The 288358-nt window shown below is 41.7% G+C and overlaps 1 protein-coding gene across 3 annotated transcripts; it reads left to right on the forward strand.

Moving 5' to 3' along the window:
* Nucleotides 1-66577: 66577 nt before the first annotated feature.
* PRKD1 (protein kinase D1) lies at nt 66578-169638 on the forward strand. 3 transcript variants are annotated; one of them, XM_081886567.1, is made up of 20 exons: nt 66578-66740; nt 68400-68579; nt 120574-120712; nt 135774-135905; nt 136778-136938; nt 140525-140548; nt 143701-143908; nt 146268-146345; nt 149419-149620; nt 150226-150349; nt 152517-152594; nt 154931-155210; nt 156049-156101; nt 157077-157149; nt 158895-159001; nt 160161-160322; nt 161976-162074; nt 165299-165566; nt 167385-167470; nt 168587-169638. In XM_081886567.1, the coding sequence occupies exons 1-20, from the start codon at nt 66723-66725 to the stop codon at nt 168803-168805; spliced, it is 2691 nt and encodes an 896-aa protein (XP_081742693.1). In that variant the 5' UTR covers nt 66578-66722; the 3' UTR covers nt 168806-169638. The 3 variants fall into 3 exon arrangements, with proteins under 3 accessions (XP_081742693.1, XP_081742694.1, XP_081742695.1); XM_081886568.1 differs by lacking the exon at nt 66578-66740 and having other exon boundaries at nt 68094-68579; XM_081886569.1 differs by lacking the exons at nt 66578-66740; nt 68400-68579; nt 120574-120712 and adding an exon at nt 136442-136612 and having other exon boundaries at nt 135773-135905.
* The last annotated feature ends 118720 nt before the right edge of the window (nt 169639-288358 follow it).

A 288358-nucleotide genomic window follows, 5' to 3' on the forward strand; every position in this document is an offset into this window, starting at 1 on the left:
TCATTTTAGCATGTGCTACCTCCGCTAGCTGGCTGATTGCAGTATAAAATTGTGGAGTAATGCATTGCATCATTATTAGAACCTGCTATTTATCTCCATTCATTATTATCTACTTTCTCATGTATAATGGATGTTTTAAAAATTAGAGTGTTTAAATAGCTAGTCCATACTGTTTTAAGTCTCAAAGAAGGTAACATTATTGGATTAGACTACTTAACACAGCTTACTTCTACAATATCTGGGAACAAAGCATCAAAATTTTACAGATATAGAAAGTTTTGTTAAAAGGAGGCATTTACTATACAGGGGGCCACCTTAAATATGTGCCTAATGATAAAATCCAGGTATTGAGCATTCACAAATTCAACATGTTGAATAAAAGTAAACCTGTCTTTTAAAATATTTTTAAACCATTTGCAAACATGAATAAGGTAGCATTCAGTCAGAGGTGGTCACATGCAAGAAAATCTGTACTGGAATAGGGACAGCTTTAACAACCCTGCCAGAGGATACGTACCAGGAGACAGACAGGAAATGGTGACATTGTCAGTTCTCCTGGACATCCTTTTAGACTGCCTGGATGGGCTAGGTATTTAAAGGACAGCCATATGGTGCTTCCACTCATCCTTATCCAATAGAAGATGGAGCAATGGTAATGATGCTCTGCTCTACTCTATGGAAATGGCTCTACTGAGTGATGCAATGCTCCTTTTTAAAAATGATATTTACTACCTCTATCAAGGATGGAGCCTTCTATGTGTTGTTGGACTACAACTCCCATTGGCAATGCTGCCTGGGCCTGATGGGAATTGGAGTTACAGCTTCTGGGCCTGAAGGGAATTGGAGTTACAACTTCTGGAGTGCCAGCAGTTCCCCATCCCTGATCTACATTGTTGTTTGGGGTGATAATTTTGGGGATTTGAATGTAGTTTTTGTCAGTGTGCTGCAAGGGTCCAGTCCCCAGTTTGATGTTTAATTATGTTTTGAAGTCCTCCAATCCCAATTTTTAAATGTCTGGGTATAAATATAATTCTTGTATTGGTCTAGAAGAGCATAGCATATCAACATGGCATTTCATATAGTCGAACAAATATCCACAGAATATCCACAGAATTAAGAAACAGTTTTATTTCACTGTGAGTAATATTTGCAGTATTTAAAACAGACACATGGAAAGTTGCCCTTGATTGACTTGAATATATATATATAAAACATATATTCAGAATTCTACATACTGAGAGTTTTATATAGGGGAAAAAACCAGGCATCTACAGTACAAAAATTAGAACTGGGGAACAGATTGACAATGTAAAAAAATAAACAGCATAATTCTATCCCTGACTTACATCTACCAGGCCAGAATAAAGCTGGTGTGAAATCCTTTTGTGCTGGTAGAACAGACATTAATAGAAAAATATTATGCCAGCATAACTATGCCAACCTTGGTGGGAGGCTACACCCAGGAGATTTTTTGCACTGGTGACAGTGGTGCGGTGCAGCGATAATGCAAGGGAAGGCAACTGGAGGACTTGTGATGATACTGTCTGCTGGAGCTCCAGGGTAATTGATGGAGTCTCCTTGCTCTAGCAGGCGAATGCAATAATGGTACTTAATGGATGGTACTTCCCTTTTCTTTGATGGCGTTCCTACTTCACGCTAACCATTTAAATTCTCGTACTACTTTGTAAGAGTGTGTGAATTCCTAATGCAAAGCTAAAGGTTTCATTTTAGCTGAAGGTCTTTTTTTCATTTTAGCTGAAGGATTTAACTTTTGTTAAACTAAATATGAGGAGTCTGAAGTAAGCACCGCCCCTGATTTTTTTGCAAAAAGGGAGAGATGGATGACAAGAAGTGCTGCTTGAAATGATGCCCTTCACCCATGTTCAGGAGTGTCATTTTCTGCCATGGAAATAGGATTTGTCTGCCTAGAGAAAACTACAAATCCTATGAAACCAACAGAAAGCAATGCTCCTCAGAAGTAGGTTAATTACCAACCTCCCCCTTCACAAAGGTGAGGTGTTTTGTTTTGTTTTGTTTAAGTGTTGGCTGAACTTTTGCAGCAACTTTTTTAAAAAATAAATTCCAGCAGTACTGGGGAGAGAATCAAATGTGTCTGTGAACAGGGTAGGAAGGTGGAATAACTTTGTGCAAAATTAGATTTACTGGGGTAGGTGTTGTGTGTTATATAAATGAACAAGTGGGCAAGGGAGTCTTTTCCCCCCCAGCCCACATGTGCTTTTAAAAGCCCAGTGTGCATCTGCAGTAGCTCAGGGTTATTTGTACAAATGTTTCAAGCCCAGCATCACTTTCATGGATGATTGTGTGACCATTCATGGTGCTGCTGCGCTTGAAGCTTTTATACAAAGAGCTCGGGACCATTGCAAGTATCATCCCATTCCTGCATCAGTTTGCAATTAAAAAAACGACACAAAAAAAGACACAAAAAATTCTCCACATTTTATGTGCATTTCTCCTAATATAGGCACACTTCTCCTTTACCCCCAAATACTCATTTTTGCAAGAAATTCCACTGCATATAATGCTTTTTAGTACATTATCCTCATTCATATACCCACTGCAGGGGTACACTTTCCCCTAAAACTTTTTGTGCTCATATTTTTGGAGGTTGGAGAACTACACTGCAAAATCCAGAAGTATGAATTCTGAAAGAAAGCTGTGCTTTGTAACATGCAAATCAGGTAAGTTTGCATGGAGAAGAAAAGCCTGTCTGTCTTCCCTGTCTGTAGCTCTGAATCTCGCATAGAGTCGATCTGTGAAGAGCACCCCCCCCCCCCACTTCAGGAGTTCCCACAAGGCATGGGTAGCTGGGGATAATGTCACCAGGGATGAGACTCCTTGGGCTTGACCCTGCTCTCCCCCATCACATTTTTTGTGAATAGGGCTGCAGAAAAATGTGCTTCTGATGTAAGAATATTCTATGCCTGAGCTTATTAGTCCTGTACTGATGCGAAGCATCACATCAATAGGTTTAAAGTTCTGGGGAAATGTTTATAGATTACTAAGGGTATAAATATGCAAAGGAAGGTTGTCAAGGCAGTGCTACCCAGAGAAAACCAAATTCCTTCAGTAGGCCTTACGTATACTGTGCTGTATTTCTAGGAGTGTAAGCTACCGCTAGATGTCAGCAGAGCACATCGATTAACTAGAGCACCATGACAGGCCTCAGGAATTTTGACAGCTTAAAAAAAAAATTCTACCTGCGGTTTTGTGTTTGTTGTTGTAGCTGTACATTTTTATAAATGCAACAATAAATTAAACATAAGGATGCTAATGAATACAGTGTTAACATTGACTTTTTATACCAGGTGAGAAAGTTTGGGCGTGCACCTGTCTGTCATCGAGAAGCAATTTTAATGAGTTGGAATGATGAATTCAGAACAGAACCTAGATTTTTGCAAGTTTCAAATTGCAGGAAGAGAGAGATTCTTGTAGGGGTGTACCGATGATGTTTCTTTTGCATTATTAGTACAAAAATGGGGATGGGGAAATGACAACTAAAACTAGGGCCACTAAATACCAGTGATGGGGAAACTCGCTCCAGTTAGGCTCAGAATTCGACTTTAAAAAAAAGGAACTGTCTTACCCAAATACAGAAAATAATACGGTTCTTTCTAATCCAATTCCAAGCAAGTTGGCCCCCCAGTTATGTCACTGAGAACACAGAGTCCAACTCATCTTCCACTTCCTCCATGGGCATCCATGAGAACCCCCCCCCCCTTCTTCCTCCTGCTGTTATCTTTTTTGCTGCTGTCACAGGGAAGGAGAGGGGTTCTGCTACTGCGGTTTGACAGATGGAAGGAGAGAGGTGGAAAAACTACATTTCCCAGTACTCCTTGCATCTGGCATGCAGCCATAGCAGCACACCAGACATCAGAGAGGAGAGGTGGAGAGAGAGAGAGAGAGAGAGAGAGATTTCTCTTCTGCTCCACTCCTGCCACAGTAGCAGAAAAGGTTGGAGGTTGGAAGGCTCTGCGTATGGTTACGGGGGGTGGGGGGTGGGGGTGGGGTGGAGGGGTGGGAATGGGAAACAGGAGAGATGGTAAGAGGTAAGTTCCCATCTGACAGTGTTCACAGGTGGTTTACAAAGAATCAAAAATGACAATAGAGGCCATTTAAATAAAAAACATTAGAAGTCACATACTATTTCTTGTAAAGCAGTGTAAAAGAAATGGGCAGAGCTAAATCACACGTTCACGTTCCTCGTTTTCATGCTCCAGGGGGTAGTCTCAAGGGCAAAGGTCCCAATCTTAGGAGGTATAAAGCCTCTGATCAAAGTAGTCGCCACCACAGGCTTTTCCCAAGGTCAAATACTGGGACTCGGTCTATGTGCAAATGTGATCCAGGTAGAAATCCAAGATCGCTATCATGGGAAGGTCAGCAAGGCATGTGACACAAGGAGGCATAAACTTGTATTGCTTCTAACAACTGGAAGGTTCAAGAGCAGGGGTAGGCAACCTAAGGCCCAGGGGCCGGCTGCAGCCCAATCGCCTTCTCAAACCAGCCCGCTGACGGTCCGGGAATCAGTGTGTTTTTACATGAGTAGAATGTGTGCTTTTATTTGAAATGCATCTCTGAGTTATTTGTGGGGCATAGGAATTCGTTCATTTTTCTCCCCTTCAAAAGATAGTGTGGCCCACCACGTGGTCTGAAGGATGGTGGACCGGCCCATGGCTGAGAAAGGTTTCTGACTCTTGCTCAAGAGGGAGACCTTGTGAATTCCAGCCTCCCAGACCACAGCAGCTAATGCTAAAGGAATTTCAGGGATTGTTTTGTTCACAAGCAGTACAACAAGGCTGGGTCTGTAGATATGTACTACATGTCACTCTTCAGCCAAGACCCAAACATTTTGGTGGCAGTGTTCTCAAGGACTGGGGCAGCTCCTCTAACAGCTCCAGGCATTTTGCAGCAGGTCCTAATCTGGACAGTCTCACAAAGTCTCTCAGCATTTGTGCCAGCTGATCTTGCCTGCTCCTCAAGGTCTGTGGGGTCTGCCATTGAAGGATTACCTCTCAGGGACCAGTTTCAGTACTAAGCATGCCACTCATTTTCCCTGTCTTGCTGGGCTTTCTTTTAACCAGCACCCCCCTCCCAAACTCCTACATTTTCCTGTGCTTTCCCCTGAATCATTCCTGGCCTGGGCTTCCATTGACCCACCCTTTTGATTCCTGCTCAGCTTAAAATGTGTTCAAAGCACTTGGCTCGGATCACAGCTCCAGCACCCCTTTGAACCCTCTCTGGTTTCAGTTTCAAGCCAGGCCCTCCAAAATTCCGATAGAGTGCCCTCTCTCAGTAAGAGAGCAAAAATGAGCCTAAAATTGACACAACCTGGGAACTTTTTGCCTTTGATTTGCCCTACACAGAAGCGCGAACCCCTTGACAAAAGAAGGGCAACTGCAGAGTCTTGCCAAGGTGATCAGCTCTGATCTTTCTTTTTCTTTTTGAGCCACTTGGCAACACGAGTGCTTGATAGTCTATGATTGAAGGGCAGGTGGCTTGAATACTCAAGACAGGGTGAGCCTCTGTCAGGTTGGTTTTTTGCTACGTGTGACAGTAAATACACCACCAGAATATCTTGAGCTATTACTTTGAGTTTCTTTCTCCGTTGACTGCTGTGATACTTCACTCTTCAGGAGTGTTTCACACTTAAAAGAGACCCCCCCTCCAATTGTCTGAAATCATGTGATACAGTTTTACTTCTGATGCTAAGTGGGACTGACCTGAGAATAAGCTGGAATAGGGAACTGCAGGGCATCAGTTTGCATTTAAAGGCGTAAATACCTAATCCACTCTTTCCAAAACAACAAACAAACTGAAACATAACCATCCTCCAAAATCTGCACTCCTCTTGATTTTGCAGTGCCATTCTCCAGCCAAATAATGTGGGCAGAAATGCATATTTTTGGCTAAAGTGTGGATAAAAATGCATATAGTAGGGGAAATTATACAAAAATATATTAGGAGAAATTCATAGTAAAATGCTGATGGATACTCTTTTTAAAAAAAGAAATCACAAAATGAGGTGGAAATGCAGAGAACTGAACTTCCAAAATTGATAGATTTGTCCATCCCTACTTGAGCATACCACAGAAGTGACTATTTTTCATTTATTCAACTTTTGCTACTTTTTGCTTGTTTCAGCTTTCAAATTTTGAATTTTAGAAAATCATATTCACATTTACAATATGAAATGTTTACATCAAAATTCAAAATGCAAATGCTGTTAATTTGTTTACATCGCTTGATTGGTAAGATTCAAATATGAAATCTCAACTTTCGACAGCCAAAACAAATTACCACTGCATGTTATGTATAAAAATGTGGTCGTATGCTTTAAAAATGCCATTGCTTAACAATATGATGTGACATTAATAATAGCAATAGCAATAATAATATTATCTCCATCAAATTAATTTGTTAGCTGTCTAACACAGGGCAGCTCTACGGGTGTCCAGAGCACTGTCTAGTCCTATTATGATGGCACAGAAACTACTTTGTCATACCCTCCAACATTTTTGTCCCCAAAATTGGGATGTCAGGAGGGGTGCACCTTTCAGTCTGGTGCTCCGGCATTCATCAGCAGGGTGGAGTGACCATGCTGATGAGCACCAGAATTAGCATTTTTTGGTTTGGCACCCAGATTGCTCACTGGGGCAAGACAGTCTGAACATATTACACCAATCCTAGCCAGACTGTACTTGCTGTCAGTTAGTTTCTGGGCCCAATTCAAAGAGCTGGTTTTGACCTATAAAGGCCTTAAACAGCTCCGGATTGCAATACTTCAAGGACCACCTCTCCCCTTTTGAACCAACCCAGACCCAACTATCACAATCTAAGGCCTGTCTTCATGTGCACATGCAATCTGGAGGTGGCAACACGGAAACAGCAATTTTCGGTGGCGGCTCTCCGCTTGTGGAATGCTCTCCCCAGAGATGCTTGTCTGGAATCTTCATTGCATAGCTTTAGGCACCAGGCAGCAACATTCCTCTTCTCCCTGGCATTTGGCTAATTAAACAATCTATGGCCTTTTAAACTGTACATGGAGTGTTGTTGTTTTTGTTTGTTACTATGTTATACATTTTGTGTGTTTTTTATTGCTTGGATGTGATCCTCGGAAGAAGGTAGTATGGACATTTAATTAGCTAGTTAGTTAATTAATATTTCTCAGGGTGTCAGTGCTGGAACATGGGCAGCAATCCAAGAGGAGCTGGGAGCAGGAGCTATAGGACATAGCCAGTAAGAAACAGGCCCTTTTGTGGCCCTTATTGTCCTGGAAGATCCAGCTGTGAGGGATGGGGCAGTCCAGGACTTGATGATACTAAACAGCCTAGGCAGATGCTGCAGCATGAAGTTTAGAGATTCGCCACATGGGGTATCCTTAATAAATGATTGTATCCCATTATGATGGGTTATGTCCCATGTTTTTGATTCTTCCAAAGAAGGTATTTTGGTCCATGGAAAGAGAGTTGCACAGAACACAGGATTGCACCCCAAAACTTTAACAATGTCATCCTATACATGTCTATTCAGAAGTAAGTTTCATTCAGTTCAGTGGGGCTTACTCACCATTAAGTGTATTTGCGATTTAATTACTATCCTTACCCATCTTTAAGTGCCCACAATGTCTCATCCATCTTTTAGGGTTCCAGAGGATCTGAAACCAATTCACAAATTAACAGGAATGGAATGTTTCTAACTTGTCTAACTGTTGAGATACATAAGGGTCTTTGTCTCCATGGAGATGTTCACTGGGGAGGGCTTGGAGAACTCAAGGTACTTTAAAAACAGCAGTGACAGGGAAACCGAAAACACAACCTTGCATTATTGTTTAACATCTATTTATGCTATGAGACCCTGGAGGCTGACACAAAAAGTAGTTGTGTCAGGGGCATTAAACTTTAGATCTCTAGCTCTAAATAGCACCTTGTATACAAAATGTGTATTGCATTGTATACAAAATTAGTTTATGTTGTGCCTATCTTGACAAAGGTATTCATAAGACTAACATTATCTCCAGTTCCCCACCAGGCTTTAGCAGGGTGAAGAGGAAAAATATCTGCTTACTTAACATTCAGTTGACTGCGTCTAAGAACTATGTACATAGGGGAGCAGTTTAACAGCTTCACGACATAAAAATAAACGTGTCTATGCTACACTAAATGTGTGTGCACAACAATCATTAAAATGAATGGAATTTACCTATATATTGATAGCAGGTGAGACTGAGGAAAATATGGTGACAGGTCCATGGGGCGGGTTAAATAGGGCACAATTCATGAGGAAGCTCTCCTGTACAGTCCCCATTGAAATGAATATTCTTGTTGATATCAGGGTACAAGAGTCACCATATGCACGTAGTTCAGGTCTCAGAGGTGGGCTGACTCCAGGCTTGTGGGATCAACCTTGCTTGTTTACTAGAACCCCATGGTCCTCTAACTGGAGCCTGATGAAAAATAGTGATTCAGTTTGGTGAACTTCCACTCAGAATTAAGGAACAAGGGGCTTCTGAGAAAATGATCAGCCCAGGAATTTGTAGTAGCAGAACCAAAGTTATGTGACCTCTCAAACACACACACACACACACACACACACACACACAAACAGAGCTAGTTTCTCACATGGTTATTATTGCTAGGCAACTAGGAGTCAGAAACACTTGCCATCTTCTTGCGAATCAGAGGTCCACCAGAAGATCCTGATCTACCTACGTGCCCCTTCTAACTATCCTCAGAGGTAAGAATTAGGCAGATCTACTAATATCTTATACAACAAACCAAAAGATAATTCTAATCACAGTGCGTCCTAGAACACAGTTGTTATGACCCAGGTATAAAACCCATGAGGGATGCGGGTGGCACTGTGGTTTAAACCACTGAGCCTCTTGGGCTTGCCTATCGGGAGGTTGGCAGTTCTAATCTGCAGGATAAGGTGAGCTCCCGTTGCTCTGTCCCAGCTTCTGCCAACCTAGCAGTTCGAAGACATACCAGTGCAAGTAGATGAGCAGGTACTGTTGCAGCAGGAAGGTAAATGGCGCTTCCATGCACTCTGGCCTCCATCATGGTGTCCCATTGTGCCAGAAGCAGTTTAGTCATGCTGGCCACATGACCCAGAAGAAGAAGAAGAAGAAGAAGAAGAAGAAGAAGAAGAAGAGGAGTTTGGACTTGATATCCCGCCTTTCACTCCCCTTAAGGAGTCTCAAAGCGGCTAACAATCTCCTTTCTCTTCCTCCCCCACAACAAACACTCTGTGAGTGAGGCTGAGAGACTTCAGAGAAGTGTGACTAGCCCAAGGTCACCCAGCAGCTGCATCTGGAGGAACGGGGAAGTGAACCCGGTTCACCAGATTACGAGTCCACCACTCTTAACCACTATACTACGCTAGCTCAGCCTGAAAATTGAAATGAGCGCCACACCCCATATTCACCTTTGTCTGGACTCAATCGTCCAAGGGTCCTTTACCTTTTTTATTTTACCTATCAAACTCATGGCAATCGGGTAAAGGATTTGAGGTTAATGGGGAAAATTAGGGTAGGAATTACCTTCAAAAGCCACCACTATGTCCAAAATAACCTCTGTGTAAGAAGTAACCCTTCCACCAGCCTTGTTACTATTTCCATCGTCTGAGGAGCTCATCTCCAAAATCTCAAGAGTGCTAACAGTCATCAGCCCTAATGTTTCAGGAATAGGGTGTGGCCCCTCTAAGCACCAGTAAACTGTTCCCTCAGAGAGGGTGCAACTAGGAGAACCAAAGCTGAAACCAGGGTTGAAGCAACATCCCAGGATAACGCTCCTTGGAGTCTGTGATCAACCTAAATTCACTTAGTGCTGCTTGCCTTAAAACTATCCATGGTTCTTTTCTGTCTGCAGAATCGGCCTGGAACAGGATAATGTGTCAAAATGCATGACAGAGGCAGGAAGAGCTGGGCTTCTTAAATATATCATCCCATAGATCACAGTGTAAGAGCACAATCTGTGTTTGCGCAGTTCTCATTCATTTCTGCAGGATGTGGGAGGAAGAGCGCCCCCCAATAATTGTTTAGCTACTTACAGGTTGCACTGTACATAGGGTTAAATACCAACCAAAATTATTTCCTGAGGACATTGCATAGGACCTTCCAGTAGTGATGCTGGTACAGTATGTAAAACTTACCCTTGCTTATCATAGAATCTCTAATGGGTGGACCTAGGTGGCATGTGTATTTTCTAAGCTTCTGAGTCTTCTCCATATTGGGCTCCAGCATGACTACTTTGAACCCTTGACAACCCATTTTGACACATTTGCTAAGTGCACTATAGCTAAAGATGCTTGCATCCACATCAGCATAGACCCCATGCTGAAAGCAGTAGGTTTCTCTACACAAGTTTCAGTTGCTTCAGTTTGTAGATATGGACAGGGCAATTTCAGAGCTACTCGGCTTCACCTCTGTCCTTTGTGGCTGATAATATATCAGTGAGTGGGAGCTGCTGGTTAAGTCCAATAAATTGTGAATTCCTCCTTGAGAGAAGGCATGCTCCTTGCATACAATTCGAAGTACTGGTTTTGAATTTTAAAAAAACCCACAGCAAATGGTCTTTCTGTTCCCATGCAAACTTGCTCTTCAACTCGGATGTTAACCTCAGGTCCTTCTCTGGGTGTCCCACCACCAGAAAGAAGGCTTCATCCTATCAGAGTTAGGTGTGCTGAGGGCTATTTAAATAAATGACTTTGCATTCTTGGGGTAGGCTTTGATAAATGATTCCCACCAGTGAACGTCCTGCACAAGTCCTGCACAATGGGGCTTTCTCTAATCTCCCCCATGCCCCCCAAAATTGGCTCAGGAGGGTTGTTAGTAGAACCTGTGGAATAGTACATGGAGGGAGGAGAGGGCGGTTCTTTGGTCTGGCAAGCTGAAATGTTTGTGTTGATGGAAGAATTGGAAGAGCACAATCTTGAACTCCTCCTATATCTTTTGCATTGGGTCAAGTGATTAGATCATTAGTGTCAGCCCCTTTCAAAGACACAAGGAATGTGTACTGGAGAGACCAATTCTTTTTGGTCACCCCACAATGTATTTTGGGATGGTTTTGTTGCTACAAAAAGGCAAAGATGGAGGAATGGCATATTTCAGTAACTTCGGGGTGCTCTCTTATGCATATTTAAGCTTTATCTGGCAACAGCGAGTGTTTTCTAAGGCAAAGAAAGCTTCCTACAGCTATCAAAACTGATGGAGAAAGATGCTTCTATTTTCTCAGCTTGTCATCCTACATTGCAATTCACAACATGGTGGTGGTTACAGAGTCTCTGATTGTTGCTGCTCTTAGGAAACTTAGCAAACACAAAACAATATTATTTTGTTTTTCTATGGAGGATGAGGAGCTCACCATGTTCTGCTCCCATTCTGAATGAAAAATAGCCACAGGTTCTCTATAGAAGAGTTAAGACAAGAATATGGAAACATTTTAGAAGTCTTTGACTAAACTGGATGACATTTTAAACTAATTATACAACTCTCTCTCTCTCTGAATAATAGACATCGGCATGGGTGTACTCTGCAGAAGAAGAAGAAGAAGAAGAAGAAGAAGAAGAAGAAGAAGAAGAAGAAGAAGAAGAGAAGGATTTTGGATTTGATATCCCGCTAATATGCTAATATTCCCAGCTAATATTCTCCTTTCCCTTCCTCCCCCACAACAAACACTCTGTGAGGTGAGTGGGGCTGAGAGACTTCAAAGAAGTGTGTCTAGCTCAAGGTCACCCAGCAGCTGCATGTGGAGGAGCAGGGACGCAAACCTGGTTCACCAGATTACGAGTCCACCGCTCTTAACCACCACACCACACTGGCCAGTAAGCTTGTTCTCCAGTGGCAACTAGTGAGAGCACCAAGCCTATCCTTACTATCCATGATGGAGGAAGGAGGCACCTCAGTTAGCACCCATATGGAGCTGATAGATGAACCAGCCAGTCTTGTTGAGATGCTTAACCACTGCTCTATGCAAGCATCCAAAATGGTCTGGAGGTGCTGTTCAGAGACAATTTGCCTTAATCTTCTTCGCTATTTCCTGCACTTGAAACTCATGTCCCATTTTCCATTACAGAGGGCAATAGAAGGAAACTGAAACATCCTACAATACCCTCCATTCATGATGTAGCGTGCTGTAAGAAAGCTTTATAGTGCTACATACCTTGATTAAGATAAAGTAACATCAAAACCGGTTAAATAACCTGGGCCAACCAGAAGAAATAAACATAGCTGTCTTGTGGCGGGCTAACTGGAAAGGGCCCTTCCGTAGCACATTCAGCATTCTGGAATTCTATCCTGTATGGTTGATGTGTTTTGGAAAAATCTTCTACAGCTGCTCCCCAAATGTCCAAGGGAAAATGAGTCTATGGAATACAGCAGGATTGGACCATCATAGCTATTTACTCCCTAGTAGCAGAGGAAAGAAGGTGGAGCCTAATTCTGTGCTTGTTTTCTTGAAAGCAAGTACCATGGATTTTGATAACAGGAATGCACATAGATCAACTCACAAGACAAGTATGTCTGAATATCTAGCATACCAACACGCACATACACTCTGAGGGGGAAATGGTTGTATGAATCTTTATCTTTAGGTAACCAGCACATGAAATGAAACAAATTTCCCCACAATACTGCAGAAGATCAGCCCTGATACCAGTGATCACTCCTGTATGGGAAGAGGTGTACCTCGATTCAGTCTCCTTCCAAACAGGAGGTGAGAGTTGGGAATGTTGTGATAGGGTGTCCCCAGTGCAAATAGGTCAAATTCAGTTTCTCATTGTTCCAGCCTTAAGATTAGGTGTCCATTTTCCCACATCAGCTTGAAATCTTTGGGGGGGGGGAAAGGTTCACGTGAGAATGCATCAGCATTCTAGTGGCTCCCCCCCACCAAATAGACACATTTTTGCAAAGCAGTATCTCCATAAAGGATGTATTTGCATGTTGTATCACAAAAATATGCATTCATATGAACACTTTGCCCTTGTAGATACATTTTTGTACATGTTACAAAATTGCACTGCAAAATTCGGATGTGTGTGAATTTCAAAGTAAGGATGTGCTTCAGTTTTTATATTGTTTTAGAAAGTGCAAATTACGTAAGTTTCTCCCCCATCCCTACAATTTATGCTATGTCCTCACTCTCCCTTCCCTGAGGAAAAGGTGGTTTTTGCTTTCCTGCAGCTCCTCTTGCTCACGGCAGGACCATGTCCCAAAGGAAAACTATGTGGAATAAATAACCTGTTACTGTGTCCAGGGTGCCACTTTGGAGCAGACTGCCTGGCCTTGCCAACAGTGTCAGAAATTGTGAGGTTATGCAAGTGTTACATTCATATATAGGGTGCCAAAGCATTAAATGTACCATGGATGGTAACATTTCACTTTATTTCTTCCTATGTTATAAAATCTCACAAGTCATTAAAATGTGTTCATGTTATTTCCAAACTGTAGTGTAATCCTGGAGACAATTTTCCTTCATTGCACAGATCTAGCTGTGCAATATTTTCATTTTCACTTAAGCTCAGCAGTTGAAAGCACAACCCTGATATTGGTTTCATGGATCTTAGGATGGCTGTGTAGGGAAGGAGTTGTGTGTGGTGAGGGAAGGGGGAATCTACTTTGAATTTCAATCAGACTACCTACAGTACAGACACAATGCTAACAAAGATGCTTAACCAGCACTCTGTAAAGATGTTAAGAAAATATTTGTAGTGATTCACACACACCTATAGACAAAAACAGTTCTTGTTGCTGTTGAAGCAACAACACAGCACAGCCTTAATTAAAGCATCATCTGACCTGTTTTTTTATGCTACAGTTGCAGAATCCTGTTAGAAGAAAAAAGGATTAATTACAGATGGGCTGTGTGTCATGATAATTAACAATTGCCGCTTCTCCTATTTGTCACATTCTGGGACTTTTTTCCGCTTTACTAGGTAAAGGGAATAAGAATTTTTATCACATTCCATGCCCGCAATCCCTGATGGAATTGTCACCCATAAATTTGCACAGCATACACAAAATATTGCGCCATCAGCATTTTTTACACCACATGCATCAAAGTGTTTCTCATAGGAGAGTGTGCTATACGTGGGCCTATGCGAAGCGGTAAACAGAGATGGGGATAGCGAAATATGATTTATAGGAAATGGGAAAAGGTTGGCGATTATACCACTATATATACCTTTTGTATGCCGTGTCGACTATGCTGTTGAACTGCTGTATAAAGAACAGTCAGTAGAATTAAAGTTGATCCTTGCTTTTTGTTTCATTTTGTTTTTATCATTGCTAAATTAGCAGCTTGGATTCCCCACTGCCACCCGCTGTACCAAACAAAGTAATGCAAGAGCAAACATTGGATCATACAATGTGTGTGTTTACACAACGGCGCTAAAAACATCCACACAGACCAGCCTCAAACACTGGAAGTTAAAGACCTTCATTAATTTTTGGGGGGCAAGAACTGACATCATATTTGTAAATTGCTTCACTGTGGCAAGTTCTCTTCACACTACCCAGCATTGCCAATGGTCAAGGAGGATGGGAATTGTAGTCCAGTAGCATTGGGAAGGTCACAGACTCATCCTGACTACCAGTGCTATAAAGCACAGGAGTGGGGAAACTTGGGCTCTCCAGGTGTTGTTGGACTACAACTCCCATCAGCCCTGACTATTGACTATGCTGGCTGTCAGGGACTGGGCAAAGGAGGAATGGTGGAAACTACCTCCCCATCCTGATCCTTCCAGGGAGGAGGAAGAGGAAGACAGTATAGATTTACAGCAGTGGTTTGAGGGAGTTCGCAGCTCAGAGGCAGATGGGAAATCATGGGAGAGCCAGAACAACACCCAGCTGACACGTTGTCTTTAGAAAGCATTCCAGACCCTCCACCTCCCAGAACCCTGTGAGCCTTAAAAGTAGGACAGCAAAGAGCTGAAAGACAGAGGGCACGTAGCAGGACCCATAGAGGAGACGATGTGAATGAAGAATGAGAAAGTGGGAAAGATGGGGTGGAAATTCATTTGGGATGTCATTATCCAAGAGGCTGGGTTCTATAGCCTCTCTGTGTAAAGATTGAAATAAAAAAGGATGGTACGAAACTTTCCCTTGTCTTTATACTTTCCTGGGCAACCAGCTGGGAGTCACTGACAGCATCCTGTCGCTGGTTGGGGTTGATGGGACCTGTAGTGCAGCAACATCTCAAGGGCTGGAGCAAAGGTTCCTCACACCTAATGGAGTGCTACTACTATCAAGGTGAGAGTATCTGCACCAGTGGTAGCTTGGAAGGGTGCGCAGCAGCATGTGGAAAGAAGCTGCTAGCCCTGAAGTGACATGTCCCCTGTGAACTTACTGACAGGCTTCATGAGGAGGTGGTAATGGTGGTGGTGAGCATCTGAGTCAGCATTGTATAGGTCTCTGGCTGCAGATTGTTCAGGCACAGGGCCACTGAATTGACATCCTATGGCCATATTGGGCATGGCTGCCCAGTCAGCACCTACACACTTGCGGAGCATTGACCTTGACAGCTCTCTACTACAGTCTTGCAGAGCCTTTCAGTAAAGATGCAGGGCTGTCATGTAATTACATCACAATTGCCTTTTAAACCCACTGCTATGTGCCCCTCTCTCTTACAAGCCACCTCTGCTTTACATCCCCGTTCTACATTCATGGCAACAGCTGGAAGGCAAAGAGAGATCCACAACATGGTTGTGCAACATCACCATGCATTTGTGATGATTTGGGCTCAGCGTTTTATTGGGGCAGTTATATGCCATCCTGCTTTCAATGCTGTTTCATCTGCAGAAGTTTTGGGGTGGACCTACTGCTTCATTTCCCATCAGTGTTTGTCCTGCAGCTTTCTACTGAAACCTTGTAGCATTATTGTTGTTGTCTAGTCGTTTAGTCGTGTCCGACTCCTCATGACCCCATGGACCAGAGCATGCCAGGCACTCCTGTCTTCCACTGCCTCCCGCAGTTTGGTCAAACTCATGTTGGTAGCTTCGAGAACACTGTCCAACCAAGTCGTCCTCTGTCGTACCCTTCTCCTTGTGCCCTCCATCTTTCCCAACATCAGGGTCTTTTCCAGGGAGTCTTTTCTTCTCACGAGGTGGCCAAAGTACTGGAGCCTCAGCTTCAGGATCTGTCCTTCCAGTGAGCACTCAGGGTTGATTTCCTTCAGAATGGATAGGTTTAATCTTCTTGCTTTACAACTCTCAATTTCCCCCTTTTTAAAAAACAAAACAAAACAAAAACTATTCTTAAATTTTTATTTTACAACAGTGATTCTATGGTGTTGTCTCATACAATACCAAGGTGGTGTACAACAATAAAACATAAAACACCATTTTAAAAATCCAGATCATCATTAAAGTGAATGACTAATCCATGCAGACAGCTGCACAGGCCTGTCAGGTGTTTCCAGGAGACACCTGAAAATAAAAAAACCTGAATCTCTGCAAGAGGATTGTTCCCATGTGGTGGAACAATCTGGGAAGCATTGCAGAACAACTAATAAAGCAGGATGATGAGCAGACGGTCCATTGTAAATCCACCACTAATGCCATATTATTGCATCAGTGATATGTTACAGAATATACCGTATCTGTAAAGGAGCGTCAGTCTGGAGGGCTCCTAGGTTGAATCTTCAGTATTAAAAACAACAACACCAATGTTTCATTTAATTGGGAATGTTTTTGTGTCACTTCTGGCTTTGCTCTTTCTTTTCTTCTGTTACCCAAAATACAGATTTGGCTATATACAGACATCATTGTAATGGGAAGTTGGTGAACTGTTTGGTTGAAATGTGTTACCCACATCTCTTGTCCCTTTCTCTATCCATTTATGTGCTCCTGACTCATGCAAGAACATGCCTGTACTGTGAAGAAATATATCACACAGGTCATTTTCCACACTGTGCAAGCATTTTCAATATGGTGAAAGGAAAAAGCTGGAAAGAGACAACATTTCACTTTCTAACTGTCCCATACAGTGATTCGACTGGCCATTCACAGTCTCAGGTATCTTTCATCCACAATTTCTGGCCAGTTCTAGTTAATGCAGCTTGTATGATGTAAACATAGATGCATTCTTGGCTGTCTTCCATTCAGCAGCCTCACGGCCTATGGGTAGAAACTGTTCTTTAACCTGTTAGTGCGGCTTATCATGCTTCTATATCTTCTGCCCGAGGGCAGGAGATTTAAAAGGTGCTGGCCAGGGTGTGAGTCACCCCTGAGAATGTTCCTTGCTCTTCTGAGGCAACGGTCTACTGCGATAAGATCTAGCGGACTCAGGGGACAGCCCATGATATCATGGGCTGTCTTCACCACCTTCTGTAGGGACTTTCTGTCAATGGCTGTCAAACCAGTGTACCACACCGTAATACAGTATGAGAGAACAATTTCTATCGTGGACCAATAGAAGGAAATCATCATTTGCTGCCTACCATTGTTCTTTCAGAAGACCCTAAGGAAATGAAGTCTTTGTTGGGCTTTCCTAACCACCTGGGCTGTATTGACCTTCCAAGTAAGGTCTTCACTAAGATGGACTCCCAGGAAATTAAAGGAAGAGACTCTCTCCACACAGCCCCCTTGGTATACAACAGGACTAGCTCCCCTCTCTTCCTCCGAAAGTCCAACACCATCTCCTTTGTCTTGCCAATGTTTAGGTGCAGATTGTTCTCTGAGCACCATGTGGATACCTTTTGAACCTCCCCCCTGTACGCAGATTCGTCTCCGCCTGTAATTAAACGCATTATGGTGGTGTCATCAGCAAACTTAGTAATTGAAGTAGATGGGTCAGATGAAATGCAATCATATGTATACAATGAATACAGGTATGGACTTAGCACACATCCCTGTGGAGTGCCAATGCTGAGCTTCAGGGAGATAGATGTAACAGGCCCAATCCTCACTATTTGTGTCTGATCTCTCAGAAAGTCTTTAATCCAATCACAGATGTTAGAAGAAAGGTCCAGGTCCCTTAACTTTCTGCTGAGAATATAAATGAATGAAGCCCAACTAACTTAATACATAGTAATTAAGTAATAAATACATAGTATATACATAGTAATAAAATCAGCTTGCTTTGGAGGTCCATGAATGAATGAAGCTCAACCATCTTCACCTATAATAGTAAAACTAGCTTGCATTCTCTGAACAATGCTGTACCCTGGTTGCCAAAGGAAATCCTCCCTCTTGTCTGAAGATTGTTGAAATGCATAGCAAAGTTCCACTGATTGACCAGCCATCTACTTGTATGTAGCACCCTGAACACATTCACAGATTATTCAACATCATCATTGTTTGACAGATGCTGTAGGCATAATGGCTTTTGTCCACAAGAGCAATAATGGCCTCAGTTACTTTTCTCAGCAAAGACAAAGTGCATGGCAAAATTAACAGGTTCTGTGGCAATAATCAAAGAGGCCTTTTTACCGAGCTTCTTCGGAGGATTTTCCTCAGCTCCAGGAGGAAAGGGAGGGTCGGAAAAGTCACCACTAATTCATTCTAGACCAAAAAGCAGATAATCAGCAGGGTTTTGGAGATGCCAGGTATTGTTCCTGGAAGTTTTCACAGGGCCTCTCCCACTGGGCGCTTACCATACTATTCACCCCTTTCACCAACTGGCTCATCCTGGTGTGGAATCACCAGAGGATCACCCAGGACATTTGCCACACTTTAACACTCCTTTCAAAAACCCATTTGAGGTGAGCGAGTTTGAAGTGAATGAGGATTCTGTCAACATGATTTGACTGAGTGATTCTGCCAGCCTCCAGTGATATGTTCATTCAGGAACCATAGCATGAATTAGCAAGGGCAAAGCTGGAGAAAAGACGTAAGCCTCTCAGCTTGTAACAATGGGTAATTTATATCAAAGCCTATGCTGGTTTGGGCTGGAGCTCTGTATATTCATTATGCTTGTTGGTTGGGGGGGGGCAGGTGATCAAGGCTGTACATCTTGCCTGTCTGTGGGACAAAGGATTGAGGCTCTTTGTGCGTGGGCTGGTCCTCTGCTTTCTAGACAGTAGTGCTGCCAGAGGGGCAGAGGTGAGAAGAGAAAATGCAGAGCTCGTACACAATGTTTTGAGTATGCTTCAGGCAGCAGCAGCTGTTTTTGTGGCTCCTTTATTTATTTTGAACAGGGTGGCGGCGGCAGGGGAAGAGTTCTCCCTCTCATAGTGCTTTTGGTGCTAGGAGGCAGAGAGAGGGCGGGTTGTGTGAAAGCTACCTTGTCACACTCCTGATGTTTCACAAGGATGGTGAGGACACTCACAGATGTTAGTGCGATTCCATGCCCAGGAGAAGAGCAGGAGAAGATCTTTTTGCGTTTGATCCGAATGACAGCGTCTTGCTATTGCGTGCACAAATCAAGCTGACACCGTAAAGTTGTTTCATTAAACCGTTTCATTATTCTGACAGGCTTAATTCAGTTTGCAGTAATCTGATCGGCCATCGGAGTCTAGAAAACTCAGAGCTGACTCAGTTTCATGTGTTTTGGCACTTTGACTGTATATTAATTAATGATGTGACCTCCAAGTGCGTGCACACACACACACAGGCACACAAGCTTTCGGCATATGCTAACAAGCAGCCTTAAACTGTCTCCTCATCAACACTACTTCAATTTCCTACTTCCGTAACCTTCCCAAGCATTTTTTTGAATGACACCTTCAAGGGTTCCTTTTTCCTTCACCCGCTGAACTTTGCTTTCCTTGGAAATTGAGAGGAAAGAAAGAATGAATAATTAGTCACCTGTTGCCATTGTTCATTACTTCTTAGAGCTTTTATTGAGGACTTATTGGAACTCAGGGTGCAATAGTAAAAGGTCCCGCAAATAGCATTACTGTCCTCAGCTGAATTGGCAGCCGGAGCGTCGTGAAGCATTTGCAAGCACTGAAGGACAACTTGAACAATACAGGGCTCCCCCAGATGACCTGAATATTAAGCTTTCATTGTGATTCACTAGCATTAAAGCTCATGTAGGGGGTTAGAGCAGTGTTTCCCAACCTTGGGCCTCCAGATGTTTTTGGCCTACAACTCCCATCATCCCTAGCTAGCAAGACCAGTGGTCAGGGATGATGGGAATTGTAGTTCAAAAACAGCTGGAGGCACAAGGTTGGGAAACACTGGGTTAGAGGATGTCTGGCCTTTGTTGAGCCCTTGCTCTGATTTGCTTGTTGGGAGGTTATAAAACAATGAGCATTCCTACTACCGACCTGCTTGTGCAGTGGTTGTACATCTTCCTATTAACCATTCATTTCCCCCACATTTTAGTGGTGCACTTTCCTGTAACTTTCCTAACTGCCATATGATCCATTTGCCTTGAACCTGTCAGCAATCAGGCAGCTGTGTCATGCAATAAAGAAAGCCCCCAAAGCATTTTCAAAGAATCAACACATAAAGAGCCTCACAATAATCAAGTATTGAGGTTATCAGAGCATAGACCACTGCAGCCAAGTTGTCCCTGACCAGATAGGACCATAGTTGGGCCACCAGCCTAAGCTGGTGGAAGGCACTTCATGCCACTGAGGCCACCTGTGCCTCAAATGATAGCAGTGGATCCGGTTGGAACCCTAAAAAACCTATGAACTTCAGAGGGAGTGTGACCCTCATCTGTTCATGCTACTCAGCTGAACAGAGGAGCCATTTCACTAACAGCTTCTCAGTCTTGTCTGGGTTATTGACCCTCATCCAGTTCATTATTGCAACCAAGCACATCCACTGCCTCACCTGCAGAAGATTGAAAGGTGAATAGAGCTGCATATTGATGGCAACACACTCCAAAACTCTGTATGACCTCACTCAGAGGTTTCATGCAGATGTTAAACAACACGAGGGACAAAGCCAATCCCCAAGGGATTCCAGGTAGGAAACATTGCTATTCTCTGAGGGTTTTCCAAAGAGCCACGTTCTGGACCTGACCATCCAAGCAGGATCCAAACCACTGCAATGCAGTGCCCCTAATACCGGGCTCAGACCGTTGCCCCAGAAGGATACCATGTCCTATGGCACTGAATGTTGCTGAGAGATCAAGGAGAATGAACAGAATCACACTCACCCTGTTTCTTTCCCAGCATAGGTGATTGTACAAGGTAATCATGACAGCTTCCATACCCAAACCAGGCCTGAATCATGACTGAAATGGATCTAGAAAAATTGTGTACTCAAAGTGTACCTGTATCTGACCGGCAGCCACCCTTTCAAGAACCCTTGCCCACAAAGGGGACATTTGCCACTGGGCCAAAATTGTCAAGATGTTCCATGTCCACGGAAGGCATCTTTAGGGTTGATCTTATTGCTGGGTTGATCTTTAGGGTTGATCTTATCATAATCCCAATCCAGATCAGGGATCACCAACAGCTGTTTGTTAGTATGTATTTGTTTCTAGACTGCTTAACATTAAAGCAAATCTAAGTGGGGTACAAATGTACTATGTATATAAATTGCAGCAACTGCTGGCTGATGCAGACAGGTTCCTATCTATCCATTTTTGGGATGTGGGGGACTATTCCAGTGACAGAAGTCCCATATGTTTGTTGCTAGGAATGAATGTATGTGACTCTAGTGTGCATTCCACAGGGAATTCAGACCAATGTAAATGTTGCTGCTTCCTCTGCATATGTTCAATGTTCTTAGGCACATTGGTTGATGCTTCTCTCCCTGCACTGTGCTGGGTTGTGCAGCATATTTTGGCAGCCTTGCTTCTACTGTTGCCTCCTTTTTCTGCCCCCTATTCATGCCAAAGTATCACCCTGGCAATTCTGCAGCTCAGCACTTTGTAAAAGGTGGCTCTTTTTGTCTTTCGCATTAGGCATTGTAGAGGCTGAATAGCAATTCAAACTTCATGTTAAAAAATGCTCCAAAGCTACAGTCCTATGCACGCTTCCTTGGAAGTAAGCCCCACTGATGTCAGCAATGCTTACCAGCAAGTATACGTGTAAAGGAGGCAGGCTGTAAAAAATTGCATTTGGCTCTTCGCAGAAATGCCCTTGAATTCTGTTTAAACTGGAATCTATGACGGTTCTCCATGTTCTAGTTAAATAATTTTTATCGCTAACTTTTAAATGCCTATTGCAGACATATAAGTTGTTTCCCTCTGCCCTGAATCATGCACCTGAGGTTTACAGAATGGCATTTACATATTGATTACTGCTATAAGATTGGCTCAAGCAATTTCCCCTTTCACCACCTGGAATAATTGCTAGTTCTGAGCAAATGGAAGGTGGAGAATGCTGTGAAATCTGCCTGCCACCATGCAGTTTATAGGTCACCCAAAACTGCAGGAAATATGCCATTTTAGCCTTCGCTTTATTCCAACCTCATAGCCCTTTCTTTTTGATTTGCTTATTGCTGCATATGCCAGCAATGAAAAGACAAGGCGCCCACGCCAGCTTCTTTTTCTGTCATCCATTAAACCTGGGTGTTAATTCTTCTAACAGCGAAAGAACACAGAAGCAGCCAAACCCGAATAACAGACTATTCAAATATATTCAGCTGTTTATTTCACTGAAGTTACTTCCCGTTTCTCTTGGAACAACACTTTATTTCAGAGGCTGACTGCATGTTCCCAGGGCAAAGCAGTTTCAGCGATGGTGGGATGGATCTGGGGCAGAGAAGCAGCAGGGGGGAGGCCCCCTGCCGCATCTCTGCTCCAAATTACCCCCCCAAGATGCTTCACCCTTTTGTGCAAGGTTCCAAACAGATGTCTGGAAATCCACAAAGAAAAAAGTAGCCAGGGGCACAGCTATTTGGAGCAGTGTAAGCACCCCTCCCAATATTTCTCCACTCTAAATCCCCTCTCTAAAAACCTGATTTTAAATCTGAGGGTATGCAGCATGCAGATCAGAGCAGGGCAAATGTCAGCCTTGTCAAGTCTGTTTCATTGTTTTACTAGCACCCCAAGATCTATCAATTAGATTGATGTGCAAAATAGCCCTGTTGGACCAGGCTGAAAGCCCACCAAGTCCAGCGTCCTGTTGTCAATGAGCACATTCTGAGTCTACGAATTTATTTCAGGGTCAGAACTGAACCGAGTTCTTAGTACTTTTCACACAAGTTTGCTCCTTGTTAGCTTTCTTTATTTCAGCAGCTTTCAACAACAACAAAAGCATTGTGTTGTTACTCCAGTTAGGCAACTGGGAGTCAGAAACCCTTTGCTGAGCTACTGCAGTTGCTCCACCAGTAGATCCCACCCAAACTGTAGATCCACTGATGCAAGGTTCACCAGCTCAGCACAGAGCAGAATGATCTTATGCAGCAGACAAATTTAGAAAACAAGAGAGCAATTAATTTTGTAATTTTTTCATGCTGACAAAGTACACCACCATAGGATTGCATGTTGTGTTGCATATTCAGATAGCAGAGGTTTGACCAGCAGCACCTAACGTAGCTTCCTTGGCATGCCACAACTCACCTTGCCCTGTGTGCCAATAGTACATGGACAGGTGTGCACACTCACTCTTTCCAGTACCTAGGTGTTGGCCATGGAAATAGCTGTCACTTCCTCAGCTTAGAAATGCTTTTTGTGAGAATGCTCTTTGTAAGAGTGATCTTTGTATAGAGCACTTTTGTGTCATACAGGGTTTCCTCCTGGCTTCAGTTGAACAGTAGCATCAATTCTTGTTAGTGCCCCCAGAACGCCCAAGACAAGAAAGAAGACACAACTCTCCTGAAGTTCAGCATCCTGCCTACAATGGACAGTCCTTTTCACATTTTGGGAGATTGCAATGCTAGAGGGGGGGAAAACTCCCCCCCATTGTCCTAAACCAAACATACTCTGAATAAAATAATTCAAGAAGACAGTTATGCAGCTAGAAAGCCAGTGGGTGAATGGGTAGGTAGGGGGATTTCCCATGTTTGGCACTATCTGACAAACATACAAGTATCTGTTTGTTGTACAGAAGTTGGGGTATGTCTTTACTACCATGAGTTCCCGACTCTCTGGGAACAAGTTTGTTCCTTTGAGGTCAAGGTGGCTGATCTGGAAAAGCTGAGAGAGGCAGAGAGGTTGGCGCATGTGGCCTTTGGGGATGTTATAGCTGTGTCACACTCCCACAATGATAGCTCCCTGGCTGTTACGAATAATAATGGTTTCGGGGAAGGAGGGTGTCACCCTGAGAATAAGGGAAATGAGCCCTTAGATGGGACCTATTCCTTAGGGGACAAGCTACTATTCTCCAGGGGGTGAAGGGATCCTTGTAGAGAGTGATTTGATAATTAAGAGCATAGATCATTAGCAATGTGTTGCACCTACAGACTGCAGGGTGAATTGTCTGCCTGGTTGCAGGTGTTGCCCATCTGAAGGTTTTGGGTGTCACCCATAATCTAGATAGCTGTGTAGGAAGGAGTCAGTGGTTGTGGTGCACTTACACTCTGCCCATCAGACTGGGTTGTCCCAGTCGCTCTGGGCAGCATTCAACACAATAAAAACACAGCAAAACATCACACATTTAAAACTTCCTGATACAGGGCTGCCTTCAGAGGTCTTTGGAAAGTCGTGTAGTCATTTATCTCCTTGGCATCTGAAGACCTTCTGCCTGGTTCCTTGTAACCTCGCTTCTCATGGTGAGGGAACTGCCAGAAGGCCCTTGGAGCTGGATCTCAGTGTCTGGGCTGAACAGTGGGAGTGGAGACGCTCCTTCAGGTATACAGTGCCAAAGGCTTTAAAGATCAGCACCAACATTTTGAACTGTGCTCGGAAATGTACTGAGAACCAATGTAGATATTTTGGGACCAGTGTTATATGGTCCCAGCAGCCGCTCGCTCCCAATCACGAGTCTGGCAGCCACATTCTGGATTGGTTGTAGTTTCCAAGTCACCTTCAAAGGTAGCCCCATGCAGAAGCACATTGCAGCAGTCTATGAGGTCCTGGAAGTCAAATTTAAGTTGTTAGGTAGGATGTTGATAGCCAGGACCTCTGAGGTATATTTCTCTGAAATGTGACAAGTTCCACTCACTCAACAGGCACAGCTTTGTAGTCTCAGTGCATGGATGAGATGATGATGTTGAGAGCAGGAGTTTGCATTTCTTAGGCACTGAGGAACATTTGAGAGAAAACATGGCCTGAACAAAAGGGATGGTTTCCACTAAAACTGGATAGAACCAGACTGCTGGAGCTTAAAATTAAAAAGCTAGCAGAGCAGCTTTTAAACTGACTGCAGAGGGAAAGTCGAGCTGAGGAGGGTCTGGTTTAGAACAAATCTTAAGAAAGAAATGATTAAAGTTGCTGATCAGAGCCAGTTAAGGGAGAACAGAAACTCCTTGTTACAACAGCTCCACTGGCTACCAGTCTATTTCTGGACACAATTCAAAGTGCTTGTTATGACCTACAAAGTCCTAGATGACCTGTAAAGTCCAGGTTATCCAAATGACTGCATCTGTTGTATGACATATCCAGGGTGTGAGATCTTCAGGGTAGGCCTTTCTTTTGGTCCCAGCACCTTCACATTCACATTTAAAAAGGACACAAGAGAGGCCCTTCTTGGTGGCTGCTCCCAGATTGTGGAACTCCCTTCCATGGAAGGCTAGGCTGGCACCCTCACTCCTTTCCTCTGAACATTTGTGTTCAGATAGACCTTTGGCCACTTTGGATGTTGTGGCAGGATCTTTTAATAGTGGGTGTTGCATATTGTGGAGTTTCTGATGGGTATCTGGTTGGCCACTGTGTGAACAGGATGCTGGACTAGATAGACCACTGGTCTGATCCAGCAAGTTCTTCTTAAGTTTTTAATTCAGTTTGCAAAATCTCTGGCTTTTTGACACATCAATCTATCTTCCCAGAGCTCTTTGTGGAAAGCTGTGATTGTTAAAGTGATGTCATAGTGCTCCAACTGTATGGTGTGGGTGTAGCCTAACTCTACTTAACAATGGCAATTGTAATGGTACCAGACTGGTGCAGTGGTGCTAATCTTTGCATGCACTTGGCCTCTGTGTGAGTGATGGAAGAGGAAACAGCACACCCTGTGCATAAGTGATATGCCAATAATTCAACCATAATGTCTCTCTTGAAACTTTATAATGCAGCCTAAATGTCTTGCTGCTGTAGCAAAGATGGTGGGGAATGCATGTGGGCTTGAAGGCCATTTTCATAATTTGAAAAATATTTGCATAGGCCCATTGCTGTGTGGATTTTGAAGTTATTTTTTTTCTGCAGAACTCACCTTTCTGGCATCCAAGCAAATACTTAATTGTTGATACTATTTTTAATCCCCCTTCTCCTCCAAATGATTGCCCAATTAACTGCTTCAATATGTTTATGAAATGCCTAACCTGAGAACACCAACAGGCGCAACATTTGGTGCAGATATTTTGATATGAGCAGTAGCTGGTAGTGGTAATACAACAATAATTGCTGGCTCATTTACGGACTATTTAGCTCGTGCAGTGAGCCAGATGAGAACAGCTAATGAGCACAGCTTCTTGCTGTAATTAGTAGAACAATCCTGGCTCACAGATGATTTACAGTTTGAAAAAAAAAAATCCGTATAGTGACTGAAACGCTTATATGTTCCAGAGAGGTACACTCATCCCATGTCATGTCATTCTTTCCGCTCTGTTCAAACATTTGCACCACAGGTTTAGTGAAGGACAAAAGTTGGCCAGCAATAAAATAAGACGGATACAATATGTATAAGACTTTCGCTTGCTAGGGGTGGGAGTTATTAGAACTGAAGCACATCTCATGGAAATGGATGATTGCTGAATTTGACTTCCCTTGCCGAATAGGATAGTAGTAGTACTCAAGATAGATCCATTGAAGTTAATGGACATGACTAACATAGATTCATGAATTTCAATGGGTCTACCTGTCGGCATGCAAAGGGCCAGGAGGCCAGCTGGCTAGCCCCAGCTGGGTTGTCTCCTTCCAGTCTTCCCAATTTGAAGACCATTGGCATCTGCTCCGATGTAAATCAGTAACTCGGGCTTCAAAGCCAGGGCACACTATCAGCAGAGCGAACTGCGCACACAGAATAGGTGTGAGGCTTGTGGAAGCATACTACAACTACAGATTTATTAATCATAAATCAGGACAAAGAAACATGTCGCCTCTCTCTCGTCTTCTCAGAGAGAACGGGGAAAACAAAAGCTATACACAACGGAAGTTCCCAGCATACTGTGCTGGAATGTAAACAGACATGTGACACACAACAGTTCCACACTTCTGCTCCTTAAGGTGGAATGGAAATGTCAACATCACCTTGAGTAGGCTTTATTTGGATCAGTACTGATTTCGGTTCCCTCATCTTCCCCACAGGATGTGGACATTTTGACATGCACTCTTATGAGAAGACAGCAGGTCCCATGGCACGAGGCATTATTGTTAAGTGTGGGAATATAGAAAGAGCCTGCTAGATCAGGCCAAAGGCCCATCTAGTCCAGCATCATCTTCTCACAGTGGCCAACCAGATGCCTATGGGCAGCCCAAAACCAGGACCTGAGCACAGCAGAAATCTGCCAGCTTGTGATTTCCAGAAGCTGGTATTCAAGGGCATCCTACCTCTGGCAGTGGAGGTAGCATCATGGCCAATAGCCACTTTGTCCTCCATGAAGTTGTCTAACCTTCTTTTAAAGCTATCCAAGTTGGTGGCCTTCACTATTTCTTGAGGGAACAAATTCCATAGTACTATAGTTCCAACTATGTGCTATGTGAACAAGTACTTTGTTTTGACTGTCCTGAATCTTCCAGGGATGCTCAGAGACCACCACTGCCTGTGCCAACTCACACCTACCAATCCAGCCTCCTTCCTACCTTTCCACTTGCATTTTATCTGCCATACCTATGTTTGCTGTCTCTTCTTCTTCCCTGCTGTCATTTGGGAGGAGGTTGTGTAAACTTGCTCATCCCAAACCATCAGATTTTCATACGACAGGTGGGTGACAGGCCACCTACTGCAATGGTGGGCACCCACATGCTGAAGGGGCCCACTGGCAGACTCAGTGGTTGAAGAGGCAGAAGGACAAGAAGAGGAGAAGAGAGAGAGGCAGTGAGGTCGCCCATCACCAATTGCAATGGGCAGGATAATAAGCAGGATGGATTGGGGTCATACCAGGAACCCATGCTAACCTGGAACCAGCCCTCTTTCCAAGCCTATGATGTCAGGGAAAATGTGCAACACTAGTTACAGAACTTCATTATTGAGAAGTGATGTTCAGATAAAGTTCAGCATTTTTTTCTTGCATATCTGAGGACTTCAGACACAACAGAAGAACAATTTTCTTGGTAACATTAGTTCAAGCATGATTAATAATAACTCCAGACCCCCTAAGTGTCCCTATTTTCCAGGGACGTCCCTAATTTGGAGAAGCTGTCCAGGTTTCTGATTTGATCCTGGAATGTCCCACTTTTCCTTAGGATGTCCCTATTTTCACTGGAGAAACGTTGGAGTGTATGGAGCCAAATGAAGTCAATCCTGTATAGGGAAGCTATTTTATGTTTAATGTTTATTATGTTTTTGTATATGTTGGAAGCTGCCCAGAGTGGCTGGGGCAACCCAGTAAGATGTATCGGGTATAAATAGTAAAATTATCGTTATGGAATGGGACATCCCTATTTTCATTGGATAAATATTGGAGGATATGCAACTCACATGTTTAAGGGTAGCAGATGAACACTGTAAACCTATTTTATGTAAGAATTTGTTACTCTGGCAAAATCTCAAAGGTGTCAGTGCTGTAGGGTATACCAACAGAAGTCACTGTACTTTCGCCTCCTATAAAGTGAGCTCTTTGCTTCTCTCTTTTTGCTCTTCAAATGACACCTATAATTCCTCAGCATTTATGCTTCTCTCCATGCTTAAGGTGGCCTGCTTGCCTTTTGAAAAATCATTTTAAGAATCTTGCAATCATATGGAATTAAACGTTTCATTTCATCACACCATTTTTTAAATGCTCTGGGGATGCAAAGGGGGTGACCTTGTGAGGCCACAAGAGTTAGTCAGAATTGTGAGAGCTGGCTTCTATCACAACTCAGTTTCCCCTAAGTTGGGAAAATTGTAAGCCTGGTGGTAACAAGATGAGTGTGGTTTCAACAGGGCCTTGACCACATATGTCTACACACAGGCTTATTTTCATGGAAATAAGTGTTCTTCATTTCATTCTCCATGATGGGTTTCCTGTGTGTGGCTTAGAAAAAGAACCATAACTGCCCAACCCTTTGGGTTGGATCCATATTGAAGTCTCATTGATTTCAATAGGTCTACCCTAAGCATGTTTATCTGGATCCAACCCTTTGTGTCTCTCCTCTCCCATAAGGCCTGCCAGGTACCAGCAGGTGGCCAATATGTCATTCATAATAGGTATTAGTTCTAAAGCATTTTCACTGTACAATAAATAAGATAAAATACAGGGTCTGCCTACAGGATTACAGTCTATTAGACATAGAAAAAAGAACACAATGGGAGAGAAAATTGAGGAGGATTAACTATCACATGAAAGCCTGGGAGCAAATGTGTCTTCAAGCACTGTTTAATAACCTTCTGGCCTTGAAAGACCTCTGTTCAGTAAATAACATTTTCCTTTCCCAAACTAACATTGCTGCCTCTGCCTTCAGAAGCAAATAATGCACTTCCCACACCTTTTCTTTTCTACTTCATGTCTATTATAACAACTGCCTCACACCCACATGGGGCTTTAGCCTCAGAGGGTAGCTGCTTCTGCTCTGAGGGCACTCCTGCTTTGGGTCCCAGAGAGCATTTTCGTCCAGCCAGATAAATAATGAGAAAGAATTTGTCTCATCTTTGACCATCAATGTTCACCATCACCAATTGTGCCCAGTCCATCTCCCTCTTTCTGTCTCCTACTGGGACATGCTTTCAGGTTGGGAGGCTGCTTTGCAGGGTTTCAATACAAAATCCCAAGACAGTGCTCCATAATATGCCCCTCTTGGCAGGAGGGTGCCTCCAGACCTCCTTTCCACTGGAAGCAGAGTTGGCCCAGCCATTAGACAGGATGAGGCTGCTAACAGAAGCCCCTGAGGTGGCACCCCCATGGGTGCCCTGCTGCGCTGCCACCTCTGCTAGCAGTGGAGAAGCACCACTGCCATCGGCACCAATCTAGGGCAAGATCACATCCATTTTGCCCAAAAGCAACACAACTTTGCCTGAAATTGGCATTGCTTCTGCATCAGTGGAAGATGTGGCAGGCTGTGTAGCAGCAGTGGCAGCAGGTATGGGAGCGGCAGCAGCAGCGGCAGGGCAAGACAGGGCGGCAGCTGCAGGTATGAGGGGGTGGCAGTGGCAGTGGAGATGGTAGCACAGAGCGGCACTTCCTGTTTCACCTCAAGCAGCAAATGGAACACAACACCTCTGACTGGAAGTCCCACTATTTTGGAATGGGTTGTGAGACCTTTACACACTTATCCCATTGCCTCTCGTGATATTGAATGGGTTTCAATTTTCCTTGATTCTCTGCTTGGTTCAAAACCTTAGGGAACCAATGAATGAAAAGGTTTGATCTAGCGTATTATGTAGCCCATGCATGTGACTGGCTTGGTGCCTCTGATCTGAATGCTCAGGTGTTTATGAACAGCCTCCCCACACCCAGTGTGAACCAATGAACTGCTTGGAAATCAGGGGCAGGTCTCTGAACTGGGGTATATAATAGCAGGCTCATGCTGTTGCTGTTGTGAGAAAATGAGTGACATCTGTTAGCAAGATCAGCACCTCTTGTGGGGAGAGAGAGAGAGAGAGAGAGAGAGAGAGAGAGAGAGAGAGAGAGAGAGAGAGAGAGAGAGGGGATGACAACAATGATGGAAGTAGCAAAAGTGTGTATTGGAGGATTTGTTTGCCTCCAACTGAGTTCAGAGACCAAAGGAAATAGAAAGAGAAGGAATTTTACAAATGCAATTAAACAAAACAGACCAATTTGTAACTCTCACCAGGATAATAAAGCTCATCAATAAAACAAAACATACCCAGTTATATTTAGGTAGGTGTGTGTGTGTGTGTGACAGCACAGAGTTCAGAAACTTCTTGCAAAGTTGACATTTGATCCACCCAGTTTGGAGGAGGGAAGATAGCAGGGAACAACTTTGGCAGATGTAGGGGTGATAGTTTTCGATAAGACTTCACAAGTGAAACCCCATCGGAACAACATATGGCTGAGTATATGGCAGCTGGCCCAAAGGTTTATAGCGGCAAGCTATCTAACAGTATGGCTTGACTGAAGGCTTGCTTGAAGGTTAAAGGAACTGCATAGCATTAAAAATCTTGCATTTACCTATCTTTTGGGATGTAACCCATTGCAAGCACACAGCATCAGAGCACAGCAGCGTTGTTAGACACGAAAAATCTGTTTCTCTTAGAAACAAAGAAACTCAGAAGGTGTTGTATGACAAATGTGTAATAGTCAATGGCTTAAAACTCAGCCTTCTAGCTTCTGGGGGGGAAATGGATACCCACTGGCAACCCTGTCATTGTCATGGACTTTGTGGATCCTAGCAACCGAAGGAAAAATTACTTTATGGGGAATTGTCATGCAACATGCTGAACTGATGCTGTCTTTTACGCCTGAAAACATTGTTTGGTGCTGCAGTTCTTGTCAACCGTTGTATAAAGAATTGTTAAGGAAATATCATTTCATTGAATAAATGCATGGCCATTATTGTATTTAGCTAAAGAGGGGTTCCACCTCTACCAAACTCCTCATTGATCCTTGCTTATACATTTTTTTTTCAGTAAGGAAGCCTCACACAATGAAAGATTTATAACTCTTTCTGTCGACATAACTTTATATTTTGTTGATTCGTTTTCTTCTGGTTTGATGGCATTTGAACATAGGCAGGTAAGACAGCAATTTGAATCTGCAAAGCAGATCTTCAGATAGTTGGCATGTCCTATCTTTTCTGGCCATTTCCCCTCCTATTTCTGTTTCCATCAGAATTCTCTGACAGTTGGACAAATTCATGGAGGAGAGAGCTATTGATGGCTACCAGCCATGATGACTACGCTCTGCTTCCACAGCAAGAGGCAGCAATGGAGGAGGGGAGAGAGCTTCTGTGCTTGGGTTCTGCTTGCAAGTTTCCTATGGGCATCTGGTTAGTCTGTCAGTATGCCTTTCAACCGATGTGCAGCAACTGGGCTCAATAACTGGTTCTGCCTCGACTGGGTTAGGCAACTGGAGCACGTTCAGAGACCTTCCAATCCTGGAAAACAGGTCCCAGTGTACTGGACTCACAACTGCATTGTGAGCACCAGACTCATGCAGAGTATAAATAACGTGGAAGCTAGCTGTGAAGCATAACTCCTTTTATTTCTAATAGCTGCTACAAACTAAAGAACTACTGGCTTGCATGAGTGCTACATCTCCCACTCAGCCATCTAGTCACTACAGTGGTACCCCGGGTTACATATGCTTCAGGTTAAATATGCTTCAGGTTACAGACTCCGCTAACCCAGAAATATTACCTCGGGTTAAGAACTTTGTTTCAGGATGAGAACAGAAATTGTGCTCTGGCAGCGCAGCGGCAGCAGGAGGCCCCATTAGCTAAAGTGGTGCTTCAGGTTAAGAACAGTTTCAGGTTAAGAACGGACCTCAGGAACGAATTAAGTACTTAACCCGAGGTACCACTGCACATAGATAAGACTCTCCACACACAGAGTCAGTCAGTCAGTCAGTCAGTCAGGAGTGGAAGAAGAGAAGAGCAATTTCCGCCCCCTCCTTTCTCAAAACATCAGATCAGGAGATTCTTGCAATGGGAGGGGTGAAAATATCAACAATCACTGTGAGAACAGGATGATGGGCTAGATGGGCCATTGGCCTGATCAAACAGGCTCTTCCTATGTTCTTATTCCTAGCTCACCCCTCTTTTCTCCAAGTGACCACTGCTTGGGCTCCTTTTCTATTGGCAGGGGGCACTGAATTCACTGCTGGAAGGAGTAGTGATCAGAGGCAAAGGCCAATGCGCTTTTGAAAATTACTCATAGAATCAAGGAGAAAAAATGGTGGCAAACAAACAAACAAACTTTTTCTAAAGGGTATGGCTAAATGTTTCTTCATGGGTTTTTTTGTTTTTTTAAAGACTGTTTATATCCTTTTCACATAGAAGCATTCAAATGTGAACTAGTTAATAAGGCAGTTTCTCAGTTGTATGCTAAAATAAGCAAAACACAATCATGCAAAATACTTTTAAAATACCGTGTAATTCCATGTGTGGAATGAAATGCAAATAGGTTGCATTTTTGTTTTATTGTTTTCCCTGCCTTCGGCCTCTCTCATCATCTGCTTTGTATTTTTATTGTGGACAGGCTTGGAGTGGCATTCTGAAGCAGAGTGAAAACAATCAAATCAAATCAAAACTTGTCAACAGCAACAGCAGTTGAATTGGGGAGTGGGACGGGGGTGGGTGGGAACCCAACGTGCCAAATAAATTAAAGAAACCAATGACAATGACAACAGAAATATTCCCAAACAAATCATTTCCCCAATTCTAGCGCACACTAGATAATGTTAGCTATTTTGTTTTTCAACACTCCAAATTTATTATACCAATTTGACTGTCATGGCTTCTTTCAAAGAAGCATGGGACTTGTCATTCACTGAAGTTTCTAATAATTTTCTTAAAGTGACCATCACAGTACTGCGGTTCCTGGGGAGAGAGAAATGCTACGACAGTGCAGCCCTACTCAGAAGCAAGTCCTATTGAATTCAGTGGCTTACTCCCAGGTAAGTGGGGTTAGGACTGCAGTTTCAAATCAGTTTAAGGCTGCAATCCTATACACACTCACCTGGGAGCAGGTCCCACTGAACTCAGAGGGGCTTACTTTAGATGAGACATGTACAGGATTGCACTGTGAGCTTGCACATCTGGGAAGCCAGTATCTGCCTTGGTAGCTTAGTCGGTCATGGATTCAAGTCCCATGTTGGGTAAAAGATTCCTGCATTGTAGGGGGTTGGACTAGATGATCCTTGTGGTCCCTTCCAACTTTACAATTCCATGATTCTATTTTTCTATATCACGGCAGAAGAAATGGGAGTCAGAGCAGAGAGTCCTAGTTTCAAATCTATGGCTAGCCATGAAGCTCAGTGGGAAAGCTTGGATTGGTTGCTCCACCTCCACCTAAACTATCTCAGGGTACTACTTGTAGGGCTGAGTCAAAAGGTTCCTCCCACCCCCAGATTTTTTCCATTCCATTCACAGGCTGCATAGTAGGGAGTCACTTCATCAGTTTGTAGTGATGAAAGCAGTGAATGGCAGCAATGATAACCAGCTGCATTGGCTTGCCAGTGGTACATGTGAAAAGGATCTAGGGCAGTGGTTTTCAACCAGTGTGCCGTGGCACCCTGGGGTGCCTTGAATGATAGTCAGGGGTGCCGTGGACAACACTGGCCTCTGTCCCTCTTTTCTTCCCTCCTCCTCTGATGCCCTCTTGTGTCTCTTCCTCCCAATGGCTTGAATGGCTCTTTGTTGCAGCAGCCCTGGCTACAAGCTCCCCAAGAAAATGGTGCCCCTGAGGCTGGCCACGGGGTGTTTCCTGGGTCCCTGTGGGGCAGGGTGAGGAGGCACCTCTCTTTGGGATGGGGGTTGCAGCTCAGAGGCTGGGGTGGCAGCTGTGGTTGCCTGGATGACTTCCAAGAAGTGTGGAGAAGAGAGGAGGCTGAGGAAACACTCAATAAGTGGGGGTGTTTGAAAAAGGGTGAGAGGCTGCCAACTCTATAGGCAAGGGGTGATAAAACTGGGCTCCTGAACCCCACATGGATGACGCAGAAAGAATGTAGTTGGTCAAGGGAGCCATGGACTCAAAAAGGTTGGAAACCTTTGAACTAGGGGTCTTAGTGACCACAAGCTTAACACAAGTGAACAGTGTGATGCAGCAGCAAAATAAAAATAAAAATCTTTCAAGGTTATTATTAAAATTGGGCAGAGCAGGCTTGTGTTGTTGGAGAATTTCATCACAAAATTCAGAGTACACATTCAAAAGGATGGCTGGGTTTCATTCTGTGGAAGAGCAAATTAGGTAGGTTTGCATTGAAACCTACTGGCATGAGCGATGGGCCTTTGCAGGGGTTTAGGGTCCCAGAATCCACCTGCATGTCTTGTGGTGACATCTCCATATACTTATTTTGCAAGTGGATTGGTGACCAGGGAGCTGGTTGGCATTCCTTACAGACTAGAATTGACTCTGGGACCCACGTTATCTCATCTGGACTGTAGACTTGTGTAGAACTACTTGTGCTTTCTCCAAGAGCAGTTGATGGGATGGCAAGGCTTACCTAATATGCGATCACTGCCATCGCTGTCACTTACCAGGAGAGGAGGCAAAGGTGAGGCAACAGTGAGGCTGACATGGTGCAAACACATTAGCGGATCCATCCAGCATTCCTGCTGGCGTGCTTGCACCATGCTTGCCATGCTGCTACCTCACCCCTTCCCTCCCAGTAAGCCACAGTAGTGGTAATGATGGAAAGTAAGTTAATGTTCTCACCCCACCAATCACTATTGGGCTTGGTCTGGAATGGAATGAAACGAAAAAGGTGCTTCCAATTCACTGAAAAATATTTCTGTATTTTTAAGCAGACAAGTGGCATGATTTAGGACAAAAAGTCATGCTCTTCCAGTGTAGGGAATCCAGCCAAGAGAGATTAGAGATCTTTCCCCAAGGCATTTTGGGCAAGAAGAGCAACATAAATAACAACTCTTTTGGTTCTCAGTGTCATGGAAGCGGGAAAATGAATTTTAAATTGACAAATAGCCAGGTTTGATAATAAGTGGACCAAATAGAATCCTGATTTGGCAGGACATTCAGAGTAGAGGGATGTTTTGTTGTTGTTTCTGGGCTTACTGTGAAGCGCACAAAATGTCTCAAGTGTTGTATATTATACTTTTGGGGTTGTACATGAATACAATTGACTTCAAGTCACAAGCATAAGAAAACAAAGAATAAATAATGGGATATAAAACCGCAGCTCTCACTGAGATAGTAATTATTTGTATCTTCTTTTTTGCATCAGTGATTCTTCCCTTTTAGCCAGACATATGAACAGACCAAACAATTAGAGAAATAATTGAAGATCAGTACCTTCAAAGCTTGTGGTGGCCTGGTTTATGCTTTAGGAGTATAATAATGAGAACATTTCCTTGGTGATGTGTGTGTGCACTACTGGTGTTCTCAGATGGAGGTTGGAAGGTACATCTGGATCAGGTGAAAGCGCTTTCTCTCTCTCTCTCTCTCTCTCTCTCTCTCTCTATATATATATATATATATATGCGTGCCCTTTTCAGTTAGTTAGCCCCTAATGAACTGAACTTTTGTCCCTTGCTGTTTTAAGATTCCAATTAAACTTGTTTGTAGAGTAGGAAAAATAATTAAATACATACAGTGCTTTGCCATTCTTACAGTTGTTTTCTGATGGGACTGAGTTCTAGTGGATGATTATCTATTACAATGTTGAAAGAATGGGGAAGCCTGATTGTTATACATTTCTTTCCTTACTTGTAATGCTAATCGGCTATCTTGCTTTATTGAGCACTATGTGCTGAAGTTACCAATCATTACGGGACTGGTGATTTTGTAAAAAAAGGAACACCTTGTAGTAAGACAGACCATTGGTCCATGCATTACCTACACTCAGTGCCAGTGGCACAAAATTGTTTCAGTTAGGTTCCCCCCCTCCCAAGTAGAGATGCTAGAGACCTGAGATCTTCTGCACGCAGATACTATACCACTGATCTATGGTGCCTCTTCAAATTTTAGGGATTTTGGTGTGAATTGTCATCACATCTATAAGAAATAACTTCATTTGGCTGCACCTAGCTACATATCCTCTCCTGGTTAGCATTTCATTTCTAATTTTTCAAGTGGTAGAATGGCTCAGTGTGTCTGGCTGCTAACCAGAAGGTTGGTGGTTTGAGCCCACCCAGGGACAACTGTTGGGCAGAATTCCTGTATTGCAGAGGGTTGGACTAGATGACCCTCAGGATCCCTTCCAACTCGACAATTCTATTATTCTAAACAGTTACTGATATTGAAACAATGCCAGAAATGAGTGGTCATTACAGTGGCTATTTCACCCTATCCAGTATGGGTGAGACTATGATGGCTGGACCTAAGCTTAGACTGAGTGATGCCATTTTTCAAAGACCTTCACTCGATTTTGGAAACTAAACCCACCAAGTGATTCCTGTGGTTCTCATTTCTTTACTTTTCCAAAGTTTCCTGGTCATCTGATTGTGGATGAAGCATCCAGTTAACGTCTTGGAAAGGGGATTTGTACAGTTTATGTGTCCTCCCTCTCCTAGCTACATTCCCAGTGAAAATGTTGTTTCCTAGAAGGATGTGGTGAGCTGTCGAGAGTGCCAGCAGTGTCAAGGGCCAAATGAATATATTATTGGCCTATGCTAACACTGGCTACTTTCTGGACACTGAGCCACAGCAAAGTCAGCCCTGTGCGTATCCTGCCTGTCACCTGTTTTGGTCACCACTAAATGAAGTCCCACACTAAGGATAGAGTGGACCTGATTTAGTCACACAGTGCAGACCCACAGAAATCAATGGAACCACTCTAAGTCTGACTAAGGGTGCCACCCAAATCTCCTCCCTCTGTCAGCAGGGCTTTATAAAACTGCAGGACCGCTGCCACATCCACAGCCCAGGTATGCACAGCAACTCAGGTGGAAGGTGAGGAGGTGTAAGATCACATCAGGCCTGTGAACCCTGAAGAAGCATGATTTTTTAAGCATGGCTGCATTTGGGTTTGCATCTTACTTCAGAAAATGTGAATGAGGTGGGCTCACCTTTAAATGCAGACTGAATCGGTTAAACTTGCCAAAATATACCATTCGTCTGACAACAAATGCTGGAAATGTAAAGAAAATGAAGGAACATTCTTCCACCTCTGGTGGACCTGCCCCAAAGTGAAGGCCTTCTGGGAAATGATATATAATGAGCTGAAAAAGGTATTTAAGTATACCTTTACCAAGAAACCAGAGGCCTTCCTTCTGGGCATTGTCGACCAGAAGGTGTCAAAGAAAGATAGAACATTTTTCATGTATGCAACAACAGCAGCAAGGATACTACTTGCTAAGAACTGGAAAACCCAAGATCTACCCACACTGGAAGAATGGCAGATGCAACTGATGGACTATATGCAACTGGCGGAGATGACTGGCAGAATCCGAGACCTGGGAGAAGAAAGGATTGAAGAAGATTGGAAGAAATTCAAGATTTATTTACAGAAATATTGTGATTTAGTGGAATGTTAAGAAGGATGCTTGGTTATAAATAATTAGCCATCACTAAAATAGATCAGGAATTGGTGATAAGAGAGATTAAGAGAAACAAATTTGCAGGAGAATTATTTTATTGTATTTAAGTAAGTGGTTACAGATTTGGAAATAAGATGATAATTTGCTGGACAAAAATTTAGTAATGATGTAAGTGGGAGCGGGAGACGTGAGGAAGTTCAAGGATATCATGAAACTTTGTCAAAACAAAGCAATAATGTTTATTATTACTATATTCTTTTATTTAAAAACTCTAATAAATATTTATATATAAAAAATAAAAAAAATAAATGCAGACTGAATCAGATTTCTTCCACATCCATAATTTAGACCCTAATAAAATTGTGGGTTTGGGTGTGTGTTGAGAGAATTTTAGGCAGTTGGCTTCTGCAGCTTCATATTTCAGGTTTGTTTTTGTTTGGCTGTGGCATGTTGTTTGAGTTGGTAAATTAAACATGCTGTCAACCAAAATGCTTAATTTCAGTCAGAATCTGCAGAAAACAAACAGATTAAAATAACAGCAAACAAAGCCACAAAAAAGTCTGTGACATTCCTAACTCAAAGAGAGAGAGAGAGAGAGAGAGAAAGAAAGAGAGAGAGAGCGCAGAAAACAGGGTATTTGTTTTGGGAGTAGTTGTTGTTTAACCACAAAGTGAGAAATGGACAAACTGATTAAGGTAACTGAGTTGTGAGGGGGAAATATTGCTCTGAAAAATACAAGAGCCTGGCTGGATGAGTCCAGAATCTATTGGATGAAACCAGAGGGTCATCTAATCTAGCCCAGTATTCTGTTTCCACAAGTGACCAAAGAGGGCACAAAACAACAGCACTCCCCTATGAATTGCCCCCAAGCAACTGCTATTTGCCAGCTCCCCCTCCCTTTGCAAGGACTTATCTGGAATATACAAATTATGTTCTGCTGTGCGACGGTACAGATTAACAGATTACCCTGGTCTCAGTAATACTGTGGCCAAATTTCCAAAAGATCCTTCAATTTTAATGGGTCCAGACTTACAGAGCATTCCAAATCCTCCTTGTGCTGGGCGTTGAGGAGTTTGGATTGGACCAATAGGATGCATGCCATTGGTAGGCAGAGGAAGGCCCCAAAACGGGATGTCCAAAGGCAGGGAGAACACAGAGCTGAGCTGGTCCCTCTGCTGTCATGTGGTAAATTTCCTGGCACGCAAAGTTCATTACTGAGCATAAGGGTTAAAAGTATATACTCATGTTTAACTGGTATCCCATATTGACTCCATACCAAAGGTCTCACCCCTCCCAGTGCTCTACGTTCAAGGCACATGTATGGTGGACATACCTGTGGGTTCAGACATACACCTTGTAACAATATGTTGACTCCCCCACCCCATGGTTGGAATTAAAAAATAAAATAAAACTGACATGTGAAATAAATCTCATTACACTTTTGGCCTATTTTGTCTCTTATATTATGTATGTATATAAGTCCTTACAGTACATACTGCCCACTCATATAAAATATCAAGGTGGTGCGCAACATAAAATACCGTAAGGCAATATGGAATAACCACAGGAATGACTGGCTCCTCTAAATGGAAAAGAAAATTAAACTGTTGAATAGTCCTGTGGCATAAAAAGGTATTCAAGAGAGATATCTGAAGGTTAACAGTGAAGATGCCTCCTGAATTTCTGCTGGAAGAGTGATTCATCCACAGTGTGGAACTAACAGCATCATAGGATCTTGACCCTGACACAACCCAAGTTTTCCAGGTGCTGTTTCAGATGGAAACCCACAATTTATAATGCCTTAGCTGCAAGTGTCTTTCATAGAAGTACCTGGTACCCGTTAAAGCCATTCTGGTGAAGGGTGGGTAATAAATGCAACAAGAACCACAGCCAAGAACAACAGCAATAGCTTTCTTGGTAGTGGCGCCTTGTGGAACGCTCTCCCTTCAGATGTCAAGGAGATAAATAACTATACAACTTTTAGGAAACATCTGAAGGTAGCCCTTTTTTCAGCTGGAAATTGCCAGAACTCAGTTCCTGCATCTCCCAGGTGGGTACCATTGCCATTATAAGAGAACAAGGGAGGTGTTCATGATGAGTTCCTGCACTTCTTTTTCTAGAAAAATAGCAGTGCCTGTATAAGGATGTTTTTAATGCTTTATTATGCTTTTATATTTGTTGGAAGTTGCCCAGAGTGGCTGGGGCGAGCCAGTCAACTAGGCGGGGTACAAATAGTAAAATTATTATTATTATTATTATTATTATTATTATTATTATTATTATTATTAGCAATTAAATATAACCACTGTTTTGTTAGCATTGTAGGCAAAAGAATGTTTTGTTTTTAATTAACTGTTTCTAGAAAGTTTTTAACTGTAACTGCTTTAAATCTTTTAACTGTAACAATTTTTAGACTGCTTTAACTGTTTTTAGATTTATTTCTTTTTAAAATTATGGGTGTGTTTGCCACTCTGGGCTCCGTCGAGAGGAAGAGTGGGATACATATCCAATAAATTAAATGAAATAGGTGTAGATTCTCATATTTTTGACAGCATGCAATCCACAGTATTATAGTTCTGGACATGTGATTTGGCTCTGAATGCACCCCAAGATTCATGGCATCCTTGATTTGAAGCTGTACAATGCCAGGAGCCAGGGATGAAGTTTCAGGATGAAAATAAATCTTAGGAAAACAATCACTCCAGAATGACTTGATCCCCTGCCGCTGGCCCCAGAAAAAATTGTTGGCATCCTAAATTTAATATTAAAACTCCGAAAGGTTATGCAAACATTTGGAAGAGATTTATTTTGATATTGGTTAGCTTGCTAAAACAGCATGTATTCATATAGTACATAGATCTCTGTAAACATTTAGGAACAGGATACTTCTTGTTTGTTTGTTTTTAGCCAGAGCTTTCCAAAGACTTTCCAGGACAAAAAAAGAAGGGGGGGGGGACCTTGAAAGAAAATGAAATTTGGGAAGAGGTCATGACACCATTTGGTGATTCGTCCTTGGAAGTAATTAAATGTGATGGTGCCTCATTAGTAGTGCATCAGTCACTCCCTATATTGCTAGATGGAAATTCAGTGTGTAGACACTGTGGGCTCCAAACTGGAAGAGACAACTTGGTAAGCGGGTCTCAGATGCTAGTAGTCACACCGTATTGTCAAAAATCGCTGGATTCACTTCAGCTTCCCCCAAAAACTCACAACCAAAACTGTAGGGGCGTAAGCAAGGAACATGCATACCTCTCTATCTGTCAGAAATATACAGTGGTACCTCTGGCTACGAACTTTATTTGTTCCGGAGGTCCATTCTTAACCTGAAACTGTTCTTAACCTGAGGTACCATTTTAGCTAATGGGGCCTCCCGCTGCCGCTGCATGATTTCGGTTCTCATCCTGAAGTAAAGTTCTTAACCCGAGGTACTACTTCTGGGTTGGCGGAGTCTGTAACCTGAGGTGTTTGTAACCCAAGGTGTTTGTAACCCGAGGTACCACTGTAAGTGGCACCCACAGGAAGTAGCAGCACCATTGCCATTATATACCTTAGACAAGGTAAGCAAATGGCTGCTCACTTTGACTCGGCCTACAACTTGTCCGCATATTGTGTTGGGAAGTGTGGTGGTAGTCCTTGCCTGACCCAAGCCTCCTGCAGCTCACCTTAGCTGGAAAGCAACCTGGCCTCCTCTTTGCCTACACTTCCTCTGCCAGGCACTGGAAAGAAATGTAATCCAGAGACCTCCTTCCTCTCACGATAGCCACCAGTTACAGGTAGGTAGCCATGTTGGTCTGCCGTAGTCGAAACAAAAGTTTGTTATTGGTATGAGCTTTTGTCTGCATGCTCACTTCTTCAGATAGCCACCAGGAGTGCCAGCTTGGCCCCACAAATGTGGGTGCCAGGGGCTGTGGGTGCCATGCAGCATGCATGTCCCTGGGACTGAAATTTGTGGATGCCTGGCCCCTTCATGGGGAATTTTGTAGGTGCTCGGGCACCCAGGGAGTTGGCACCTATGATAGCCACTCTAGGAAAGCAGGCAGCAGGACAGGAGTCTTTCTCTGGAAAGCTCTTCTTGCTGGTCCTGATAGTGGAAGAGTGTTGCTGAGATCTCGGGGAAGAAAGAGCATGGAGACTGGTGAGGTTTTTTGGAGGAATATTCCGCAACATGCTGTTGATCCAATAATAGTGCATTAATGTTGGATTTATATGGGATCGTCCACATGCCATTCCCTTTTATTAGTTATTATGCGACGCTTCCTCAAGGTTATTGCATTACCACCACTTGGAGGAGCACTTTTGCATTATAGTGCAATGGAACAAAACACGCGCACCAGAACAACAGCAGAATCAGGAGCAGAAATGACCAGTGTTTGCTTTCTCATTCCACAGTCAATCCGGTGAATACAATCTGTGTTTGCTGTTGTTGTTTTCAGTCCACAGATGACATAGAACCACAGAACTACAGATCTGTAGAGTTGGAAGAGACCACAAGAGTCATCTAGTCCGACCCCTGCAATGCAAGGGGTCTTTCACCCAACATGGGACTCGAACCCACGACCTTGAGATTAAAGAGTCTCAGGCTCTACTGACTGAGCTCAGGCATGTAAGTGATTACATTCACGCACCTCATTTCCATTGGGTTTTCTTTCCATGGAAATGAAACCAAACTAAGTGACCTGGTAGGAGACTGCCCATTGCATACAGCCCACTCAGGCAGCCATATTAGAGGAAGTGCAAATTAGGTAGCTTTTTATTGTTGAGCTTTTTATATTATTATTACAAAAATGCGATTTTTTTTTTTTAATTGACTTGTGTAAGATCCAGCACCACATTTCAGAAATTTCCCCCGGATGTCATTATTTTACATTTCCCACAATTAGGGATGTGGACAGGGTGGGGGGAATTGGTTCAGTTCACACTTAGAAGCAAACCTACGTAATCTGCAGTTACCAAAACAATATGCAAACCAAAACGCAGCCATTCTTCAAATTTTTTACTTCTGCACATTTTGCAATGCAGTTTTCCACCCAAAAATGCATATACGAGGTAAAGTGTGCATAAAAATGCATATGTTAGCAAAAAAAAAAAAAACCATACAAAAGCGATTATATCAGAGGAAATTGCTTTCAAAAATATTTTATTGGGCAAAACTGCATACAACAATGTGTGCTTTAGCAGAAATCTGAATGCTGATGAATTTTCATGAGGACTTTTTGTTTAATCGCAAGCTGATGTAGGAATGTGGAGAACTGAAATAGATTGGGAGAGAAATGAGAAGCGTAGAGAAAGCAAAAGTGACAGTCAAGCATCCCTATCTGTGTATGTCACAGGAATGTGAAACAGAGAAAAACTGAAATTGACAGATTCACACATCCTTACCCACAACGCACTGGAGTGATGTGGATGGTGGCAAGTTGTGGTGCTGGTGCTCCTTGCTGCTGGTGCTAAGCCCACATCCTTTTTTTGTGAGGGTTTGGAAACATGGAGCTGGCTGTGAAGCTGGGAAAATCTAGTTTGTCTAAAATGAGAGACTCTGGAGTTGGTTACCTCCAGCATTGTCTCACTTGTTTGCTACCATTGGGTGATGGACCTGGTTCCACATCACTGGGAGAAAATGGATTAAATCCGTTCTGAGCTGAGAAATTAACTGGCAGGGCAAGAAGTGGAAGCAGACAAAAGCAGCTAGAATGGTTATATGGTTTCTAACTGTTTGTAGGAAGTGGGGAGCCTGCAATCATTTAACTTTCTCAATTGCTTGTTGGGGGGGGGAGTATAAAAACAGGTATCCACAAACTATGCCAAAAACGGCACCTCACTTTCGTGGCTCCTTTTGCAGCCTGCAAATGTGGTGGCAGTGGAACATGTGGTGATATTTTTCCCACAGGTGGCAAGAGACCAGTAAGTTACCCGCCCACACACCCAAAAAAATGGGGGAAGGGAGAGAACACAGACAAAACTTCTGCCATTGCCACTCATCAAGGTAAATCAAGAGAAATCGTTAAGCAGTCTAATGCATCCCCCCCCCCCCGGCCTGGAAATAACTTCCTTTTTCTGTATCCTTTTCTCCTTGTTCTCTACCCATTTTCCCCCCTTTTGGAGAAAAATCTGCGCCAAAGATGCTCTTGCTGCTTATTTTAACAACAGATGATCTGTAGCTTATTTTAACAAATATGTAAAAAGAGCAGCTGCTGCTAACCTCTTCAAACAACATCTGTGGCACATTCCTTTACATTTTGCAGAACATACTCACACTTCTGTTTCATTTCCATGCTTAGTTTTTATACTGGTATTAAATCAGAAAGGGGGGGGCGGAGAGAACAAAGTTTTATCTCTGCCAGACATGTCTCTTGTATGATCCCAGTGAGATTAATGGAAGCTGATGAAGAACACACCTTATGCATGTCTGCATATGCATATGTACATATGCATATATTTTGCCTTTTTGTTCCACAACGGAACCCCCGAGGTGGTTCAAAATGCTCATGAAAACAGTAAAAAGAAATTATATGTAAACAGTGTGAAATAAAGCAATCAATAATAAAAGTGATAAAGACATAAAAGCAAGAGCAGCCATATTACTAAGGTGAGCTTAAAAGGGGGGGGGGTATTTTAACTGGCATTTAAAAGAAGGGACCAACCAAATCTCTGGGAGTAAAGTATTTCATAGCCTGGGAGCAACTAGCAGCAAAGCCCTATCTTCCATGACTACCAAGTACTTGGGAGGTGACCATTGGCTATGTTGGTTGGGGTTGATGGGAGTTGTAGTCCAGGAACATTGAGGGTGGGGGCACACTGAGGGAAACTTAGCTGGTTTCTATTCTAATGCCTTCTAGGTGCTAGGCAAAGACCATTTTATTTTCCCAAGCTTTTAATCTTAATTTTTTTTATTTAAAAAACCCTGTTGTGATGGATTTTTAGTGCTGATCTTTACAGTTGCCAACTATTTTATTTATTATTGCTGTTTTATTGTATTTTATGAGTTACTGCAAACTGCTATGGGATTTCTTTTTTTAACAGAAGCATGACTTCGGTTTGTTTGCTTTAATCTAAATAAATATACAGTCTGCGATACAAACATTCATCTGTGTAGTGCAGCTGTTTTCTGAAGGTGAGCTGCCATTCATTTACCCCAGTTCACCTAACAGATTGGATGATTGTCTGATATATAGTGTCAGAGAGGGGGAAACCCCACCAAATCTATGCAGTGATACTGGGTGAATGAGCGATGCACTTCAGAGATGGATGCTAAAACAATTCAAAGTAGCCTGTATACGATGGCTGTACTGCATGCATCTGACCAAAGAGTCCTGGATTGCATCCATATGTTAGGGTTTTTTTCTTCTTCAGCTAAGATTACTGTTTATTTCCAAACAAAATTTTACTATTGAGATGAACAGCAACTCAAGAGTCCTGTCTTTGGCACAACAATTTAAACAGTCAAGTCAAAAGCTTTGTTCTTCATTTATCAAGAGCTGCTGCTCAGCAATGAATTTTCAGGTAAAAATAATGATTCTCAAGCAATCTGTCTTTCCTTTTATGCAAACCCAGTTTTACAATGTCAGCCCTGTCAACACTGCTGAATATTAAAGTGAACAAAGTTAATTGCTGGGTGAATGGAGGTCGGTGCCGTCAGAGTGAAAAGGAAGCCCCTAACTGAAATCCATCATTTTATGACAAGCTGTAATTTATTCCCACTCCATAATAGGCACTGACAGGTTCCAAACCTTACTTCAGTCTTTGCCACAAATTGCAATTATAATAATTTATGGTGACATTTGACCCTAGAGGTTGTGGCCTATTTCACCACACATGAAAGACTTTTATCTCTCGGGAAATTCTTGGCAACCTCAGCCTGAAAAATACTTTTGACTCCCAATTGTGTTTGCTCATCATCTGATATGCCTGGAGGACTTGTTAACATTCAGCGTTTCATAAGCCTATGTGATATTATTCTGCGGAGAGAGGAGAAAGGCAATATTATGGTCAGATGTTTAGATGGCACAATCATATTCCATCCCTCTCCTGCAGTGAACATGCACAGGGTAAATTGGCAGCAGTTTACTTTCAGTTTGGCTCTGTTTCAGAGGCTCACAGTCCTTTTTTCTGGGGGGATGCAGGGGTACCCCTAAACCTTTTGTGAATCTAAGTTTGGCCTCATTGAGGGGCAGTATTTCATTATGAGTAGGAAAATGAGAGTACCCCTAAACTTTTTTAAAAGAAAAAAATGCCCTGGAAGCTCATAATGGGTGGTTGCTGAGTCACAGAATAACGGTTTTGGAAGGAGCCTCAAAAGTTACTTAGCCTAAACCTCTTTTGGGAATTTATTTATTCATTATATATATAAAAATGATTTGCAAACCACATTTCACTGTGAGAAATAACAAACCAGGTGACAAAATAAAATCAGTGCAGTCAAATAACAATAAAACATGAACAGCAGCATCAGCTAGTCTGGAGTTCAGTAAAACAAGTCCTAAGGATCACTGCCTGGGAATGTTTGAATAGGCAAGTTTTTACCAAGTGGTGGAACATATCTTATACCAGCTTATACCATCAGGAAGCTTTTCCTAATGTGTAATCTATTCCATTTGGGAGAGTTTTATGTAGTGCTATTTTTCTAGAAAAAGAGGTGCTGGAACTCACCATGAACCCCTCCCTTGTTCTCTTACAATGGCAATAGCGCCCACCTGAGAGGTGCTGGAACTGAGTTCCAGTTGAAAAAAACAGCCCTGGTTTTATATATTGCATAATTGCAATTATTTTATCTGTTTTTATAATTGTATCTTCTATTCCTGTAACCTGTCCTGGGACCTTATGGTGAATGGCAGGTAAGAAATCTCATAAGAAAAGAAATATATGAATAGAACCAGAAGCCCACCCCCCCATAAGCCAATATTTTATCCAGTTAGTATCTGAACAGAAGTGCTTTGACCCAGTGCTGGAGCATCAGGTCCCAGGTTAAAAACCCAGCATCTCAAGGTAGGGCTGAGAAGATCTCTGAGTGAAACCTCAATCAGTGGGGTTTCTCTTTTGAAAGTATAATTCTTTCTTTTTGTCTTTTTTGTCACGTGCATCCTTGACACAAGGAGTCAGCTCCTGTTGTCTCAGACCACAGACCCTCCAAGTGTACCTATTTTCCAGGGACAGTCCCAGATTCACAGAAGCCATCCCAGTTTCTGATTTGATCCTGGAATGTCCCATTTTTCCTCAGGACGTCCCTATTTTCATTGGAGAAATGTTGGAGGGTATGGAGATATCTGATTTAGACAGCCCTGTACAGTGGTACCTCGGGTTACATACACTTCAGGTTACAGACACTACTAACCCAGAAATAGTGCTTCAGGTTAAGAACTTTGCTTCAGGATGAGAACAGAAATCGTGCTCCGGCGGCGTGGCGGCAGCAGGAGGCCCCATTAGCTAAAGTGGTGCTTCAGGTTAAGAACAGTTTCAGGTTAAGTACGGACCTCCAGAATGAATTAAGTACTTAACCTGAGGTACCACTGTATAGGGAAGTTTTTAAATGTTTTATTATGTATTTATGTTTTATGTTTTTTATATGTTGGAAGCAACCCAGTGAGATGAGTGGGGTATAAATAGTGAAATAAAAATAAGAATAAGAATAAGAATTAATAGAATAGGACGTTTCTATTTTCATCAGAGAAATGTTGAGAGCAGTTCCTGTCCTTATTGTTCAGTTCTGATCTTTTATGAAAGTTTCTTATTGGCTTCACCTATCTCATAGCTGTCATTACGCACTGTCTAGATCATGGGAAGAAGAAAAAAACTATCCTCTTACCTCCTGTGTGTTTGTTGTTTAGGTGCTGGTGTCTGCTTTTGACATCTAAGCAACATTTTCCTTCATGAATTTACATTGCCCTGTTCTGAACTCACAGACTTCGAGGTTAGACTTGGAATGGGGTCCAAATTATTATTTTGCTACTTGGGATAGTGCCTTTCAAAGCTAGAGCGGATGAAAACAAAAGTGTGGCTAGAACTCCTATCCTGATGCCTAAACAACATCTTGACTAGTGCTAAAAGATCGGACGGTCATGCCATCTTATCAAAAACTTTTCAGAATGAAAGTTTCCAGACACTTTTGGAATTAGCCAATGCCATTGACTCTTCTCATGAATCTCTTCCACTTTACAGCTCTGCTGAATGACATAAACCTGAAGAGAGAGTTCATTTTATCTAGGTGCAGTCTCTCAGAACACTTCTAATAAAGAATAGGCCCCTTTTCCGGGACTGTCTTTTCATTAGGGCAGAAAGCAAAGGCCTTGAAAGTGGAAGAAAAACATGGTGTAATCACTAAGGAACCATTATCCTGTCCCTAGTAACCATTAAGTGTAAGTTTCCTAAAGCCAAGAAGAGTAAATTACTCATTTATTGTTACCTGAGCTGTCTAAGAGAGATTGAAATCCAGACTACTAATGATTTTTCATTCTGTTTGGGAGAGACTCGGCAAGAGTTCGTGTACAAGCTTGATGCTGGCTGTCTACATTTCCCCCAGATACACAATAAAATAGAGGTGGAGTGTCATCTCTCTCATATGAAAAACCCTCATCTCTTTCTGAGAATGGCTCTAAAGGGGTGAAAAAGAAAGAGAAAGAAAGAAAGGCGAAGTGTCGCTCTTGTTATTCCAAGGAAACTCAGAAAAATATTAGTCTGCTTGCATTTTTCATTCTTTTCTCAGAGCAAAAGGAGATTGCCACGGGGAAAAAATGAAATGCACATTTAATTTATGGATGTTTGTTATTGGCTTCACATATTTCCTAGCTGTCATTAAGCCTGAGTAGTTTTCTTTTATTTGGGCTTCAACATGGATGTCAGATTATGATTCTCAGCTGATAAAGCACATGCAAGCAAATAGTCTAGAATAGACTCTGTAATTCGATATTTTCCTGTTATGTTCCCATCTTGTCTCAGCTACCATGTTCATCACTCTGTTCCATTTACACACACAGAGAGAAAGAGAATTAGAGCTTAAGTATATGTGGGTGGAGACATTTTAAGATAGCTGAAATGAGCAGGAAGCAAATACAATTTCTGAAGGGGCTGAGGCTGCAACCCCATGACCCCTGGGAAGGTGTCCCAGAGGACATAGGACATATAATTTCTCCCTCAGCAATACTGGAGACCAAGCTCCGACCTTGGGGAGGGAGATGCAGAGTGGATCCCTCCTCATTGCCGCTGCAGAAACCTCCTGTGCTCTGGTACAACTGACACCAGAGCTCTTACACCTGCAGAGACAAAAGGGTGTCTGGGATGGTTCAGGACTGGGAAATGGCCTGGATCCAAAGTAATATGAGCTACCCAACATGCCCCAAACTAGGAAAAGATGTAGACCAGTTTAGGAGCAGATCTAGATCTCTCCAATTGCCATTCTTCCTAATGGCAAGGAAATAGCATTTTTTTTTAAAAAAACTGCAAAACATACATCATGCAAGAACCTGATGAAAAACCAAATATTAATCTGAAATGAGAAGAAGAGCCTTGGACCACATTAGATGTACTTGAGAGACGACGAGAGGTTTGTGGCTAATTTTACATAATATACTACAGATGGATTGGTGAAAGCAATTGGAGAAAGGTTCGTGAGAATCGTAGACAGCTTTATAGGTGTGTCAAAACTTGAAGGGCAAAACTGGAAAGAGGAAATGTGAACTTCCAGATCAGCCCACAAACACATTTAAAAGGCCATTGAATGTTTATCAGCCAAAGGCCTAGTTACAGAGAAGTGTTTTCGCATGGCGCCAAAAGATATGTAAGGAAGGTGCCAGGTGAGCTCCTTGGGGAGAGCATTCAACAAACAAGGAGCCACTGCAAAAAGGCCAGTTCCCATGTTGTCATACTCTGCACCTCTTGTGGAGGTGGCACACAAAGAAGGGCCTCAGCTGATGATTGCTGCATCTGGGTTGGTTCATATGGAGAGAAGTGGTTCTTGAGGTTTTGCAGTCCTGAGCCATTTAAGGCTTTATAGGCCAAAACCAGCACTATGAATTGGACCCAGAAACTAATTAGCAGCCTGTGCAGTTGGGCAAGGATTGGCAGTATATGCTCAAAGTGTCTTCCCTCAGTGAGCAACCTGGCCGCTGAAATCTGCACCAATCGAACCTAGAGCTTACCAGAGCATGGACAACAGAAATTAGGCTATTCCCGTCCAGATAGGACCACAGCTGGAAAGGGCCACCAGTCAAAGCTGAGGGAAGGCACTCCACTTCACCAAGGCCACCTGAGCCCCAAGTGACAGCAATGGATCCAGAAAATTGAACCCTGAGGAATCCCACGTTGAAGGCTCCACAGGGCCAAAGAGCACTCCCCAAGCATCACGCTCTGGAAATGTCTATCCAAGTAGGACTGGAACCACAGCAAAGCAGTGCAACCCACCGTAACTTGGACAGCCACTACCAAAGGATACTACGTTGCTATTTTGAAGTAGGATTCAATAACACACAAGCAAATTCAGATTGTTCAATTATAGCTGACTGGGAGCTGTTGCACAACAAACCTGCTTCCCCAACTCTGATCCTAAACCTCTGCTGCCTTGTGGGATATCTTCGGGAGAAGAAAAGGCTGAGGAATAAACCCTATACAAATCCAGAGTGGAGTAACTAAGATGGTTGGATGGCACCTTGTATGCCACCTTCTGGCAACTCCTGCAGCCAAGCTGGTGCCAAAGGTATTGCTCTGCTTTCCTTTGGAAAGGGAGGCTGAGAGAGGGGTCTTGTCGTCTGGGCAGCCCAAGACCTCCATACATGCTACCCAAGCTTGCACCTCGGGGAGGTCACTTTGATGCTATTAATGCAGTTGTTTGACTTCACCCTTAGAGGCATACTCCATTGTCTCTATGGGTTCCAATAGGTTCAACGTGATAGGCAAAGTGGTGGGAAAATGCACTAGAAACCATGGGAAAACAGACACTACTTCATTTAACCTCCCCACAAACAAATCAAAACAAACGCTTATGAAATAGTGAATGTCACCAAATCTCCCTGCAAATGAATCAGAATTAATGCTCAGTAAACAAGCCACCTGGAAGTGTCCTTTGTTTCAGCAACCTATTTTTTAATGGTGGGGAGGAGGGAGGCTCTGTTGTTGGAAATGTTAAATTACTGGGCATTGACTGATCTATTGAAAGCTACCCCCAAGATCTATCCGTAGATCTAGCTTTATCTTCTGCCTACAACTGCTTTAATGATTGAATTTCTAAATAGCTGCTGAGCAGCCACACTCTATGGTACAATCATACCAAACAGCCACACTCTATGGTACAATCAATGGTGCCAGTACATTTCAACAGAAACATTCACACCCATTTTACAAGAATTTACAAGAACACAGGGTTATTGTGACTTCAAAGAGATGGCGAGATGAAATGAAAAATGTTCTTGCAGATAAACAACACAACACCAAGAAGTCTATGATAACAGAAGAGACCTAAGCCCTGTTCAGAAGAATGTTGTGTGATCGGGTTGTGGGTGTTTTCTGACTAGCCCCATCTTGATACTTTGCCAGTTGCCCCACTCCCATGAAAACCTTTGTACATAAAGAAGCCTTTGTATAGAAGGTGTTGGTACTCATATACAAAGTCCTATGCAGCTTGGGAGCAGGATATCAAAAACATGTGGAACTTAAGCTCTTTAAAGTGTTTAGGAGGTAGCATACCAGTTATGCTTCCATGGCTTCTGTTGATCTTGTTTTGGCCATCCATGTTTGAATGCAACATGCTTATTTCCTAACACTGCAGATTATAGCTATGGAGTGATAGATATTCCCTTGCCAAAATCCTGAAATAATAAGTACAATTCATGCTCCATTGAAACCACTGACAGATCTTCCTTGATTTTAATAGATCTGGGCAGCATCTAGTGTTTTTATTTATTTTCCTCTTTCCTCTTTGTTTTAACAGTGAGCTGCCTTGCATTTTGTGCCTTGAAAGCGCAGCCAAGTGTTAGATTCATGTGGCCCCAGTTGAGTCTGTGTCCCTTATGAAAGTTTCCAAACATTCCAGCAGATTTGAAATGGTTTTATCACAAGAACACATGCATTTGCTTCCCCATGGAACAATTGTAACCACATTGTCTAGATCAAGTTTCCATTTTTATTGTCCTAAGGGAGAAGGTAAAAGTCAACAAATGGAATGAATCTCTCTCTGTCTCTCTCTCTGACTTGCAGAGAATTTATCCCTTCAGATTCAGTACCAAAATCAAGGAAAACATTTCTTCTGGAAATTATGTTTTGACTTCTGGGTTTAATGTTTCCCCCCTCCAGTGTAAAGAAGTTCTGTTTATAGGAAACAAATGTGAAGGGGCTGCTACATCTTGGCCCCCAAGGAGGCAAAGTGGAGTCCTCAGTCCCTCACTGGGAACAGTTTGCAAACCATTTTGCTGATAAAGCTGCTCACACATCTTCTGAATTGGAGTGCACATGAAGAGCAGGATATATGGAGGTACCTTTGGGGTCTGCTTGCCCAGTTTGGATGGATATGTTGCAACTGCTCTGGCTTGAGTGGATATTTGCTTGGAGGGCTAAGGCTAGGGATGAACACATCTGTCAATTTTGGTTTGTCCTACTTTGCCATTTTTCCAGTCGTAAGTTCAGTTCCCCGCATCAGTTTGAAATGTCCTCGTGAAAACCCACCAGCATTTTAGTGTGAATTTGTATGAAATTTCCCCTGTTTCTAAGCAATTTTGCCTAATTTATCTTGTATTCTTTTATGTTGCGAACTGTCTTGAGATCTACAGATGAAAGAATAATTTAGCCATTTTTTAATAAACTGGTTTTCCCCATATTTGGCTTGGTGGACACCATCTTTGCATTACCAGGAACATTTCTCTCTGCTGCTTTATAGAGAGTCAGGGTCATGTGGCGATTAGAGTAGAACGTGGGCAGATGCCCTATACCAGTTCAGACCATTGGCCCATATGGTTCAGTACTGTCTACCCTGAGTGCCTGTGACCCTTCAGAATTTCAGACTTTCCCTGCCCTACCTGGAGATGCCAGGGACTGAACCTGGGAGGCCCTGCATGGAAAGCACGTCTCTGCTACTGAACTATGACCCTTGTAGTGTGGGACTGGGACCTGGAGAGACCAGGGTTTGAATCCCTGTTCAGACATGAATAACACTGGATGATCTTTGGCCAGTCACTCTCTCTTGGGCTGTTGTGAAGATAAAACAAGGAGTGGAGAAATCACATACATCACCTTGAGCTCCTTGTAGGAAAGGTGGGATAGAAACAATAATAAAAAACAGGTATATATCTTTAGCCAAACAGAACTGTGAATGTGAATACAGTGGTACTTCGGGTTACATATGCTTCAGGTTACATATGCTTCAGGTTACAGACTCCACTAACTCAGGAATAGTACCTCGGGTTAAGAACGTTGCTTCAGGATGAGAACAGAAATCGCATGGCGGTGGCGCAGGAGCTAAAGTGGTACCTCAGGTTAAGAACAGTTTCATGTTAAGAACAGAGCTGCAGAAAGAATTAAGTTCTTAATCCGAGGTACCACTGTATGTGAACACTACTACTACTACTACTACTACTACTACTACTACTACTATTACTACTACTAATATTTATACCCCATACTCTGGGCAGCCTCCAACACATATAAAAACATAATGAAATTTGAAACATTAACAACTTCCCAATACAGGGCTGCCTTCAGATGTCTTCTAAAATTTGTATAGCTATTTATCTACTTGACATCTGATGGGAGGGCGTTCCACAGGGTGGGTGCCACTCCCTAGAAGGCCCTCTACCTGGTTCACTGTAGCTTCACGTCTCGCAGTGAGGAAACCGACAGAAGGCCCTCAGAGCTAGACCTCAGTGTCCGGCTGAACGACAGGGGGGTGGGGAGATGCTCCTTCAGGTATGCAGGGCTGTTTAGGGCTTTAAAGGTCAGCACAACACTTGGAATTGTGCTCGGAAATGTACTGGGAGCCAGTGTAGATCCTTTAGGACCAGTGTTATATGGTCACGGTGGCTGTCCCAGTTTTACTCTGGGGCATATTGGAGGGCATGACTAAAACTGGCCCCAAGGTTGTGCTGCAAAAAGATACCTTTGGGCTTTGCTACAAGCAACTGAAGACAGACAAGATGAACATAAGTTATGTGCACTGTAGTTTACGTGAGTCCTGAAATGAAAATGGTTTCAATTCAAAAATGCATTGGGCTGTCTTCCCCTCCCATGAATGTGTATAAATTGATGATTGGAAAGAAGCATATTTTGTAAACAACCTTTTGATCTTCCCACCCAGTAACAGCTCACGTGACTGACCTTTACAAGCAGTGTTCAGTGAAAAGGCACATACATATTTTCATATGATCTTTATTGCCATTTCATATTACGCATGCGGAAAATGTAACCTTTCGGATGTTAATAATATGAATGATTAAGATCACAACAGAAAAAAAGGACTTAAGACAGAGTGTAATTAAAAGCAGTTGAGCTGTTGCCTTAAAGAGATTAAATTAAAACAATGTTTTAAAACATATGTGGAACTAGAGAAGTGAATGGTTGCTTAAATGCATTGTCCTCCTGTATCCAGCAGATGGCAGGTACAGTTCTCCAAACTTCAGAAAATAACACAAATAATTCATTTGCTGGTCTATTTTCACAACCAAGAGCAGTAAATATTGTGCACTATTTCTCTAAACAGATTCATTGCATATAATAGATAACAATGCATAACCAAGTTTTATTAAAAACAACAACAACAGATTGTTGCTAGGGGGGGAAATGTAGAGGGAATAAAACATTGAATAATGGGAAACAAACAGAATGGCCCAGTTTGCATGTAATGTTAAGCCAAACCATGGCTAAGTGTGAGTACACAAGTGTTCAGGTACTGACAGTAACCATTTGCAGTAAGCCAAGAACAAATTTTGGCTACAGCTTGTGGATTGTCTGGAGATAGACTATAAACCTGGGTTCAGACATAACACAAAGCCAAGCTATGGATAGCAGAGCAGCAGGAGGATCAGAGGAGGAGTGAAGCAGCCATATTCCCGCTGTGTTCAATGGGATTTACTCCCAAGTAAGCATGCATAGGAATGCAGCTCAACAGGATGACCCAAATCACAGTGTTATGCTTGCCCTAGCATGAGGAGAGCAGCACAATGGGGAAATGTCATGGTGAATTCAGATGAACAAAGAGATCTTCAGGAAAGACATGTGGAATGGAGGAGCACCTAGGACCCTCCAGGTGTTGCTGGACTAAAGCTCCCACCAGCCTCAGCCAGCATGGCCAGTGGTCAGTGTCATAGACTGGCTGGATGCAGAGCACTGGTGGGAGGTACCAGCTAGGGAACCCCCAAAGGAACCCCCAAGGAAAGAAGGCTCCAAGCCAAGGAATTGGTGGTGCGATGATGATGACAGGTCAGAGGGAGAAGAGGGAACAGACTGGGAGGAGGTGGTGTCAGAAGCTAAAGAGGTAACAGGGTTTGGTGAGCAGGAAGAGGCTGTAGCAGATATCAGTCCAGAGGCAGAAACAGAGGCTTGAGAGGAGTGGAGACCAAGAGGCAGAGATCAAGCAGGTTGCTGAAGAAGCCAGGGAATCTCCCCCTCCTGTGGCCAGCTCCCTTTTCCCCTAGTGTCTAAGAACAAAGGGTGGAGCAAAGAGAGATAAGATGAAGGAGCCTTAGGTTGCTGGGGAAGGACTTGTGGGAGGAGGAGCCTTAGAGAGTCAGTCCTTGCAACTGCCTCATTGGGGGCAAGACCTGTGCTCATTAGGCCTGAGCTGTTTTGTTCCTCTCAATAAAGAGAGTTATTGCTGACTTACTCCTGACTCCTGTCTTGATAGTCAGGAATGAGAGAAGTTGCAGCCCATCAGTATCTGCATGATCACAGGCTCCCCACTCTTGATCTCTAGGTGATAATATTCCTGGACACTTGCTCAACAACCCAAATATCCAGTTCTTCCCAGATAATGTTTATTGCAGCCTCCCTAGCCCTGCATTTCTCCATAGGCAATCATTCAACATGCACCAAGACGAGGGTGTTCCATAAAAAAGGAAGGCCCAAGAAACACCAGTGGCCATGGAGAGGCTCCTCATCTTCTGTGTCACTCCCCTGGCTCTGAGCTGGTGCCCCATATCACTCCTCTGCATCCAACTAGGCCATGAAACCCTATGGGTTGCCATTGTTCTGTTCCAGCATGGTCACTGTGGCTTTCTCAATTATGTATCAGACAGTAATGTAGCAGGTTCCATGCCACCCAATGCATCAATGCGGTGTATGGGACAGCTGAGCATGTCAATCTGCTGTCAGATATCTCTATGACACTGGGTAGGTTTTCTTGTTCAACACCTCATCCAGGTTGAGGGCCTGCATCCTGCCCATACTCTTTCCACTGAAGCACTAGTAAAAGTGATTGGGGGGGTGCAGGGAGCCAGACACTCTGTTTTCCTCTGATATTCTTCTATGGCTGATGGTGAGCTGAACCAAACAGTAATGGAGGGAGCCCAAGAAGGGAAGGTGGGAAATGGAGGATGAGATGAGATGAACATCAGTTACGGCCAATTGATCGAAGGCGAGGAAGCAAAATTAAAGGCACTATGAAACAATAGGGGGTTGCGACACCTACCTGCTATTGGTACATGCCCTACCTCACTACCTACCTCACTAGCAATACTCATTTCGGGTGTGTGTATCTTTTGCCAACTCTACTCTCTAGGAAACCATAGCTAGGGAATAGAAAAAGCACCTCATGTGAGCTAAGGCTGCACCTTTTCACTGACCTACAGCTCCTCATAGGGTGTCTTCAATGCTCACCTTTATGACAGGGCCCCTATGAAGGGCTGGTGGTACTATGAGGGCCCCATCATTTATCCCTTGTGTGCCCATGTGGTTAGAATGTTTCTTTCTAGAGGTGCTTTCCTGGGTTATTCCCCTTTTCTGTATCTCTCCACAGCAGGATTCAAGGCCCCATTTCCTATTTTACATGGCACTGCTAGTTAATCCATTTCTCCACACCGATTCCCTAATCCTGCTCAAGGTGATATTTATCCTGTCAAGGAATCCATGTAGCTAACAACCCTGTGGCTGCTTTTAACTGAAGACAGAACTATTGAGTGATATCATCAAGGTTTCCCCCCATTTCCCCCATTAAGGCATTCGCCTATATCATCAAGTATGGGGTTTTGAGTTCCTTCTAAGATCTAGACAGTTGGTTGGTTGAGGGGGTCTGCTCTTTTCTTTGCACGCCAGCACCTTTGTTAAATCCATACACATTCGCTTCTGTTACCTAAATATCACAATACTCAATCATTAATGTGCTTTAATAGCTAATCAATTAATTAAACTATTTACACTAGGGAAAAGCAAAGCATCCACTGATACATAATCACCATCATTTCAGATCAACCCCCCTGTCAGTGACAGATTTTGAAATGCATATATAATTATTTGGCTTCTGGGAGTGTGCTTGTTGTGCTTGATCCTGGATCTGAATGAAAGCCTTTCACTTATGTTACTGCCTGCAGCGAGCTCGCAAAGGTTGCTACAATGCTGTCCTTCGGTAACCTCTCAGCATCCTGTAGCCAGCTGGACATAAAGGAAGCCTTCATTCAGAGAATGGGTTGCATGCAGCCTCTCCCTATGCTCGACTCCTCCTTTGTTATTTTCCTACCCCCACAATCCTTTGGTTTTGTAACTCCAGAGTGGGATGCAATGTACAAGGGAACAAGCGAGATGAGTTCTGGTGCAGCATTCTTGATGTGGAGCCATAGTTACAAGTGTGACAGCAGGGTCCCCAAAGAATACACACTACTGTTCAGAATCACTTTGCTGGTTTTTAGATGCCAGGATATAACGAGTGCTGAGGGATTACTTTTGGAAAGGATCGTTTCCCAAACTAGATTGTGCCCTATTATAATTTAGATTTACATTTTACATGAAACAAGATTCCAGTAGTGGCATTTATTCTCATTTTAAATTAATTTTTAATCTTTTGGGCAGAAAGGTACTGTGTCCTCTCTGAATATAAGGCATGAAAGAGAAAATCTGGATAAATTTGAGTAGCAAGAGTTCACCTAAGAGGATGAAATATCCATAATGCTCCTTTGGTCACTTGGAAGCTAAGAACCAGGCATCCGATTTTTTACAATTACTTGGAAGCCGCCCAGAATGGCTGGGGCAACCTAGTCAGATGGGCAGCATATAAATAATAAATTCATCATCATCATTTCCTTCCTTCACCTGTCACCTAGTGGCAGACATTTCATCAGGCTGTAGCGAAGAAGGGATTCAGGATTCCAGACCATGCCAACAGCTCACCTGAGAGACTTTTGACTCCTCTCCTTGAACTTTTCAATGAATCTACTCCAGTTTAATTATTTTCTCCTTCCTCCCAACATTTTCCTTTTGTGCTGTGTCTTTTTAGATTGTAAACCCAAAGCAGGAATTGTAGTGATCTGTAACTTGCACAACAACAACAACAACAACAACCTGGTAAGCAGGATAAAAATTGCTTAAATAAATAATGGGGGAAGGCATTTCCTCCGTTTTCTATAACTTGATCAATTAATAAAAAATAGCTGAGTTCTAAAGGAAGATGAAGTACTGTATTGCTCAAGTCACTGTGCCATTTAAGTGTAGGGAAGTTCAAGATTATCCCATATCCAGGATCTGGGAAAACATGAAACCGATTATGATCATTAGCACAAGGTTACCAGACGTCCCCGTTTCCCAGGGACAGTCCCAGTCTCCATACAAAATCCATTGAAGTTGAAAAGTGTCCCTGGATTCATTGAAAAAGATCTGGTAACCTTACATTAGCATTACTGGACACACCAGTCAGGAAGCTATATAAGAACTTTATTGCTTCTCTTAAACAGGAACATAACACCAACAAGAAACACATGAATCCACCCAGCTATAGCTAACTCTAGTGCCATCTAGTGACTACACCTTATAAATACATTATCCACACTGTTGTAATCTAGAACCTGGGACAGCTCGAAATGCCAATACAAAAACAGAGGGGTCTGGATATGGCCTGTGGGTCACAGGTTAGCCACCCAAGTGATAGAACTCTCTGCCTATTGACATAGGAAGGTGTTTTCACTGTATGCTTTTCAACACCTGCTAATTTTATTGTTTTATTGTGTAAACTGCTTTGAGGTTTTATCATAATCAAGCAGTATGTAAATCTTGTGAAATAAATATATGGAGATTTAATTGTCCCACCATTGTCAGTGATCAATGTTTGGCAGTTTTTTAATCACAACAAAACCCTACAATCTGTTTAGCAGTGATGTTTTTGGAATGGGTGTTATGTAACAACAATGCCTGTCATGTCACCTTCAGTTAAATCGAGGAGTGGGGGGGAATGGTCAGCTTCTAACCAAAGCTGTTCAAAATCATTTGACATCTGTGCTCATTTTTTCAAGGGATGATTGATCACAAATCTGTTTCTGTTTCTCTTCACATTTGTTATGTCCTTGTGATTGCAAATATAGCACTGTATTGTTTCTATACTCCCCCGACTGAATGTGGGCAGTTTAAGTACATTTCCACAGAAATGTTAAAACACACTCAGCATCCATGGCTTGGAGCTTGAACTGCTGTAGAAGATAACTTGGCCTTCTATAGAAAGAAAGCATAAAATAAACATGGATACACATAATTTTGTTTAACACCTGAATTAGATACCTGGACAAAGTTATTTGCTCTTGTTATTTAACTTTGTTAGCATATGAGCAGAATTTTGTAGTGTAATTCTGTGCATGTTTACTAGGAGGTAAGTCCCACAACACTGAGCTCAATGGGGCTTACTACCAGGTACGGTAAGTGTTTTAGGACTGCGGCCTTAATGCAAAGTTTCTAATACAGTGGTACCTTGGTTTAAAAACAGCTTAGTTTATGAACAACTTGGATTAAGAACACTGCAAACCCAGAAGTAAGTGTTTTGGTTTGTGAACTTTGCCTTGGAATAAGAAAATGTTTTGCTTCCTGTTGTGTGCGTTCCATTTGTAAATTGAGTCCCCTGCTGCTATGGGAAAGCACGCCATGGTTTAAGAATGCTTTGGTTTAAGAACAGACTTCTGGAACAGATTAATTTCGTAAACCAAGGTACCACTGTAATAATAATAATAATAATAATAATAATAATATTTATACCCTGCCCATCCGGCTGGGTTCCCCCTGCCACTCTGGGCAGTTCCCAACAGAATATTAAAAACATGATAAAGGTACCGCTCTGGCGGGAAGGTAAACGGTGTTCCCGTGCGCTGCTCTGGTTCACCAGAAGCGGCTTAGTCATGCTGGCCACATGACCCGGAAGCTGTACGCCGGCTCCCTCGGCCACTAAAGCGAGATGAGCGCCGCAATCCCAGAGTTGGTCACGACTGGACCTAATGGTCAGTTGTCACTTTACCTTTAAGTGGTGCTCAACATAAAAACTAATAAAATATAACATTGAAGCAAAACTAGTAAAACAGTAGTGCAAAAACAGATTCAAGGAAATAAAAAACAGGCTCCAATCTTATGGGTCTGGGAAAGTCTGGGCAAACAGGTATGTCATTATAAGATGCCTGAAGCAACTGATCATTGATGCTTCGCATATGGCAGAGAGAAGGTTACTCCATAGTAGAGGAGCAATACCAAAAAATGTCTGTCTGTCTGGTCTCCACCCTATGATATTCTGTAGGGTGTGGAACCAGAAGCAAAATTTCACCAGATACCCTTACAGGTCTGTCTGTATAGAGGCAGGAGGTCTTTCTTAAATAGACTTAAGTAGTATCTATTTTTGTTTAAGTTTAATGATACACTCTCAAGCAGAGTAGCCATAATGGCATCACAGAACATCTGGAACAGATACACCCAGCAGATGCCTCTCAGTTCCAAGCATTAACCATCTCTTGGTTGTATTGGCGATGTCAGGCAGACTTCTTATATCAGTGGGAATTGATAAAAATAATCCATCATTAGGTAAGGCTATATTAATTTTTAAAAATGAGATGGGAATTCTAGAATTTTCAAAGTTGGGAGAGGGTTCTAGAATTTTCAAAGTGAAACCATAATTGTAGTGTGATGAGCACCCCTCATCCTGCCCTCTTTTTAAGTAACTGATTCACCCACATATGTGTACATCTCTTCCCAATGGGAGAAAAATAGTTCCTTTTAAAGAACTGAAAATGTATGGAGGAATGCAAGAACGCTCCTCTGCCCTCACTTCTGGCCAGCTGGTGAAAGTCTAGCAGTGCTCTGGATAAAGTAGTTCAGGTGCTCTGGTGCCTTTGAATAAGATGACAAAACATTGTACATGTGTATGGTTCTTGCCCAACATGAGTGGAATGGGGTGGGGGGTGTCTCCAGGTCATTTCATGTGTTTGGGCTTTCCACTACAACACCAACATGAGAAACTGCTGTCTATGGTTGCTCCCAGAACCCTCTGCAGAAAATGTTAGTGCTTTCTTGAGTATCATTTTCTAGTTCAAGCTGCTATTAGGGTTAAATCCTATGGTGTTGAGAGCTAAAACACAGACATTAAGCATTGCTTCCTTTGAATTCGTGGTACTGTAGTAATTATTTCCCTTTGATCATTTATAGTAATTCTTTGAGGTTGCAAAGTGCCTTGGTGGGAAGCCCAAATGGACAGATGATGGATGGTCAAAGGCACCTGTAATAATAGCTATGGAGTTCTTCACACGGGGAAAAAATATTTTGCTTTGATCGCGTTGTTGTTGGCATCTGTCTGTCTTGAGAGACAATGGAGTGTGCCTCTGGGGCAAAGTCAAATCACTGTGCTAGTGACACCAAAGTGACCACCAAAGTCTGTGGAGTGTGTATGGAGGTCCTGGGATGCCCAGATGACAAGACACCCTTCTTGGCCTCACTGATGTGATCCAAACGAAAGCGCAGCAATATGTTTGGAGTTGCCAGAAGGCACCATCCAACTGTCTTAGGAACTCCATTCCAGATTTGTGTAGGGTTTACTCCTCAGCCTTTTCTTCTCCCAAATATATATTGCAAAGCAGTAGAGGTCTAGGATCAGTTTTTCTTCTCCTGGATGGGCTACCTTCCCAGATTGATAAGCCCCATCTGCCCTTCACTTCCTTCTACAGCATGTGCAGAAACTGCCTTCTTGATTGTTGGACTCACCATTGATCTTGTCCTATCAATCCACCAGGGCCTGCCTTCAAATGCAAGGGAAGCCTCTAACTCACAGAGGGTTTGAGACCCATTGGCAACCCTCACCTGGTTTAGCTAGCCAGTCGAAGCCATTTTCTGAGTGTGGCCGCTGTTGCATACTGATAGCTTCTAGGAGCCACAGGTGTGGACTAAAGATGGACAAACTACCCCAGAAGGAGCACGACATGTCCCCATCAGAGGTACTACCCCTCCCCTATTACCCCAACATTTTATTAGGGTTTTCTCCAGACTGTGTCAGTATTTTCATAGAATCATAGAAGAATCATAGAGTTGGAAGAGACCACAAGGGCCATCGAGTCCAACCTCCTGCCAAGCAGGAAACACCATCAGAGCACTCCTGACATATGGTTGTCAAGCCTCTGCTTAAAGACCTCCAAAGAAGGAGACTCCTTGGCAGCAAATTCCACTGTCGAACACTCCTTGGCAGCAAATCCCACTGTCGAACAGCTTACTGTCAGGAAGTTCTTCCTAATGGTGGAATCTTTAGGTGGAATCTTCTTTCTTGTTGTTTGGATCCATTGCTCCATGTCCGCTTCTCTGGAGCAGCAGAAAACAATCTTTCTCCCTCCTCTATGTGACATCCTTTTATATATTTGAACATGGCTATCATATCACCCCTTAACCTCCTCTTCTCCAGGCTTAACATGCCCAGCTCCCTTAGCCGTTCCTCATAAGGCATCGTTTCCAGGCCTTTGACCATTTTGGTTGCCCTCCTCTGGATACGTTCCAGTTGTCAGTGTCCTTCTTGAACTATGGTGCCCAGAACTGGACACAATACTCCAGGTGAGGTCTGTTGAGGAATTCAAATGATCACCTGAAATTTAAGGTCCAGTCGTGGCCGACTCTGTGGTTGCAGCGCTCATCTCGCTTTATTGGCTGAGGGAGCCGACGTACAGCTTCTGGGTCATGTGGCCAGCATGACTAAGCCGCTTCTGGCGAACCAGAGCATTGCACGGATATGGCGTTTACCCGCTGGAGCGGTACCTATTTATCTACTTGCACTTTGATGTGCTTTTGAACTGCTAGGTTGGCAGGAGCAGGGACCGAGCAATGGTAGCCCACCCCGTCAAGGGGATTCAAACCGCCGACCTTCTGATTGGCAAGTCCTAGGCTCTGTGGTTTAAACCACAGCACCACCTGAAATTTAGTTCTGTGCAATTAAAGCTGATTAAAACATGATGTCACCCTAGTGCAACAGAGAAATTAAAAGTGTTGGATTAAAAGGATTTACAGGAAGACATATAACCAACCGAAGCAAATCCAGATGAATGCTCATTGTAATACAACCTCCATGCAAACAAATCTGAATGAATGCTCAGCACCAAGGGGACAGAGTCCAACCTTCCTGTGAGTTTTGTGCATGCAAATCAGGATGAATATTCAGTAAACAGGTCATCTGGAGAGGCACTGTTGTTCCACAGCCGCAGCAAAACTATCAGGACTAACGCCTCAAAAACCAAACTAGATGTGATATATAAATAGTAAATAGCTGCTGAAGGATCCCCAACAAGGACTCTGATCAGGACTGTGGCATGATGCAGGAAAAGAAGGGCTTTGCTCCCACTGCAGAACCATTCTGGACCTCTCAATCCCAAAGCTAGTAACTGCATTGGGACCCAGGTTCCTGCCATCACCAGTGGAGTTTTCTTCCCAGTGCAAATAGCTGCCATGTGTGGAAGGGCATGGATTGTGCATTACAGGCTGTACAAATTATATAAAGAACCAGATAATCATGATACTACTTTAGAGGTTGCCCTAGATGTTGTGCAGTCTTGCTTTGTAACGTTGAAATATGTGGGTACCCCACAGAGATTTGGGAGGAAAAAACAATAAACCAAAGGAGGATGAAGTTTTATTTTAATTATTGTTAAAATAATTATCCTGCTTTTCACATGTCTCAGAGTTAGCCCACCCCTGAATAGGAACACCATTTTTTTAATGCTTTGGAAATGAAATTAGCACAGGTCACTAGGTTACCTGCCTATTACAGCAAACATTTAAAAAACAATTTCTTGTGGCATTTTTACACTCATACAATTTTGTAGCCTGAGTCAAGCATGTTAGCCCAAGATGCTTGGGGCTCTCTGTTGAATTAATTTGTCTCCATACCTATCTGCATATAACTGAGAACAATTTGAAGTATACTGAAAGCTACAATTTATATTTTATTTATTGTTAAAAATTCATTTTAAAAAACCTTATTCCCCAAATGAACAAAAACCTGTGAATCTCAAAACCTCGTTGACTCTTTCTCAGAGTAGATGGTCCAATATATGTTAGTTATTGTGCTTGGGTCTAATTAACAGCTGCCCGAACAAAGATGATGGAGTCAAAACACAGACACAAATTAATCACTGCCTTGTCATCAATTAACTTTATAACCAGCTCACTTGAGCAAGCTCTGGAGTGCTATGCTCCAGAGGCAGCCATTGCAATTTGGTACCATTAATGTCAGAAGCCAACAAATCAGTTCACCAGGAAGTTTTCCTGCATAAGGAATACTTAAATGAACCGGACCTTCCCAGTTCTTGTTCATTTCAATGGGGTTTGTACAGGAAACTCATTTTAACGTGTGTATGTGTGTGACCACAGGCAAGCAGACTTTTCTTGTACATAGTTTAGAATGAATTTGCTGCCGCCCAAGTAGATCACAGTTGCTTTGTTCTAAGAAATTGAAATCCAGCCATCCTTTGAAAATTCTCAGTAATCAGATTTTGCAATGAAGTTGTACAGCCAAATAATACATACAAAAATGCATATATTGGGGTGAAGAAGTGTGCATAAACTGCATATATTTTTTGAAAATGATCATTTGGAGAAATTGCTTTGCAAAAATGTGCATATTGGACAGAATTGCATGTTATTACAGGGTCTGGTGAGGTGTCCAACACAACATCTTGCCTGATCTTGTGGGATCAGTTTCAATTGAACTCTGAGGATATGGACAAGGTTCTTGAACTGGTTCAGCCCACTGGTTCAGCTCTCTTGACCCCTGCCCATCATGGTTAATTCAAGCTACCTGAGGGTGGCTGGCCAGGTGGGTTGAAGGAGTGTTAGCCCATCTTTGCATGACACGATGGTGCCTGGTGCCTTGAAGGAGGCAGTAGTGCGACCACTCCTGAAGAAGTCCCCCTGGCCCCAGAGGTATTTGACAACTACCAGCTGGTCACAAATATCCACTTTTTAAGGTAAGGTACTTGAGTCATGGATCAGCTGCAGGCACTCTTGGAGGAAATAGATTCATTGTGACCCATTTCTTAAAACAATTGCTGTGCTTTGACTTGTACAATGTAGCACTGGACTGGAACATAAGATACAGCATCATTCTAAAACCTTTTTGTGCTTAGAATCTTGTGGGCATCTTAAAGACCAACAAATTTATCATATATTTTCATAGACTGGAGACCACTTCATCTGATGTATGAATTCTTGTTGGCAGATATATAGGGTGCTCATAGGGTGACACGTAACACGTCTAACGGAAGTGGACTTTAGCCCACCAAAGCTTATGCTATAATTTTTTTGTTTTGTTTCTAAAGTGCTACAAGACCATGGAGGGATCCGCACCATACATTTAAAGCACTTGTATATCACTTTAACTGCCATGGCTTCCCACAAAGAATAATGGGAACTATAGTTTCTTAAGGGAACAGGGAGGGATCGCCTAACAACTTTTAGCAGCTTTAACAAACTACAGTTCCCAGGATTTTTTTTCCCCTAGAGGCAATGGCTGTTAAAGTGGCAGTGCTTTACTTTGGGGTAATGAATTGGAAGGTTTCCATACTCCTTCGAGTCTTATTCTTTGAAGATGGGAGTACAGAGATGTGTTTTGCATTTTCTCTAATAACGGGAAGGCAAACTCTTCTTTCCTCCAAGAGATGTAAAAGAGCTTCTGCTTAGTAAATGACATTCAGTAGATAGGATGTTTTTTCATGTTTGGTAAATAGAAAAATGACAGGTGGTGGGTGGGATTTCCCCCCTGATTATTCTTCACTCACAAATAAATCACTGAGCAGCAGCAGCTCAAATGAGAGACACAGCAGTCAGCTAAATAGATCCATAGCTCTGTGTGGTGACAGCTTCCTCCCTCTCTTTATCAGCATGTGACTGGCTCTTGGAGAAGGGGGATGGCACCACTCACTGCTACTCTGCTGGATGGAGACAGCTAGGAAGAGTTGGCTGACAGGTTTAAGCTCCTACTTACATGCAAATCATAACCCAGCCCAGAAGCAGTCACAAAAGCAGGAGGGATTCACAGAGTTTCTTCAGGCTCTCCCAGCTAGCCTTGCTGTTATCTCTCACTAATACAACAGGAACAGCAGCAGCAGCGGTGGAAGGACCAGTTACAGCTGGGATGAAGGCAGCTTTGAAGGTACAGAGTGCTGATTTAAAGGGACAAGGGGAGCCTGGCTGCAAAGTCTTCAGTCTTGAGAGGGCTCCAAAGAATTGTGGAAGGAGGGCAAAGTTGAGGGTTGTTTTTTTAAAATGAAAATACTTATGGCTGGGTGGTGGAAAGGAGATGAGGCAGAAGTATATAAACAATGGACCTGAGTGCCTTGGGAATGAAAGGCACAGGGGTGCTGAAGAAGGGTTTTAGACTTTGGGATGGCACGCTCTGAACATCATGAAGGGTCACAGGGAGAAAGCTATAAGGAACTGAGTCCAGGTGTGTGAGAGAGAGGGAGTAAAGAAATGGGTTCACCCAGGTCAGCGGGATGACTAAGCTTGCAATATTAAATACACTTTCTCTGGATTAAGCCCCATTGGGACTTGCATCTGAATAAATATTGAATGGATTGACTGCCAGTGCAAGTGGAAGCTAGTTCCAATCAACATGCAAAGGACGGGGGGCATAACTGTGGGCACAGTAGCAGTCCTGCTGCATGAAAACATGTCCCACTGAACTCTGAGGAAAAGGACCCAGAATCGAAATGTTATCTCCAAATGTTTTCTAGGAACTATTGCATGGGAACATTGCAAGTGGAATCTCACAGTATGGAGGAAGTAGAAGAAGGCTTGGGTGTTAGGGAGAAACTTTATTTATTTTTTAATTATTAAATGGAATGAGAAAGCTATGTAGGAAGTTGGGTGAAGAGTAAAGGGAAGAAATAGGGTGGTCAGCTTCTTCCACACTAGGGCTCTTGAGCTTCTAACAGCAACCAGATACCCAGAGAGACCAAAGCACCACAGGTGAAGTTTTCTCCTTCCTACCAGGATCAGCTTCATCTGCTCAATTTGACTTTCCACAGAGCCCTTAAAAGCCCCAAGAGCCCCGCTAGGGGACAACCTCCCCCTCCAAACCCCCTCAGAAGTTGGCAACCAGCCGTGACATCCGGCTAGGCCACGGGCAAGGCTGCTAACCAGCGCTGGATCCTGCCTAGGCAAGGGCGACTCTTAAAGTTGCGCGCCCGATCCTGTGCTACGCCAGTTTGCTTGGAAGGGAAGCGCAGGCGAGAGCAGCCGGCGGTGGGGTGCGGGAGGCGAGAGAGTGAGAAACGGCGGAGCGGGCTCCTCAGGGAACGGCGGGCCGACTAAGCCTCGGGCCACCTGGCAGGCCGGGCCGCCCCCCTGGAGCTGGGCCGCTGCCCCGTCTCCTGCCCCGCCACCCGGGCGCCGCCGGAGCTGCTGCTGCTCCTGAAGCCGCCGGGTGGCGGCGGCGGCGGTTCTGGCGCCTGCTTTCCCGCCCATCCTCTTCTCCCCCTCAGAGCGCGCTTGACCGCCCAGTGGCCGCTGCCGCCTCAGGGACTCCGCGCTTGGGAGTCGGAGGGTGGGGGAGAAGCTGCTGCTGCCGCTGAGGCGGCGCCATCCCCACCACGCCTGGCCGCCCCCCTCCTTCTCCTCGGCATCTTTCCTTCGCCTCACGCCGCCACCCCTCCCCACCCCCGCCATTTTCAGCCGGGAAGCGGAGAGGACTTTGCAGAAACCAACTTTTGACGGCCTGCTCTCGCAAACTCCGCCTGACTTTCTCCCGCTTTCTCTCTCCCTCTCCCCCCCCCCCCTTTGCCTCTTCCTCCCTCCGTGCTGCGGGAAGTTGTCGATGAGCGCCCCGCCGGTCATCCGGCCGCCCAGCCCCTCGCAGCCGGGCGGCGGCATCTCCTTCCACCTCCAGATCGGCCTCAGCCGGGAGCCGGTGCTCTTGCTGCAAGACTCCTCGGGGGAGTTCAGTCTGGCCCATGTCCGGGAAATGGCTTGCTCCATCGTCGACCAAAAGGTGAGGCGCCTCCTGTTGGGTGGGTGAGCTTCTTTTCTTTCTCCCTCCGTCCCTCGCCTCCCCCCCCCTAAGCCTTTGGATTGTTGGGATCGAGTGCCTCTGAGCGTGTGCAGAATGCCTGCCGATCCTACCCCGGCAGCTTTCCACACGGGTTTTGGTTTTTTTTGGGGGGGGGCGGAGTAAAGCGACACGAAAGCGTTAGTTTCAGAGAAGTCTACACCCCGGGGACCTACTATTTATTTTGGAAATGGTCTCAAATGCACGTGTGACTATAGTCCCACCGCTTTGTCTGCTATGAATTAATTGATCCGAAGGTCCCAGGGCAGGTTACTGCATTGCAACTCATCCTTCAACTCATCCCCCCCCCCCTTATACTTTTCGTTGCAACTTGTGCTCGTTGCGTCTCTGCAAGGTTGCGACTGCTACACGCGGCGGCTGGTTTCTTTTAACCCCCCCCCCCCCAATTTAACAGAGGTACTGCTCCCCACTCGATCTCCTCCCCAGGGTTTTTGAAAAAAGCGGGGAGTTTGGAAAGAAGACGGGGAGGGGCCGTTTTGAGGCAGGGGCTCCCCTGCAGCTGTCTAAATAATAACAACCCGGCCCCGCAGGACCCGCTGGGGAAGGAAAGTTTCCACTTTGCAAGCCAGAAAACAAAACAAAGTCGGCACGCTTGGTAGGCTGAGCTCAGGCCAGCAATTCGACGCCCGCAAGCCGGCGCTGGGGCACGTGGGATGCCAGCTCTGACCTTGCGGGCGGGAGCTTACCCGGCCTTTTGGTTATGGGGAGAGGCAGGCTGAAAGGTGAGGAGGGTAGGATGGCCGCAAGGAAGGGTGCTAGGCACCCAGTCCTGAACAGGTTTACTCATAACAAGCCCCAACCATCCCCGCCCCCCCCCCCGCCAAAGAATAAATGTACTGTACATAGAATTGCAGCCTTATAACTCATTTTTATGCCCGCCTGCTCAGAAGTAAGCACTGTTCAGTTCAGCCTTAAGTTGCAATCCTGTTTACAGCTTACCTAGCTGAAAGTCCCCTTGAACTCACATGGGCTTTACTTCTCTGTAGGCAAATAGATAATATGGGCGAGGAATTTTTATACTTCACACACTTTTCAGCCGTCTTGCTCATTCCTCAAGTGAACTGCAGACCTTAAAGTGCTGCCACACACTTTCAATGTCCTTTTCTTATTACTACCTCCCAACACTTCTTAAATGTGCTCTGCCCTGTTTTAACCCCATCCCCTCCAGCGTCAAAACTTTGATATCCCCTCCCCATGCATGAGTCAATTTGCTGTCTTTCAGTGAATACTGTAAAGCAGGGCAGGGAACTTGTAGTTCTTCCATGGCTGCTGAACTCCAACTCCCATCAGCCCCAGCAAGCATGGCCAATGGTAAGTGATGATGGGGGTTGTAGTGCAGCAAATATCTGGCGGGCCACAGGTTCCCCAGCCCTGCTGCAAAGTTTGAATGGGAGATGTGTATCTGTAGATGTGTGAGGCATACACTTGACTGAGGAAGAGACTAGTCAGAGCTCACAACCAGCACACTTGTGGAGTGTTCATTGTTATTTATACCATTTCCACCAAGTAGACCTGTGTGTGCCTTACATGTGGTTTCCAGGTGGTCTCTCATCTAGGGCCAACCCTCCCTTACTGCAAATTGCAAAACAGAATGGTTCTGCCATCAGGCTATTTTGTTGGTAGGCTTGACTCTTCCTCTTCGAAAACGATGATGTTTGCTTCAGGACATGCAGTCACGCAGGAAACCTTCAGGGAGAGTCTTACGGCATGAGCCAATTTCAACACCATATATTCAGGTGTGTGAAAGGGACCGAGAAGGCAGCAACTGATGGAGTCTGTTGGCTATGAAAGTTTGGCTTACTAGAAATCAGGGAGTCTAGGGGAGCACCAAAACCAGCACACTCACATATCACTGTTTGCTGAGTTTTTGCCATCTTGGCAAACTGTCATTTGTTTCCTATATAGTTCAGTTTCCTTCCTGCTAAATTTCTGTCTTTGTACCTTCTTTTTTTTAAGGGGGGGGGCAGGGGGAGGTAGGTCATGATGCTGCCAAATAGTAATAAAGTCCTGGATTTCTAATTTCTCGTGTGCAGCTGTTCTTTTTAATATCCCTCTAATGATAGTGTGTCATGATGTCAAAAGGAACAAGAAAATCTGGTCTATAGACAAAATAAACTGTAGAGTTTAGTAAATTCTTATGTCTATGACATGCACCTTTTTAATATTTCTTGAATAAACCAAAAAGTTGGATATGCAATGGACAGTAGGTTCTTATATACTCTGATTTGACCAGTGCATCGTACAATTTTGTATAGCTCACTGTGTGTGTGTGTGGGGGGGGTATGCCAGTCAGATACAATGCTTAGACAACGTCCCACCTTATTTTACTCTTACCTTTGTTAGCCATGACCTAAATTGCCACACTCTCTTCCTGTTTCATAGATTTATTTGTTTGTTTTATTAGGAGTCAGAGCAGGATAAAAAGAGTTCAGTCCCTTTGTAGCAATTCGGTAAAACTGAGCGGTGGTGATTTGCTCAAGGCCATCAAGTGACCTTCATGGCCGAGTGAGTGTTTGAACAGGGACTTCCCACATCAAAGCCCAACGCTCTGTCCAATATTCTACACTGCCTGTAAGTAGATGGAGTGTCTGTGTGGGTAGCTAGCTATATATAGTTTGCAACTTTTGAAGCAGAGCTGAGTTAGTGTTTCAGCATACTCTGCAATGAGAAAAGGGGGAAAGAAAGAAAATCAAGTAAAAGGTTGATGTGAAATTGCAGGATGGTGGGGTGAGGAAAAAAGATGTCTGTGTACTGTTGTTTTTTGACCTTCTGTTTAAATTGCATTTTTCTAGCAACAAGCTGTTATGGGTTTGAACACTGGGAAAATGTGAAATCGAGCAACAGAAACAGTACTGCAAGGAAAGATATGTCAATGCTGCATAACAAATCAGTGCCGACTGCATATCTATTATGTGAAGAAGAAAAAATGACAGCCCGAAAATCTCTAAGGTGCCAAAGCACTTCTAGTCATGGAAAGTTGTGGAATAGCTATTGGAAATCATTACGATGCCCTAAAAACATAATATCCTGTTTGGTTAGATAGATGTATGATGAATATTCTTGTTCCAGGCAATCACAGTTCCAAGGAGCAGTCATGCAAGTTTCACATGCTTTCTGGAGTTTTGATTTTAACATTTTGCTGGGAGGGGACACCTCCTAGCCACACACAGATGATTCTGTTAACCGAAGGGTGGAGACTGAAACTTTTTAGATTGTGGAGGGGAAAATGGCAGCAGCACAAATATGGAACTTATGTGTACTTGCTGCCCATTTTCTTTCCTACTGGAAAGATTTTGCCTGAAAAGGCTCAAGCAGGATCCATGATATAAGGTGTGGGATTTTTTGTATCACTGTGCCAAAACCTGTCATCCCAATTTATTGAAAGCTTCCTCCATGAAAGAGGTTCCTGTTCTCCTGCCTTATTCACAAGGTGCTTTAGATTATTGTGTGTGTGTATAGGGTTCAGCTCACCTTACCATGGTGAGGTAGCCAAAGTGGTTTGTGTGTGTTCCTTTCCATGAAACATTTATCCTGAGCTCTTCAACCTTCCCAGCTGCCTGTATGTACTGATCTAAAAAAAAAAAAAAAGGGAAGAGTTGCCTCATGTTGCCTTCCTTTTAATTGAAGACTGGGAAGCTAAAGAATCTTAATACCAAACTTCTGGGATTGGTGCACTCTCTGATTTCATAGTTAAGAGAAGTCTTTACTTTGACAATCCCTCCTCCCGCCCCCCCGGTACTCACTAATTTCTTTAATTTCACTTTTAAAAATTACAATGAAATGACAGGAGCATGGTAGATGGCCTCCATGGTTTCCTGCTCTTACAGAAAAGTCCAGCAAGGCTGTTATGAAGTTTTCAGGACGTGTGAGCACCTGGGGAGGCTGCAGAGCACAAACTACTGAAGAAAGAGCACTTGTACCATCCCTCAGCCACAGACCAAAATAGGAAGCTGCCTTATACTGTCCACGTAGCTCAGCCAAACTGACTGGCATTAATTCTCCAGGATAACAGTCAGGGAGTCATTCCCTGTCCTATCTGGAGATGCTGGGGATTGAACCTGCATGCAAAGCAGATGGTGAACCACTTAGCTATGACTCTTCCCTAGTTGGTCCTACACTGGTTTTCAGTATTTAGTCTGCTTCTCTAGGTCCTGCTCCCTTCTTTGGTCCTCATCTCTGGAATGCAGAGTTACTGGCATTATGAAAAGAAAGGGCTAAGTTTTCGCCTTCTAGGTGGTAAAGTGATAGGAGTTGTGAAAAGGCAAGGTAAACAGCACATTCTCTTGTTCTGACACCTGCGGTGTGCTTAGCATGCTTTTTGATGCTTATGAAAAGATTGTTCTTGGGGGACAAATTGAGCTTGGTGCAAATGGCTGTGATGATAAGTGTGTCAGGTCCCAGGCTGCCCTGGACAAAAGGGATGTGAAGGTAGGCAGGAGTCTTTCAAGTGGGCTGGTGCTGAATTTCAGCCTGGGGAATTGGCAGGTGACCTCTGTGCATAATGAGGGTAATTGAATAGCACTTAGTCAGCAGCCTGAACTATCTAGTTATAGAACTGCTGAAGACAAAGATGCTGTAATACTGGATAGAAATCGTTACCTACTTTGGAACCAAAGTATGCAGCCACTATATTTTGTATTTAATTTGTGATTTTGGAAAAATCCAAAATCTTGCGACTGGTTCTACAAAGCAGAGGAGGACATGCTTAAGGCTTGTGGGATCTGTTTTGTGTTTTGCTAGAACCATGAGATTAATAAAATGGAGCCTTGTGCAAAAGGTATACATTTAGAATTAAATAATATGTTGTCTCTGAGCGCTGCTGAGCACAGGGACTCTGAGCTGATATAATCCTGATGATTTCCCTGAATCTTTCATGGTTTTGATCCTTAAACTATGGTGTCCTTCTGGAATAGGGTAGGGGTACTGTACTTTGAAATTCAGTACCTTCTGGAATAGGGTAGGGGTACCGTACTTTAAATTCAGTACCTACTTTGGTGAGAGTTTCTAGAAGGTTAATCTGAGATATTGTTGTTCCTCCTCTTAGAGTCCTTGATCTGTACCATGTTGTTTAATATCTACATGAAACCAGTGAATGAGGTCATTTTGAGGTTTGGTGTGGGTTTTCGTCATTATGTGGGTGACATCCATCTCTGTCTCCCTTTTCCATCTGGACAAGGTGATGCATTCTCTGTTTTCTTCATTAAATGAAAATACTCGGTTGCATTTTAATAGAAGCTTCTGGTTTGCATATGGTTTCTATTTTCTAGTCCCCCAAATGTTGGCAGATTAATTTGTGCATTGTGTATTGTTACAGGAGTTTACCCATAATTTTAAAACCATGTCGTGAGTTGGAAATGGGTTAATCATCCCACCCACCCCCTGCTTTCCCGCTCTAAATTGCTCAATTCAAAGTTCTTGCATAGGAAGAAAATATGTTTGTTTTTGTCCTTGGATACTTAGGTATATTTAAAAGAATAAAAATGGAGAGAATTGTATGTTGTGTTAAATCTAAGGATACAATCCTGTGTAATAATAAGAATAAGAATAGGATGCAATCCTATGCACTTGAATACAGTGTCCTTTACTCCTGCAGTACCTCAAAGGCCACCTCTCCCCACATGAACTGCAGATCCTCAAGAACCACTTCTCCCCATATGAACCAACCCAGATTCAACAATCATCAGCTGAGGCCCTTCTTTGTGTGCCACCTCCACAAGTGATCTGGAGGGTGGCAACATGGGAATGGGTCTTTTCTGCAGTGGCTCCCTGTTTGTGGAATGCTTTCCCCAGGGAGGCTTGCCTGGTGCCTTCCTTACATATATTTTGGCGCCATGCGAAAATGCTTCTCTCTAACCAGGCCTTTGGCTGATTAATGTCCAATGGACTTTTAAATGTGCTCGTGAGGAGATTATTGGTTTGTATTTGTATTTGTTTTATTATATATTCTGTGTTCTCATTTTGTATTTTTATGTTGTGAACAGCTCTGTGATCTTTGGATGAAGGGCAGTATACACATGTAATAATAATAAAATACAATACTTCAGTGTAGCTTTTGTGAAATAATAATAAAATACAGTACTTCAGTGTAGCTTTTGTGAAATACAGTGCAGACACTCTTAACAAGACATCTAAGTAAATCGGCATAAGAGTTCAAGAAATAAATTCTAATGGGGAAAGGTGGGAATGATCTAGAAGTGGGATAGTGCATCTTTAATGATGTGCTAACCTTTGTATGAAAAAGTAAGCACGCAATCTATAGTAGATCACATGATAAAACTGCCTCTCTAGAAGGTTTCCGAGTTTCTTAGTTCAGTGTAGGTTAAACTTTGTAGTTGGAATTGTATTTTGATACTGTATGTTATAGGAAGCCAGTGTATATTCTGCATAGTTGATACAATGTGATTCCAGGTATTCTGTATTCTGAAAAATGATGTCACATAAACTTGTATCGCTTGTAAATCTGTAAACATTTTGTGAATAAAACATGGTTGTGTGCTGTTTCCACAGGGAAGTGTCATACTTGCTCACACATATATTTTAAATCTGTACTACAAGTAATTATGAAGTTAATCTGATTAGATTTGCACTGCAAGGATCTTCTGACAATTCTTATTTTAAAAAATTCTGAACAGAAGATGAAAGCATCTAGGAATGAATTGCTAAACTTCAATTAGTTATGCTAAATTTCCCACCTATTTTCAATGTATCATTATTAATCCCAGAGTATGGTTTTACAGCTTAATTACAATATCAGTTACCTATAAGTAAGTTCCACTGATTTCAGTGGCTTTGGATATAAGAAATCCAGCTTTATATCCTATTGTATTCTGAAGCTCACTGGGTAACTTTGTGCAGGTTTCAGCACAACCTACCTAACAGGGTTATACTGAGGATAAAATATACCCCCATGTAAACTGTTGGAGGAAGATCAGTAAGCTTGTGTCTTTTGAAGTTGGTTGGTGTTTAAGCTTGCATCTTTCCCCCTGACTTGTTCAGGAATAAGTGTTTTTAATCATGTACAAAATTCCTTCCAATGAAAAGCAGCTACTATCTCACTGTATGCAATGATGGAACAATAACTTCCATATGAAAGAAATATGGACTTCAGACTGAGTAAGCCTCAACATGTCTCATTTAAAAATTAAGATGTATTAGCATTAAGTTCTTGAACCCATAAGTTTTTGAAAAGGACAGCACACAATCCTATTGCTTTCCTATGCTATGATTTTGTTATTGTTTTGCTATGTTATAAAATTGTTGCAATGCTATTGTTTTGCTACGTTGTTGTGACATTTTTGTAGTGTTTCTTTGAAATGCATCCCTGTTTCTTTCTTGTAAGCCACTTTGAGCCTGATGTTGCATGTGTGTGGAAAAGCAGCGATATTGGTCTTTACAGCCACAGCAGGCTCCGTAACTCAACAATTTGACTTGACCCCCCAAAGATGCACTCTTCCATTTTGTTTCCTGAGACAGATGGATTCCAACCTTCTGACTGTGCAACTGTTGGGCAGTTTGTCTGAGCCCCAAAGACAACAGTTGCACCTTTGCAGAAAGACACAGCTGCTAAGCTTGGGCTGACAGGCCAGTAGCCCATCATCTCTGACATACGTATATGGCCATGTTGGGGGAAGGAGAGAATTATCTGACTGCATCCCAGCTGGAGTCATTACTGTACCTGACTTGTTCTGCATGGTTCCCTCCTGCTTCCTGAGTCTGAAGTACCAAAACAAACAAACATGATGCAATTGTCTTTAATTGTATGCCTCCCTTCTTTATTCAACCTTTGATCAGGGAGCCTCCAACCTTCAGCCCATAATGCTAGAGATGCCACTGAAAAGCAACTACAAATATGAAAAAACAACACTAAGGATGTTTGTGTACCATAAAGCCCTACTTAGATGTTAAAAAGTGACTTTTGAAAGCCACAGGAGACCTATGAGTTCATGATTAGATATCTACTTTTTGGTTATTCACATGGACAAACCATTGCTGGCCTGGGAAGTTTCTGGTGTGTGTGCCCAGTGTTCAAGTGTTGGTGGACAGACTGCTGCTTCTATTTTGGTCTCCTGGCACTTGGGAATTCAAATGCTGACAGCAGGGTACATTTGGCACACTTGTTTGAGCCATATGGAACAATTTGCTCTGTGTACCCGGATTGTGATGCCCATGCTTTTTGCTTGTGGCATAAATGCCTTGGTTGTGTGTGTGTGTGTGTGTGTGTGTGTGAGAGAGAGAGAGAGAGAGAATAGTTTAAGGCAAAAATCTTAACCTCAAGGCCTCCTTTCCTAATTTAAATGTATCCTTGTGACTTGAGAATTGATTGAAGCTTTAGAATGATACAGTAGTTTGCATAAAGTTGACTTTGTTTTGAATATTTTTTAGGAAGCGGTATATCTAAAGTTTTTGGTCTGTTACTGCTCTATGTTACATGTGCGTGGAATGACAAAGAGTGGAATGCAAGTTTTCTGAGACTGCTTGAGCATCCACAGTTAAAGTTTGCAACTGAAGAAGCATGAGAACCACAAACTTTGATGAGTTAGAATTGTAGTACAGTGTGCATTGACCTGATATGCTAAAATAAACAAGAACTTCTGTTTGATCTTTTTAAAAAAACAAAGAACCTTTCACAGTATGAAATGCTTTTTACATATCTGTATATGTTTATAAAGACTCTGGTCAAAGATAATTGCTAATACATATTCTTTGAGTTGTTTATCATGAAAATATATTGTTACAAGGTTGTGCGCCACCCCGCAATCTCTGCCAGGAGGTAGGTAGCAAGATTCCAGGTCGTTCCAGGCGCTTACTCAGGGTCATGTTTCCATTGGGAATTCGGGCACATCAGAGACTGTAGTGTTTTAAGATATATGGTTTATTTTACACCTATATACACCTGGGTCTAGGTGGAAGAAGTGAGTTCACAGCATTATATCTCGAGAGGGTCTTACTTCCCACAGCAGCACAGCATTGGAGTCCGCCATTCCTGTGGCTCTGTCCCAGCCTGCCAAAATGGTTCTGCCCCACATGACCTGTGCCTGGAGTTCTGGCACCTCCTTCCCCCTTCCCAGAAAACCCCTTGCCAAGCAACCCCTGTCCAACGCACAGCCACCGGCTCCATACACCACCAGGACTCACCAGCTCCCTGCTGAGATGCTGTCAGTCGTTTTGCACTCTGCACATGCTCAGAAACACTGGGCCCATAACCTGTCAGTGTTTGTAAAAAGCAAAAAAAAGGAGGAAAAGGTTCTGACCTCCCTTTGCCTCTTCAGCCTGGTCCTCGGACCCTTGTCGGCGCAAAAAGAGTCCACGAGAATATCCTTGCAGAGTTTTATTCTTAAAAGTCTTTGTGCAAAACACGACTGAATAACTCCACACACCAGCACCAACCAACCCAAACACCAGCCTCAGCAACAAACTAACATTTCTCACTTATATATACAACTTGGTGCAGACCGCTGAGTCATGCTGACCCAGCTTTATTCGCATTAAAGAAACAGTGGCCATTTTAGCCGTGACACCCCTTCTGTTTCTTTAAATGCGAAAAACCCCAACAGAGACAATACATACATACATTATATACATAAACCCAGTTTTGTCATCAGTTCATTATGGCATGTTGCTGGCAAAGGCTTGGTGAACAAATCAGCAATATTATCTTGTGATTGACAATACTCCAGTTTGATTACCCCATTCTGTACACAGTCTCTAACATTCGCATGATGGATAGCAATATGTTTTGATGCAGATTTCATTATTTCCGAGCCCGCTAATGCAATGCACGATTGGCTATCTTCATACACTTGGATAGGCAAATCAACTTTACAATTTAGATCTTTTAGTATCTGTATAAACCACATGATTTCATTGCATGCTAGCGACAGGCTCCCATATTCTGCCTCACAGGATGAGGTTGCAACAAATCCTTGTTTCTTTGACCTCCATCCAATTATGGAATTGGCAAACATCATAACCATTCCACTTGTAGATTTTCTGGTAGCTACACAGCTTCCCCAGTCCGCATCAACAAATACTTCTAGTTTTTCGTCTTGTGTACTAGATATCTTCAAACATACATTTAATGTCCCCTTTAGATATCTGATAAGCCTTTTCAAAGCACACCAATCAGCAGTACTGGGTTTAGATACATGTTGACTCAGAACATTTGTAGCACATGCAATGTCTGGCCTTGACCACTGGCTTAAATATAACAGTGATCCTATTTTTGAGTGATACAACTCAGGCTGACCAAATTTATCATCACACACTGTCTTTGGGAAATCTGGTGTCATGGGAGTCTGAACTGGCTTGCAGTTTTCCATGCCAAACTGCTCTATCAAACGAAGAATTTTCTCTTTCTGACTCAATAGGAAGCTTCCATCAGCTTCCTGCCTTACTTCTACTCCCAAGTAATTGCTTACAGGCCCCAAGGCTTTAAGCTTAAACCTCTTTTCCAGTTGACTTGTGAGCTTCTGGATCTCATCTGTGGAACTCCCTGCCACAAGCAAATCATCAACAAAGACTAAGAGCATTAGATATTTGTTGCCTGATCCCTTGGTGTACAGGCATGGATCAGCCACACTCCTTTTAAAACCAAGTTTTACAAGGGCTTCATTTAAACACTGGTTCCAACACCTTCCACTTTGTTTGAGACCATAAACAGCCTTTCTCAAACGCCAGACTGCACCATTCTCCTCTTCAAACCCAGGGGGTTGTCTCATTAATACTTCATGGTCTAAATTTGCATGCAGATATGCAGCATCAACATCAAAATGGTGCACTGCTAGTTGTCTTACAGCAGCAATGGAAAGCATTAAGCGAAAAGTTTCACTCTTTACAGTGGGAGAAAACACTTCATCATAACTCTCCCCTTTAATCTGAGTGAACCCTCTGGCTACTAATCTGGCTCGAAAACGTGGTTCCCCAGATGCAAGGGTTTTCCTTTTGTAAACCCACTTGCATGACACCACTCTGCCACCAGGTGGCGGCATTATGACCTCAAACACTTTGTTACGTTTAAAAGAGTCCATTTCTTCTTTCATAGCTTGTTCCCACAAAGCACGTTCCCCAGGGGGTAAGTCTAAGACTTCATTATAACTTTGTGGTTCCACACAACTCACATTGCATACTCTCACTCCTCCTAGGGTCAAACGCTGAGGAGGTACACCCTTGTTTGAACGCTGGGAGCGCCTAGGCACTATTACTTCTTCTTCCCCCCTTATCTCTGGCTCTTCTTCCTCTTCCTCTAGAGAAGTATTATCTTTTGCCACATCTTTTGGGGAAATCTGTGCCTCCTCCTCCTCCTGCTCCTGCGTTGCCAATGGCTGAGAAGAAGCCTCTTCTCTTACTTGCAGGGGCAGTAGGCAATCTGGGTTGGCATGGATCACAGTCCATCTGTCCTGGTCAGCGAAGTCTGCACTTCGTGACAGAACTACTCGTCCTGGGCGTAAATTGAAACGCCACCCTTTGCCATAGGACTGATATCCCACAAACCGCAGTCTCTGCGCTCTAGCACCCCCTTTCTGGCGCTGAGCTTTGGGGATGTTTACATGTGCCCAAGCACCCCAGTTATGGAGCATTGTCCACTCTGGTTCTTTCCCAAACAAAACACGATAAGGAATATCTTTTATAGAGCTAGACCAGGTTCTATTAATCAAAAAGTTCGCTGTCAGAAAAGCCTCACCCCACAGCCTATGGTTGTGACCCAATCCTGCATCCACTAGCAGGCAGTCCTTTACTGACTGTATTACAGCCCCACGTCTTTCACACAGACCATTTTCAGCAGGGCTATAAGGGTTAGTCAAACGATGAGTGATCCCCTTACGTCGCAACCATGTCCCAAATTGTTTGTTCAGAAATTCTCCACCCCTATCTGTTTGCAACTGCACAACAGGGCGAGCGAAGAGCTTTTCAGCTTGGGCAACCCATTCTCTGAATGTGGGGAAACACTCAGATTTCTGCTTTAACAAAAACAACCAACTAAAACGTGATTTATCATCAATTACCAGAAAAGCATATCTGGCGCCTCCTTCAGTCTTCTGTGGAAAAGGGCCTATCACGTCACAATGGACAAGTTCTAAAACCTCTTTAGATACTCTGTCACTTTTAGAAGCCACAGGCTTCCTCTTAGATTTGGCCATTTTACATACATTGCAATCTAGGAAACAGTTACAGCTGTTTACTTTTAGGTTCTTGTACACCTTTTGCATCTCTGAAAGCACACGGAAATTGGCGTGACCCAGTTTTCTGTGCAGTTCATGTACACACCCCTTATGAACTGGCAAATTATCCTGAACCACCTGGGCTGCTTTAACAGGCTTGTCCTGCATTACATATAACCCATTTTCCAACTTTGCATGGCCACATACCTGAGTTCCACTCTTTATCAGACAGCCATCCCGTGTGAAGTTAACACTATACCCTGCATTAATCAAACAGCTTACAGACAGCAAACAATAGTCCAAACTGCTGACAAACAGAGTCTCTGGTAGAGTAGTGTTCAAGCACTGCAGGAAACATGTTCCCTGGCCATCAATCTTGCTTCTACGACCATCAGCAAGATAAATTGAGTCTTTTCCATCAGCTGGCTTCCCCAGGGTCTTAAAGTCCTCCCGACTGTTGCAGATAATCCTGCTGCTCCCAGAGTCCAGCAACCATGTTCCTCGAGGTATCTTCCTCTCCTCTCGAGAAAATGCAGAAACAAACTGAGCAGAACGCGTGTTCTTCTTCTCTGAAGAGAACCCCTTCTGCTTACGTTTCTGCGTTGATTGCTGTCTCTGCTCCACGTCGTCTCCTGGAAGTCTTGCCCTGCATTGACGTTGGAGATGCCCGGGTTGGTTGCATCTATAGCATCTCCTCACTGCCATGGCCAAGTCCAAACCTTGGCGTTGCTCCATTGGCAGATTCTGCTGCTGGCCCCCTCGACTGTAACTCCTCCACTCTTGGAGTTCAGCTTGTTTATCTGACCTTCTTTCTGCTTCTTCGGTCAATCTTCCAACCACATACTCAAGGGTCAGATCTCGGGGACGCATACTCTCCATGCTGTTAATCACGGGCAACCAGCTTTCAGGCAAACTTGAAAGAATAATGTAGGTTTGGTCAGTCTCATCATAACGCTTACCTCTCTGCTGTAGTTGAAGAAACAGAGATTTCAGCGTTTGAAGATGAGTTGCCAAACTCTCACCTTCTTTCATAACAGTCCTGAACAGCCTTCTGGTCAGAGAAATTATAGTTCCAGCAGTTTCTCTGACGTGCATTGCCCTTAATAAATTCCAGCACTCAAACGCTGTGCTGGCATTTGCTACATGCAATAACTGAGAGTTGCTCAAACACAGCATAATTTGGGCACGAGCCCTTTCATCTAGCCGTTTTTTCTCAGCAGAGTCAGTCCTCAAAACCTCAGTTTCAACACAGTCCCATAGTCCATCTCTCCTTAACAACTGCTGCATTTTAATTGACCAACTCAGCCAGTTGCTTTCTGAGAGAAGTTCAAAAGGGATGCCTCCCCCAATATTTACAACTTGGGAAGACTGGAAATCTGCCATCTCTGCTGGTGCTTGCTGAGCCCCTTCTGTGGGGCCTCCAGCAAACTCTCCAGACTCTCTCTTTAGAGTCCCACTAGATGGTCCTGGCTGGCACTCACCGGCTTCTAGCTGCTGCCTCTGTTGACCCTCAGGTCCCGCCTGGCTCTGCAACTGGTGTAGCCGCTCTGTGAGTCGCCTACTGTGGTCCTCTAGCAGTTCAAACTGTTCCAGTAGCCGACGCTGAGTGCTTTTCTGGTCCTCAGATCCTAGCTGCTCCAGCGTCGCTGCAGACAGTTACAGCTTGCCACCAACTGCTCCAACGCACAGCCACCGGCTCCATACACCACCAGGACTCACCAGCTCCCTGCTGAGATGCTGTCAGTCGTTTTGCACTCTGCACATGCTCAGAAACACTGGGCCCATAACCTGTCAGTGTTTGTAAAAAGCAAAAAAAAGGAGGAAAAGGTTCTGACCTCCCTTTGCCTCTTCAGCCTGGTCCTCGGACCCTTGTCGGCGCAAAAAGAGTCCACGAGAATATCCTTGCAGAGTTTTATTCTTAAAAGTCTTTGTGCAAAACACGACTGAATAACTCCACACACCAGCACCAACCAACCCAAACACCAGCCTCAGCAACAAACTAACATTTCTCACTTATATATACAACTTGGTGCAGACCGCTGAGTCATGCTGACCCAGCTTTATTCGCATTAAAGAAACAGTGGCCATTTTAGCCGTGACAATTCCCACCTTCTGTGACAATTTCCCTCTGTGACACCGCACCCATGTTGCCCTGGAAACCTTTCCCTCTGTTACGTGTAGGTTTTTTCCTTCTTGTGGATGGCTTAATGGCAGAACTATCATCTCTCTCTCTCTGCACCTCTGTCTGGCAGAAAAACCAGTTCAGTATACCAGCTTTGATTAAACCCCAGTACCCAAGAATCTAGAGGGGGAAATATGGCACCCACTAACCCATAACAATACATTTGTTATGCATTGTATTTATGCAATCATGTTCTCAGTTTATGTGGTATTATAGGATTATAGGCCCTATTCTGAAATTCAGGTTGTTAGAGAATTTTTATGCTACAACTATCCTCCCGTCAATCACATAATGTCACTATGATATCACATGATTAACACACAAGTGAGGTTGTGGGTAGGCTTGGACACGTTTCTCAAGGTAAACCGCCCTACAGGACTCTGAGTAAGAGTTGGAAAGTGCTTCATATGCTTAAAAATGCTATAGAAATGATTAAGAACGATTCTTCTTTTTTTTATAGAGGATTCTCTGAAAGAAGTTTTTGAAAGCCTTTGAGTATCTTCATATGGTTCTGCTCATTCATCACCTCAAGTGTAGAAAATCATCCAAGTGGCCTTGTAGTTGAAAAGGATTAAAAAGTCATCCAGTGACTTTATCAGCACTTGAAAAATATCTCTTCCAGAAAGAGAGCGACTTATACAGCAGGATACAAATGTTATACTTAGCAAACAATTGCTTGAAATGTTGCGTTTTAGTCTCCCATTGTAAATAACAAAACCACTTCTTCAAGTTAAAGATTAATGAGAAACATTGCACACAACAAGACTATGCTTGTTTGCCAAATTAGGAAAAATAGATTTTCACATTTTTTCAATCATAGTTCCAACTTCACATGGTTTTGGACAATCATTTCCCTGCCTCTTTTAATTCCATTGTCATAATACAATGAGAGAGAAAAAATATTTGTTTTCAGACAAGCTTATGTGTTAGCTCCATCTGCTACCCTTACACTGGCAATTTACTGGGCAAAACTAGTTCCGGCCACAATGCTGGTAATTAACTAGTTTATTTCATTTTATTTATTGCATTTATATACCACCTTTATCTTCCAAGGAACTTAAGGTGGTGTACATGGTCCTCCTCCTCCTCCCCATTTCATCCTTACAACAACCTTGTGAGGAAGGTTAGGCTAAGAGATGTTGACTGGCCCAAGGTCACCCAGTGAACTTCATGGCTGAGTGGGAGTTAGAGAGCGTAGTCATTGCTGCTTCCCTCTCCATCCCCAACATCATGCTTTCCATGGGAAGTTAGCTGTGTTCTGCTTGTCCCGATAGTGGAGATAACAGCTGTTAAAAGCACAGGAACCCTGTTTTTCCCATGCCAACCCTAAACTGAAGCATAGGCTGCCATACTGTAGCAAGCCCCATTAAACACAGAGAGGCTTGCATCTGAGTAGATAAGAGTGCCATTGTCCTGTAAGTTAACCATACAATGAATTTTAATGGGCTGTTGGCTTTAGGGTTTACATAGCAAGTGGCCAAGCTGCTTTGCAAAAGTTTCACATTTTGCAATTGCCATTTGGGAAGGGGATTCTTAACATCCACCCACACTTACTGTGTAGTAGTATTTGCAAAAAATAATGTCTAGGGCAGTGTTTCTCTGCCTTTTTAAACCAATGCCACCTTTCAGTTAATGTAAAATTTCCACATGCACTTAAATCCTGGCTCCCATAATCATTTTTTAAACATTCAAATAGCTTGAAATATCATGACGTTTAATTTTTAACTTATATTGTGCATACTTTTGGAAACATGCCCCTTGTCCCAAGATCTTCATATGCCCCCCTTGGGGGGGCATGTGTTCCAGTTGAGAAGCACTGATCTAGGGAGTTGCTGATCTCAGATGAACCCACTACAGGAAAGATGCATCCTGGGTGTTAGGATAAAAGGAAGGGCAAACTATGGCGAAAACACACAGCTCTGTAGGAACTCAGGGATGCATATTGCCTGGTGTCCAAACAACTAACTCACTTATCAATCATAGTACTGAATTCACTCATTGGCTAAAACACTTGACAGGAAGGAGTAGCTAGGTTGGCTCATTTTTCAGAAATTGATTAGAAGGGTACCAGCACTGTTTGTTTCAAAACTTTCAGTCTAGGCAGTGTTCAAAGCTCCCATTCTAGGCGCATTTTGTGACAGGGAATTTCATTAGCAAGAGCAGTTTCTGAGCTCCGGGTGCAGTACTGTGCCTAAGATTTCAGATTCAAACTTCAGAATGGAAGGAAAGGAGGACCTTTTTCTGCCTCCTGATTTCCAGCTACTCTCTGAAGACTGGAGAAGAGACCCTCTTAAGAATATTAGTGGGTGGGTAGGGGAAGGACTAGACCATGTGAAAAATGAACGTAATATTTTAGCTGCGGTTCATTCGTTTTCAGCTTTGTATTCTTATAAAAAAGCACGGCCTAGACATTCCATTGTTGCACCCATAACCTAGGTTTAAGGTAGCATTTAGCTCATAGATTTCATATCTATTTCTAATACTGATTCTAGGTAGGCTAGAGACTTGCGTTTTTTTTTTTTAATGAAAGCTTAGCTTCTGGGGTCTCATTCTGGGGGTGACACTGGAGCCTTCACAGGTGGTATGGCACCCACAAGCACTATCTAGTGCAGTGCTGTGACATTAGTTCCTCAACTTTTAAGAAAATTTCCCCAGCCCTTCACTTCGATCACTTTAGCTAGAAGTAGCCAGGATCCAGTCTAGGGCATTCGGAAAGCTAAGTATTTGTACTGCTTTGTATTGAGTTCATTCTCTCTCTCTCCCTGGTCCATCAGAGATGCAGAAGGTCCACATAAGGATGACTATGGAAAACAGCCTCTTCCCCTTTTTTGCAACTAATGCTGCATGATAAAAATGCATGCATGAAACTGCTGTTATTTTGGAGGGCTAGGCAGACACATCTGTCCACACAGAATGAGTGGTATTTTGACTGTTTATGTAGCTACACACACTTTTGGGGGGGGGACTACTCATTTCCACATTACTAATTAGCATTAGAAGGGGAAGAAATGGAGGCAGTGAGAGATTTTACTTTCTTGGGCTCCATGATCACTGCAGATGGTGACAGCAGTCATGTAATTAAAAGATGCCTGCTTCTTGGGAAAAAAGCAATGGCAAACCTAGACAGCATCTTAAAAAGCAGAGACATCACCTTGCTAACAAAGGTCTGTATAGTTAAAGCTATGGTTTTCCCAGTAGTGATGTATGGAAGTGAGAGCTGGACCATAAAGAAGGCTGATCACCAAAGAATTGATGCTTTTGAATTATGGTGTTGGAAGAGACTCTTGAGAGTCCCATGGACTGCAAGAACATCAAACCTATCCATTCTTCAGGAAATCAGCCCTGAGTGCTCACTGGAAGGACAGATCCTGAAGCTGAGGCTCCAATACTTTGGCCACCTCAAGAGAAGAGATGACTCCCTGGAAAAGTCCCTGATGTTGGGAAAGATGGAGGGCACAAGGAAAAGGGGATGACAGAGGACATGATGGTTGGACAGTGTTCTCAAAGCTACCAGCATGAGTTTGACCAAGCTGCGGGAGGCAGTGGAAGACAGGAGTGCCTGGCATGCTCTGGTCCATGGGGTCATGAAGAGTCGGACACGACTAAACAACAACATGCAGTTTCATTACATATGAGTGCAGCGATCATATTGTAACTGGAGTACATTATCTCCTTTGGCACAGTCCTCATCCATAAATGTAGTGTGGTGATCTAATAAATGATTATTGGTTCAATTCCATTTTCTTGCTCTATGTGTCCAGATTTTTTTTGGGTTATGCATTCCAGAAGGGAAGAGCTTTAGCTCAGTGGTAAAGCACATGCTTTTGCATGCCTAAGGTTCCAGATTTCCCCTGCCGTCTCCAGGTAGGACTGGTGAAAACTCAACCTTGCTACCCCGAAGAGTCAGCATCAGTCAGGGTCAGATGGACTGATGGTCTTACTTGATATAAGGCAATTTCTATTGTTCCTGTGTCAGAGGCAGGGAACCATTTTGGCCTGACAGGCCAGATGTTGATGCTTACCCCTGCAGGTCAACTTTGACAGGTAGGTGGGGCAACTCTCCAGTTAGTCTTTAGTTTCTACAGGATTCAATATGTTTGGTTTTTAAGCAGTTTCCTCACCTACAGAAGTTAGTAATCACTGTGTGTGTGTGTGTGTGTGTGTGTGTGTGTGTGTGTGAGAGAGAGAGAGAGAGAGAGAGAGAGAGAGAGAGAGAGAGAGTGCGCAAGCAAGAGCGGGTGGGAGGCGGGCAGGCAGGCATCAGAGTTTTAGCTAACAGATTCTTCTGTGCATTGTTATGAAGGGAGCACGAGGAATCTCTAATTTTAACAGCATTTCATCTGTCAAACCTCATCCAAATGTAACAGCAGCAGTTGAAGCATAATTGCTTCAGCAATAAAGAGGATGACATAAAGTATGCAGTGGCTGGAAGGAAAATTATGCCAAAATCACTGCAACCCCCCCCCCCCTACATCTCTAGGAGAAGTTATTGTATGATTAGAATCACATGTTGTGAATACTATTTTTAATTTCCCGTTTGACAGTGCATCTTCCATTGGAGGTGTTGATCTGGGTTGGAATCCCAGTGGGGAGCGTGTTGGACATAAATGTGAAATGCCTCTTGGTTACTGGGAGAAGACTTGTTTCATAATTTCACAATATGAGTGCCTTCTTATTGCATTTGTGCAATTATCCTTAGATGGACTGCCCTGGAGATTATCCTTCCTATGAAGGTATCATTGATTTTCCTGATGATTTAGATTGCAATCCTTTAGCCACTTACCTGGAAGTAAAAGCCACTGGATTCAATAGAACATATTTCTGAATAGACATGGTTGGGACTCTGCTGTTCTCATTTCTTGTAGTGGAAAATGATAAAAACTGACTAGTATTAAGGTTAGTAATGTAGGTCTTCCGGAAAATTTGGAACCGGAAAAATGTGCTGATGCCATAAAATGAGTGGGTTCTGATTTAGTATGTTCATTTTGACTTTATGGAAAGCACTGTGTTCTCCGTCATTGGCCAGGGAAGCGTAGGTCAATGGAAGGCTGCACCCTATGCCTCTCAGAAAGAATGGCAAAGGGAAAACCATCCTGAGGCTTACTTCCACCATCCCTCCCAGAACAGTCTGCTCTAACTACCAGTCTAACTGTCCTGGGACTTCATAGAAACATAGGAAGCTGCCTTACACAGAATTAGACCATTGGTCCATCTATCTCAATGTTGTCTACACTAACAGGCAATGACTCTCCAGGATTCTCTCACATTTCTGTCTGGAGATGCCTGGGATTTAACTTCCGCAGATGCTCCACCACTGAGCTACAGCCCTTCCGCTTCAGAGCAGAAGCACATGCTGCGTCCTCAACCACCATCCAGAGAACTCTCTCTGTGGTCGACTGCAGGGGAAATAGGTGTGAGGGGCTGAAACAGTGGCAGCTTGCCAGTAAAATTGTGTGTGGTTGGAAAAATGGCACTGTGGGTACATATTACACACCACTGTGGCAGGTAGACTAGAAATGAAACTTCTGTGTTTTTGCCTTTCTACCTATTAACTTTTAATCATTAACAATTGCAATTAACGTGGCAGTGCAAAAGCCCTTCTGTTACCTGCTGTGGTCTGTGAATAGGATTCATTATATTAGATTATAATTACAGCTGACTTTGAAAAGATCGAGGAGGGTTGCGTTAGTTCAAGGATACAGCTTGCCACTGGTTTGCAAGTTTTGTGGGCTGATCCCATACAGTTCTCCTTGAAAATTACTTTTTTTAAGTGTTGTTGAAACAGTCGTAGAGCCTGTGAAAGTTTAAATTTAGACCAAATGATACCTTTGCATCCCTTTCTTGTTTTTTTTTGTAAGCTAAGTGGCCTATGAAGGCGGTGTAAACTTGGCAAACTACTTTCTCTCGAGTTTAAATAAAAAGCCTTTTTGATATTTGAATAAAATAAATTGTCATTTATTTGTTTGTCTATCCCAGAGACTTCAAAACTAGTCAACTCTTAAGCCTGTAGGCCAACCATGGGAAACCTGTAACACTCCAGATATTGTTGGACTCTATAATTTCCATCAGCATAGTCCCCAAGACTTGACTGACCTTGGTAGCCAGGCCAAAAATTATTGGGATCCTGCCCATCCCTGGCTGTGTGCTTCTGTGCAAGATTGGAGAAAAAACCCTGCTCTTGTCTAGTTCCAAACTTGAGGGTGGGTGTAAGGGAATGGCAGCAGCAGGCTTGTCTGTTTGGCTATGCAGCCACCTGTGGCTCTCTTTCCACCTGTGGAGCTGAGGATGGCAGCATGGTTTTTTGAACAATTGGGGATGTTGCATCATCATTCTGCAGCTCCCAGGTTTAGGAAGAAGGCTGGGGTTCATCACACTCTCTAGATAGCAGTGGAACACTTGTGGCGAGTAGGAACACAGTGCCGTGGCCAAGAGACTATTTTGATTCATCTGCAGGGCTAAGAGCTTGATGATATGTAAAGTTTTGTGAAAATGTGACAACAGTTTGATTATGTAACAAAATACCTATAGATTTTTGGGGGCATACAGACACTCTCAAATTAATTATTCAACTTAAGTTGAGTTGTAACATTATTGTTTTATTAAACAGATATACTAGTGAATATGATTACACACACAGAGAGACACACACACACAAACACAGTCTCTCTCTCTCTCTCTCTATAAAATTGCTAGAGTACTAATAGAGTAGTAACCCTAATAAATAATTAGCTTAAGCTGTGTGTGTTTGATGCAATCATATGCAATTAATGTTTGATGTTTTACTATGTTTTTATATTTGCTGTAAGCCACCCAGAGTGTCTGGGGAAACCCAGCCAGATGGGCAGGGCATAAATAATAAAATTACTACTACTACTACTACTACTACTACTATGTCAGGTGTCATATTGTATATGAGAACTAGCAGAGTCCAAATGCTTCTGACATCAAGTGCCAGCACTTGTCTGCTTTAATTTTGGCTTCTTTTTTACATGCCCACACTCCCCACCCCCATCCCACCAAGAGCTTGCATAGTGTTTGTGTGGCAGTGGAAATAACAAGCCGACTTAATTGCCTTCTTTTATCTCCTTACTGAAACCAGAACTTGGGAGGGTAGGGGAATGCATCTTCCACAAAGCCCAGGTCCTGGCTTGCTTGTCTGGATGAAAAGAAACATTTATCAAACTTCCTTTCCAAGGACTTTATTTCTGATACTTTACTCACCCATATTACATGAGCATCTGGCTATGGCTGAGCCTCAATTCCTACTACTGGATCAATTTTCAGTCTTGGAATGCTTCATTTTAGAGAAGATGAGTATGTGAGCACGAACAGAGTGAAACAGCACAACAAGTCTCTACATATTTAGGGCAGTTGACATGATCACCCCAGGTGTCTTCTGCCACTTGATGGAGCCAAAGTGGTTGTCCGGTTTTCTGAGGACCTGCAGGCAATGACATGACAGTGGTGTGACTACAGTGCTGTTGGCAGAAGAGTCTAACTGAGCATGACCTAGAGTACTGAGTTAGGGCCTACTGTATACATGGCAGTGATAGTAGCAACAAAGCATTGTTTCCCTCCATCTTCTGCATCTGTGTAGACTAGAATCATCCCGTGGAGTTGTTCTGAGTGGTCAGAATGCTGTTGTGTCTTGCTCCACAAGGTGGTTAGGAGGACCAGTAGGTGAACAGTTTACAAGACACTTTCATCCATTGTAAGCTAGGTGTTATAGTTGGTGTAGAGGCAGTAGGTGCATTTTGGGACATTCCTAGTACAGAGGTGCTCCTATGTAGAAGTTACAGAAAACTGCTTGGACCCATGCTTTCTAGGCACAGGGCAAGCAGAAGTGGGGTGATCCCTTAGATGAGGGAGGTTGTCTAGGGAATTAGAGTGTGATATGACCACCTCTTTCCTGAGTGACAGAGAACACTGAAGCTGATCCAGACAAAACAGAGCTCCTCCTAGTGAGTAAAACAGATGAGTTGAAACCTTTCCCCCAATTTAGCAGATAAATCGAATCATGTACAGGCACTTATAGACCACATTGAACTATAGCACCCACAGTATATCACAGATACAATAAGGCCAATAGAGCGCTTTGTCAGGTGGAGATGGTTTGGGTTAAACCTACATAGTTTTCTAATTCTCATGTTTCACTAACAGGAGAACTTATTTTGTGATGCTAGTAGCATTCTTCTGTGTTTATTTCAAGCTGACCTGATTAGCTTGTCCTATAAAAGTGTTCAGAAAACAGTCCACATTGAGGCTTGCTGTGCATCTCCCCACCCCTTCCCCCCTTCTTTTTTTTTCTTTTCTTTTTTGACATCTGCAGTTCATGTGACTAAATATTTGATTTGCTGAAATGTACATTTTGGATTTGACTGTCATGGTGTTTGCTCTGATATGACTGACATCTTACAAATGCCTCGCAGCAGTAATTGCCTCCAACTCCCAGCATCACATTTGAAGATATTAGTATGCATGGATGTGTGTGAAAAAGAACTGCAGCTGAAGGGGTGTGCTGTTGCTCATCATACTCTGCAACCTAATCTTGGTTTTTATTTGTTTCATGGATTGAATGAAAATGTGGAGGGAATTTGAACTAGGGTTATTATCAGTTTTGATTGCACCCATTTTTTCTTCTGTTTCTGTTAAAGAAACCAAAACCACCATGTATTTTGAGGAGTAATAGGAAGGCAGTGGGGAGGAGGCTGGTTCAACAATGTCAGTATCATAATTAATGAGTGGTGCTGCAAGAAAAGGTGTCATTAAACTGGAAAGGGAAATATTTCAGTGGGTAGAGTAACACACGTGATGTAGCTAGGATACATTGCAATTAGGTGGATATTTACAATTAAGAACTGGGTGGAAAAATTAAGAAGGTGAGCTACTAGTAGTTGGATTATTCTTAATATGTCCATACTGTTGCCATACAAGTGCAGAATTGAATGGGGGTACTTTATAGTGGTTATTTTGTATTCCTGCATTTGGTCGGTCAGTTTGAATGCTGATAGAAAATGAGAAAAATGATGGCAAGTCTAGCATGGCAGGAAATTGCCTTTTTTGAAAATACTGTGTTTTGGATGGTAAAATTGGCACTAGACACTCCCTTGCAAAAAAAAGAAAAGAAAAGAAAACATCATTGTGGTCTGAGCTAAATGCATGTGTGTAGAGGTCAGTGTGCAGCTGTTGGCTTCTAGACCCAGAGGGTAGGCTGCACCTACTTGGCCTGTTTTGCCCCCAAAACCATTGTGGCAGATCTGATAATCACTTCCCCAAATGTGTCTCTGGTTTGTGGGTTTTTAGGTACTTTTCATGTACATCCTTATGCCCCTGAAGTTGAGGTAAAGAGAAGAAAGAGCTGGAGAGGAACTTCATAAGGAGCATTGCAAAGGTTTTTTGTGGAGTTGATGAAGTTTCAGAAAACGAATGAGTTTATTTTGGGTTTGGTCACTGAAGGGTGAATCAGCCTTTTATTTTGTATCTTACACATTTGTCACTGTTGAAAGTGATTTGCTCTTTAATATTTTAAAGTGACCTTTGAAATTTGAATCATTGTTTGTCTACAGGACTAGTAAAAAGATTTTATGTATTGTGTGTATGAAGAAAGAAAACCAGTTGACACAAAGGAGTAGTAATATCACATTACTCCATTCCCGAGTATTCTTGCTGCATATTATTTCAGTTTAATCAGTTCCTCTGATCTACTGTTTGTTCTTCATTTGTTTTTCACCTATTGATTCCCTCCTCCTCTCCTGTGACAAAGGCTTTTGCCATAGAGGATTATTTGATAGATTTGCGCTATGCAGCTGGTGTGGTGTTTGTATTTTTGTGCAATACTTCAGAGTGCCTGTTGGGTCAGGTTCCAGTTTACAAATTTTGGAGCTTGCTGATACGATCATGGATTCTGAGCAATATTTTTACCAGTTCTCACAGTCAAGCCATTAGACTGTGTTCCTGGAGTTTCTGTTGTCTTCAGTTGTCACCTTGGTTTTTGCCATGTTTATGTATGTGCATAGACATACTAGGCTACGGAATTTTCAGGTCTGATATGGCATTTGGAAGATTAGCTATTGAGAGTATGTGTATTACTAGGGGCTCTGCCCCTTCTTGATTCACTCACCAACCCCAACTACTCCCCCAACCCTTGGCCAACCCCATTCCTCTTAGACCTTCATGAACCCACCTATTCCCCTTACAGTGCTTCCCATCCTCCCTGCAGTACAGAGTTGACCCATGTAAAAAAAAATCCTCCTTTGCAAGCGTGTTCAAAGTCACATGGGAAGTACTCATAAACATGGGTTCCCAGAGACATGTATAAAAAGAAATATTTCTGATTTCTTCAGTCACATGCAGTGGTACCTCGGGTTACATACGCTTCAGTTTACATACACTTCAGGTTTCACACTCCTCTAACCCAGAAATAGTGCTTCAGGTTAAGAACTTTGCTTCAGCATATGAACAGAAATCGGGCTCTGGCGGCGCGGCAGCAGCAGGAGGCCCCATTAGCTAAAATGGTGCTTCAGGTTAAGAACAGTTTCAGGTTAAGAACAGACCTCCGGAACGAATTAAGTACTTAACCCGAGGTACTACTGTAACTGCATTGTTATTTATTTACTTTGGGCTCACAATAATGAGTATTGGGAATTTTAAATCAGGACATAACCCTGATGTGGGGGACCTTTTAGGCTCTGCAGCCCAGATCTTTATCAAAATTAGCCTCGCAGGCCAAATCTGACAGGTGGGAGGGGCTTCTCAGCTCCTCCCGATCCCTCTTCTCTCCCTGCTGCTGGTATAAACAGGCCTTCACTTGAAAAATGCTGATATTCTTCTCTTGCTTTCCTCAGGAGAAGGAGCAGGGTGGAGGTGGGGCAAAGGGGAAAAATAATCTTTCTCCCCACCACCACCCTGCCACTGGACTAAGTGACAGCCCACATTTTAATATGCAGGTTTATTCTGTTGCTTACTCTGGAGGACTAGCAGGGGGTTGGAGGAGAGATATGAAGCACCCATTCCTCTCCTGCCCTGCTGCTGCTGGCATAAGTAACAGAAGTCTGTTCCCTTCACACACACACCTGCCCCACCACCACTGCTGCTGGGATAGAAAAGTGGTCCGACAAACCATTTCTGCCTCCTTGAGCAAAGGACACTCAGCTGGTGGGTGGTTGGGAGCATGCCTTGTTCTAGTGCAAAAGAGCAATCGGGAGCCCAGCTCTGAATTGTTTCTTCAAGCCCTGCCTTTACTCACCCTACGCCTGATGTCATTAACCTTTCTCTCTTTCTCTCTTAACAAACAAAATGGTCTTTGCTGATGCTCTGTTGCAATTGCAGAACAAGGGTAACAACATTAAAACAGTAAACCAGCTGACTTTTCAGAAGTCTCCTACCCTTGTCATGCCAACAGTTTACAGCATTTGTTTTAATACCAGCAATTGTAGTATCCTTTGCCAGTTCATGTACATCAATCCAGTATTTAAGGATTTCTTGCAAAGGCAACAGGTTTCCCTGTACATATTGTTAAGTGCTGCTGTCCTAATTTCCACAAATTTTGTCTTCTTTAAAAACAAACAAAGTAGAAACATTCCTTCCATTTGAAACTGGTTGAATGTTAAAATTAGAGGGTATCCTTGTTTGTGATTGTATGTACCTTTATATCAGGAAATAGTGTCATAAGGGTGCTGTTCCCTCAGTGTAAATAAATAACATCCTTCAAATTATTCTGTTACAAGTCAATAATTTTAGAGATCTTACTAAACTACTAGGTAAGGATATAAAACCCTGACATAAATTAAACTTTGCTATCGGGAAGGTTTGCAGCCGTAAAAATGAAGACATCATCCAGTCTTTGTTTTATTTTTTTCTAACCCTTTTAATATCTATACCTCAGATGCTGAAGAAATAGCAGATCGTTTTGAATTCCTTTATCACAATGGATGTAAACCTGTGGTTATCTCAGGCAATTCTATATAGAAGCATTACGGGGGATTAGATGCATCTAACTGAAGAAATTATTACAGAGCATTTCAGCTAATGCAACTCTTAACCTCTCAAAATGTATGGCTCATAATGGTTGCCTTTTGGATATCAGTCCACATAAATGTTCTTCATGGAAATCAGTGCCTATTATTCTTGCAAGTTTGCAAAAACTTTATGAGGTTGGTAATCCATTTTCCCAAAACTGTATTATTAGTCTGGGGAAAAATTTGGCAAGTCAACAGCCACCATTCTGGTTGTCTCTAATCCCTGTTTTATACTGTAGGCTGTGCTGTTTTGGAAGTTATGAGATATGCAGAATACACAATCTGGTAAATGGATCCATTCTTTTCTCTTTTGCAGGGCTTCGTACAAAAGTTAGGAAAACCAGGCCCAAATATTTTCAGCATTTCTCTTCTTATTTCTTAGCATATTGTGCAGCATTTCTCTTCTTAAGAAAACAGCAATAGGCCACATTCCCATCTCCTTAACTGAAGTCGAGAAAGCAGTTTTTCAGAGCTCTCATGCAACTAAAAGGGTGATCTATGAAATCTGTAACATTACTTCAGTGGCAATTTAGAAGGGCTAAGAAGTGGTATGAAGCAGATATGGGTGAAGTAATTGTGCTACAAAGTTGGCAAGGGTTCTAGGGAGAAAAGTGGAGATGCCCCCACAATGGAATAATAGTATAAACAATTATGGGCATTGTATCTATGGGCGAATTAACAAAACATATTCATGCAAGAAAGAAACCCAAAAGTGCTAGATGATTAAGACTCTTTTATGGGAAATTGGTGTCTGTACATCTTGCTTGTAAATAACAAGCAATTGATTAAATGTTTTCCTGAGAGACATAGGCCATTCTTTTCATTCAGCTTACATTGTAAACCACTTAAGCCCCGTTATAATGATGTATTGGCAGAACAGTCCTTTACTTCATCTTTGCTAGCTGAGTTGGCAGTAGGGTGGGTTTGCGCATCCCAAGATCATCAGAGCAAGCAAGCCCCTCAAGCCAACCAGTAATGTGAGGTGGTTAGTCAGGCAGCCTTCTCTAAAGGCGCATCTGGGTGCTAACATTAAAGTCAAATTCCTTCCCAGTCCTCCCCAAATGTAAAGTTGTCACAAAATTAACCACAAAATCCAGATCAGAACAGTACCGAACAAGCAAAAAAAGTAGCATCCCAAGGAGCATCCAAGTGAAATCCCATGAACCTTTTTAATATAACAACAACAACAACAACAACAACAACAACAACAACAACAAATTTATTTATACCCCATCCATCCGGCTGTGTTTCCCCAGCCACTCTGGGCTGCTCCCAACAGATTAAAACCAATATAAAACAGCAAACATTAAAAATTTCCCCAACATGGTTGCCTTCAGATGTCTTCTGAAAGTCAGATAGTTGTTTATTTCCTTGACATCTGATAGGAGTGTGTTCCACAGGGTGGGCGCCACCACTGAGAAGGCCCTCTGCCTGGGGGGTGGGGCTAACTCCCTCTGCTCACTATAAGCAGTGGAGGGACCTTTTCACAATAATGACGGTGATAAGGCAGCTGATAGGCATTGTGGCTTCTTGATCAGACTAGCCAGTGAACTTAAAACAGCAGAGATCATAACTTAATACATGTTAACATATTACTGATAACAGTTAACATTTATTTTTAAATAAAGAGAAAGGCATTTGGATTTAAAGCAATGGCAATTCACATTTCACAGCTTGAAAAGTTTTGCTAGCTAACACAAACAAGTATCCCAGACTGATTATATGCAGCTCACTACTATGACTTTAAACAAATTTAAGATTACCCTTATTGTCTAATGATATGTTTGGAAGGATGAGGTCTTGGAGATTTTTAGTCTTCCAGATGCTCAGACAATGTGCTTTAACTACAGCATTCATCGGCCAGCCCCATAACACAGAAGAATTGCTATTTTAAGATTTGTATAGTGAATGATGTGTGCAGGATGAGAAACCCACTAGCGCTTGCAATTCTGGATAGCTTGAATTAGCTAATTAAGGCCACAATCCTGTCCTCTCAATAAGCCCTATTGAAAACTGGGACTTCATACATGTGTAGAGGATTGTAGCTTTAAAATGTATTTCAAAATTATATAAGCAGAGGAGCAACTTGTCTGTTTGAAATATTATTTCATTAATATTCTTTTAACAAAAAAGCCCACGATCAATCAATTTGTGGTTGCTATTTGGTTTTTACTATAATGCAAACAGAAGTAGTTTATGCAAGTGGTGACAGAAAATCTAAAACAGTTCAAGAAAACAGAATTGCTCATTTCTAACAACCCTCTTGGATTGTGTGGATTTTCAAGTTAACTAAATAAAAAAAACTGCATTTTGCTTTCTTCTGTGTTTTGTATAAGTTGTATTCAGCCTCTGTTTTATTTGCACATTGAAGTGGTGAGTCAGAATGTGGAATGAATGTGGAAGAGTCAACAGCTCTTCATAGGAGCAAGGCTGTTGATTCACCCTTTTTTATCTAGGGAAGCAACAGCAGGGTTGTTATTTTGTGGGAAGAGTTCCATAAACCAACACAGTGATCTGTGACTTAGTGAAAACAGCAGTGGGATAAGGTGGAAATATGCTGAATTTTCTTGTTTCCTTTTGCATCTGAAGATAATAACCATAGGAGTTCCTTGAATCAATAAGTGTCAGGTTCCCCATGCCTGCTTTAGAGAACTTCAGCTCAAGGAGCACACTCCATCCTCATCAACATTTCAGGGGCTGCGTGCTGGTAGTGGATGGTGCCAGATGTACTTGCTCTCTTTCCATGTTCCATCCAGTTCCATGTTCCATCCAGTCAAGCACTATCATAGCTCCAACCAGGCAAAAGTGCTCACAAAGAATGTGGAGCAGGGCTGGTAAGTGGTGTAGTCTAGGGACTGTCCCAAGGGACAGATGAGAATGGCCTGAAGGGCTGCTCTCACCTTGAAGTTCCCCACTACTGCTCAAATAGATGCTTCAAATTGAATCAAAATTAGGCCTAAAACAAAATTCACATCCAGTCAATGATCCTATAAGAAACGTCTAGTTTCCATTGAATAAAAATAAGGTGCTTTTGAGGCCCCTAGCCATTATAAAATTAGAAAATGACAACAAACAAAGACAAAAGAAGGCATCCAAAATGAGTACTGGTAGTTTCTTTATATATAACCAACTTATCTGGGGAAATATAACCAGCACAATCTGATCTTGTGCCATGAGCACTGATGTGTTTTTAAAATGAATATTTAGTAATATTTTAAAACTCTTTAATATGACAAAATCAGTATTGGTTAACAGAAAAAGTCTTACCAAATCACATCTCTGGATTTCTTCTATTTGCAGCTCTTAAGCTGAGTGTGTGTGTCATGTTTTGCTCCATTCTGCATAAAGACAGGTTGTAAAACCTATAAAATGCCCCCCCAGCAGCAAGTGTCTAAATTGGAGGCCACTTTTGAGCTTGAGGCTGGGCTGAATGGCCCTCCTGTCCTTTCACCCCACCCAACTGGCCTCACTGGAGATGGGATGGGGAATCTTGAGTTTGTCATTCCTCGTCTGTAGGCAGCTGAGATTGTCGAGAACCGTTGAAGGTGCAACTCCTGGCACCACCACTGTGGTTGGATTCAAGGAGTGGTACCTGGGCAGCTCTACAGGAGGGTCAACCCAGATGGCTGAATTCCTTCTACTTCTCATTGACATTTGTAATTCATGTTAGTGTTGACAATGACTGTGGGGAAAACATGACCATATTCAGAACATAAGAAGAGCTCTCCTGGATCAGGTCAAAGGCCCATCTAGTTCTGCATCCTGTCCTCACTGTGGCCACTGAGTTGCCTACCAGAAGCCTGTAAGCTACCCCTCTTAGATTCCTACAACTGATATTCAGAAGCAGAACATAGGCATCATGGCTAGTAGCCATGGATAGCCTTATCTTCCATGAATTTGTCCAATCCTCTCTTTAAATCCCTTCAAGTTGGTGGCCATCAGTACCTCTTATGGGAGCAAATTCCTTCATTTGCACTGTGTGAACAAGTACTTCTATTTGTCCACCCTGAATCTTCCAACATTCAGCTTCATTGCATGGATGAGAGATGCAGGAAAACTATTCTTTAGCCACTTTCCCCACACCATGTATAACTTTATACACCTCTGTAATGTCCCTGCTTACATGCCATTTTTCTAAGCTGAAAGCCTCAAATGTTGTTGTGATCTTTCTTCATAGGGGAATTTTTCCAGATCCATTATCATTTTGGGTACCCTTTTCTGAACACTTTCCATTGCTACAATATCTTTGTAGTTCAGCAACTAGAACAGTATTTGTTTATTTGTTAATTACCTGCCCTTCACTTGCAGGCCCCCAGTATTCAAAATGTGGTCAAACCATAGATTTGCATAATGGTGTGAGAATATTTGCAGATTTATATTCAAACCATTTTCTCATGATTCCTAATGTGGAATTCACCTTTTTCACAGCTGATGCACACGGGGTTGACATTTCCATCATGCTATCTACCGCGATCTATTGTCGTTGCCATTTCAGATCCCACAAATATGTGTACCCCAGTGTGCATCACTTGCTGACCTTGAACCGTCTGAAGGCAATCCTGTATTGAGAGTGTGTGAGAGACTGTTGTTAAAATATCTGCATATGAGAGTGTGTGTGAGAGGGACAGGCTGCAATCAGATGCTACTTTATTCTATCTTTATGGTGTTCCCTTGTTCATTTTTTACATTTTATTTTGATCTTCCACATGACTTAAAATCCACTTCTGGAAAACTAGTGGAATGTTTTTCTGTCTTGTTTCCAGAAAACATCAATTTGCAACTTCATTAACTTGGATAATTGTGGGAGTTTCACACTGATGAAATTTGGGGTGATATACTGGCCTACAGTTCTTTCCCACCATTTAAAATTTAGCATGGCACGGCAGTCAAAAAGCCATAGTTCCATAATGCAGCAAGGTGCTGCAGTGTGAAATGAACTTTAGAAACTGGAACAGAAGGGCCAGCAATTGTCATCAGCAAAACTTAGGCAATAAACCCCCACATCTGAATGCAGAGAGACATAGAAAGAAGTGTGGATTAGACAGAAAGATCAGTCCTATGGAGGTCTATTCAGAAGTCCGTTAAATTCAGTGGGACCTACTCCAACATTTCTCTGATTAAAATAGGGACGTCCCATTCCATAATGATACTTCTACTATTTATACCCCACACAGCTTCCAACATATATAAAAACATAATAAAACATTAAGCAGGATTACCTTCAGACGGCTTGGGGGTCGAATTACTCCATACCCTCCAACATTTCTCCAATGAAAATAGGGACATCCTAAGGAAAAGCAGGAGATTCTGGGATCAAATCAGAAACCTGGATGGCTTCTCTAAATCAGGGACGTCCTTGGAAAATAGGGACACTTGGAGGGTCTGATATGTGCAGTAGCACCCATGACACTTTTTCAAAATTTCAAATGCACCCACAGGCCTCAAAGCCTCTTCTCTATATCCTTGACATTTTTCTTCATTAATTCTTCCAGTTTACCTGGAACAGATGTTAAGCTATATGGCCTGTAATTTCCTGCAGTTCCTATATTTCTTTCTTTCTTTCTTTTTCTTTTTCTTTTTTTAAAACAAACTAACACAGTGTTTCATTGATCACTTGCCAACCCTTATATGCAGAGACCAGTCTTAGGGATCAATTACATATTTTTCTTAGAAGATTGGCAATTTGGCATTTGAGTTTTTTATGAACTATTGTATGGTTACCATCTGGAATCAGTGATTTGTTCATTTTTAATTTGTTGATGCATTGTAGATCTAATCACACATTCGGTTCCGGTATGGGCTCGGTATTTCTCCTAGCAAATCAGAAAGTGGAAGTAAAGTTTTACAGAAATAGACCAACCAAACATAAATATTAATTGCTTTTCTTAGTGAAGAGTATTATTTTCTTTCTAGACATTCCTTTTTTTGATTTAGCAGTTGTCCAGTCCTTAAAAGAAACTAGTATGTACGCTACAGTAGTCATAGCCGGTTCTTAATTCTTCATCTGTAACTCTTCCACCAAAGGCTGCTTCCATATACAGAAACAATTTCCGTATCTTAAATGCTTTGTCCACTTACAAAAAACCCCACATTTGCCTGCAGCCAGAACACTTGGTTACACAGATCCTTTAATATGAAACCAAGGAATGGTTTTGACAGATACAGTAAACAGTTTAAACCTGACCTGAGGCATTTTTTATGGCTGTCATCCTGATAGTTGAAATTAAAGGTGACATAGACCTTGCTTTTTATAAGAATGACATTTACTTGGAAGGATTATGTTGTAGAAATATGCTAGGCAGAAGCCAGCAAGTGGAGCCTTGGAACCAATAAGCTTGGATTTTAACAGGAAATGAAATGTACTGGTTCCAGTGTTCCTCTTTCTTCAACCCATGGAGAACCCACCGAGAAATGAACACTGTGAATAAATTGTAACAATGATTCATCATATATTAATGGTGCTGTAACTCTCCAACAGTTTACTTTCCCCCCGATGGGGCACTCTTCCATTGTCTCTCAAGAAAGAGTGACGCATATTCAATTCTGATAGCTTACCTTAAAATTATTTTATATTTATTAACAGTTATTCTAGAAATGCCTTACAAAATGTTTGCTATTCCAAAAGGTGGGGAAAGGGACAGATACCCCACTTGTTTAAGAAAGATACTTGACAATATGAAATATTGCTACTTGAATACTTTGGTGTGAAACTACATGGTTAAAAATAAATAAAAGGAAGAATGCACACTATTTGGGTGCTTCCTAATTAGTTTAAGGTTAGAAAGAACAAAGCCCTTCTCCTTCTTTCACATATGAGATTTTGGAGGAAAGTGAATCACTCTAACTAGCCTCACAAAAAGTCCTTGGATATATTTTTCTGCAATTTGGCAGGCTTCTTCTTGCAGGGCCTCTTGTACCTGATTTTTAATCCATGGCCCAAAGGGGAAAATTTATAGCCCCTTTTAGATTCTCAATGAGGAACAGAGAGATAGTTTTTATACAGAGCAGCTCAGAACCCAAATTATAGATTGAAGCAAAGATTATGGAAACAGATTAGAATTTTTAAAATGTGCACAGATACAAGGTCAGTCTTGGGGCCCATGTGCTAAGTTTGTAAGGTCAATATTCCCAAGACAAAATGTATTCCTTGTCTGATTTGGTCCATAGATTTCAGTGGATCTACTTTGAGAATGACATAGTTGGATGTCATCCAAACTTTCGTTGAATCTATTCTTAGGATTTGCATTTGCATTCAGAGTTATTCTTTCTCTAATTCGTGTGTGCATGCATGCATATGTAAAAGAGTCTAACTTTCTTAATTCAAAATCCTTACAACTATAGTTTTAACTTAATATTATGCAAATATAAAATGAAATTCTTGGCTTATTGAGTTGTCATCTTTTTAAAGTTTAAAATCTGCTTATTGGCTTATTTCCTGGTTTTTTATGTATAAAAAATTAGCTATTTTAGAAGTGTGACAGCACCATCAATGTGATTCTTGCTCAAATTGTTATTAACATAATTGCTAGTTAAAGATAAAGTCTTCTGTGTTCTCAATTATTTTTATTATTTGCATGAGATTTTTAAACTAAACTAGATCCCCCCCCCAAATTGAGCTACCTCCTCTCTCCAAGTTCTAAAGTTAGAATGTAGACTTGTTTAAATGTATCAGAGTAAAAATGTTACCTTTTGAGAAATAATTTCAAAAGAAAGAAAAAAGCACATCTAAATTTTGGCAAGATTTGATATTATTTCTTTGTTCCTCATTGTGATATTTTGCATGTGAATAAATGTTCAAAGTATGAGAATAATGAGAAATGAACTTTTCAGATTACAGGTAAGTATTGAGTCCTAAGGCTGAAGTTCACGGGTTCTCTCTCTTGTGCCAAGAATGTGAATCAATTTCAGGGGTGGAAATAATTTACACTTTTCCTTCTTTTTTCAATGTACAAACTATACCATTTAGATAGTTTTACACTATCTAAATCTATACACTACCTTGCATTCATGATGCTTTGTATATACATATTTGTAAAAGGTTTTAGAGACCATGTAATTTCAAATAGGTCTCAGTTCCTTCATAATATAGAATTGTAGGTTTGACACGATTAGCAAAAATTGTTGCAGCATAACTATGAAGGCTTTGAGCTCCCAACAACTTTAAAGTTTCAGTATGGACATCCCATCTTTTCAGTCACCCTTGTTATTTACTTCCATAATGAAAATGGTTCCCAGTTGACTCCATTTACTGTCTACCATTCTAAATTTATCATGGAAATTTACTAAATTGTAAGCTGAACATAGTTTTGTATATTGAAACTGACAGTGTGGTTTATTACATTTTACAGCCAGAATCCCCTTTACCCCCCCCCCCCAAAAAAAGGTGTTTAAGTTCAGAATAGAAATAATTATATATTTTGTATTTACAGAATGATATGGCTTGGCTTTCGCATTTGGGCATGACACAACTCTTTTTCACCTTGAACATGCAAAAGCAGTAGTAGCCAGTTTTTCATGTGTGTCTTGACTGTATTGTAGTACACTGAAAATAAGCGGGAAATGCAGCAAGTGGCTAACCAGTGTTGATGACTGTTGATGTGAAAACTTTTGCTTAACACAGAACTTTTATTCAGAGCTGTGCAAAGCCCATTAGCACTAAGACCAGTGGACACTTTGCCAATTAGACCTTCAACTGTTACACTAAATTACTCAACTTACTGTGAGTTGTCTTATTTATCTGTTATACTGAATTGTTCAGTTTACTGTGAGTGTTAAGAAAACACGGCTTTCAGAAACAATTAAGAAACACAAATCACACAAAAAAAATGCAGGACTACCTGTACATGAGGCCACCTCACATATTTTACATTTTACATTTTAGGCGCACATATTTTACATATTACATTTTAGGCGCACAGCTAGAAGTTTATACATATATCTAAACACATAACATAATGAATGACAAATCTAAGGTATGTTTGTCAAGGAGCCAAGCTAGACTGCAGTTATCAGTTGGATGTATGCTTTGTAGAAAACACAAGTCTACTTTTCTGTGATAAGTGAAACAGGTCTTTGCGTATTACTGTACAAACGTTTTGATAGGTAGCTGTACATTACAGACTCTGTATTCCCTTGGATTCAAGTTATTGATCTATTTGCATTTGTGTCTTATGTTATTTAAAGTACCTTTGGGCTCAGGTATATAAAGTAAATCTAACAGCATTTTAATATCAAAGCACTAATCCTGAAAGGTCAGTTTCCTATTACAATGACTTTGTTTTGTCTTTGATGAGTATTACTCATAGCCGAGTAAGATTATCTTCCATGAACACGTTCTTAACAGTGAGTCCGTAAGTGACTGTGGAGGCCAGTTCTGGATCCACACGGCCTTCTACAGTGGGGACATAGGTTTCTGGGTCGGAGTTGATCATGGTGAGGGTTTGCCAAACGTGCCTTCCCCTTAGCTCATTCCTCTTTCTTGCCCTGAGTTTGTGCTTTTTCAAAGTCCATGACACCTTTGGTAAAGGCTGTTCTCCAATTAGAGTGCTCACAGGCCAGTGCTTCTCAGTTATCAGTGCTTATACTATATTTTTAAAGATTTGACTTGAGAGCGTCTTTAAACCTCTTTTGTTGCCCACTGGTATTTCACTTTTCATTCTTAAGTTGGGAATAGAGTACAGTTTTACCTCAGGTTACATACGCTTCAGGTTACAGACTCCGCTAACCCAGAAATAGTACCTCGGGTTAAGAACTTTGCTTCAGGATGAGAACAGAAATCGTGCTCCGGCAGCATGGCAGCAGCAGGCGGCCCCATTAGCTAAAGTGGTGCGTCAGGTTAAAAACAGTTTCAGGTTAAGAACGGACCTCTGGAACAAATTAATTACTTAACCCGAGGTACCACTGTAGTTGCTTTGGAAGACGATAATCAGTCATCTGAACAACATCATCAGTCCAACGAAGTTGATGTTGAAGAATCATTGCTTCGATACTGGTAATCTGTGCTTTCTCCAGTACACTGGCATTAGTTTGCCTGTCTTCCCAAGTGATGTATAATTTTTTTCGGAGGCACCATTGATGGAATCTTTCAAGGAGTTGGAGATGGCGTTTATAAGTGGTCCTGGTCAGTGTGCATTGATCTCCACACATAAAACAAATTCACACATGCATCTTCCAAAAACCATTCCAAACCCAACCTACCCCCCAAAAAGTCCCATGGTGATCGGTCAGTGATAACAGGGGCAGGACCATGAAATCTGAAAGCCCCTAGTCATGAACCGGCACATGGGCATTGGATACAGATTCAGTTGTTCTGACTTAAGGAATGAGTCAGTTGAGTAGCTTGGCAGCTGTATCCGTGACTGAGCATTCCTATTTGGGATCTACTCTGCTCACCCCAAAAAGGGGGAAGGGGCTAGAAAAGGTGCCCTAAACATAATCTGTCTCTTTCCCCCCGACTGGATTACTGTGCCTAGTGGGGTCACCACCTAGTGGTTGTAAAAGACAATTTAACTTTGGAACATGGACTATACAGACTTCATTGGATAACACAGATGAGTGTCCCGAACACAGGACTGCCATCATTGCAAGAGAGCTGTGACGTTTAATATTGATATTGCAGTACTTAAAGAAACTCAAAGAGCAGGAGAGGGGCAACTGAAGGAAGAAAAAGGAGGATATACATTCTTCTGGAAAGGTCTACCTGAACAAGAACGACAAATACAGTGGTACCTCGGGTTACAGATGCTTCAGGTTAGAGACGCTTCATGTTACAGGCTCCGCTAACCCAGAAATAGTACCTCAGGTTAAGAACCTTACTTTAGGATGAGAACAGAAAATGTGCTCCAGCGGCGCGGCGGCAGCGGGAGGCCCCATTAGCTAAAGTGGTATCTCAGGTTAAGAACTGTTTCAGGTTAAGAACGGACCTCCAGAACGAATTAAGTTCTTAACCAGAGGTACCACTGTACATGGAGTAGGTTTTGCTACCCAAAATGATCTGTCATACCAATAGCCTTGTGTTGGTTATTTATTGTACTTAGTATCATCTTTATTGCTCATTGTAAATAAGTAAAATAACCAAAAATCAACTCTTGAAACAGATGAAATAGACAAACCAGAGCCATCCCATAAAAGTATTGCAGCTAAGTTCAAATTACTTTTAGCTCATAACCGAGAAATGCCGTAATCAACATAGAACACCACGACTTGATCTCCTTTGAGCAAGGCTTCTCCAATAAACAAATGCCTATAATACAGGAATTAGGCCAATTTCTAGAACTCACCCAGCCTTGGAAAAGTCAAAAGTTCATCTGCTGGATTTCAACCTGGAAAAAATCCAATATTAACCTCAAGGAACGAGGCAATTGCCAGTGGTGTTGAAATCCCTTTCATGGTTGACATCCAGCCGCCATGCCAAGAGAGGGCGAGAAATATGGCAGACCCGCATCAAAGTGATTTATACCTATCTCTCACCATTGTGAAAAGAGAGCTCAATGGTCATCCCATACTAAAGTTAAAGCATTTACAAAACCCAGGGTGAACAAGGTGGTCAATCAAATGGAATGCTTACAGTTATGAGATTGTCAATTGATTAAATTATGAATTTGCTGTCTTCAACCACGAGAGAATGTAATGGAAGCCAACGTTAAAAGATGACTGATTGCATCATTATTGATACTGACCTGGTTGAGAAAACCTTCCAGCGCTACAGAAGCTTACTTATTCTACTTTTGTATAGACTAGCGATTATCGCCTATTTCCCCCCTCTACAGTTTCATATTGTGCTGTTCAGATTTTAATTAGGAACCCATGTAGGGTGCAGTGTATGTGAGACAAGTGGGTTAGGGAGACAGGTAGGGTTGGCATGAAGCTGCAGGACCTTGGATAGCTCCAAACAGGAAAGGGGAAAAAAGCTCAAGCTCAGTTGAGGTCTTTCATTCCCTTTGCACCAGACTCTCCCGTTGTTTTCTTCAAGAATGTAGCCTTAAAAGGATAGTCTTCTGGCCTAAAGACTAGCACTCCATTGCCTTTGTCAGCTCATTGCTTATGCAGGCAAGCAGGCAGTAAGGATCATGAGGCTCCCAGTGGGCAGATTCTTCGAAATAAATTGGCTCAGCTTCTGGAATTCCTGCCTCAAGGACTCCAGTTCATGCTTAATTCTTGTTCATGCTTAGTGCTGGGGCTAGGGCTGGGATCAGCATTACCATAAGTTGCACCATGGTTATATTGATCTGTCTGCTTCCTACTCAACGCTCTAACCCTGGCTGCTGCTCAGGGTTGAGGTCATGATGGTGGGGCTCCAGAGTCATAAGAATCTTTTCGTCTTGTTGAAATTTGAAGGCTACAAAATTCCAATTTCCATCAAAGAGTATATGGAATAACCTGGGTGATTAATGTGTTTATACTTATTTGTAAAGTACTATTTATTTACTGAACCACAATCATGTTTCGACTGACAGCTGTGTAATGTTGGGTCCGTTTCCTCTTCTGTAGTTGGGACTGGTCTTAATTCCATACAAGATTCCTGACTCCATCTTTCCTTCTCTCCATTGGCTCTTCCTGTTTCCATTTGCCTGCATTGAGTCTGAATGCAATTCCCCCCATAGTAAAAGTCTTCTTCTATCATCCTTCTTTGCCAGGGTAGTTAATATCTGAGCTATGGAGAGGCTCTAAGAGGTCCACTTCATCCCAGTTCTTTGTGGCATTCTTGCAGTTCAGTTTTCTGTGAATAGCCGGGGATAGAATGAAAAGATGGCATTTGCCTTGCCAAGCGTAATAAGTGGCATGGGACACTCTAAATAAAGCAAGATATTTTAGTCTTGCCTCTGAAATTGCTAGTTCAAGCCTCTTATTTTCTAAGTTCCTGCACCATTTGATAAACAATGACTTGGCACCATGCTTTCAACAAAGAAGACGCTTCCTATAGAATGATTGGGGTATGTTCGTGTGCATATATGAAATGCAAGGCAAGAGGCATTTTGAAACAAAGATTTTAACTATTTTCTTAGAACTTTTAGGCATAAAAACACAAAGGAAAGAAATTTGGACATTGACCTATTATGGGAGCCCTGACTTTGAAAATTCAGTGGCTTTTAAAATGTGATTCTTCTTTCTCTTCCTTTCATGTATTCATGTGCATTATTTTTGACGGGGAAACTTTAAAGACAGTTCGATATTTCTTAAAGGCAACTTTTTAAAGCTGTTATATTTATAGTATGGAATTGCATTAGTTTATCAACTGCTATTCTGTTCAGAAGTAACACTTACTAGTTGGCTAAAATTGTAGTGCTCTCACAAGGTGAAAACCCCCCTCTTTTGTTAGGTTTACATATTTCTGCATGTTTGATATTATTCAGAAGGAACTTTTCTCATTCTTGGCAGAACATTTTATTTTTAACACTCTAAGAGTAAAATTTTATTGCCTTTTTGAAGAACACTTAAGTAATTAAATTCTTTAAAAGTGTAGTTACACAGGTTTTATCAATAGTTAGAAAACCCTGTAAATTTCAAGTCCCGTAGATAATTTTACCAACCCTGAACTTCCTGCCATATGACAGGCCACATTGCAAAGTAAAATGTTGCTATATGTGCTGCCATAGCAGGACAGTCATGGCAAAATACAGTCAGAGTTAAGACAAATCAACACTTTTCATCTTACTGAATGCATAGCTCTGCTTGTGGAACCTTGATATAATACCATAGAAAAGTGGGAGGGATTTGGGTACCATATGAGTTGTCATATTTACCGTGCTTTCTATTAATATTTATTCAGGGTGGGGTTCAACTAACAAGTCTACTAAAATCTGTTCTGCAGGGCTGGAGAAAACTCCAGAAAAGGTTTAGGGGAGCACAGGGGGAGGAGATGGGGAAGTTCCATTGTGCATGCAGACTTTGTTCCTTGTGCACATATCCCACTTAGTACTACATCAAATTCTATCTTTCATTCTTAATAAACATGTATAGGTTTGGGCAGGTATCACTGTATTCATTTGAAATCGCTTGACCCTCAAGTCTTGAAAACAACATCACTACTGTATCTCATTTCCTATCACCAATTTTTACAGATTTTTATCTTTGTTGCATTGAGTCACTCACACACTGCTATAAACAATAGTAATTAAGCAGTATATAAATTGTCAAAATAAATGTAAAATAGTTTTCAAAATGTCCTTATTATATACCACTCTCGTCACAATTGTGAAAAAGTTAGTTTGCTGTGCTCTGTGTTATGAAAGTATAAATTATTGACGGATTTTTTTAAAAAAACTTAAAAGTAGAGTATTTTTCCATGTATAAGACTAGGTTTTTTTTAACCAAAAAAATAGATTTAAAATTGGGGCTTGTCTTATACACAGGTAGTGCTGAGGGGTGTTTACTTAATTTGGAGTCCCCAAAAATAGGGAGGGTATGATATACAGAAAAATATGGTATATAGTTGTGTGTATATAGTACATAGATCTCCCTGAAGTCAGTCAGTTTGCAGAGGCTTATTCTAAAGTGTTCGTAAAAAGCTTGGATCCTAACTTTTTCCTTTGTTCACAGAAGTGGAGTTGAACTCACTCTTTACTTTCACTAATACAACTCTCTTCTCTGAGCAGAAGCTCTTTTAGATCATGGAGCAAAAAGTTAGGATCCATGCCAAAGTGTCTAATTTGTAAATACTGAAATTTTTAAAATTTCCTTCCAGCGATATCTTGTTATACTTGTTCATAAGGAGAAATCTGTTTATCAGTTAGGTGCACCCAAGGATTTAGCATGTCCAATGGAATTGTTGACTCTTTCCTCCTATGGACAGCAGATTTTCATCCCGTATTACAATGTGGTTTAATAAATGATGTCCCATGCAGTGTGCTGGGGTTGCTGTTTAAAAAAAGGGAAAAACTTCAAAGCCTTTTTGAGTAAACCTCATTGGGACCAATTCTGGCAAAATGCATAGAATTTTTAAACTGGATTATAAATAATGTCTCTAGCCCATGGAACTAGTTGCAGTTTTTTTGTACCCTGGCCTTGATTCTAACATTTGTGAATTGCTGGGTATCAGAAATTCTCCATGAACTTCTGGGATCATTTATTCTGTTCCTGTGGAGAAAATTTCTTCATTGAGGCCATTCTGTATCATTTATTTCTCTATCCACATCCAAAGTAAAATAATAAATTCAGTTGTTGTTTTTTTAAGAACGTAAGAGCCTGCTGCATCAGGCCCATGGCCCATTTGGTCCAGCATTCTGTTCTCACAGTGGCTGGTCAGATGCCTATGGGAAATCTGCATGCAGGATTCAAGTACAGGAGCATTTTCCTGTCTTGTGGTTTCCAGCAACTCAGATTCAGAAGCACCGCTGCTTCCACCTATAGAGGCAGAGCATAGCCATCATGCCTAGTAGCCATTGATAGCGTCCCTTTGCATGAATTTGTCTAATCTTCTTTTAAATCCATCTAGGTTGGTGGCCCTCATTGCCTCACTGTGGGACCAAGTTCTGTGCATAGCTCCGTACACTGTGTGAATGAATGAATGAATGAATGACTGAATGAATGAATCACAAAGCAGATTGCAGACAAAGGTTTCATGTTATGACATGTTTCTGTTCCAACATAAAAGTGTAAGATAGTTAACATAAAAGTTATTTAGACAGAACCATTGCACAAGCTAAAGAAGTTGTACAGCTTCATAACATTAAGAGAGATTTAAATATGATAGGCAAAACAACTTTGTCTCATATTCCTCCTTGGGTTTTTGCTTCTGACCCACTCTTGGCTTTCTTGTCCACCCATATTAAATTGTTAACAATTTCTGGGTCATGTTTAATTACTGCCTTGTTTAATGAGGCATTTTAATAAAGAGAAAAGGTGGGAGGTTAATTTTAGTTGTGGACCCAGTTTCTGTTTCTTCTACCTAACCAACTCAGTTTCCATAGTTTTTGTAGCAGGTAAAACATTCTTTAAAGAGATGAATTACCTGATACATTCATTCCAAAATATTCTACTGGTGTGTTTGTAGAGAGAACGCCATGGGTCACTGTGGAATGTTGATGTGGATTGTGAATAAATTAACCCTAGACAGAGCACTGAAGTGTTTGTGAAGTTCACTGAACAGGCATAATCATTAACAAACAACACATGCTTCTGAAAATATATTGGTTTAAAAAAGAATTCAAGGTAACATAAGAGGGTTACATATTTCTTTGTTCTTGAGGATAAGAAAGGCATCTATTATGATAGGGCTATACAATGGTATTTTCTGTTCTAAAAGATATATGTTTTGGCAAAAAGACCTTGCTAGCCACACTAGCTACACACAAGAAAGGAAGGTACCGGTAGTTTTTATCCCAGGTGAGAAACTAGTTGTAATACAATAGAACAAGTTCAGTTCACCTGCTTTAGGTGTCTTAAATCCATCAACGAAAGCTAGTTTTAAAATGTAAGAAATTGAATGCAGAAACAAACATACAATATAGATTACGATCTAAACAGTCCAAAACATGTTAAGAAGTAATTATTAATCCCTTTTATGCAGATACTTAAAGCTGCAGCCTTGCAATCTCCATGTACAGAGAGTGAGGTGTAGATGTCCTCTCCTGCTATGGTGCTAAAGCACTTCCACACTTCGTCTGTTCGCATATAGTGGCTTTCTCCTTCCTAGATGCTAGTGCAATGGCTTTGCCTTGTGGGAACAGCAGACTTCCAACATTTTGTGGACAAAAATAGGGATGCATGCACAGGCAAAAGGAATGCCATCAAGAGCTACTACCAAGGCTATACCATGTAGCATACTGTAAGACAAGTTAATTAAAGGCTCGCATGAGCCCAAAGCACCCACTTGCACAGAGGCTGTCTGCTGCATCTCTGCATGATTATGGGGTCCATCCAGCCATATCTCCTTCCAATCAGACTCTATGGGGATGAATGGTTCTTGAATGCTCTAACTTGGGTGTGAATGGATTACTCCTGAACACCAAATTCTAGAGGTTAAACAGAAGTACCTTGCTCTCAGATGAGGTTCCTAGTTCTGTCTCTGTGTCAGTTGCTAGCTGGACTTCCTCCATCCAACGAAAAGGTGCCTCCAGATCTGTGAGTCATGGAGGAACCCAGAGGGTGGGTACTTCCATCAGTGAAGAATTCTTACTCTTCAGCTGCAGTCTTAGAGACATTTGCAGGAGATTAAACATGACTGACCATGGTAGAATTTACTTCTGAGTAAAACAAGCATAGGAGGGCATTGCAAAAGACTTGTGCAGACCTCAAAGAGAGGGGATTTACAGAGAAAGAATCAAAACTTCAAACAGAGATAATTGATAATGATAAGATATTGTCAAAAATGTACAAAATACTTTTGGAATGGCAAACAAAAGATGAGGAGATAAAGTCGGTCATGATTCAATGGGCCAGAGATTTTGGTTATAATATACAATTGGATGATTGGGAAAAGGTATGGAATGATAATATGAAATTCACCGCATGTACGGCATTCAAGGAAAATATTATGAAAATGGTTTACAGATGGTATATTACACCCGTAAAGTTAGCAAAAATGTATAAAACATGTAATAAGTGTTGGAAATGTAAAGAAAAAGAAGGTTCATTTTTTCATATGTGGTGGGAATGTAAGAAGGTAAAGGGTTTCTGGGAAATGATATACAACGAAGTGAAAAAGATGTTTAAATATACGTTTCTTAAAAAACCAGAAGCCTTTTTGTTAGGAATAACAGGAAGGGAGATAAAAAGATGTGATTATAAATTGTTTCAATATGCAGTTACAGCGGCAAGAATACTAATGGCCCAAAAATGGAAACGAGGAACTACCGACCTTGACTGAGTGGAGAATGAAACTTATGGATTATGCAGAATTGGATAAAATGACTGGAAAAATTAGATATCAGAAAGATCACAAATTCATTGAGGACTGGGGAAAGTTTACGGAATATCTGAAAACTGTATGTGATGAACAGACAACGCTAGTGGGTTTTAAAGAGGCTTTGTGATAAACCAAGGTATATTGTAAGAAAGAAACTGAGATGGAAGGTTATTATCAAATTGGCAATACTACATAGAAAATGTGTAAAGATATGAAAAATGGATGATTGAAGGAGGTACTGGTGGAAGTTCAAAAACTGTAAATTGGTAAACATGGTTGTCAAAATTATTTGTTAAAGAAAAACTTAATAAAAATTTATATATAGCAAAAGACTTGTGCAAAAGAATGTGAGGGTGAAGTGAGGCTCCGGGATGGTAGAGAGCATTAAAATAAAGTCAGTTCAGTTCAAGGAAACTTTAATACTGATTATTTCAAAATTTTCAAAGCAGTTTTGGTCACAAAGGACTAATTGGAATTTGACTGTCAAAAAACTTTTGTCAGTGATGACTGACTGACTGACTGGGGGCAGCTATTTTCTCGCCCACCATGGAGCTGAATGTAATATGTCAAGAATTTTATTCCAGTAGTCCCTTGTAGGAAATGAGGAAGAGATATAAGCATTTGGAAGTGCCAGGGAAATATTGGAGGGCAGCGAAGAATGTGGCATGAATGTGCCTTTCTAAAGGCAATATTGAACTGAAGAAAAGTGCCTTATACTGACACTGTACTATTCTTTTAGATCTTTAACTGGGAATGATTGTTTCAACTGAATGCGAATGTGTAGGCTTGTAATCATTCCAAATATTTACCACAGGGCTGCTGACTGAAGGGCTTTGGAATATAGTCTGATTTTGTGTGTGTGTGTTTTTTTTTAAATACCAAGTACTAATGTATGGGCAGTCTGCAGAACTGAAGTACATAGAAAATTTCATTAGGCAAGAAATAAAGTTTTCTCTAGTTGAAGGATGCATTTCAGAAGAGAAGCTCATCCATGTTGGAGCATTCCCAAGACTAGTAAAAGAATCCAAAATAATTGGGGGTGGGGCCCAGTCCCGTTTACTCCACACATTGTAAAAAGTTGGTTGTGTGAATCATTTCCGAGTCCCTCCTGCTCACCTGATCAGGAAGAACTCCCACTCCCAAGTGTAGGTAGGATGCCAATGGGAACTTTTTTTAAAGCCTCCTCTCTCCCTCCCCCTCTCTCTCTCCCCCCCCGGGTTAAGAACTTAATTCGTTCTAGAAGTCTGTTCTTAACCTGAAACTGTTCTTAACCTGAGGTACCACTTTAGCTAATGGGGCCTCCCGTTGCCTCCATGCTGCCACCATGTGATTTCTGTTCTCATCCTGAAGCACAGTTCTTAACCTGAGGTACTACTTCTGGGTTAGTGGTGTCTGTAACCTGAAGCGTCTGTAACTCGAGGTACCACTGTATCTCTTTCCTGTAGAGATATCTTCTAAAACAGTCAGCTTTCCATAGACTCTGAACATGTTTAATGCACACCTTGGTTTTATTTCCCTGTCTTTCCCCTACTAAAGTTTTTTTAATGGAAAAACTCAACAAAACCTTGAGGTCTTAAATCTTATTTGATATACTTGCCATCCTTTTTTTGGGGTGTGTGTGTGTGTTTGCGTATCTTGTAAGTTTTAAGTCAATATGCATTTGTTTGTTCTGTCCAATAAATAAAGTGTTTAATCTGCTAAAAAGCCTGGTTGGGCTGCCATGGCAACCAAACAATGATTGAAACTCAGCTGTCACAGTGACTTGTCTGGCTTGCATTTTACCGCTCTGAAGCTTTTATAGAAATGAGGCCTACGAAATGCTATAGGAATCTTCATGAATGAGAAGAGAAGACCTTTGTGTGTAAAAGAATGCACAGAAACAGTCTGAGAACGAAAACATGTCCTTGCCTTGCACGTTCAGACCATAGTGGCAAAAATAGATGTGCTTATTTCTAAACAGTTCCTGATGGGCCTGATGTGCACAAAGGAACCTTCATCACACTCAAAGGTGTTCAGAACCTTAAGACAACAAATTCTGCATTGTTAATAGAATTGGGAGTGCCAATTTGATTTTGCAGCCAGCTATTCTGGGTCTGCTCTTCTAAATGAACTTCATTGGCAGTAGATTTGAGACAAAGAAAAGCAAGTATTTAACATAATGCATTTTTAAAAAATTCAGTGCCACAGTATGTGATAATGTCTATGGGTTTAGATGGCCTAAAGAGGAATTGGACAAATGCATGGGTGATAAGTCTACCCATCAGCCATGCCACTAAATATCACTTCAGGAGGGATTCCTGGGAAATATGTAGCTGACCACTGCTGGAAACAGGATTCTGTAGTAGCTAGTCTTTTTCATCTGATCCTCTTGGGCTGCATTTATTTATTTTTTAAAACCATGAGTGGGCAATTTTGTTTCTGTTGAAGGTCTCATACATTTGAGGATAATCTGTTGGGGGCTGTAGGTTGGTGGTGAGTGGAGACAAAGGTGTTCTGGATTAATTAAGAGGGAATGAAGACCACCCTGCTGCATTTTTCACCATGGCTACTTCAAATTACAATTCGCTATCTACTCAGAAGTAAGCCCCACTGAGTTCCTTTCTGACTTTTGTATGCTATACATGCACACACAGAGTACAGAAGCCTGCTGTTTTGTTCTTGGCCAGAAGCCTCCTAATTTGTTCTCAGACAGCTGGGGGAAAGCTGCTTTTACCTGAGCAGTTCAACGAGGAAAATATGTGTTTAAAAAATCAGTTTATTTTTATTAAATAAAACATTGCCCCTTCCAGTTGTTCTGTAACTACATAGAAAGAGGTTGGGGGAGGAGAGAATAGTTTTAAAAGTCAGCAAATAACAAGGAGGAAACTAATGAAATGAAATGAATTTATGGGTTGGAAGAATGGGGCAGCTTCAGAAAGCATTGAGCATTGAAGGTTACCCACCTGTATCTTAAGGGAACAATGTCATCTCTAATTTGTTTACATGGGCAGGTAACAATCCATCAAAACATGGGTGCAGAAGAAGACTGTATGTGTGTGTTTGCAAAGACACAGGGCAGTGTTAACCTAATGAACCGCATCAGTGGAAGCCCTTGTAGAAGGGGAAGCAGGTCAGAAATTAAGGCTTCTGATATTTATGTGGGTTGCACAGAATTTCATAGAAGCCATAGGAATTACTGTCAAAACATAGTTTTTAATCTTAAAATTATGGAAGGATACTCTAGTATGCAAAGGGAAGTATGTGTGGTCTGGAGTCAAAGTTAATATTTGGAACTACTAACACTATTGAGAAAGAGGCAGGGGAATTGTGATTGGAGTTCATAGAATCATAGAATTGTAGAGTTGGAAGGGACCCTGAGGATCATCTAGTCCAACCCCCTGCAATGCAGGAATATGCGGCTGTCCCGCATGGGGATTGAACCTGCAACCTTGATATGAGTTCTCAGCACCATGCTCTAACCAGCTGAGCTATCCAGGAAGTTCAATCTTGCAAGATCAACAGAGTTATTAGCTTGCATAGTTTTCAGAAGCTTTCTTGCCAACACCTTCAGTTTGACATTGTCTTCTTCCCTTAAATATGCAGAGACCCCTTCCCCCTGTCTCGCAATGGAGATTAAAAAACATGAGGATATGGAGAGAGAGAGGGAGAAACTAATGGCAAAGGAAATGAGTGGCAAAAAAGCCCCAAACAAGAGAATCAAAATAGATCAGCAGCAGCAAGAGCAAAGAGAGGAGTCCTTAATCATTTTGTAAAGGAGGACAAAGAGAAGCCCTTCTAAATGGCAACAGGGGAGTGAAAGCATCAGGATGAGAAATAGCAGAAGGTAGCAGAGGTTTGGTAAGACGACTAGCATTTGGCGAATAGCAAGAGGAAGAAATAAAAATAGATAAGGGACAGGAACAAGAAGGAACTTAAAATGTGTAGTTTAATCTTAATATTGATAATGGAAGAAGCCAAGGAAAGCTGAGGCTATGTACACACTACAGTGGTACCTCGGGTTACAGGCGCTTCAGGTTACAGACACTTTGGGTTACAAACTCCGCTAATCAGGAAGTGGTTGCTCCAGGTTAAGAACATTGCCCCAGGATAAGAACAGAAATTGTGCACCAGCGGCACAGTGGCAGCAGGAGGCCCCATGGGCAAAAGCACGCCTCAGGTTAAGAACCGTTTCAGGTTAAGAACAGACCTCTGAAACGAATTAAGTTCTTAACCTGAGGTAACACTGTATACCTTAAGACACATTCTTTCTCTCAGAGGATTATGGGTACTGTAGTTTGTTAAGACTTGTGAGTAATCTGGGAGTAAGCTGTATTGAATTTAATGGGACTTATGAGTAGGTATGGTTGGGATTGCTACTTTAGTCTAATAAAGTTTAAAAGGAGCTTACTTCCAGTTAAGTGTGTACAGGATTATATCCTTAAACTGAAAAGCAGGAAAATTGCTAAGTAAAATATATCATGGTAATCATCGTGGGATGGAATGAGCCTCTGAATAAGGGTGTTTATACAATCAGTAGATAAGAAAGGATTTGTTTTTTAAAATATGTAGATATAATTGATAAGAGCAGTTTTGTGAAGTGAAAAGTGAGACGGAATCCAAGTTCTTAACTTGCAGCGAATAAAGAAGAATGGTGATTTGTAAGGAAGGGAAAAACAAATGTGAAATTAAAAGCTTAGGGGGCAAGACAATAAGCACTCTTCTGGTTGAGACAATGATGTGATGTGCGAGGCTATGAAGGCAGTTGGAAATATCAGTAAGACAAGAGGGAGGGAAAGATAGAGCTGGAACAGCATCAGCTTAACAATAGTACTGCAAGTCGAAAGAAGATATCAGACTTCCAGTGCAGGAGTTTAAAGTGTGTGAAAGGAAGTGGGTAAAGAATTGACATACACACCCTGCCCGAAAGCCTGCAAAAGAAGGAGAAAGCAAGGAAAACAGAAACCTTATTCCTTTTTTTTCTTTAAGCAACAACTCAGCACTACAACATCTTAAGGAATGAAGTGAATTATGAAGCAGGTTCCTGTGAGAAAACAATAGCAGCAGAAGTCTGAGGTAAAAGAGAGGTGACAAATCTTGTTTAAAAAGGAACATAAACTTAAGTAAGAAAACACAAAAGAAGCGCAGAAATACTGAGAGCAACATCACTGGTTAGCTGAAGTAATAGATAGGAAAGTAGTAAAATCTAAGAGTGGTTTTCAGTTCCCTGTTTCAGTTTTGAAGAGCAAAGACACCTGAGAATCATAGTGCACCTCTGTGTCTCCTTCAACATGGATACTCATACTCATTCCCCTCCTCCTTTTTTTTTTTTTTTTTTTTGGTAAGAAAAGCTTGTTGGTGGCTAGATTCCTCAGTGTTTTCTTTGGGTATTTTCCAAATAGTGAGTAAACTTGTTTACCTGAAGTGTTTGGAAAAGCTGACGTTATATTAGCAGCAATGTTTATTTTAGGGAAACGGCTTTTCCTAAGTGCTTGTTGGAGCAATTTACAATCTTGGCAGGTATTATGGTGAGAAAGACTGAGAAGCAAACTGGAGCTGGGCAGACTTGCTTGCTTTTTGTTGTTATTTTGAAACAAGATTTTAGAAGGCACATAAAAGTTCTTCTGGCTCTTATTTTAAAACTTTTAGGCTATTTTTTTTCTGTCTGCAGGTGATTGACTACCCTGCACCTTTTTTGTGATGTGTATGAACTACAAATGTAGCTATTGAATTTTATTTATATATCTGTTCTTTGCTTGCATGCGTATATAAGTCACAATCCTGGGTTCATGTTCAAAATTGCAAGTCTATCCATTTGGAATCTTTGATTTGTATGTGAAAAATCTCATTGCAGTTGTACCTTGGAAGTCAAACAGAATCCGTTCCGGAAGTCCGTTTGACTTCCAAAACGTTTGACTTCCAAAGTGCAGCTTCTGATTGGCTGCTGGATTTTTCTGCAACCAATCAGAAGCCGCAGAAGCCCCGCTGGACGTTCTGCTTCCAAAAGAACATTCGAAAACCAGAACACTCCCAGTTTTTGATTGTCTGGGAGCCAGAATGTTCAACTCCCAAGGCGTTTGGGAGCCGAGGTACGACTTTATATTACTGAACGTCATATCATAATGCAGGAAATTGCAATTTATGTGTACTTTGAATGTCTTTGCTTTGCAAACATCAAGAGGAAGAACATTTGTTAGTCTGCTACAGCAAACACCAAGAGCTCAAAAGCTGTGAGCGGAATTCCACTCATGAAACAGAATGCCCTTCACTCTCTTGTACAGAAGAGGGAGGGATGATGACCCCATTGCCTCCACCTCCCTCCCCTCCCCCCTCCCCTGTTCCAGAGGGTTGGGTATCCACAGCAGTGTGGGAGGATGCAGGGTAGAGTGGGGATATAGGGGGAATGGAAAAATCAGCAAGTTACCTCCCTCTTTCTTTTCATACATGCTTGTATACAACTGAAGCCTTTTGTCTGCTTATGTACTTTCTTGTCTTGTGAAACAGTATCACACACATACAGCATAACAGTGCACAAAACACTATTAGTGTACCCTTTCACATATCCAGTAAAGTATCATCCACATTAGGGTTAGAGCACAAATGGGGCAAAAAATTGTCTTGTCGCCAAGGCAGTTTCTGGGAGGGGGTGAGGCAAATGCCCATTGGTCTGAAATTTTGGGCTCTGAAAGGTGTTTTGATGCCTGCAAATTCCATCCACTTCTGCAAAAAATGCAAACGTTTGTTAGTTTCCCTATTCTACTCATTGAGGAAACTTATTCAAGCCTTTGATAAGTGAACTAAAGGAAAGTGCTACTTGGGATTTAAACTAAAGCAACCTACTACCATTTAAGCTGGTTACAAACCTTCCCCTTCTTACAGGCCTTATATGGATCTATAGGGTGATATCCAATAAACACAAGGATTTCCGTTTGTGCAATGGGAATTCTCCTTTCCACTCTCCTTGTGTGTATCCCACGCCCACCCCAAAACTGCTCCAGAGGTTGAGGTAACCCCCAAAACAGATTTGGGGAGAAGAGTGGGGAAAGTTCTGTTGTACAAGAAAAACACATTCACTGATGAAATGAGTAAATTGGATACTGCCTATAATAAATAAAAAACCAATAAACCAATAAACCAATTCTTGTATTTCTATAGAAAGTTTAAACGCTCTGTCACAAGAGACAAGGGCCCTCCAGGACTTGACATCTTTCCGCAGGGCCTGCAAGACAGAGCTGTTCCACCTGGCCTTTGGTCAGGGCGCAGCCTGACTCCCTCCTTTGGCAATCTTTACAAAGCTTTAGTTTATGGTTGCCATCAATTTTGATTTTAATTCATTTTTATAATGTTTTATAATGTTGTACTGTTTTAGTGTTGTTAGCCGCCCTGAGCCCGGCTTCGGCTGGGGAGGGCGGGATATAAATAAAACTTATTATTATTATTATTATTATTATTATTATTATTATTATTATTATTATTTTAATTTTGAAAAGACTGTGTTTTCAGAATCACCATATAAGAATCGCACTTTGCAAATCTAAAATGGAATGTATAAGCAATATTGTCTCTACTCTTGCAGAAAAGGGCTGCTGGTATTATGATTTGTGGTTTCTTTCTCAGGAATTTCAGTTAGCACCTCAGCCAACATTGTTTTCCCCTTATTGTACTGATTCAAACTAACCAAAGAATGCTTACATACTACTTGTCACTGAAACAAATTCTCAATTTTATTCATTTTCAGTTTCCTGAATGTGGCTTTTATGGAATGTATGATAAAATTCTACTTTTTCGCCATGACCCTACCACTGAAAATATTCTCCAGTTGGTGAAGTCAGCTACTGATATCCAAGAAGGTGACCTTGTTGAAGTTGTCTTATCAGGTAAAAATAATATTTTTATGCTTTATACTTTATGTATTTTATAATTGCTTCAGTGTGGGAATCGGTAACAGTCCCGCTTAATTTGGTAATAGTTCTGACCACCAAGCCTGTCTCCTGACTCCACCAGCAGTTTGTCAGATTTTTTTTAGAACTTAAGAACAAAGAATAACTCTGGATCAAGCCAGTCCAGTATCCTGTTTCCAACTTCCAGGAACCCAACAAGGTTACCTTGTTTTAAACAGCAGGCAAAAGCCTTCCTTTTTACCTGGGCTTTTGGCCCTTTTTACCTTTGGCCCTTTTTACCTTTTGGCCCTTTTTACCTTGGCTTTTCCTTCATGGATCACTGCCTTGCCGTGGCAAAGGGGCTTGAAGAACTCAGAGAAGCTATGAACTATGCCGAGCAGGGCACCCAAGATGAACAAGTCATAGTGGAGAGTTTTGACCAAACGTGATCCACCTGGAGGAGGAACCGGCAAGCCACTCCAGTATCCCTGCCAAGAAAACTCCATGGACAAAGACAACAGGCATATAAAAGATATGACGCTGGAAGATGAGCCCCTCAGGTCGGAAGGCGTCCAACATGCTACTGGGGAAGAGCGGAGGGCAAGTACAAGTAGATCCAGAGCTGATGAAGCGGCTGGGCCAAAGCCGAAAGGACGCTCAGTTGCGGATATGCCTGGAAGCGAAAGGAAAGTCCAATGTTGTAAAGAAAAATATTGCATAGGAACCTGGAATGTAAGAACCATGAACCTGGGTAAGTTGGAGGTGGTCAAAAATGAGATGGCAAGAATAAATATTGACATCCTGGGCATCCGTGAACTAAAATGGACGGGAATGGGTGAATTCAGTTCGGATGACCATCATATCTACTACTGTGGGCAAGAAACCCGTAAAAGAAATGGAGTGGCCCTCATAGTCAACAAAAGAGTGGTGAAAGCTGTACTGGGATGCAATCTCAAAAATGATAGAATGATCTCGATACAAATCCAAGGCAGACCTTTTAACATCACAGTAATCCAAGTTTATGCACCAACTACTGGTGCTGAAGAAACTGAAATTGACCAATTCTATGAAGACTTACAACACCTTATAGAAGTGACACCAAAGAAGGATGTTCTTCTCATTATAGGGGATTGGAATGCTAAAGTAGGGAGTCAAGAGATAAAAGGAACAACTGGCAAGTTTGGCCTTGGAGATCAAAACGAAGCAGGGCAAAGGCTAATAGAGTTCTGTCAAGAGAACAAGCTGGTCATCACAAACACGCTTTTCCAACAACACAAGAGACGACTCTACACATGGACATCACCAGATGGGCAGCATCGAAATCAGATTGATTATATTCTCTGCAGCCAAAGATGGAGAAGCTCTATACAGTCAGCAAAAACAAGACCTGGAGCTGACTGTGGCTCAGATCATCAGCTTCTTATAGCAAAATTCAAGCTTAAACTGAAGAAAGTAGGAAAAACCACTGGGCCGGTAAGATACAATCTAAGTCAAATCCCTTATGAATACACAGTGGAAGTGAGGAACAGGTTTAAGGATTTAGATTTGGTGGACAGAATGCCTGAAGAACTATGGATGGAGGCTCGTAACATTATACAGGAGGCAGCAACAAAACCATCCCAATGAAAAGGAAATGCAAGAAAGCAAAGTGGCTGTCCAATGAGGCCTTACAAATAGCGGGGGAGAGAAGGCAAGCAAAATGCGAGGGAGATGGTGAAAGATACAGGAAATTGAATGCAGATTTCCAAAAAATAGCAAGGAGAGACAAGAAGACCTTCTTAAACGAGCAATGCAAAGAAATAGAGGAAAGCAATAGAATGGGAAGAACCAGAGATCTGTTCAAGAAAATTGGAGATATGAAAGGAACATTTCGTACAAAGATTTCCATAATAAAGGACAAAAGTGGAAAGGACCTAACAGAAGCAGAAGACATCAAGAAGAGGTGGCAAGAATACACAGAGGAATTATACCAGAAAGAAATGGATGTCTCGTATACCCCAGGTAGTGTGGTTGCTGACCTTGAGCCAGACATCCTGGAAAGTGAAGTCAAATGGGCCTTAGAAAGCACTGCAAATAACAAGGCCAGTGGAAGTAATGGTATTCCAGCTGAACTATTTAAAATTTTAAAAGATGATGCTGTTAAGGTGCTACACTCAATATGCCAGCAAGTTTGGAAAACTCAGCAGTGGCCAGAAGATTGGAGAAGATCAGTCTACATCCCAATCCCAAAGAAGGGCAGTGCCAAAGAATGCTCCAACTACCGCACAATTGCACTCATTTCACACGCTAGCAAGGTTATGCTTAAAATTCTACAAGGAAGGCTCAAGCAGTATGTGGACCGAGAACTCCCAGAAGTGCAAGCTGGATTTAGAAGAGGCAGAGGAACCAGAGACCAAATTGCAAACATGCACTGGATTATGGAGAAAGCTAGAGAGTTCCAGAAAGACATCTACTTCTGCTTCATTGACTATGCAAAAGCCTTTGACTGTGTCGACCACGGCAAACTATGGCAAGTTCTTAAAGAAATGGGAGTGCCAGATCACCTCATCTGTCTCCTGAGAAATCTCTATGTGGGATAAGAAGCTACAGTTAGAACTGGATATGGAACAACTGATTGGTTCAAAATTGGGAAAGGAGTACGACAAGGCTGTATTTTGTCTCCCTGCTTATTTAACTTATATGCAGAATTCATCATGCGAAAGGCTGGGCTGGATGAATCCCTAGCCGGAATTAAGATTGCCGGAAGAAATATCAACAACCTCAGATATGCAGATGACACAACCTTGATGGCAGAAAGTGAGGAGGAATTAAATAACCTTTTAATGAGGGTGAAAGAGGAGAGCGCAAAATATGGTCTGAAGCTCAACATCAAAAAAACGAAGATCATGGCAACTGGTCCCATCACCTCCTGGCAAATAGAAGGGGAAGAAATGGAGGTAGTGAGAGATTTTACTTTCTTGGGCTCAATGATCATTGCAGATGGTGACAGCAGCCACGAAATTAAAAGACGCCTGCTTCTTGGGAGAAGGGCAATGACAGGCCTAGACAGCATCTTGAGAAGTAGAGACATCACCTTGCCAACAAAGGTTTGTATAGTTAAAGCTATGGTTTTCCCAGTAGTGATGTATGGAAGTGAGAGCTGGACCATAAAGAAGGCTGATCGCCGAAGAATTGATGCTTTTGAATTATGGTGCTGGAGGAGACTCTTGAGAGTCCCATGGACTGCAAGAAGGAAATCAAGAAGGAATACTGAAGGAAATCAACCCTGAGTGCTCACTGGAAGGACAGATTGTGAAGCTGAGGCTCCAGTACTTTGGCCACCTCATGAGAAGAGAAGACTCGCTGGAGAAGACCCTGATGTTGGGAAAGATGGAGGGCAGAAGGAGAAGGGGACGGCAGAGGACGAGATGGTTGGATAGTGTTTTCGAGGTTACCAGCATGAGTTTGACCAAACTGCAGGAGGCAGTGGAGGACAGAGGTGCCTGGCGTTCTCTGGTCCATGGGGTCACGAAGAGTCGGACACGACTAAACGACTAAACAACAACAACAACAACAACACCTTGGCTTTTGGCCCTTAGTTTGAAGGGTTTTTAAGTATTCACAGCTTCTTTTGGCATGACATGTCTTTATTTGTGCAGATGATGTGGTGTTAAGGTTTTTATTGATTGTGTTTATTGTAATTGGTTTTAGTATCTCTACTGTGATTGTAAGTCACATGGAGTTATTTTTAATTAGTAAAGCAATTGATAAATGTTACTAATCATCATAATCATCAAAATAATCTTCACTTTTTTTAGAAAACAATAGCCATTCAAGTTAGAGTGATAAAAAGGTTAGGCAGACATGCCTCTTTATTTACTCTGTAAATTGCCTTCACAATGTATCAGGGGTCAGCAAACTTTTTCAGCAGAGATGCATTTTAAATAAAAGCGCACATTCTACTCATGTAAAAACACATTGATTCCTGGACTTTCCGCAGGCTGGATTTAGAAGGTGATTGGGCTGCATCCGGCCCCCAGGCCTTAGTTTGCCAACCCATGCAACGTATCATTGATTTGTATGCACCATAAGCATGTAAAACAAAGTACTGTACTGTATTTTTCCATGTATTGGATGAGGTTTTTAAACTCAAAAACAATGTCAAAAAACTGGGATCGTCCAATACATGGATAGTGGCATGGAGGGGGGGGGGAGCGGCGCTCTGCCAGCCAGTTCGTTGGCGGGAATGCGGCTTCCCCCAATGCTGCAGCAAGTGGGGAGTAATCTGGGGGGGGGGTTTCCCTGCTTGCAGCTGTGTGTGTGTGTGTGGGGGGGAGAAGCTGCACACCTCTAGCCAGCTCGTTGGCAGGAGTGCAACCTACCCCGATGCCGATGCATGTGGCGGGTGCTCCCTGGGTCATTTTCCACAAGCAGCGGTGGCAGCGGCATCAGGGGAGGTTGCACTCCCATGGGACTGCAAATTCCCCCGATGCCGCTGCACGCAGCGGGCACTCCCTGGATTATTTCCCCTGCACGGCGGCATGAGAGGAAGTTGCGTCGGATGGCTGGCGGGAGCTCAACTTCCCTCAATGCCACTGCGTGTGGGAAATGATTTAGGGAGTGTTTCCTGCCCCCAGCTTCATTGGGGGGGGGAGAGAGGAACAACAACTTTGGGCCATCTCCCATTATTTCCTAAAATTGAGTCCTAAAATTGGGGGGGGGGGGTTATAGACAGAAATGTATGGTATATATTTAGGGCCCATCCATGCTATACATTTAAAGCAGTCTGTGGCGGACCCTCAGATCTCAAATTTGTGCGACAGCATGATTTTGCGCTCCCTGCTTCTCAACACTCCATTCTAATAATAGTTGCAACATCCCCTGTGGTACTCCCAAGGTTCCCTGCCCCTCAATCTACCTCTGAGGTGGTATTATATCACTTTAAACAGACTTGGCTTCCCCCAATCATCCTCGGAACTGTAGTTTGTTAAGTGTACTGAGATTTGTTAGGAAACACCTTTTCCCCTCAGAGCTACAATTCCTGAGAAGGGGGATTGATGGCTAAACCACTCTAGGAATTGTGGCTCTGTGAGTGGAATAGGGATCTCGTAAAAACTCTCAGTACTATTAACAAACTACAGTGTATAGGATTATTTGGGGAAAGCCGCCACTGTTTAAAGTGGTATGATACTGCTCTAGATGTATACTGTAGATGGGGCTTTTCCCTCTTTTTTAGGTAAAGAGTTGAAGATAAAGAAAGAAAATAGAGATTTCAGACGTTAACATTTGTAAGTTCTCTAAATCTTACTGAATCTAAACTTTATTGAAATAGGAAATTCCATTGAGTTGACCTGCAGAAATAAAATCATACTTGTTAACCTTCCAAACCAAGTTGCAATATATAAGATAACATTCTCTTAGAGTTACAAGAAGGCCAACTGCCAGGCATTTGCTAAAGGATCACAAACTTTAAGCACATGGCTTGGAAACATCAAATCCAAACTTTCCTTTTGTTCAGTTATAGCAAATTTATCCTTTTTGTTCAAGAAATGGCTTGTTCCTTTGGCAATATGCTGCCTGTCCTGTTTCTTTTACCATATTGCCACAATACATAAAGATTTCTATTTGGCACATGGGTATTTCTCCTTTGACATGCAGACAACATTTTTTCATTCTACTGAAATTACAAAAGCAGCTGTATGATGATGATGATGATGATGATGATGATGATGATGATGATGGTGATGGTGATGGTGATGATTTAAATGTGCCTGCACAGTCCTGTACAAATATAAAGGCAGACTGCTTACCAACAGCAGAGGGAAGTATAAGGACTTTATTGTACATTCATTATACAGTAGACTAGATTTTATGTTCATCATTCTTTAGGAATGCCAAATTTTGTCAGAATGACAAAAATATTGACTTTTTTGTACTCTAATTATTAGTGGATCCTGATGTAATAAGAGGGTTTTTACTGACCTGGTTCACACATAACACTAAACCATGGTTGGTTATACATTACATTTTGGCCTAACTATGGTTTGTTTACTGCCAACTAACCACAAGCATTGTTTGTTGTTGGCTTATAAACCTTGGTTGGTTTTAGATATGACTTTCACCAAACTATGAAGGCATGAGTCAAGAGCAATGGGGGGGAGAGAGAAACAACCCTAAATGCTGGAGAAACAAAACATGGTTTGTTTGTCTGTGGGATAGTTCGTAGTGTGTTCAACAAACTATAGCTTCAGCCAACTTAGTGTTATGTATTTGGCTACGCAAAATTATTTACTAGCACAAATGCAACAAAGCGTCTTCTTTAATCGTGCATACTCCTTCCCTGGTTCTTCTCCAGTCCAGAATAAATTTCCCCTCTCTGTCACAGCTATCATTAAGTATTACTTGGACATCAATGTCAGCAAATGTTGGCCTTAACCTCCCACTTGAGATGAGTGTTCAGACACCCCCCCATACACTGCTGGCACCCCTCCAGTCCTATGGATGGGTATGCTGGCTGTAAATTTGGCAGCCATGTGAAGTGGCCCTATGTATGTGCATGTTTAGGGCTCCTTCGTGATGGGAGAGGAATCCTGGGAGAACCAGGGTTTTACCTCACATGGAAAAGCCTTTTTCAACTTTTTTGTGTATAGCCTTTTCAAGGGGTGGGAAGTGTGACTAGCTGGCACTATCTCTTCACACATCAAAAGAACGTACCAGGGAGTTCAAGTGATCTCACATGTTACCTACTGTTGTCTTACCACAATGGTTGTGAGTTGTGTAGGGACTTAGTGAAATGCCAAGAAGTGCCTCCTTATCCCCTACATAACTCAAACTCTTTGTAGTAGCACAATGAGAAGGGCCCTGCTAGCTGACTTCAAGGTCTGGGCTTGCTCATAAGCATAGAAACATTCCAATAGATACCTAAGTATCATGTTTTTCAAGGCTTTATATCTTAGCAACAACCCGTTTGGGCCAGGTAACATACAGTCAGTCAGCCTCCAATGACGGAGATGGATCATTGTAAATTTACCAAATACTACAGGTGGAGTCGTTGGGCTGTGGGTGGCACTGTGGGTTAAACCGCAGAGCTTAGGGCTTGCCAATCAGAAGGTCGGCGGTTCGAATCCCCACAATGGGGCGAGCTCCCGTTGCTCGGTCCCTGCTCCTGCCAACCTAGCAGTTCGAAAGCACATCAAAGTGCAAGTAGATAAATAGGTACCGCTCCGGCGGGAAGATAAATGGTGTTTCCGTGTGCTGCTCTGGTTCGCCAGAAGTGGCTTAGTCATGCTGGCCACATGACACCGGAACCTGTACGCTGGCTCCCTCGGCCAATAAAGCAAGATGAGTGCCACAACCCCAGAGTCGGTCACGACTGGACCTAATGGTCAGGGGTCCCTTTACCTTTTTTACAGGTGGAGTCACATGTTAGTCTAGTTTCCCTTCTCTCTCTTTCTCTTCTCTCTCTTATTTCTTTTGCTGAAATTTAAATTGTAAGTTTCTTGGGGGGCAGGGATCAGCCCTTTTTCTTTTGCTAACTCCGAAACATGCCATATGTGATGATAACAGTACATAAGTAAAGAAATCTCAAATATTTTATGATGCAGCAGAGAGAAAATCAAAATCTAAATGAGAAAGAAAAGTTGTTTTTCTTTTAAATGTTCACTTAAAGATTTTTACCTTTTGCATTTGCTTCCAAATATCTGTTATGTATAAGTTGTACATCTTAAATTTGTCAGGTTCCACAGTCATTTTTTTTAGGAGGAAACAAAAAGCACAATAAATAAATTTTACTGAAGCTGGATTGGAAGTCATCTGTTTCCTCACACATTTCAGGTCTTTTTGGTTCAGAAAAAGAACAGTGCATCTAAAATAATGTTCTATAGATTTGAATAGGCAGTCATTTTGAGGTGATCTGTCTTCTCTGGCATGTAAAATTACAGGGTTCTTATGTAATGAAAAAGTAATATGCTTGGAAGAGTTTTCACAAGATTCTTATGTGAAACACTAATAGATTAAAACTTACATTAAAAAACTAGGTTGACACTGTGCCTGCCAGCCAAATTCATAGCATAATTTCATCAAAAGAAATGAAAACTATTATAGTATGATTTTACCTAAAATATTAAATTTTATACCACGACTGATACAACAATAAGATTGTCCAAATTTTGTTCTTGAAGGCACATGGAAATCATTGCATATTGCTTTAGTATAATCAGAGAGAAAATGGGATTTTTAATACAGTTTTTTTTTCTTTAGAAGGGAAGCTAGTGAGATGTTATTGAGCTTTCACACAGAATTTCATGAGGTTTTTTTTCACCCATTGATAGCAAATGTAATTGAGTTTTATTTAAGTTCTTTTCTATATGTGAATGCCACATTGGACCATATTGGTCCTTTTCTATATCTGAATGCCACATTGGACCAAGAACACTGCCCTAATACATGCCTTGATAGTAAGTACAGTAGAAGTACGAAATTGTTCAAGGTGTAGTCACCTAATGAGCAAAGTTGATTTATGATATGAGAAGATGAAGTGAAAAATAATATTCAATGGCCTTTTGGAGTTAGCAAGAAATTTCCTTATCAACTGCTTCTGTGAATCAAGCTGGTAGGTATTATTGTAGTTTCATATTTGAAGACCCCTCTCCCATTTCAACAGCTCTGCTACCAACGTGAGGCTCCCTTATGCTGTTTCATAGTATCTAAAATTAAAACTATTATTTTAAAAGAAAAATGCTTCTTCTGTACATTCCTAGGAATGTAGCAGTAATTACGATGATTGATGGAGGAAATGTGAAATTAAGCATAAAATTCTCATTCTGACTCAAAGGGGAGAAGTTTTGCCTTTCTTTGCAAGATGCATGCTATTTTTTTTTAAGAGAACAAAAACCAGCCATTTTGAATGAAAATAATTCCATACATATAGTTCTGTGAGTCATATTTGTACCAAGCTTCTATGAATCAGTGTAAAGTCAGACTGGTAGATAATTGTATGATGTCATTTTTTTCTGGTTTAAAATGATTTGAAAAGAGATTGTTTTATGGAAAAATATAAAATTTGCATCATAAGTTAAAAGAAAAAATATTGTGTCTTTTTGGAGTCTCATGAGATGAGTTGATTTTTTTTCTTGTTAATCACTTAGAAGTTTTACTACAATATAGTTTTGTGTGCATGCACACACAAATAAATTTAGAAGAGTAACTTTTGTCTTCATCTTTGAGTTTCATTCAACTGAAACTTCTTAACATATATCTGTTGCGTTCTAACAACTCCCAAGGTTTTTGGAGAGAGGTGATCCTTTTGACTTTGCCTGCCAACTTCCTTTTTAGCAACCCCCAGATTTTTGAAAAGTTTCCTCTTTTGAAGTAAATGTGATTGTATTGGGCATAAAGTGGAACAGAGCTATCATCCACCTAGTCAAAACACTCAGCGAGATCTTGGGATGAAGACTGAAATCAAGGAAGCATTCCAAAGAGGAAATGTTGTAATAATAAGGGGTGACACAGATTGGCCACAAAAAGGGAAAATTTCTAGATATTCTGAATGATTGTGCCCTAGAAAAATTGGTCATGAAACCAACCAGTAGGACAGCAATTCTGGAATTAAATAATGGATGGCACCCAGGACCTGGCTTGAGATGAACCAATTGAAAACAGTGACCATAGTGCTATTAAATTAAATATACATGGAAACAGCAAATTGCTCAGAAGGTGCATTATAGAAGTGGTGTCATTTAAGACTAAAGCACTTCAGTCTGCCCAGCTTGGCTCAGAGGCTTCTAGAATTAGCATAAATCGGGGAACCTTTCACCCACCTCATTACCAGCTGTTAAGCAGGCTTATTGGAGCTGTTGGGAGTTGTAGTTCAGCAACATCTGGAGGGCCAAGGTTCCACACGCCACCATTAGTGCATAAAAACTTATATACAGTGTCTCTCTTCATTACACTTACTTTTTTGGACGTTGTTTTGGCGTCTCTAAATTACTGTCCTGTGCTCCTGCACTCACAGCCCCAACTCTACTCCCCCCTTTTATTTATTTTTTCAAAATTTTGTTTCAGCTTCACCCCAGCTCCTGTCAGCTTTCACCTCACAATCTTATTAAAACTTATCAAAGGGTTCTCTAAGAGCTGCTAGAGTACTTGAATTCACGTGATGCCCTTTCGATGTTGTTGGGCTCCAGTTCCCATCATCCCCAATCAGCAAGGCCAATAGTTAGGGATGATAGGAGCTGTGGGTCAGCATCTGGGGATGCAGGGGGCAGCATGCTGGCAATTCATGACATCATTGTATAGCCCAGGAACATATGAGTCAGTATGTCTTGCTGTTTGCCTTTTTCATGCCTTTTGGAACAGAACAATGGACTAGGAATTGACCAAACCACAGAGAAACAAGAATAAACATGGTGGGTGTATTTTATCTGGCAAGTTTGCATTTGAAAATATTTTAATCCAAGGCTGAGAGGCGAGATATATAGGAAGAAGGGATAATATATTTAATGTTTCACAGTTACTTTGTGAAACTAGTATAGTGGTACCTCGGGTTAAGAACTTAATTCGTTCTGGAGGTCCGTTCTTAACCTGAAACTGTTCTTAACCTGAGGTACCACTTTAGCTAATTGGGCCTCCCACTGCCGCCACGCCACCGCCATGTGATTTCTGTTCTCATCCTGAAGTAAAGTTTTTAACCTGAGGTACTATTTCTGGGTTAGCAGAGTCTGTAACCTGACGTACCACTGTACTGGGATAAATTGAGGTAACTTGAATGTAATGACATAGTAGGGCACATAGTAAAACAGAGTGATGGATTCAGTCATAGGCAATCGGTTTTAAGTTCAACTAGTGTCAATGAAAGATATTTTCTATTGTTATGAATGGGGAATAAATGTGCTTTATTTATAGTAGAATTCTACAATGCCTACTCAGAAGGTAATTCCATTGCATTCAATGAAGTTTGCTTCCAAGTATGTACAGTATAGGACTTCAGCCACTGGACTATTCCTCTAATTCAAAATCATCTACAGATGCCTTTCACCCATAACTTGTTACATTTCTATTTTAAAAGTTCATTTTAAATTATCAAAGAACAATTTGCATTGGTAAATTAAATAAGCCTGGTCCCCCTTATGTAAATGGCTTCTGTGTGATTCCTCTGGGCTATTCTTGGGTTCAGAGATCAGGTGGTGGCATGCATTATATGAACTAATACTTGACTGATAAATGTCCACTGCAGTTTCTCTCATTGCCACCTCTCCTTTTGAAGCCATTGTGAGATGGAAATCACAGTGGAAGTATATTTGCAGAGTACAGATTCCTCTACTCTTCAAAGAGACTGTGTTGGTATCATTTATTTCCCTGAAGAAAAACTCCACAAACTCAGGTTTATGAACATCAGTGGTGCTGAATTTCTGGAAAGAAAGCTGTCGGAGATCTAACCTTCCTAACAAATACAATTAAAGGACAGGAAGCCTCTTCCTGCCTCCATCCTACTTTTGTACTAGCTTTTTGCTAATTGCTTTGGGAGAAGTGTTTGTATGAACTAAAAGGCACTCATATTGTTTTTTCATATGCTTCGGGGCTCATAATATGTTCTGTATTGAAGCCTTCTTGAACCCTGGTTCATAATAACCCCTGGCCAGTGAGTTAAATTATGGAACAGGAGATTTGTAAAAGCTTTAATCTTCTCACAAGTCTATTTGATTTGATTTTTTTTAAAAAATGTTTTGAGTTTAGTTTCTGTGTGTATGCTGTGTTTTCACATATTCCATAAATGTTCACAAGCGCTGTTTTTATGTCAAGGGTTGTGAGCTGTGCTGACCTCATAATTAATCTGCAGAGAAACTAGCTGTATAAGTTTACAGTTTTAATAGGAGAGGTGCCAATTACTTCATTGCTAGCTGACTTGTAGCAGAAGACTGCAGACTAGGAAGTGATTGTTGTAGAAGTCAGTACTGAAAAAAACAGATTCAAGAATCCATAAGTTCCAAATGGAAAAGGTTTAAGACAACTCAATAATTAAGTTAGTTGAATAAGAGCGGTTTCTGTGAATTCCAAGCATTTTATCCAGTGGTGTTCTTTACTGATGAAAGGCTGCTTGATCCATTAGGACTTCCATTAGCAGAAAGAGTGGTGCTACTTTTTGCTGAACCCCCTTTCCTTTGCAGCTACATCATCCATCTTTTTAATCTGCTCCAGTGGTTTGAGGAACTCACTGGAACAGCATTGTAGGTAGCACAGCAGACTTCAAAAAAAGGAGGAGATACGTAAGGGTCAGCTTCACACCCTCCTTCTGACTAACAGAAGCCTCCACTGGATCAGATAGCCTTCACGCAGCAGAGCAACATTATTTGATATGACCCAGTATAAAAGGAAAAAGAAACACAGTTGCTTGAGTAGCTTGAAAGAGTTACACTAACTAAAGCATTCTTCTTTTTGTTTAGTTTGCGTAAGAATCTGAACACAAGCTGCTCTGAAAGGGATCCTGTCTATCAAAACAAATGGCAGCTGTGTATCAGAGAGAGAGAATGTTAATATAATTTATTATTTTAAAACATAACAAAATGCATTGCTTCCTCTTCTGACTTAGAACATGATTCAAGATGCTGATTTTGACCCATCAAGCCCTCAGTAGTGGGGCACCTGTGTGGCACAGAGAGAGCATTTTATCCTTTGTTCCATCATGACCTAATAATAAAAACAGAATGGTATCTTCACTGTCTGAACACAAAAGAAGAAGGCAATGTACACAATACTGTACTATTTACTCTATACCCACTAAGCTCCCGCCGCTGGTTTTTGAAGCAATATGCGCATGACATTAGCCACTGTATTCTGTAGTTTCGTGAGAAATATTTAATTGCATTTTCCCCTCAGTTTCATCTGTATTGAAAACTTAGGGCATCTTCACTTTGTAGTTAAACTGAGGTGTGTACACTTGGGATAGCTGCGGTGTGCATGCGGACGACTGTGTATACACAGATGACAACTTCACAAATAGTTAAGAGGGTACTTGCATCCCAAACCCTTTCCTCATGCTGGTGTGGACAAACTGGCTGACTTAGAAACACATCAAATCTAACTGATGTGTACAGCAATGTGCAAATGAAATTTGAAGCGCAGCAGAGTGGGGAAATGACCTTGCTCCATTTAAAACTGGTAATAGCTAAAGAGAAAAGCATTCTAGAAGACTGTGGTGCAGTTTTGAAAATCCCTTCCTCTGGGGTACATTGCCAGAATCTGAATAATCTTTTAGAATTGTTAATTATGAGCAAGCAGGAAATAACATATATTTGACTAAGTTTTCTGTTTGTAGTTCTCTTAAGCTGTTATTACTACCAGCATTTAAGAAGGTACAGAAGAGAAGTTGAAGTAAATAAACCAATACATAAGTGATTAATGAATGAAAATGAATTTTCTGTTGTCAGAAATGTGTGATGATCATGATCTTAACTATTTAAATGGGATGGGGGGGAGTTCATGTAAGGGAGGAGAGGAAGGTAGTGTACATGTGCCAGATTGCTGGTGGTGTGCTAGCCTGCAAAGCGTTCCTTACCATTAGAGACCAGGCACTATTACATATATACCAAGTTCACGACTTGTGCTTAGCCCAGCCTTCGCCAACCTGATGTACACTTACTCTCAGACCCAGCCAGCACAGCCAAACTTGCTGGATCTTATGGGAGCTGTAGTCTGTAGTTCAAATCCTTTGGAGGGCACCAGGTTAATCTATCAGCCATAGCCTAGTAATCCCTCCTCCATTTAGCTAGTTGAGAAGATCCAACAGCATTCTTCTTTCTCCATATATATATATATATGTTTGCAGTGAAAATATTTGTTTGGAGACGGTGGAATAGATGTTTCTTATTGCCAGGCTGAATTTATTTTTATTTTTATTTTAAACTGCACTTTTAACCCTGCAACAGAGTGGTTGATCTGCTTTTCTGTACTTTATAGCACTGCATACTTTTGGAAATGTAACTTTAGCTGGAATGATACAGTTTACGTTCCACATATGCTGCAGAATTTCATTTTTACTATCCTCTTGAAATAGCAAACCTTTGTTTTATGCTTAAGTCAAACAAAGGTCTTAGAACTTAAAGCTCTTGTGCCAAAATGCCTCAGGCATTCTATTGTTTGACAAGTAAGACGCAGTGATAAAGTAAGTTGTAAGTGTAGCACTTATGACTATATGACAGTATTTCCTGATGAATAACTTTTCACAGTTATACAATTTATACATTTACACACATACACAGACTCAGAAAGTTTTTGCAGAAAGTAAATAAAGGATCACCAGCATCATGCTTGTGAGTGCCATGATCTCCTTCAAGTCTTTCCCAGGTACCCACAAAGCCTCTTGAGTCCCCACCCCCACTGTCCCCTTAGTCATAAGGTGACATTTTCTCTTCTGTCAAGGTCTCTCTGTGTGCGGTTTCTCTCTTTCTACCTCTTGAGAGGGGGGTCTAATTGAGAGGGGGAGATAAGTAACCAGAACAGGTGGTGCCCATGGCTCTTACTCAATGATATAATTTGATAATGGACCCAAAAAGGTTGGCAAACCCTGCAATTATGAGTTTAAAAAAAATACAAATTGGCATCCAATTTGCATGAGCAACACAGTACATGATGAAATTTAAGGCACAGAAGGACTGCTTGTCAGTATCTTTCCCTGAATATGAATTCTTCTTATGAATGATATAGCCTTCAGTGATTGAGCCTGAAGTATCAATAGATCCTTTCTGCCAAAGTATCCTAGTGGTTGGATAAGGCTTTTAGTAATGTCATAGGGTTGGGATTGAAATGGATGAAGTTCAATCTAGGCTGTAACTGGGGCTTCCATTGGTAACAATAGTTTGGTTTTATATAGAAGAACTCATAACTGAAACCAAAGAAAATCCAGAAATCTTTTCCCAATATGTTTTTTTACTCCCTGCTTATTATCAGTTTATCTGAGGTAAACCACTTGCTGAAAAAGAGTAGCTTTTAACATAGCAATATTAGGCACAGTTAGGCCTCCATAATCATCGTTGTCGTCATCACATTTCATTTTAAACTTTTGGGAAATATTTTCTTTCACCAGCTTCTGCAACATTTGAAGACTTTCAGATTCGACCCCATGCTCTGTTTGTTCATTCGTACAGAGCACCAGCCTTTTGCGACCACTGCGGAGAAATGCTGTGGGGTCTTGTACGGCAGGGACTCAAATGCGAGGGTGAGTTAAAGATTGGCCTCTGTGCATTTGCAAAAGAAGTCTCCAGATACATTGCAAGTGATATAAATACTCAAAAATTCTGGGCAGCAACAAAGAAATCAATCAAGTTTAGAGCATACAATCATAACCCCCCCCCCTTGGAAAATTCTTTATTCTCTCTTATTTTATTATGATTAATTCAGTAATAAACCACTTTGAGGTTTTACTACAATCAACTGGTATATAAATCTTGTGAAAATAAATAAATAAGTAGTACTAATTACTACTGAGGTTCATGCTCAGATTTACAATCTCATTCACTTCTGTTGGAGATAAAGTGAATCTCATTCACTTCTGTTGCTTTTATGGGATAAAGAGGCTACAACAGGGGGTGCTGCTGAGGTGGGAGGAAAATCATTAAGCTTGACTTAGGCATGCACATTCAAATGCGCATGCGCATTTGTGCCCACCTAAACCTATCTTTCGCCTGTCCCCATACATGCTGCATGATTTGGTAGACACAATTGTTCTTTTCCTCTTTCATGTACCATAACCAGGTCATCTCCAACTAAACCATGCTTTCAGTAGACCTACTGAAATCTAGGGAAATGCAAGAAAACGGTCTGCTGGTTGCCATTGTTCACAATGACACCTCCTTTTATCCCTGATCCAAATGCAAGCCAGAGCCATCCTAAGGAAGCACTCTGAGCTGGCTCAGGAAATCAAGGGTTAGTGCCCAACTTACTGAGATACCACCTAAACTCCGCACTGTTGAATAAACTTGCTTATTCAAAAACAGGCATTTAAGAAATCCTTTCCAAATTACTAGTTTTCATCTGTTGCTTTAGATTGACACAATCTGAAATCAGCATTATTATTTTTTTAATTTTCAGGATGTGGCCTAAACTATCACAAGAGATGTGCATTTAAGATCCCTAACAACTGCAGTTGTGTCCGGAAGAGACGGCTTTCAAATGTTTCCTTGACAGGACTTAGTAATATCAGGACAGTGTCTGCAGAACTTTCACCTACTACTACAGATGAAACTCTACTGGTACAAAATTTATAAATATTAAACATAGCAGGTTCTATAATAATAAATGAATGACTTTTGAACACTTGATCATTACTTTTCTACAGAAAATATGCATATATATAGTTCCAGAAATCTGCACACAGTAATATACCATGAAAAAAACACACCAGTTATTATGTGCTAGACCACTGCAACAGAGCTGGCTCAAGACTTTGTCTTGATGATATGAAGGGCAAGATGGAGGTCCCTCCTCTTCTCAAATATAGAAGCTGACTGGACAGATACTGAATTCCACACAGATGGATGCCCTTATCAAACATTCCTTGTGCATAAGGAAGTTCCACTGTGTACATGAAGCTCTTGTGTATGCATATGCTTCCTTATTCACTGATTTATATAATGGCACCATACATGTCGGCCTGACAGACACCCACACCTGGTAAAATTTTAATATAAATGTTAATGTGCAAAATATTGCATGCCATAATCAGCTAGCCTCCCACAGAAAACGAAAGCTAGATTCACTCTTAATCAGCTTTAAAAACATCTATTACTTGCGCTTATCATGCTAGACCTATATAGATTATAGTTTGAACTATTACATTAATAAAAATAACAAGAGATTCCCCCCCTTATCCAAAATACAAACATTGCTCTAAATAAACTCTTGTGGGGTTTAAAAAGTAATTACTTTGCATTCCACATGTTTTCTTACATGTGCATCTTTCCCATGCATATTTTTTCTCAGTGCACTCCCCCCCCCCAAATACATATTTTACCAACTGAAACTGTTTGAGCTTTCTTTTTCTTATGGAGTCACATTCCATATTTGAGCTGTAGTATCCATTAGAACAGAGTCTGTTTATAATATGCCAGCACTAAAAAGCTCCAATAAGAATTATGAGCACCCACTGTCTTAGCAAAGTCTGAAGAATAATAAGGTTTAAAAAACCCTCTGGTGTAATTCCTGTTCTCTTAATGTGATATGTTGCTACTTAGTTGCATGCATGATTAAGTAACATAGCAACACAGCCTCTGGATGCACAGTGCCCAGTCCAATAAATAAGGTCACTATAGAAGTGTTGTCAGCATTCTTTTCATATCTTTTGGGGGTGCATAATAATTTTCAGTGAATTTCAGTGGTCTTAGCGATGGAGGTTCAGTGGTCTTAGCACTGGAGCTGCTGTTCTTGTTTAGTCATTTGGTCGTGTCCGACTCTTCGTGACCCCATGGACCAGAGCACACCAGGCACTCCTGTCTTCCACTGCCTCCCGCGGTTTGGTCAAACTCATGCTGGTAGCTTCGAGAACACTGTCCAGCCATCTCGTCCTCTGTCGTCCCCTTCTCCTAGTGCCATCAATCTTTCCCAGCACCACTGGAGCTGCACCCAGGTTCAAATCCCCATTCAAGCACACACATTCATTGGGTTGGCCTTGCTATACTATTGGCTCTTCCCAATCACTTAACAGCAGGACCTGCGAGAGGAACTTGCTGACAGGAATTGCTGTGGAAAGGGGAGCGCTACATCTCAGTAGAGCAAAGGCTTTACCTGCAGAAGGCATTAGATGACCAGATACAAGAGAGAACGGGCTTTCCTAAGCTTTAATAGTTGCATGACAATTTTCACAGGCTGCAATTTTTATTTTTCTCTCTTCTACACAACTATTAAAGCTGTAGGAGCTCTGTCCACCCTTTGCATCTGGTCACACCAATGAAGGCTCTAGGTTCATTCCCTGGCAACTCTGGATAGCAGGATTGTAAAATACCCCCTTTTCTCTGATGCCTTAGAGAGTCATCGATCATCAAAAGTAGGCTATAGGCTACTAGGGTAGATGAGAAAATTAGTGGACTTGCTTTATCTCCGTCTTCTTAAGCAGCAGGGTCACAATCTGCCTTTAAATATTTCCTCCATATCCAAAATGACTTACTACTGTAACAAATCAGAAGCTCACTGTCCTCAACACATGGAAGTACCTGCAATGTTCCTTGGACTTTTCCAACAATAGTTGGGATTGATCACTGTGATGTAGTGTTTGAAGAAGAAGAAATTTCACTAGACAATCTCAAGCTCTTTGGCTTGGTCAAAGGGGCTGACACATTTACACAACACAAATTGCTGTCTTTCACTACAGGACTTATAACAGATTTATTGGCAATTCAAGTGGCAGTAAGGCCATAACCTAAATAAGAATGTGTAAACATTTGCATTGGCACCTTTGAAGAGTTCAGAAAGTCCCATTGTAAGACATATTTTGTGAGATTGTGCCAGCATAGCTCTTGGGGCACTTCATACAAAGTGCTTTTGTTCTGATGCAGTGAATCTTAAGTGTGGGTAAGACATTACTTTCTCACATGTCTTTCTCATGGGATACGTGGCAAGAAAACAATGGGGGGAAATGATTCTTGCTTTAAAATTGTGCATTTAAATGTATATTCAAAACATTTTATCTGTGTTGTGAATACCAGTCAAGTATTATTAATTGAAGTTTTATTATTTGAAAATTTTCAGTTGATTCCACAAAGGCAAGGACACCCAAGAATGGCAACCTGCCTTTATCAGTGTATCATGGTAGCACCTGATAACCATGATAGCAAAGACAGGAGTGACTCTGGGATAATATTTGACAAGTCCATTTGCAAATATTTTTTAAAGCTTCAGGACAGATTTCATTTTAGGACAAGCTCAGTCTTCTAAGATAAGTTTAGAGGCAAACTTCATCTAGACAAAAACAATAAAACTAGATATTATTTACTTACAGTTAAATAAATGTAAAAACAAAAAAAAAAAATCCTTCCAGTAGCACCTTAAAGACCAACTAAGTTAGTTCTTGGTATGAGCTTTCGTGTGCATGCACACAGGTATCTGAAGAAGTGTGCATGCACACGAAAGCTCATACCAAGAACTAACTTAGTTGGTCTTTAAGGTGCTACTGGAAGGAATTTTTTTTGTTTTGACTATGGCAGACCAACACGGCTACCTATCTGTAACTTAAATAAATGTGTAATCCTATGCATGTCTGCTCAGAAGTAATTTCTGTTGAGTTCAATGGGACTTATTTCCATGTAATTTTGTACAGATTTGTAGCTTTTGATCATATAAAAATGCCTATCTATATCTCCTAGATATGCCACCATCCAAACACAAGGAGGGAAGTATCAGTAGGTTTGAAGAAGTACACAAATCAGTAGTGGGGGTGGGAAGACTATAGCTCCTAGTTGGAATAGGGGCATTCCATACTTCAACGTTTTGCAGGTCCCATTTGTTGGAAGTACATACAAATAACAGTGGGATTAATCATCTTTTTTTGTAATCCAAAGGTTCTATACATTTTGTTTTTGACAATTTTTGAAAGTTGTTTTCATTACTAAATAGTCTAACCCTCTGAATCTTATTTGAAGCCCCAAAGGCAACATAGAAATATTTAAAATAAGCAAACAAATATAATTGAAGTTTGAACAAATAATGGTGTTGGTAGATAAATGCAGGCTGGTTAAACTTTTTTGTTTTTATTTGAAGAATTGAACTTTATATTTGCTTCCCAAATAACATGGCTTTATGTTTTGTTTTTCTCTGTTTGTTTTGACTGTGGTCTTCCTTATCTAGATTCCTACAAGCCCTAGCTTTGAGGTATGTACTTCTTTTATACTCCTTATATGGCTAAATGGTAAATGCTTAGCAATTCAAATTTTGCAGTGAATTAATTTCATTATGAAAGTAGCGCTGTGCCACATTTCTTTCATTTGGAAATGTGGTCATACTTTTCATGTATTTTGATCTTAAAATGTATTTTTAACCCCAAAATGAGAAGTTCAGACGCTCTTTTGTAGTTCAGTCTTGGGTGATCTCCAACTAACCCGTTCTCAGAGTTGACTCACTTAAATCATAGGAACACAAGAAGTCTGACTATTGGACTATTCTAGTTCATTAGCATCCACACTCACTGGCAATGGCTCAAGCTTGACTGTAAAGGATAAAATATTCCTTTGCAGGCACATCTTGAATTCAAACACACAAGAACTCTGTGGGTTTTGAAGTCACTTCAATACCCGCTTTTGGCTGAGATCAGTATCTCTCAGGAGTTTAACTGTTCACAAAAGGGCTCAAAGTTACTACTGCTCAGTTGCCTGGGTATATGAAAACCCTCAAGCTACATAGATATGCACATGTGGCTGGTGCTCTTTTTCAAACAGCAGCTCTGAACCATTTGCCCAACCCTATGTGAAGCAGGGGCAGGGGCAAGCAATTACCTCCTTTGCCTGTGCAGTGGTACCTTGGGTTAAGTACTTAATTCATTCCGAAGGTCCGTTCTTAACCTGAAACTGTTCTTAACCTGAAGCACCACTTTAGCTAATGGGGCCTCCCGCTGCCGCTGCATGATTTCTGTTCTCATCCTGAAGCAAAGTTCTTAACCCGAGGTACTATTTCTGGGTTAGCGGAGTCTGTAACCTGAAGCGTATGTAACCCAAGGTACCACTGTATAAGTCATATGTTCAGTCTATGACATCTCCGGTTAGAAAAGACATTGGAGTGTTCCTGCTATATGTTTGTATGACGTGTGTGTGTGTGTGTGTGTGTGTGTGTGGGTTGGCTGTTTTTTTATAAGTAAAACCCACAGAAGGCTGCTTAAAATAAAATATACAATTTCCAACAATAAGAAAGTAGTATACAATTAAAGGCTCCTGCAAAGCTCACAACTTTAATAAAACCACTGATAATAAATAACCTGAAACAAAAACAGCATTTTCAACCAACCCAAGAAGTTCAATAGCAGCACAGAACATCGCTCCCAAATAAGCCAGCAAAAATAAATAGGTGATAGCTTCACAGAGGTCAAGTGGCAGTGAATTCCTATGATGTGGGGCCACCACTGATAACTCCCTCTTGTGCCTAGTAGTGGACAAGTGGCTCCGTCTTGATCTTATGGTATGTGTGTAGGCAGTCCTTCAAACAGCTCTGACTCAAGTTTTTAAAGGTAGTATTTTAAAAATATTAATATTTTAATAGACTATCATAAAATAGTCTCTCCGGACATATTCCAGGCTTGTAAGTCCTAAATGAACCAAGTAAAAGAGAGAACAGACAAGCCATTGTTGCTATTTAGCAGCTGTCATTCTCTTATTTCAGTCAATATTTCAATTCATCCACAAAGACCTTGCTGTTGTCATGTAGAAGCAGATGCCATTGCTTTAGATGCGTTGTAGCTTCTGTTAGCCTACCCAGATCTCTTTAGCTACCTTTTTAATTTTGTTGTTAAAAAAGGACACAAAGCTGAAACGTCTTTTAAAATTTGATTTTCTACTAAATTGTACCAGAGGCAACATACCTTGCTTATTTTTAATCACGTAAGTACAATACAGCCTGCCTTATAATATTTTTATTGCTTGGGTTGAATCAGCTTTACTGAAACAGCTGGGCAGCTGTCCAATTAAATATCTGCACATGTGAAACCTTCTTAGGATTTGCAGAAGGTGCTTGAAATACAGTGCTGTCCAGTCTAAAAGCAATATACTTCTTGAGAAATAATTGTACTGATTTGCTTAGTGCCTGGAGGGGTTGCTGGCTTCTGTAGTTTCCATAATGTAATCTAGTTAAGCAATTGTTTCCTGGTAAGTGTCCAGGCTTCCTGAGTCAGGAATCTGGCTGGCTACCCGGAAAAAAAAAATTATTCACATCTCTCTTTAACTAACCACCAACACATTGGATAAAGAAGTATGAGTCCAGAGCAGTAGATCTTACTTTTAGCAGGCATTTTTACAATTTGTAAATTTTGTATTTTCCGAGAAAAGCCTTAGTTCTTGCCCTACACTGTTAGAATCATAGAACAGTAGAGTTGGAAGGAACCCCAAGGGTCATCTAGTCCAACCCCCTGCAAAGCAGGAATGTGAACTAAAGCATCCATGACAGATGACCATCCAACCTCTACTTAAAAACCTCCAAGGAAAGAGAATCCACAAAACTCCATCCAATGACAAAGGTGGTATTTTGTAGCTGTCACCCAGCTTAAAAAAAAAACTTTGCTAATTGTGTTTATAATTGATTTATTACTTACTCAATTAATGCATAAATTTGCATGTGTTAAGGAAGAGTAAAAAGCATATCTCAGTTTAAAGTATACTGAGTCAATCCATTCTGGGGAAGAAATGTAATGCAAAAATAGCAACTGTGCACCTAGTCCTTCAGCAACGCCCAAGACTTTCCCGTGCCCTGACATTTATTGGTACCATACTTCCCTGAAGTTTGATTTTCACAACAAAAGCTGCCATGGAAGGTGAGGGAGTGGAGAGGGCAGTGACAAGCCCATGCAATGGCTAGATAGATAAAGATATAGATAAAACACACATGTGCACATATGATATACGATATATGATACGATACGATATATGATATGATACGATATACGATATCTTTATTGTCATTGTCCCATGCAGAACAATGAAATTGAAAACTACATAAAACAACTACTACAAAACTACATAAAACATTCAAAAACCCCTAAAAACTCTGAAACCCCATTTTAAAATACACTATACTATAGAGACCCCTTATGCTGCGTTTAGAACCAGAATTGCATTTGCGTAGAAACTGTTTCTCAGGTGGCTAGTCCTGGCCTTTATAAGCCTGTACCTTCTTCCAGAAGGCAGAAGCTGGAAGAGATCATTTCCGTGTGTACCATGCACACACGCACAGCCAAATTTGAATGTACAAGGTATATGTTTGTTAAAAACAGCGTCTGCTAAAATGACTTTTTAAACATCTGACTCCATATATGCACATTCTAGCAAAAATCACCTCCGGAGTCTTTTGGGAGAGAGAAGAGATCCAATTCACAGTCATACATTGGGCGACCTATTCAACTTGACAAGATTTTGCTTTCCAAGGTTAAAGTGCCTCATACGTTTGTGATCCATTCATATACACGGCCAACGGTCTGTCAGTATTGTAAGAAGCTACTCAAGGGACTTTTTAGACAGGGATTGCAATGCAAAGGTAAGTGTATTTAAGAACTCAGAGGAGCTCTGTCATATGCTTCCAAGAATTCCAGTTATGTGTTTTTAAAAGTTCCTATGTGTGTTTTTCTTTTGCTGCTGCTACTTATGGGGTTGGATCCAGAGATAAGTGCACGCAGAAGTTGCCTCTGCCTAATCTTGGGGGATCCCCTTCCCCCATGCCAAGCCATCACATGCAACAAGAACCCTGAGCTATGGCAAGGATGGGAGGCTGCTGAGGGTGGAAGGAGGGATGAGAAAGTCCATTTCTGCCAGTTCCCTTCTGCGCTCTTCAGAAGAACTGTGTGGGACATGGAAGCATTAGACCACAACTTCTGGAAACCCTACTGTATCAATTATGTCAGGGAACTGCCATCGGAGCTAGAGGCAGAGGCAAGGCTCCAAAGCGATGCTGGAGAAGGGCCCAGCAGGGAGAGAGGCAGCTCATCGGCTGGGGAAGGAAATCAGCGCAACACCAGGGATAAAGGGGGGCAGATGGGTGAATCGGCGAGGGGGCTCCAGGACTCCTCGCCGGAGACCAGCGGGGAGAGCACGGGTCCTCCGCTGCCCACACCCACCCTGCGCAGAAGACTTCCGCACAGGGACAGTAGGCGAAGACTTGGCGTCAAAGAACTTCTTTGCTGGAAGAGGTTCAAGAAACGCCCACTGACGGATTCTGCCAGCGACTGAAACAGCCACGAAGTGAAGGGCTGTCCAGACAGAAAAGGTTTAACCAGGCAACCTAGCCAGGAGTGGCGGCAACTTATGCACGAGCAACCCCTATAACCATTACAAATTATGACTTTAGAAATTTCACCATATATTGACCACAGACTCATCTGACATTGACTATAGCCACAGGAGGTAGAAAACAAGAATTTTTTTTTTAAAAAAAATGAAAACATGAAGTTTTGAGCATTCATGCAGAATGGTGGATTGCACACAGCTTTGATAATACTGCTCTCATCATTAGTGGGCGTGACCTTTGGCAATCAAATCAGCTGCCAAAGTAAGGCTTTGGTTCATTGACCCATGAAGATAAAACAAAAATATACAGAAATATGCAAGGCTTCCATATACCTTCCTGGACCAAAACCTCCTAAGGAAAAGATGCTCTTCCTGAGAACCTTATTTACACAACATTCTGCTTTTTCTGTTTATATATAATCTGTGAGTAATGTGATTCTGCAGGGGTGCAGAAAAAGCACAGTATGTGGAATTTGGCATAGAATGCAGCTCAGAATTTCAGCTTTAAGCTGTAAACAAACCCTCCATATTTTTTGGCCTTTATATCTGCAAAAATATGCTTGAAACTGAATGTGCAATGTCTATTGAGATCTCAGTAGTGGGCAGGCAGCTGCAGGCTCAGTAATAAAACCAGTGACTACTTGTCCCTTACCATAGCCAGGTAACCAGGACAAAGTACAGAAAGCATCTTCTAAAGACATATTTTTTTTCCAAGGCTTTCCTAGACCCCCTAAGATTGGATGCTTTTATAATATCTGCTATTATGTGGCTTTTGTAATACTGTTTTACTGGTATTTATGTTGTATCTCTGTTTTTATGATACTCTTTTTTATTGCTTTTCTTTTGCATTTTTGGATACTGCTCAGAGGTATTTAAATGTTGAATCATGTAGAAATACTTTCAATTAAATGAATAAAAAGATGCAGATCACAGAGTTCAGATTTTTTGTGCAGATTCCCCCCCCCCCTCTGGAGGTATAGATGTGGCTAAATGGCATTTTTGTTAAAATATGGCATCGTTTTTTTAAAAAAAGTATTCAAATAAACATCCTGATGACTGACACACTCCAACTACATATATAGATTTATGGGAAAGTATGCTGTATTCTGGGGGAGGGGTGGGAGGGGGGAACCAATTGTTTTGATAATGTCATGCTTATTTCCTGTTTCTTGAAAATTATTATTATTAATAATATTTTTTTAAAAAAAAGAAAGGAAGAAAAATGTCACTCATGTAAGATACAATGTCAAACCACATTTGGTGTTGTGTGAATAAGTCCTATCATTCAGCCGGAAAAGTAGGGTTTGCATTTGCCCTGCAACCTAGGATCAAACCATGTTTTGCAGTCCTGGTTCATGGGGGAAATGCAAACCAAACTTTGCAGAATCGGACGCAATGGAAGGGAAGTGGGGAATTGCAAGTGCAGGTTTTGTAAGCCTGAGGTCCACCCCACACTTGTTTATGTTAGCACCAAAGCAGAGTTTGGAATTACGATCGAACCAAAAGAGACCATCTTACAATGATCTTTTGTTATATGCTGCAATGTACAAATCTTGAAACCTGTTGATGTCACAGTATCATTAGCTGAAATTATGCATCTTATTTTTAATTAGATTGCAGGTTCAACTGTCACAAACGCTGTGCACCCAAAGTGCCAAATAATTGCCTTGGGGAAGTGGCCATTAATGGAGGTAAGTTGCATTGAAGGCTGTAGCAATGCATGTTCTAAAAGCCTATTGCATAGAGAGAAGACACTTAGAAGTAGATGAGGGGTTATTTTTAAAGAAAAGTCATAGGTTGCATTATACACTTGTACACTAAAATATTAATTGAGAATGAGCTGTCAATATGATGCTTTAAAATGTGACAAAGTGAGCATATTTATTAGACTTCCTGTGTTATAAAGAATGGAAAACCAAGGCAGGTTAAGTTTGGAACATGTGAGTCTTCTACTTTATCTATGTACGTAAGTAGTTGCTTCTTTTATAAAGGCAGAGAAGGAGGGGCATATACCTGAATCTCATGTCAGACAATCTAGGAAGAGGAATACAATATTTCTTGTATATAAATGTGTGACTGTGTTCTGGACAACTACAAAGAGGGGAGAAGGGGTGCCTCTTCCTACCTCCCCTCTCTTCTCCAGTGTCTGGTAACATTCCATCCCAGTAGTGATGTATGGAAGTGAGAGCTGGACCATAAAGAAGGCTGATCGCCGAAGAATTGATGCTTTTGAATTATGGTGCTGGAGGAGACTCTTGAGAGTCCCATGGACTGCAAGAAGATCAAACCTCTCCATACTGAAGGAAATCAACCCTGAGTGCTCACTGGAAGGACAGATTGTGAAGCTGAGGCTCCAGTACTTTGGCCACCTCATGAGAAGAGAAGACTCCCTGGAAAAGACCCTGATGTTGGGAAAGATGGAGGGCAGAAGGAGAAGGGGACGGCAGAGGACGAGATGGTTGGATAGTGTTTTCGAGGTTACCAGCATGAATTTGACCAAACTGCGGGAGGCAGTGGAGGACAGAGGTGCCTGGCGTTCTCTGGTCCATGGGGTCACGAAGAGTCGGACACGACTAAACGACTAAACAACAACAACAACAACATTCCATCATGACAAAAAAGGTCCCACTGGCCCTTTGAAAATGTAGTTTTATACCTAGAGAAAACTTTAGGAATCCTAAAACTTGCCTCTTCTTTAAGTATTGCACGTCCCATAAAAGCTCATATCTGAGCCTCGGATAAGCAGGTTTCACCAGCATCTCTAGATGGGCATTTGCTTGCATACATTTAGATTCATTTAGTGTTCTATCCCCAGTTGAAGTTCCCCAGAACCGATTGTGTACTCTTGCCCTGTGTGTAGGCAGTCCTTTCTGTGAAAGCAAGCTCTCATATGCCACTGTTAGAAAGAGAACCATTTCTCCTTGCCTTGGTGGAGGTTGTTATGCCTGCCAAATCCTCATCTTAGGGAAGTGCCTCGCAGGAAACGACAGAAGAGTGTTTGTCACCGAGGATTGTCATCCATCCAAGGATTACACAAATGTTTATTGAAAGTTCATTCCATAGGTGGGAAGCAAGATTGGTAGAATTATAAATAAGCAAGGATCATTGGGGAAAGACTCAACAATTTCCTCCTGGCACAAAACGTGTATCAGCAGATAGAAATGAAACTAGAGAACTGGCCCCATTCCACCAGTGTGACATTATTTCTGGATAAAGCATAAAAGAAAATGCACTGGCACACTCAGCTGCAATGTTCTAGATTCACTCTTGATGCTTAGAAAAATGCTATTTTTAAGAAAGTGTTTGAAGCCCATATTCCAGTATTACATGCTGTAATTAATACAGTTTGCATTTTCAACATTTTCCTCTGTGCTATTTGCTTTGCTTTGTGGGAATTTTTCTAAAGCTTTTGTTTAGTTGTTGTTTAGTTGTTTAGTCGTGTCTGACTCTTTGTGACCCCATGAACCAGAGCACACCAGGCACTCCTATCTTCCACTGACTCCCGCAGTTTGGTCAGACTCATGTTTGTAGCTTCGAGGACACCGTCCAACAATCTCGTCCTCTGTCGCCCCCTTCTCCTTGTGCCCTCAATCTTTCCCAACATCAGGGTCTTTTCCAGAGAGTCTTCTCTTCTCATGAGGTGGCCAAAGTATTGGAGCCTCAGCTTCAGGATCTGTCCTTCCAGTGAGCACTCAGGGCTGATTTCCTGAAGAATGGATACGTTTTATTTTCTTGCAGTCCATGGGACTCTCAAGAGTCTCCTCCAGCACCATAATTCAAAACCATCAATGCTTCGGCGATCAGCCTTCTTTATGGTCCAGCTCTCACTTCCATACATCACTACTGGGAAAACCATGGCTTTAACTATACGGACCTTTGTTGGCAAGGTGATGTCTCTACTTTTTAAGAAACTGTCTAGGTTTGCCATCGCCTTTCTCCCAAGGAGCAGGCGTCTTTTAATTTCGTGACTGCTGTCACCATCTGCAGTGATCATGGAGCCCAAGAAAGTAAAATCTCTCACTGCCTCCATTTCTTCCCCTTCTATTTGCCAGGAGGTGATGGGACTAGTGGCCATGATCTTTGTTTTTTTGATGTTGAGCTTCGGACCATATTTTGCGCTCTCCTCTTTCACCCTCATTAAAAGGTTCTTTAATTCCTCCTCACTTTCTGCCATCAAGGTTGTGTCATCTGCATATCTGAGGTTGTTGATATTTCTTCTCTTAATTCCAGTTTGGGATTCATTCATTCCAGCCTTTTGCATGATGAATTCTGCATATAAGTTAAATAAGCAGGGAGACAATATACAGCCTTGCTGTACTCCTTTCCCAATTTTGAACCAATCAGTTGTTCCATATCCAGTTCTTGTCCCGCATAGAGATTTCTCGGGAGACAGATGAGGTGATCAGGCACTCCCATTTCTTTAAGAACTTGCCATAGTTTGCTGTGGTCGACACAGTCAAAGGCTTTTGCATAGTCAATGAAGCAGAAGTAGATGTCTTTCTGGAACTCTCTAGCTTTCTCCATTTTTCTAAAGCTTTAGCTGTTAGTTAAAAGAAACTTCTCCATCCCATTCTGAATACACTAGACATTTTTTAAAAATTTTCAGTAGATTTCTCAAAGCTATTTTAGAATTAAAGTCTTGCTTGTTTGCTGGAAAAGCTCTTTTAGAAGCAGTATTCATATCTACGAGCTTAGTTTCATGCCAGAGTTAACACTGGATCTGTTTTTAAGGCTTTCACAATAACGTGGTCAAAATAATTCCAGATTTGCTTAGCCCGGGTGCTGAGTCTGATGTTGTCATGGAAGAGGGAAGTGATGACAACGACAGTGAAAGAAACAGTGGACTCTTGGATGAAATGGAGGAATCTGTGGGTCATGATGCTGAGATGGCAATCATGAACCAGAATGACAATGGAGAAATGCAGGATGCTGATCCTGACCAGGATGAGAGTAATAGGATGATCAGGTGAGTTTTTGCACAGCACATGGTTGAACTTGTTTCCACTGTTACCTCTGCTAGCCATAACTGTCAATATATCACCCTAGGAGTAAGGTGATAGGTTTCACCTCTTTTGAAACTTAACATGGCACTAAAAATTTACTTTCTCCTGCAAATATTAGTGTATAAGAAAATGTGGAAGATGTGGAAAAATGCAGATCTAAAAGTCCAACCCACACATTTGCACCCCTGTGTAATGCCCTTGTTGTGCCAGAATAATGCTACAGTTTGTAACCAGAGCCGTGTATAAATGTTTATTGTTTATTTAGTATATTTATGTCAGCTGCTCTTCCTCCAAAATCCCTCAGAATGGCGTGGAGTGTGGGAGGAGCTACCTATTGTTTCATTTGCATTTTGGTTGGCCCAGTAAAAGTATTGCTCTGATAGGACTTTTTTCTTATGGAATTTTTCTTACGGGCCAACAGTACTAGCCTTACTCTTTGTTTCTCTTGTTCTGTTTGTTCTCCTGGAGACATAGCCACAGAGAACAACAAATTAACATATCTCACTTTAGAAAGATTTGTTTTGCATGTTTATTAAAATCTATTGACTGGTGTGTGGTTTCTTTTAAGCCCTTCGACAAGCAACAATATTCCATTAATGAGAGTAGTGCAATCTATTAAACATACAAAAAGGAGAAGCAGCACAGTGATGAAAGAGGGGTGGATGGTTCACTACACAAGCAAAGACACTCTGGTAAGAAAGATGTTAAGCAAAAGAAGTCTCTGAACATCACTGATAAATTGTGACTCCCAAATGATTTTGGTGGTGCTTCCCTCATTCTCCTTGACAGTCAAGGATTACTGCACGTGTACAAAATGCCTTGGGGCCCTCCAAAGACAGACCAAGGCTACAGAACAAAATCTTGAGCAGAGGTATGCCTGAGCAACTTTATTTAAGAGCAAAAGAGTCTTTTAAAGAAAGAAAGTCAGTCATGCATGCTTGCTGTTTCAGACTGCAGAGTGGAAACTTTGAATGTGAGCAGCTTGAAGTATGTTTTAAGGAAGATTTGCTACCTTTGTCAGGGCTAGATTAGACTTCAAAACAAACAGAAGGGTCAGATTTATCCCTGGCATGCTGTAGAATGTGAAGCACTTTGAAGGAAACCAAATCAAGATGTGGAAAACAGCTTTCATCTGACTACCTTTTTTGTTGTTGTTGTTAGATGAAAAGGAAATCCATAGCTTTCATAGGGCACATTTAGAATTATAGCCCTGCACAATGCAATGCAGTGGTGCAATGAGGCACTTTGAGATAAGACTTTGGAGGAATGATATTGGCCAGTTTCCTTCATATCTGTTGGACCTGGAGGGTCAGTCCAGTTTTGTGTTATACCTTGGACAAAGCAACTATTTTTGTACCTCAAAATACCTTGAATTATGTTGCTCATGGAAACAGTTTTAAAAGCATCTTTTTCAGAACTATGGTTTATTCCCTCATTACATGGGAAACTGTCTTATAATACAGATTTACACAATTAGTACATCTGGCTCAGTATTGTCCTGACTGTCGACTATGCTCCTTGGCTTATTGCCATGATATTATTGCCTCAGTTTATGCTGGCACAGGAAGAAGACACATCATGGCAGCAAACATTGGCCATATCTTCCAAGGCCCTGGGGCTGCATGAGAGGGACACAGATAATAGTGGTGCCTTTACAACTCAAGTAAAGTTAGATGGAGCCCTAAGGTGCTGTCACAGTGCAGGCCAGGTATTATGCATGAAGGAGGAAGGAGCATTTAGACTCCAACAAAATCCTTTTCCCCCCTCTTGATCATTCTATCTAACCTGTGATACACAGGTTGATCACCTTTTTAGCAGAATGGGTATAAATGAAAGGAAGGTCTATACTGAATAGGCTTGCAGGCTCTCACTATTCTGTTCTCAGTCAGCTTTGTAAGTATGCCAGTGTACAACAGAAGGAGAGATTCACACAAATTATCCAGCTTCCAATTAAACACAAACTTCCAATTACATTTTCCTACCCACAACTTAACCTTAACTCTAGTTGAACGTAATTGCCCATTTTTTACAACTACACATAGCATGGGACCCGGGTGGCACTGTGGTCTAAACCACTGAGCCTAGGGCTTGCCAACTGTAAGGTTGGCAGTTCGAATCCCTGCGACGGGGTGAGCTTCCATTGCTCGGTCCCTGCTCCTGCCAACCTAGCAGTTTGAAAGCACGTCAAAGTGCAAGTAGATAAATAGGTATCGCTCCGGCGGGAAGGTAAATGGCATTTCCGTGCGCTGCTCTGGTTTCACCAGAAGCGACTTAGTCATGCTGGCCACATGACCTGGAAAAACTGCAGACAAACATCAGCTCCCTCGGCCAGTAAAGCAAGATGAGCACCGCAACCCTAGAGTCGTCTGCAACTGGTCTCAACTGTCAGGGGTCCTTTAACTTTTACAACATAGCATAACTTCCATTACTTCCTGGTAAAGACATATCTAGGTAATCTTAACGCTCACTCAGGGTAATACCTGTTAGATTCAGTCTGTATATGCTCAATTAATGTAGAATGCTAACTGTTGCTACTAGTAACATTCTGAAACTCACGTGACGGCATGCTGTATGTAGATATTTCTGGGGGAAACCAAGTATACATCTCTGATGAAACTTATGTAGAAGAAAATGCAGTCTCCAGGGAACAACAAGGGGGGGAAAGGTTTTTTTTTAAATACCTATTACTTTTGGATAAGTTTAAAACAATACCATTGAGTACTTCTCTGTATTGAAAATGAAATTGGTGTCTCTTTGTCATCCCTCACAATCTTCAAGTTGCATTATCTCATTTAATTTTATTTCATTGTTTCTTCAAATTTTCTTAAATTCTTTTTGATTGTTTTTATTTTAACACAGAGGAAACGTCACTACTGGAGATTAGACAGCAAATGTATTACACTGTTTCAAAATGACACTGAAAGCAAATACTACAAGGTAAAATTGGGTTCTGGTTTTATATAGTGCATTCCAGAATGCAGCTATGATTAAAGTTTATGTTGTGTTTGCTAATATTTCAAAGAGATGGATGAGCATCATACACCCACCCACACATGCACATCTGATTGAATTGGAAATCAGCTGAATAGTTCCCCAAAGATACAGACATACCGGGACATAGCTTGACTTGTGCCTAAACCAATCCAAATTCACCAGTGCCACCATGAACCAGCAGCTGATGGCGGTAGAGGAGGAGTGTGCACAGAGACAGCAGAGAAAGATCTGTGGCTGGGGTCCTCTTTCCATCCTTGGGATCCCCTGGGAAACTTACCAAACCTGCTGTTCCTGGAAAAATGCAGCTGATTTCTGAATAAGACACAGCCCTGCGCAGCCTGAGGAAGCTGCATCCATCTTGAGCCTGCTCCTAAAAAAGAAGCCTAGAGTGAGAGACTAGATTGATGTCAGCAGTTTCCAGCAGCCCTTTGTCAGATTTTTGGTGGGTGAGCTGTGAGTTTATTTGGGCCCAAGGAGGATGGGTGGAGTCCTGGGGTAGAGCCAGGAGGCTGAGAGGGGAGGCATGTTGATATCAGTTTGTATTTATTATAGTTTTCTATTTATGTAACATTTTTATATGTAGCGGTGTATTTTTGTAATATTTTAGTTGCCTGTTGTTTTATTTTCTTGAACACTGCTTAGGGTATATGTGTGTGTGTGTGTGCTTGTTTGTGTGTGCTTGTGTATGTGTGTAGATAGAGTCATATAGAAATGATCTAAATAAACTACTAACCTCTCCCAGCCAGCCAGCCACTTTTCACCCTACGAGCACATCACATGCACACACACACAGACACACACTCACTTTATTTAAAGCTCATTTCCCTGGCTGGTGAAAAGAGCTATACAGTGGTACCTCTGGTTAAGAACTTAATTTGTTCTGGAGGTCCGTTCTTCACCTGAAACTGTTCTTAACCTGAGGTACCACTTTAGCTAATGGGGCCTCCCACTGCCACCGCACGATTTCTGTTCTCATCCTGAAGCAACATTCTTAACCCGAGGTACTATTTCTGGGTTAGCGGAGTCTGTAACCTGAAGTGTCTGTAACCTGAGGTACCACTGTAGAAAGAGAGAAGAGAGGCTACAGGACTGAAAACCATGGATGCGGGCTCACAGCCCACTAAGCTTCTCCTAAGGGTTCTCAATTAGAGTGGACTTTTGTCCTCACCCCATTCCCCTTAGCAGGTTGGGGAGTTACAGCCTTTCAGAGGGGAATTATTTTCCAGAATGGATTTTAAAGCTTTTTCTTTTCTTTCAACGAGCATTATGTGATCCCCAAAGTTGATATCCAGGCCCAACTCAGAGGAATTTCCTAGGCATCTCTAATACTTAGCTACATTGTTAAGCTAATAGTTATTATTTAACTGTGCATCATAGTACAGTCATACCTCAGTTTGAAGTAGCTTCAGGTTGAGCGTTTTCAGGTTACGCTCTGCAGCGACCCAGAAGTAACAGAATGTGTTACTTCCAGATTTTGCTGCTCACGCATGCGCAGATGCTCAAAATGATGTCACATGCATGTGCGGAAGTGGCGAATCGCAACCTGCAGATGCTTCAGGATGCGAATGGGGCTCTGTTACGGATCCCATTTGCATCCAGAGGTACCACTGTAATGGTAAAATGGACTTCCCTGAGTGCAGCTGTTCTAGGTTCTAAACCTAAACCGCCTCTGATTTATTTCATTGGTGTTTATTAAGGGAAATGACGAAAGAGACTCCTTAGCTTCTCTATTCAGCTGTTATCCCAGCAGCCAGGAAATCCATTCTAACATTTGTGCCAGGAATCTGATCAATGCCTAAGTACTAGCAGGATTTATGGAGTTTGTGAAAGTGGTAGGAAGAAAAGTGGAGATGGGACAGGACTGCTTTTACTTGCAAACTAAAAATACTGACAAAGTTCACTCACACCAGGCTCAAATACCTGCAGATTCTTGTCTGTCTTGGATCAGATTCCAATCCTGCCTTGGACCATGTTCTGAAAATGTTGCAGTTTTGTCCACTCCAGCTCTCTTCGTCCACAAAATCATTCCTTGCCACCTCTACATCCTGAAACACCTTTCCCTTCCCTGTCAAGCAGCTCTGGGGTCAGCAGATTTCCTCCTTTCACTTTCTCCTTCTCTGTCAACATATTGTAATTGTCAGCCCAGGGAACCATCAGAAAAGCATGAAGCCCAAAAGCTGGCGATGAGTCTCAGAAACTGTAATCAAGTAGGTGTTTGAAGTACTCTTTGTTCATGAGAAAGTGTTTTCAAAATTAATCGCCATTATCATTTGTCACAGGAAATTCCATTGTCTGAGATTTTATCTCTGGAACCTGCAAAAAACTTCAGTTTAATGCCACAGGAAGCTAACCCCCATTGCTTTGAAATAACCACAGCAAATGTTGTATACTACGTCGGAGAAAATGTGGAAAACCTGCCAAGCCCTCCAGCTAATAACAATGTTCTCACAAGTGGTTGTGGCCTCGATGTTGCAAGGATGTGGGAGATGGCAATCCAGCATGCCCTCATGCCTGTTATTCCCAAAGGGGCATCCACTGGTTCAGGACCAAGTCTACACCGTAAGCTAATTAATTTTCTACTTTAAAATAAACCACTGGATGAAACCATATGACTAGACCCTCTTTGTTGGCAGTATAATTACCATATTTTTCGCTCTATAACACGCACCCGACCATAACACGCACATAGTTTTTAGAGGAGGAAAATCCATAGGCATGCCACCCGTAGGCATTCCCTCCATAACACGCACAGACATTTCCCCTTACTTTCTAGGAGGAAAAAAGTGAGTGTTATGGTACAAAAAATACGGTATGTTGTGCAATTTTACTCCGACACTTTGGTGTATACATTATTCTAAGGTAAGCAGCTAGGTACATCAACCTTTCAATTATGCTGTTATTATCCAGCATGTGGTTTCCAGGGTGGTTTAACACGTACTCTGATGTCTGGATATCATGATGGTTATACAGATTAATTTCGCACAAGATCAGTGTAGGGGTGAATCCCATCCCTCAGTCCCCAGACCTTTGCAGGAGCTGTGAAAGGCTGTTGACATATTGCTGTGGAATCACAGATCAGGCAGTATTACTTCAGAACCAAAAATATTTCCTAATGGATGGTGTGGTTAGGTTCGGGAATGTTATACCTCTGCTATATAACAGCATCAATTTAATAATAACTGTATATCACATACATCATTATCCAGAAGGGGAGGCTCATTCTAGAAGAAGAGGTACCTTCCTCCAACACACCTCATCCCTGAGCCCACCACTGCCATAATACTGTGAGGGTCACGGTATTATGGCAATGGGGCTTTCCTCTACCACACTCAAGTGGTGGATTCATATCATTCTGTGCATTCACAGCAGAAGTAATTTCCATACATTTTCTTTCTAGGAAATATATCCATCAGTATCTCAGTGTCAAATTGCCAGGTCCAAGAAAATGTGGTAAGTTTTCTCAGTGTTTGTGACAGATGTGATAGAACTCAGCTTGCAAAGTCATTGATCTGTTTGGGAAACTTTGAGACGATGTCTAATTGGGCATTTTCTTTAGAGAAGGACAAAAAAAGTAGCCATTGAAGAAATGATTTTTACAGCAGCTTTGATTTTTGGTTTCCAGTTTTTTGAAAAAGGCCAAAATCTTGGGGGTCAATTTATATTCCTCTTTTGTAGCACCACAGTAAGATTGCACCAATGTAAGTGGTCTGAGATTAGAACCATGTGAAACGGTTGTATTATATTTTCCACTGAATTCCAGTTCCACAATCACAAGTGGGGAGAGTGCTGTTGTGTTTCACTCCTGCTTTCAGGCTTCTGGTTGGCCTCTGTGAGAACAAGATGCTCAACTAGATTGGCCTGATCCAGTGAGCTCTTATGTTAACCGCACAAGTCCATTTACTTGGACTTAAGTTGAAATCCCACCTTCCTTTTTGGAATTCAGTTGATTCAGGGAACCTTCCAGATAACCTAGGGCCTACACTACACTCCATCATTGGAATGTTATGGAGTTTAGAGCACCTTTAGAAGAGTTGCCTTTCCCCACCTCACAGACTCATAAACCCAAAGTTTCTTCAGAGTGGGGAAGAAAGTATGCAGAGTTCTTAAATGCTACTGAACATGTGAGGGGTATTTGGTAGCCGCTTCACTTCTGTCGATGCCTAGTAACTTTGAATGTACTGCGCATCTGCACAAACATTCAGGGTCCATTTATACACTTCAGGAAGGACCAAAAGTCATTGCACATAATTCCAAAATGAAGCCAGACTCCAGATAGGTTCTGATGTGTTGCCTTACCAGAACACGACTTCTGCCACTGAACTGCATTTTGAATGGAATTCAGCAGCATTTCTGTTCAATCATTTTCTGAATTGACTTTATTTCCATACTTGTCATGTTTAACAAGCAACATCTTTGTTCTAACAGGATATCAGTACAGTATACCAAATCTTTCCAGATGAGGTGCTGGGATCAGGACAGTTTGGAATTGTTTATGGAGGTAAGACTGGCATCCCACTAAGCCATACTGGGAGAAGATTGTCTGAAATCATTGGACAAAGTAGACTCCAATCCTAATCCCACTTACCTGGGAGTAAGACCCATGGAACATGGTTAGGATGATTACTCAGGTGTGTCTGAAATTCTACACAAGCTCTACAACTTCATTAAAGTTTTCCAGATCATTGCAATTAAGATCACCTTTGCAAGAGGTTGACCAAGGTGGTGGCGAGAGGACTGCAGAGCCAGTCTGGCACTCCTGCCAATGCGTTGCCCATGTAAACAGCAGGGCCACGGCTGTTGACAGGGCTACCCCATGAGGGCATGCCGTCTAAGGGGGTGAAACTTAATTTTGTTAATTTCTTCAGTGAGGAACTGGCAACAAGTCTCTGCCAGTTTCAATTCGGTTGCTCATATGCCTGCACGTCCCCAGTCCAATTCTCTTTTTTAGAAGCCATTGTAGGTCAACTCACACTGGTTAGGATAGTAGCAGCAGCACTGATGGAAAAGTAATTTTTAACACACTGATAAAATTCCTCAACCTCTGAAAGAAGCAAATACAACTACAACACAACATTAGTGAATTATATGTATGCGTGTGTAATTGTAACATACAATTTAATACAAAATATGTATAATATATAAATAATAAAAATAGTATTAATGCACCATATAATTACAAGTACTTGGCAATCATTTTTAATGATTTTATGCAATTTTATACACATTTTTCACATTTTTTAAAAAAAGAAGACAAGTTTAAAATTATTGGAAATTCCACAACAACGTAAAAAGTGAATATTTTATGTCATCATTTGCCTTGTAAAACTAAATTATATTAATTTAACCAGAATATATTTTGAATTCCCAAGTCATGTGACAACTTTTCAGCACCCCTCATTTTGGGAATTTGAAAGTTGAAAAAGTAAACACACTATGTACACAGATGGATTTCTGGGAAAGGTGTCCTGTATTCTTCCAGACCAGGGGTCAGCAAACCTTTTCATCAGGGGGCCGGTCCAATATCGCTCAGATCTTGGGGGGGGGGGGCGGACTATATTTTTTGGAGGGGAAATGAACGAATTCCTATGCCCCACAAATAATCAAGCGATGCATTTTAAATAAAAGGACACATTCTACTCATGTAAAAACACTGGAACATGGATAGGCAACCTAAGGCCTGGGGGCCAGATCTGATTGGCTCAGATCTGGCCCCCAGGCCTTAGGTTGCCTATCCATGTTCCAGACCTTTCCCTCCTATGACATGATGGGAGTCCTATGGACACAGGGTTCTTTGTACTATAAACAATACCTATTTATTTAGTGGTGCTGGATTACATACCAAATTTATGGGCCAAAATAGATGTGAATGTCACACAAGCTTTTCATATTCCTTTTTATTAAAGGCAGGACTGAGGATGCATACTAATGCAGAAGACTAGGGTGGGGGAGGGGAGGGATAATGGCCTTTTCACCCTTTCTCCTTGCACATTTTTCTTCTTCTAAAATTGACCTCCCTGATTTTTACCTATAAGAGGAAATATACTGGTCCTGTTTTGCCTCGAAATCTGTCTTAACAATTTCATGAAACTAAAGAAAGAAGTCTGAATGGTTTAGAGCATTCTTGTCTCAGAGGATACCTTGACAGTTAGGTTTTGTATAAAACACACAAAAAATACTTGAGTTCTGGAAAGGTGACGCTTCTCAGAGCTGATCATGTTAATTGGCATATTTTTCATCAAACAGGAAAACATCGCAAAACAGGAAGAGATGTAGCAATTAAAATCATTGACAAACTGAGATTTCCAACTAAGCAAGAAAGCCAACTTCGTAATGAGGTTGCAATTTTACAGGTATCTTTTATTTAATTACCAATTATATCCTGTATGTATTTAATTTAGAGCAGGGCAATAAAACTCTTTGAGAACAGGTTTCGGCAGTAGGAATCTCTGTACCTCATTAAGCATTGGAACTACAGATAAAGTTTTCAAGTGATGTCTCTTTCTGAAATAATCTGCATTAAATGTAGGAACTTTGCACCAAAAATTCCAGCAGTTTGCTGATTTGCATAGTCAGAAATAAAATTGCTTTTGAGATAATCTAGCACAATTACCCAGTGGCTGTTACAAGATCCTGTTGTCTGTCTCTGCACATGTGGCAACAAAAATAAAGCATTGTCAGCCCAATTTCTTGTGCTATGAGTTGAATTAGGGCTGCATTCCTAAGTTTCGCTTCATATACCGTAAGCCTACAACTTATGCACATTTAACTTGTGTGCATTCAGGTTTACACACGTGGCAAAAATCTTTTAAGAAATTCAAAAGTGGGTGGAAAGGGGGTGAGATTGTGGGGGAAATGACTTTGGTGTCTCACCCACCATTGAACCCATTGTATTTTGACTATACGCGGTTTTGCCTTTAGGCTCTATCCCTGGAACATAACCCCCAACGTAAGTTACTGTATACCAATAGGGAACTCATTCTCTGAACGCTAATCCATATATAACATGGGGCGGGGGGGGGGGTATCAGCAGGTTGCTTCCAAACAAAAACCTAATGGAGAAACCACCCAAAATCACTTAACAAGGACTGAGCACACTTGGTGGGCATGGACTGTTGATGGTGCAAAGTTGATGCAAGGTTGCTATGCAAGGTATGGGATTGCTTTTAAGATCCAAGAGCAGAAAACTGGAAGCAACCTGAGGATATCATGGCTCCATTCTGATACTCTGAAAGAAATCAGTTTGAACAAGGTCTCATTTCCATATAGAAGTTTAAAACGTTATCAATGACAAAGCATATTTTTGACAGTTTCTAAGCACATTTTGGGCTGTCCTGTTAAGCTTTGCATAGCAAATCATTGGTGATATAATTCTGGCTGTTTATACTTTTATGCTGGTGCCAAAGGGCTTGAAAAAACGAATGGGTATGTCATTACCTAATGTTTCCTGAGCCTTGTCATTGGACCTAAACAAATCGGGCTCATTCAAATAGTGTTTTTCTTTGATCATAGAATCTGCATCACCTGGGGGTTGTCAATTTGGAATGCATGTTCGAGACACCAGAAAGAGTGTTTGTTGTTATGGAGAAGCTCCATGGAGACATGCTGGAGATGATCTTGTCAAGTGAAAAAGGGAGGTTGCCAGAGCGAATCACCAAGTTTTTAATTACGCAGGTAAGAGCCCATTAAGCAGTGTCAAATGTTTTCTTTTTCTATGATATTCACGTCATAGCTCAGACAGCACAGCATGAGACTCTTAATCTCAGGGCTGTGAGTTTGAGCTCCATGTTGGGCAAAAGATTCCTGACTGCAGGGGGTTGGACTAGATGACCCTTCTGGGGTCTATGATTTTATACCCTTGAAATGGATAGCAGGTCACAATGTGGGTGGAGGTTTAAAGAGTGAGAGCTGTCCAGAGTGGGTAAAGTCTAATTAGGGTAACTTCCTTTTGCATTGCTAGTATGGCTTTACCAAGTTGACTGGGTGCTGTGCCTTTCTCTGTATCTTCTCTCTGATAAAGACTAGTTGTCACGTTCTTGACTGTATTGTTCTGAGCTTAATGTACGATGGTAACCACAAATCATGACCTACAGTGCATCTCTCAGGTGTGGTACTTGGAAGTCTACGCCAAATCCTTCTTGCATGTTGGGGCTAACATGTAGCCTGCATGTCTCTGATGGACCCATCTCCTCTCCGTCTCTGACACAGGCAGGGGTGCTTAACCAAGTTAGCCAGCAAAACATTTGGGAGACCATTCCTATGGGTTCAAAGAAGCTGTGCTAGTGCTCAGAACCTGGGTGCCCAATAAGTGCCAGATATGACTGATGGCTACATTGCCCCAGTTTGTCCTTTATAATCCATAAATATTCTCACCTGGTTTGCAGCTATATGCAAGCTAGTATGGCATTCAGTTCCTAGTTCTGATTTGATAGTGGCAAAGACCTCTTAGAATTAAGCTTATATCTCACATTATAGGCAGCATTCTCTCCTCCCCCAACCACGGGGTGACTCTGAGGGGTTGTGAATGCCTCCCATTTCCCCCCCCCCCACTCCCAGATTAATTTTCCAGATTAAAACTTTGCTCCCATTATAATAGATAGTAGTAAAGGTAAAGGTACCCCTGCCCGTACGGGCCAGTCTTGACAGACTCTGGGGTTGTGCGCCCATCTCACTTAAGAGGCCAGGGGCCAGCGCTGTCCGAAGACACTTCCGGGTCACGTGGCCAGCGTGACATCGCTGCTCTGGCGAGCCAGAGCCGCACACGGAAACGCCGTTTACCTTCCCGCTAGAAAGCGGTCCCTATTTATCTACTTGCACCCGGAGGTGCTTTCGAACTGCTAGGTTGGCAGGCGCTGGGACCGAGCAGCGGGAGCGCACCCCGCCGCAGGGATTCGAACCGCCGACCTTTCGATCGGCAAGTCCTAGGCGCTGAGGCTTTAACCCACAGCGCCACCTGCGTCCCTTATAATAGATAGTACCAGCCTTTAAATTTCTGGAGTTGTCTGTACCCCAACTTCTGATCACTAAAGTTGGAGAACTTCCCCTAACGAATAAGAGCACAGCTGTACACGCTGCTAAAAGAATGCTTTGTAATAATAGTAGGAAGTATTGCTACTTGAGGATGCCTTTAAAATTAAGTCCCTTGTGCTTTATATTCCTGTTTGTTTACACAGCTTGGAATAAGAGCATAAAATCGCATGAATTAAGCTGTTGTGCTTGAGCTTGCTTGCGCTTGCTACTTTTCATCTCGTCTCTGGGAAAAACATTGAAACAGAAGTAAATATTGTGCAAACTATGTTACAACAGGGCTGTTTTGTTTCTTTATAGATCCTGGTTGCTTTGAGACATCTTCATTTTAAAAACATTGTTCATTGTGATCTCAAACCTGAAAATGTATTGCTGGCATCTGCTGATCCTTTCCCACAGGCAAGTAGAAATAAATTCGCATTGTACAGGTAACATTAGATAAAGCCAAATGATTGTTGAATGCCACACCAATCTCTACGTGGTAAGAGACTCCAGGGGTCCAGCTATTTACCTGGGGTTTGGTTCCCTTGGAATGAGGAACAGCAGAGACAGTGGTGTCTTTAGGAAATATGGTTTATTTACACATGTGTACAAGCTGAGCCTACAATGGAGGGACTCACAGCATTAACACCCCAAAAGAATCTCGCTTCTCCCATAGCCATAGCCTTGGATTCCAGCCAAAAGCAGGCATGGCTGTGTCTCTCAGCTGTCCATCCGGCTGCTATCTTCTAGCTCACACCCCTCAACTCTGGGTTTTTCTTTCTAATTATCAGACAGTTGAGGGAGGGGCGGCACCCATTGTTGTCTGGCACAGAGCCACTTCCTTTGTTACCTTAGCAACCCATGCTTAGGGACCATTTCCAAGAAACTTGTTTGGCTATTGCAGCAGTTGGATCCTTGTTGGGAACCAGGAATTAGAAGGGACTCGGGCAATATAGCCTACCTACCCCCTCAAACTCACGACGTTATTATTACTATGAGATTTGTGCTTTGTTCTTTTTTGGTTTGATAAATAGTTGAAATGGCTTGATTTAGTCAAGCACTCACCTAATGCCTAACAAGTCCCTTTTACCTCTGCATATGCAAATTAATGAATCTACCCTGCAGTCTTAGCTGTCTATACACAGACCAGACCACATGAAGATACCACTTGCTTCCACTTGGTACACTGGTACACAAATCTGCTGAAGTCAAGAGGAAAGTAGGAAACAGGTGTGTCCTTATTTTCAGCAGCCTCCCCAAGTCTCTAATCTCTCCCAATTGGTTGTTTTTTAAAATGTGAACAAGAGTAGCAGAGATATCTCCCCCACCCCGCTCTCTCTTACACACACTATATCTGCAAGTGCCAAGAAGTTTTTGGGTGCACCCAGATGTGCATAATTTCAACAATGAACCTGCTATGGAAGTGCATTTGCACAAATACGATAAAATAGGTTCTTACTGTGTGTAGCCAAATCCTGCAATCACAGTTGCGAATGGCTGGCTTCCTTTGACATAATGATGTGGTCACTTCCTCTGGAGCAGTTTTTCAAGTTGGGGAAAAAAATATTGAAGGCTGTTTTTGTTTTTAAAGTCAAGGAACAAACATACAAGTAATCAGAGGTATATTATCCTGTGCTTTAAAACATTGTATAAACAGGCAGTTTGCATAAAGCCCAGAGGAAGGGGGAAGACAATCAACTGCACATCGTTGCATCTGTCATTGATATTTCAAATGCAGCAGGAAGCTGGGCTCATCTTGCTGGGGAAACATGATACAACTCTTGGGTTTGTGGACATTTAGTACACCTACGTGACTCTGCATTTACTAGGGGTGTGCAATGGGTTTGTCTTGGAGCCATTTGTGTGTTGAGTCCCACAGTGCCACCCCCCAAAAATTCACACTTCACACATCAATTTTTGTTTAAGGTTTTTGGCATAATTTTGGCCACAACTTTATTCAAATACAAAAAATGTGAGTGGTTGCTTAGGCATTGGTTATGACTATCTGTCCTTGCCCCCCAAGGACAGAGCTGGTCCCTTCCGGACACCACCGGAAGCCAGCGTGGGAAACAAGTATTGGGAGAGAAATGAGGCTGGGAATCAGTCCAACACTTCTCACCCTCATGTTCCGGTGGGGCTTACACGGCCCAAGTCCGGCACCACGGACAAGGACGAAAGAATGGCAAGCCCCTGGATTCCTTTAACGGAATTCCCTTTCCGCATCATTTGGAGGGATAGGCACCTTACCCCTCCAAGTACCAATTTAACCAATGCCTAACCGCCAACCTTACAAGTTGTGACGATTTGCTACGCAGTAGGCAAAAACCAAATGGCAACAGCCAATCAGCCAAATGGCAAAATTCCTACCAGGCCCCCACTCAAAGGCGAACGACCCCATGACAGGCATAGCAAGGTCAAATGAACCCAAGAACCACCCTATAAAAGGGAGGGGGGCGGGTGATCCGATGCAAAACGGCCAAGAGGACGTCCTATCGTCTGCCTCCTATATTTATAGCCTCTGACCCCTCCTCCAAATTGGTAACACTCAAAAATCCCCAGCAACCCAGTTAACCCTTTACAGGTTTGGGCTCCGCCAAATTTGCCTAGTCATGATGGTGGCCTGTTCCCCCAACCGCAACACTTGCTCTCTGCTAGTGAGAACATGCTATAACAAAGCAAATGAGGGTGATTTTGAGGTCTCTCCCCCTCTACCAGTTTGAAAGATGGTGTCAATAACACTGTCACTGTGTGAAATAAGGGCTCTCACAAAGCCCTGTGTTCCTCTGTCACTCTGTTTCTGTATTTCACTATATCTTGTTCCTTTATATTTTCCTGTAAGTTTCTCTTGGTCTGTGTGCTTTGCAAGTATTGAGGCTGTCCAAAGTATTGCCTGTGGATCACTGAAGAGCTCAAAGTTGTGGGGGGATTTATTTATTTTTAAGTTAAAAGCTTCAACCTCTAATTGTTTAAAGTAAGTAAGAAAGAGAAAGCCTCTCAAAAATGTGAAACTACTATGGATTACGGAGGAAAGTCAATCCCTTTCATTTCCCCCCATAAAAAGCCCCTGAACCTATTTGTCTATTTGTCTACATTTTGGGAGGTGTTCCCGTGCTTGTAAATGTAATCCAGTTGGCTCAAAGTGGTGAAAAGTTATAGCTGCTTTTAGTTTTGGAATGAAGAACGCAGCTTGTTAACACAAAGTGACACAGAACCCAAAACATAAACTGAAACTGAAGGAGCACAGGGCGGCTTAGAAAGAGATTGGATTTTTATTTTTATTTTTGTTAAATGCAGTTACAAGGTGAATGTTGAGGCCCATACACTGGCTAACACGCTTCCCTCACCCCTTCTCTATTGTATCCCCAAACTGTAGGGACTGGTCCTGTCCTTTTTGAATACACTGCAAGGCACTATCGACTACTTATGGTTTTACTTTATAATAACGATAGGCCTTTTGGAAAGACTGTTGTCTGCTTGAAACATTCTTTGCTCAGTTATGTGGGGGAGGAAACAGCGTTAGCACATGCTAAATTGACTTATAGATAACACAAGCACAGTGTTGACTTGCACAATGTTTCTTTGAAAACATCGGAATAAAACAAAAAATACAAATTTTATTATAATTGCTTTATACTAAACAGGTGAAACTTTGCGACTTTGGTTTTGCACGGATCATTGGAGAGAAATCATTCAGACGTTCAGTTGTGGGTACGCCAGCCTATCTCGCTCCTGAAGTCCTGAGAAACAAAGGGTACAATAGATCATTAGATATGTGGTCTGTGGGGGTTATTATCTATGTCAGCCTTAGTGGCACGTTTCCATTCAATGAAGATGAGGACATTCATGATCAAATCCAGAATGCTGCTTTTATGTACCCACCGAACCCCTGGAAGGAAATCTCACATGAAGGTATTTATTTATTTTTTAATTCTAGTACATACATATTTGAGAAGAATCAAAATATTTACTTATTTTTTATAGAAAATATAGATTTCATCTTTTCACACTAGCTTCCCAAAGCAGCTAACCACCATTTAAAAAATGATCAGAAATACAATAAAAAGATTCAATTAATTCCTCCTCAAGGTAAAAGGTAAAGGTAAAGGTACCCCCGCCCGTACGGGCTAGTCTTGCCAGACTCTGGGGTTGTGCGCCCATCTCACTTAAGAGGCCAGGGGCCAGCGCTGTCCGGAGACACTTCCGGGTCACGTGGCCAGCGTGACATCGCTGCTCTGGCGAGCCAGAGCCGCACACGGAAACGCCGTTTACCTTCCCGCTAGTAAGCGGTCCCTATTTATCTACTTGCACCTGGAGGTGCTTTCGAACTGCTAGGTTGGCAGGCGCTGGGACCGAGCAGCGGGAGCGCACCCCGCCGCGGGGATTCGAACCGCCAACCTTTCGATCGGCAAGCCCTAGACGCTGAGGCTTTTACTCACAGCGCCACCCGCGTCCTTTTTCTCCTCAAGGTAGACCAGTTGAAAGAAAAGAACCTTAGTGAATCATGTCCATTAACTTCAAGGGGTCGGGTCTGAGTAAGACAATCTGAGTATGACTAAAACTGAATGCCACCCAATAAAATCACTTTCTAAAACTCATCTGCTCATTTCTTTACTGTATTTATATAGATGCTCAATAACAGGAGTTCTCTGGGTAGCTCTTAAAGCAATAAATAAATCAACAAACAAACAAATAAATAAATACCAATAAAATACATTGTGAAACAAGAAAAACCATGAAAATTAGAAAAGTGAAACCAAAAATTAATCTGAGAGGCCCAAACCGTTAAACATAGATTGTTTAAAAGGTCTGAGTGAAAAGGTGAAGGAACTTGCTCAGCTGTTTCATAATCAGGGTCCAGTTACTCAAATAGCCCTGTCCCTTAACCCACCTTACTTTATATATGATCAAACACTTAGAGAAGGGTCTCTGAGACATATTGTAAGGGTCAAGTATGTACAATTACAAAAGTGTATGTGTGTGCACGCGCGTGCATTTAAACCCACCCAGGTGTAAGCTAAAAAGTAGAGAATATTGCAGCAGAGGAACAGCACAGAAGGGAAGGTCTCTGCAGTTTGACTCAGCCTCTCTGAGAAGAGAGTTCCTGAGCATGAATGTAGCCGCTAAAAAGAACTCTCCCATGTCCCTGCCAGTCACATTATACTAGCAAGGAGAACCTCTCCTAGAGATCTTAATACACAGACAGGTTCATGATGGATAAGAAAGTCTTTCAGGTAACCAGGTCCAAAGTTATCTAGGGCTTTTGAAGTAATAATGCATTATTCTTGGAGAGAAAGCTTTCGAAAATTGGAATGGAGATCTATTCACTTTATTGCTGCCTTGCATTTCCTCGCAATATCTTCAATTTCATCTCTCCAAATGCATGACAATATTATTTGTTATAAGGCAGAGAACAAAATGTATGATTGCTAGGTTACACTGACTAATGTCTTAACTCAGTACAAAGCTGTTTACTATTTTCAGTGATGGACGCTTGATTAGCAAGTTTGGGAGTTGTGAACATTATAGTTGTGTGAGGTAGTAACTTGGAAAAAAGGTGTTTTTATTTATTCATTTAAAAAATCAAGCTAAATCAACCTGCATGGCTGTCATAAACAGATTTATTAGTTCTGTCTCGCAATTTATTAGTTCTGTCACTGCCTCTGAACCGTATGCGATTTCAAGAGGTATTTGAGAGTGATGTCTTCTGAAATTATGTTTTTTCTCCAGCTATTGATCTCATAAATAATTTGCTGCAAGTGAAAATGAGAAAGCGCTATAGTGTGGACAAGACGTTAAGCCACCCATGGCTACAGGTAATGCTGTAAATTTCATGCCTTTCACCTTGTTTGTAGTGAAGATAGACAAAACACAGACAAAAAGTTTACCACAGCCACTCCAAAACTTCAGCATTGATGAACCTCGATGAAGGCTAAATATTACAGTCCCATCTGGAGACTGTGGGAAAGTGTGCCCACTTTGCTAGGCAAGGCCCTGGGAGCCAGGCTGTAACATTAGAATGTTTTCCCTCCACAGGCATTTTGCATACAGTAGGGATCTGGACCCTCTAGCCCTCTAGATGCTGACTGACTACAACTCCCATCATCCCTGGCTACATTTCCTATCATTAGTATACAGCATCTTTATGCTGGCCAGGGTCATAGCTCAATGGTTGACCACATACTCAGTCATCAGAGTTTTGCTCTGCTAATCTTGAAGCATAAGGAGTGTGTGTGGAGGAAACAGTTGACTACGTTTGCCCTGGTCACCAGTGTGGTGTAGTGGTTAAGAGCGGTAGTCTCGTAATCTGGGGAACCGGGTTCGCGTCTCCGCTCCTCCACATGCAGCTGCTGGGTGACCTTGGGCCAGTCACACTTCTTTGAAGTCTCTCAGCCCCACTCACCTCACAGAGTGTTTGTTGTGGGGGAGGAAGGGAAAGGAGAATGTTAGCCGCTTTGAGACTCCTTCGGGTAGTGATAAAGCGGGATATCAAATCCAAACTCTTCTTCTTCTTCACCCAAATAAATACTATTTTAAACATTCCTGTTGTTGCTTGGTGCTGCTCTTGCTTTTTGTTTCCACACTGTTGAGTTATTTTTGTCTATATTGATTTATTGTCGTTTCATTGTCTTGAAGGCAGAAAGGTGTGATGAACATACTTTTGATAAATTATACATGCAAAATTTCGAGGAAAAGACCCCATGAACCTTTGGGCCTGGTTCTGGAACGCAACTTTTCAAATATACTTTCCAGTGAACCTAGACACGTTGATATGTTCTCATATCCAACGGTTTCACAAAAGATGCTATGAAAGTAACATGTGCTGCGTCGCTTAAATTTTAACAGAATTATGGGGAAACAGGCATCCATAGTATTATCTGTAAGACTGCTTTTCAGATATTAATTTAAGCATATTCTTTTTCTCCCTACAGGATTACCAAACCTGGCTAGACTTGCGTGAGCTCGAATCTAAAATAGGCGAGCGTTATATCACCCATGAGAGTGATGATTCACGGTGGGAACAGTATGCCGGAGAAAATGGCTTGCAGTATCCAACACACCTTATCAGCCCAAGTGCTAACCACAATGAAAACCCTGAGCCAGAAGAAGCAGAGATGAAAGCCCTCAGTGAGCGTGTCAGCATCCTTTAAATTGCAGCCCTTGTAATCTGTCAAAACACTGTGGAACTAATAAATACATACGGTCATGTTTAACATTTGCTTTGCAGAACTGCCATTATTTTCTGTCAGATGGGAACAAAGCTGTTACTCTGTTACCACCATTGATGTATGGGAGTTGCCAAGACAAATCAACAGAAGCATTCGCCCCCCCCCCCCATTTTGTGTGAGCAACTGTGTTATATTAACAAAAAGTTCCCAGAAACACTCAACCTGTTGTTGTGGATGATTCCTGTTGTACTCGGAGCATTCAAACCTGTTTCCACTGTGCCTTCTCAGACAAGTGTTTCCTCTTACTCATAACTTTGTGGGGTACCATGAAGCATTCGCAGGTGGATCTCTGGTTTTGTGTGCATCATGAAATTAGTATTGTACATGTTTGCAAACTCTTGAAGAGTAGATTACTACTGCTGTTCTGTGAACAACTTTTAACGTTTTCAATGGGGTTGGGGATTTCTGTTTCTGGTTTTTGCTTTTTGCTGTGGAACAATATGTTGAGATACTGATGCAAGGAAGCATTTTTTTTTAATGTAAAAGCAGCACACAGCATTGTAAATTTGCAGATGAGATGCCCTAGCATTTTGGACATTTATATGGATGCCCCCAACCAGTCATGGTGCAACCTCTCTTTAAGCCTAAATGCCTTAGTAATGTAAATTGCAGCCCCTGCTTGTTCTTATAACATGCTGCTGTAACATATACATTCAGAAGCTGGACAATATGTTGCCTTTGTGTATGTTTTGAATAAAATTCTGCTGAAAAATACTTTTTTTAAAAAAAATATTAAATTACTTTACCAGTCCAAAGACTTGTCAAGCTTGAGGTTCTGTCAAATAAAAATAAGTAATCCTTTTCCAAGCATTACGTTACTGTGATTGTAAAGGTGTTTCACTCCCCCAAAATAGTTATTCGTTTATTTCCTTAATTTTATATTCTACCTTTCTTCCAAGGAGCTCAAGGTAGCATATTTATTTATTTATTTTATTTCACAAAATTTATATAATACATGATTGTAATGAAACCTCTAAGCGGTTTCCAGAACCAACACATTATGCATAAAAAACAACAGTTAGAATTAAAATCATTTGAAAGATAATTAAAATTGACAGTAAGCAAAAGAGATTATAATACATTTCCGAGTAGGCTTGCTGAAACAAAAATGTTTTAAGCAGGTGCCACAAAGGGCAATGCAGGAATCTCAACCCGTGGTCCCTATTGCAAGTGTGCTAGCAGTTTTATTGCCACACCACATGCCATTGTTGAATCCATTGAAATGTTCACTATATAGCTCTGAAACTTCAGTGGAATGAAGAAGAAAAGTACAATAAGAAGAGGCCTGCTGGATCAGACCAAAAGCCTTCAAAGTCCAGCATTCTCTTCCAACGAGATGCTTGGGGAGGCCCACAATCGGAACGTGAGGACAGCCACCCTCTATTTATAGCCATTTAAAGACATAGCTACCCTCATCCTAGGGTAGTGTGTTGTTGTTGTTGTTTAGTCATTTAGTCGTGTCTGACTCTTCATGACCCCATGGACCAGAGAACGCCAGGCACTCCTGTCTTCCATTGCCTCCCGCAGTTTGGTCAAACTCATGCTGGTAGCTTCGAGAACCATCTTGTCCTCTGTCGTCCCCTTCTCCTTGTGCCCTCCATCTCTCCCAACATCAGGGTCTTTTCCAGGGATTCTTCTCTTCTCATGAGGTGGCTAAACTATTGGAGTCTCAGCTTCAGGATCTGTCCTTCCAGTGAGTACTCAGGGCTGATTTCCTTAAAAATGGAGAGGTTTGATCTTCTTGCAGTCCATGGGACTCTCAAGAGTAGTGAACATACAGAAATTGAGGTCTGGGTTTACCTGGCACTTCATGCTTATCCTATAATGTTGTGCACAGGTGTGGTGAGGGTTGTCTCTTTCCTTACCCCTATCAACAGGTGATAGTGATGGTGACTGAAATATGAAAAGCAGCCAGAGAATCCTTGCAGAGACTTAATAGGGAAGGAGAGAAAGGTAATATGAACACAGTTGCTGTGAACATACAGGTGATTAGGAGAAGGATCAGATGGAAAACTAGCAAGGGGGAAGAGCTGAAGTCTAAATGACAGGTGTGCCTTATACAGCAAAGGTTTTAAAAGGGTAGACACAGTTATGGGTGACTCAGCATGACAACCAGCCGTATGTCAGGGACAGAAGAGGAGAGTATTGAATGTGATGTGCAAAATTACATGTGATGCTCTGGAAGAGAGGGAGTTAATGTTTGGCTTAGACGTGCTGGAAGGAGCAGGGTTGGGATGACAAACCTATTTCTCCAATTTGCTGATGGATGAGATATCCAGGAAATGCTGGCAAAACAGAGAGATGGGCCTGGATAAGGGTAAGTGGTCAGGAATGGAAAAGAAATATGAGTCCTCAGCATAGCGGTACCTAAAACTATTAACATAAGTGAGTACATTAAGTTATAGAATGTCAAACCAATATGCTGAAGGCAATTTCACCCACAATAGTTTTAGGTGTCTTATCTAAAATGTGGTATTCCAATAAGTTTTACTTGAGTAGATCCACTGAAATTAATTGCTGTGACTTAAGTCGGAGCCATTGATTTCAGTGCAGCTGTCCTGAGTAAAACTTAGTTGATTCCCACTTGGTAAGTTTTAAGCTTACACCTAAAATGTGTTGACTGCAACAAATAGGGTTTTTTTGCTTGCAAATACCTGCATCAAACTTACATGGCAAGGAGCCAGGATTGGCTTCAGCTGAGTGTACACTCAGTTGTATACCTGGGTTTGTCTTAGCTTAATGTGTGAACTTACAGAGACCAATAACAGTCATTTTTAGCAACTACTTTTATGGGAAGAAATTCATCTACACTTTTTAAATTAATTTGCTTTCAGGTTTGAAAATCTGCATGTAAAGGGAAGAAGAGTCAGTGGCAGATGGCCATTGACAAATGGAATATTTACAAAGAAGTGTTAGGTGTAACCAAAAGGAGATGCAACCTTACAGTACATAGGAATAAAATTGAATTTTCATGAAATCACCCAGTAATGCTCAAGTACTTTGCACATCAGTGAAACAAATTATTTTACATTAGTAATCCTTAGGAGCAATCATGTTGTGATTCATATGTATGCCTTTTGAGAGAGTCCTTGATAGATCGTGTACAATTGATGTTGTGCCTATGAATGCATATTGTGACAGTGGTCAATATAGGTGATTCTTCCAGACAGGACTCACCTAACCAGCCCTGTCAGTGAAAACCCCAAGCGATGACTTCCATTTGCACAGTGGAGCTTCCACCCCCCCACCCTACATGCCCCCTAAAATTGACTCGGGGGGGGCGGTTGGGAGAAACCTCATGATGGCACATGGTGGAAGGAGATGGGAGATCATTCCATCTGGCAAGCTACAATGTGTGTGCAGACTGGAAGATGTTGAATTCCACCTCCGTACAATGCCAATGTAGATTGATGAGCACCTAGTGGAAAGTGGCAACCTTGTTTAGTTCGACTCATTCAAAAATAGGTTAAAATGCATAGGCCTGGATCCTAAATTGAGTTAACGGAAGGAAGTTTATGAAATGAAAGTTACATGTTCCTCACCCCTGCTGCCACTTGTACCACCCTAGAAAGCCATCCTTAAAAATGGGGGCAGCTGCTGGATGACCCTCTATGATTCTATGGATTTCAGTTTGGGCTTAGGTCCTGAGATAAGGAAGATAATGGATTCCCCCCCCCCACAGACACATCACAAAGTGGGTGGTCCAGTGGTTGGAGAGTTGGATTAGGACCTGGGAGAGCAGGATTCAAAACCTCGCTTGGCCAGTCAGCTCATGGGGTGATCATTGGGCCAATCATTGCCTCTCGGCCTAGCATACCTCATAGGGTTGTTGTTGGGATTAAATGAAGAGCAGAACTTTGTGTGCCATCTTGAGTTCCTTGGAACAAAAGCTAGGATATCAATGTGGCAAACAAATGAATAAGTTGGGTTTTTTTATGCTTTATCCTACACTGTTCAGGAGCCACCCAATATCCTCCACAAAATGAATTGTCTGCAGACCAACCCTGGCAATTGTCCATGTTGGGCTGGCACCCCCATGACTCCAACTCACGAGTTTTGCTTCACAAAAATGACCAAAAAGGTGGGGAAGGCTATAAGAAGAGCCACTGCTCGAAATCACTGCTCTTTCACTTCTGTGTGGTTATCTCCAAAGCACCTGCAAGGTAGCTTGATTTTACATCTCACAAAGGAGTTGGGCAAAGTCGGGTCGAGTGAATGCTTCATAGACGATATCTTTGCAAATATTTTCAAAACAAAGAGGCTATTCTTTACAGTTTCTAAATGATGTGGCAGATAAAGAAAGCATACACAGCCACGTGAGAACCAACTTCTTTCTCCGCTGCAGCACAAATTGTCTCATTAACTGTTATTGTATTTGTTTTCATTTAAAAAACGCTTTAACCATTGAACACCAACTGAATCATTCATCCCCTTATAATGGTCTGCAGGGGGATTTGTTTTTGAAAACTTGTCAAGATTGGAGGCTCATGCAAGGAAACAACACAACTGTGGCTTTTGTATGGCTAATTTTGCACAATTATTATAATTAAGTTAAATTTGCTCTGACGTGAATGGGATACATAAAATCTGCAAAGTATGTTAACTTTTATTGTGTTCTGAAACTTACAAAACCTGTTTATTGTTGGGAGTTATACCTAGAGATTAAAACCAATACAAAGGAGGCTGCAAATTAGTATAATCTTTCAAAAGGAGGCAATTTGAATGAGTTGTTTGCCTTCCAACTCAAACTGGATCACATTTCTGAGGCCTGCTTTGAATTACTCTCATGGAAGTGCAAGGGGAATGAGCTCTGGCAAGGGGGAAAGGAAGAAAGGAGAGGTCTGTGCCATAATGTAATGTGTTTGTTTTTATATATTTGAATTTATATACCCTGCCTCTTCTTGAGGAAGAAGGAGGCAAGGTAAAACCAAATAACCTACAAATAAAGCTAGAAACTCAAGATTTGGGTGGCTGGTTCAGGTCTAAACTAATTCTCTTCCTATACTTCTGGCTTTAAGAATTTAGGAAGCTGCCTTAAACTGGATAAGACCGTTGGTCTGTCTATCTCAGCACCGTCTACACCAACTGGCAGTAGTTCTTCAGGGTATCAGATGGGGTTTTACCTTATTCCTCGCTCTATAAGACCACAAGACGCACCTAGTTTTTGGAGGAGGAAAACAAGAAAAAAAAAATCTCAGAAGCCAGAAAGAGCAAGAGGGATCGCTGCGCAGTGAAAGCAGCAATCCCTCTTGCTGTTCTGGCTTCTGGGATAGCTGTGCAGCCTGCATTTGCTCCATAACACACACACACATTTCCCCTTACTTTTTAGGAGGGAAAAAGTGAGTCTTATAGAGCAAGAAATACGGTATATTGCCAGCTCTAGCTGAAAATGCCATGAATTGAACCTGCAGCACAGATGCTCTGTCTCTGAGCTCTGGCCCTTCCCACTATTAGTCTTCCCCTGAAACTTTAAGGGGTTAAAGACAAACAAATGTTTGATGTCCTAAGCTTGCTCTTTGCTCCTTGTTTGATCATTTCCCAGGCACCAAGTCTTCCTATATTCTCAAGGCTTCCCCTGCCCTATTCCGTCACCTTGCCTCCAGCTCCATTTCCTGACAGTTGGCCTCCCGTCCTCCCTGTCTAGCACCACATCTTCTGTGTCATCCTGACTGACTGCAATCTGTAGCTCTTCTTTTTCATGGGCTCGGGCAAAACGACCTTTCATTTCCCTCATGGATCCGGCATTGAAAGAGTGTGTGTGCAAGCCCCTGATGCTGTAATAATCCTATACTCACTGGACACACGAATCTCACTGTGCTCTTAGAAAACGTGCAGAATGCACAGGATTGCACTATTGAAGATGTTACAATCTGACTTCAGCCAAATTCATTGCTGCAGAAATGCAGCATAGAAGCTCATGTCACAAGGTAGGGCCATAAGATCGCCTGTCTGAAATCCTGAAGAGCTCCAGCCCATCGTTGTAGACAATATTGAGTTAGATGTGTCGGTGGTTTGACTCTACTCACAACAACTTTCTACAGTCCTTTGCTTTTACTACACTGTTCCCAATGTTTTGTAGGAGTAACCATGTTTTAGCATGATAGAAGGCTGAACATCTGGGAGCAGATGATGGACATCCTATAGAAAATTGTTGCTACTTGGTCCTCACTGTTGTTAGCACACTTCGAGAACAGAGACCAAGGCGGGCCCTATGATTAGGCAGAGTAAAGCAGCTGCCTTAGGCGGTAGCTACTAAGGAAGGGAGTGTCATGTGGCCTGCTAACCTCAAATGCAGTAGAAGACATTGTCCTTTCACCAGTATTGGAGTAAGATTCAACTACCAGTCCAATTGGCTTCTGTATGTGCTATATTGTCCTTTGCCTCAGGCAGCAAAATGTCTTGAGCTGGCCCTGACAGGGTCTATTCATACCTTTAGTTATGCTTAAATCTTCAAAGAGCAGCAGTCTAAGAGCCTTGGCAGCAGTAAGAAAGGCACTGTTGGTAAGTGGTTCCCAGATCTCAGAATTGGGAGTCTGCCAGACAGGATTGCACTCCCTCTGGATGAATGGGCAGGTGGTTTATGGGTGCTCTAGGAGCCACCTTTGTCCATGAAGGCCCAGGCAACCTCTGTGGTGAAGAGTAGCTATCATCAGCTTTGGCTGGTGTGTCAACTACACCATTTCCTGGACAGGGAAAACTTGGCCAATCTATCACATGCGTTGGTATCCTTGTGGCTGGACTATTGCAATGCACTCTGTGTGGGTCTTTCCTTGCTGCTGGTCTGGAGGCTGCAGCTGGTGTAGAACCCCACAACCTGGGTGGTGGGTGCTGTTCCTTACTGGGCGCATATGACACCAGTGCTGAGGGATCTGGCTGTGTATTAGCCACCAAGCTAATTACATACAAAGCCTTAACTAACTCTGGGCCATTGTTGGCATCCTTCTGTCTTGAGAGACAATGGAGGAGTGTGCCTTGGGGAGTGAAGTCAAACTGAGGAAAGGTGCATTGCTTGCTGTGGCTGTAGAGAGACTGAGAGACATGTTTTATTGCAGCTGGGGTAGATAAGAAGCCAGTTATGCTGCTGCAGACGCACCATGGCATTCTAACAGTTTTCATTGTTGTGTTTGCTCTTCATTTCTTTTATCCGATATTTTAATTAATGATGTTTTAACATTATGTATCTCAATTATTTATTGGTTTGTGTGGTTTTTTTGCAACTTGCTTAGAAGCCATGTTGGCCCATAAGTGGTATATACATTCATAAATAATAATATGAAGATAAAGAATTGTGGCCCTTCAGATGTTCTTGGACTGCAGCTCCCATCAGCCCCAGCTAACATGATCAAAGGTCAGGAATTATGGGAGTTGTAGTTCAACAACATCTGGTGGATCACAGGTTTTCCAGGACTGGTCAAAGGCCTAGGGACCTTTTCAATATTTTTATCTTCTCTCTATCCCACAAGCCTTCAAAAGTAATTACTGCCTTTAAAAAGGAATGATTGTGATATATTTACTTGGAGGTCTGTTGTCAGGCAGAAAGGCAAGCTATAAATACTTTAAAGTAAAATAAAAAAATAAAAACTTATATACCCTCTGAACTCAAAATATCAACTCTAGCTTTAAATAATTTCTAGTTTGGCTAAATTCTTCTCAAAATGTGGAAAACACTGCTTAATAATTACAAATACTACCAGCCCAGTTACTGTTAAGGGGTTCTAGTAATTAATTTGCTGAAGTGCCATAGATAGATTTAAAGCATATAATTTCTCACATATAAATGAGAAAGAGAGCTGAATAATGGCTTTACACTTTTTTTAGCCGATATTTTATTTGAGGCTCATTGAACTATTATCGCAATCAGCTTTTGTTCCAGTGTGCAAGCAGTGAATTCTTGCCACCACCACTACCCCGCCCCCGTCCTCAAGCCTCCTCACTCAAGCTACCGAGCATGCCAAACATATTAGAGAACTTCTTGTACAAATATTTGTTGGTTTTTATACTAGAATGTGTCATTATTAATCAACAGAATAAATTGCATTTCCCCCCACTGCTGTCCAAAAAAAGCTTATGCTGTGAAATCAGAACTGTTTGCAAATCAATCAGGCAGACACTCTCATGAATTCTTAAGATAACCGAATGCTTGCCAAAATCACTAGAAAAATAACATTGCAACTTGTTTACTGAAATGAAGAGGCAATGGTATGGTCTCATCCTAACATGACCCCTTACCTGCAGATTTACCTTATGCTGTTTGTTTGTTTGTTTGTTTGTTTGTTTGTTTACTTGCTTACCGTTTTCTAGATAACCAGATGTGTGAAATGCTTTATTATAAAGACCATTGTTTATTAAGAAATGAAATGGAGATAAGGGCAACACGGGTACCACCAGTGCAGATTATACCGAACATTCGTAGTGGAAAGCTTTGAAGAGCATCAGATAGTTATCTTCACACTCAGCAACTGGGTCACAAAATGACTGATAAGATCATTTGGAAAACCTGCCCGATAATTCCAGAATTCAGAATTTTATGCAAGTTTAAATATACAACAGAATATCATCCATGGACTGCTTTGTGATTTGCTGAGTTCATAGAATCATAGAATCATAGAGTTGGAAGAGACCACAAGGGCCATCGAGTCCGACCCCCTGCCAAGCAGGAAACACCATCAGAGCACTCCTGACATATGGTTGTCAAGCCTCTGCTTAAAGGCCTCCAAAGAAGGAGACTCCACCACACTCCTTGGCAGCAAATTCCACTGTCGAACAGTTCTTACTGTCAGGAAGTTCTTCCTAATGTTTAGGTGGAATCTTTTTTCTTGTAGTTTGCATCCATTGCTCCGTGTCCGCTTCTCTGGAGCAGCAGAAAACAACCTTTCTCCCTCCTCTATGTGACATTCTTTTATATATTTGAACATGGCTATCATATCACCCCTAAACCTCCTCTTCTCCAGGCTAAACATGCCCAGCTCCCTTAGCCGTTCCTCATAAGGCATCGTTTCCAGGCCTTTGACCATTTTGGTTGCCCTCCTCTGGACATGTTCCAGTTTGTCAGTGTCCTTCTTGAACTGTGGTGCCCAGAACTGGATACAGTACTCCAGGTGAGGTCTGACCAGAGCAGAATACAGTGGCACTATTACTTCCCTTGATCTAGATGCTATACTCCTATTGATGCAGCCCAGAATTGCATTGGCTTTTTTAGCTGCCGCGTCACACTGTTGGCTCATGTCAAGTTTGTGGTCAACCAAGACTCCTAGATCCTTTTCACATGTACTGCTCTCAAACCAGGTGTCACCCATCTTGTATTTGTGCCTCTCATTTTTTTTGCCCAAGTGCAATACTTTACATTTCTCCCTGTTAAAATTCATCTAGTTTGTTTTGGCCCAGTTCTCTAATCTGTCAAGGTCGTTTTGAAGTGTGATCCTGTCCTCTGGGGTGTTAGCCACCCCTCCCAGTTTGGTGTCATCTGCAAATTTGATCAGGATGCCCTTGAGTTCATCATCCAAGTCGTTGATAAAGACGTTGAATAAGGCTGGGCCAAAGACAGAACCCTGTGGCACTCCACTAGTCACTCTTCTCCAGGATGAAGAGGAACCATTGATGAGCACCCTTTGGGTTCTGTCAGTCAGCCAGTTACAAGTCCACTGAGTGGTAGCATAGTCAAGACCGCATTTTACCAGCTTCTTTACAAGAATATCATGGGGCACCTTGTCAAATGCCTTGCTGAAATCACGATAGTTATTTGAATGAAGTGGCTTAACAACGGCTGCAGTAAGTCATTGTACATTTGTTGGACAATATCTGAGGGATTCTAAGCGGTTTCTTCTCCAAGCAGGACAAAAAGCCTTTGAGTGGCATTTGAGAAGTATCTAGTGTTAGCCCTATTCAAAGAAGACCCACATGGCTAATTTAGGTCTATCAATTTCAATAGGTCTACTACTCTGAGTACAACCTAGTTGGCTATAACCCAAACTTTCTTGTGGACCCCACAAGGAACAAACACACTATCTGGTCAACCAAAAATTATGTCTCCTGCTGATCATAGCTATGATAGGCACTGCAGTAATAAGACCCTATTTTTTTAATTCTATTAAACTTATACACCACTTGCAAAAAACCCCAACAACCTTAGTTTACAAAAGGATAAAACATAAAAACTGAGAAGAATTCACAACCATACTTTAAAACAGACAAAGGTTAAAATACTAAAGCAGTTTAAAATTACCTCAACTGTCTAAGCATCTGGTTAGGCTTGTCTAAACAAGAATGTTTTTAGCAGGCACTGAAAAAAGTACAGTAAGCCCACAACTTATATGCATTTAACTTTTGCACAATCAGCCTTATGCACTCGGCAATGAAAAGAAATCAAAAAGGAAGTGGAAAGAGAGCAAGCGTCTGGGAAAAAAGACTTTGGCAATCCCACCCGCCATTGCACCCAGTGTGTTTTGAATATATGTGATTTTCACTTCAGGTACAGTCCTGGGATTGTATCACCTGGGTAAGTTGTGGACTTACTGTACAGTGAGGGCACCTGTTTGATCTCAACAGGCAGGGAGTTTCTTTTTTTATAACAATTTTTATTAATTTTAACATATAAATTATAGTACATACCACAAAACTTCACCACTTATACAATCTTTTTTTTTTTTTGGACTTCCTTCAGCACCTCTGCTGATCCACCGTTTTGACCACTTCTTATGCATTTCTTAAATTCATATTGCCTTTAATTATCTTAACTAGCCATCCTCCCCTTTATTCATTTTTGCAGTAGTTCCAGTCATTCACCTTACAAAACTTCTTGCAAACCTACAAACGTAGTCTGATCATCACAATTACTTTTCAAATAGTCTGTAAATTTACGCCAGTCTTCTGTGAATTTCTGGTCCCACAGATTTCAAATCCTTCCTGTTAGTTTATCTAGTTCTGCATAGTCCATTAATTTCATTCTCCATTCTTCTTTCGTCGGTAATTCTTCTTGCTTCCATTTTTGTGCCAATAATATTCTTGCTGCCGTCATTGCATAAATAGGCAGGGAGTTTCAAAGTGTAGGTGCTGCAAGACTGAATGACTGAATTCTTACAAATCTGGAATGGGTATTTTGTGGCAACAGTTCCAACAATCGAAGAGGTTGCCTGGGCACATGTGGGGTCAAATGATCTCATAGGAAAACTGGTCCCAAGTTGTTAAGGGCTTTATATGCTAATATGACATTGCCCCAGTAGCAAACTTCATATATTTATGTCATACTCTGAACATGTGATATGCTAGTGACTTGATAAAACCTAATTGTTCAATCTGACAACAGAATACCAAAGGCCTGCATCAGGGGTGAAGAACCTCAGGCCCAAGAGCCAGGTGTGGTTCAGCTCATCACCAGCGTGCAGCACATAATGAAATACAGTCTTGAGTCTGAAAAAAGTTCCTCACGTGAAGAAAGTGCACTGTGATCCATAAGTCTGACTGTTAAATCTGTGGCTGTTTCTTGAGCAGAGAAACAAAACCTGCTCTTGGATAAGTGCATTCAGAACATGGAAGAAGGATTTGGACATGGCAGCATATTTCCATCAAAAGAAAACAAAAGGAGCCCATACAAATTAACTAAATATTCTCTGGGGTGGTAGTGGAAATGGGACAATCTGTCAGTTTCAGCATCTCTCAATTGTTCATTTTCTCAGTATCAAGTCCAGGCCTCCACATTTCCACATCAGTTTGCTGTTTAAAAAGGGGGGGGGGGATTCCTCTTGAAAATTCAGCAGCATTTCAATTTTTTCCTAATATTCATATGTGTGTGCAATTTTGCCTAATACACATACTTTTGCAAAGCAATCTCCCCTAATTCAATTCACTTTTGCATGTTACTTTCACCAAAATATGGATTTTTATGCACATCTTACCACAGAAGATTCGTTTTTGTACACACAACATGGCTGGAGAACTCCATTGCAAAATTCAGAAAAGTGTGAATTTTGACCAACAACTGTGCTTCAGTTCTTGTATTGTTTTGGAAAGTTTAGGGAGTTTATCCTTTAAATCCTTTAAATTAGGTAGTTTATCCTTTAAATGCAAATGGAGTCTAATTTTTTCTCCTCCTTTACTTATCAATCAATCTAATCTAATTGTAAGGAGAAATTCATCTTCAAAAGATTGTAGCTTATTGCTCCGAAAATCATTCAGTGCTGTTCCCTCCCTTCCCCTCATTCCTGGATCCAAAGAACCACACAATTAATCCCAAATGCTCAAAGGGGCTTTGCACCTATGTTTCCCAAACAGCAGCCTACCATGCTTCATAGTGGGCTATGCTGGGAAAGTCATGGGACTTTCAGATCATCTGATATTGCACATTGGTCTGGCACTCAAAGGGAGAAAAGTAAAGTATGGAGGGCATGTCTGGCCCTTGGGCATCACCTACAATGATGTTCTTAATAGACCCATGCATCTATTTTATTCTGATTTTTTAATATATATATTTTCTTGCCTTGTAGTTTTAGACACACCTGTTTCCTTCCTTTCCACTATGGATTGCTTTACATTCACATATATACAGTCATACCTCATGTTACATTTGCTTCATGTTACGTCTTTTCAGGTTGTGTCCCGTGCGACCCGGAAGTACCGGAAAGGGTTACTTCTGGGTTTTGTCCCTCACGCATGCACAGAAGCGCTAAATTGCACTTTGCACAAGTGCCAAATCACGCCGCGCACCTGCACAGATATGGCGCTTCAGGTTGCGGGGTTTTCAGGTTGCAAATGGGCCTCCAGAATGGATCCCATTCGCAACCAGAGGTACCACTGTATTGCTTCTGCTGTACATGCTGATAGCTGAGATGATCATTTGGAAAGAAACTATAAAGGATGGATGGTGAATTTCTGAATTAATCTGATAATTCATCCATGTACTTTATGGAGTATCATGATTGTGATGTACCTACCTGCTGAAAAAAGGACAATGTTTGAATATTTTGCCTCAGTAGCTCTATACACTGTTAGTAGGTAAAAGCAACAATAATAGCAGCAGCGGCCATATAGCCCAAGAAAATTTTAAATATCAACTCATAAATTCAACAGATGATATTCATAGAGTAACTGAACTCTGTGTTAGAAAGATGTCTGCAAACATGACATGAAGGATAACACATTAATCCCACTGTATGGGAATCTCTGACAGACGACTGAAGTGCCTGGAGACAGTCAGGCCATGTATCCATAGCAATGAAAAGGGATACGGGTGGCACTGTGGTCTAAACCACTGAGCTTCTTAGGCTTGCTGATCAGAAGGTTGGCAGTTCAAATCCACGCAATGGGGTGTGCTCCCGTTGCTCGGTCCCAGCTCCTGCCAACCTAGCAGTTTGAAAGCATGCCAGTGCAAGTACATAAATAGGTACCGCTGCAATAGGAAGGTAAATAGCATTTCCGTGCACTCTGGCTTCTGTCACAGTGTCCCGTTACACCAGAAGCAGTTAACTTATGCTGGCCACATGACCCTGAAAGGTGCCTGTGGACAAATGCCTGCTCCCTCAGCCTGAAAGCGAGATGAGCGCCACAACCTCATAGTTGTCTTTGACTGGACTTAACCATCTAGGGGTCATTTACCTTTACCACAGCAATGACCAGAGGAGGAATGACCACTGAGGGAGCACAGAGAGAAGAAAAGCCACAGCGCATCTGCCACAGCACAAGCAGACACCTTCAATATTGCCCCACCTGCAATAATACATGTCTCTCCCGTATTTGTCTCTACAACCATAACTCTCCAATGGTTGACTTTACCCCCAAAGGCACACTCTTACATTGTCTCCCAAGAAAAGATGGATGTCAACAAAAACTAAAAAAGACGAATCTGTTCAAGAAAGAGACCTTGGAGTACAGTCATTGTTAGACAACTCAAGCTGCCTCATACATATATATGTGGAATTTACCTGTTCTCAGAAGAGTCTCTCTCTCTCTCTCTCTCTCTCTCTCTCTCTCTCTCTCTCTGCTTTGGTGTATTTGTGTACCTTGCCACCTTGTGGCAGTTTGCGATATTTACATGAATCTGCTAACAGCTACTTAACAGTATGCACAAATGGACTCCGCAGAGCATGTTTCAGCTGTACTTCATGGAAATGCGTAATCTGCCAGCCTTGTTTTGCAAGCCTTGTAAATGCTGATTTTGCTTTATAGCTATTTATGCTGCATTCATATTTGTGGCATAAAGAGAAGCGCAAATAGACATTTGGCTTTTCATTAATAGGTGCTTGATTCCTAGGTATTGTCTAATTTGGAGGAGTTTGATGCAATCACAGCCTCTTGAGTTAGAAGCAACAGCCAGAGAGCTTTCGGGGAGGGTGGGGGGTAGATGCTTCTGCATGGGACTAAGTCTAGGATGCACTGCATCAGCTGTGCTGGTTCCTAGCCTGGTGTGGGGAACCTCGGGCCCGGGGGCCAAATGTCTCCCTTCAAGCTGTGCTCCCAAGCCTTTGGGACTCTTCCCAGCCCCCTCCTTCTCTCCCATAACATAACTCACACCAACACTCTCCTATGTTGCTTTTACCTAGCTCAAAAAACTGGTGTGTGTGGATATAGAACCTTCTGACTTTTGCATGGCTGAAATGCAGCCTACTACAAATAAGTAAGTCCTGTCCATTGCCCCACCCACTTTTCCTTCTGGCCCCACCCATTGCTGGAATGTGGCCTAGGGAAGAATGTGGGCCTCGTGGAGTTGAAAAGCGTTCTACATACCTTTCCTAGAATGCTCTCCATTAGTCTACATGGCAAACTGTAAAAACTCCTGGGTCTGCATGGATGGCACTGTCATTAGAAAAGAATTTTGTCCAAAACTTTATTCAGCATATTACCTGCTTCCTGGGGGATCCTATATTCAGCAGTGAAAAGAACCTCCTACCAAACAGAAGGTAACCTCGGATAATGAAATCTGTTTAAAGCAGGCATAGGCAAACTCGACCCTCTACCTGTTTTGGGACTACAACTCCCATCATCCCTAGTTAACAAGACCAGTGGTCAGGGATGATGGGAATTGTAGTCTCAAAAACATATGGAGGGCCGAGTTTGCCTATGCCTGGTTTAAAGTATCTCTGTGATTAGGAATGGGGCAGGTTCTCCCCCTCACATAGTGTGAACCTGCCTAATTCACACTTTGCAAATGAATAAAGGTGCTGAAATGCAGCTACTGCTAGGGGTTTGTGAGGCAGTTCAACCAAAAGAGTTGTGCAAAAAAGAATACGTCAGGAGGACGTGTGCACAAAGATCTTCATGGTGACAAAAATGCATTATATTGAAGTGTTTGCAAAACTGCCTGTATTAGGAGAAAAGTCCAGAAAAATGTATACAAATTTTCATGCAGCCATTTTTTTTAAAAAAGGTTCAAAATCATACAGAAATGGATCAAACTGAACTTTAGAGTGGTTTCTCTCAGTTTCTCATTTCCCCATTTTATAGATTATGCCCATATCTACCTATGAGTTATATTGGCAAGCTGTGGAAATGAAAGATGTATGAACTGAACTCCTCCGGTTTAGAAATCCCCAGGCCAGGGTTCTTGTGATCCAAACTCCTCCATCCTGTCTGGATGCTAGAGCTCAGCTTGTTATAGTTTGGTGTCAGTTGCCATTTTCTCTTCTCTCCTCATCTACTAAACTATACTGCAAATGGAGAGGAGGAGCAAGGATAGCTGAGGGCACTGCCAACATTTCCTGGTGCCTGACACAGAAGGCTTCTGAAGATGTTTACATTATTGAGGAGAATTCTGGGTCCCACAATTTAATTATTTCTACTAACCAGTGTTAAATATCTGTGTAACCTCTTATTGGGCTTAATAAACTGATTTGTTCTGAGTGCAGTTCCAAATGCAGGAATGCTGTTGCATTTCTGATAATGTGATAAGGAATTGTGCAATCCTTTCACTTACCTGACCTGGTGGCAGATGTTGTAATTGTGGTAGCAGCAGAAAAGGTGACCTTGTTCCTGGAATCTTAGATACCATAGATGCCAACTCTAAGGGGCCGAGGTCCCTTCAGCCCCCACTAAAATATTTGCGGGGCTGCCCCTCCTGTATTAAAAACAACCAGGGGCAGAGGAGGCCTAGTGTGGAGCCAAGAGAAGCACGGTGTGGCTTCTATGTCTGGAGGCTCCTTCTTCTGCTGGCACATAGGGGAAGGAGGGTGGGAGAAGCAGCTCTGGGCTGGTGGCAGGGGCAGGAGGAGGAGGTTGAGTGCCAGAGAGGAGGAGCCACCAACCACTGTAGCTGCACTGCTGCTGCATTTGGCTCCGCTCATAATTTAGTGAGAGGAACATCACCTGGGAACAGTCTCTAGGAAAGAAGAACTAAGATGCCTTTTCTATGAATCCTGGCTCTACAACTGGAGGAATATGATTCCCTACAGGCTGAATTTGTTTAAACAGGCCATAGTTAGCCCTCCCTCTGCTCAAAGAGAATCTCAATGTCATGTTTTCCAGAAGGTTCTGAAGGGGACAAGTGAACTCTGCAAGTCTAGGCAGGTGCCTTATAATCTTTTGGGTGCCTATGGCATGCAACTGTCCATCAAGTCCCAGCCTTTCCTCAGGCCCCTTTTAAAAGACCAATTGTGCTGAAATAACTGGTTTGGGTTGGTATGAGGGTGTTTTAGATGACCTTGTAATGGTAAAGAGTGAAATAGAGAAGGTTAGGCTTGACGTGGGGTTTCTTCAGACATATGTGAAGGAAAGACTAGAGAGAGGGAGGAGGCAGAGTGGAAGAACTTAACACAGTTATAGAATTTAACCTCTATTATGATACTGAGTTTCAATTAATCACATCTGAGTCACTGTAAGCAAAGATATGATATAACAATGATTGGAGAAATTGCTATTAAATTGGTCAATCATACGATGATCCAAAGCTAGATAGGTTCTGGGGCTGTTTCTCTTTTCCCCTTGCTCTACAATTTACCTAAAATATTTATTATGAATATAAAAGCATGGATTTTTTTCAGTTAAAAGCTATTAAAATGTAATAAAATATAATCACATTTGCTGAGACATACTTTCCCTGAAAACCAGCTAATTATCCAAAGATCTTCTGAACTGTGCTTCTGAATGATCTTTAAGTAATTACCAAAGGGGGGAAAAAACCACAGGGCCTTTTGAAACTGTGTGGAAGAAAATAAGGATGTCAACCCAGCCAGATTAAAGTAGTTTTATCCCTTCATGTTAATGCTTTTTGTAATTTTAACATAAACTGAGTAAACATCTAGCAAGGTTTCAGGGGCAAAAGCTTCTTTTTTCCTTTTTTTTTGTGGGGGAGCTATTCTTAGCAATTATCTACCAGGAGATGGCACCATTGACAAAATAATTTTGAGAGCCACAAACAAACTCTTCACAGCCATCTGTTTATCTGAATATATTGACAGCCCCAGGTGTTCACCATGGGCCCAATCCTGTCAATTAGTATTCAGGCAAGCAGGCCTTCCATTATGAGTGTCTCACTAAAATTGACTGCACTCTTGTGGAAGCTATGGCTTGCTGATTGTATGAGCAGGTAAAAGCAGACTTGGCTCATTTTGGTAGCAACTTTTGGACTGAAAAAGCTTCTGGGGGAGGGGAAAAGAGCTTCCTTTCTTGGGAAACTGAATCTGTTGTCTATCTGTTTCTCAATTTGCAATCTTTTTAACACTTTCCGGGCAATAAACCCAAATGAAGACAGTCGAAATGTCTGACAAAGATATATGAATCCATATGAAGTTATGTGTGAAATGAACTGAATTCCAGACATCCTAAAGGGTCACAAGATCCTAGTCATTAATGAATCTTTGTCCTCTTTAGGCAACGCAAGAGGTGATACTTCTGCACAGGTTTGAATGGAGTTCAATTTTTTTCAGTTGAAAGAAATCCCAGCTTATGCCTTATAGTGCTGTCAACCTTCTGTGACACCCAGAAAGTTGTTAAGTGAATAAGATTATTAGATTTCAAGATAAACTCTATCAAAGGCGGATCTAGCGGAGAGTGACCATAGCAGGTGCCGCAATTATGACATCCAACAGAAAGTGAGAGGTGAGGGGGCACTGGATTTTAGCATCACACAGGGTGCCACTGAAATTTGAGGCACCAAGGTCCACCATGGACTCTGTCACACCACTACCACCACATGTGTATTAAACACACTTGTGGCACATTCACACTTGTACATTTAAAGCACTTACCGTAACACTTTAAGGAGTCATGGCTTCTCCCAAAGAATGACGAGAGCTGCATTGTGTTAAATGTGAGAGTTGTTAGGAGAACCCTGTTCTCCTCCCCAGAGGTACAATTCCCAGAGTGGTTTAGCAATCAATTCTTCAGAGGCAACTATGAGAACTGTAGCTCTGTGAGGGTGCAGGTGGAGGGGAAATGGGTGACAATGGTCTTCCTTCCACTTCCATTAATAGAGGTGCCAGCTGGATCACAAGTCTCTAGACTGGATTCAACACACACCTCTTGACGCCTGACACCTGTGTTTTAAGGACCCACCCTATTCCTGTGACTGTAATTTGTTGTAACTGTTTTCATTGCTGAATATTAAATTGTTGTAACCCATCCTGGGGCCTGTGGATGAAGGGCAGGTACTGCTACTACTGCTGCTACTGCTGCTGCTGCTACTACTACCACTAGAGTCAAGATGCCACTATGATGAATATCCTCTTCCACTTTACCACAAAATGTATAGTTCTTAAAGGTGGGATGCTAAGAAGTGCTTCCCCAGAAGATCTTAAGGCCTGAGTAGGATTGTATTGCTAGAGTATTAAGTATCTCTATTTCATTTTGGGATAAGAACCCCATTAACAGCAAATTCAGCAAACCATATGATTGAAGTTATACAGTGATTTCCCCCACAATGGGGGTGCTGCTTCTTGGAACAGTTTTACTGAGCTAGTTCAGTGATGGGAGATCCTAAAACTATGAGCATAATTTGTGCGCAATCTAGGTATTCTTTAGATGTACCAAAGCCTCAGCAAGCCATACAAAAGGTTCCCACGCTTCTTAGGTTTTAAAGCCTTCTGAGTTTGAGGAGCTGACTCATGACTTCTTGACAATGAGATTTAGCTATATTGGGGCTCTAAAACACCCCTGTTGGCGGAGGACTCATCTAATGAGAGGAGAACTCATCAGCCTTGCCAGGATCCAAGTATTCTTAATGAAATGCCACACAAATGACAGAACAAAAGGCAGGTGACTAACATGATACAACAAATGTTACACAAACAAAAATCAGTATGTCAAGGGGAAATTAGACACTTCTCTCTAGACCAATTCATGTAACCCATTTTCTTTAAATATACAAAACCAGTGTATATAACCTTTTTTCAGTGATTGTGTTGCGTTTAACTCATTGTCTGAATCATGTGACCTGAACCCAAATGATGACTCTGGTTCTTGGGGAAAGTTCCATAAATAGACTGACCCAGCTGGAAGAACTGGGTCACAATCCAGCCACATTGGACTAGTTTAACATGTGAAATACACTGGAATTTGTCAATATGAGTTGAAAAAGTGCTCGTATTAACGGACCGCCCTCAACAAGGGGTCGATTTCAGGGGGAAATGCAACAAACCATCAACAATAGCTTCGTATTGATCCACAAAATGTTCATTATGCATAGCTGGGATCACTGATCAATGAACGCTGGGCTAGACATCTAATAAATTAATAAGTAAATCATACACACACACACACACACACACACACACACACACACACTATGGATGGATGGCAGTAAGTCCTTAATGTCAAATAAGTTGCAGATTCCTAATTTAGATCTGCTTTGTTCCAGTTCCTTTCATGAAAGTAATGTATCTGTATTGCTGCCCTACCTCCTCCTTAGTGTTATTTGGAAAGCCATCATATGAAGGGAACACAAAACCTTACAAAGACAGGCTGCAAAGCAGAAGTGCAAGTGTCTTCAGGAATCTTTCCTGTATTTTATCTAGTGGACTGTGAGCTTCAGATTACTTCAGGGGTTCACAAACCTCAATCCGTGTAAGATTTATCACAGCACGACCCAATGTGCATCTAAAGGTAATGGTAAAGGTACCCCTGACCATTAGGTCCAGTCGTGACCGACTCTGGGGTTGCACGTTCATCTCACTCTATAGGCCGAGGGAGCCTGCGTTTGTCCGCAGACAGCTTCCAGGTCATGTGGCCAGCATGACTAAGCTACTTCTGGCGAACCAGAGCAGTGCACAGAAATGCTGTTTACCTTCCCGCCAGTGTGGTACCTATTTATCTACTTGCACTTGACATGCTTTCAAACTGCTATGTCGGCAGGAGCTGGGATCGAACAATGGGAGCTCACCCCATTGTGGGGATTTGAACCACCAACCTTCTGATCGGCAAGCCCTAGGCTCTGTGGTTTAGACCACAGCGCCACCCGTGTCTACTTGAATGCAATTTCTATTAGGTTCACTGAGACTCACTCTCAATTATGTTAAGTGTAGGATTGCAGCCTAATGAAACAAGCGCACCAAGTTTCTCGGTGTGGGCAGATCTGTAGCTGCCACATAAAGTGCCCTGCCATTTTGCTTTTGACATGGTAGAGGTAGGAGCCGCTCCTTCTTCCTCCTTCCCATTGGCTCCGATGGGAAGGGATTAATTGACTCAACACCAAAGCTGACATAGAGTTGTACCATTTCTGTGTGTGTGTCAGGGACATGGTGGGTTGTGGCTTAGTGTTAGACCACAGGCTTTGCATGCAGAAGCTGTCAGGGTCAACCTGCAGCATTGCCAGGTATGGTGCAGGCCAAACTGAGCTATATGGACCAGGTGGCGCTGTGGTCTAAACCACTTAGCCTCTTGGGCTTGCCTATTGGAAGGTTGGCGGTTCAAATCCACACAATGGGGTGAGCTCCCTTTGCTCTGTCCCAGCTCCTGCCAACCTAGCAGTTCAAAAGCACGCCAGTGCAAGTAGATAAATAGGTACTGCTGTGGTGGGAAGGTAAACTGCGTTTCCGTGCGCTCTGGCTTCCATCACGGTTTTCTGTTGCACCAGAAGCGGTTTAGTCATGCTGGCCACATGACCCAGAAAGCTGTATGTGGACAAACATTGGCTCCCTCGGCCTTAAAGTGAGATGAACATTGCAACCCCATAGTCACCTTTGACTGGACTTAACTGTCTAGGGGTCCTTTACCTTTACCTAAGTGGCTTCTGACACCTGCCACTGCTGTACTCTATCTTGATACTCTTCACCCTCCCTTTACTGACTGGTGGAATATCTAAGCTAGTGAAGCTAACATGTAAGTAGGGACTTCCTGCAGTGCATCATGACACCTGTGTACATCCATCCTATATCCTGGCAAAATGGTACTAATGCTGCTTCCTGTCATCCCTCAGCCATCTTTCTGGAGGACCTTGGATTGCAAGTCCTCAGTTTCATTTCAGAAGCAGTGAAAGAAGCAGCTTCCACAAGTGACTTCCGCTCTTTCCCTCCGTTCTCCGAATTGGCTTTAAAAGTGCCAACTGAAGCTCAGAAGGTTTTGAACATCCGGTGTTTATAATTTTTCTCTTTTTACATGTTTGTTTTGTGATAGGCATTTCCTATAGCTCCTTTCAATCATATCCCCAACAGCAGTTTATAAAATTGGAACACAAACACAACAGGATACACACAATGGTCACAAGTTCACACAAACAGTATGAAGCAATCAGTAGGGTTATTTATTTATTAGTTGTTTATGTAGAAATGCAGATGCCATACTTTGCTAGCAGGCCACGGGGTGGTATACAACACAAAAAACAGTGTAACACAGCTGTAAAACTCAAAAGCCTTTAAAACTTAATAGCAATTATCTCAGTACAGTTCATAATAAAAGGAACAGTTCATTAATTCATTCCATGGCAATCCCCCTCATCTGGAAGGTTGTTGGAAGAAGTGTATCACCATCTCTTTCTTGAAAGAATACAGGGATGCCTCTAGGCACCCCTCCATGGGAAAAGCATTCAGCAGATATTGAGCCTCCACCAAGAAGGCCCTTTCATAACCCACAGGAATACACACATCATCCTGCACACAGACCACCAACTGAGCATCATCCCTAACCTTAAGGCATGGGCAGGTTGGTATGTGAGAATGTGGGGAGATATTTTATATATATCTCCCCACATATCTCCCCACTCCCCAAACCCAGACCCTCTCCACAGATAAATTACAGACACCATCCAGTAGCCAAACCATGGTGGCACCTCCGGATGCTGCACCCCCCTGCAATCCCTACACAGATCTGGCTGACACAGGCCACAAAACCACAGCTCGCCCCTATACACGAAGCCAAGCCAGAGCACAACTAAGTGCAGTACAGCCATCTTCTCAGAAAAACTCTTCACAAAGTTCAAGAGGTCAAGACACAAAGACTTTAGCAACTAATCCACACCTAATGACCCACCTAAGTGGTACTCAGGATATCACTCAAGAAATCACTCAAGATATCCCTCAAGTAATTAAGGAACAAAAGAAGAAAAGGCACACTAGCCTGGGAACTTCCTCTCTGCCCAGAACATTGGAGGCTATACACCACACCCCCTCAACAGTATTTATAGGAACTCAAACACTGAGATCCTGCTCTGTTCCAGTAACAAGAAGCCGAAAGCACCAGCCTGAAGATGACGAGTGAGACCTCGTCGAAACGTCGCCTAGACACCCCAACTTTTACACGGGAAGACACCCGAGGACACCAAAACCTGCATTTTATATATATATATATATATGGGTACCACGGCATTCAGGGTTTTAAACATAAGTGCAAGCATCTTGAACTAAACCCCCAAACCAATTGGCAACCAATGCTTTTGTTTTGGAATGGGAGTTATATTTGATTGACCTGCCATTCTCCTCAGCACTGTCACTTCTGTATTTTGCACTAGTTGCAATTTCTGGACTGTTTTCAAGGGCAGCCCCCAAAAGAGCCCCCAACTCCCAGATCCCTTAGGCAGTCCCAGAAGGGGGTACCAGGGTCAATAGTATCAAAAGCTGATGAAAGGTCAAGGACAGAGGTCATCACTCAGGACAACTAAGGCTGTTTCAATCCCCAAACCATGTCTTAAGCTAGACTGAAATGGGTCTAGATAGCCAGTTCCATTCAAGTATACCTGAAGCTGTCCTGCCACCATCTTCCTGAGCACCCACAAGAGGTAGTGAGGACCAACATCTTGGAAGGATAAGGCAAATTCATGGGGGATAAGGTCATCAGTGGCAACTAGCCATGATATCTATGTTCTACTCCCACTGTCAGAATCAGTATTTCTCTGAATGCCGGTTGCTAGAAATCACAAGTGGGAGGAGACCTGTTTCACTCAGGCTTCCCAGAGGCATCTGTCTGTCTGGCCACTTTGAGATGCAGAATTATATGGGCCATTGTCATAATCCAGCAGGTTCTTCTTATGTTATGCTAGTCAATACCAAACTTGGACATTTTTTTTAGATATTACAAGGTATTTTCATTTTTTGACCCGGTTTAAAATTTCTCTGCATTTAGCACATGTCAATTTAACTAGATAACTTATCTTGAGCCCAGAATGCATAGTTTTAAAAGATAAAACAATTAAATCAAGTGACTTTGTGAATCAGATGTATCCCCTCTTCCTCAAGCACACACAGAGTCAGAAAACAAACTAACTTCTGGTTGATTGCCATTGTTCATTCACCCACGCAACTGAATCTTTCAGCCAGTGCCAGTGTAACCAGATACAAAGCTAAAGAAACTGGATTTTTCAGAAACCTCAGTCAACTGTTTGCAAGACATTCAAATTCAGGAAACAGCCTCCTGTGGATAATTTGAAATATTCAGGCCCAGGTTTTCATATGTTTCATACTGGGTATACATGGACCACTGCATATGAGGAGGGAGACAAGTAAAGGGTTCTTAAGAGCTGGACAAGATGGACCACTTATGTTACTGTCTAGGTCTTCAACTTTAAATATGTGATGTATCAACTCTAGTATCCTAAATCAGATAGAAATGGTACAAGATTTTGTATGCTGAACAGTGATATGCATAGAATTGTTAGCAGCAGTAATAAAAATATAAAAGAGACCTGCTGGATCAGTCTGAAAGTCTATCTAGTCCAGCATTCTGTTCTCACAGTGGCCAGCTAGTTACCCATGGGAACCCCACAAGAAGGACATGAGTGCAAGATGCCCAGCAACTGAAATACAGAGACCTACTGCCTCCAGTACTGTAAGAACTGACTAGTAGTCATTGACAGTCTTATATGAATTTGTCTAATTCACTTCTGAAGCTGTCCAAGTTGGTGGCCATCAGCACATCTTGTGATAGCAGATCCATTGCTTAACTATGTGCTGGGAGAAGTACTTCCTGTTCTCTGTCAGGAATCTCTCAGCATTCAATGATCCCTGGTTCTAGCATTATGAAAGAGGGGGAGGAACTGCTTTCTCCACCCAATGCATGACTTTATATGCCTATGTCATGTCCCCCATCTCCTTGCAAATGATCCTTGCAACAATCAGCTTGTCATCTCCAAGTGCAAATACTGGCTGCCATGCTCTCTCTTTAAATAACCTCATTTCCTCAAGATAGCAATCGGCCAAAATTACCAATATGGCGAAGCTCTGTGGGCTGCCCAAAACTGCTTTCACACAGGACATGATATTTCAGTTTGGCTCATATAAGTTCTAGAATACTCTAGATATTCTTGCCAGGCCACAGTTCACAGGAAGCTGCCTTATATTGAGTCATGCCATTGATTCTCCAGCGTTTCAGGAGTCTCCTCAAGTCCTATCTGGAGATGCCAGGCATTGAATTGGGCCTTTCTACATGCAAACCAAGTGTTCTATCACAGAGCTATGACCCTTCCCAGCAGTCTCTGTCAGGGATGCAGGAAGTAAAGGGAAACTGGAAGTAACTAATAAGAGGATTAAGAAAGAGCCAGCTTCAGAAACATTGCTGCCTCTGACTGTGGAGGCAGAGCATAGTCATCATGGCCAGTAACCATTGATAGCATTATTTCCACGAATCTGTCCAATTTTCTTTTAAAGCCCTCCAAGTTGGGGGCCATCACAGCCTTCTGTGGGACTAGTCCCGTAGTCTAACTATAAGCTATCCTTTACTGATTAGGCATTTTAATGTATGCCGATTTTGCCTATGTGCTGATAGGCATGGCTCAGTTTATTCTTTGCAAAACCACTTTATAAAAGAAAGAATACAATCTACTGAACAAGGTAAAATTTGCGTCCATTCCTCTGTCCATTTTTGCTTCTGGACCAGCACGTCCCTGGAATGTGGCCTCCCCACGGTTGCCAATGAAGGAATATGGCTCATGGGCGGGGGGAAATTCCCCACCCCTGGCATTCAGTGGCCACCTATCAAGGCTACATGGTTTATATGCCAGCTTACTATGTTGATTGTTTTGAATAATTGTTTCAAACTGTTTTTATTGTTTCATTACTGGATTTTTTTTTTTTACACAATCAAGTGGTATACAAATTGTATGAAATGAACTATATAAAATAAACTTCAAACACTGGACTTCTGCTTCACATGCTATATTTTATACCTGGGGAAACTGGAAAGAGTTTTGTGATATAGTGGTTGTCCAGATACCTGTGCAAACACACCCATTTCCTTAACCTTTTCTTTAAAAGCTAGTTATGCTCCAGTCACAGTGTCAAGCACATTTATCTCCCTTTGTAAGAGATTCAAGAATATGTGCTCCCTTCTCATTGAAATTAACTGGGCACTAATTGTAATGAATGGTTAACTAGACCATGACCATCTTTTTCACTACAAATGTTTTCTTTAAAAATTCCTTAATGCACTGCATGATATTTAACTTTCAAAAAATAAATCACATTTACTTGTCCAGAATTTGCTACATAAAGTATCTGCAAGGGCGTACATTTATTGCTTCTGTTTTTATTTAGATAATAAACAACAACATGACTTCCTTGCCTCCCATGTGGATGAGATATCACACAATAGTTTTTAAAATATCATTGGTGTAAGTGTTGCAGAATAGAGAGGATATTTTAAAGGAGTGCTTTGTATAATCATGTGGAAAGTTTCTAAGACCACTTCAGTGAGCCATGGGAATAACTTTGTCCATAGCACTAGGATTGCCTCTAGTGTCCATTGAGCGCAGAATTGTCTACTCTGACTAACAGGGGGTTTTCCAGTCTCTCAGACAAAGATCTTTCCTAGCCCTGGTTCAGATAGTGTTTTAAGTGGAGATGTAGCAATTAAATCTGGAATCTTTTATGGTCCAAGGGCCAGATCCCTTTTGAAATCTCCATTATCTCCATTGATGTACAGGAAACTGTAGTGGTGTTACAGAAAGCTGCTGACGGACAGGGAAAAAATCCATAAGAAAGCAGGTGGAGGGAATTACTCATAGATTCATTTGTCTCTATACTAATGCATGGACCATGGGAAATAACCAAAATGAACTAGAGCTCTTAATACAGGATGTACTAATATAATAGACATTATTGTATTGATTTAAAAAGCCCTGAACAACTTGGGTCCAGAATACCTTGGGGATTAACTGAACCCTTATATTCCACCTTGTTCAATGAGATCATCTGCAGGAGTGTCTTTGGTCATTCCCCAAGACGGCGAAGTACCTTATGTTTGACAACCATGGGAAATCAAGCCTTTAGTGTCATCAGCCCAGTCCTGTGGAACACCCTGCCAACAGAGATTCAGCAGATGCCTTCAGTGCCAACTTTTAAATGCCTAAAAACTCTTCTATTCCACCAGCCCCAAGCAGGCAATTAACAGTACAACACCCACAATGGATGGTTGATATTTATTTTTAATTTATTTTTATTTATTTACCACCCTTCATCTAAATTTATATACCACCATTCATTCAAAGATCTTTTGCTTGTTTTTAACTGTTTTAAACTTGTTTTTAACTGTTTATGATGCTATTGTTTGGTTTTATATTTAGGTATTGTTGGAAACTGCTGTGATAATTTTTTATGATACAATGGTATATAACTATAACTATAACATGAATGGTATAATTCTGGGGTATAACCTATTCAAAAGCAATAGACCAAACAGGAAGGAAAAGTAGCATTATATGTGTGAACACCCGTGAGGAGAGCTGTGATTTGCACACCAGAAGGCATATTGTTGAGCCCCCTTCACTCCAAAACTGGACCCAGTGCTGTATGCCTGCCCCCTACAGCGGGGGAGAATGCATGGCAACAGAAGCCAACAAAACCGTGAGCCATACAATGAGCTTCTGTTGATCCATATCGCATCATGTAAACTTTCATCTAATGGGGGCAGAAGTGGTGCTATTAATGAGATGAGGAATATTGCAGGATACATTTTAGTATATCAGAAATAAACAGAACTGAGACTTCCACAATTTACTTGGCAGTAAGTCCCACCGGACTATGAGGGTTACTCCTGAACAGATTTGTTCTGAATCAGGCTAAGCTGTGATCCTCAAAGAGCTTAAGTGCTAATGATTTACATGGCATCTCTCAGAGGAATTTATTGTCTCTGGATTGAAATACATGCTTTCTTGGTCTTTTATACCTGAAGGAGTGTCTCCACCCCCATAGTTCTGCCCGGACACTGAGGTCCAGTGCCAAGGGCCTTCTGGCGGTTCCCTCACTGTGAGAAGTGAGGTTACAGGGAACCAGGCAGAGGGCCTTCTCGGTGGTGGTGCCTACCATATGGTACGCCCTCCCTACATATGTCAAGGAAATAAGCAACTATCCTACTTTTAAAATACATCTGAAGGCAGCCCTGTTTAGGGAAAATTTTAATGTTTAATGCTGTATTGTGTTTTTAATATTTGATTGGGAGCCACCCAGAGTGGCTGGGGAAGCCCAGCCAGATGGGCTGGATATAAATTATTATTATTATTATTATTATTATTATTATTATTATTATTATTATTATTATTTGCATATCCAGAGATCCCTAAGAGGAGATGGGCTGAAAGGATGCCCAAGCAAATAAGTTGGAAATAAGATAGCCAAATGAAGGGAGTAATGGATTGTACAAGTGGATGAACGGTAGAGGAAAATAAATGGCTGAAAGCACAACTTGGGGAAACTTGCAGTCCAATGCTAGCCATGTTTACTTGGAAGCAAGTTCTACTTTCTTAAAATAGTGTGAGTTAGTTACTTACTTCCACATAAGTGTATATAAATTCCTTTCTGTGTGTGGGGAGTTCTTGAGTCACTGGTTTGTCATTTCTGACTCACTGAGTTTTTGATTTATTGGTGTTTTAAAATGCAGGGTTCAAAGAGAAGTTTATTATGCCCACATGCCAATCCAAATTATGTCTTAAATCTCTAAAAGCTTCAGTATATTGAGCAGTAGACTGGGCCAGAAATCTATTGCCACTATAGTCCGCTTGCCTCCCTCCCTTCACCAGATTGCTCTATTCATTTCTGTTTCCACTGATATTACAGAGTGATGCCAGTACCAAATGATCCATTAAAAATAAATTGGTACGTGGATGAGCTAAGCCAATTCAGCGTGTGGTAACATGTCTCAGATTTCCTTCAGAAAGTACTGCCATTGCCAAGCTGTACTATGCAAGGGGTTCAGATCTGTGAGTTGCTCCATTCTCTCCACCACCATTATTTCCCATTAAGATAATCTGGTTGTACGTGTGTGTGTGTGTGTGTGTGTGTGTGTGTGTAGAAAATAGAAGATGTTCATGCATCTCCTAACAAGAAACCCAAGTTTCACACTCTTCCTATCAGCACAAATTGTTTCCCCACTTTACCCTAAGAACTAAAAGTGAAGTGAGCTAATAAAAACTCATTAAAGTCAGAGGTTTGCTAACTGTGGTCATTAGCATATCCAAAGTTGTGTTTCTCCCCCGCCCCCCTTCTCTCCCTGTGTATTAGCACCACCAATGCAAGCTGGATGTTTAGCAAAGAGCACCTGTCAAAACAAAAGAAGAGCTTCACACCTCGCAATTTTAAGCCCCAGGTAAGAAAGGCATTCTAGTGGATCAGCGAAAGAGGAAGATGTTGCAACCTGAACCGAGAAGACTTGGAGCACAGTAAATGAGATCCCTCTGGGTACCAAGAGGCTTTTGTTTGACAAGATTAAAATCCTCTTTGTTTCATTACAGACGTGAGGGCAAAAACAAACAGCCAGATAGAGATAAAGGCCTCGCAGCATTTCTTTCTCCACCCCCCCTTCCTCCATCACAATTGACACCTCTTTAGTGGGCAAGCTTAGAGGAACTTACTACCTCCACTCAGATAAAATTGATGAGGCCTTCAGAGCAGGTGTACATGAAAAGCCTTGGACATTTTTTCCATTTATTTTTTTTGAAAAGCGCGAACCACTTGTGTCAACGACCTGATCAAACGATAAGCATGCTGGCTTCCTTTCCTTTCTAATTAATTTTCTCGGTGTTGAAAGAAGCAGCTTAGATTTACATGATGCTAGAGAAGGGTTTATGCTTCACACCAGGGGGAAAAAACACATTGTACGGATTGGGCTGGGCGGGGGGAGAAGAAAACCCACACACAAATAACAGCCAGCACTCCTGCAGGGCCCTGCACTATATGAAATTGAGTGTAATTGCACCACCATTGCAGCTTCTTCACATTTAAAAGCCAAACTTCTCCCTCAAAATGCTTATTTTATTGTTACGGAACACTAACTCCTTGTGCCTAAACAAACAGGGAATTCTGTCAGCTTACCAGCTCTAGGAAACTGACAGAAGCTGGGGGTCATATAGATACACATTTTAATTATCTCGTTTGAATCAGGAACTTCATTAGGCAAATTTATTGCCGTGCATATATCACGAAATAATTAGTCTCTTTTACAAATCCTGCACTGTGCTTGCGGAACCCCTGTGCAGCCCAGCAAAGCTTTAGGAGCATTAAATATAATTTGCATCAGATTCTTAAGATACTTGATGTTTATAGGTTTGCAGTTTCTGGTGTTCGAGCCATGCAAAGATTTTTGACGTGTGCTCTTTGATACAGTGTCGCCTACATTAGGCTGATTGATCTTTGATGAGATCGCCCTGCTGCCTATCAGGAACCTGGCCTAGATGACCTTTTAGGTTGTGCTAGAATGCACTTTTATCTTTTAGAGTCTGAAACTTATCAAGTATATTTAATGCTAGTTTCTATTTCATAATTTGGAAATCTAATGGAAACGTATTTTCCAATGTCAAGGAACAGAGGTAGACTTAAAGACTGGTCACCAGTTACACACACACACAGAGCCCTTTAAACACCTAACCAACACCTGATTGATAAAGGAGAATCACAAAAAGAAATTTCAAATTAGCATTTGAAGATTTACAGTGCTTTCTTGTGAATCTTAGGGCTCATCTGCACTTCCGTTTGTTCCATGATTTTTTTCTTAAGTCCTTTGATTTCCAGGAACGACAATCTGCAGAAAACCTGACTGACGTTTGTTTTGATTTAGCAGTAAACAGCAGGTTTTCCTTGGGAAATTGACAAGACAAACAAAAAACCTCTCAAACCCATGCCTAAGACAAATGGAAGTGTGGATGAGCCCCCAGTGAACACAAAATTCATGCTGTATAAGCAGGATTTGTTTGGGCCATCTTATATAAAGTAAGCATACATGTGTAGGGCCCATCATGCTTCTGGATTGGAGGACCAAAGCAATAGGACTAGAACAAATGTAAAAAAGTATTGGCATGGTTAGAACCCTCACATGGCTTAGTCCCACCACGAACCACTGATTGACCTGGCAGTGAAGAATGGCGATGCAAAATTTTCATTTAAAAAAATGTTTTAAAAATGAAGCCAACTTCATTGCAAGGCACATATTTGTTCCCAGTAGGTATTTAGGAAGTTAGATTTTTCTCCACATACATCTATCCATTTGAAGCCCAGTTAGTAATACTGTGAGAGCTGGTAGACCTGATAACAAAAGACAAAGCTGTGTGTCCAGTTTCACTACAGTTGTACCTTGGGTTAAGTACTTAATTCGTTCCAGAGGTCCGTTCTTAACCTGAAACTGTTCTTAACCTGAAGCACCACTTTAGCTAATGGGGCCTCCTGCTGCTGCCGCGCCGCCGGAGCACAATTTCTGTTCTCATCCTGAAGCAAAGTTCTTAACCTGAGGTAATATTTCTGAGTTAGCGGAGTCTGTAACTGAAGCGTATGTAACCTGAAGCGTATGTAACCCAAGGTACCACTGTAATGGAAATTAAAGTACCAGTGCTGATTTGTTCTGCGTATAGCGTCACTTCCTTACCACTCTCCTACATTCCCCGGGAGCTGTATCTATCCCTGATAGTCATCATCTTGCTTGGTTGCCAACACAAAGCCAAACACACACAGGAATTATCAAGTAACATGGCGAATACAGAATTACAGTTCAAAATGGCTGCCATAGGAACCAACTCCTAGGGACCAAGGTCTCTTCAGCCCCCCCCCCCCGTTATAGGGCATTGCCATTCAAATGGAGTGCGAGCACCACATCATGTGATCGATTTTGTGGGGTGGAGCTTACCTGCCCCCTCCAATATTTTATTCAAGTTGGCACCCTGATGGCTGCATATCCTTTACTCCTACAGTAGCCAGCATAGTGCTCACCACATGTTGTTGGACTCCAACTCCCATCATCCCCAACATTGATCATGCTGGCTGGGGCTGATACGAGTTGGGGTCCAACAACATATGGAGGGCACCACATTGACTATCCTTGTTCTACAGTATACTGCGGTTCAAAATGACTGCATATGTGAGGCCTCAGAACACAAATGTAGTTCAACTAATATAAGGTGTATTTTTCGTACTACCAGTGCTATTTTTCTAGAAAAAGAGGTACCAAAACTCACAATGACCATCTCCCTCATGCTCTTAGAATGGCAATGGCACCCACCTGAGAGATGCTGGAACTGAGTTTTGGCAAGTTCTGGCTGAAAAAAAAGCCCTTTGTACTGCAGCTATGCTAATGTTGTTAACTGACAAATGGCTGCACCAGCCTTTCCCTCTGAACTTTACTCTTTTGGGTGGCAATTTCCTTCCACAAAAAGAACAGATGTCTTCCCATGGCTATCTGTTACCGTGTTTATGTGGCTATAACTGTAAATGTGAACACATGCACACTTGGGTGTAAATAGCTCTTATCTTTTGACTTAGGGGAGCTCCATTTTAGGCACATTTAGCACTTGGCGACTTGCTGAGTTCTGGCTTCCAAACTGCCATTAGGATATTGTCACTGCATGCTAACTGGATTCAGGGACACAGGTTGAGTCAATACACTTAATGCTCTTGCTTTAAACTCCTGGTTGTAGAAATCTCTTAAGAGTTTGAGGAAAATGTGGTGGAGGCTATGTGACAAGTAGAAAAACAGATTGAAGATGAAGAAATCTATCTTATAATACCTCCTCCTTTAAGCTAAATTCAAAATTTCCAAGTTAAATTTAAGAAAAGCTGAACTTAAAGCTAACCATTTCTCAACCTACCAAGCTTTTAAATGTTGTATTATTAGCAACATCTCCACAAAATGGTAAGAATGTATATAAAAGCATTGCCTAGAGATAGGTGAGTCCATAAACAGTGAACAGAGCTTGACTATGTTTTTGTTTTTTAAGCATTTCTGTCTAGCCACTGTCCATGAAAAAAGTTGGTCAAGATGGCAACTCACTTCCTATTCAGAATAGTCATTTACCTCTCCTGTATCTTCTGCCCTCTTTGTCCAGTCCAGGCCTGTTATAGAGTCCCACAGCTGTTCTTCACAACCCTCTTACGCTTATCTAATATTTACCCCTTCACTAGGTTTATTCTCATATCCACCCTTTCCCTTAATATTCCGGCCCATACACAAACATTGCCTCATATGAAGTTTCACAATCCGTAGGAGTCAATATCATAGCTGTTGTGGGTTAATTGCACTTATTTGGTGCTTACTACATTTTGTTTGTTTGTTTGAAAGTGACATACATTTAAAATCCCAGGCATACAATATCAAATTGAAAGGCATCAAAATATTAAAAGCATTATTGACCAGAAGTGCTCATCCTGCAGTAACATAAAGAGGACACACCCTACCCCACCCAACTAAAAGATGAAAACCAAATAAGAGTAAACAGCATATTTACCTGGCTCCTAAAGGCTGATAATGATGGTACCAGGTGCATCTCCCCACGGGAGAGCATTCCACTCTTGGGGAAACACCACTGAGAAAGGCCTGATCTAGTGTTGCCACCTTCCATGCCTCCCTTGGAAGGGGCATGTGAAGAAGAGCATCAGATGATGAATGCAGGGTCTGAGTAGGTTCATATGGAGAGAAGCAATCCCTAAGGTATTGGATCCCCAAGCTTTATAGGTGAAAACTAGCACTTTGAACTGAGTGCCCAGAAACAAGTTGGGACAGGATCGGTGTTATAAGATCAAACCTACTTCCATACAACAATCTGGCTTCTGAATTCTGCGCTAGCTGCAGTTTCTGAACTATCTTTAAAGGCAGATCCAAGTTTGGCACATTGCAGTAATCTAATCTAGAAGGATAAGTGGAAGTTGTCCTGAGCCTATTGGGTGATGTGTTCATTTTTAATAAATAAATTAATCAATCTTGTCTTGAATTAGTTCTGAATTCTGCGCTAGCTGCAGTTTCTGAACTATATTCAAAGGGAGACTCAAGTTTGGCACATTGCAGTAATCTAACCTGGAAGTATAAGTGGAAGAAGAGCCTATTGGATGGTGTATTCATTTTTAATAAAATCGATCTTGTCTTGAATTAGTTCTACTGGAAATGGAAGCTAGTCTGCAGATTTAGAAACCTTTCAATCTGTTACACACCATCCCTTGGGCAGAACCTTCTAAACTTGTTTAAACTTCAGTCTGAGGTAAAGGTCACACTCTGTATATTATGTTAGTTGTGCATCTATTACAAACATGCAAATAGTTGTGAAGGGGAGTGGCTTCCTACTGATGAAGTACTTAAATCTGCAATTTTAGGTTTGCTGTGGTTTGCCTACTGGCATCCCTAGGGGAAACAGCACCACACAAACATAGACACTTATTTCCCTGTGTTTTGAAAAAGCAGGATTTACCTGTACGTCTTCAACCCTGCAAATGCAAAGTATAAAAATATAAGATGTGAAAGCTTAATGAACTAAAATGAAGTACATGGACCAGACTGATATCTGCATGTGTGATATGTGTGTTACCATTTCACACATTAAGTCTGGATATGCAAAAGCATGAGCATATCCTGCTATCTTCCAAGTTCAGGGATACAAAAGTGCAAATTATCTTCAGTGCATCTCAACTCATCTCCTAGAGGCAGAATAAGCGCAATAGTTTGTAGAACAGACAAACAGCTAGAAAATTCAAACTGGCCAATGGATCAGATTTTCCAGAGAAATTTTGCTTCTTCCTGGTTCAAAAAATGGACCTTGAAAAATTGCATGTTTTTCACAACATGTCTTTCCAGGGCAAGACACTTGCAAGAACACTGCAGAATTATTATCTTTTTGTAAGCTTGTGGATAGTCAGAGGCAAATAGACACAACAAATATGTTCCTGATTATCCCCAGGATTATAAACACACATTCTAAACAGATAACTGTGAAGAACATTTAAAAATGCTTTTGGAGAAAAATAGCATAGAATAGCATAGAATCATAGAATCAGCCCAAGGGTTATCTACTCCAACCGCCTGCAATGCAGGAATTTCAACTAAAGCATCCATTACCTCTGCTAAAAACCTCTTATGAAGAAGAGTCCACCCCACCCCAAGGGAGTCTGTTTATGCTGTGGTGCTTATATTGCCAAAATATAAGTAGTTTTGTGCAAAGGGAATTGCTCCCTTGTAGTCCAGCTAAAAGGGATGTGGGTGGCACTGGGGTTAAACCACAGAGCATAGCACTTGCCGATCAGAAAGTTGGCGGTTTGAATCCCCATTATGGGGTGAGCTCCCGTTGCTCGGTTCCTGCGCCTGCCAACCTAGCAGTTCAAAAGCACGTCAACGTGCAAGTAGATAAATAGGTACCGCTCCAGCGGGAAGGTAAACGGCGTTTCTTGCGCTGCTCTGGTTCACCATGTTGGGCACATGACCCGGAAGCTGTACCCCGGCTCCCTTGGCCAATAAAGCGAGATGAGTGCCACATCTCCAGAGTCGGTCACGACTGGAACTAATGGTCAGAGGTCCCTTTACCTTTACCTTTTAGTTCAGCTAAAACTGACTTCAGCTGGGTTCCTGCCTGCAGCACTATTGTGACTTGATCAGCTATGCTTGGTGGGATACACTGGAAACAGTTGTGATAAATTTTACATTCTGTCACATTTCAATAATCAAGAATGAGCATAAATATACTTTGCAGGAACACACCATCAGATTACTAACTAAAGGGCTTTAAAATCATTTATAAATAGCTATCAATTTCTTTACAGAGTTTCTACTTTAGCCATATGTTTTAGAAAGGTGAAGACAAAGGTCTTACCTAAGGCTTTAAATGTGTGGTATGTCCAAAATTTATCTAGTATTGTAGGGGTTGCCAAAACAATTCACACTCGGCAAACCTGGGTCTAATTGGGATGGAAGGATCTGTCAGACTCGGTTTTCTCTGTTTCTTGTTTTTCCAATCTTAAATTCGGCCCCCCACATTTCTGCATTCATCTGCAGATTTTCTTTTAAAAAATCCTTACGAAAATTATTCAGCATTTTATTGCAAATTTGTTCTAAAGTACTTTTTTGCATGCAGTTTTGGCTAACTAACACATTTTTGCAAGTTGGATCTATCAACATAATGCATTTTTGTATGCTGTTTTCCCTAATATATTCATTTTCATGCACTTTTACCCAATATGTGCATTTTTGTAAACATTGGTTGGTTGGAGAACTGCATCACAAAATTTGGGTAAATGTGAATTTTGAATGAGAGCTATGTTTCTGTTCTCATCTTATTTTGGAAAGTGCAAATTTGATAAATTCTGCTTTCAATGCAAACTGAATCAACTATTTCTCTTATCCCAAATATCTATCCCATAAACTGCATTTCTGTTTTTGGAGGGTGCTGAGACTTACCTATTCATATTCCTTAACCTTCCTCACATGTAGCTCTCAAGGTTGTCTACAGAAGTTTTGTTTCACTGATTCCCCTGATATAAACTGGATTGTTCTACGAATATAATTTAGTGTTCAGGAAGTACAGCACTCAAGCATTTTGATCCTGGACATGTCGTATGAAAATAAGCTTTATTGAAATCAATATGATCGGCTTCCATGTTGGTACAGCTGCCCCAGATTCAGCATTCTTATTATATGGATGTAAGTTTTACTAAAATCAATGCTACCTGCTTCCATGCTAGTGTCTGGCCTTTGCAGTCTACAGGTGCCCCAATGTGTGCATGAAGCATTTCAATGGAGAGAGCCAAACTGCATCTATATACCCTGAGTCTGTACACATTGGCTCCCTATTTTGAAATGAATGGGGACACCACAATATCGAGCTCTCTCTCTCTGTGTGTGCATCCTGGCTCAAATAAACAGTATCGCTTCCTAAAAGATCATTTAAAGTGTTAGTAGCTTCAGTGCGTCTTCCATTCTGCCTTATTTATAACCTCATGCCTTGCCAGTGAAATACTCCCCCCCCCCTGTTTTTAAAGGGTTCATTTTCTTCTTTAGTGCATTTGCCTGGATTAGCTTCTTTATATTGTAGATGTTGATTGGTAAGGGGGGAAATTACAGCTGTTGAGAAACATTTCTGAGAGGTTAAGGGTGCTGAGGAATCCTTTTTAAACATGGGTGTCACTCATTATTTTAAGTAGGGTAATAAATGACTTGCACTTCAATATTTATGTTTATATTTATGTTTATAACAAGAGAAAAGTTTTTTTTTGGGGGGGAGATGAAAAGTGAAAAAGGGGGCTGTTTTAGCTAAATAATGTGCCTTAGAAGATCAGTCATTTTCTTCTCAATAGCACTGAAAGGGTCTAATTTATAAGCCCCCCCCCCATTTCCCTGTTATGATGGTTTGTAAGTTCTGACATTGCTACTGGTATGTTAATGAGAAGCTAGTGTTCCATTAAGAGTAAACCATATGCTCTACTGCATACTGTGAAAGAGAAAGCATATAATGTGACTGTTGCCTTAGTAACACATTAATTCATTTTGTCAGTGTTGGCACAGATCATTTCATTTATAAGAAAACAAGTATAATAGTTTACCACATCTATAATATTTACAGTGTTTCTGTTACAAAACAGTGACAAAATGAGCTTAAAAAATAGAGTTGGGATAACAATCATTAAAAGATGGGATCTGGTGTTTTTTTAAAAAAACAAATTCCTGTACAAATTAATACTCAGATTGGTGTAAAAATCCCTATCACATTTTTAACACCAAAGTCTTTGCTTCCCCCCGCACATATCCAAATTATACAAATAACACGCATTAAAAATTTAGTCCATAAAAAGTGCATTAGCAGCCTTTAATGAATACTAAACAAAATATTTCATGCAACAGTTTTCTTAAATTGCAAGCGCTATAAACGTAATCGTATGCTACTGTGTTACTCACAACAAGACTAAACAGTTTTCTTGCTCCATCTCTCTTTTTTCCAGATGTTTCTAAGTATTCTAATGTTCTGAAAATATTACACATTAAAATATTCCAGGCCCTCAAATTGAGCATATTCTTTGTCATAGAAATTTAATAATTATTTGTCTTTGTATCTGAATAAGAATGAAACCTTAATATGTTTTATACCCAAGTGACAGTTGTTATGAAATGAAGTAACCCAGCTGCGTGATAAAAGAAAGAAACGATGATGGCAGAAAGGGCAAGTTGCTATGAAAGAACTGGGGGAAATTGACAGGAGAAATTTAGTTCTCTCCAACCCTAACCATCTCATACCTATAAACACACCTGGATAACCCATTCAGAAGCAGGCCTAGTATTCTTCCTCCGTGGTGCAGGAAGAAAACCCTTTTATCTTGCATCCTGGGTTAGTTGTGTTTTCTACCATCACCAAACAAATGGTACTGTCATCACCTGTTTGTGGGACTGAAGCAAGGTCTTGATAACAGCCCACCCCCTTTCCACAGCAGAAGACAAGCATTGTCAAAGTTGACATAGCCAAGCACCAGTTCATTAGAAAGGACCCTTCTGCTCAGGCATGTGTGTTGAACCTGCTGCTCCCTAGGTATTCAGGATGCATGAACTAACCATCTCATGTTGTATGAGGAAGGGAGGGAGAATATTGTACACAGAATTTTCCATGAAAAATCTCACAGCTTTGTAGGCTTGTTGACCTCCCCCACAATGTATTTCACAGAATGCCAAATTGGTTTCTAGTTCTGAAATAGCTCGGGCAATGGTAGGTATGGGACAAAAAGAAAGAAAGAAAACCATACACAGGACTGGGGTTGCAATTTAGTAGTAGTAAGCAGGAAACATATTTCAAAGGAGAGAGAAAAGACAGCTGTTAGGTTTTCCGGGTGGGAAGATATATATCTAAATGTTATCAGGTACTATTAGTTAAGAACACAAAGTCACAACAGGAAATAAGCATACATGATTATTTGAAATTATTTTCAGTCTGAACCAGCTTTAACAAGGAAGTATGAATATCTTGAAATAATAATGATGCTAAAGGTCATTGCTGGAATTCCAGTTTTAGGCTTACTGAGTCCAAACCAGAGACTGACACGTAACTTAACAGCATTTATACCAGTCCAAGCATTGCAAGATCCTACTCAGTATTTCAGCTTAAAGCTAAAAAAAATGTAAAGTCTTCAGAAAATAATAATAATAATAATAATAATAATAATAATAATAATAATAATAATTTATACCCCGCCCATCTGGCTGGGTTTCCCCAGTCACTCTGGGCATCTTCCAACAAAACACTAAAATACAATAACCTATTAAACATTAAAAGCTTCCCTAAACAGGGAATTAAATATAAAGGTTAGATCAGCACTAGATACACTCTAGTTTTTTGTTTACATGCAAAATACATGATAGATAGATAGATAGATGATAGAGATAGATAGATGACAGATGATAGATAGATGATAGATAGATGATAGATAGATAGATAGATAGATAGATAGATAGATAGATAGATAGATGATAGATAGATGGATAGATAGATGTTTCAGGGGGTAAAATATTTTCCCCAAGTACATCATGTGAATATTCACCCCCACCCATCATTTTCACTGTCATTTGCTTCTCTTGGTTCTACCTTTCTCCTTCTTATATTGCTCTCTAAAAGAAGGACAGCTCCGTAATGTTGTTGTTGTTGATCTAGATTTCTGTTTCACCCTACCTCCCAAAGGTGTTCAGGGTAGCATTATTATAGTCAACCTTGACTAGGGGCTCATCCACACTCACCTTTTGCCCCACACTTTCTAGGTATAGGGCCACACTTTAAAGCGCTATGTCTGAGCATGTTTGTTTGTTTTTGTTTTTGCACCAGTGCTGTCCCTGTGAAAACCCACTCTTTAATGCTGAATCAGAACAAATGGCAATCCAGGTTTTCTCGGATTGCCATTGTCTCCAATTCAGTGGTAAAGAGTGGGTTTTCATGGGGAAAGGGCTGGGCCAAAAAAACAAAAAAATGCTTCAATGTGGCGCCTTAAAGCACAAACCTGTGTCTAGAAACGCAGCACAAAATTAAGTCTGGGTGAGCCCTAAGTTCTTTTTTCAATTAGTGCATTGGTAGTACAGTTTCTAAGACTACCTTAGAATATAGGGTTGGGATGACTGTTAAACATTGCCTTCCAATCCCATATACAGCAGGAGACCAAACAAGATCTGGTGGTCTACAGTACTGAGAGTCAATGTGAGGTTCAGAAAACTAGCCCAACGAGCTTCCAATTGCCTTTGTATGGCATGGATGCACTATACCAATGGGTCAGGAGCACCAGTGTCTCAGGCTGATGTGATATGAGACTACTAATGGTGCCACTGGAATAACATGGGGACTGTGACTCATAGGTACAGAAAGGGTTAATTCATGATTATAGGGCACAAGGTCAAATGGGAGAAAAATGAATTAAGTGATAAAATCCTACACACTTCCTATATATTTAGGTGGAATGCATAATTAATGGTTGAAAATCACAACCAGAAATTGTTGGTAGTGGCTAACATCTTACAGTGGTACCTCGGGTTAAGTACTTAATTCGTTCCAGAGGTCTGTTCTTAACCTGAAACTGTTCTTAACCTGAAGCACCGCTTTAGCTAATAGGGCCTCCTGCTGCTGCCGCGCCGCCGGAGCACAATTTCTGTTTTTATCCTGAAACGAAGTTCTTAACCTGAAGCACTATTTCTGGGTTAGCGGAGTCTGTAACCTGAAGCGTATGTAACCTGAAGTGTATGTAACCCGAGGTACCACTGTAGGTGCTTTTGAAAAAAGACACTACAAATTCCTGGAGAATAAGTCTATCCACAGCTGTTAATTGTGATAGAACCTAGTCTATGTAAACAGGAACATAGCAGGGAACATAACAGGAATGTGCTGGTCCTGTCATATCTTTCTCCTTGGCTTCCCAGAAAAATGGGGAAGTGCTCCTCACCTCAAAGTAAGAAAGAAATATATTTCCTCCCCAAATCAGGAAGCAGCGAAGATTCAGAAAAATGTCCTTCCACCTCAGCTGAAGAGAGTGGGTTTCTTAAAAGCTTACCTCTCACTTGAGGTGAGCTTTTATGAGTGCCCTTATGTTCTCAAAGCCTGACTCAATTCTACATGAAAATGGAAAGTTGAGCTAGACAGAACCCTCTGTCTGCTTCTTCCTGGCCACATATCTGCCTGGGACTATTTGCTGGCCAATGCCATCCCTCCTAAAGCTGAGAACATAAGGAGAGCCCTGGTGCATTTGGCCTCCTCTCCCTCAACTGTAGCAACAGTTCTAGCAAGCTGCCTCAGTGATCCACACCATGCCTTTAAAGCATCATTACACCACTTTTAACATTCATGGCTTCGCCCAAAGAATCATGGGAACTTTAGTTGGTTATGGGTGTTCTACGGGTGTTAGAAGAATCCTATTCCACTCACAGAGCTACAATTCTCAGAGCACCTTAGGAGGAGAGACTGACTGTTAAATTCTGGAAATAACAATAGATAAAGCACAAGAATCTTAAATCATTTTTTTCTAATTAAAAAGTCATCCAGGTGACAAAATTTTAAAACCATATCAACAAGAAAGCAGACAATTTGAAAAATGTATGAGACAACAAAAATGCATGAGAAAAGCTCCACTCCACAAAATGGCTTAAAATCATCCGCTTGACAGGTCTTATGCTGCTGGAAGAAAATGGTCTTTGTGAGATGGCGATAAGCCATCAAAGACACAGGAGGTTGAAGAGTCTTGGGATGGCCACAGGCCATGCTACTTTTCCAGAAAAGAGTGCCAGAACTCACCATGAAAACCTCCCTCGTTCTCCTAGAATGGCAATAGTGCTCACCTGAGAAGTGCTTGAACTTGAACTGAGTTCCAGTGAGTTCCAGCTGGAAAAAAGCCAGGAAAGGGCCTCTCACGTATCCCAGCCATATTAGATGTGACAGTTAATAATAATAATAATAATAATAATAATAATAATAATAATAATAATTTTTTATTTATATCCCGCCCTCCCCAGCTGAAGCCGGGCTCAGGGCGGCTAACAATAAAATAATACAACATTCTAAAATCATTTCATTATAAAATTAATTCAAATCAAATTGATGCAACCATTGGGCTAGAGTTCTGTGAAGATTCTAGAGAAGGGGTCAGAAAACCTTTTCAGCAGGGGGCCAGTCCACTGTCCCTCAGACCTTCTGGGGGGTCGGACTATATTTTGAAGGGGAAAAAATGAACGAATTCCTATGCCCCACAAATAAGCCAGAGATGCATTTTAAATAAAAGGACACATTCTACTCATGTAAAAACAAGCTGATTCCTGGACCATCCACGGGCCAGATTTAGAAGGCGATTGGGCCAGATCCAGCCCCCGGGCCTTACTTTGCCTACCCATGTGCTAGAGGTTCTTCCCAGGTAATCTGAATGAGCAGGTAGGCTCATTTAAGAGGGGACAGATCTTTAGATATGCTAAAGATCTTTTATGAGTTCAAGAGTTGCAACCAGAATTTTGGGCTGGGTCTGGAAATAACCAGTGAAGTTGCAAAAAGGGGAGTCACATGCTCCCCCAAACTGGATCCAATCAAACCTTCAGCTATTGCATATGGTTTCTGGAAGCTCATCAAAGGCGGCTTGTTGTTGTTTAGTTGTTTAGTCATGGCCGACTTTTCATGACCCCATGGACCAGAGCACACCAGGCACTCCTGTCTTCCACTGCCTCCTGCAGTTTGGTCAGACTCATGTTTGTAGCTTCGAGAACACTGTCCAACCATCTCGTCCTCTGTCGTCCTCTTCTCCTTGTGCCTGCCATCTTTCCCAACATCAGGGGCTTTTCCAGGGAGTCTTCTCTTCTCATGAGGTGGCCAAAGTAGACCCTAAGGCAGCTTAGGTAGGCAGCTTAGGTAGACCCTACTGCAATAATCCATTCTTGATGTGAACCCTCCTGCGAATAACAGAGTACCTTTATACTTTCTGAAACAGATTAGATGTATAACAGAAAAAAGATGCTACAACTCCTTGCTTCATGTTAGGCCCAACAAACAGTAGCACAAGCAGGTATTATCATTGTAGGGCTGCGTCATCCATTACATGTCAGAAAACCCAGGAAAACTCAACAGGGAGCTGCCGCCAAGTGGAGCTCTCTGACAAGTGGACCTCTGTGAGACATGTGTTTGGTCATCCTCATTCTGAGATGCAAACTTCAAACATCTTCAGTGTACATCACAGAAACCACAATGTGTGAAGTGGCTGTTAGATCCATGACAAAGAAGGAGTATGACTCTGATTCTGTTTTCCTGGAGATAAACTTGAGAATCAACTAATGCTTTGTGCAGCCATCAGCTTGTAAGTATTGTGAAATGACTGTGTGGAAAAAATATAGAACAAAAGAGAAATGGTTTTGATAAATGTGGTGCAGACACTTTAATAGATAGCTATTGGTGGCCTATGTAGAATGTAACACCTGGTTTCTGACAAGTCCTGCAGTTATGCCAGTGATATCACACGGGTACCTTGGATGGAATTTGACAGCCAGATCGCCAAAAGCCTACTTAATTTTAGGAGGTGTGGAGATGAATCTTCAAAAGTAGCAGAAAGCTCAGCCAAGCCACTTGGATTGTATATAATTATTCTGCCTGTCCGCTGGTCAGCCTTATGTTCTAATATGCAAATTAGATGGAGCGTGCAGATGTATAACCTAGGAAACATTCCAGATCCATCTTTATGAAAATATGGCTCTCAAGAGCTTAGTGCTACTATGTCTAGAGAAACACAGCCAGCAACTACAGAGAATGTATTCTGAGGAAAATATAGATTTTTTTTTATTCATTATGTGGGCAACTTGCCTGGCTGAATAGAATTGTCAGATAACAGATGACAAATGGGAATTTGTGCTCTTTCCTCTGTAGTATTTCTCAATCTTCAACAAGCTGTTGTGACACAGGATAACTTCTCTCTCTTTCGCTTTCTCCATGTATCTCCGCAGCCAAATTTGGGGAGGTTTGGGTAGAGTAAAAATGACCCCAAAGTTTGTATTAATTTTTGGCAGCAGGAAAATTGTTATAATTTTCAGAGGGGCTCACTTTTAAATTTGAGGTGGCTGAGTGGTTTCCCCCTTCTTATTTAAAAGCTTGCCAAAAAAAGGAGGAAGAATCCTTGGTGCCAGTTCAAGCAACAGCTGACTGCTCTTGCCACATGGCTTCCCCCAAAGGATGCTGGGGACTGTCGTTTATTAAGGGTGCTGGGAGTTGTAGCTGCCTTAGAAGTAAACTACAGTTCCCGGGATACTTGTGGGGGAGAGTTGTGTCTTATATGTATGGTGCGGATGTGACAATAATGTCATTCCAGGGACATTCTGTCCATAAGAAATTGCTTTATACCAAGATGTTATAAAGTTCAGTATTGTCTACAGTGACTGAAAGGGGCTCTTCACAGTTTCATAGATGAGCCTTTCCCAGCCCTGAAGGTGGAAACTGAACTTCTTGACCATTTTAAGCATATCAAAATACAAATGTAAATATATATATTGGGAGAAAATATGATTTTGTCTTCAATTTTATACCCTGCCTTTCTTCTATCATGTACTATACATGTGGTTCTGTCATGGACTGGCTAGATGCAGAGGAGGGGGGGCACTAGCTGGGGAAGCCCCAAAGGAACCCTAGGGGGAGAAGGCTCAGAGCCCAGGAATTGGGTGTGGGATGATGATGAGCGGTCAGAGGGAGAAGACTGGGAGGAGGAGGTGTTGGAAGCTGAAGATGCAACAGGGTTTAGTGAGCAGGAAGAGACTATGGCAGAGAGCAGTCCAGAATCAGAGGCAGGAGAGGAGGGCCACCAGGAGACAGAGGTGAGGAAGGCTGCTAGAGAAACAGCTTGTAGCAGCTGCTGGAGAGCATGTGAGGAGGAGAGACTGCTACCACCAAGGTCGAGGCCCGCATGATGCGCCAGCTCTGAGAGGCAGGCAGAGGGCAGGGCTGCCCTGAGTGGAAAGAAAGGGGGAGTGGAGTGGAGCACAAGGAGTCAGTGGTGTAGCGTGGGTTGTCAGCACCCGGGGCAAGGCAAGTAATTTGCACCCCCTAACCCGTGGATTTGCGCCCCCTAACCCTAACCCTCAGATGTTGCGCCCGGTGCGGCCAGCCCCCCTGCACCCCCCACGCTACGCCACTGCAAGGAGTCTTGATTTTTTTTAATGCTTTGTTTGCCTGTGTCTAATCTTGCTCTTTTCTAAAATTTGTTTATTGGTTTGTGCTTTTCGTTTTGTAAATCCACCAAATACAATATAAAATCAGGATTAAGTGGTTTTCTCAGGACGCTGGGGGGGGGGGGGCTTGTGTGCTGTTTCCCATTGGTGTAGTTGTGACGGCACTCACCCTTCATCTGACAGGAAATGCACGGCCCGGGGGTGGGGGGTGACAAAAAATGGAGGGTCGAGGAGGGTCAGTTGGGGGGGGGAGTGAGAAATGTCCCTATTTCCATTTTAGGAATGCTGGAGGGTATGACCTTGATATACAGTTGCAATCAAAATTACTCAACCCCTATTGCAAATCAAGTTTATTATCAAAATTTGAAGAATTTCAGCTGTTTGTAATGAGGAAATCACCCCTCCAAACTGGGAGGGGTGGCTAACACCCCAGAGGACAGGATCACACTTCAAAACGACCTTGACAGATTAGAGAACTGGGCAAAAACTAACAAGATGAATTTTAACAGGGAGAAATGTAAAGTATTGCACTTGGGCAAAAAAAAATGAGAGGCACAAATACAAGATGGGTGACACCTGGCTTGAGAGCAGTACATGTGAGAAGGATCTAGGAGTCTTGGTTGACCACAAACTTGACATGAGCCAACAGTGTGACGCGGCAGCTAAAAAAGCCAATGCAATTCTGGGCTGCATCAATAGGAGTATAGCATCTAGATCAAGGGAAGTAATAGTGCCACTGTATTCTGCTCTGGTCAGACCTCACCTGGAGTACTGTGTCCAGTTCTGGGCACCACAGTTTAAGAAGGACACTGACAAATTGGAACGTGTCCAGAGGAGGGCAACCAAAATGATCAAAGGCCTGGAAATGATGCCTTATGAGGAACGGCTAAGGGAGCTGGGCATGTTTAGCCTGGAGAAGAGGAGGTTTAGGGGTGATATGATAGCCATGTTCAAATATATAAAAGGATGTCACATAGAGGAGGGAGAAAGGTTGTTTTCTGCTGCTCCACAACACGGAGCAATGGTTCCAAACTACAAGAAAGAAGATTCCACCTAAACATTAGGAAGAACTTCCTGACAGTAAGAGCTGTTCGACAGTGGAATTTGCTGCCAAGGGGTGTGGTGGAGTCTCCTTCTTTGGAGGTATTTAAGCAGAGGCTTGACAACCATATGTCAGGAGTGCTCTGATGGTGTTTCCTGCTTGGCAGCGGGTTGGACTCGATGGCCCTTGTGGTCTCTTCCAACTCTGTGATTCTATGATTCTATGATTCAAAAGCAATTGAAATTGCTTGACACAACGGAATGGGTGTTTCAAGTGGTTTCCCCAAATTCAGCTGAAATTGCAACTTACACACACACACACACACACACACAAATGAGTATGTACTGTTTGACATTTTAAAGACACTTAAAGCATCAATGTTTTGCTTATTTCCTGCCTTGGACTGGTCATCAGTTCACAGTCAAGCATGAGATACAGTAGGAGGGCATAAAATGGCTACATTAGGGAATTTAGTGCTTGTATGATAGGCCTATGTGATTGCCATATTGTGGAAACACAGGATTCAGGCAGTTGTTAAAAGGAACAATTCTTATGACTGAATTCCAGATGGAGGCTTCTTGTGGCTCTCTCTGACTCAGACAGCAAGCCTCTACAGCATCCCCACAGAGACAAACTAGGGCTAACAATTGCAGATACCCCCTCGTGGTGGTTGCCATACATTGCATCATGGCACACTGCAACATTGGTGCATCTTCAGAAGGGACATGTTTTGTTCTCCACACCCCACCCACCCAAATTAGTATACTTTCAGGCTTCAGCCCATCTAGCATGACTATTGTGCGTTTAGATGTGTAAGTCTCAATTGTATTCAAACAAGCTTACTCACAGGTTGGTGCGCACAAGGTGCCCTCTCACGAAGAACTCTCCTCTGCACCTTCCTCACAAGAAAATCTAGGCTGCAATCCTGTACCTGTTTACCTGGAATTAAGCCCCATTAAACACAAAGAGGCTGACTTCTGAGTAGAAAGACCTTTATGCCACTGTATTGTTATTTAATTACACATCAGTTCTTAACAAGTGCCTGGGCTTTAGGTCCTGTACATCAGAAGACATCCCCAAGTCTCTTTGCAAAGTGTTTGGTTGGCATTTGAACACCTTTTTACTGAGTAGTGTCTGCTGGAAATAACTTATAGGGAGTACCTGTTCTCAAACGCAGATACAAGGAGACAGAAATTACTAGCCAGAAAGTAAAGTAGAAGCAAGAAGAAAAACAGCAGATCTTTAGGACTTTAGGAATTCCTGGTGCTCACTCAACAGTCACAGCTCTGACTTCACTCATTGGCTGAAAACACCGATAACAGACCCGAGTAGAGGATGGAGGAAGTCATCACCTTAAGGTCCATGAACAATCATAGTTTAGAGGTCCCGGGCCCTAAGGAAGTCAGATTATCCTCCACTAGGGCTAGGGCCTTCTCAGTGATGGCTCTGACCTGGTGGAATGCTCTATCCCATGAGACCAGGGCCCTGCAGAATTTAACTTCCTTCCGCAGGGCCTGTAAGACAGAGCTATTCCGCCTGACTTTCAATTTAACTTAGCCTGATCTTTTATCCCCCTTCCTTCCCTCCCCCTCCCCTTTTTATGAAGATTACCCACTCTGGGATCCCACAGCAAATTCTCCCCTGATCTCCTCGCTGGTCCAAATATGACTAATTTAGCCAGCTAGCCCTGGTGATCATCTAATGTTTATTGGATGGATTTTCCCCCTAAATTGATTTTTGAATTCTGAATTTATTGTTATTCACGTTTTATACTGTATTTTATGCTTTTTTTTGTTGCATCAATTATTAGTTTTAAATTGGTTGTTAGCCACCCTGAGCCCAATTTTCTGAAGTGGGAAGGGCGGGGTATAAATAAAAAATTATTATTAAAGAAAATGGATCTGAAATTTGGTTAAAATATACTGTCCATTAGAGTATTTTTCAGGTGTGCTTTTATTTTTGTTATGGTTCTTTTTGTTAATATTAGTTACAGGTAGGTAGCCGTGTTGGTCTGACGCAGTCGAAATAAATAAAAAAATTGTCCAGTAGCACCTTAGAGACCAACTAAGTTTGTTCTTGGTATGAGCTTTCATGTCTCTAAGGTGCTACTGGACAATTTTTTAATTTGTTAATATTGTTATTTCTTTTCTGTTTTCTTTTTTTCTATTTCTTTTTCCATTTTTATTTGTTATATAATGTATGTCTGTGTGTTATGTTTGTCTGCATATAAAATAAAATAAAGAAAGAAAACACTGAAAGGCAAGGACTACCTTTTTTCGCAGAAAGTGTTGGGTGTTCTGTTGGTGCCACATTTTGGTTTATAACTTTTTCTTCTTCTTCTAGACCACAAAGGAGCTTAACTTTCTTTTAAATGAAAGCTAAGCATCTGGGCAATTTGGTGGCTTTGGGCTCCATAAACCTGTGCCATTTCTACCCATCTCTTGGCAGCTCTGGATCAGACCATTACATGTCATAAAACTATGACTGATTGGGGGGAACAACAGGAGAACCAACATGGCATAGGTTGTTTTAGATATAAACCAGACAAGGGAGAGACTTGATTGCATCGAGAAACAAAAGCATGTTTGGGGAAGAAATTTTGTGTCTGCCTTTGAAGATTCCACCTGAACTTAGGAAAACAACTGTTCAATATTGATGCACCATTTGCTTCACATTCAATAAACCATTAGGATATTATTGAAAACTGCTAGATTGCTGTGTTAAGCTTTGTAGCTTGTATCTATCTGTGTAATGTTTGCCAGCTCTGAATAAAAGACTATTTTGCTTTGACAATATGTGAATTGTTATTTATTGGTACTCCACAATGGCCATGTAGTTTAAATCCCTCCTCTGCACATGCTTCTTCTGGTAGGTACACTGAAGTGCACTAAGTGTGCATACCCACAACATACTAGTATAAATATGGCTTCTAGAGTACCAAGCCCATGATGTAGCTTGACTGGGGGTAAAATACACATAGACACTTAGATTAGAAAGCCAATAGGACAGTGTGGCTGTATTCCAAGCATAGATGGGCCAATGCTATTCAGGGCCTCTAATAAAGGTGACCAATGTGGGCAGCTGAAAATCTTACTTTCCACAACTGTCCATCACCACAATCCACAGAACCATGAAATTAGTTCAGAGAGCCTAAGAAAAAGATCAACCCCCCCAGCAGTTCTCCCTCTGCTACATTGTAAGACAAGCTACTTTTCATTCTCTGCATGTTTTCTAAAACAATTTTTGAACCATGCGTGTGAAAAACCACCAAAAATGATTGGACTAGTACAGTACCTAAGATGTATCGACCTGAACTGTACCCAGCAGGGGTGCCAACATTCTTCTTTATTCAACTTTATTTGGGAGGCCCTAGATAAGCCCTGCCCTGCCTAATCAATCACATGACACGGTGCACACACACCATTTGAATGGCAATGCCCATTAACTAGGGTGTGTGTGTGGCCCCGTCAACTATTTCATGAGGGGGGGGGCAAAGGGACCTCAGCCCCTAGGAGTTGGCTCCTATGATATCCAGAGTAGACCTATTAAAATCAATGAAATAACTGAACTCAGTTGTGTCCACTGGGCGTAGTCTAAGAATGGCTATCGCCCCCTGTATCTGACTAAGGACCCATCAGCACTACACATGTAAAGCAGTATTGTACCACTTTAAACAGTCATGACTTCAAAGGGAACATTGGAAATTGTTGCTCTGTGAAGGGAATAGAAATCTCATATCAACTCTCAGCACTTTGACTAACTACAGTTGCCAGGATTCTTTGGTGGAAGCCATGACTGTTTAAAGTGATATGATGCTGATTTAGATGTACAGTATAGCACAGATGGAGTCAAAGCAGCTCTTTGATCCTGGCTCAGGCCTAGGAATATGGACTCAAGTATGTACCTGGGTACTTTTGAGATACACATTAATTTTCTCTTTACTAAGACAAGAGGGTCACTTTTACTTCTGTATGCCCAAGAGCTGAGGAGATTCCTTTTGTTCTTTGTGGTGGCATGGATTCCCTCAGTCCTATGTTCCATCCCTCCTGAATTGTATGTAATGTTGCGAGTTTGGGGGGTGCCAGACACCCATAATTCCTGGATTTAGTAACTGTTAGACTTTAATCAATGCTTGGAGAGCTAAACTGGAAGTCAGACTCTTAATAGCAGGACTCAGCTTCCTGTGTTCAGGAGACTACCTGAAAGATGGGTCATTTAAGGAGAACAAAAAGAAGTGATGGCCCATTACGAAAACCCAAGGAGAGGGGACGCTGCGCCAGACACCTCTTGGGAGGGGCCAGTTCTATCTGCTCTTCACTGCTCCTTTCTCTTGGAAGGTCCTCAGTGAACACTGCTGCCTGGCTGGTAGAGGCTGAAGGGCAACATGGAAGAAGTCAAGGATGAGAATAGGAAACTAATAATTCCAGCAGCATTAGGGCACTTGTACTGTTATTTCTGTTCTAGATAATAGACTTGGATATTATTTATTTTCTAAGCTGTTTAGAAAGCTTCTTGGAGTTATAAAGTAGGATATAAGCTTTCTAAATAAATGCATTATATAATTATTGTTGTTGTTATTGTTGTTTAAAAAATAGCAACCCCTTTATTGCACACTGGAATTATTATGTTGTTGTTTCAGACTAAGTCATACTCAGAGGACACCCACTGAGTAGGTTTAAATGGTTTGTATGATTTAGGCAAATGTAACCTGTTATTGATAATTTAGAAGTTACAGAATGATATCTGATGTTAGTCATATTCAGACTTAAGCTACTTCGGTTTCTGTGTTCTTGTGTTGAATTTCTTCTTGTGATTTGCTTTGCTAAGGTTAAATGATCCTTAGTTTCATTTTTCATCACTGTAAAATACTTTCTGGGTTTGAGTTTTGTTAACTTAATTTTTGTTTTGTAGGAATAGCTGTTTGACGTAAGTAAAAAACAGAAATAATAGGAGTCATTCTATGCATTCTTATCTATTTTTGTACTATAATTTGAACGTATATAGAAGGGAACAGCACAATGGAGGATTTCTAATACATCACTTTCACTCCAGAAACAGTGACACATAATTCAGAACTCCAAAATCCATGGAATGTTTTGGAAGCATATGGGGTCACCTGAAAGCACTTTCAAAGGGAAGCACTTTTGTACACATCAAGTTTAGGGGTCTGTTTTGTTCTGTTTCATGGTATAGTGTATTTATGCTTTTAATACATGATACTTTCAGGTAACGAGCAAATAGCAAGGCTAATAAATAAATAGTAGGTGTGCACATGCTTCTGCTGCATAAGAAAAACCCTGCTACATAAGGCCAAAACTTGTTTTCACAGTGATCAGCCAGATACCTATGAAAAGTCTGCAAGGAATACTTGAAGGGGAAATGATGCTCTCAGGAAAAACTAAATCCAACCCCAGAATGTTCCACAGATTTAGAAACTTCGAAGACTAACTTTTAATACCTAAAGTTTTTTTTTCTAAAAAAGAGCTGAGCACACAGCTTTTGCTTTGTACTTTTTTTGTACAGGAAATAGAATGTACTCATAACAGTAAAATTATACTCCCCTTTCCCCCAATCAATATAAAGGAAGATTGAGTCTTTCTGGGTAATTCTACTGCACTCTAAACTGGTGAGAAAGAAATCAAACTGTACGTGTGATCAATTGTATGGTACAGGGACAAAAAGTTATTTCTTCTGACCGTGATAATGGCCCCCCACTGTTTCCACTAGCCTGCTCGGTCTTTGTTTACAGTGTCGAAATAGGGATGAAGCCACTTGCTTTGTTATGGTGAGGGTTAGCGTTCATCACCATTATGGTATAGAAAAACCTACTTCTTGCTTAAAGTAATTTTTGAGGGGGCACATTCGGACCATTACTGCACATTTGGTTCTTCTATTTGTAAAGCAACAGACCTCTAAAAATTAAAGCAACTAGTCTGGAATAATGTTAGGAACATAGGAAACTGCCTTATAACAAGATAGACCATTGGTCCATCTAGCGGAATATTGTTGACACTGGCCAACAGCAGCTGTCCAGGATTTCAGGCATGAGTTTTCCCACAGCTCCATCTGGAGACATCAGGGATTGAACCAGACACACTGGGAATGCCAAACAGGTGCTCTGAGCTATGGCAAGACATGCTGGAGAATTCAAATGGAAACTGAAATAGGAATGGATGTTTGCTGATTCACCCTATGTCCAGAATGGAAATCAATCCAGCAACAACGATCAGTATTCACTGTTGATGTTTTTCTAGTCAGCAAATGATACACAATTTATGACTCCCCCCCCTCCATTTGCAATGTGTTACCTTTCTGCAATTTCAAGACCATGATGGATATTATGGATGATCTACTGTAAAAATAATAATAATTAAAAATGAGCAAGTTAAGAAAATGTAACAGAGTACTTAATAGAGAAAAGAAATGGGGAACTTTCCCAGTACATCTTGTTATCAAAGAAAAGAGAAACCAATTTATTATCCATCACTTTGAAATGAAAGGAACGTGTCTACAGGTGGGTATGGTATTAACACTTCTGCTGCAATGTGATAGTCATTCATAACCTTTTATGAAGTAGAATAATTAAACCCTAAATACAGAAATACATTCCATGAGGGATGGTGTGTTAACCCCCCCCCCAAACCAAATCAAATATTGGTTTCCACTATCCACAAGCAATCAAATGTGCCTGTGATTGCTCAGCATGCACAAGGGGAAACATCATTGTATGTGCTGTGTAGCTTTCTTTTATAGAAGAATAAAAAGTGGATTTCCCCCCACCTAGGCAGGTTCCAGAAACCCCTGATGTGGAAGCAAGTCAAATCATTTTAATGGACCATTCTCCCATCTAAGCATGTTTACGGTGATGGGATAAAACAGTTCTAATCAGAGTCTTCTGGGTTAATGGGTGTACGGACCAGACTGTTTAGTTACAAGACGTTTATTTTCCTTCAGGATTTAAGCACCCTCCGGTTGAATTGCTGTCATGGTTAATCAAGAGGAAAATCTGTTGCATTTTTGGGGACCGTCACCAGAGGGCATTTATGCACCAACTGAAGGCATCTCTTTTTTTTGACAGCTACTACTGAAACATTAGGAAACATGTTTAGCTATCATGTATAGATATTTAAAAACCATGGCAGTTTTAAAAAAATCAATTAAGAAGCAGGAGATATCAGAGAGGCAAGTATATTTAGAAGTAATGGCTCACAAAAGACAAGCTGATTCATAGCTTTCTTGACTGAAACAATCACTAGTGTTCTGAAAATAAGAGCCCAGAGGGTAAAACAAATATTTGCACGGCACACATACACACAGTTTGTTCAGAATGGTAATGTAATTCTGAAGTGATATAAATGGTTTTTTTTCATTACCTGCCCTTGAAAGAGAGAGAAGCAAATAATCAGGGAAACTGTAAAAATGTTAGGGGGGCTTTGGAGAATTCATCAGAACTTCATGTATGATAAATTCATGTACAGTGGAACCCCAGTTTTTTAACATCCCGGAAGCTGAACAATTCGGAACCTGAATGCCGAAAACCCAGAAGTAATTGCTTCCGTTTTTGAATGCACCTCAGAAGTAGAACAGCTTCCGAGGCGTGTTTCTCCATTTTTCCAATGGATTTTGCCGGCCGACCATTGATCCTTGGTTTTCGTATATTTTGGAAGTTGAACAGTCTTCCGGAATGGATTACATTTGAAAATTGAGGTTCCACTGTATTAGCTCCAGTGTGATGTAGTGGTTAGAGGGTTGGACTAGGCCCTGGGGTTCAAATCCCCAACTGCAGTTACCTGTATAAGATAGTATGCACAGGGAGAGATGGGGAAGTCTGGATCATGCCTTCTGGCCCCCCCTTCTAGCTGACACACATTCAGAAGAGATCATGATCCCGAACATCACCTCTCTCATGTAACATGGTGAGTGGGATGTGAGGCTTTTGTATTAGGGGTGAGAAGTAATGGAGGCAAGCTCAGTGTTTGTGGAAATGGTGATGTTTCAGAAAAGATTAAAAGAGAGAGGTGCTTCTGTATAGGTGTTCTGTGAAGGACTTCTAGACATAGGGACCAGTCAAGACTGGGAAGAATAACAGAAAAAAGAGCAGGAAATCCCACAGACAGCTGAGGATTTGAGAGCTGGGTTTGAGCCATGTTTCCCCTCAAATGGATGCACAAGCAGACTTTTCCTCTAGATACTACATTCTAACAATGACTGTCTGAGGATTTTACCCATGGTCTCCCCAATCTTCCTCAAGCATCCTAGTGTAAGCATTATACTACCTGGGCTGGTTGTGACTATGGGCATCACCTGAGCATGAGCATTCCACAACTAAAATTTCATGGGACAAATGCAAAACTTCACACCCTCTGCAATTAAATGTATATTCACGTGTTCCAATATGATGTATGCTCCAGAAAATGTGCACTCCAATGTATACTCCAGAAAATGTGCATTTCACCTTTGCACAGCCATTTTTATTATCAGCATTGAACATGGCAAAGAAACTGGATGTGTATCAAAGCTACAGATAAGAAAGTGATGGATTCTGCCCTAATTTGGACACATAAGGCTAAAGTGTGATATGTTGTTGTTGTTTAGTCGTTTAGTCGTGTCCGACTCTTCGTGACCCCATGTCCCAGAGCACACCAGGCACTCCTATCTTCCACTGCCTCCCAGAGTTTGGTCAAACTCATGTTCGTAGCTTCAAGAACACTGTCCAACCATCTCGTCCTCTGTTGTCCCCTTCTCCTTGTGCCCTCAATCTTTCCCAACATCAGAGTCTTTTCCAGGGAGTCTTCTCTTCTCATGAGGTGGCCAAATTATTGGAGCCTCAGCTTAACGATCTGTCCTTCCAGTGAGCACTCAGGGATGATTTCCTTAAGAATGGATAGGTTTGATGTTGCAGTCCATGGGACTCTCAAGAGTCTCCTCCAGCACCATAATTCAAAAGCATCAATTGTTCGATGATCAGCCTTCTTTATGGTCCAGCTCTCACTTCCATACATCACTACTGAGGAAACCATAGCTTTAACTATATGGACCTTTGTCGGCAAGGTGATGTCTCTGCTTTTTAAGATGCTGTCTAGGTTTGTCATTGCTTTTCTCCCAAGAAGTAGGCGTCTTTTAATTTTGTGACTGCTGTCACCATCTGCAGTGATCATGGAGCCCAAGAAAGTAAAATCTCTCACTGCCTCCATTTCTTCCCCATAGCATTCTGTAAAAGAGTCTCATGCTTGCGAGTTCTCCCCTCCACATCTGGTGCAACCACAAGGAAGAAATCTGAAGTTTTCACTCTAATTTTCAATCAATCAGTCATTTTATTTGGATACTGCCTTTCTACAGTTAAAACCATGCTCAAGGTGGCTTACAACATATCAAAATGTCCAGAACTACAAACATAACAAAAGTAGACAGAAGCAATAAATGAAACATCAAAAATTACACAACCAAATCAAACAATTTCCATTTAAATTATAAGATCTAAAATAAAGGTACAAAAAATTAACAGCAACGACCCCCTCAACAAAATCCCCCAAACAACGCCCCAACCCAAGATTTTACCCTAATTGTGGTTTGGGATCAGGTAATCTGAAAGACTATCTGCTTCCTTAGGAACCTGCCCATAAGATATAATCATTATCAGAGGTCCTATTGTCTATCCCACCACCAAGGTTTGGTTCATGAATACTCAAGACAGGGGCTTTTCTGTAGCAGCACCCCAGATGTGCAATTCCCTTCCTAGTTACGTCAGGTTGGCCTAGCCAGAGGCGGATTTAGGAGAGCGTAACTGGTTTGGTTGCACTGGGTGCGGAGCCTTGGGAACACCACAGCTATGCTGTAGAATGGTAGGTGAGATGTGGGGGGCGCTGAATTTTGGTGTTGCACAGGGCGCCGCTGAAATTTGAAACCCCAAGGCCCATCAAAGGCCTAGTTTTAGTCCACTCTGTAAAAAAAAAAAAGATCTTTGCTGCCTGGTTTTTGATAGGTTTTTAATTCCACTTTTCTTATAATGTCTTTGCTCTGTTTTATTTGGCATTTTTTGTCTGCATTGTTATCTTTATCTTGTATTTTTTAAATACGGCATATCACTTGGGAGCAGAAGGGTTATTAATAAACACTGCTACTACTAGTGTATGGATCTTGAGAAATGGCTGCTTAGTCTTTAAACTATGGTTTAAGGAAACAACCCAAGTTCAAACCGTGGTTTCCAATCCAAGCTTGTTTTCCTAAACCCTAGTTAAGAAACATTTCCACGTTTATGCATAACGATAAACCACAATTAATTGAAAATGAAAGCAAAAGTTTCCAATAATAATAATAATAATAATAATTCCCCAGCCACTCTGGCCGGCTTACAAGCATATCGAAAAACATAATAACAATATCAAACGTTTGAAATCTCCCTAAACGGGGCTGCCTTCAGATGTCTTCTAAAAGTTCTGTAATTCTTTATCTCCTTGACATCTGAAGGGAAGGCGTTCCTTGTGGCAGTGTTGGAGTGAACAAACTGAAGGCATAATGCTTGTGCAAGAAACATTTCATTTCTGAATTGTATGGGTTCTGTTGTTGTGATTTCACTAGTCATTCGTTTACTTTTGTTTTGTTTCTAAAAAGATTTTTCTCCACTTCCAGTTGGATTTTACATTATACATTGGCTCCCTATTTTACTTCTGCGCAAGATTCATTCATATATATATATATATATATATATATATATATATATGCATGCCTTCCATTTAGGGATGTGATACTCTTATGGATAAATAACAGATTTGGAACATACAGTAAACTTCTCCCCATGTTGATTGCTTTACTGATTGTGTTGGCTGTATATTTCAGAAAACACAACTACACTTATTTTGAACAGGCACTCCTTGTTATAGATGCCTGATGACAAACATAAGGAGAAAATCCTCAGGACTGCTTTTGGCTAGATGTAGCACTGCAGGATTTCAAAGATTTTACGCTCCAAATCTGGTTATGCCACAGTCAAGGATTACGATGAGTGAACCTTTATCTACCCATGAGGGCAGAATCACAATTTATGGAGAGCAAGGGGGCAAACTGTTGCCTCTTGCATCTGCTTGTGTTTTTATTGTGTTTTCAATATTTTGTTGGGAGCCAACAAATAAAATATAATTCAATAAAATACTGTATTGAAGTGAATCTAATGTGCCATCGGATCTAATGCACACCTCAATTTTCAAAACCTTGAAACCAAAAAATCTAATGCACACCTTAATTTTCCTGATGTAATTTGGCCCAAAAAGGTGCACATTATATTTGAGTTAATGAAATGAAACAAAATGAAAATAAGAATTGCTTGGGACCACATTTCATTACTCCTTAGGAGGATCTGTGTGTTTGGCTCCCCCATGTTCTAAGTATGCATGCCAAAGGCACAAAGCTCCAAAACTGGCTTAGTTTTCTTCCAATTTGGGTTATTTGTCACAAAAATAAAGGGGACTTGAATCCTTTGGATCAAACACCTCACTCCATCCACTTTGCCCTAGAGCCCTTTACTCCCTTTTGTCATTGGGAGTGCCTATGGCGGAAGTGGGGTGGTGGTGGTGGCCATGGAGGTTTCTGTGGCCATAATGTGGGCAGACCTTCTCTTCCACCCATGGAACCCCCTCTATGCATTGCAAAGGGCAGTCCATAATACACAAATCCCTGCAATGTCCTCCAAGGGTGACCTTAAACTCCTTTTGCCCACAGGCAAACTTATGTGGGAATTAATTATACTGAGGTCCTAACCATAATTCCCTCAGCTTTGTTTAACTATTTCTTTAACAGCACAAATATGTTTCTGCGAAAATGCACCATATGGTTTCAGATTTATTAATATGCATTCAAAGTGTTTTCTTATCTGTTCTTTGGACACCATGACCCAGATCACCACTTTCAAAGGCTAGTCAAGGACAGCAGCCAATTAATTTTAAAGAATAGAAGAATTTTATGTGACAGCAAAAGCAAAAGCAAAAAAAAGGGGGGGAGCGGAAGGCTAACTCCCAGCTAATAAACGCTGAAATGTTTGCATAGAAGTTAGGGTCCAATTAAAGAAATATTACAGAGCACTAATGTGCAGCATTTATTATTATAGTATCAATGAAGTCAATATAAAGACATTGTCATAAACATTAGTTCTAGAATTTAATTATGCCTGTAGCAAGATTAACACTATACAAATGTGAATAATCCTAAAAAGTTTAAATTTCTATTGGTCTCATAGCTCACATAGTTTTCTAGAGTTGCAGAAATTTTGGATTAAGGCACATTTTAAATAGGTTGAGATGCTTTATTTGTAGAAATAAAAAAACCAAAACGCTGCTATAGAAACCTTCAAGGAACCTGATTTCACCCATTCCAATAGTCTATTCTCACAACAACCCTGTAAAGTAAATTAGGCTGAGAAAGGTCACCCAATGAGTTACATGGCAGGTAATCCTCCTGGTTCAAGTCCAGTACTCTGACCCTGAACCACACTCATACTAAGGGCTTGTTTACACTTCCATTTGCCCCGCTGCTTTCTCCTGGGAAAACCCACAGCTTGGCGCTGAATTGGAACAAATGGTGATCTGGTTTTCCCACAGATTTCTGTTTCTTCCAATTTAGCACTAAAGAGTGGGCTGTCAGGAGGAGAGTGGCGGGCAATGGCAGAACCGCTTGGATCCACACCTAGAAAGCATGGGACAAGTGGTAAATAGCTTGGGCTTTCTAAGCATGGGACAAACAGAAGTGGGAACAAGCCCTTGCTCCACAATGGGTCTGAAAGTTATGAACCCCCCCCCCCACAAAAAAATCATGTAAAACAAAGCCATTGAAGAGGACTACCTAATCAAAATATGGTCAGATTAGAATTATTCATGTGTCTATAATGTTGTTCTCATTGTAAACCTGATTAAATTTTTGATGTCACCTACCTTCATTTTCAGTCATGATTATATTGAACCTGGGTGATATCCAGTGTTGCATGAATGCATGTCTTCTTGTGCAACAGGATTCCCCCCTTTTATTTCATTCCACTGTCTTCCAGCCTCCAGATCTGCTCTAGCAGGTTTCCCCAGTGTTGGGGTGGTAGTACAGGGGACCGGGGAGAGGGGCAGGAAGTCCGTCTTTGCAAGCTAGCAAACACCATTAGATATTAAATCTTGCATATAGTTGTTCTTAAATCTTGATATTAAATCTTGAAATTAAATCTTGCATATGGTTGTTCTTTTAAAAAATGTCTATGGAATATTGGGCATTAGTTACCATACACCGCAATATCAAAACCCACCTAATTTTAATTGTGATGTAATGTTTGCAGATTGAAAATGTTTCCTCTGCCATTTGTGCGTGAGCAATGGTCTTTACAGGGGGAAATCGTAACTAAAAGGATAAGAAGGTAAGCATCAATTTATTGAGAGAAAATGGCCTTCTGAAATATTCCCAATTACAGGCCCAAGAATGTTGCTATTTTGCCAAACCTTCTCAAGCAGGAAAGGGGAAATTCTTCAAACGTTTTTTGAGGACAGGGCTGTGCATTATCAGTGGTAGACCACAGGTTCCCTCTGCTTTTCTAAGATGTTTCTTGCTGTGTTGGCAACCTGGCTGCTATTTTGCACCCACACAATGCTGCCAACCAAACATCATTCTGGAGTGTGTGTGTGTTTGGCCAGAACAAGAAAATGGGAAATAATATTCTGCAAAATGGTCATCTTCTTCAGAGAGGGGAGTGAACAGGAAGGAGTGGTACACCAAGCATCTTCCAATGGAGGTGATTCTCAAGTCACTCATAGAAGCCTTGAGTGTTGTTCCAGCGCACTCAAGTTTGACAATTACTGAAACATGCACTACAGCAACTATCCAGAAAGAATCACAAATGATGCACCAGCCAAAGCTATCATAACCTCCAACTTTTCCCTGATGAAAATAGGGACGTCCTAAGGAAAAGCTGGACATTCCAGGATCAAATCAGAAACTGGGATGACGTCTGTAAATCTGGGACTGTGCCTAGAAAATAGAGACACTTGGAGGGTCTGTTACATTCCTGGCTGCCGGTTCTGTCTGGGTTGGATCCATGAAGCCCCTGAAGTTGTGAACCTTGTGTTTCAGAGCAGTGTGACTCCAAGATTTCACAAGTACACCTATCAATTGCTAGGTCACTTAGTCCTTGACCCAAATAAACTTCATCTTAACTAGACTGTTGATCTTTCCTAGGTTGGCTTTCCATTGTGTATTCACTTCTACAAGACGTAGAGCTTGGAGGCTTTAAAAGGGGATTAGACAAATACATGGAGGACAAATACTAGTCATGGTGGCTTCATAACACTTGCAGGATCAGAGGCAATATATATTTGAATACCAGTTGAAATGCATGTGTGTGAGAGAGCTATTGCATTCATGTTCTGCTTTGGGCTTCCCATAGGCCTCTCGTTGACTGTAGAAGGAGAATGCCAGATTAGATGGACCTTTGGTCTGATTCAGCAGGGCTCTTATGTTCTTCATTCAGTCATCCTCATCCAGACAGTTACTGAATCCAGACAGATAAGGATCCAAGTGCTATACCTGGGTTGGATCATTTGGAAGTTGCAAAGAGGTTTCTTGTAGAGTAGCAACAAAAAATCACTATTTGCACAGAAATCAAAAGAACATAGAAAGAGGAGTTAAATATGACTGCATTTCATCTGGATAGCAAAATGCAGAGTGAGCCCCCCTACGCGTAGCGGGAGCTGCCAATTTTATCTCTTCCAAAAAGTAAGGGCAGGAAATCAAGGACGTCGCTCTGCCTGGTGCCAAGCAACCATCCATGAAAATGTCACCTTTATGCAAGTGGAACACAAAGCGGGTAGATTTTACCCTTTAAATGTGGAGGAAAAAATCCCATTGAAAATAAACAAAATGTTTTTTTCCTGCTAATTAAAACATGATTCAATAAATATTTTCAAAGTTTTTTAAAAATAATGTTCCTCTCAAGCTGAGCACCAGGCTTTTGGGTCCCGGCCAAGATAGATTCTTTCTAGCTTAGTTACAAACAACTGATGAGAGGGGTAAAAAAACAGAAATACAAATAGAACCTCAAGAATAATTCAAACAGAATGGCAGGATTTTATTCTCTCTTCCCCCGCACCCCAGCTCTTTTGGTGAAGCAACATGATAGTTAAAGGGTTTCCATCAAAAAGAAAGCCATTCGATGACCAAGTCCATTAGTGTAGGCTTCTTGTTTTATTAAGCCAGCAAGCTATAACTGAATAGAGGACCCTTTAGTAGAACCCTTACAGGCTAGGCCCATGACACAAACACATTCCACTGCCCCAAGAAACACAAATGATGCAGCTAACATGATTTCACAGACAGAGAGAAGATTCACAGTATCTTGTCCTCAAAGCAAATAGTTTCAGGTGACTCAGTGAATTGAGCCAATCATCATGCTACGCAAGGTGTCTCTTCGACTTCCAAAGTTGTTGGTCAGCCTAGCCTGGAGAAAAATATTTTCTGATTCCCAGCAGGTTGAATGTACAGCCCCATGCAAAGTTCTTCCACCACCCAGTTCTGGGTGATTCTTTACTTCCACTGCACACACACAACACATCTCACATTGTTCAGGAGGGACCCCAATCCCTTTGAGAGGCTTAGCATGAAGTTTGGCTGCTTGAGCAGCCTTTTGCTTCTGCAACTGTTGGATTTGACCCAGTATTTCTGTTAGACCCACCCAACTTCTTCCAGCCCAGTGGCATTACTAACTTAATACTGTAATAATTATTTGATTGATGTATGTAAAATGCTTTGGACATTCAATGGTGTTATATAAATGCTAAGGAAGAAGAAGAAGAAGAAGAAGAAGAAGAAGAAGAAGAAGAAGAAGAAGAAGAAGAAGAAGAAGAAGAAGAAAGGAAGAAAGGAAGGAAGGAAGGAAGGAAGGAAGGAAGGAAGGAAGGAAGGAAGGAAGGAAGGAAGGAAGGAAGGAAGCCCTCCTGGGTGAGATCAAAGGCCTGTACAGTTCCAATGTCCTGTTTCCTACAGTGGTTGACCAGGTAGCTATGGGAGGCCAATGAAGAGGGCTTGCAGCAACAGCCTTTTCTAGTTTTTGTTCTCCTGCAACTGGCATTCGAGCTCCTGAAGGTTTCTTACAGTCGTCACAACGACTGGCCCTTGAAAGACAGGTGTAATTATTATTATTATTATTATTATTATTATTATTATTATTATTATTATTTTATATGCCACCCACCTGACTGTGTTGCCCCAGCCACTCTGGGGAGCTCCCAACAGAATAGTAACAACACAATAAAACATTAAAACCTTCCCTAAATAGGAACAATTCAAAAGGAACTATTCCCTTTGAAATATGCTGACCCAGCATTGCGTTTGAAAAACAGCAGGGACCGTAAGTGTTTTTGGAACACTGTTGATGTTTTGCTGGCCAGGACCATGATGATGATGATGATGATGATGTGTATACCAACCTATATCTAGATCTCAGGTCAGTTCACAACATAAAATGCCTTCAATTTCAAAATGACTTTGATAAATTTCTTACATCCCTGCTCGTGTTAACAATAAGGAGGTATACACCTTTTATCTGAATTATTCATGTTGTAAAATTTCTAACTATGCCATATTGTCACATTAAGAAGTGTTATGAATTTCCCTTGTGTTACTGAGGGCAAAGTATGCAGAAAATATAATCTGTTTATGAACTGAAAAATGACTGCATTAGAAAAAATGAAAATGTTACTTGGGAGTTGAACAATAATCTAATTTTCAACAAATTACTGCTAAAAAATTCTCTTTGTCATTGATTATTCCATCCAGCTGCACCCTTCTAAAACTCACTCTTTCTCTGTCCCTGTCTCTCTCTCAGAAAAGTAGCCATTGGCTGTTAACTTAAAATGACTTTCAAAATGACTCCCTTAACTTCTCTTGATACCTTTATGTCAACCTCTTAAATCTCTTCACGTTGTTGTTGTTTTTTTAAAAAAAAGTGTTGTTAAATCAGTGAGCCATCAATTTGACTGTCACCATCAGGACTCAAAAGGTTGCAATAACTATATAATCAGTTAAAGGGACCAAAACTTTTAACAAGAACATCTGGTGATGTAATTTGCAATGTACGTTACAATGTCACATCCATGTTTGACAGATTGGCTTGCACATGGTATGATAAGTATTTTGTGCAGGAATATTTGAAAATAGTCATTTGGTGGCCCACAAGGTAACTTCCAGAAAAAGTATGTTTCCAATATATGTAATCAAATTAATTCTCTTCTCTTCAAGTTAATATAGTGGAAAGAAACACTGATATAATGCAGATTGTTTTTGCAGATGGGCTCCTTCCATTTCAACAATGATGCATTTGTTTCTTGGGACACACTTTTCTGAGATGAGTGAATAGGAAAGTGCTAAGTGCTGACAATTGGAATTCTCGCCTCTCTTAGCACTCAAGTGCTAAATATTTCGAAAACTCTTGCTTAAATGCTCAGCGTTGATCTTTATTTACTATAAAACTGACATTGACTTGGAGCTCTGGGGTGGGATGCCGTCAGACTTTAAATGGAGATTAAACAAATTTCTGGCGGACAAGGTGGCTACTGACAATGATGGCTGCATACCACATTCAGTGCCAGAGGTGGTATGCCTCTCAATACTAGTTGCATCATTGGCCTGCAAGTGCTCTAATTGGAGAACAGCTTTCCCTGCCATTGGGCAATCACATAGCATGACCAAAGACCAAGGCAATTTGTGTTTATTATTCCTAGTAGTTTATTGGCCTGCGAGCGCTCCAATTGGAGAACTGCCTTTACCAAAGGTGTCATGGACTTTGAAGACGCTCAAAATCAGGATGAAAGGGAGAAACTAGCTAAGAAGAAAGCACATTTGGCAAACCCTCACCATCATCAAATCCCACCTAGAAACCTATGTCCCCACTGTGGAAGGATGTGTGGACCCAGAATTGGTCTCCACAGTCACAGACACACTGTTAAGACCATCTTCATGGAGGACAATCTTCCTCAGCCACGAGTGATCATCAAAGAGGAAGAAAAAAGAAGCATCATTGCAGGGATGTGACTAGATCAGGAGTCAGCAAACTTTTTCAGCAGGGGGCTGGTCCACTGTCCCTCAGACATTGTGGGGGGCCGAACTATATTTTAGAAAAAAATATGAATTCCTATGCCCCACAAATAACCCAGAGATGCATTTTAAATAAAAGCACACATTGTACGCATGTAAAAACACCAGGCAAGCCTCATAAATAACCTACAGATGCATTTTAAATAAAAGGACACATTTTACTCATGTAAAAACATGCTGATTCCTGGACCATCCACGGGCTGGATTTAGAAGGCGATTGGGCCGGATCCAGTCCCCAGGCCTTAGTTTGCCTACCCATGGCCTATATGCTAGGAGAGGATATATCAGTTAGATATTATTGTTCCTTCCTCACATTTGTTAGCTCAGCATCCCTTTGTAGCTGAAAAGGCAAGCTTTGATAGGCTAGTTTTAGGATGCTTTAAGGTAGACGGTATTCTAGTATTTCCTCCTTTTCTCCCACTTAAAACAATAATCACACTATCAATCTTGTAAAAGGTAAATGTAACATTTACTCACTCAGAATACTTGTTGAAGAAAAACAGCTTTGTTCAGGCGGGCTTAAAATGGTAATCCAGTTACAAAGTCTAGTTTAAGATGGAATCTGAGCTGTGGCTCAGACATGGCACATGGTCTACATTGCTGGAATGAGTTGAAAGAGCAAAGAGCAAAATGGATGTGCCCAGCCAGGTGACGAGATTATATGTATGGATATGCCCTCCCCCAGACAAGGAACAATGGGAATGTCTTTCAGAGCCCTTTTTGGAATCTTATAGGACTCTAAGCTTCAGCTCCTATCATGTGCCTATCTAGCAAACAGGGATTGTTGGTTTGACTGCATTGCAAATATCCCACAATCATAAGCATGGAGTGTTGTTGCCCTCAAGTCCTGCTCTAGGGTTTCCCACAGGCATCTGGTTGGTTGCCTATGAGAATACGATGTGAGACACGGTAGGCATTTTGTTTGATCCAACAGGGCTCTTCCTGTGGTGTGGAAAGGGGATTTCTATACCGTAACACTATTTTATAAACTTGTGAGTATGTTTGATGTGGCATAAGGTAAAAACAGACAGTTCATTAAAACAAAGTTTCCTGGAAATTGGGCTACTGAAATTGAACTCTCATTCAATTTCATTCAAATTGGGCTGAGTGCCCAATACAGAGTTATGTTTAAGGCTAAAGTCTCTGGAAATTGAGCTACAAAGGGAAGCCCATATTGGGAAACCAATGGTGTTACATAAGGTAGGACTTATCACACTATCAGCTATAGCCATTCAGGTAACCTAAAGAGCTGCTCTGTTCATAACTGAAAAGCAAATGCACCCACCCACACATGCATGTGTTTATTTATTTATTTTAAGCATTTATGTCTTACCATTCAACAAATTCCCAGGGTGACTTACAAAGAATCAGGAAGAGTTGTCTAACTTTGGAAAGGACTCCTGCAGAAGGTGGTGGACTCTCCTTCCTTGGAGGTTTTTAAGCAGAGGTTGGATGGTCATCTGCCATGGAGAGAGTTGAGATTCCTGCATTGCAGGGAGGCTGGACTAGATGACCCTTGGAGTCCCTTCCGACTCTACAATACTATGATTCTAGAGGATGAAATACCAAGAAAAAAAGCAATTAAAATATTAAAAGCAACACCATTTATAAAAGCAACTAGAAAAGATAAAACAAAAATAAAAATGACCAACAGAAATAAAACAGATAACATTAAAAAGCCACCCCCCCCAAGAAAAAGTTCTTCACTTTTCGATGGAGTTGTAATCAAACCCCTTCTGGCTCCCATGTTGTGCAACCTGCCTTCATTTTTGCTTCCCTGCCCAGCCCTGATTTTTTGGCAGGATGTGGTGTGGCATTACAAGTCCTCTAATGGGGGCAGTGTGATGACATCCTTGCATTTTTATTGTATAGTGAGACAGAGAAAGGAACCATAGAATTCAGGTGGTCTGTTGCAGTGGCGCAGCCTCTCCGGCGTTAGTAAATGGTACAGTTGGTATTTCTAACAGCATGAAAATATTTATGCTTGAACAGGTGTAATGTGGGTGGAAGTGACATCATCATGGAAATGCCAGAAATTCAAAAGGCTGTTAAAGCATCTCTCGTGATAGCACCCATATGCACGCAGTAGTGCTTGTGAAGTCCTGGAGAAGAGGTGACTTTGGGTGCAATCTTCAGTAGGTGAAGTTGGCTGAACTCCACTGCGGAAGTTAAGGGAAGAAGAGGAAAGCATGTTTAATGGTAGGGATGCTTCTGCCTCCGCCTGCTATGCGTGATGCACAAAGGACCTGAAGCAACAATCCAATTCAGTGGTTTATGCCTCTAGTGGTGAAAGTGAGAGCATATCATTTGCAGGTGAGAGGGGAGAATGCTGTCATGGCTGCAGGAAATTATCATTAAACACTGGAAAAAAGTTTAAAATGTCAAATTGTTTTAACCCTTGGGGCATATCTACTCTGCAATCAGTTACATATTTTATAGCAGCTTAGCTGTATAATAAGAAGATAGAGGGCAGGGCTTATGCATCTCTACATAGGTTGTGGCCTGAGGGCCTCGTTCCCTCATACCAGATGTCAGTGGGGCAGGGAGCATGGCAGTGCTGGGTGATGCCAGAAGCAAAAGTGGGCAAGGAATGGATTTCTCTTATCTTTCAACAGTAGGCTACACCCCCATTGTTCAGCCAGGTCCAGCACAGAGGGCCTTCTGGCAGTTCCCTCACTGTGATAAGTGAAGGTACAGGAACCAGGCAGAGGGCCTTCTTGGTAGTGGCACCCACCCTGTGGAATGCCCTCCCATGTCAAGGAGACAAATATGACTTTTAGAAGACATCTGAAGGCAGCCCTGTATAGGAAAGTTTCTAATGTTTGATGTTTTTATTATGCTTTTATATTTGTTGGAATCCACCTAGAGTGGCTGGGGCAACCCAGTCAGATGGGCAGGTTACAAAATAATAATAATAATAATAATAATAATAATAATAATAATAATAATAATAATAATAGGCCAGGGTAGCCAATGAGGTGCCCTCCAGATACTGACAACTCCCACCATGCCTGCCATTGTGGATGGGAGCTAATGGAGGTTTTATAATCAGGCACCATAATGGCTTCACCAGCACTGGCACATACAGGCAGGATAGGCCAAAGGAAACCAACAGGCTAATTGGGTTCATAGAGCTATGCTGGAAGCTGTGTGTTATTGGGAATTTTCCAGCCTTTGCTCTGTAGTGTAGTTTGCCACAAGGGGGTGGTAGAAGATAGACAAGGAAGCAACAGGTTCTAGTCTTTATAACAGGGTCAGGGAACCTGCTACCTTCAATACATGGCTTGGACTATATCACCACTGGCTATGGTAGCTAGGGCTGGTGGAAGTTGGAGTCCAACAGCATCTAGAAGGCCACAGCTCCCTCACCCTCGTATACCTGGGGCTTTGGATCACAGCGGAAGGTTTACAGTAGCAAAGGGCTGTCACTGATCATAGAAGCAAATCTGGAATGCCTAGTTTTCACCTCAGTGCATGCCATCTTCTGTTGTCATCACATGATTTCTTCCACAGGTGTTAGATTATACTTATTTGGGGAAAATGTTTCCCGTCACCTCAAGCAGGCTGGTAAATGATGAGTAAATGGATACACATATAAAAGTGCAGGTGGAATGTAGAGATAAGAACTGCTATGATGAAGAAAACTTCTGTTGTAAAAGCTGCTGCTAGTGTTAAGTGGCAAAACAGTGTTTCACAGTGGTGTGTGTGTGTGTTTCTTCCCAAATTTCTGTGAACGAAAAGTGACACCCGTGGTTCACAGGTGAGTGACATAAGAAGTGTCGCTGGGGCATTTTTTTAAAAAAAAGAGATGGATGACATATTGACCTCTTTTTTATTTTTTTAAAAAAGGAAGAGAAGAATGGAAAGTCATCCACTCAGCATCAAACATTGTATAGTTCCCAGTTTGAAAGTCCTTTACAATCAGAGGTCTCATCAAGACAGCCATTTCCCCAAAGCATTAGATATCCTTGCTGCCAGTGAATAAAAAGCTGGGACAACAAGCAGTGAATAAAGCTCCTCTTATCCTGTAGCTGTCTCCTTGGTATAGCCTAAATCAATCTTCTTCATTTATATGCAGAGAGCACTTAACAATACTGATGTGATCACATAGTATTGTCAAAGAGGTCCAAGGTTTGGTAACTAGCTCAAGGTGACTTGTACGCTTTTGAGAGGGGTAAGGCGCGGAAGCTATGTCTGAAATGATTGTGTGTATTTCATGTGCTGAGTTCAGTTTTATGACTTTTGGTATGATGAGACGCGACATATTAAACGTTAAATCTTTGAGACATAGGAAGCACCCTTACACTGAGTCAGACCACTGGTCCACCTTGAACAAGAATGTCAATTCTGACAACTCTACAGAGTTTCAGGCAGGACTTTCTCTCTCAACCCAATCTGGAGACTTCCTTGCAGGCACAGGAGATGATTTGCCACTCCAATCCAGGGAAAGTTGTATTGAAGTCTTCTTGAAATCATTGCAATAATTAGTCACAACTGATTTAAGTTTTGTTGCTTTCATTGGGACTTACTGTATTCTTCGCTCTATAAGATGCACCCGACCATAGGACGCACCTTGTTTTAGAGGGGAAGAACAAGGGGAAAAAATCTCCCCCTCTCTGCTCAGCGCCTCTTCAGCCAAGTGGCAGGAGAAACAGAGCCCCTTCCATTTCTCCTCCCGCTTCACTTAAGGGGCGCTGCGCAGCTCTCCCTCTCTGCTGAAGCCAGGAGAGTCTTGCAAAAGGAACTTGAAGCCTCTGGAGTGCAGCGCGAGTTCCCGCTGTGCTCCATAGGCATCAGGCGGCTATCCCTGAAGCCTGGAGAGCGAGAGGGGTTGGTGCGCACCGACCCCTCTCGTTCTCCAGGCTTCAGCGAAAGCAACACGTAGCCTCCGGAGCACGGAGGGAGTGCTCCCTCTGCGCTTTGGAGGCTTCGTGTTGCTATCGTTGAAGCCAAGGAGCCTGCATTTGCTCCATAGGACACACACACATTTCCCCTTAATTTCTGGAGGGGGGAAAGTGCATCCTATAGAGCGAAAAATACGGTATGTGTGGCTATGTGCTCTGAATTGGCACCAACTGTGTAGACAGAATTGTACCTGCTTCTAAAATCAATGAAGCACAGTATAGAATATTTTCCTCCAGGCAGATTACAAAGGGTTGGAGTAACATGTCTGCAACCTGTTCTCCGTGCTTGTGACCAATGACCAAGGTGGGCCTCCGATTGCAATGGAGAGGGTAATTGAGCTATGCATGCTTGAGACCACAAGTATCTGACATATATCTGAACCTGATTCCATGTCCTGAGAGTGTTTCTGTTAGGAACAATGGAAACAAAGGAAATTAATCTGGTACTAGCAGCTCTTGCACTGTTGTGGGTAGTGCTGTGCTGGAAATTTCTTTTGTGTGTCCCCCACCCACCAGCCCCTTCCCTCAATTCATGAGAAAATAAATAGCACTGGAAAAATTTTGAATGGGGGAGGGGAAGAAATGCAAAAGAAACTTTGATTGATGAAGCCCTTGTTACACAGTATGTGCTAAAGGCCATCCCAGAAGAAGCAGGGAAGTGTAAAGGAAGAATGATGGGGGCCAAGGATAAGAAAGGGAGAAGAGATAGATAGATGATAGATAGATAGATAGATAGATAGATAGATAGATAGATAGATGATAGATAGATAGATGATAGATAGATAGATAGATAGATAGATAGATAGATAGATGATAGATAGATAGATAGATAGATAGATAGATAGATAGATAGATAGATAGATAGATAGATAGATAGATAGATGATAGATAGATGGGGAATCCAGGGAGGAGATAATTTACATCCACTGGAATGGAATGTGGGGTTATGGGGGAAGGACTGGGGCCTATATACCTTCAAGGGAGACTCAGTCCTGCAAGATGGCGGCAAGATTGCTCTTCAAATCACACAAAGCATAGGAATCCAAGGGCAATAATCATTGCAGAGAACAATCCTTCCTACAGAAGGATACATTCTGTGGGTAACAAATGGGTTATGTTGGTTGTCCTTTTCCTCTGCTCTACAATATCATCTTGAGATGTGGCAACCAGAACTGGACACAGTATTCCAAGTCACAATATTGGTAGTTTCAATCCTTTCCTATTGAACCCTAATGTGAAATTTGGCTGGGGAAATCCAGCCAGATGAGCGGGGTATAAATAATAAAATTACTATTAAAATTACTATTTGTCTTCTTTCCATAGCTGCCATATACTACATCAATGAGTTCACCATTACCCTAGGAGCACTTTGCTGATTAGTCATTACCAATGTCCAAGTGACATTTGGGTTTGTGCCCCAATGTGTTCAACATCTCTTGCATCAAACTCTGGGTGCCACAGGAGTAAACTGAACACTAATCACTTCACTGACCAAGTGTTCTAGGCACAGTCAGTGAGGGTATACAGACACCATAAAATGACATTGAAAGCCCTCTGGGCAGAAAACAAACCAGCATTAGTCAGAAAGGCAGCAAAAGGATGGGGAAGCTGTACCTCTCTAAGAGTACTTCAAAAAGAACCTACTCATCTACAATAAATAGTGGAGATCAATGAGAGGCAATGGAAGGCCAAGACAAAAGATGTGGACACAACAAAGATATTGTTCAACATACAGGAGCTCAACTGCTGTAGGGCATTCAGCTGCTAGGACACTCTCATCTCCATTCTGTTGGTGAGGTTTCTAGGGTGGATCCTGGCCCCAAGTTGCCTATCTGGCATCCACTTTGCCTTTTTGGAAAATAAACTATTGTACCTCCACCCATTTGTTACCCACAGAATGTATCCTTCTGTAGGAAGGATTATGCCCTACCAACATAATCAAGAGGCAGGAGCAATGTCCCTCTATGGAAATGTTACGTGTGGAGTGTCTAAGTTTAGAGAAAGGCAAGTAACTGGTGTCATGATAGACGTTTCTAAGATTATAAATTGTATGGAGAAAGCAGGTAGAAGGCTGTTCTCCCTCTCCTGTAATACCAGAGCATGGGATCATGGATAAAGCTGAAGGGTGGGAGATTCAGGGCAAATTAAGTACTGTTGGAGTGTTCCTGCTGTGAGCTTGTCCATCCTATGCTCAGGTTGTGCATATGTGTAAATAAAGCCACACATCCTTAAGACATCACATCCACTGATCTTCATTCCAAAAAAACCTGAACCTTGAGAAGCGCATACCTGGCCTCCCTCACTGCTTGGAGATTGGGGTGGCATGAAACAATACATTAAAGTAGAAAGAGCACATAATACAGTAACACCTCCAAAATAAATCCACAACTAATAATAATATTAATAATAATAATAATTTTTTTATTCCCCAGCCACTCTGGGTGGGCAGCTTCCAACAAAGATTAAAAATACATTTAAACATCAAACATTAAAAACTTCCCTAAACAGGGCTGCCTTCTAAACGTCAGATAGTTGTTTATCTCTTTGACATCTGATGGGAGGTCATTCCATAGGGCAGGTACCACTACCGAGAACGACCTCTGCCCGGTTCCCTATCAGAGGGAACTGCCAGAAGGCCCTCGGCGCTGGATCTCAGTGTCTGGGTTGAATGATGGGGTGGAGATGCTCCTTCAGGTATACTGGGCCAAGGCTGTTTAGGGCTTTAAAGGTCAGCACCAACACTTTGAATTGTGCTCGGAAATGTACTGGGAGCCAATGTAGGTCTTGGATCTTATGAGGATCTGAAAGATTTGAGCCTTTTAAAAAAGTGGGTGGAGGAGCAAGGAATACTAGTAATGAAGAGCCTTCTTCGGAAAGATATTCCATAGAACTAGAGCCACGTCGGTAAAAACTCTACCCCTTATCCCCTCTTCACAAGGAACAGACAATAGGACTCATATGAGTTGGACACTGAGTCTCCATGATGACTGTCCATCTGAAGAAAGGGCGGGAGTTTGAATTAATCTCCCCTCCCGCCTACAGTGCCCTGTGCTGCCCATAAATCTGGCCTCAACTTTCTGTGACAGAGGGGACTTGGGGCACTGTAGATGAAGCAGGATGCCATTATTATTATTATTATTATTATTATTATTATTATTATTATTATTATTATTATTATTATATGCTACCCTATACCCAGAGGTCTCAAAAATGGCTTTCCCCATTCTACTGAAAGAATCCCTTCCTTCAGCAGTTACTGTTGGATATCACCCAATATATTGAAGGATAAGATATAAATGTGCAAACACTTTGCAAACACCAAGAGAAAGACTCTCCTCCTGAAGAGAGGGGAGTGGTTGTGGGCGGGAGCCCGAGCCCCGCCTCTAGCAGGGGACGTTAGCCCCCTGCCTCCCACTTACCTGGCTGGTGCCCAAGCCCATCGGCAGGCACCCAACCAGGTGCCTCCGAGGGGGTGTGTATAGCAGCCTTAATACGGCAGCGCCAGCCCCTCCTCAGCCTCACTCTTCGTCATCCCGTCGCGAGTCACCCACCCTCCACTCCCTTTGAGCTCAGGGTCTTAGTTTTCCTTGGCCTTGCTATGGACCTTAGGTTGGTCGCCCTGGTTGTCCGGGGGGCCTGGTAGGAATTTTTCCATTTGGTATTAGGCTTTTTGGTTTTTTCGCCTACCTCGTAGCAATCGTCACAACTTTCATGGTATTGGTGGGTAGGTTAGGCATTGGAATAATGTGTTGTGGTGTGTCGAAGGGCTAGGTGTGGCCATCGCCTATGCCTTCAATTTTTGGGTATTCCGTTAAAGGAATCTGGCGGTCGCGTACTCTGTCCGATGCCTACTTGGCGGGAGGCCATGGCACGACCCTCGGTGACATCAGGGGAGAGCCTATAGTTGGATTAACATCAACAGGCTCCACCTACTGGTGAATAAACCCCCCTTGTTTCAGACTCACCCCTATCTGAGGAGGTGGAGTCAGCTGACGTAATCCAATGCCTAAGCCAATACCTTTTCACTTGCTGTAATCAATAAAGTTGAGGCCTTTTCCTGCCCATTAACCTTATATCACGTGTCCTTGTGTATTCATTCCACTTTGGGGGGATCGGGTCCTCGAACCACAAAGATCATATTGAATCCTTAGAAAATCCAAAAGGTGGGCTAAACATCAAAGAGATGAGCCTTGAGAGGATGACTCATTTAGCATTTTTAAAAGGCAGGGGCTGCTTCAGGTTACTCAGGACAAGGTTGGAAACAAATCAAATAAATACATTTTCACATAAGAGTTGGATGGGTGACTGTAAACAAACCAAACAGTTAAGAAGCATTCCCTACCAATAGATGCTGCTATGTTATTGAATTACTGCTTAATTACCTGTATATGGTTTTGTTGTGGAAGAAAGGGGAAATTATTGGGCATGCTGTAAAGGTGTGAGTTGATTTGGTGACTTGCATTGATTTTTGCATTACTCTTTCTCTAAGCAACCATGGCTGCTTCTTGACGGGGACCTAATACTGCAAATAGGTAGTTCAGATATGAAAAATGAGTCATTGGCAGCAATTATTTTTACATTTACTGGATTTCCCCCAGAAAGTGTAAATCGGGTTTAAAGTGGGGGGCGGGATACTGGGTAGTATTTTGGTGCCAATGATGTTGTATAGATGCTGAACACTACAAAAACTCTAGGTCCCACTTTGACATGGTCTCCAGCATGCTCAAGCATAGTAATCGATTAATTGCCTATATCACCATATATTTTGATAGGCTGTCTACATAAAACACCAGATTTCCCCCATTGCAATGCACAGATACTATGCATGCATGCACCATAATTTACTTGCCTACAATATGCACACCACATTTATTATTTTTCAGGCCAGAGCTTTGCTGGTCTATTCAGTGAAATAAAATATTTCTCTAAAAGCCAGGATATTAGCCTTCTGATGCATTTTAAGAAGCCTCCTCCCCAATGGATGACACCTTTATATCACTTGTTAAGAAAGCACCTTACATGGTTTCACAGCTTTCATTTGATTCATCAGTGAGTGAAAAACATGTTTGCTAACTAAACATTTTAGAACCTCTGCTTACAATCCAGCCATTGTTAAACAATGTTCAGCTCTCACAGTTTCAACAGGAGAGCTGGGTGTGTATTAATTTCCCCTCCCCATTGAGATTAGTAAGATTTTTTTTTAAATGCCAACTATGACTGGATCATATGCACATATTGTGCCCTCTGAAAATAGCATTTGAAGCCGGGGGGGGGGAGGGAGGGGAGGACTAGAATATCTTGATGATAAAAAGAAAGCAAAATATTCAGGGGTTGGCGGGGTTTTTTAGTGCCTATTCTTTTCAGGAAATATTTACAACACAAGTAACACAGTAACTCATGGATAAAATGGATGGAGTGCAGTATCATGCCAGGTTGCTGTCTTATGCTAAGTTTGAAAATGGGTCTCTCCAGAATTTATTGTGGGATTCACAGATCTTTGTTCACAAACAATATAAAAGGAAGCCACATACCATATTTACTCAAATGTAATGTGCACCTTCTTTTTTCTTTTTTTTTGCCAAATTATGTCGCACATATTAGGGTGTGCATTAGACTTGATGACAAGCTTGAAAAACACCGCTGACATAGCAAATACTTTTTTTTTGTTTCAAGGTTTTGAAAGCCAAGGTGCGCATTAGAGTTGATGATGCATTAGATTCACGTAAATACGGTATTACTGAATTTACCATGATCTGACATGACACTGTTTTGCTGAGTCAGCTCCTCAAACAACACCAACTGATCATAGGAACCTGACATGCTGAGTCAGGTCATTCAGTGGTTCTTCAGGGTTTCAGGCAGTAGTCTCTCCCAGTCCTAACTGGAGATTGAACCTGGGTTTGTCTGCATAATGCCCTGCCACTGAACTATAGCCCTTCTCAGCTCGAATTCTGAGCTATATTTCCAATGGTGTGTGTTCTATCCTTACTAACTGCTGCCAGCAGAAGTACTATTAAGCTCTAAATTATTTGGTGCATTGACGCAGCACAAAAACAGGACTCATGCTGGTTTACAAACTGAGTTATTCTTTCTAATATTTCCTTGAGTATCAGCTGCCAAAACAAGTACACATAGAATCACAGAGTTGGAAGAGACCATGAGGGTTATCTAGTCCCTTGCAATGAGATTAAGAGCATCATCTTCTACCAATTGAGCTATCCCAGAGTGTATTACACAGTGCTTTTTCCTTCTTCTGGGGGTACCCAGGGGAACCCATACCCTTAAACATTTTGTGAATCTAAGTTTGGCCTCATTGAGGAACAGTATTTCAATATGAGTAGGAAAATGAGAGTACCCTTAAACATTTGTTTAGGAAAAAAGCACTGGTATTACACATGGGAACAATCCTCTGACCACATATGGTAGAATTGTGGTGACAGGGCTGTATTAATGTGACTCTCCATGACTGGGATGCAATTCCACCTAAGTGCTAATTTTTGTGTCACCATTGAACTCTGTGCCATGGGTAGGAAACTTTTGCAGCTCAGGAGCTACATCCCCTTATGGCAAACTGACATTTGTCCCTGTTGAAATTCATTTGGTTATCTTGAGCCCAGTTCTCCGAAGGTCATTTTGAATTCTGATTCGGACTTCTGAGGCGTTAGTTACCTCTATACACAACCTTGAGCTCCTGGGAGGAAAAGCAAGATACAAATGTGTAAGATCATTCACAGTTTATGTAGAGAGAAAATAAATATTGCACAAAACCATAAAAGTATCCCCCTTTCTTTAACTGCAACATTTCATATTCCTGGTACCAAGACCAAATCAAGCAAACAGAAAAGATTGCCAACTCTGATCAACGCCAAAAGGCAAAAAGAGAAGACTCTTAAATATGTAAAGTTTCACAATCTTTAAGGAGGGACATCCGTTGTGATGTTTTAGGTGGTTGAGTCCTCTAGCCACATATATTCACTTCAACACACCTTCACTATTATCTTTCCAGTCAGCCCCATTTCAACATTTTTTAATGAAAAAAAAGTTTTAAAAATGAGTTTTCTAATTGGAGCTAAAATTCTTTTCTTTTTTTGCCGGCATAAAAATTATTAAACTATCCACCCAGTAGCATAAAAATGGAAAGAGATGTTTGCACAAAATGAAAACATGGATTTTCTGCTACAAATGTTGTTGTTCCCCTGACCACACTGCTTTGTTCCACCCTGAATATAGCAGGATGCACATGTAACAAAAAGCACTATATCTGCTGAAGTGCGGAAAGTCATCTGCAATTCCACAAAAGACTTATAATGAGTGAAGTTCCTTGGTATTAATGGGGCCACAATAATAGCTCAAATGCAAATCTAGGGACAAAATTGTATATTCTCTGGCATACATAAAAGTCATGCATGTTTTTCTTCGAGAAGTAGCGGTCACAAGACCTGCATGCACATAAATGATTGCATCAGGGCAAATATTAGCTTTAAGGGGGCACCATTATTCATTCATTTATTACTATATTCCATGCTTCCTCCAGAGAGCTTTACATATGGTTCCCAGGTGGTCTTGCCTCCAGGCACGTTCAAGGGGCCAAACCTGCTGAGCTTCAGCACCATCATGTGCCTGCAGACCATTCTCTGAACCAGTCAGTAGATCTGTTTGCTGCTGACAACTAGGTTGTTAGAATTTAATCTGTGTATACATTTGGTGCAATGCATTTTGTGCTTTTATTCTCCCTGGAGAGCAAAGCGAAAAACCACATACATTGCGAAGGTGCCGTGATGAGTCCCATATGGTCAGGGTTCTCGATGTTTGTAATTTGTTTGCTAAGTAATGACTACATCAGTAGTGATAATGGATATTTAAAACCCATTCATGTTAACCTATTGGAAAGGAAAGATAGATTAATGACATGTTGCATAGATCAAACTTAGCTGCTGTCCCTGGACCATTTGCGATTAATGTTTCTTTCGCTAGTGATGGAAGTTTCTACCAGATAAGCGCTAGGCCTGTCTTCAGAGTTTCTCCTACCTCCCACAGCATCTCTCTTCAAAAGTTTGTTTGGAAATGAAACCAAATTCTATGTTTCCTCCACAGATGGTTGACCTCTTTCAGTTAGTCGTTGCATTACTCATTTAAACAATTATACAGGTCAGAATAGTGTAATCTAAATTATTTAGTCTCTGGGTGTTTTTCAGACACCACTGACAGGTCGAGAAGACGCAGCTGCTGGTTGTACCTGGATTTGAACTCCACAAGATAACAGAGTTTTAGTTCGAGTTTCAGTCATCATTCGCTGATCTTGCCTACAAAACTGCATACCACAAGGCTGCAAACTGGTCCCTGAGGCGCAGAGTGCTTCAAAGCATCCAAACCGCTCCGTAGCAATCCTTTTTCAAAGCGAATATGGCAAATTCTTCCCTTCCCATTCCAAAAATATTCGGGCGTTGCTTGCCTCTGCAACATAACTTTAAAAATGTCCATTTTTTGTTTGTTCCCCCCACAGGGAGCAATTGAAATCTACCAAACAGACTAGCAAAATATTATGATAACCTTTTCCATCCTAATTTGTTCTGGAGGCTGAGTGTGTGCTAGGATCAACATTAATTACTGTATAACATTTCAGCTGTGTAGTTCATAGAAATGTCAGGGAGTTAGCTAAGGGGGGGGGGTGCAGGGTCCTGACAGCAGCAGGGAGTGTGTGGCCTTGACCATTGTGATGCAAGGGGAAGATGGGGGTATACAAAAATAGACTCCATAACTAAGGTGTTAAAGCTAACTAACCCCACTAAAAGTTATATTTCTCTTGGAAACTCATCACACGTATAAAATGTTTCCCAGACTTACTGGCATTCACTAATCTTTTCCCCCCAACCCAAAGTTAATAAAACCTCGTTTCCAGCAGTTAGCCAAACAGACTGTAATAATGATTCTCCATAATAAGGCATCTACGTTGTTAAAGTTAATATATCAGTTTGAATTAATGCACTTTAAATTCCGATTCCTTTTACAGCTTGCATCCAAACTAATTACAGGTTTTAAATTGTCACTAGTAGGAGCTCAGCCAAGGCATATTTCCTCTCTTCTTTAGCTGCACCCTGAGAATTCATGAATCAATTTTTTTCTGGGTCATGACTTTGCCCCACCAGGAGCAGAGAAAACCCTTCGCTGTGAAGAAAATGGAATGGCAGGGATCCCAGTCCGGGCAGAATTTGCACGCAAATGGCAAAGAAGTAAATGACAGGGGAAATTTCCAGTGCCATGAGAACAAAAATCTGAAAATCATTTGTAGTAATCCAAACAATAATGAATTTAGCGAATAGTTTAAAGCACAGCAGTGGGCAGGGCTGACCTAGTAATTTAGAGCTGTTGAACGATTTGGAAGGGGCTGCAGGCTGCCTTTTTTGCAAGCTCCCTTCCTTAAATAAAAAAAGGGGGAAGCAAAGGCCACCTGAGTACAATCTGCTTCCCAGCTTTTCCTCTGTTTGTAGATATATTAGGGGTTCATTAAGTTTCCCCCCCCAACAAAATGTTCTTTTCTTTAAAAAAAAATCTAAAATATATTGACAACTGCATTTTAATGTATTGTGCTGCACCATGAAGGAATGGCTCCTTAAGCATGTTTGAATTCATGTTGAACTGGACATTAGTGGGATAATTATGACCCATTCACTACACCTGAAACTTGCTTTTTCTTTGAAGTGTCACCACTGTGCTATAAAATACTTGTGTGATCACACTTGTTTTTCTTTCCTGGGGAAACATGGCAAAGGAATTCTATCCTTGAGAAAATCCGGAGACGAGCTGCATTGATCAAAACACACCCTTTTGCTTTTAGAGGAAGAATGCATCTGGGGATCTAGCAAGGCAATAAATGGTCTCATAAATTGGCATAAAGCAGATATGCAAAGTGAACCCACCCGCTTCATTATTTTAATGGGTCTCATACTTTTTGTGAGCTATGATGCTGGCATTGTTTTTTAAAAAACCACACATTTCAGCAAAACCTATACCAGACGTATCAGTTTATTTTGGGGGGAAATAGCATCCTGGACCTAGGCTACAGTCCTATTTTAATCTCCATTGAATAGAATAGGATTTATACCTGAGCAAACTTGCATAGGATTGGGCTGCAAATCCAATATATTCTCATTTGTCTAGTTTGAGGATCATTTGTTGTTCACAAATGAGTAACTCACTTGCAATAACTAATGGAGAATATAATTTTGCAGGAAAAAATATTAACATTGGTTTAGTTGGTAATGATATATTAAAGATATTTTTAAAGTCTTATTCAGCAGTATATACTCAATTACTTCTCTCCACCTTCGCTACAAATGTGTAGAGTTTGTTAAACCTATGACTCTTTACCTAGTAGTAATTCTCATTCATTTTAGTGGGACTTCTCTTGCCAAGAAAACATGCACAGGATTATGAAAATGCTACTTTTTAGGGATGATGATGATGAAGATCATCACCATTACTACTAATAATAAAAAGAAAAAGTCCCAAGCCTTACTTGGGGGGGGGGGGTGAGAGAAATTTGTTATCGCTTTATTAGATTTCTTGTTTGAGTGACTTGTGAAGAAAACACTATTACCTATGTTGTTTCCCTCTGATTACAAGAACTGTATTAGACATAAAAGTCTACTTAAAACTAGTTTACAGTTTAAAGACAGGTTTAATAACAGGTGAATGCTGAAAAATATGCAAACAAAATGGCAGACATGAATGACTTCATTTAAGGCATAATTGCTTCTCATCAACACAAGAAATCATGCAGAAACAGTCCCTGCTTCACCCAGCCGGGAAGAGAGTAGAGAAATCATTCAGGCATATATTCTAAATGGAAGGTCCATTCCTGGGTCTCTGCCAGACAACTGATCTATACACAGATCCAGGCTTAAAGACAATAGTCCTTAGAATCACAGTTCATCATAACAGATAATTATACAGCAAGTAAAACAATGAGGATTTTTGGCCCTTGAATATATAGACTAATTGTGGGCTATGAAGTTCTGCCTGGAAGGCATAAAGCACACTCCTGTGGGAGCCATTTTCTTATACAGATGAAGGGTGTAAATTTGAAGCAATGCTACTTTGATAGTTGCCGAGCACCATTTAAAATATATATATATAAATATGTTATGTAATTTTTCTCCCTCTGTCATTTTGGCATTTCTCCCCTAAGAATTCTGTGGATGTTCTAACTTTATACTTACCCATTTAAAAAAACATTTTAAGGAACAATGCCTTTTGGGGGGGGAAACACCTCCAATGAGCACTTAAAAAAAAAAAAGACAAAATGGAATAGCGTTTCGAGCAGCCTAATAATTAAAGAACAATTTGCCACCATGTTTCTAAATGGGAAATGTTTACTTAAAAAGTGGCTGTATTGATGGTGCATGAAAAGGAGCTGAAATATATTTTGCATTTCATTGCTGCATTGTAGCACAATTCTGCATCCTACAACACTGTATTTTGCATAAACAACAAGGTGTGGGCAATTGTCCCTGGTTTACTTCTTTCCCCCCTTGTTTCTGCTCCTTTTTTTCTTTTCTTTTCTCTTTTTCTATTTTTGGGGGGCGGCGGCGGGGGGGGGGAGGGTACTTCAGACTGGAATGTAGAGGAATATAAGGAAGTGAAGAGTGTCATAGCCAAAGCAACGGGTCAATTCCTTGCTGCCAAAGGAAAAGAAGTGGATATACTGAAACGCTGACCTCCTTGCAGGAAACATATGCCCCAGCTCTGTAATTTTTGAAGCACCACTGCCAGCTAATTAACTCGAAGCTGAGTTTTTATTTAAACTTATGACCCTTCAGTCCACAGATCTGTGAGTTACATCTGGTATCATTGAATCCATCCTCTTTTCTTTTTTAAACTCTATTTTCTTTTCTACGTGAATTTGTTTCAAAAGAATGCCACTCTGGAGCTTTTCTTTCTTTCTTTCTTTCTTTCTTTCTTTCTTTCTTTCTTTCTTTCTTTCTTTCTTTCTTTCTTTCTTTCTTTCTTTCTTTCTTTCTTTCTTTCTTTCTTTCTTTCTTCTGTTTAAGCTACACAATCCGTGTTGTGTTTTCTACGCTACTGAAGAAAATTAGCCCATCTAGAAAACAGTCAAAGTGGGCGAGAGACCTTTTTTGCATACAGAATTCCATTTTATAAAAGGCCATATGAACCAATGATTCATGAAATAGCCCCCTTTCCTTACTATACTGTATGCAGCACCAGATCATTACATCATATGATCTGAGGGCTGCACCAGAAGGGCAAAAACTCCTGCTTTATTCAAAGCTCCTTTCTTAAAGCAATCTGCCTTCAGAGTGCAAGGTATTCCATTAGTTCACATTCAATAAATCTTCATGATTCACACTTCACATTTTTAGTTGGTTCCTAAAAGTTTTCTCTCTGTGGATCAAAATTTATTTCAATTATTTGGATACAACAGAGTTCATCTCTCTCTCTTTTAACCTTTTGAAAATAAAAAATTCTTATACAGTGCCCACCACTTATTCTGTGAAAAATTGCTAATACTATCAACAGCTAGCTAATTTCAGCTATACTTCTGCAAACACTATTTCTAGGTGTGAAATCAGTGCTTTGTCCTTCCGAAGGCTTTGTTTGGGAGGGGAGGCTTAAATGTCATTTAGTTTTTGTTCATTCTCAGTGGGTCAGGATATTTTAATGTAAATCTCCCATATTTGCATTTACCAAACCTCATTGTGTATACTTACACTGCACTATTGATAAGAAATCTATAATTCATGCTAATACAATATCAAAGGGTAGTATAATTAACAGGAGATGAAAATACAATACTTAGCAAGGTTTTATAGCGTGCATGTTTTCACATATGCTAGTAAAATCATTTTAGGCATGATCAGAAACCAATTTGCCAAGATTTAATGGGGGGGGGGAATAAATTGTAAACATTGCAGAAAGCCATCCACTTTAATATCAGATCTGTGTCCAAAAGCCCTAACAGTTTCCTGATAATGATTTTGCTGGGCTGAATATATTTTTGACTTCTAAGTCACACCTTTCAGAAAGTCTGTTCTGTTGTGTATCACTCCGAACGCAGCCACAAATGTGTCTATAAACCAGATTAATAAAACAGAGAGCTGAACTCAAGTGTGACTTCTGACATCAACAATCTGACTTCAATATTTCTCTGTGCAGAGCGACTTCTGACTCTTGTCACTGTTTTGCTGTGATGGATGGCTTTTCAGCTGCTGACAGCCCAGACTGAGTCTAATAAAAAAAAAAAGGGAAGAGGGGGGAGTAATGATCTGCAATGGGAGCTCCATAGCTGCTATTTAAGATTTCCCAGCTCATGTATTGAAAGCAACGTAGCAACACCTGCAGTTTTACGGCACTCTCTCTCTCTCTCTTTCTCTCCTCTTCCCCACAAGACTGGGATGCAAAATTATTATTATAAATCAAACTATGCTCTATATTAAGGCTTCAATGCAACATAAGCTTTTGATTACCAACATTATACTCTGGAAACACTTGCGGAAACCAAGCTTCATCTGGGCTCTGTTTGACTTGCCTGATCATCTGGGTTTTCATTGTGATTCTTTCGTAATAATTGAATGTCATACATAATGACATAAAATGAGGCAGAGCCACAGACGCTGCCAATCTCGGTGGATCTAAGAGATCATGAGTACAAGCCTATAAAAAAAGCTTGATTTGTTTGTGCCAGCAACATTCATCACACGTTTCTTTCCCTGGGCTAGTGTTCTCCTGATCTCTCCATTTCAAACCCTCTTTCAGCATGCACTGTAGCTGCTTAATCAGTGTGTTTTATCTCCTACAATTAACAAAATGAGGGAATATCTATATTGGCACCACAGAAAAAAAAGTATTAAAATGATGTTTACCATTCTGTGAGTTAAACATTTCACTATCCTTTCCCCCCGCAGCACACACTCAGTTTCTGTTTAAGCAACCGAGTGGAATCATGTTTGCTTCTATTCAACATTTGTCCGACACTTTCCTTTCCGAACAGCATCCCAGGAAAATAAATTCCTTTTAATGTTCTCTATATTTGGAAACATAGACAATGGCAGATCATATTTACATGCTTTCACGAAAGAGGCGAGTTCCCTTATTTTGCATCTAATTAAAAGTTTGTAAGAGATGTGATAGATTTTGGGGGGTGTAAATTAAAATTAATTAGCGTTATTAAGCAGCTATGAAAAGAAGGATTTGTGAAATAGTGAGAAATATTATTTAAACCCTAATGGAATTCAGTGAAACCCACAGGTCTATTACAGGCCTCTGATTTGCCAGGATCACTGCAGGGAATCTAACATTAATAAGCACACTGGTAATTAAATCATTTGTTACTTTGTCTGTAATGTTGTAATGTTTCAGTGATACTCTGTCAGAGCTCTTTGTGCAGATCAGAGCTAATCAAAGGTAATCAATTTTCAGCATTTGAGAAATCTGTAAATGATTATACATTCATCAGATCATTTAGTGGAGTGCAGGGAAAGTGCAATGCAATTAATCTTCCTGCATGAGGAGGAATTACCACCACAGAATTCAACAGTTATAATTAATTTCATTGTCTTGCTGTGAATTTTGATTGCTTTTCTTTGGACTGTATAGCACAAATGATGATTCATTGCAAAGTATTTGCAAAGCAAACACACCAGTGTGCTATGCAAATTAAAGTAGCTATATAACAGATAGGTTTCAAACTTCCTATTTACTCGGGGTTGTTGAGTACTAATTTGCCAAATAATTGCTTGTTAACTTTATACTCTCTTCTCTTGAATACTGAGATCGGTAGCCAAGATAAATAGAAAGCACTTCGACTGGCGCATCCCATAGTAGCTCCCTAAAATATTAAAAATCCTTTACAGTGGTGATTCTGTACCAGTAAAGAAAAAAAATATTTATGTGATGATTTGATGTGTATTTTAAATGCCCAGGCCATAGGCTTTACTGTTGTGATCATTTGCATTTTTTAAAAAAAGACAGTGTCTTGCAGTCCTAAAATAATTCAGAATTTATATTTTCAAAATTCCCATGGCATTCATTATTCATTTTATAGACTAGTAACCACCACTGATCTTAAAGTCTAAGCTACTTTGTTTTATTCCTGATGATGAAAAGACAGCAGATCATTTGCAGTATGTAAATACTGTCATACCCAGTTAGAGTTATGATCACTGCAGACCTCATTTTAAAGGACACACAACAAATGTTTCCACTATTCACAAGATGAACACTATTAGAATGAACTGAATCCTTCCTCTTAAGCGAAGCGTTCCAGAAAGGAAGGATGACATAAAGACAAATCTACAACTATAAAAACACAGAGTTAAAGGCTAGGCAATATGGTTTTGATCCAGAGAGATACATGGAGAGAAACTACACCGATTCACATCACACAATGCTTGAGATTCTTTGGTCTCAATCCAGGCAAATGTTGGAGCAGCATAAGGCTTTTATGTGCTGCTGTGCATGTGTGGACCAAAATTGCCTACACTGTGTCTGTGAGATAACCCAAAGGGTTGCAAGTATGTTATAGTGATATTATTGGATATAGGTTTTACCTCCCTCCATGTCACCTGAACCTTAGTTATAGAACCTTTAGGAAGTTTTGATCCCATATATACCGGTATGTAGTATGGTTGACCTGGCCTCAGTAATGGACTTGATAAAAGTCAAATGAACTGAAGCTCAATCCACATAAGATTAAGTAGACAGTTCCTCACACTGGATAGGTGGGATCCAATCTGTTGTGAATCCCCCCTGAAAGAGTAGATGCTCAGCGTACCTTTGGTGGTACATGTCCTATAGTTGGAGGCACAAGTTCCCTCCATGGTGCAGAATGCTGTCCATCAGCTTCAGCCAATGGTTCAGTTATGATCCTATCTGGATGGAGATCACCTACCTTTGATTGACTATGCTCCAGTCACCTGTAGGTTAGATTGCGGCAATGCAGATGGTTTGGAAACTGCAGCTAGTGCAGATTACTGATGGGATTTGGGTGGTCCAAGCATCTGATTCTTGCTCAATAGCACTGGCTGCCATTTGGTTTCTGGACCCGGTTCAAAGTGCTGGTTTTGACCTATGCAGCCCTATATGGCTCGGAACCATGATATCACAAAGATTGCCATTTTTTATATGAACCTTTCTGGTCCTTGCAGTTATCAGAGGCCCCTTTCTGTGTGCTTCCTCCAAGGGAGGTATGGAGGGCAGTAAGAACAGAATGGGCCTTTTCAGTGATGGTCCATTGACGGTGGAATGCCTTCCCTAAGGTGGTTTGCCTGGCACCAAAATTGGCAGCTTTTAGGCACTAGGCAAATACACTCTTGCTTCCCCAAGCTTTTGGATATTTCTGTGGCTAGACATTTTGTGTGTGTGTGTTCATATTTTATTTGAATGGTAAAGGATTTTTCCTTATTGTTGACTGTTGGTTTTTGAACACCTTTACTACTATGTATGGTTTTATTGCTAGACATTTTGTGTGTGTCTCTGTGTGTGTGTGTTCATATTTTATTTGAATGGGAAAGGATTTTTCCTTATTGTTGACTGTTGATTGTTGAACACCTTTACTACTATGTATGGTTTTATTGCTTTGGGTTGTTTTATAGTATCTTCATATTCTTAAGTTGTTGAAAGTAACTTTGAGTGACCATGCCATAAATACATTTTAAAAATAATGATGATAATCGTAATAAATACATTCATTGAAAGCTGCCTTGTAGGCCCTATGGGAAGGTAGAGCGATAGGACAAAAGGTAAAAATAAAGAAATACAAGTAAATAAATTAGGAAATGTACCCTTATGTCATGTGTCCACAAGACCATGTACCTCTGCAGTGAGGCTTCTTGCTCCCCAGAAAACAGCCCTGTGGCACAAGTTTCTCTTTTAACTTGAGGAAGTTTAAACAGCAGCTTATGATGAGCTGTGAAGGAAGCAGCGGAGACCCGCTACTCAGAAAAGCAAGCAAGCAAGCAAAAGGGTGTGCTAAATGTACATACCTCCTTTCTCTTCTCCAAGCTAGTCTTTTTCTGTACAATGAAAGGTCATAATAACACAGAGTTAGGCACACTTGGGGCTAATCCACACTTGCCTTTGTCCCATGATTTCTTCTGTTTGGTCTATGATTTCGAGGCATTTCTTTTTTTCTCATTGCTTTCCCTGGGAAAATCCACTTTTTGCTGCTGAATCGGAACAAGAAACCTGATTGGTGTTTCCTCCGATTCAGTAGTAAACAGTGGGTTTTCCCAGAGAAAGCAGCGGGCCAAAAGAAAAACCTCTTGGACCCATGCGTAGAAGTCTTGGGCCCAATGGGTCCTTAATCCAACTGAGACTGGTGGATTGAACAACAGAGAGTACCCAGGGAGTTGATTTAGATTTCCCGTTCTCTCCTCCTTCAGGCTGCAAATATTAGTAAAAAGGTAAAGGGACCCCTGACCATTAGGTCCAGTCGTGACCGACTCTGGGGTTGCGGCGCTCATCTCGTTTATTGGCCGAGGGAGCCGGTGGCTAGCATGACTAAGCTGCTTCTGGTGAACCAGAGCAGCACATGGAAACGTTGTTTACCTTCCCGCCGGAGCGGTACCTATTGATCTACTTGCACTTTGACGTGCTTTCGAACTGCTAGGTTGGCAGGAGCTGGGACCGAACAACAGGAGCTCCCCCTGTTGCGGGGATTCGAACCGCCGACCTTCTGATCGACAAGTCCTAGGCTCTGTGGTTTAACCCACAGCGCCACCCGCGTCCTATTGCATATATTAGTAGTCACTGATTATTTCATCAGCTCTATGCACATATTCTCAGCCACTGCACATTCTTGCAAGACCAAACAGGATTCTTCTTCCTTGCACCCCCTGAACTCCCCATTCTGCTCTAGAGGCTTATTGCAATCCTCTACAGCATATTGGGGGGGGGGTATGGGGGCTGCAGGGAAGAGGGAAGTTGGGACCCACAATTAGATATTGCCTGATGTGACTAAAGCTTATAACTGCTGCAAACTTTCCTGGGAACAAGCCAAACTTAACACTGCAGGTCATACTTACCGTACCTGTAAAGCTTATTATTATTCTCTAATGGGATCAGTATTTCTAAGGATATTTTTACATGTTATTCCAGTTCTTAAATTTTGGAAGTATCTTATGTATGTGTAATTGCCCTAATGTGCTTCCTTTTCAAAAACGCTGTAATCCTTTGTTATTCTTTTATGACTCTTTATTATATATACCACAACATGCCATCTGGACAGTAGCAACTGGATTATTTTTTCAGGGCTTTGTTCCATTGCTATATTTCATACCCCTGTAAGCTAATCCTGTTTAGTCTGGGAAACTTCTCTTTATATGTTACAGATTGTAAACAGCCAAAAATGTCAGTGGCAAGTGTACCTTTCCTAATCAAGTGTAAAACCTTTTGGACTTGTCTAATTAAAGAGGGCAACTGAAGCAGCAAAGTTAAAATATTTCGCTGGAATAGTATTTAAATCCTGGGCTCAAAAATCCTTCTCAAAAAAATGAAGCCAGGCATTTTTACAATGTTCAGGTTTAGTGCAAATCAAAAGTTACCAGAGCCTTGCAACCTGTTATGAATAAACAACTCAATCACTTAAAGGAGGCATCTTAATTTTATTTATAATTTGAAGAGTTTCCTTTACAAAAGAACAGCATATTAACCAACATTTCACCCAGTTATACTTAACCAACAATTTTTACTTACATACATTCTGTTTAGATTTATCAGAGAACTTGCAAATTTGTAATATATTGTGTGTTCCTTTAAAATGCAGAATTTATTATATATGTGTGCTACTTTCTTCAACATATATTAAGTTGTTGTTGTTTAAAGTAAGTCATTGTCAGTGCTGCAGTATAAATGTAGGGCTAGCAGGGCTTTTACATACCCACACCCCATTTTTGAGATAACATATAGCACAAATGGGGAACCATCCTTGAAACTGGGGTGCAAAGTGGTCCTAATTTGCACAGATACTGTGTCCATCATAAGCAGTTTCTATATTTTATCAAACCAACCCTGAGCATGGTGCAATTAACCATTGGTTAATTGATTGCATTATGACCTGGAATGCCGGGGTTCAAATCCCCATGAAGCTCACTGGGTGACCTTGGGCCTATCACTCTCTCAGCCTGACCTACCTCACAGGACTGTTGTGAGGATAAAATCGCCCCATCATTCTTCTTTCTGCTGAGTTCTACAAGGGACAATACCGAGACTAAGGAGGAGGAGAAGGAACGCAGTCAATGCTATCTCCTGAACTGGATGCAAGTAAGATGGCTTCTGTAAACTAGGGACCAGGCCCTAGAACCAACAGAGGTATCGTCACAGGACATTCATTTGGAAAAATTCATAACTGTCCTATAAATTTAGTGTTTACTGTTCTGTCCTAAAAGTAGATGTAAAAGTAGACTCTTTCCTTGACATCATCTGTTTTCTCTGGGGAAGACTGGATTCCATGCCATCTTGCCTTTAGAAAGAGGGTGTGGGATTCCAGATTGGTCAAAGATTCACTCAGATGGGGAATTCTGTGGGACCACCAATCAAGGACTGATTCTGAGGGAATATGCTTTCCACATGTTATCGGATGAGATTTCCCAGGAGAGCCTCCATTATTTGCCTCAGGTCTTAGTATTTTGGTTTCCTCCCCCATCGCTTTGTCCCACCTTGTTTCCACCAGCTCTGCTTGCTTGGCTTCACCCCACCTTCCTCCATGTTGGCAAAACAGGCTTACATAGTTAACTTCCTTTTTTCTTCTTCGACTTATGTTGAAGTTATTATTATGCTTTTATTTTGGAGAATGATCACTTATTATTTCTGAAGTGTACGTTTCTGCCAAGTTTTCTGTGCGCTTCAGGGGCAAGAGTGTTGCCCACAACTCTGGGGTCCTTTTGTTGAAGCTGCAGGGAAGAAAAAGAACGGCATAAAAGCTCAGTGGCCTCTGTGGATAGGAAACTCATTATGAGCTCCAGCTCTCTGTTTTATTCCAAGCTACGTTTCCCTGTGGGATTTCAGCCTCCTGCAGGACAAAACCAGCAGGACTCATTACTTCTAAAACAATGTTTAGAGTCCTTTTGGGGCAGGAATGTTTCTGCCAGTCAGGTAAAGAACCTAGGTCTTTATCCTTCCTCGGACAATAACCAAGCAGTTCAGAAACTCCTCAGAGAAACTTGTGCCTTTGAATGTAACTAACTGCAGGTGTTGCTCTCCAAAGGCTCTTGGTACCCTTCTAGGCCAAATTACAAAGGAAGAATAAGAAATTCACTTTGGAATTCAAAGTCTAAGAGAAATTGAAATAATAGGGACACAATTTTGAGACTTCCTACGTTTTTCCCATGAACCATGGACCATGACTAATACCCCAAGGGTAGGGGGAAAAAGCCTACATCCCTTTTTTCCTTTAAGGCATGTATAGAACTCAGTGTGTTAGATAAATAAGCCTCTTGACCTCCCCTTGTTTTAAGGCTACAATTCATTGACTGGCAATAATAGCTATTCAGGCAGAAGGAATATGAGCTCACTCTCCATTTCATTAATTAGAAATGCTTCGTAATTGTCACAATAGCCATAGTGATAGCTGTATTTATTTTTATTTTATTTTTGGGATTTGCACCTAAGCCACATGGCCCAACAGGACCTCAGGGGCATCTCACAACAAAGTAAAATGATACAATAATAAACAATCTGAAACACAATATCCAAAAATGCCAAGTGAAACCCACACTGTGTAATTTAAAGTCAGTCGCAATATCATTTTAAGATTAACAATTTTCTAGCGACTATTTTGAACGTTGCAGCAGATACAAATCTAGAGTATCACTGTCTTGATTTTAAAAAGGCCTTTACTTGTTTCCAGAAAGTGGGCAAAGGAGGCCTGGTGAGCCTCTCTGAAGAGGCAATTCCAAAGTACAGGTGCCATCACTGAAAAGGCTCTGCTGTTTGGCCCCACCAATCTGACTTCAGAATAGGTGCAGCTGGTGAACCAGCCTAATACTGCCAAAAGGGACAGTTGTTCTTGGCTGTGCCCTTGGCATCCAGGGACAATGTGGAATCAAGAGGTATCTCTAGTACCTCAAGGAGAGTGTGATTCTATCCAGCCAGAACAGGACGACCACAAAGAGAAATGGATTCATCCTGTCCAAATGGAAATTAATTAGTTTTGATCTCTCCTTTTGAATATAACTGTTTCATATTTTGGACAAATAGGCTTTGGTTGTTCTTGAAACCATGCAAGAATAGTATGGATGCTCTTACTATGGATGCTCTTACTGTGAAGCCAAAGAGATTTGGGTTGCAACCCACTACACCTTTACCTGGGAGTAAGTTCCGATTGAAATAAATGAAGCTTTCTTTTGAGTAGAATTGTATATGGATTGTTCTATTGCTGTCATCAATAGAACCCTCTCCTTATCCAATGGAATTGCTTTCACCAGTGAGAAGAAGGAAGCAGTGAAAATTGAGGGATTCAATTTGTGTGAACAGAAACGTAATCCAGATTGTGGCTGGAGATTAAAGTGCCACACCAAATATCCATGCTTTATTAATTACTTGAAGTGAAAATAATGTGGACTGCCTACAGCAGTGATGACCATCTATAAGCCTCAATGCAGAGAGAGTGGCACTGTGGTCTTCAGTACTTATGTAGTCACCTATGCCTTGGGGTAGTTTTGATCCTATGAAATGCATTAGCGAAAATAGTTGGCCAGGCTACAATAACATATGATATTCCACTCCTATTGCTGAGCATAATGGAACACCCTTTGGCTTATGCCACCATAGCTTCAGAAGCACATTTACTGTAGCAAATGGGTATGCCACCTGGGTATGATGCTTGTCAGCTACAAACAACAACAACAACAACAACAACAACAACAACAACAACAACAACAACAACAACAACTTTATTTATACGCCGCCCAGCTGGGTGGCTCACAGCATATATCAGAACATACTAAAACATCAAACATTAAAACCTTCCTGATACAGATGTCTTCTAAAAGTCAGATAGTTGTTTATTTCCTTGACATATTAAGGAAGGGTGTTTCACAGGGAGGACGTCACTGTTGAGAAGGCCCTCTGCCTGGTTCCCTGTAACCTCACTTCTTGCAGTGAGTGAACTAGCAGAAGACCCTCGGAGCTGGACCTCAGTATCCTGGCTGAATGATGGGGGAGGAGATGGTCCTTCAGGTATACTGGGCCAAGGCTGCTTAGCCCTTTAAAGGTCAGCACCAACACTTTGAATTGTGCTCAGAAACATACTGAGAGGCAATGAAGATCCTTTAGGACTGATGTTATATGGTCTGGGCAGCCCCTCCCAGTCACCAGTCTAGCTGCTGCATTCTGGATTAGTTGTAGTTTCTGGGTCACCTTCAAAGGTAGCCCAAGACAGAGCACCTTGCAGTAGTCCAAGCGGGAGATAACCAGAGCATGCACCACTCTGGTGAGACAGTCTGTGGGCAGGTAGGGTCTCAGTTTGCACACCAGATGGAGCTGGTAGGCAGCTACCCTGGACACAGAATTAACTCCTCCATGGACAGCTGAGTCCAAAATGCCTCCCAGGCTCTGCACCTGGTTCTTCAGGGGCACAGTTACCCCATTCAGCACCAGGGAGTCCTGCATACCCGTCCGCCTCCTATCCCCCAAAACAGTACTTCTGTCTTGTCAGGATTCAACCTCAATCTGTTAGCTGCCATCCATCCTGCAACCGCCTCCAGACACTCACACAGGACCTTCACTACCTTCACTGGTTCAGAGGTAGAGCTAAATCATATAGCCAAATATTAGGTTCATGGGACCTCATCAGTACAAGTGACACTCTGCTAGTGCTTTAGGAAGCAGGATGGCATGGGAGACAACTCTACCAAGTTTCTGTAGACCCATGTGCATGAATTGTAGGCTTCTGAAATGGGTGACATTTTTGTGGTGTGAATGAGATTCTCCTGTCCATCACCACCATCTCGTAATTAATGCAAGATGTGTGCTTGGGTGTGTTGATTCATGCAGTGTAGCGGTTATGGGGCCCTGCAAACTTCTTCAGCAGGAGGCTGGTCCACTGTCCCTCAGACCTTGTGGGGGTGGGGTGGACTATATTTTGAAGGGGAAAAAGGAACGAATTCCTATGCCCCACAAATAACCCAGAAATGCATTTTAAATAAAAACACACATACTACTCATGTAAAAACACCAGGCAGGCCCCACAAGTAACTCAGAGATGCATTTTAAATAAAAGGACACATTCTACTGATGTAAAAACATGCTGATTCCGGGACCATCCACAGGCTGCCAGCCCCTTAGTTTGCCTACCCATGGGTTAAAGCATTGGACTAGGACCTGGGAGATCAACATTCAAATCCCTACTCAGTCATGAATCTCACTCGGTGATCTTGGGCCAGTATCTGTCTCCCAACTTAACCTACTTCCCAGGGATAAATTATGGAGGGCGAGATCTCCTTGGAGGAAACATGGGCAATAAATGTCTTTCCCCCACCCTTGTGTAGAATCTGAGGCCTGTGAACCCCATTTCTGACCATTATTTCACTGTTAGCCCCTAGATCCTACAGCCACATGAGGATTCTGCTTCAAATAGTCCAGACCCATTTGAAATTGCAAATAAGCTGCAAAGGGTATAGCCTGCTTCCAGAATCCAGCCCCACAAATATGGTGTGTAAACCAAATCAAATTAACACATCTCTTTATTATGTTGCAATGGGAAGGTAGTGGTTGTTAACAGTGGCGAGTGCTAAGTGTGTCGTGCTGCTCAGGCACCACATTTATTATATTCTATCTGAAAAAAGAAGCTTACTGGCTGGTGCGGCAAGACGTAAAGCCCAGTTGTAAGCCAAAGAGGATGTATTTCGATGCTCAATTGTTTCACTAGGTTGACAAGGTCATGTACAGTTCACTTGGAAATGATTCAGAAAGAAGCAAAAAAGATCACCTCCTTTGGGACAGAAAACTGAAAACATTCCACGTCTGTTGACTTTGCTGAAGAATTGTTATCAATTAACTTTATCAATGAAAGTGTAAATACGTGAGCAGAAGCATCTGTGTCGCTAGTGCTAAGATTAAATTGTCTCCATTATTAATATTAATTTAGACTTAGCATTTTGTGATAAGCAAAATAGTGGCTTTAATGTTATAGTAAGATTGATCATCTAGGGAATACAGTATGGCCCCACATCCCTATCCCACTCTTACAAGACCCCATTTAGCTTCTCAAATATTTCAGCACATATAGGAACGTAGGGCTTGGGCATGATCAATAAAACATTTGGGGAGGGATGTGTGCTCCAAAGGGGATCAGATTTCCCTGCCATATGACTCCTCAATGTTGCAAAAAGAGGAACTGCTGTTTGATAAACAAAAATCCACACCCATTTTCGATACACAGGAGTATTTGAACATATTTTTGCAAGTAAAATATGCAGGGAAGAAGATCCTTAAGCCTGGGAGCACCCAAGCTGCTCTGCAACCTCCAAGTGCTTTTGCTGGCTGGAATGTGTCCTTGGGAGGTGTGAGGGCATGCAGAAACCTCTGAGCTGCACAGCCTCTGGACTGTAGCCCTACTCTCAGAGTCACCTCTATTGCTCCATGTGCTTTTTGTGTCTGGAACCAGTACTGGAATGCGGCCCCCAGAAGGCTGCGAGGGCCACCAACTTGGTTGGCTTTGAAAGAGGATTGGACAACATCATGGAGGACAGCATAGCATGACCTCCACTACCAGAGGCAGTGCACCCCTGGATCCCAGTTGCTGGGAATTGCAGCTGGACAGAATGCTGCTGCGCTCATGCGCTCATGCGCTCATGCCCAGCTTGCAGCCTTCCCATTGTGAGAACTGTATGCTGGACTAGATGGGCCATTGGCCTGTTTCAGGCTGGCTCTTCTTATGTTCTTAAGTGTTTTAAATTTGTTGCTAGCCGTCCTGAGCCCAGTTTTCTGAACTGGGAAGGGTGGGGTATAAATAAATTATTATTATTATTATTATTATTATTATTATTATTATTATTATTATTACTATTACAGCCTTGCATATCCTCCAACATTTCTCCAATGAAAATAGGGACATCCTACTCTATAATAATAATTTTACTATTTATACCCTACCCATCTGACTGGGTTGCTTCAGCCACTCTGGGCAGCTTCCAATATTATAAAAACATAACAAAACATTAAATATTAAGAAAACTTCTCTATACAGGGCTGCCTTCAGATGGCTCAGGGATCAGAAAAATTCATACCTGCCAACATTTCTCTGATGAAAATAGGGACAACCTACCGTACCTGCCGATGAAAACAGGAAAGTCCTAATGAAATGCAGGACATCCCAGGATCAAATCAGAAACTGGGATGGCTTTTGTAAAACTGGGACTCTCCCTGGAAAATAGGGACACTTGGAGGGTCTGGCCTTGCAAACGAAAGGGGAAAGCCTGGTGAGCCTAATCAGGCTTTGGGGTTGGAGGTTCCACACTCCTGGACAAAATAGGGTCTATCAGATTAGCTCTCCTTCCTCTCTCTGTCCTTCCTCTCTCCCCTGCAGCTTTAGATCATCAGAAACCAGCATAAAAACTCTTTGGGGATTTGGCCTAAGCTGCCAGGCTGGCGTTGGACCAAGGTTCTGTTTCCATTTCTTTCTTTTTGTGTGCGTATGTGGAAGGAAGAATGCATTTGAGAAAAAAAGTTTGAAAAAACAGATTTTTCTGCGACAGGTGGGTTGCTCTTTTAAATAGTTTTCATTTGGAACTGCTCATCCCCACACCCCTCTCTGAATGCCTTTAGATGCCACCCCAGGAGCAGATCTACTAAGAAGGTGCTATTTTTTGCTGTCTCTTTCAGAGACGAAATGAACTTTGATTATTTTTGCTCCTTGCTGACACATTTGTTTACCATTAATGTTTTTGACATGTTGTCTCATTGTTGTTTAATACCGATTCAGTACTAACCCATAATATAGGTGCAAACATCTGTTGTTTACTCTGAAATGACTAACATTCTCATATAAAACTTCCATGTAAAAGAATAAATAATGAAAAAAACTTTCCAAAGCAGCAAAAGTCTAAATGTTCTGCCTTTAAAAGTTTGCAAATCCATTGATACTTGGAAGAAGATGTGGCAGCTGCACCATTTTCAGATCCTTTATTTATTTGGCAGCCTAATCCTATGTGTATGTACTGAGAAGGAAACCCCAATAAATTCACTGGGGGTTACTCCCAAGAAGGTATGCATAGGAGTGCAGTTTTATGGGGTAGCATAACCACATTGACTTCCATGCACCCTATTTTGAAGGAATGGGCTTCCTTCAAAGTATCGGCTGCATCATACCTAAAATACACCTACAGTGCAATCCTATATATGTCTACTCAGAAGTAAGTCTCATTGAGTTCAGTATATTTTATTCAGGTAAATGAGGATAGGATTGCATCCTTAAACCTTTATGACATGCTATCTGATGTAGCAAAACTGTCTAAGGAGCACATAAAATCAGAATTGAAAATCATTTATTATAACCATCCAACGCAACTTATTTATTGCCTAGCCCAATCATGTACAAATGCACTGCAAGTAAATCCAATTGAATTCAATGGAGCTTAACCCCAACAGGTTAGTAAAGGATTGCAGCCTTGGGACAATCTACTACTGTATTGAGTACTAAGCTGCCATTGCTGCTGAGAAGTAATTGAGGGTAGGTGTGCAGCTCTGCACCCATATCGATGGGTGTTGCTTGGAGGCAGCAGAATCAGAAATGGCAGAAGAAGCAGTGTGCCAAGGCAGAAGGGCTGTAGCTCAGTGGTAGAGTGCATGCTTCGCATGCAATAGATCCCTGGTTCATCTCCAGGTAGGGCTGGGGGAGAGGCTCTTGCCTGCAAACCTGAAGAGCTACTGCCAATCAGAGTCAACAATACTGAGCTAGAGGAACCCATGGAACTTCCTAGGTTCCAGACCTGTTGAATGGCCCACAGCACCCAGTGTAGGCTGATGATATCAGAGGGTGAGTGCAGCCTCTCTTGTTCAGCCATGAGAATCAAGCAACAGCTAAACGTGCGTTCACGATACTCTGGTACCTCGGTGTGGCAACTCTGTCTTCTACTGTCCTTCATGGATTTTGTGTTCTGCAATCCCAGTTTGTTTAGCTATCCTAGATTTAGGATAGATTAAAGTTTTTAAAAGGGTGAGAACCTTTTGTTTAAAAAGGTGAGAATGCCTGGAAGAATTGTTGGATATGACAAAAGTCCAAATGGGGTACAGTGGGAGCAACGTCTGTTTTAAGGGATGGCTATATCCACTACAGATCCTAATTCTGTCCTTTGTTAGCAAAGGGAAGCTTGGACTTCAAATTTGCAATTGTCACTTTAAGACTTCCTTGTTTTTTTGTAAGAGCGGTACTACTCCGGGTGTTATTTTACCCCCCCCCCCTTTTCCTTTGAGTCATCTTGACTGATAATATAAGCACAGGATTCATATGTACATTCTGGATTGCCAATCTGTGAGTCTCACATTTGGCCACTTCTCTTTTGCATATTTAGTAGTTGCAATCTCACTTCCAAAGTTGGGTGCTACTTTTTTGGATAGCATTACACGTGGATAGAAATGTCATGAAACTAGTCTCATACATGAATAGTGGGAAGAATAGCACTCTGCAGAATAGTTTTTCGAAACTATTGCCTCCCAGACCTCAGGACTGAAAGCTTAGCAGTTCCCCACAGGTGCCTTATGTAGGGAGGTGGGGATAGAGATGTGCTCCTTATGGGTGTTTATTAGGAATGGAAGAAGGTGTCCTATGCAGAAGCAGGCAATTGGTCCATCTCACTCAGCACCGTCTATAACTACTGGCAGCGAGCCCAGGGGTTTAAGGCAGGGGACAGACACCAGTCCTACCTGCAGACGCCAGGGACTGAACCTGGGACATTTTGCATGTAAGTCAGATGCTTTGCCACCAATCCTTGGGACTGCAGCCACTCCCCTTAAGGGCAAAATTAATCCCAACAGTGGTCTGCCTGCCTGCCTACCTGCCTGCTGTCAAATAATGTGCTGAGTTTTCACCTGTTCAGTGTAATAGAGATATATTTAGGCATGCCTATCCATGACATCACTGCATACCATTCTGAACCCTCTTCATTGGCTGCTACTGTCAGGGGATGGGAAAAGTGTAATGTGGTGATGTCATGATGACACAGAGAAGTGTGCCAACACCTTACCAAGAGAGGTGGCCAAACTCAACATGGGCCTGCCATTTTTGTGAAATTTGTCCCTCAGTGGGAGCAGTGGTGGCTACAGTCCCAATAATAGTCTTACATGCCAAAGGTATCATATTTAGGGACCACATATGCGAAATGTAGGCTGTGAGATATTTTGGGACTTACAGGGGAATAAAAGTGGCGTAATTTCATTGTCAGCAGCTGCATGTGAATCAAAGGAGCTATAAACCTCCCTCTCCAATAAGAAACAAACAAACCAAAAAAATAATAATCTGCACCTGACAGTGAAGATGCCTCTATTACATTAAAAATGTGCACAACAAAGATATTTGCTTTTGTCTGTTATTTGCATATTGCTCATAAATTCTTCCTACAAAATGTAACTGATTTGCATTCATCTTGCTTCCTTGTGAATAAAATGCACCTCCCACGCAAGGAAGCACATAATTTCTCCTGCAGAACTGTGTATTTTTGGTTATTATTACTTGGAAATTGTTCCACCATAGCTGAGCCTGCATCATTGTTTCCATTGAGAAACCCAGATTTTGTGGGGGCTTTAACAACGGAGGCACAGTTGAGTCAAAGGAGCTATAAACCTCACACTCTCTCTCCCCATCCCCTTTAAAGTAAAATAGAAATAAAGATCTAGCTGCAATCCTAGAAGCAGTACTTTGCATTTATAGGGTTGCCATATTCCCCAAAGTGAAAATCCGGACATAGTTGTTGAGCTTTGGGAGCAACTCAACACCCACCCACCCCCGCTGCCGCCACACATTCATTTTGGGGCTTTTCTTTGATTATTATTCATATTTTTTTTTTACATTTTTTTAAATAAAAATTGCGTAGCTTGCAATATGTCTGGGTTTTCCTGGACATTTTACCAATTCATCAAAAATCCTCCCATTTTGCTGAGGGATTCTCAGACGTGCCCTAGCATTAGGATCTCATCTATTAAATGCTTCACATCTGTTTTCTTAGTAATCTTTGCAACATCCCCCAAAGACAAACCAGATTGCAGATAGCGGGGGGGGGGGGCGGGGTGCAGAAGAAACTATATATTTTCCCCCAGTATTATTTTAAAGAAAAACAATTCTGGAGAAAGTAAACAGGAACCATGGTAAGGTGGGGTGGTTCACATTTTCTCTACTGGGTGTTTTCACAAAGCCTCTCTTTCAAGCTGCTTCACCTGCTCACCTCTCTACAGGGAAAAAGGTACAGGTCATCATACATTTTCTCCTAGAGCCTGAGGAGAGGTGTACCATGAGAGGGAAAATGGCCTGCAGTAACAGGTTGGTTATCCTTTGTCCAACCACCTTGCTTCTGTGACTGGGAGAATGGCATTGCCCTCATCTCCTACTTCCATAGGAATCTGATTAACCAATGTGAAAACAAAATGCTGGATTAGATAGGCCTTTGGCTTAATCTAGCAGGGCTCTCTCTCTCTTTATGCTTCTGATTAAAGCCACCCCCAGTGCCTGGCTGCCACCGACTGAAAAAAAAGTCAGCCATATATACACAACTCTGTGTGTAATGTGTAGTTGGGCACGACAGCGACTTCCTGTCAACTCATGCTGAGGAAAGATCTGAACAAGGAGGATAAAAACTTAAGAGACCCCTGCTGGACAGAGCAAAGGCCTATGTAGTTTTAGATTGGTGCCTTTTTAGCCACAAGTTCAAACCAGCAGTCCAATCTATGCTTCGATACCACATTCTCCACGAATGATTAACTCATCCATTAAGTTGGCTTATGCAACATGTAGCCATCCTCTGTTTTTGAAAGCCTGGCATGCAAAGCCTTGCTACAGTTCCCTTAGATTTTGCACTTGTCTGAAAGTAGTGACAATCTTACATAGACTATTTAATCTATACAGCGCTGCTGCTTATTTGGAATTGCTTTGCTTGTTTTTATTTCTATTGTTGTAATGTGCTCAGAGACCTCACAATGAAGGGTGCACAATAAATTTCGTAAGTAAATAAGTATCTGAAAACAATATAAATGTGAATCCTAAAATACAATATAAAGCCACAGCAATTAAAGAATTGTAATCAACAAAGCAATGCTGAAAAGAGACAGGGTAGGACTGAACCAGCATAAGCATGGCCTCCAAAAGATTTGGGGAATGAGAATAGCTTCACCATGCGTCCAAATCCGAACGCTGTAATAGCTTCCCATGCCTCTAGGGGGAGGGAGTCCCATAAATGTGATGCAACTGTGGCAAAGGCCACTCCATGTGACAAGCTGCAACAATGGATGCGGTGGTAACACACACCCCATCAGTCTCAGGACTCTGGCTGGTTGGTATGGGGAAAGTCACTCCAAGAAATAGCTAGGCTCCAGGCAGTTCAGGTTACATGTTAACTAGATGATTTCCCAGTGTTGCTCAGGAATTTGAAGAAACCAAAAGATACTAAGATTTATAAATGGATAATTTAATTTGTTGATTTGTAGGGCTGTGCATGGCAAATCAGTTTGGGGATAGGGGCTAATGTTTGATTATGGTTTGTTAAACCCTACCTGGGAGATAGTAAAGCAGGGAGATGCTGGGTCTCCTTTCCACACCCCTCCTGATCACACTTCAGAGAGCAGGATGGGTTCAATCCTGCTGGATGCTGCTTTACCAGTGCATCCCTTGCAGAGAACACACTAGTGAAGCTGACCCCCATGGCAAGCAGGACTGCACTGTTGGAGAACACCTCCTTACAGCATGCACTCGGTTGTCTTTCCACAAGTCAGTGGCAGCCAAGAGCTGAGGGTGACAGTAATCAGGAGCAAAAAAGAGAGAAAGCCCTGCTAGATTAGGCCAAAGGCCTATCTAATCCAGCATTCTGTTTTCACAGAGGCCAACCTATGGAAGCAGGACATGAGGGCAATGTCATTATCCCAGTCACAGAGGCAAGGCAGTTGGACAAATGATAACCAACCCATTGCTGCTGTCCATTTTTCCTGTCATAGTGCACTTCTCCTCAGGTTCTAGGAGAAAATGTATGTTAACCTAGGAGCTGACCTAGGTTTGTATTCCAAATAGAGCTTTGTGCAGACTAAATGACTTCCACTTGACCAATGGGATTGACCCCCTTTCTCCCCCCTCCAAGGAATTACATTATCAATGTTGTCCTGGTCATTACTGCCCTTGGAGATGGAGATGGGATCAGCACTGACTCAGCTTCCATTTTTCAGATGCCTCCTTCAGAGGAACAAGCTCCTTGCTGGCAGAAGGAGGTACCAAGGGCCATTCCGCAGCAGGAGGTGTATGATTAGAGGTACCCAATAGTCAACAGGAGCAGAACACTCCCAAGCCCAGCCACTTGGTCCCACCCAGGTTCCAGTTCTTCATTCCTCTTCTCCAGACACTTCTTGGAGTCCATATTTCACCTCACCAATCCTGCTAGGGTCACCCAGGTCCAACTGCCTGAGCTCCTTCCATTCCTCCCCAGGATCCAACCATCCCTTCCCTCCATGACACCTCCACAGGATTCATGCCAACTGATAAGCCCAACAGAGATGGACAGCCATCCTGTTTCCTATGCCTTGCAGTGCTGGGTTTAGTCTAACCGATGCTGGGCTCAGTCAAGCATTTATCACAATCTTCTTAAAAGAGGCATTCCAGTTTTCCTTTTGGTTGTTTGGTGTGCTTTATTTCCAGTTAGAAAACCTGGGAACGTGGGTTTTCCTCATTTGGGTGAAATATCACAAAGTGGCAGATATAAAGAAAAGGAGGCTTTGCAACAGATTTGTTTTTTGCAGACCTGCGGAAACTGAGAAGAATGTTGGCAATGGTGAACATCTAGGTCACAATTCCCCAGATTGTTGTTCTATACAAGCCACATTGAAATGAATGGAAGCGTACATGGTCACTATCCTAATTCTACACGACATGAACCATGTTAGGCTGGTAATTTAGCTTGTTTCCTATGATCATTACTGACATTCTGGAGAGTTCCATAGATATATGCAGAGGGAAAATGTGTGCTCTTTCCCTCCCTTTTAAAAAACATTTATTTTGCACTTGTTGCCTTGGAATTCCAGTCAAGACTGGAAGCTTACAATATTGCAATGATTATGTATTTAATTTTGTAGCTCTACTAATCAGAGACACACAGGGAATGCCAACTGACCAATGAAGGGCAGAACATCAATTTTAGAATTGATGATGATGTGGAAGACAATTATGAAGATGGTGACCATGTGCTTCTTAGTGGACACTCCTGAGTTTTGGAACTCCTTGCCTAGCTAGAACCATCTCTTAAAATCTTTTGCTGTCAGGCAGGTTTTAATTACATCTTTCTGTTGAGCCGGATCCAGACTCTTTAATCTTCCATAGATAGAAAAGCTTGTTCTATCCATGGAAGGCTTTTGATTCAGCTGAACTCTGGGAGTAAGCACCACTCACCAGGCACGGCAACTCCTAGGGGTGGAGGTGTTTTTGGCCCCCTCAAAATCTGCTAGCACGGGGCCAGGACCCCTCAATGTTGAAGGGGCAGAGGAGGCTAATCACTGAGCGCAGTGTGGTTCACTGGCTGGCTCCTCCTGGGCATGAAAGAGGAAGCTAGGCCACACTGTGCTCCATGCTCAGCCTCCTCCCAAATGCTGTGACATCGCACACACAACACATTGTGCACATAACAACACATGTGCTTGTCGCACACTGGGCACATGATGTTACACTCAGCGCTGCCCCACCCCTCCAATTCTGGGCTCAAGATGGCGCCTTTTCCACTTACTGGCAGAGGAGCAAAGTCTAGATCCCACCAACTGCATGCAGAAAAAGGAGACAAAACAGCAAGCTGGGAAACAATTGGTCAAAAGGTGTGATTAATTTCATCCCCACTGCCCAAACCATGGGACTGTTTAAAGGAGAGAGAAAAGCTGGAAAGAGACAAGACTAACTTCCCCTTCCTTGATTCATTCCAATAATATATATACTACATTAAAATAAAATGCAATGAAAACCTTACTGTCATTATAATACCTGTCGAATGATACCACTAACAGACCTGGCTTTTCATTTTTAAGGGAGAACAGCTGTGCAACAGACTGTCTGAACAGTCCCTATTACAGAACGCAACATGGATCACTGACACGAAGGCAACACAACACCAGCTGGCTCCATGTCTGAATACATTTCTATTCCTGGACGATTTACCTGTTCACAGCCCTGTCACCTTGGCGCTTCCACCACCCAGTTAAAAAATCAACCCTGATGGGAGGTGGGGGGGGTGAAGGTGGGGAGAAGAGTGATCTGTGTTCTTGAAGAGACCAAACTGGCCACTTTGGAATAAGCATGACTTTATTATGCACGGCATATTTCTGAAAAGGTGCTTGATTATTTATTTGTAATATACTTGAGCTCTTTTCTGTAGCTTAGATTTTGTGGGTATGGGGTGGGGAAGAGAGATCCTCTTCGAATGTATTCATATGCTGGGAATCTAAATTTCCCAATCATCATCATATCAGTGAGAGTAAAGCTGCTCTTAGGATAATGTTTTATCCTAGAAAATTGTTCTTTTTAAAAAGGGGATTCAATGGACAAAATGATATAAAAAGAAGCTGCAAAATTACGCACAACACTTTGAATATTCAGAATGGGTATGGTTTTGTATTCAGGAAGCATTTATTTCTTTTTTTAAAAAAGAACAACACTGAACAAAATGGAAGGAAATCATCCTTTTGGAATACTGCAACTGTGTTATGGCTGCAAAACCAGTAATTTTCAGAATTCCAATAGGATTACAGAAAAAGCATTTGAACCTGCTGTATAATTGGAGATCCAGTTATGATAGAAACAGCCTGAAATGGAAGAGTAAAAGAACCTTTTCAACTAATTATAGCTAATTTAGTTCAGAATGGTGGACTTGATCATTTTCTTTCCTGTACATAAGGTTTAATTACACTAAATATTCATGCATACAGTTCTTGTGTAAGATAAATATTACCAATCCTCTTCAAAATAAACACAAGTTCATCTATAGAAAATGCACGTATAATTCAACATATTTCCCTCTATGCTCTCCTTTCTTTTATCTATGTTCTCCCTTGTCTAACTTTTGGGAAGGCCCTCTTGGACAGAAACAGGTTTTAAAGTTTATGTTTATACAGCTGAGGACACATCGGTGCTTCAAATATTACTCCCAACACTGAAGCAATTTTACGTCTGCTGCAATTCCTGACTGACTGCCTCATCCTGGGCTTGAATGCCTAATCTAGATTTACAGGTATAACACTCTCATTAATTTTGTCTGGCCTTACATGGCTTAGATATCTACAAGACAGCATGAGCTGCCAATCTATATCATGCATTTAAATCTGCCTGAAGCTCTTCTAAGACTTTCTGCAAAGAACCCTGATATCTGTGGTATTGTCATGTTACTGAGAATTATTGGGATTCCTAAACCTAGGCATGAGGGCGGTGGAGGCTGGTCCATTAGGCACACCTATTCTCTCACATACAACCAGTCCAGACGGCCGTTGTGGCTGTCAATTCCCTCCTCCTCAGCTTCAGTGTTGCTGTTGTAGAGCTCAGCGGGGGTGGGTGGGGAGTGGAACATAGAATCACTTGACTCTGCTTGGCATTGGCTCTGACTCCACCTACTTTGGGGCTCCTTGCTCTCCACCCTCAGTGGCAGACCTACGTTTTGGAGGCCCTGAAGCACGGGGCCCCCTTCACAACCAGCAATGAGGTCTGGGCAACCACTGTTACCTTCTTCAAGGAATGAAAGAAGGTTGATTGCTGAAGAATTGATGCTTTTGAATTATGGTGCTGGAGGAGACTCTTGAGAGTCCCATGGACTGCAAGAAGATCAAACCTCTCCATTCTGAAGGAAATCAGCCCTGAGTGCTCACTGGAAGGACAGATCGTGAAGCTGAGGCTCCAGTACTTTGGCCACCTCATGGGAAGAGAGGACTCCTTGGAAAAGACCCTGATGTTGGGAAAGATTGAGGGCACAAGGAGAAGGGGATGACAGAGGACAAGATGCTTGGACAGTGTTCTCGAAGCTAGAACATGAGTTTGACCAAACTGCAGGAGGCAGTGGAAGACAGAAGTGCCTGGCGTGCTCTGGTCCATGGGGTCACAAAGAGTCGGACACGACTAAATGACTAAATAACAAAAACAGCAAAGGCAACAATTGCATTCATTACTCTGCGCACCTTTGCCTCTGGCCCCTTCACCACCAACATGTGGCCCTCAAAATGTTTCCCAGAAGGGAACAAGGCCCTTGGCCTGAAAAAGGTTCCCCACCTCTGCTGCCTAGAAAACACATGTGCAAGCAGTTTTCTGTTTTCCCCATGCTTTCCAGGCACAGTTCTGAGTGGTTTTCCCTTTGCCCTGCTGCTTTCCCCAGGAAAGCCCACTCTTTAGTGCTAAATAAGAACAAATTCCAACTCAACAATTCTATAATTCTATGAAATGGCAATCCATGGAAAACCCGATTGCTGTTTGTTCCGATTTAGTGCTAAATGGCAGGTTTCTCTGAGGGAAAGCAGCAGGGCAAATGGAAATGTGGACACGGGTGGCGCTGTGGGTTAAACCACAGAGCCTAGGGCTTGCCAATCGGAAGGTGAGCGGTTCAAATCCCCACAACAGGGTGAGCTCCTGTTGCTTGGTCCCTGCTCCTGCCAACCCAGCAGTTCAAAAGCACAAAGTGCAAGTAGATAAATAGATACCGCTCCGGCAGGAAGGTAAACGGCGTTTCTGTGCGCTGCTCTGGTTCTCCAGAAGCGGCTTAGTTATGCTGGCCATATGACCTGGAAGCTGTATGCCGGCTCCCTCGGCCAGTAAAGCGAGATGGGCACCGCAACCCCAGAGTCATCTGCAACTTGTCAGGGGTCCCTTTACTTTTACCTTTATTTCCAAAACTCCCAGAAAGAACTTGGCTTGTTTTCCAGAGCCAAACCTCTCTTTCACAAACCTCACCATCCAGCCAGCCCTTTGACCCCCCACACTTCCCTTTCAAAAGCACCACTTGCTGGTTAGTGTCAGCGATGGTAGTGCTCTGGCTGTAAGACGAGAGGAGGCAAAGATGGAGACTTTTCTTTACCCCCTTGTCTTTTCGGTGCACTGCTAGTGGGAAAAGCAGAAAACCCTGGTGACTGTTGAGAGTTGCACTTTTTTTCTTACATGAAGTGTGCTGGAGAGGTTAAAGAGAGGAAAAAAGATCTCTAGCCTCTCTTCTCCCAGCTAGAGCTTCATTGCCTCTCTTGGTCTATTAAGTGAGATTCTTAAAGGACAGGGAAAGCTGACTGGGGGATCAAGAAGTCTGGCTGACTTGGAACAAGAGCTAAGGGCAAACAAATCTGTCCATTTTGGTTTCTCAGAGTTCCTCATTTATTTACATTCCTAACACACACCATTTCCATATCAGTTTGTGATCTTATAAAAAGCCTTCACAAAAAAATTCTCAGCATTTTTGGCCACATTTCTCCTAATATAGGTTTGTCTGCAATTTTGCCAAATATACACATTTTTGCAAGCAATTTCCCCACGTTCAATGCACTTTTGTATATGATTTTCACAAATATATGCATTATTAGTTACATTTTCCTCCTAAGGTACACATTCTTAAAAAAATGAAAATGGCATCACAAAATGCAGAGAATAGTGAATTTCAAAGGATAGCCGTGTTTCAGTTTGTGTATTGTTTTAGGACATGCAAAATGAGGGGAGTTTAGCAAGTCTCCAAAGCTCGTCTGCCACACTCAGCAAGCTTTGCCAGCACCTCTAATCATGGCGCTTGGAAAGGTCCATTCAAAAACGGTTGAATTGTGAAGTGCAGGCAAGATCCAAGATGTTCACTGACAAGCATGTGGCACTTCCAGCAGTTGGTTTGCCAGAAATCCTTGTTGTGGTTTTCTTCCACATATGCAACCCACCCTCACGTTCTCCCCTTTAAACAGTTGCATCAAATCACTTCCTGCAGCATTTGTGGAATAGCTACAGGGGTCCATCTTTTGTGCGACTCGCACCCTTTTAATGCATCTGGGCATGCATTTTCTTATCGGCATGAAGACAATCAAAATCTGTCAGATCCATCAAGGACTTGGTCCTGCTGAATCTTCACAGGAGGATACTGTGCAAAGGAGTCAGCACTTGCTACTTAAGATTACGTCATGCCTTTGGACATCCCGTAGAATTAGTTCTTTAAAAAACGAAGGTAGCAAGAGTTGCAAATAGAAGCAAATAGCAAAAGATGAAAAGCCTGTTACTCTGGCTCTCGGTTGTGTCACCTGCCTTGCTTTCGTTTGACAACCTGGTCCACAATCCTTATTTCATTCAAAATTGAAAATCAACTCTTCACCAGACGTGTTGTTTGAGTGACCCATTAGGAAGGAATAAACAAACCGGTAGGCTTGGAAGCCCTGTGGTAACACTTTCCTTAGAAATGACAATGGAAAGGGAAGTTATGGATGCTGGGAGATGGATACATTCTGCAATCAAATTTTGCCTCCCTAGCCAGGGGATCTGCGAGTACTGATGCAAGGTTGTGTAATAAAGCAGACACAACTCTAGAGAGCTTGCAGGTGGCTGAAAGAAAAGTTGATGACAAATCTCTTAACAATCTAACTTAACATAAAGCAATCTGCATTCGTGGGAGATAATACGATTCTGTTCAGGTTCACATCCCATGATTATTACCATATTAATCTGAGAATAGACTAAAAGATCTTCAGCTCATCAAGACCTCACATCTGATTATCCCACCTTACGAAACGAAGAACACAGCTCAGTTTGATCCTTATGACTGGCAAGGAATGTAATTGCGGGCTACTAAAATAATGGAGAAAAAAAGCGCATCAAATGCCTGGACAGAACTGCGTGGGAGGCAATACCCTTGTCATCTCACCAGATAAGCAGGTTTTGTTGTGTGCTGCTCAGTGTTACAGTCAAGAAAACATTTTCCTTGGTTGAAGACGGCACCAGCTTTTCCTCCTCAACTAGAATGACAGGAGCAACACAGGAGATTTTGCCTTAATGGGAACTTGTTCTCTTAAATGACATCTTCTTTGCATAGGTGGAAATTATTCCTGCCAATGCACTTGCAAGTACATTTGCAGGAGCCCAGAATTTTTTTAATGAGGGATAACACAGTGTCTAGGAAAAAAGGTTTTAATGCACATCAAAGATCTATATACAAATGCTTCCATAACTTACAGGCAGAAATGGACATGGTAGTTCAGATATGGCCCCTTCCCCCCCGGATAATCACAATAGCCCAAGTGCTTGGACCATTTCCAGCCCTGGTGCTATTTGGGACCTGCTTCACATACTACTAAGAGAACAAGTAGATGTTATACGGCATGGTACTACCTGATAAAACAGAACATGAAACATGGCGTCATCACCCTCTGTTTTATCAGGCAGTAACAGAGAGAGAGAGAGGAGGAGGAGGAAGAGATGCCAGGCTGTTATTTTTGGCCGCACAGCTCATGAAGCATCTAGTTATTATCTTAGTAATATGTGAACTCAGATCAGGGCTGGCCAAAACTATTTAAATACCCAAAGCAGAGGCTCCCTATACACCCATGTTGCTTGTACCCTTTCGGTATTGCAGATAAGACAGGAAGAGGGATGAAGAGCACCTTTATCCTGAGTCAGACCATCCATCCATCCAGCTCAGGATTATATATGCCAGGGATGAGGAGACTGCAGCCCTTCAGATGTTGTTGAGCTGCAGCTTTCTTTGTCTCTGATCATTGGCCACGCTGTCTGGGGCTCATGGGAGTTGGAGTTCAACAGCACTGGAGTTGGAGACACAGATTCCCCAGCCTTGGCCTACCCTGACTGAGAGCAGTTTTCCAGGGTTTCAGACACTGGCAACTGAACAAGGGAACTTCTGCATGCAGGGTTGATGCTCTACCACTGAGCTATGTCCACCTTAGGTCTTGAAAGACATAGTGGTCTCACAGGACTGTGATGAACTGCCATGACTCTTGAAGGAATATTGCAAGCATTTGCTAAGTCTTACAAGTCTTAGCAGTGTCTTGTGAGAACTGGGCAGATGAGACTTGTGGGGAGGGCCCATATAATCTCTCCCCTGGTCTCAATTTATGTGTGGATGCTATCCCATCAAGTACACAGGCAAGCCATCAGGCTAGAATTCAAGAGCCATGTAAAGAACCCGAGGCCACATTCATACCATACAGTTAAAGCACTATGATACTACTTTGAACAGTCATTGCGTACCCCAGAGAATTTTGGGAGCTTTACGTCAAAGTTCAAGTAGATAAATAGGTACCGCTCTGGCGGGAAGGTAAACAGCGTTTCCGTGTGCTACTCTGATTTGCCAGAAGCGGCTTAGTCATGCTGGCCACATGACCCGGAAGCTGTACGCTTCCCTCAGCCAGTAAAGCGAGATGAGCGCCACAACCCCAGAGTCGGCCATGACTGGACCTACTGGTCAGGGGTCCCTTTACCTTTACCTAGTTAGTTATGAGTGCTGAAAGCTAGAAGACCCTCATTTTCTTTACAGAGCTACAATTCCCAGTGGTTTAACAATCAATCCCTCTTCCCAACGTAAGGAGAATGAAACAGCCATGCTCTAATAGCCCACTCCTTTTTTTGTGAGGCAGCCCTGCAAAGGTTGACTATGCAGGTCATAAAATATGACCCTGAATATTCTATGGTGTACAGGGGTTCTGCAGCTCCTTGGAAGGCAGCAAATACGAAGAGAGTTCCTGAAAGGTATATGGTGCTTCCCACCAATGTTTATGCTTCTGCTAAGAGCTGGACAAGTTATGCCTGTCACAGGGCCATGCCTGTTTGTTCTTGTCTGGTACCAGGAGATTCTTTCTCTGCTGTGGCTCGTCAGGAACATATGGCCACCTTATATATGCCAGGCTTCATTCTGATTGGCTGGGTTGTGCAAGGCCTGAGCCTAACGCTTGGTCCAGTCAACTGCTGAACCCTCATGCCACATGAACAAAAGAGCAGCTGGGCGAGTGGCCTTTTGCTCCTGATGAACTTATCTTGGCTTTCCCCTCTTCACATCCAGAAACCTGAAACACTCTTAATCACCAGATGCCTTAGGGAGCTCAGTGTTATGGGTGGTGGTTTTTTTGTTTTTTGGGTATATCTTTCCCTTTCTCTCGCTGGTTTAAATAGATTTTATGTTGGTTTACATTTTAGTGTAATTGGTCCCACGTGTCATTCCAGTATAAAGTGCTATGGCCATTATTCTATTTTATTTTAAGTGCTCCACTTGCTGGTGGTGAAAACATATAAACATAATTATTATTATTATATTATATGGGCTTTGGGCATTTTTGAATCCTGTGGTCCTGCAATTTTAAAGGCTAGCGTGCATTTGAAAGTTACACCTGGATCTGAACATTTTAAAAAATGGCATTCAAGCACCACTTAAACTCTGCCTGTCATCTTAGGAATTCATTTGTAAATTTCTAGCCAGCAGTTCATTATAAGATACAGGTGAGCAACTTGTAACCATGCTTATCCAAATTTCATTGTATATGTTCCGAACAGTGAATGCATGTTGTGTTTCATATCAGTTATAAGGCACGATTTCTAACTGCTCAATAATTGTAAAGTACATGCATAGTGTCAAAGCTAGGAACAGTGCATAAACAGCAGCTTCTAAGTGTTATCGATGGATGGACCTTGGACTTACAAGATGTCTTCGGACACAGATCAGATCAATGGTGTCTCTGGCCTACAGGCTTAAATTGTGTGTGTGTATGTGTGTGCTTAGGGACGTTAATAAAGGTGAAACCACAAGGCCATTCTAGTGGCCTTGTGATAGTGATTTGCTGAAGTGTTAGCAGACCAATATAGTGTAAGCATACACATTCTGTTTCTATAGTGAAGATAAACAGAAAACTTCATGCTCAAAGGCTGTCAATCTATGACACTTTTTATAAGTGCTGCATTCACTTGAAAACTGGAATCTTTAAAACAGCATCTAATGGTATTAGAAAACTATACTTATTGCTTACCAGATTTTAAGAAAAGTTTTCAGTTCATTCCCAGCCTTAAAAAAAGAGAGAGAAGACAATGGATATATCACTACACTTCTCAGAACTAGAGCTTGTATGCCACTGTCAGAGTTAATGAAAAATATATCCTTGCAGATAATGGTATATGCAATTTTTGCATAATTTTATGGTTCTCTGATAAGCTGGTAAGGAAAAATGTAGTTTCGATGCCTTTATACTCTTTCTTCAATGTAAAAAAGGGTGGGGTCGTCTTAGAGGAAAACATGTTTCTCGTGACCCTGAAGGAGTGTAAAAATGTGTGTGGGGGGTAGACTGAATTTGAGAGCACAGTACAAATGCGTTAGATTAACTCACTACACATCACATTTCCAGTTTTTTAGTGCATATGGACAACTTACCATACCACGGTAAACACTGGGAAGAACTGATCAGTCAATGAAACCCTGCTGTGAACAATGAGAGTAACACATTTGGATACGCCAGGGACATGGGATGGCACCAAACTCCATTTTTAAAGGCTTCCGAGACCTGGTTCAAACACATCCTGGTAGGCTTCCACTGAGGTACATCGGGTTGGCTGAGTGTACTGCACCGGAAGTAATTAATACGTGATTGTTGCTCTATATGGTTTCCCTTATGTGCTTAGAATACCATGACATGCTGGTTTGCCTGGCACCATTTGTCATGTCTACATGCTCTGCTCTGCCCTGCCCTGCCCCACCCCCAACCCACCACTGATCAGAGGGTCAATGTCTACAGCAAAGAATCTGCTGTAACAGTGGAGGCTCTCCATTCAATTTAGACCCCTGATCATGCCAGCAGTGAGTAGAGTAGACTCCTTGCCACTAATGCTTATCCTACAATGTGTGGAAGGGTTAGGGTAAAGCATAAGGATTTGCCAGGGAGGTGGGGCTGGGTCTTCCCATCGTTGTGTGGGAAGAAGAAGACCTAGGGTGGGATTCACGCAATGAGTCCTGCACAAGGAATTCTGTTTGTGCCATAGGGCTTTTCTTCTCCCCTGTGTGCATCCCCCTTGGCTTGGGAGGCCAGATGAAGTCCCAAAACAGTGTGCAGAGGGAGAAGAGGGGAATCGGTCCACCTGGCAAGCCAAAATGCTTGCCCTGGTGGAACGATCGACTTAGCCTGATGCTGAATTCCTCTCCTAATGTGTTCCTCCCATGACGGCTTTATTCATGCAATCATTCCTCCTTACTTGTGAGGGGAAGACCTTATAAATAGGTCAATCTTGTATACAGGCCACCACATAGTGTGGCCGTCTTATAGTTTACTTTGGGGTGGAGCAGAAATGCAGCTTTCAGAAATGCATGTGCATGAGATAATGCAAGTACATATTAGATAATGCATTTAGATAATGCATGTACATATACATAAAAGTTTATAAAAGAGCTTGCCAAGAAAGAGCTGGAAACCGAAATCCAAAGGCTCATTCATTTTTTAAAGTTGTCACTTTAGAGTATTTCCCCCATATCAATAGAATTTAGTGTGGTTGATTTTAAATTGTATTGTATTCTTAAAATTGAAGTAGTCGCCTCTGTGACTGACTGACTGAATAAATTAACTGCATTAAATGAATCTATTTCCCCACCTCAAAACTTTGTTTTACTTGTGCACATTCCCTAAAAATGTTAGATTTATTGCATTATTGGGACTGAGCCTATCACCAGCAAAATGTTGTGATTGTTATGGCATGCTGTTTTGAAATGTAGACAAAATGCTTACCTGCTTCTAATAATGTCCTTAATAGTAGGCATAAGAAGTTGTTTTCGTTGAGGGGAAAGAAGGGGGATTCTATCTTGAAAAGCAAAGAGGGAAAGCATTGTGTACAGGTCACAGCAAGTTACACACTTCCTTTTCATAGGAGTCATTTATCTGCCTATGTTTTGAAAATGTTCCAAGTTGTCTTTTTCTAACTATGCAGAACTTTGTCACTGAAACCGACACCATCTCTTTGCTCCTTGTTTGCTGGCCTTTCTCCTTGTTGGGAAACTTAACTGAGTCAGCTCAGGTTACAGGTGATCTTTGGTGTCACTGAGGGAGGAGGGGGGGGAATCCAACCCCACCAACATTAATGTGTTTTTCTTTAAAAGCACACAGTAGGATGTCTCTTTAAACAGGCACAACTTAATTAAATCTTCAGAGCCATTAAGAGGATGTTGCTTCACATAGTTGGCAAACATATGATTTCCCACACAATGGCATAAGATTTTCTGACAATTTAGCCTCAGAGATTTAGCATCCTGAGGGGCATATGTCTCGTTCGACATTTGGAGAAATTCCAAGTGCAGTGAGATGGAGATACATAAGAAGGTGAGGCTTTGCAGAAGACGCAGTGGGAAGGCAGGATAGCTTTTGAGTCATCAAAGTGAATGTGACAAGTTACTTATGGGAAATGTGCTGATCCCAAAAAATGTATGTGGAACAGAATACTTATGGCAGCAGCACCCATTTTTGTTCCTGTTCAGCCAGAGTAGAAACTTATTCATAGCAGCAGTGTATTAATTCTCTCATGATGCTAACATTTGTTTCGGCTTCTTCCATCCTCTTCTAACTACTCTTGCCCTGTTCAGGCATCCGTGTTCAATGAATGCGTCTAGGTCAGGTGTGGGGACTGCTCCCTTCATCTGCTTCACTGTAAAGTCCATCTAAACCATTTTTTGGTCTTTAGAGATCATCAGCACCCAAGGTGCCTCAACCCTCTGGAAGGTACACAAGCAAATATTGGAGACAAGAACTTCTGTGTGGGGTGACACCAACATTTTATAACTGGGTACCAGGTAAACAGTGTCCTGCTCCTAGATAGGTAAAGGTAAAGGGACCCCTGACCATTAGGTCCAGTCGTGACTGACTCTGGGGTTGCGGCGCTCATCTCGCTTTACTGGCTGAGGGAGCCGGTGTACAGCTTCTGGGTCATGTGGCCAGCATGACTAAGCCGCTTCTGGCAAACCAAAGCAGCGCACCGAAATGCCGTTTACATTTCTGCTGGAGAGGTACCTATTTATCTACTTGCACTTTGACGTGCTTTCGAACTGCTAGGTTGACAGGAGCAGGGACCAAGCAACGGAAGCTCACCCCATCGCGGGGATTTGAACCGCCGACCTTCTGATTGGCAAGTCTTAGGCTCTGTGGTTTAACCCACACCACCACCCTCATCCCTCTGCTCCTAGATACTTGATTGTAAATGTTAATTTTAATAGCAGCTTGTTTTTTGTATGTGCATTCATTTTACACAGTGTTGGTTTTAGTTTATGGTGCCAAACGCTGGGGTAGAAAAAGAAATGAATGCTCAGCTGTTGTACATACGTTGTTTGAAATAATTATATTGAGTTTTAAATTGTTTTGAATTTGCTTTAAATTCAGTCTTTTATTGTTATTTTTTCTTGTTTTCTACTGTATATTCATGCTATCTTTTGATTTTGATTTTATACACGCACGCGCACACACACATGCACATTGTTACAGGACAGGTATGTAATTAGTAAATAAATAAAATAAAATAAAATAAAATTCATGTCTGTAGCCTAGAAATAAACACCTGTGTTTTGTGTGTGTGAGAGAGAGGACTTTGCCTCAAGTGTAATCATGGTAAGCAAATGTGAAGAGAGTAATAATGCAGCACCCATGTTGAGCTTGTTATAATCTTCTTCCATATGATATTCAGATTTACTATTTTCACTCAGTTGAGCTCCCTTCCTGTTTGGTATATAGCTTTATTGATGCTGTAAAGGAAAACAACTTACATGTGGTTATGTAAAAATGGACATGGAGCTGCTTACTTTCCAGTTGTCACTAGATCCAATCCATAAAAAACTCTTTGACCCGCAGATTTCATGGTGAGAGAGATGGGTAAAAAGCAACAAAAACCATAACATTCTGCAAGACTGAAAGTTATTCAGTCTTGAGGGGCAGTTTGTGATAATAGCAGATTCACTATAGGTGGAAACTCTTGCGAATAGGACAAAAGCCAGGCTGGTCTTTTATACCAGACAGCAAAGATACTACAAACCAGGAACTCTGTTGAGAACTGCTAAAAAAAGGGACCTTTTGCTCCTGTTTGCAGCTTCCTATGAGTTGAACTATCATAACCGTAGCCTTGGAACATTTTTGTGGCAGCAGACTCTTAGGTTCTGGACACCTCCCACCACTCACTCAAGCTGTTTATTGGGTGCTCCTGGACAGGAAGTGCTACAAAAGCTTCCTGTTTGGGTAGGACCTTGCATGTTGCCCTGGACTCCTTTCAGGATATAAATTTAATAAATAATTAACTAAATAGCTTGTGGCTTTTTTGTGTTCCTGTTCTGATTTTTGGGCCCCTCAGCTCTGCCTCCCCTTGTGGGATGACGTAGGTCATCACTTACATACACCTGTATCTCAGCCCCTAATACAGGGCTCGTCCACAGTTTGCTTGTTCCGCCCCTAGGAAGCACGGGCCTGAGAGGTTTTCTGCTTGCCCCATGCTTTCTAGGGACAGGTCCCCCACCCTTGGAAAACCTGCTGTTTGCTGCTGAATCAGAGCAAACGACAGTCAGAAAACCTGACTGATGTTTGCTCTGATTCAGAGTGTCCCGGGGGGGGGGGGGAGTGGTGGAACAAATGCCATTGTGGAGGAAGCCACAGTCTTTGGGAAGTCCAAAAAGTAGTCATTCTGAAAGGCCATTTGTTTTCATTCTTTCTTTTTTAATGTCACAAAAGAGATATTTGTTGCTGATTGTCTGGAGGATGTAGTAGCAGAGGCATATATAAGCAGAGTGTGTATATAAGCGTGTGTGGTGCTGTGGTCTAAACCACTGAGCCTCCTGGGCTTGCCGATCAGAAGGTCGGTGGTTCAAACCCGCACGACAGGGTGAGCTCCCATTGCTCTGTCCCAGCTCCTGCCAACCTAGCAGTTCGAAAGCACACCAGTGCAAGCAGATAAATGGGTACCATTGTGGCTGGAAGGTAAATGGCGTTTCCATGCGCTCTGGTTTCCGTCACAGTGTTCCATTGTGCCAGAAGAGTTTAGTCATGCTGGCCACCTGACCCGGAAAGCTATCTGTGGACAAACACCGGCTCCCTCGGCCTGAAAGCGAGATATGTGCCACAACCCTATAGCCACCTTTGACTGGACTTAACCATCTAGGGGTCCATTTTTACCTTTACCTACAAGCAGAGAGACAGGAACTGGATTAAAGGGGATGTTGGATGCGGTGGCATAGTCCTTCCAGACCTGGACAATAATAATAGTGCTAATATTCTGTGTTGTAGGAATTCAATACATCTCTGTGTGATTCTACATGCACTTGAATGACAGGCCACAGCTACAAGGCAGGTTGCTGGATGGCAGGAAACCCCAATAAATAGTAGGGACTCAGCTACATTGGCAAAGCTTGGCCCCACGACTGTAGGAGCCTGGGGCTGTGGGTGCCGTGCAGTGTGCACGGCCCTGGTGCTGAAATTTGTGGGTGCCCATCCCCTTCATGAGGAATTGTGTGAGTGCTGGGGCACCCAGGATCCCAGGGAGCTGACGTGTGGTCAGAAATGGGAGCCAACTGCTGCATTGTGTAGTAGGCAGACATGATGTGTGTGTGCACATGCATATATTAAAAAGTGTGTATACTCTTATACACTCTGCATATCGGGTGAACCCACTAAATAATAGTGTTAAGTGAGCCAAATGTGAATTACCTGAAAGAAACCCCATTCTCATCTTTGTTGCCTGATCAGCATTTGGCAGGAATTCTTTGTGAAGAAGAACTTATTTTGGCACTTTGAATATACTTCCAAGAACTTTGTTCTCCTTCTGAAAGCCAACCAAGTCAAAACAACTGGAAATTAAACGAGTATCAAACTTTGCAGAAAGTCATTCAATCTTGTAAGTGAAACAGCTTTTAGTATAAAAACCCCGGGTCTTCAGAGCAACTGAGTAAAGATATTCCGTGTTTATTTTGCAGATGGATTTTCAGAGGTGGAAAAATGTAATTATAAGAAAAGGAGGAAAATGTGAGCTGTTTGAGGCATAAAGTGCAGCACTTAGAATAAGACAATTGCCTAAATTCCCTGATTGACAGATGGATGTCACATTAGATGAAAATGATAACAGATTTAGTGGACTGAAGAATAACTTCCTCTTGACAGTGCTCTGACCTTTGACCTAAAACCTGACTCCTGTTAGCTTCACTAACACAGGGTAATTGTCACAGGTGCAGGATAAAAGGAACCTCTACAGCAGTACCAGTGGTTAGAGGACGATTTCTTTTGATGACCATAAATGCACTGTTGAGATACAGTCCAAACATCCTGACCTTTGTTGGCCTTTCTAGACATTAAAATTTACCCCAGGGAAAGAGGAAGCTGTGTAGATATTAGGAAAGGTTTGGTTCTGGCTGGCACAACGAAATATTGAAGCTGCATAATAAGTAAGTATACAAACAGTGCAGAGTGATGGTAAAATAATGTATTTTCATTAACACAAAGCCCTGTTTTTCACACAATTGTGACACAGTTTTAATAGAGAATAGTACTGTGTGCTCAATAGAATTCATGGGTTTTTATAATTATTAGTAAACTATTACCATGTCATACGCTGGATACGTGCACTGCTCTAAAATGATTCTGTTGTATTTATATGCTAATCACTGGCTTTTGAATAGAAGCCAGCGCTTTGAAATTTGCTTAAATTTGGGAAAGGTAGAGGATTGTAGCAGTACTTATAAATGACATGGTGACAACTGTGAGACTTCACAAAAGTTTATACCTCCTTCTGTTAGAAAATAGAGTACATTTTATTCGCTTTCTGTGGCAACATGAATGGGGAATTCAGAAAACAAGAGGGCAGCACAATGAGCTATGCAAATATTCTTTGTAATAGACGAATGAATATTACAGAAGAAAACTAAATTACTGTGTATCCCATTAGAGTGAAGTCGATGCAGTAGCCTGGCAATGTTGTTTTCTTTTGATGTGGAAGAATGAATATCATAAGGGGGGGCGACGTAAAATGATTGCACATCTCATTAAGCCAATGTTGATGCACTAAGTAACCTATGTGGGTTTCAAACTGTTTTACAGAAAATAAAGACAAGATCAAGTTGTTAAAGATCTGCTAACAAACAGAACAGTACATTCAATTACTGTGTTTGTCGGTGGTGGAATACGGAAATCTTCCAAATATTTATTCACAAAATATGAAGGAACAGAAACAATGGCCCAAACACAATGGGGTTGCTGGCATCAAATTTCTGCCACAATCTGAAAAGCAGCTATGGAAAAGGCATGAATTACGCTAAAATTCGTCGAGAGTTCTTATTAAGGTCATAGGTCCTGCCCTTTGGTTATTATTCGTCCGCAAATTGCTCTGATGAGTAATATGACACTAAATTAGCATATACAAGCCTTAGGGTAATTGCCCAAGGAAAATAAAACGATCAAGTTACCCTTTAAGGCTTTCTGTATAGGTAAGATGACTTCGGTCCACTATGAAAGGTACAGTCAAACCCACGTTTCTATTATGTCATGCTTGCTTATGATTAAATCATGATGAATATACGGGATTATTTCCATGGAACGTATTGTCATGCACACTTGGCAATAATAATGACTCCCTCCCAGACTACCATCTTTTCAAATGTGATGAGATCATCAGGTAACAGTGTAAGATATGAAGGCTTAGCATGCTGTGTTGTTAGCACATTTAAAAAAGAAATTGCTGGGATAATTAACAACTACCTATTTGTCTGTGGGCTGCATTCATTATGCCGGCACAAATTGGAGGTCTCAAAAATCTGTGCAGTAAAAATTTACTCTTTGTTCAGGAAGTTCCCCTTGGATTTGGGGGAAATTCTGGTTTGCTGTGTCTATTGTAATTGTGACAGGCAGTTGACATGTCTCATAGTCTAAATGTAGTGGCAAGCAGGGGGTGGTACAAATCGCGGAGGGGGAAAAAAAACTGCCATTCACCCTTGTGCAAAGGAAAGGTGTTCTTAGCATACTCCAACCTATGTTCAGTCTAGAATTGGGTCTCTGAGGTTGAAGGTCAAATCTGTGAGGTCAAAGCTATTTCTTGTCAATCTTCGTTCACTAATGACACATGAATTGGAAATTAGAACAAAGTAAGTAAAGCGAATAGCCAGAAGGTGAGTGTCTGTTTTATTACTCCGAAGAGCTGGGAAATCTGGCCAATTGTTGCCCTATGTGGCTTGAATGACAGTTGTTAAGTTGAAAAAGGGACAGTGTGATGGGAATGCCACTTTAAATCTCAATTACCTCCTCCACTCCAATCAGCTTGGTAGAGCTTTAATGAAGTGCAATTCTCTGTCCTTTTCCTCATACTTCTATCTCTAGAATAAGCCTCACATTCAAGTTTGACAGCAGTACAATCAGTTTTCCATTCATCACTGGCCCTGTTTTAACCCTGCTGAAAAAAGGCCTAATGTACGTAGCAGTGATGGCAATTAGGCAGAAAAGTAATATTAGAAACTGACAAAAGCCTGAGTCTTTTAGCATTACAGGTGTTTTTTCAGCCCTTTCTAGACATAAAGGAATAGGCAGTGTTGTTAGGTTCCCTTCTTCGTGCTTTTCTTAAGCTGAAAGTCCAGCATTTTCAAGATTCAATTAATTAGAGACATGGAGAGCCAAAGAACAAGGTAAAAGCTATGTTCCTTCTCGCTGAAGATACACATCGTAATTGGCCCCTTATTAAAATGGATATCTTCTGGGTGTATGTTTAATAGGGTTGATAAAAGTCGTGATTTCCTCGTTAGGACTAGGGATGAAATACGCTCTGTGTGTGTTTGTGTATTTTGAACAGATGAGGGAAGAAATGAAAATATCTCTCTTTTATAATATAGGAATGCAAGTCCTTAATCCAAAGGACTCTGGGAAGCACAGCACAGAGAGGGAGGGGAGCAGTGAAATTGTGTGTGTGTGTCTGTTGCGGAGTGACAGGGTTGGACTCAGGGCAAGCTCAGCTTTCTTGTTTTATCTGGGTAGGCACAATATAAATGCATCTGAGGTCCTCTCCCCCAGCCATGCTTTCAAGACCTTTCTATAAGAAGGAAATGGCTTTAGGAAGAAGAGATGAAAAAGACCCGTCTTTAATACATGGTATTGCCTCTACTGTTTACGGTGCCTCCCCCTCTCTCTCTGTACATGGCTATGTACCGATAAGCATGTACAGTCTGCTTTATTAAAGTCTCCAACGTACATATTTGGAGAGCACCCTAACGCTTGTTGTTGTTTATATATGTGGTGTGTGTTTTTTGTTTAAAGAAGGTCGTTTTAGTTGGGTTATATGTGCATCCCTAACAGCCCTTTTTATGCCAAATTTGGGAAATGTCAGTAAAGGTTGGTGCGTATGCGTGTGTGTGTGTGTGTGTGTGTCTGTTTTGTTTGGTTTGATAGATTCCACAAGCACATGTGGCCCTGGTGTAAGGATCCTTGTTGAAGAGAATGGGAGCCTGGAGGGAGAGGGGGGGTGGAAACACAGATGCAGCAATTAGGCGGCTCTTGCAGCTCATTGGGGATGTGACACAAGTGGGTGATAGTGGCTTTCACCTCTTCCAC

The sequence above is a fragment of the Podarcis melisellensis genome, assembly GCF_964234715.1.
Source record: "Podarcis melisellensis genome assembly, chromosome: 1".
NCBI lineage: Eukaryota > Metazoa > Chordata > Lepidosauria > Squamata > Lacertidae > Podarcis > Podarcis melisellensis.

Bases quoted from the DNA above. Each gene is read 5' to 3' on its own strand.
- PRKD1 (XM_081886567.1), top strand. The intron at 140,549-143,700 runs GTATGTACTTCT...TGCACATTCTAG, and splicing joins CTACAAGCCCTAGCTTTGAG to CAAAAATCACCTCCGGAGTC. The intron at 155,211-156,048 runs GTAAGCTAATTA...TTTTCTTTCTAG, and splicing joins TTCAGGACCAAGTCTACACC to GAAATATATCCATCAGTATC.